At 39.0% G+C, this 251,889-nt stretch overlaps 13 protein-coding genes across 25 annotated transcripts in view; 2 read left to right on the top strand and 11 right to left on the bottom strand.

Annotated features, from left to right (window-relative positions):
• Positions 1-958: 958 nt before the first annotated feature.
• Positions 959-38,775, bottom strand: arid3b (AT-rich interactive domain 3B). Of its 2 annotated transcripts, none has more exons than XM_079808691.1 (9): positions 38,285-38,775; positions 36,426-37,100; positions 20,290-20,364; positions 18,378-18,450; positions 9,745-9,928; positions 8,753-9,003; positions 4,611-4,907; positions 4,437-4,526; positions 959-2,909 (listed from the first exon to the last, which is right to left on the bottom strand). In XM_079808691.1, exons 1-9 carry the CDS (start codon positions 38,318-38,320, stop codon positions 2,749-2,751), a joined length of 1,842 nt encoding a protein of 613 aa, XP_079664817.1. In that variant the 5' UTR covers positions 38,321-38,775; the 3' UTR covers positions 959-2,748. The 2 variants fall into 2 exon arrangements, with proteins under 2 accessions (XP_079664817.1, XP_079664816.1); XM_079808690.1 differs by having other exon boundaries at positions 4,611-4,913; positions 38,285-38,556.
• Positions 38,776-40,697: 1,922 nt separating this feature from the next.
• Positions 40,698-45,382, bottom strand: cox5aa (cytochrome c oxidase subunit 5Aa). Its single transcript, XM_079809232.1, has 5 exons — positions 45,208-45,382; positions 44,070-44,186; positions 41,844-41,965; positions 40,944-41,073; positions 40,698-40,855 (listed from the first exon to the last, which is right to left on the bottom strand). Exons 1-4 carry the CDS (start codon positions 45,278-45,280, stop codon positions 40,960-40,962), a joined length of 426 nt encoding a protein of 141 aa, XP_079665358.1. The 5' UTR covers positions 45,281-45,382; the 3' UTR covers positions 40,698-40,855; positions 40,944-40,959.
• A 2,531-nt stretch (positions 45,383-47,913) lies between these two features.
• Positions 47,914-54,965, bottom strand: rpp25a (ribonuclease P/MRP subunit p25, a; the record flags this gene model as incomplete). Its single annotated transcript, XM_079808779.1, has 4 exons — positions 47,914-48,119; positions 51,174-51,302; positions 51,407-51,464; positions 54,360-54,965. The coding sequence occupies 4 exons, from the start codon at positions 54,963-54,965 to the stop codon at positions 47,914-47,916; spliced, it is 999 nt and encodes a 332-aa protein (XP_079664905.1).
• Positions 54,966-70,326: 15,361 nt separating this feature from the next.
• On the bottom strand, positions 70,327-95,295 carry parp6b (poly (ADP-ribose) polymerase family, member 6b). Of its 4 annotated transcripts, none has more exons than XR_013816026.1 (23): positions 95,008-95,295; positions 94,439-94,615; positions 94,111-94,188; positions 92,416-92,510; positions 92,171-92,231; positions 91,687-91,777; positions 91,543-91,609; positions 91,300-91,449; positions 86,383-86,521; positions 85,681-85,812; positions 85,394-85,489; positions 85,208-85,300; positions 83,451-83,576; positions 83,283-83,348; positions 83,001-83,068; positions 82,879-82,927; positions 82,670-82,782; positions 82,520-82,592; positions 82,367-82,436; positions 80,041-80,186; positions 79,808-79,871; positions 79,618-79,702; positions 70,327-71,248 (listed from the first exon to the last, which is right to left on the bottom strand). XR_013816026.1 is itself a non-coding variant. In XM_079810389.1 (23 exons), the coding sequence occupies exons 2-23, from the start codon at positions 94,481-94,483 to the stop codon at positions 71,164-71,166; spliced, it is 1,926 nt and encodes a 641-aa protein (XP_079666515.1). In that variant the 5' UTR covers positions 94,484-94,615; positions 95,008-95,288; the 3' UTR covers positions 70,524-71,163. The 4 variants fall into 4 exon arrangements, 2 of the variants coding, with proteins under 2 accessions (XP_079666515.1, XP_079666516.1); XM_079810389.1 differs by having other exon boundaries at positions 70,524-71,248; positions 80,107-80,186; positions 95,008-95,288; XM_079810390.1 differs by having other exon boundaries at positions 70,525-71,248; positions 80,107-80,186; positions 94,137-94,188; positions 95,008-95,216.
• A 9,075-nt stretch (positions 95,296-104,370) lies between these two features.
• Positions 104,371-126,159, top strand: pkmb (pyruvate kinase M1/2b). Its single transcript, XM_079808953.1, has 11 exons — positions 104,371-104,442; positions 105,868-106,046; positions 106,135-106,226; positions 111,618-111,749; positions 111,848-112,034; positions 112,170-112,440; positions 116,220-116,370; positions 116,455-116,607; positions 118,251-118,417; positions 120,951-121,132; positions 124,267-126,159. The coding sequence occupies exons 2-11, from the start codon at positions 105,896-105,898 to the stop codon at positions 124,371-124,373; spliced, it is 1,593 nt and encodes a 530-aa protein (XP_079665079.1). The 5' UTR covers positions 104,371-104,442; positions 105,868-105,895; the 3' UTR covers positions 124,374-126,159.
• Positions 126,160-131,520: 5,361 nt separating this feature from the next.
• hcn4l (hyperpolarization activated cyclic nucleotide-gated potassium channel 4l) lies at positions 131,521-169,916 on the bottom strand (the record flags this gene model as incomplete). Its single annotated transcript, XM_079809242.1, has 8 exons — positions 169,056-169,916; positions 148,315-148,738; positions 145,761-145,922; positions 142,765-142,983; positions 138,180-138,326; positions 137,830-138,070; positions 134,049-134,213; positions 131,521-133,088 (listed from the first exon to the last, which is right to left on the bottom strand). Exons 1-8 carry the CDS (start codon positions 169,694-169,696, stop codon positions 131,521-131,523), a joined length of 3,567 nt encoding a protein of 1,188 aa, XP_079665368.1. The 5' UTR covers positions 169,697-169,916.
• Positions 169,917-176,550: 6,634 nt separating this feature from the next.
• Positions 176,551-205,226, bottom strand: nptna (neuroplastin a). Of its 4 annotated transcripts, XM_079810328.1 has the most exons (9): positions 204,836-205,220; positions 197,718-198,065; positions 194,371-194,545; positions 193,163-193,257; positions 183,693-183,826; positions 182,455-182,728; positions 178,515-178,536; positions 178,251-178,326; positions 176,551-177,499 (listed from the first exon to the last, which is right to left on the bottom strand). In XM_079810328.1, exons 1-8 carry the CDS (start codon positions 204,906-204,908, stop codon positions 178,266-178,268), a joined length of 1,182 nt encoding a protein of 393 aa, XP_079666454.1. In that variant the 5' UTR covers positions 204,909-205,220; the 3' UTR covers positions 176,551-177,499; positions 178,251-178,265. The 4 variants fall into 4 exon arrangements, 3 of the variants coding, with proteins under 3 accessions (XP_079666454.1, XP_079666456.1, XP_079666455.1); XR_013816025.1 differs by lacking the exon at positions 197,718-198,065 and having other exon boundaries at positions 182,441-182,728; XM_079810330.1 differs by lacking the exon at positions 197,718-198,065 and having other exon boundaries at positions 204,836-205,226.
• A 7,394-nt stretch (positions 205,227-212,620) lies between these two features.
• Positions 212,621-214,882, bottom strand: ugt5a5 (UDP glucuronosyltransferase 5 family, polypeptide A5). Its single transcript, XM_079810082.1, has 2 exons — positions 214,804-214,882; positions 212,621-214,706 (listed from the first exon to the last, which is right to left on the bottom strand). The coding sequence occupies exon 2, from the start codon at positions 214,691-214,693 to the stop codon at positions 213,116-213,118; it is 1,578 nt and encodes a 525-aa protein (XP_079666208.1). The 5' UTR covers positions 214,694-214,706; positions 214,804-214,882; the 3' UTR covers positions 212,621-213,115.
• A 4,860-nt stretch (positions 214,883-219,742) lies between these two features.
• Positions 219,743-221,329, bottom strand: LOC307121245 (UDP-glucuronosyltransferase 2C1-like; the record flags this gene model as incomplete). The annotated part of the gene is made up of 1 exon (XM_079808778.1): positions 219,743-221,329. The coding sequence occupies one exon, from the start codon at positions 221,327-221,329 to the stop codon at positions 219,743-219,745; it is 1,587 nt and encodes a 528-aa protein (XP_079664904.1).
• Positions 221,330-221,898: 569 nt separating this feature from the next.
• LOC307122167 (UDP-glucuronosyltransferase 2A3-like) lies at positions 221,899-230,876 on the bottom strand. Its single transcript, XM_079810083.1, has 2 exons — positions 230,826-230,876; positions 221,899-223,813 (listed from the first exon to the last, which is right to left on the bottom strand). Exon 2 carries the CDS (start codon positions 223,798-223,800, stop codon positions 222,226-222,228), a length of 1,575 nt encoding a protein of 524 aa, XP_079666209.1. The 5' UTR covers positions 223,801-223,813; positions 230,826-230,876; the 3' UTR covers positions 221,899-222,225.
• ugt5a1 (UDP glucuronosyltransferase 5 family, polypeptide A1) lies at positions 225,726-230,924 on the bottom strand. Of its 3 annotated transcripts, XM_079810088.1 has the most exons (3): positions 230,826-230,924; positions 230,351-230,430; positions 225,726-227,939 (listed from the first exon to the last, which is right to left on the bottom strand). In XM_079810088.1, exon 3 carries the CDS (start codon positions 227,924-227,926, stop codon positions 226,367-226,369), a length of 1,560 nt encoding a protein of 519 aa, XP_079666214.1. In that variant the 5' UTR covers positions 227,927-227,939; positions 230,351-230,430; positions 230,826-230,924; the 3' UTR covers positions 225,726-226,366. The 3 variants fall into 3 exon arrangements, with proteins under 3 accessions (XP_079666214.1, XP_079666213.1, XP_079666215.1); XM_079810087.1 differs by lacking the exon at positions 230,351-230,430; XM_079810089.1 differs by lacking the exon at positions 230,351-230,430 and having other exon boundaries at positions 225,732-227,868.
• Positions 230,925-237,110: 6,186 nt separating this feature from the next.
• On the bottom strand, positions 237,111-247,935 carry ube2q2 (ubiquitin-conjugating enzyme E2Q family member 2). Of its 4 annotated transcripts, none has more exons than XM_079810322.1 (13): positions 247,681-247,935; positions 246,189-246,293; positions 242,050-242,172; positions 241,880-241,936; positions 241,636-241,791; positions 240,188-240,272; positions 239,705-239,765; positions 239,338-239,428; positions 239,168-239,226; positions 238,760-238,808; positions 238,580-238,675; positions 238,430-238,496; positions 237,111-238,341 (listed from the first exon to the last, which is right to left on the bottom strand). In XM_079810322.1, exons 1-13 carry the CDS (start codon positions 247,837-247,839, stop codon positions 238,310-238,312), a joined length of 1,140 nt encoding a protein of 379 aa, XP_079666448.1. In that variant the 5' UTR covers positions 247,840-247,935; the 3' UTR covers positions 237,111-238,309. The 4 variants fall into 4 exon arrangements, with proteins under 4 accessions (XP_079666448.1, XP_079666450.1, XP_079666449.1 ...); XM_079810324.1 differs by having other exon boundaries at positions 241,651-241,791; XM_079810323.1 differs by having other exon boundaries at positions 241,636-241,788.
• Positions 247,936-250,393: 2,458 nt separating this feature from the next.
• il17rel (interleukin 17 receptor E-like) overlaps positions 250,394-251,889 on the top strand; it is a 17,325-nt gene continuing 15,829 nt past the window's right edge. Inside the window, exon 1 of the mRNA XM_079810321.1 lies at positions 250,394-250,556. Within this exon, the coding sequence (XP_079666447.1) occupies positions 250,449-250,556 (108 nt within the window). The 5' untranslated portion in view covers positions 250,394-250,448. The remainder of the gene's footprint in view (positions 250,557-251,889) is intronic.

The following is a 251,889-nucleotide window of genomic DNA, read 5'->3' as shown; positions in this document are numbered from 1 at the left end:
TTTACGCTTCTGACACTCACTTGTCACACAGAAGAAGAAGAGAGACAGTATTCACGTGCTTGCCAAAACCATAGATATATTATGTCTATGGCCAAAACCATTCACACACTTTTTGCTAACTGGCAAGCAGCATTAGCAGCTCATCTTCTTCTTTGTCTACTTACTACTTCTTCGTTGTATCAGTGTGTGCTCGGCAAGACCGTTTTGTTCTTGAGCGCCACCAAGTCGTGTTTTACTGTCACTTCAGCAACTCCAGGCACGTGAACAAAAGCGCCGATCTCATTGGTCGCGTCGGTGTGCACACTCACATTGGCGCCCTTTGTTTAGTCACGAGGCAAACGTCGGCGATAAACGCGCGCAAAAATCGTCCCGGTGTGAACAGGCCTTTAGAAACACTTTGAACCACTTAGAACGCCAAGACATATAGTTCATCATAACATTATAATATATATATATATATATACATTATACATAATACATAATTCACCCACTATATTGCTAAATGTACCCGTTTTTTCATATCAACAGAAAAATATACCGGGATAACCTGGCTTCTCTTGAGACTCCCCAGCTTCAGAGTGGCCGCAGTTAATGATATGCTAAAGCCCGCCCACACGTTGACGTGATTGGTTACAAAGTAGTCTGTCAGAAACACAGGCGAAACCGCGTTTTTGAGACAATCTTTTTTCACTGCAGTTTTAAGAGAAAATACTCAGCAACGGTGTTGTCTTAAAGCATATTAAAAACACCACAGACATAAAAATAACATTAAACATTGACATTTTAACAATTTGTTAGACTTTTTTTTTTTCAAAAATAAAGGGGTAAATGCAATGTTTACATTTAAACAAGCAAAAATAAACCAAAATGAAACCAATACGACCATGACGCATAATGCATTCAAAAATAGTAATATCCTACACACGAGTAAGAAAAAAACCCACCACAACACCACAAAAATCTTGCATCAGCTCAGACTTTAATTTCATTGTGTAAAGTTGCATGTGTCTATACAGTGAGGTCATCAAAGAGGATAACAAACACACGGTCTTTGGTTTTTAGCTATGCAATTATCTGAAGAATATAGATATTAAAACAGAAAGTGTCTGTATCCCAGCAGGTCCCAGGGTCAAGCAAATGCAGGATCATAAACAGTTAAGATGTAAAGCTAATTGTTGACGAGGCTAAATCCGCATGTGTACATGAACATGACAAGCCTCAATTCCTACTGGTATATTGGAAGTGCTGGAAGACAGTTTATGCAATAAAAATCAATACTTCATGGATGAGATTTAACTCTTCAAACAATAATCTCATCTCGCACTCCCGTATTGACGTTCTGCCTTTCACCATCTTTACATTTCCGAGGCATTTTTCTAATTCGTTACCTGAGAGATTTTTTGCATTAAAATCAGCGGTACTTCTGAGGTAATTCAGTGATGTACTGCAGGCAGTTGAACTACATCCGAGGTAAATCCTGACTGAGGTAGCTATTTCAGTCCCACACAGACCGAGATATATCTAGTGTCATTCGTTTCAGGAGTGAGACTGCGTCTAGGTTCTGAAGTTAAAATTTGTGAAGAAAAAAAAAAAAAAACTATTCCTGAGAGACTCGCTTTCCAATATGGAAAGATACGTGAGGTCTGAAGTTCAACAATTAAAAATACAAAAAAAAATTCAAAATAAAACATCCAATCTTCTTGAGATTTGAATGTTATCCTGCTTTTCTGTGACCTGGTTTGTTTTATAGAACTCGTATGCACACCAGAGCAGAAGAATAGTACATTAATCAGGGCTCTTATTTATGAGCCTGCACATGATCGTCCAACGCACAGAAATGATTGACATGCGCGACACTAATCGTGCGTGTCGACATAATTTCTTTTCAACCATACATTGTCTTGTGTCTGAGGTAGAGAAAAATCTTTCAACCAAACTGTTGCCTGTAAATATATCTAAATAATAACAACCAAAACCTGACAGCTGTGTAAAATGCAATCAAACTCAAAACTCTTTTTCAAATCATATTAATATTTCTGTATCTAGAAGCTAAAAAATAAAACAACGGAAATAGAAAACAATAAAATCAAGTAAATACATTTTTTTTAAAAGGAAAAAAATATGTGACCCCTTTTCTTACTGAAACAACTTTGCAACACTAGATGGGGATTGTAGCCTGTTTTAAAATCCATCAAATTAGACAATAAAAACAACAGCAGTATCATAATCGATCCTGAGTCTTTCAAATTCACTGCAGATGAGGTAAATTCAGCAAACTTTAAATAAGAGAATTAATAGACAGCAAAAAAAAGAAAGAAGAAAAAGTGTCAACCACAACCTCACAGATGTGACTTTGGCAGAAGTAGATTTGATCATGCCACGATTGCTCTGCAGATCTTTGTGAGTGAATGATTATGGGTGTGGAAAGGCATGATTACGCGATCACCGAAGTGTGTGCGCTGAGGTATTCTGTTGAATCTCTAAAAACCTTCTCAGTCCTGAGAAAACAGCTTGTAGAAAAGAGCAGGTGGGGTCCGTGATGAGCTTTAACAGCTGATGAGTTTGTAAAAGTGTATGTGTGTGGTCCTCCCTTCACTGGAGGGAAAACACAGCTGCCAGCTTGTGCAGGAGGCAGACTGGGATTCGCTAAACCGCCTCTAGAGGGCAGAACTGCTCATGCCACTCCAACGGAAAGATTGTAGTTTAGGGTGGACTGACGAGCTGTTTGGTACAGGGAGCTGGTGATGGTTAGGGTGACCCGCCTGTGGCCGGATCCACAGAGTCAGGACCCTTTGAGGAGGAAGAGGAGGAGGAAGAGGGGATGCCAGGACTGAGGGTGGAGGTGTGGCCTGGGAACATGGCTGTGACAGCGGTGGGAGCAGCTCCGGACTTTTGAGCATATAAGGATCCTGTACAGAGTATGAAAAAAAAAAAAAAACAGAATTTAGCAATTTACTTCATTATTTTACATTACTGTTCACAAGTTGGGGGTCAGCAAGATTTTTTTTTTGAAAGAAATTAATACTTTTAATGTTACAAAAGATTCAGATTTCAAATAAGATGCTGTTCTGGAAAAAAATGCAGGTTCCACAAAATCATGAATCAGCACATCTGTTTTCAACATTGATAATAAGAAATGTTTCTTGAGCATCAAATCAGCATATTAGAATGATTTCTGAAGGATCATGTGACACTGAAGACTGGAGTATTGATGCTGAAAATTCTCTAAATAAATAAATAAATAAATACAAATAAAATAATAATATGAATAATCACAGGAAAATTTCACAACATTACCGTTTTACTGTTTTTTTGAAAATGCGCACAAGAAAACTCTTTCAAAAACAAAAGTTTGGGCTGAGTGTGACTTACTTTAAACTATTCTATTAACTTTAAAAATGTAAAAGAATTCCCAGTGCTGGGCAAAGAAACGCGTTAACGTGGGCGATTAAGTTTTCAGTTTGACGCATACATTTTTTTTAACGCAGAGTCCCTTTTTATATCACGCTCTTATTCACGTAAATATTTTTAAACTATCCAAGCGCGACAAGACACAAGAGAACGCGCTGTATGTCAATGTCCTGTCTGTGTGGGTGCGTCTCATGTCAGCCAATCGAGGGACACCGAGACACACACACACTCGACGCACAGACAGACTCGCGTCAGTCTCGTGCACACATCGAGTTCTCTTTTGCTCTTGAACAAACAATAACACCACCACCGAGAATTTTGCCAAAATGGCAGTTTTGTCGCGTATTCTCATATTAGTGAGAATAATTAATTCAACAAATATTTAAAAAATGCCTTTATGTCTTTAAATTGTTTCTACAAACTTAAACTAAAACTGTAATTAATCGTGATTAATTACAGAAAAAATAAGATTAATTAGTTACTTTTTTTATATATATTTTTTATTTAAATTTAGCTGACTTAACATTTACCAGACACGTATTAATGCAAGTAATTTTAATTTCACTGAAATCCCAAGTTACAATTTTCAATTATTTTACTGGATTTTTTTTGCTATATTTTACTGGATTACTTTATTATATACATTTGTTTGAAGCAATATAGTACTTTTATGATCTAGAATACTTTTAGGCTTATTAGAACTTTGGAGATATTTCCATGAATATTCCATAAGGATCCACAAAGCAAAAAAATTATAGGAATATATTAAATTAAACAGTCAAGACTTACAAGCGTTTAAAATATTGCATTTGTAACCCGAGTATGCTAGTATACAATCAGATTTTTATTTATTTTCTTTTTTCAGAATTCTCTTAGGATTTTTTATAAACTGGACAGGTTTTATGAGCTGGTGCAGAGCCAATTTGTCTGGCCCAATCGGTGGAAAGGGGGTCTTGGAGTAACCCGAGGTTAAGTGCCTTAGACGATATTGGACAATCCCACACGTGCACAAATACAATACACACCTGAGTAAATAACACCGTTGACCTCCACAGACACAGTAATGCTAGCGGAGCCATTAGAAGAAATGCTGAGAGACAGGTCCTGTTTGTCCTCTGAAAACAAACGTAAAGTGTGTCATTGACGTTTGTATCTTAAGTAACTAAAGTATTTTGGATGAAAACGCTCATTGTACTCACCGCGGATGTTGGTGTTGTTCATTCGCATGTTGGCGGGGTTCACCTGTGACGCCATGGCCAGCAGGTTCTGTTGGAAAGCCTGCTGCAGTAGCCTCTGCTGTTCCTCCGCCAGACGTGCCATCTTCCTCTCGGGCCCCTCCACCGCGGCAGCCCCTGCGCTCACCACTCCGCCGCCCATGCCGGTCTCCAGCCTCTCCCTCAGCTGCTCCAGTGTGGCGGCACGTGCCAGCTGCTGCTGATGCCCGAGAGCCAGCGCCAGGGGCAGTCGACCTGGCAACATGGAGGCTGGACCGTCCTCTGGGACTGAAGAGAGGCGACAAACATATTGAACTCAATCGGTTACTATATCACATTCATAATGATAATCATGATGATGTAATCCCTTGCATGTTAACACCAACATGAAATGCATTGTAGTTCTATATTGAGATGCATTTTTTCATCAGGTTATTAAATGAGGTTACTTTATCAGTTCAATGATTTTAGCGCCAGTCAGTGATTGTCGTTTGCAATGCAATGCTTCATGGGATTGTAATTCTTTACCGCAAAAGGCATGTGAAGTAACCGGTCCTTGTACCTTTAGTCTTTTTGTCCAATTTTCAATCGATCGATAAAAGCATAAACCATTGATCAACAATATTTTAGAAGTTACTGTTAAAAATATATTGGAGAAAGTGAATTGGATTTGACTTCCGGAACATGATTGTAGCACTCTATTGAGCCACACCTGAATGCTAGCTTGCTAAAATGCCTAAATGGGTATTTTGCTATTGGCTAACAATATCCAATTCTGACCTCAGCAGAAAAACAGTCAACTCAAACATTAGATATTTGGCAAGTTTTGGGGAGCTGTTTGAGGATATTTTGACATGTACATAGCTCCCTATATTACACATCAAGGCAAGCGATTCATTTACTGCGGCCCCTGTGGTTTGTCTCCGTCAGTAGACCCTCACAGGAAAACAGCCCCTTAATGGCTGATCATTTCCCCAATCAGGCCAGGAAACTTGCTCCATTTCCTACATACACTTCCTGCTTGGTTTTGCTTCTATTACATATCGAGGTGGCATTATGTAAAGGTATGGAGTTTTTTTTTTCATGTGCTTTACATATTCTGAACAAAACTTCAGCGTATGCACAGTGCCCAGTCGCCGTGTTTAGAACCATCGTGATAGTGTCCTGGCACTTGATGACGCATCTAAAAAGAAAGCTGACATATGCCAAAAGATCTTTTTTAGCAAATCATTTGTAAATATTCAGATGTACATAAACATATGTACGATCATGACACAATGAAAACGTACATAACCATACACATCATGGCACTGCACATATGCACAACATTTTCGAATACAATTGATCTGCCAAATGAATGTAGTCAGATTTAAGCAGAAGTTGTCATATCTGGGTAAACTACCACATGTAGTTTTTTTGCTTTAGTATTCGGACCAATAACAAAAGAAAAAAGTTTCTATGACTTTACAAAAGAGGAAAAATAAACGAGAGACTGATTACATTGGTCAGATGACAGAAAGACGTAAAAATTGCAGTCACTCCCTTAGCCACTGTATTAGAAACACTCATGCCGTTTTCTGTCATTTAATGCCAAGGTAATACAATTTAAAAGTATAATGTTATAAAATGCACAAAAAAAAAAAAGTATAATACCTGGAAATGCCTCATCACAGTTTGTGATGGCATCTTTAAGGAAATCTGACATGTCAGAAGTGTTTTTTTGTGCAAATATTTAGTAAATATTCAGTTCATGAGATGTTATCGTTTGCTAGTACAGAGTTTCTGCAGGTTTCACAAAGTCAAATTTAAGACTTAAGACCTTTTTAAGACCATTATGAATAAAATTTAAGACCTATATCACGCAATTTAAAAAAACATTTAAAGATCACAAAATTACTTGCAAAGCAAATTAATTTATTCAAATTGAACAATGTATCAGTAAACTTGCACTTCGCCATGGCTCAATCCCACCAGGTTTTCGCCATATATTTATAATATGATATATTTATTACTGCATTTCCTCATTACAGCGTTTTGGTATTGGTGTGAGCGGTCTTAATTTTCGCGCAGGGTTGCACATAACGTTAATTCTACTAATTCCCGCAGATTTCGCACTCGCATCTGAAGCGCACACACACATACCGTAATAAAGTCACCTCTGACATACAAGAGCAAAAATTAGCTCCTTTTTCCATCTTATTAATGGTCAAATACACCCAAAAATGTCTCAATGCCCATCTTGGTGAGTTTTAACGTAAACATAGTCGTAACCAGCTCACAGGAACAGTGTTTCGGATCCATGCTTGAGTCAGGTCTTAAAGGGACAGAAGTTATTTATTATTCAAATTACAAAAAGACAAACGATCACTTACGAGCACACATATTCTGAATGCCTTCGGCAGAATTCAAATGAGCCATTTTAATCTAGATTAATTCCAAGATTACAGTGAGATTAATCCAGATTTAAAAAATGTATCTATGCCCACCACAAATTTGTATGCATTTAATCTACCTTTATAGACCAATGTCCTGCTGCTGACCTTTGATGATTCAGTTAAACCATGAGCAAAAATTACTAGATTTTTTGTTTTTATTGGTAACTTTTTTTCTTCTGCATCCTATTCTTCCATTATCCAGAATCGCCCTCTACTGTTCTACCTCAGCCTGAGGCTTATTATTTCAATTGTGATATGAAGAGGTCTTTACCTTTGCACAAAAATATAACTTTTTTGTTATAAAAAACAAAACCCCAGTCCAGGTGAGAAAAAGTAACGTAAAAGTACAAACCACAGCTTCATAATGAATAGAGACGGAATGAGTAATTCACACACAATCACTCTCTCATTAATGCATCCAAATAAATGTAATGTAGGTCTACTACTGTGTTAATGTATCTGAATCTGATGTACAACAAACATAAATCTGCCCCATAGACAATAACTGCTGAAAGTGAACCGTTTCCTTCAAGTATTTTAAAATCACAAAGAAATGCACTTTTTGCATTTGTTGGAAAAATTCCAACTTTATAGTAGAAAATCAGTAACACACACACGCATGCACCCTCCTCTCTCTCGTGCCAGTCAGACCAATCGTGGCAATGCATCACATATGCTTAAACTTTTATGTAGCCACACAACAATAATTTCAGCATTCACTGTATACACCAGGACGTGATGTGACGCGATTTTTCGAACGGATGCTTCACCTAAAATGCACCGCAATGCAAGTGATGCAAGCCGAAGGCAGCGTTCTATTGAAAATGTATGTATGTATTTCTGCCGTACCAAACTGCAATGAAGCCTCACGCACGCACACAGGTTGCTAGGTTACCATAGGCTCACCCCAGAAATTATATATTATTTGTTAGTAGCCTAATGGTAAATGCTGCAGGTGTAGAAATCTACATAAAAGATATTTACTTTGATGTCAGGGCTAGATTACAGCATGAAACCTGTTGTGCATATTAATAAATTAAATTGCTTTTCCTCTTCATTTTCGTTATGCATTATTTGTTTTGGTTGTTTAAAAACACAGAATTGTTTTATCCGATTAATCGATCGATTAAGTGCTAGATTAATCGATTACAAAAAGAATAGATAGCTGCAGCCCTAGCTATCAGGCATATCATACGTTTTTTTATCATTCATCCACCTTGTGTAACGGTCCTTGGCGCTTATGCGAGACGGCAGAGGAGAAAGATTTGTCTCTGCTTTCGCGATCGCGGAGCTGGAGAACTGTTGAACTATTAGCTGAAGAATAAAATCCATTTTATGTGCCTGTGGTACAATCCGAAAGAGACTCGCGCCAATAACACGAAAGCTGATTGGTTGCAATATAAGATGGGTGTGTCATTTGTAGTCATAATACAGTGAATTATATTTTGATTAGCAAAATGAACACCACCCCGGAATAAAAATAAATAAATAAAAAAGAACACACCCATGCACGCGCTGCAGGAGCATCTCAATGAGCATTAGCAATAGCGTTACACGAACGTAGGAACATTAAGACATGTTTATTTGCAACATTATGTTGATGTGTTTTACTTGGACTAAACTGATAATCCAAGTAAAATGTTTTTTTTTTAATTGGGCAGGAATGATCATCTCATTAAGAAGACTGCACACCTGTGGCTTTCTTCAGGGCGGAGCCGGGGGTGGCCTGCAGTCCGTTGTGTCCTGTGGCGGGCAGGTGCATTTTCGGAGGAGAGAGGAGGTGAGGGGCTGAGGCACTGGGAGAAGGGGAAAAGCGATACAGGCTGTTGCTGTATCCGGGGCGACGGCCCTCCCTGCGGTTGCTGTCGATGGCCGCCTGCAGCTCTCCTGGGGAACTCAGACCCTTCTTCTCACATTCATATGGATACAGGTACTTCATATACCTAGCACAGAAGATCAAAAACTGTCAGCATAATACATGACTTTAGAGATGTTTGAGACTTCTGTACTTCTGAGCTGCTTATATGTACAAAAATAACCATGAAGACTTAAATGTAAACACAGCTTGTGTGTCTTTATCAGCTTTTCCATATATATACTGGCCCTGATAACCATCACAAATACGTATCGCTTGCTCCATTTCTGTAAATCCATTTAACGAATGAATGACTCTCTCTACACATTGCTCTGGTCTTTGTCAACAGCCGCTTGCACCACCTGCTGGTGAGGTCGCATAAAAGCAGATGGAGATTATGCTTGGTAATCTACCGCTATTCCTGCAGTTCCCAGAACTGTCGAATTTGAACCACTGAATTTGTGGAAGCGAATTTGTAAAACGAAATAAAATTGCCTGTCGAATACTTAAGGTTGTATTTTTAAACAGAAGGAATATTTTGGAAGTGAAATCTGAGAGGTGAATGTGGATTACATTTTTAATAACGAAAATGTGTGTGAAACGTTTTGAATTGAAATATTCACATCTTAAATATACAACCATGTTTCATTTCAGCCCATAAAAATACAACCCCTAAAAATGCAAGCATGGTTAATGCAATTAATATTTTTTCAAGTAGTGCAATTCAACCAGCTTTTTTGTTTCAAAAACATTTGGCATTATTTTACTTTCATTTACTTCAGTGTTGGCCTACTTTTCAGCGATGTTCATAAAGGTGAGGAAATCTTACTGCGTGCGGAGGGTGAAGGCGGCGCTGGTGATAGAGGTGGGCAGGTTCAGGCCTTTGGTGATCTCCCTCCAGATCTTCTTGTTTATCACCTCCACCAGACCTCCCTTCTCAGTCACCAGCTTATACAGCATGTACAGATCCAACACCTGCTTGGCCATGATGGGGATTCGATTCACAGGCGTACCTGGAGGAGACACAACGGACAGGAGACTTTTTTTTAAATATTCTGCATGATGGATCACATCAAACCAGCTGAGAAAACAGAGTTGGTTGAGTGTTTTAAGGATTAGTTTGGTCTCATCTTGATTTCAACTTTAAAATCAATACACATTTTGTGTGTGCCCATCCCTGTTAGTCACTGTCTTGATGAGCACATCATTTTAGTGATTGTAAATGTTTGGTTGAACTTAAAGAAATTATGATTTTTTGCTATTGTATATTAGAATGTACTTCTCAAAGTAAACCGATATCAATAAAAAAAAAATAAAAAAGTACTAACTTTATATAGGAATAAAATCACAATTTGTCTTATGTTTTAATTTTAAAAGTAAACCTCTTTGTTTGCACAAAAAAAATAAAAGGAATTGCTAATTTTATCTGATTAATTTTTTTTTAAAAAAAGCTTAAATTGTTAATTTATGATTTCATTTGATTACCATTGTAATAAATTAGAGACAATTTCATACAAGATGTCATATGGCCATATTATTGTAACAATTTTAATAAATTGTTTAAGTTTTGTAAATTCATAAAATGAATGCATTTCATGATTTTGATTAACTAGACTTTTTTTATTATTAATAAAATGTAATTAAACAAAAAACCAAGTCCCGAGAAAGAATTTTTTTTGGGGTGAACCATCCCTTTAAGACCATAAGTGGAAGTGCAGGGTTGATTACAAAAGTACCTATGAGAAGTGATGGGCTGGTAGTAAGACAGTAACCGTGAAATGATGGAGTCATGAACAGTAATTATGGGAAGTAAGAGGCATTATTCAGACCATGATGGTTTGATAAAGCTACTGGCTGTGGAAAGGGATGGGTTAATCAACACAGTAACTATGTCAGATATAGGCTTATGATGGGCAGCTATGGGCCGATCAACAGTAACTGTGCTAAATGATAAGCTGATGATAGGAAGCGATGGACTCATAGGGCTGAAATATAGAGATGCAAGCAGAAGCCAATCTGTAGCATTAAAAGCTCATGAGTATCTGTGCTGCCCACCCCTTCCAGAAAAACAAGGATTGAAGTGATTGAGTTTTTAATCTGTAAGCAATGAGCCGGTGTGGGTAGGCCAGTGCAATGAAGCTCATTTGGAGGGATTGCGTCAACTAAAACCACACACACGCACGCGCACGCGCACGCGCACGCGCTCTGTTAGCGCAGTTACCAAAGTGTGTACAGAACGGGAGGGGAGGGGCTTTGAGCCCCCATAATGCCATGCCCAAATCCTCCCCCCACATACCACGCTGGGCCTATTCTGGAATAAAACCAATTAATGTATGTGTGTGTGCTTTGTGCGAAGTGGGGGGTTGAATAGTCCTGGTGACTTGAGGTCAGGATTAAGCCCTAATTTAGCCACTCCATTCTCATTAACATAGATTCACATGCACATAGATGTTGTACCTGTGCACAAAACAAATATCAACCAATAACACAAATTCTGTGGCTAACAAATGTGTAGTCATTCTGAAATGTGCCATGTCATTCTGTCTTTAAAGCCATGATTGCTGTCCCTATAAGAAAACAGCAGTCAAGGCCTGACGAGGGCTAGTATGTAATGTCATTTGTAAATGTAAAAATATACAAAAACCACAATAACAGTAATTGTAATATATTATATATATATATATATATATATATATATATATATATATATATATATATATATATATATATATATATATATATATTATATATATATATATATTATATATATATATATATATATAAATAAATATATGTATACACAGACTTTCCCAAACATGAAGTATAAATGCTAGTTCCAAACAAACAACTAGTTCTAATGGCTGTTTCTAATATGTGGTTCTTGAATTGTCGGGTTCAATGTTCCATCCTGAAACTCCTCACAGCAAACAGTCATAAAGCGTTCATTTACCCAGTGTAATTTAGAAGCCCAGGCCTCCAAGACAAGGCCCAGGACCCCCTGGAGAGTCCGGAGCAAGGGCTCCCTTTGAAAGGCAGTTATTTAATGCTGGGAATGACATTACTCATTCATCAAACAATCGCTGCTCAGATTCGAGCAAAAGGTTAGCGCTAGGTCACCGAGCTGGAGATGCAGGTACAGGTCCACAGGAAATCGCGTGGAGCAGCGGCGTCTAGAGAGCGACCTTGTGACACGCTCCATAACTGCAAAACCAATTTAGCTCAAACTCAAGAATGGAAAAGTCATTGGAAGGCTTTTCCTGCTAAAGAGGCTTCATTATTGATTGATGTAAGCTGTGCTAGGGCTTAATGCTGAAGCACTGCACTCCTAATTGCTATCATGTTGTCTCCCTTCATACGTCTCAAGAAATGGGCAATGAGACACGTCAAGACGGGGTTAATGAAATAAAAGCATTAGGTTGCAGGGTATGCAAATGGATGAACGCTCAACAAATCTACGAAGAGAGCAAATTCAACTTCACATCAACGGACATGTTCAGTGAGGACAAAAACATATGTAGACAAAAGCAGGACAGTTCCACACTCCATTCCAGAAAAGTACAGACACATTACTAGCATTGTTGCTTTAGTCGCTTTACTAGTTCTTTGGTGGATTATAAACGGATACAGGCTTTTTTGTTCAAACAATTCTCATTTTGGACAATTCTGTATGCAGAAAGGAAGTGGAACCAATTTCAAACTAATTTTTTCTTCATCTCGCATCTAATTCTGCCCCCTCCCCCATTTGTTTGCTAGAGAAGAAAAAAATAGGTCAGCAAATCTGGCCACTGCCCTAAATATAGGAGGAAACAGCTGCCCACATTAAGAAACCTCCGTTCTGTGATGAACCAATAAGACGCGCCGAGACGCCAGGCTGGTGAAGAAAATTCCACGCTCTGACCTAAACAATGATTGCCATTCTTACTGTAAGGCTACTGCAGAGAGGAAGTGAGGGGGCATACAGGAAGTGCATGGTCTCATTTCCGACGAAAGATCCTAGATGATGTTGTGTGGCTAGATCTTTTGTTTTGATAACCTAAAAAAATGTTTCAAGTCACGGCAGATCTCGTTTCACATCAGTCAAGTCAAAACATTTCAATAGAAAAAACAAGAAATATATATATTTTTTAAAGTACATTCAAGGGCCATTCAAGTCATTGCAACACAAGTACAAATCACCAAATAAATTAATATAAATGAATTAATTAAGAGGATTCTCTTTACACACATTTTTAATGTAACAATGCAAATATCTCAGAGCAGGGTGGCTGATGGCTGATATAATATTTATTTTACTTAATATTTAATAAATTAGAAATAATTTGAAAATTAATTAAAAAAGAAAAACGGTCAAATAAACTTCTACTTTGCTACTTAATTCTGTAATACTAGTGTACCATTTTGCACAAGCAAAAAAATGAAATAAATAAATAAAATAAAGTGAAGCTGGAATCTCCTGTCCTCATTCAATTCGCACGAACCCACTGTTGCGTAGAGTAACACACGGTCTACAAATAAACATTTCAAAAGATCTCACAGCTGGATTCTACCAAGTCTGCAAGGTTTGTGAAATTAAAAGTTTATTAGATATTCAAAGACTTGATCTAAAAGCTGATTCGCTGAATGTTGACGGTAAATGAGAATATAGTGTATAGTGTCTATATAAAAGCAAACACTATAATACTTTTTCGTATACAGCTTACTTTTTTGTTTAATGGTTTAATTAATAGCATCTTTAGACAGAACTGTTAAACAGAGACAAACTATTGAAGACTGAGAATGGAAGCGTAGTGTTCAGATGCTGACAAAATAAAAGTCCTACTTCTGACATCGGCTTTTTTATATATATATATTTATATATATAAAAATAATAATAATAATAAAAAAAAAAAAATATATATATATATATATATATATATGGCGATGTCAGAAGTAGGACTTTAATTTGGTCAGCACCTGAACACACTACGCTTCCATTCTTCAGTCTTCAATAGTTTATATATATATATTTATATATAATCCTGCAAAAATAAAATGCTACCAAATGCTAAATTACAATTTAAATTGATAAATTTGCTAATTACTGTAATGCAAAAAAATAGATACAGGAAATAAATAAAAAACTGTGCTTAATTGTATAGAAAAAAAACAGATTTTCTGATTCACCAAAACTTTTGTCCACAATATCCTTGAAAAATTGACAATCACAACAAACATGAGATTAGAGTCATTTTTCATTTTCTTTGGCAATAAGCACTTTCCATTCTTGTATAAAATATTCATGTTTCCTCCGACACCCATCTTCCACTCCACAACTCCAAAGACACTCACCTACAGCCAGGGTAGCTATATATGCAGAGAGCTAATTTCAGGTGGGTTAAGGCAGGATTACACAAATAAAGCTACTTGCCTTACTCTCAGAGAAAACTATTATTATCTGTATTAATTAGGATTGGTTTGAATTTTCTTATACATGAGCATGTCAAGGCATTACACACAGAAGACATATTGCTGATATAGATGCATATACAATTTTTTATTCTTAGTATTTTATCCTTTATCATATGATGCTTTTATAATATACCATATACACACATACACATATACACACAGGTCGTAATTCAGCTGGATTTGACTCTGCACAAGAAGGAATTTGCTGTCGTGTTTGATTTATCGCATTTGATTAAGACTTCAACATGTTTACTGGTTTAGGAGGGCCACATCCCTATACCACTGAGCCATAAAAACAAACGAATTGAGGGCTCAGTGCAAGGCTGAGTTTCCCTGGGGGACAGTGAACATTGACGCAAAGAGAAAGGGACAAGGAAAGAGTTTTTTGGGGATCTTCCTGACTTTACAAGATAAATCTGTAGTCGGTGGTCATAAAAGGACAGAGGCTCTCGGGTGGGAAAGAAGCAGCCCACTTCAAACCCAGGATGTCATAAACATGCTTGAGGAGAGTAACAAGCCTCAGGAGTGACAAGACAAACGCTCCAAACAGGACATGCCACACTTGTTATGAAGTCACACAATAGAGGCCATGCACACATATAACCTCCTCCCTGCTGACTATAGGAAACCGAGTAGCTCTTCTATTGCAGCTGTTCGGTATGTCAACGATAAATTAAAATGGGCGACACATGCTCTTAGTCATAATTCAGTCCAGCAACAAAATGAGCCAGTTAAATAATTCAGCAAAGGATACCGTGATGACTTTGGAAGCATGTTCTACATTAGATGCGTTTATGAGAACCTCCAAAATACTTGATTCTGATTGGTCAATTGCAACTAATATAATATTAGTTTTAATATAACATTTTGTATAAATACTGTATCATTTTTCAGTAAAAAGTTTTGCATTCGTAAATTTCATTGCAAAAACTAAAATAAAATAAATATTTAATTAAAAATATTAAGTAAAAAATTATAACTGATTAATGGCTGAACCTGACATTAAAAAACTAAAGTAAACTAATGCTAAATTACTATGTACAGTATGAAAAATAAATATTAATTTTGAGATTTGCTAAAGATTACATAAATCTTTGTTAAAGATTCGTTACGGTTTTATTATTTGCTGTGTGTTGATTACGTGTAATTTTTTTTTTTTTTTTTTCTCTCTAGCTTTTAGTTTGATTATTTTATGTACAGCACTTTGGTCAGCCTTGCTTGTTTTTTAAATGTGCTTTACAATTAAATATTGTATTGTATTACATTTAACAATGTCATTAAATTATTCATGCTTTTAAAATTGAACTTGAGGTAAGTGTTGGACGACCAAGAGTAATCTAAATGTAAAAATAAGGATGAGAATGTACTGTTAAATATTCAATACGATCCAATTTACATCTAATATGGACAAATACAGATCAATTAAAATAAATAAATAACACTGTCTGCATATAATTTGATATAGTACCAATATTTTGTGGATCCTTAAATGACATTCGTCTTTACTTGCAAATAGTTTTGGCTGTAAGATCTGATTGAATGAGTCACATTTGAAAACAGCAAATATACACATACACATTTTTGGTTAGGGTAATAAACAGGGTAGGGTAATACAAATAATTGTCTGATTATCATGATTATTAGCATATTTAACTATTTGTTGAATACTGGCATCTTTTATTTATTTTGCCGTTGCCTAAATAAGTCACAATAAGGTTGTTTTGTAATGATTTTTGTAATGACGTTTTATCAATTCCCTTAATGTTTTAATACGATTCAACAAATCAACTCTGGCTTATTTTCGCACACTAGTTGGTTTTCAGCATTCCTATAACTTATTGTGCCCTCTCTTTCTCTACTCATCTTGTCATCATTTCCTCTCATCCATGCAATCCCCTCCCCATCCCGCTGTTATTCAGCAGTCACAGCATTGTCTTTGCTTTTCTACTGTCTGTCATTCTTCTAATATCAAAGGTGGGGCCCTGAGTTTTAGGGTCTCATTAATCTTTAGGAGAGGGACAGGGGCCCCTTAATCCACCTCACCCACCCTCTATCTGATCCCCTCAGACCCCGAGCACTAGACGCCCCCCTCACAGCCCCCAATCAACACACACACACACACACACACACTGAACATCCCCTCACAAAACTCCCCTGCAGCCACTGCTCCTGTCCTCCTCCCATCTTATCAAGTTTCAAGGGCTCTGATGTGGACAATACACAGGCCAGAGGCCGACTTTTATAGGTGTGTGTGTAAAGTTAGAAAGATCAAAGCATAATTAATATATATATATGGGAATATTCCAGGTATAATGCAAGTAAAGCTCAGTTAGCAACAGTTGTGGATTGCCAATAAATTTAAAGTAACTTTGATTCATCCCTCATTTTCTAAAAAAAAAAAGGCACTTACAATGGAAGTGACTGTGGCCAATGTTTGGAGGATATAAAAGGAGAAATAAGGAGTTCATCATTTAAAAAAATATTTACATTAAAGGGATAAGTGTAAATCACAAGTGTAATTTACACGACGCTGCGTAATATAATTGCGCCTGCTGCACCCATGGTAAGGCAGCAAAGTTCCTTGATTATTACGCAGGAATGAGAGTAACTTTTCATTTTCCGTCGGTCTTAGTACATGATGTAACTACAGAAGAGTCAAGTTTTAAAATAGGAAAAATATAGAAACTCGTAGGTCATTTTTGAGCGAGATGCTAACGGGCTAATCAGATTCAATGATCTATGCTAAGCTATGTTAAAAGTGCTACCGCCAGACCCGGAGATCGGCTGAATGGATTTGAAAACGGTAAAACTCAACTGTTTAACTCTAGGGGAGTTGGAAAATAAGCCTATTTTCAAAAAATAGTGGCGTGTTCCTTTAGGCGTCTTATTTTGACAGCACTAAGAACTTTTATTTTGACACCGGTGCTGCCTTCCCCATCTTTCCAACCATTTAACATTGGTCTAATAATTTTTTACACCCAACTTTTAAAAAAGAAACAAAGATACGGTTTCTATCTAAAGTATAAATGTACGTTTAAGATTGATCAGTTTCAAAATGATTTTTTCCAAACCAATTAACTTACAAAAACGAATACAAAATGTATTGCAGCTTATTCAATTAAATGACATGGCATCATATATATCAGCTATATATCGGCCACCCGTTCTAAGATATCGACATTGGCATCACCCATCAACCTTATTGGTCGACCACTAGGATAAACTGAAGTAGAATGAGAGATGTTAGCTCGCTTGTCACTGATAACATGCCACCAGAGACACTCAAGAACACCACCAGACAAACGAATCAACAAAACCAGAAACGCCTCGCTTTTCAAAGCTGCTGAGTGAAAACCGGACACAATCGGTACAAAACCAGCTACTAGTCTTGGTCACTGATCTGAATGTCAAGGTTAAAATAAATATTTGCATTTTGAGATGCAAAACGATTGACAAGATAACTACCACAGGCACGCTGAAACGCTTTCAGGATGGAAACCTTGAATAACACACAATCGTCACCCTCAGAAGTCATTTTCACACACCCCATCAGTCAAAAAAACACCATTAATCATGGCTGCGAGGACCTCCATGACGGACATTTGGCAAGATCACACTTTTCCCATCCCCCGCCTATTATGAAGTCTCAGCTGACAAGCCCACTTACGCACACTAGTAGGTGGCACGGGGGGTTTGATGGTAGACCAACACAAACAGATCTCCATCTGGTTGAGTTTAAGCCTGTGGTATGGGGTTAATAGCCCCGTCAAGCTGTGTTGCTGAGAGCTTAGTCTTAGTCGGATGACGCCGTCAGGCCCATCTTTCTGTCACAGTATGCTAATCTGAGACCGGGGACATATGATTCCACTTAACTAAGGGGGCCGTCTCCATGCTAGGTGTAGGTGTCCGATGAAATCGCACATCACCAAAGAGTGAAGCGAAAGTGGATTGAAATTATTTGTATGGAGGTGTGAAGATGAAGAATTCTCTAAAATGTATGTTTGAAATACCTACCTCGTTTCTGCATGTACGCAAAGAGGTCGTCGAGGAACTCCTTCCGTTTTGGGTCGTTGTCCAGTTCATAAAGCTGAAACAAAAATTGTGAACAATTAGTTAGTTCATTATTGTAAAAATACTTTAATAGGTTTTGTTATTAGCGTTGGACAAGTCCTTTACTTGCTCAATAAAATAAAGCATTCATTTAAACAATATAAGGGGCTGTCAAATTTCGTTTAGTTTCGTTTCGTTTCGTTTCGAGAGAGAGAGAGAGAGAGAGAGAGACAGAGAGCACTACTAATCTTACCGCACTACTTTATCTCTGTGTCTGATTTAAAGCGGGCAGAATGCTAAATCTAACAAGTCATAACTGATGAAAATAACCATGGTCATAACATCAGTAAGAGCGTTAGAGGCCCTGATATACTTCAAGCCAAATTGAAGAACGAACTTTTGTGATGCAATTAGAACTAAATCAGGCCAAAACTAAGTTTGTTTTGAGTTCATTTCGGGAGTTCGAAATAGCTAGCCAAAGCTAACTTTCCGGAAAAGTTCACTCTGGCTGGGAAGCACTTTCGAACTACCACTGGTCTGTGGCAATTATGAAATAGGAAGGTGTGGCTCTGAGGCTCCGCCTTTGATGTGGAAATCTTCTCCAATTAATTTAATCTGTTAAGTCCCTCAAGGTCGTGCATCCACAAGAAAAAACATTGGAGAGCCACTTTATTGCAAAAAATGTAATTTCATGTTTAATACTGTAAAGCTGCTTACTTTATATAAATAAACGTGGTGTGACTTTACTGAAGTGCTGAATTGCAGAGCTTGTGCAAACATCCATATCGCAATCATCAGATGCTTTCTTGACTACGGTTCTCTCAACACTGTCATTTTTGTTGTGTTTATTTTGTTATTGAAAGGAAAGCACATAGCACATATTTACATATTAATCTAAATGTCGCTTTCAGCAGTTTGGACGGCGTCAAATGACCATTGTATAAGCAGGGTAATCCACGGCTAGGTGTGCATTAAACGATTTGAATTCACTCTGTGGAGGTAGCGCTTCGCATTGGGTGGTTCTTTTCCTCCACATTATGCATTAAAATAGTTTATTGCACAGCTAGCCGTGGATTATCCCGTACACAATGCTGTAAATTTGTTAACGCATCATTACATTTGACATTATAACCATTTCATTTTGTTCTGTGTGATTTTTACTGATCGGAAACTTCAGTGTGAAACTGACAAATACAAAAAAAAGGGGGGAAAAAAATGCAGAATATTTTTTAATGCACCTCTCTTTATTTAGATATACTTACACTATTGTTCAAAAGTTTGGGGTCAGAATGATTTAAAAAAAATAAATGAATACTCAAGCAATACAGTAAAGACATTTATAATGTTACAAAGGATTTATATTACAAATGAATGTTTTTATTTTAAACTTTCTATTAAATCAATGAATCACCGTTTCCACAAAAATATGAAGCAAGCACCACAACTTTTCAACATTGATAAGAAATGTTTCTTGAGCAGAAAATCATCATATTAGAATGATTTCTGAAGGATCATAGTAGTATGCAATGATACTGAAAATTCAGCTTTGTCATCACAAGAATAAATTACATTTAAATTTAAAATATATTTATTATTATAAAATATTACTATTTTCACTGTATTTTTGTCAAATAAATGCAGCCTAAATTATCATTAGAGACTTCTTTAAAACACATTTACCGTAGTGTATATATTTCAGTATGACTGTCAGACAAATCTCAGAACCTTAAAAATGAACTGATTAATTTGATTAATTAATTTTAAAAAAAGTAGTTCTTTCACGCTCTGCTGTAAGGTTTAACCCAGCAAAATTGTGTTAGTGTGTCACTGACATAATGTGTAATGACTAGCTGTGGCTAACAGAAGTAATGTTTACCTTGGCAAAGTCTCTGGAGGCCTCTCCTCGGCTTCTCCCACCATCGCCTTCCTCATTCCAACTTGAATTTCCATTCTATGAGAAAAGAGAGAGAAACAATTAGCACACAAAAAAAAAAACAGTGATGGGAGGGGATGACATTGGGGGCCACTGTTTGAAAGGACAAGCAAGAAAGTGAGTTATTAGGTGTCGGGAGTCAAGATGCACAAACATGCTCCGCTCTTCATGTCAGGAAGGCTTTCTTTAGTGCTAACCTTTGAACTCCAAAGGTTTTCAAAGCTAACATGAAGGGGTATGGAGCTGATGGACAGAAGCTACAGGGAAAGTAAAAATTCTGTCTGATAATAATTTCCCTTTTATGACCAGAAAACGATAAATGGCCAATATTAAAATTGTATACAATTTAGTCTAAAAAAAAATATATATATATAATATTTAAAAAAATGAAAATTCTGTCATAATTTACTCTCCCTCATGTCATGTCGTTCCAAACCCGTTAGACCTTCGTTCATCTTCGGAACACAAATGAAGATATTTTTGATGAAATCTGAGAGCTCTCTCCATAGCCCGCTAAGTAATTAACACTTTCAAGGTCCAGAAATGCAGTGAAAACTTTGCTAAAATAGTCCATGTGACTCCAGTGGTTCAACCTTAAATGTAATGTCATTATTTTTGTTTGTTTTTGCACACAAAAGGTATTCTCGTCGCTTCATAACAATAAGGTTGAACCACTGGAGTCATATTGACAATTTTAACAATGTTTTTACTACCTTTCTGGACCTTAAAAGTGTTAAATTAAATTGCTATGGAGGGGTCAGAGAACTCTCGGATTTCATCAAATATCTTAATTTGAAGATGAACGAAGGTCTTACGGGTTTGAAATGACATGCTGTTGAATAATTCATTACAGAATTTTCAATTTTGTGTGAACTATCCCTTTAAGATTACATGCTGGTCACATTGTTAAATTATAAAGGGTTTGTAAATTATTACCATGGCCATCATCTAAAGGCCGTTCCATTCACACCAAGAACGAGAACTATGTTAGCATCCACACCAGCGGACAATATCGTTTTGCTTATTCTAAGCGAGAGCTACAGTTGTCACCTTTCGCTTTAAAAGGTGCAGTGTGTAATATTTAGGAGGATCTATTGACAGAAATGGAATATAATATGCATAACTAGGTTTTCTGTGGTGTATAAAGACCTTACATAATGAACTGTTATGTTTTTATTGCCTTAGAATGAGCCATTTCTATGTACATACACCGCGGGTCCCCTTACAGTGAAGTCGCCATTTTGCACCGTCATGTTTCTACAATAGCCCTAAACGGACAAACAGAGCACTAGATAATCTCTGCTGTCTCAGACAACAACATCTTTGTCCTGTGTCGGCCCCTGTAGCTTCTCTATGTGCTCCGAAAGGGAGGGGTGAGTGGTGGGTGGTTGCAATTTGCAACCTCAATGCAAGATACCTCTAAAATGTACACAGTGCACCTTTAAATTAAATGATTACCTTGGCCATCATCTAAAGGCCCATTCCTTTCACATCAAGAACAATAAATATGTTAGTGTCCACACCAGCGGAAAATATCGTTTTGTTTATTCTAAGCGTGCGCTGCAGTTTTGTCACCTGCCACTTTAAATGCTTGAGCTCTTAAAAACATTGACAGCCAATCAGAATGAATCCTGCTTTAATCATTCATCAGCTGGAAAAAAAAAATTCTGAAAGTGATTCCAATGATAATGTTTCTCTGTGCCGTTATCATTTTAGTTGTGGTGTGGACTCCGCTATTCTTTAATATATAGAACTATTTTTAGAACTTTATTTCTATCGTCATCGGTGTTAAATGTCCTTAAAGGGATAGTTCACCCAAAAATTTTAATTCTGTCATCAGAATCAATTTACTCACCCTCAAGTCCAAATCTGTATGATTCAAACAGTTGACAGTAGCCAATATCGGAAAATATCGAAGATATTAGCCATAAAAAAAACAATAACGGTCGACCACTACTTCTCTCCTCTCTTTTAACATTTAGATTTTTGGGTGAACACCCTTTTAACTCTCACCTAAAGTAAATCTAAACGTTAAAAGAGAGGAGAGAAGTAGTGGTCGACCGTTATTGTTTTTTTTTTTGCTGATATCTTTGATAGAGAGAGCAGGGTGACAAACATCATTTATTTGAATTCATATTTAATAAATTAGAAATATTAATAAAAACTATTTAAATCTTTAAAATAATCATGCTTGTACTTTAGATGACAACTTCTTGATCCTGCAATCATATTAGATATTTTTAACCAATTACTTTATTTGTAAAAACATGATGAATAAAAAGGAAGTAAACACTGTAGGCTAAGAGGGCACTCAGTAATCTGGTAAAATTGTGCGCACTGGTAATCATATTCGTTTCAAATACAGACAAGGTAGCACTAATTTTACATACAGCACTGTGTAAATGACATAAATATGACAGTGATCAACTGAATATAGCGCAGCATATTTTAAAATCAAGGATTTAAAGTTTGTTGCGTCTCCAGTAGGGCTGCACGTTTTCAAGTTTTTCATTAACCGTTAACCGAGGCCCTTAGCGGTTAATACTCGGTTAACCCAGCCGGATCTCACGAAAAATGCGTATAAATAGTACGAGTGTGTAATGTCGTGGAATGTATATGATACGCACTTTATGGCGTATTATACATACGAACCCCCCACCCCACTACCCTAAACCTACCCAAGAGAGCGTGTCATACGCCATAAAGTGCGTATCATATGCACTCGAAAAACAGCGTATCATATGCACGCCAAAATGAGTTTTGGCGTATACATTCCACGACATTGTGTGATCGGGGGGTTATTATTTTTAGTTTATTAAGTTGACGACCGCCATCTCCGTAGTGAACGCGCCTATAGAGAGAAATGCACATCATCGATTACATAATCAGAGAGTAGCCTATTTCTTTTCGTTTTAAATTGTTAAAAGACATTTCAAGCTGAATTTTGCACACATAAGTTGAAAGGCATTTGTTTGTGCATGCATGTAAAACATCTGCAACATTTATAAAGTTCACTGATAATTATGCGTGCATTTATGAATTATTATCTAAATTAATAATGAAACAAGGACGAAGCATAAACTGCTTTGTTTGTTTAGAATGGAATGGATCGCATCGCAAATAGATCCGAATGAAGAAACGAACCATAGCCTAGTAGAAAATGTTTTTTCCGTCTATTTGAAAGTTAGGCTAATAAACATGTTGCATTCGGCGGCCTGATTATGTCATTTTTTAAGTTACATAGCCTGCCTCCAGTTTTCTTCAACTTTACTTATTAAGAGGCGATAGTTGACCGGCATATCATCAAAATGTCTGGAAAACGAAATCTCTGCCGGTCACTTTGACCGGCACCCTTTTTTTCTAACTGAAACTCTGCGCGCCGCAACCCCGAGATACAGACACACACAAAAAAAGGGTAGTTCGTTTTTAACACCTTTAATAACTGGTTGGACCACATTGGAAATGCATTTATAGAAATAAAACGCATGCAGTGGTAAGGACAGAGCAGTAAAAGTCGGTCACAGTGCGATCTGACAGCACCGCAGTAACTGCCCACCGCTGTTCTAATAGGCGCTCAAACATGTCACAGACGCTGTTCCACCTGGTTTTACAGGACTGTATTAGTTTGTGGTGTGGCAGTTTCATTTGTTGTTGTTTTCTTTCAAGCGCTTTCGTTGCCACTGAGCTGTGGTTGAAATGGCTCACAAGCTTTGCAGCAGCGGAGATGACGCGGTTCAAAAAAAGAGAAAATCCATCATTTATAGCTAGCTGAAGCGTATGCGCAAAGCATGACACAGAATGCCAATCAACGCCTCTATTAGCAGCCACAATGTTTTTTGCGTTGTCGTGCACACAGGCAGTTATAGATTCGGCTTTAGCACCACTGCACGTGTTTTGCGCTAGCATCGTGGGGATGGTATGCTGGGCGAAGGTACTCGCAGGCCCCGCGGCCGCCTCTCTAATGATCCCCGGGTGTTGGCTGTTGAGATGGTACAACAACGAGGTTGTACTTGAAGTATATCTAAGCACTGCATTGCAATACTTGCATTTTGCCCCGTCACTCTCAATTTTAAAGTGCTCCCACGCTGTACTTTTCTTTGCCCGCTTCATGTTAGAAAACTCATGACTTCTTCTTGTGGAGATTACAAATGTCTGGGAGCGTTCTGGCGGTCTCTAGTGGTGCAAAAATATATTACAACTAAATTCAAAGCACGCCATTGACGCCACTTAACCGAGCAAAATGTTTCACTCGGTTACGCAATTTTTAACGGTTAATCGGTTAATCGGTTAACCATGGACACCCCTAGTCTCCAGTGAAGCTCAGTGAACTCTTCTGTCCACATTCACTTCGCATGGAGCGACCGCCACTCACAGAAACACATTAACGTAGGCTACAAATGCTGTCCCTTTAAGACCTGACGCACACATGGATCCCAAACACTGTTCCTGTGAGCTGGTTACGACTATGTTTACGTTAAAACTCACCAAGATGGGCATTGAGACATTTGAGTGTATTTGACCATTAATAAGATGGAAAAAGGAGCTCATTTCTGCACTTGTATGTCAGAGGCGGCTTTATTACGGTATGTGTGTGCGCGCTTCAGATGCGAGCGCGAAATCTGCGATAATTAGTAGAATTGACGTTATGTGCAACCCCGCGCGAAATTCAGACCGGTCACACCAATACTAACACGCTGTCATGAGGAAAAATCCAGCAGAACACCCGTTCGCAATGTTCAGAGGATTAAATGACTGAATGAGAGGAGGCGGGTGCGTGTCAACTCTGTCGGTCGGAGCGGAGAGGAGAGCGCAGCTGATCTCGATACTGTAGAAAATGAGTATCGAATAGTTTCAGATATTTCAGTATCGATACATATCGAAATATCGATATTTTTGACAACACTAGTAGGCATACACACAGGTTCGAAGACTCGTTCTCTCGTCCCCTACAGTGCAATTCGGCTAGGTATACATCCGCGCTAAAATATCAAGGTGAAAGTCATCATAGCTTGCGTAGTATAGACCCAGCTCCCAACCCAACTTTGAGAATAGATTAACAGCGATATTTTTTTTAATCGCCCGATAAGAGTCTCACGTTAACGCAGCACGTTAACGCCGATAACGGCTCACCACTAATTTAATATCAACTAATACTACTAAAAAAGCTGCAATAATCTAAAACATCTAATATGGACTGAAAACAATAAGAAAACAAGTTTGTAAAATATCAAAAATCGATGATACAATCTGATATATATCTAATATGGACTCCTAAAGCTAAATTTAAAATCTGTAATATCGTCCATGAACCGATATGTTACCGATACATCTCTAGTGCTAACATTGATGCAATCTTTTTTGCTCATATGCTTGAAGGCAATTAGTTTTAGCGCCACGTCACTGTTGTTACCCAGGAGCCATGAGCACAAAACAGTTATAAAATCTAATAGTCCCTCTGTGCACATACCCTGTGCTTGATTACAAGTTATCCACTGTGGCTCCAGTATTCATTTACACAAAGTCTGAAAGGAAAAGGCAGAGTGGCAATAAAGCGGTTTACAGGACTCATCCACCACCCCACTCTTTAATATGCTAAGTGAATCACAGCTGGGGAAGAGAGCGGTCTACAGCCTGGCCCTCTTCACGTTTACAGCAAACACACACCAGCTGGGCCCAAGAGCGGGAACCCGGTAGGGAATCAACTGAGGTGGGCATCCATGCGGTGTGCTATTGTGATGTGTCAAGTGAATGAGCGTCTACTGTATAACCTTGAGGGAATCTGAAAACAACCACTTGTATCATGAATTACATTAGAAAAGGATTACGAAAAATCTCAAGCGTCACAGACCCCCATGCGTTGTATATATAAAAAAACTGGAGTAATGGACAATATTTACATTCTATACAATTCTGTCAAAAGAAATGAGTAGAGCAGCTACTGTATAACTTTGAGGGTGTCTGAAAACAAGCACTTTTTTGGTTTACGAGAAACCTTCAGACTTCCATGAATTTTGACCAGTGCACATACAAAGCCAAGCGGCGTCGACACGAGATCCGAATGCAAAACCTTATCCTACATCGAAGACATTTACGAACGGTGCAAGCTGTTATCAGCCTTACAGGTCAGGCTTTGGCCTTACTAATCATATTAAGGGAGAACTGATTGGCTAGCGTCCAAATTAGCTGAGAAGAGAGGAAGCAGATGACCATCTGGGTCACCCGAAGGAAATGACAGCCCCTTCCCCCATATTAATTCAGCAGAAACCACTACACTAGCTGACCATGGCAAATAATTACTTGGGTAGAAGGAACAAACACATGGTGTTGTCCAGTGTGTTTGCGGCATCTGAATGTGGCAAATAATTACTTGGGCTGAAGGGTCAAACACAAAATTCAACTGGCTCTAGCTCATGAGAAACATTTTATTTTATTTTTGTTAAAAAAACATTAATGTGGGTGGAAAACACAGCATGATCTTCTAGATAAGTGATATCCTAACAGAAGGGCTCAAACAAAGATCTTCTAATGTGAATACAGTCTACCATTGAGAAACCAGTGTGGTGAGAGACATTAAGTCAACAGGCAGTAATGCTATAGGAGAATGGGCTTCCCAAAGTGCTATCAACACCTAGATGGGATTGTTCAACTGAGATGAAACAGGAACCTCCCCTATCAAGCAGACCTCTCTGGTGTTAATGCAAATATACCAGTATGCTGATAGGAATGGGTGGTAATTGCATTTTGATAAGTTAGAGATCATGCTGTGAGGGACAGTTTTGTCTTCAGCATTCATCATGAGTCAACATTAAGCACTTTTCTTTCTTAAACCATTCTTTTACATTAGGGTTAGGCAGTATGACCGTGGAAGTTCAGATATATACAGTATAGTACAATCCCTACAGTGTAGACTAGGTTAGTTGATTATAATTTCCTTTCGATGACTAACATTTAAACTGGATGCACTTGATGTGTTTACAGTTGCTAAGTGAAGCCACTGCAACATGAAGCCATATACAACTGATCTGTGGTGTGGTTATGTTTCCAAAAAACAATAAAAAGATTAAATCAAGTTTAGAGTTTCCCCAAATAAAAAAAATAAAACTGAACCAAAACAAAACAAAAAACGAAAGAAAGAAAAAAGCTAAGAATAATTTCTCAAAACAACAAACAATTTATAAAAAAATAAATAAATATGAGAAGAGACAGATGCACTCAAGTACCTAAAAAAAAAAAAAAAAAAAATTTTTTTTATTGTCATCGCAAAATGTAACTATATAAAGAGCTGGGCAATAATATAAAATTAGATGTCCAAGTATGCACAACTTTATTTGCATACATACATAATACACTCTTAGGCGATATATACTACATAGCAAATATCAACTGCTTGATTGCTTGTGTCATTTACAAAATGTTAACTATATTATACCCCAGCTTCAATCTGCTAAATGTGACTATAAGGCATGAATATATTAAGATATTAAAAAATTTAACAACATTTTCTGTAAAGGTGCTTTGAAACAATGTGTATTGTAAAAAGCGCTATTTAAATAAGGTGACGACTTAACACAAAAAACTGGGAGAGAAAAAAAAATGAACCAAAGAAAGTTTCAAAAATAAAATAGACAGCCATTCAAGTATTCAAGTAAAAAAAAAAAAAAAAAAAAAAAAAAAAAGAGAAATAAACTTTACAATGTTCATTAAATAAAAGACAAAGACATAGATGAAGCAACTTTCTCTCACTGAACTTATGTCCTAGAGCCACACGGCCATATGATAATCAACGATGCTGCAGGGCGACAGCATAGAGCACCATGGGGGATGGCCTGGATCTTTAATCCAAATCAAATAATTGGTTCTCCACTGCCAAAAGTCACAGTATCACTTATTCGGCTCCTTGCTGTGCCAGGAGCAATAGAGGCGGGGGAGGAGGGAGTAGATTGGGCACTTCTATCCCTGGGAATTTGTAATGGATCCATTAAGAGCAATTCGTGGCTGTATGCCGCACTACGCTAAGTGATATTTTAAGGTGTGCGGCTGTCTATTATCCCATTCCCACAGTAAGATGACGTGGGAAAAATTATGGGAAAAAGTCTGTAAAATGTGCAGTCCGTACAAGCGTAAAGTACACAAGGGCATTGAAAGCCAAAATGTAAAGTTTACTACAAAAGGAGGCGGGGTATAAGTAGCTTTATTAGGCCATATTGCTGATATGGTCCTTTGAACAATACAAATGGCACATAGTTGACAAGAGCCCGAAAGAGAGACAAAAGGCCCAAAGCCAGGGCCTGTAACTGCTTGTCTAAATCCTTGAACATCCTGCAAAGGCCCGAGGCAGAGTTCACATCCATTATCTTTGTCCTGACTGGGTGCTACATGAGAAAAGAGATTGTCTTTCAAACAAATGGACACAGGTGTTAACATCTCAGTCCACCACCGTCCAATCCCAGTATTGGGCCCTTTGGAAATATTTTTTAAAGGAAGGAACTGAAGGAGGACGAATCCCAGAGGCTTACCTGTCCTCAACGGCTCTTCTACGAATTTTTTAAAATGTGAAAACACCAATAATCTCTCATGAATGAGATTTGGGGCTTTCCAGGATTCAGGAACATGATATTTGCATTTACGGTTTATAATACTTTGCAATTCTTGCATGATGTCAACTTCTACAAAACGCAGTCATTCATTTAGAGAAACGGGACTAACAACACGATCTCAAAACTATAGATGCAGCCCACTTTCTCCAAAGAATGTATTTGAAAAGAATTGTAGAGAAAAGGGGAGCTAAAAATTTAAACGAGAAAATAAATAAACTAAGAACTAAAACACAAAAAAGGTACCAAGGTCAATTGAGTAAGATTAGACCTATATGGACAATTTTTCTGTTCTTTTTATTTTCCCACCAAAAATAACTATCGTGACATACAGTAAAATGTACTTTTAACCCATATAAAAAAAAAAATTCACGATGACACAAAAACCTTACTTTTAAACCCGCTGGCTAACCATTTTAAACAAAAACATCTGTGCCAGCCCGACAAAACTTTTTAGGAAGGTAGGCGTTTCTTTAGCACTTCCTAGGTGCGCTTGAAATTCCACATTCTAGTGACACTGATAAATAGATACTGTGTGATGATAAAGCCCTAAGCTGCTTTTGGTAGAACGAAAGCGCCGAAAACCTCTGGCGAGTTGGGACACGTTTTGAAGGGGGGTTGGGGACAAACATTCTATACTTGTTAAGAGGGAAAGGAAATGGACGGACAAATAAGAAAACAGCCCCTCCCTTCACCATATACCTTTCTGGTTGATTACCATTCCCCCCTCCATTACTTGCTTCTGTTACATTTGGTGAAATGGACTAGAAACGGTCACAAATCATAGGACGCCTGTGACAAAGACACTCCCTCTATTCTCCCTTTATGCACAGGCCCCTAATGGGAACTCTCACCATTTGAAGAAAAGAAACTCTAATTCCACTTGGAATGTTTCCTCTGGGTGGGGCTGGACAAACTAGACGCAGACACCAGCCCCTCACTACACACATTCTTGCCTCTGGCCTTTAAAGATTTTTACTATCAAATGCCTCCTATTCAAGGGTTAAAGTTACCACCCTACCAGATAGTTCACACTGGAACGGGAAGGGTGAAATGGCACCAAAACACAGCTATAAAACATCCATTTGACAGCTTGCAACTCAAATAAACTGTTTTATCACGGAATCCGGCTGATATTCTTGAGGGCTAATTGAATCGCTCTGATCTATCGCACAGATGGGATGCACTTCGAGCTGACGGCAGCGATCACATCATCATAGGACCCAGGAGGGCCGTCCAACTGAAACTTCTCCATTGAGATGGACCACAGAGCGCCGTCAAAGCTACGAGAGAAAGATTGGCAGACCTCGCGAGCGCATTAACGCCCGTAACGCGCCAGAGAAATAAGCTACGCCGTGCTTATAATGTACACCAGATGTAGTGCTAACATTTGGAGGGAACGTACAAGTGTGAGGCCATCAGGTCATTGATAATTTATATGGAAAATCATTCCACTGCGACAGCAAACCCTGATATAATAAGAATTGATTGCAACCGGCTGGGTTGTATCGCTGGCATGGGGGTGAAATGTTGTCAAGGTGACGCTGACAGTTAAATAATGCAACGGAGTTCGACAAACAAGATTGTCCCCCGAACCCAAGGACAAATTTCCTGTTGTTCGTTCAGAAACACACTTTTGGGGGAAGGGAGAACGCCAAGAGTGTGCAATTGTCTTTTTGTTTATCCGTACACATCACTTTTACCATAGCAACTGCAAGGAAGACAATGCATCCCAGTCCTTGTTAGGTAGCGAAAATCAATTGGAAGCTTCAAAGTAAGACTTGGAGTGAATATTTCGGCCCCTAAAATAATAAACAGGTACTTGGTTAAAAGATTTTGCTAATTGCTGCCATATATTTCTCCTGACAAACGCAGAATCAAAGTAGCGGGGGTGTTTCTATTGACCCGATGCCTTTGATATGGTCATCATACTCACCAAATGGGAGGCCGTAACTCAAGGCACATGCGCGCTCCGACGTCAACTGAGCCTGATTAAAACTCCATTAATCACCCAAGATTACCACGCCGAGCTCCCTAAAAGGGGCATTGTGTCAGCTACCGCTAAAAACGCTAGGTTTAAAGGGCGCCAAGCTATCTGGACTAGCCTCAGCCATGTGTTCAATGAAGTTTAATGGCAGCCATTTGACCCCCTTCACTGACTTGGAGATGATTTATTGAATTAAACGCTAGTAAACCTGAAAAACAAATCAGCAACAACAAAGCACAGGAAGTAGAAATTACGATAGTAACATCCATGAGGCCAGTCCTTCCCCTTGGAGATATTAAACAAAGCTGGCGTGAACTTCCTTTATATACAAACTGCCAATTAATTCCACCGTTTGCTAAGAGGCTGAGTAAATGCTACCGCCAACTACTGCGCTTTTATTAAAGGTGTTTACTGATTGACTAAGGCTTATCCATTTAAGTGTGAAAAGCTTCAAAAAGACAACCCCCCACCCTCATTTAAAAATGCCATTTGTGGCATCTGTTCTCTTTTGTGTAGTCAGTGCCATCAAACCAGTCTCTTCACATCCCCCCCCCCCACCATGCAATCTGATACTGTTACCACAGAGAGCATCATTAAATACTAAAGGACAGAAATAAAGACGGGTGGGACCAAAAAAAAAAAAAAAAAAAGAGGGCGGGGGTGGGATATAACCCCTCAAGCTCTACAACAGTTCTTATTAAATAAATTAGCGTTTTGCTCTTTTGTTTGTGTGCATTAAAATTTGACCAAAAAAACTAATATCTGGGTCATCTAAAAAAAATGTATAGATAAAAAAAGAATTTATACTTAAAAGTACATTAAACTTAGAGAAAATGGACACAAGTAGGATCAATTCTTATTTTTTTGGGACAATTAAGCACATTTTACCCCCTAATTCTAATTACCGTAATGCATTTGACATTTTACTTTTTCCATAAATTTTTTTTGATGATTTTCATTACCACAATGCAGCATATTTTAAAACACTTAATTGGCATAAATTAAAGGCAATGTAGCAAATATTACCGTCATTTATACATATTTTAATTGAATGTATTTCCATTACCATAATGTAAACAAAATATAAAAACAAGATTTCTTTATGCATTACAGTAATGAGAATTTAGGGAGAACTGCTTGATTTTCATAGAAATAATGTAATAATGCAGAAAATGGCCGTTAACTATTTCCCTGTCAAACAGAATTTTCCGGTTTTCCACAGATAATGTAATAATGCAGAAAGTGGCTATTAACTATTTCCATGTCAAACACGGAATTTTCTGTTATTTGTGAGAAAACACTTCTATGTCAAACACAGATTTTTACGGGTTTTCACAAAAAATGTAATGCAGAAAATGACTATTAACTCTTTCCCTGTCAAACACAGAATTTCCATTATTTGTGAGAAAACACTTCTCCACCAAACAGAATTTTCCGGGTTTCCACAAATAATGTAATGCAGAAAATGGTTATTAACCCTTTTCCCCTCAAACACAGAATTTTCCCTTATTTGTGAGAAAACGCTTCCTCGCCAAACATGGAATTTTCCGGTTTTCCACAAATAATGTAATAATGCAGAAAATGGCTATTAACTCTTTCCCTGTCAAACACGGAATTTACGTTATTTGTGAGAAAACACTTCTCCGCTGATTTTATGTACAGAAGATTTATGCTTTTTTTAAAGCACAAAATGTTGCTTTTTGAAATGTTGAAAATGTTGATTTAAAAAAAAAAAATGCATGAAACTAGTATAAAGAGGTTCTTTTTGTTTAAAAGCAGAGGGTCTGTTCATATATATATATATATATATATATATATATATATATATATATATATATATATATATATATATATATATATATATATAAATAATGTGTGTGGTGGGCCGCTATCGGCGTTAACGTGAGACTCTTATCGGGCGATAAAAAAAAATATCGCCGTTAATCTATTCTCAAAGTTGAGTTGGGAGCTTGGTCTATCCTACGCAAGCTATGATAACTTTCACCTTGATATTTTAACGCGGATGTATACCTAGCCGAATTGCACTGTAGGGGGCGCGAAAACGAGTCTTCGAATCTGTATGTATGCCTACTAGTGTTGTCAAAAATATCGATATTTCGATATGTATCGATACTGAAATATCTGAAACGATTCGATACTCATTTTCTACAGTATCGAGATCAGCTGCGCTATGCCTCTGACATACAAGTGCAAAAACGAGCTCCTTTTTCCAGCTTATTAATGGTCAAATACACTCAAAAAATGTCTCAATGCCCATCTTGGTGAGTTTTAACGTAAACAGTCGTAACCAGCTCACATGAACAGTGTTTGGGATCCATGCGTGCGTCAGGTCTTAAAGGGACAGAAGTTATTTATTATTCAAACTACAAAAGGACAAACGATCACTTATGAGCACACATATTCTGAATGCCTTCGGCAGAATTCAAATGAGCCATTTTAATCTAGATTAATTCCAAGATTACAGTGAGATTAATTTAGATTAAAAAAATTAATCTATGCCCACCACACATATATATATATATATATATATATATATATATAGCATGTTCAGATATCCATACAACAACATATCCTGGGGGCCATGACATTTGTGTGAAAAAGACCAAAAACGCTAGCGCTGGCTCGCAACTAAAAAAAACACTGGAGGGGAAAGAGTTAAAAAAAGCTTGTTAAAGCAAAATACAATTTCATAGACGCTATCTTTTGATATAGGAGTGAGCTGGACTTTTTCTCGACCGATTTCTTTGTGAAAACCCCACCCTTGAAAATGCACTAAACATGAAGTGACTCTATAAAGCTCATTCACAAAACCCTTCCCTCTTTACTAATGAGGTATAAGTCCACCATCAGCCTTTTCAGAGCACTGAATCTCCTATTGTTTCCTATACACGTGGACAAGCCTATATTTGAAAAGCAGTATACAAGCCCTCAGACCACTACCCTCTATAAATACATATATAATGACATGGGTGTGATGAAAACATCACAGACCTGCCTGTCAACACACAACCTTCCCAACTATAGTTTTACCAACATGTGCTGTTGTTACTGATCTTCCGCAAATAAAACCGCTTTTGAACGCGTTTGATGTCTGTAACCGTCAATAAAACCATGTTGGAGGTTTTGTGTAAAAACACACGGTCGTAAGATTAAAGATAGCAACACTTACGGAATTAAAATAGATGGCACTTTGGGGGTTTCGAGATATATATATGCATATATGTTGTGTTATTCAACGCAGTATAATAAAGTAGGATTAATGGGCTTTGATTGAAAGCATACAAATATCAAGGGCTCAAGAAGCCATAAGAGTGAGCGTATGAAATTAGAGCAATCCATTTTTCCCTGATTGATCGATCACTCAAGCGCAGCTGAGCAAACAAAGAGCTCAGACCTGAGGCCACTAAAATGGATGACAGCACTACAGGGAAATGTCTCACTCCACATTAAACCCACCAAGACGGCTTCATCCTATCATGATTGACGCAAGTGCTTTAAAAGCACAAAATTACTTTACAAAAATTAACTCACACAAACATGAAAATTCCAACATAGTCTCATGTAGATCCAAACCTACATGACTTTCTTTCTTCAGTGGAACTCTAAAGATATTTTAAATAATGTCCAATGTCCAACTTTGGACCCCATTGATGGAAAAAAAGACATTTCTCAAATGTGTTCATAGGTTTGGAACAACATGGGGGTGAGTAAACGATGGTGGAATTTTTTTTATTTCGGATGAATAATCTCATTAAATGCACTTATTTAAGAGTCCCACGTGCAATTGTCCAGTTAAGAAGATTTAAATCGTGCAAAATCTACACGTGTAAAACTGTCAGGGCGGCGCTCCAGCAGCATGCGCCTGTAACATTCTCCCTCTTGTATTGCAACTTGACAGCGTGCCTCTCTGGTCACAGGCCAAGACAGCATTACTGCCAAGAGCTTGTTCTCAAGAATCACCCGCGTTAGGGGGAATGACAGAGGAAAGTGAGACGGCAAGAAGAGAGAGAGAATGAAAGCGCTCTCCTGTTGGGCCGCCTGCCAGAACGCCACACTTCAGGGATATCCAGGGACAAAAGCCTTATGTCAGGACAGAATTCCCTAAAGACTCGGGATGAACAAACGGAGAAATTAACTGACAGAGTCGAAGGGCCATGTCTGAGGGTACAGCTTGGCTCACAGCAGGACGCTATTGACGATAAGGGAAGAGGAAGACAATAGCTTCAGAAAGAAGTAGAACGCAACAAGAGGAGAGAAGAAAAAAAAAAGAGGCACAAATGCTTTTGAACACTTTTGGGAGAATGCGTGCTCCTTTTGCGTTTGACAAAACTGGAAGCGGAATTTGATCTCCCAATTCTCATTACCATAATGCATTTGACTTTTTACTTTGACCATTTCCATTATTTTCAATGATGATTCTCAATACCGCTACTTAGTAATTTATTTTTACTTAAATTTTATACGGTCAAAATAACAAATGCTACCAATTGTTTATAAATGATTTAACATATACATACATGCATGTTTTTATACATTATGTCATTAATTTATACTAGGGCTGTCAAAAGATTAATCGCGATTATCCGCATCCAAAATAAAAGTTTGTGTTTACATAATATATGTGTGTGTACTCTGTTAATTATTATTTATATATAAATACACACACATCCATGTATATATTTAAGAAATATTTGCATGTATTTACTGTATATACATTTATTATATATATATAAATATAAATGTTTTATATATAAAAATAATATATTTTTCTTAAATATATACATGCTTGTGTGTGTATTTATATATAAATAATAATTAACAGAGTGCACACACATATATTATGTAAACACAAACTTTTATTTTGGATGCGATTAATCGCGATTAATCTTTTGACAGCCCTAATTTATACTTTATCACCTTATTATTTTATACATATTTTTGCATTATGGTAATGAGAATTGTGCTTAATTTATACAGGAAATCTTAATGGTTGTAAAAATAAATTTTTCTTAAAACAAACAAACTAAAAAAAAAAAAACACATTTTTTGAAAGTCTCCCCCCTAAATTACACTCAACAGTGTTGTATGAATTTGTATGACGCTATAATCTTTCACTAAACCCTTCCCCCAAAATAATGAAATACAAGTCCAACCAAATTCTTTTGTACACTTTTAGGAGTACACGTATTGCTTTTGTGCTCAAGAAAACTTGATCAAATGTCCTATTCAGAGCCGAAAACATTTCATCGAGATGTGTGGATTTGAGTGGTTTCACAGTTTTTGAACATGTAAAGACTCTTTACAATTCATCTTATGATCTGACACTCCTCAAATCATGCAGTGGTGAATGAAAATATGCTGTATTGCTGCTTTTATAGGTCAATGGCGATGAAGTGAAAGAAAACACAATCACAAATGCCTAACATACAGAATAACCTCAGAGATTAATGTCAAGAGATAGAAATATAAATGCAAACCTGTTTGAATGAGTCATCGAGGCTCCAATCGCCCAGACCGTTTGGCGTGTTGAATGATTGTTGTTCGGTGAGGGAGTCTTCGGGTTCATCTTTCACCTTAGTGGTTGGGGACAGGGGACGTTTTTTAGCAGCGGAGGGTGAGGCGGCGTAGACGGGGTACGGATACGGAGGGACTCCGACAGCAGCTTGCTGAAGCGCAAGGCTTTGCTTCCTGAGGAACTCCAAGCCTTCGCTTTCCTCTTCTTCGCTGCCGTCTTCATCCATCATCTCGTCGTCGTCCTCTTCGTCCCCCTCGGACCCTCTTCCCCTGTCCAGCTCATCAGCGGCGTCCTCTTCGTGTACTAGGTCAGAGCTGGTTTTCATGGGCCCCCTGGCAGCTGGAGGCCCCTGACCGCCTTTCAGCGCTCTGTCTCTGGAGTTCTTGCTGTAAAAATCAGGGGTTAATGGGGCACCCTGGGCCCTAGCGGAGGCCATGATGGCTTGCTGTGCAGCCAGCTGCTGGGCGTACAGAATGTGGGCTTCCCTGAATTGTCTCTCCTTGCGCTCCATCTCCAGTTTAGCTTGTTGCTGTCTCTGGAGCTGCTCCATAACCGCCTCCAGTTTGACACCAGCCGAACTTCCGAAAGCCGCCTGGGAAAATGCACTAGCCAGGCTACTGTCCTGAGACAAGCTGGGCTGGATTGTGGACAGAAGAAAATAAGTAAACTCATTACTTCAGTCAATTTCTTGTCATTTTTTTTTTATATTTTTAGATTAAGAAAGAACAACATACTCTACTAAAACAGCAGCTCAATATCATTTATAATAAAAAATTTAACTGAATAACTTGAGCGTAAACGTTCCCTCACGAAACACAACAATTAATGTGTAAACACAATCTACGTTTTCCCCCTGAATTAACAGCATTTGCTTAATAGAAATACATTAAAGTTCGAATTAGGGGAAAATACATTCACATTAAGAACCGTAAACGAAGTGGCTATGCAATGAAGAGGTTAATTCGATTCGAATTCAATACAAATAGGACACGAAAACAAATAAAGCACTAAAGACAACACGAAGGAAATCAAATACATTGAATTTAAATAGTAAACAAATACGTGCAAGCAAATCTTGACAACGAACGTGGTGTTGTTTAAAAGAATGTTTAAAAGAATTTGAATTAGTGTTACCAGTATTTATATGTCACAAAAGGATTAAAGTCGCATTCCGCAGCTCGCTTATTGCCCAGTAGGCCAACCTACCTTTGACCCCCCCAATAGAGGCGACCAGTCTGGATTGTAGAACGACCGGATGTCCGGCCAAAACGGCGTCTCGCTTTACAGTTTGTTAAATAATTAATATTTAGCCAAATCCAGTCGAGATATGCTTTTACTTTATAACTAATTAAAGCATAGTTTGATAAATGCGCGGAGTCACAGAAGACATTCAGATCAGTGTCGAATCATGGCTGCCAAAAAGTATGGCGCTCTTCCAAAAACAATTAAGCTATTAAAAGAGAGAACGAGCACACGACGCAACAAAGTATCGCGTTCAGAAGGAAACAAACGGGAGGTTTTTGTCTTTTCCAATCCGGCAGCACGCGAACGACAACTTTGAAAACAAATAAACAGCACGAGTTGTATCATCAAAAAAATCGTAAAATCATGACGTGTACAATGTGGATTTTCGCTACATTTATTAGCTTGATCACTCACGCGGAGGTAAACAGAATAAATGTTGATTCATTGCGACTGTATTAGACAATCTTGAATGTAGACATGATGCAATATTTTATACGCTCGAGATCCGCTGATGAAATATTACAGTAGCTTATCAATACATTCAACAGGGCTCTGTGCCAACAGGACGGAACTCACCACTTGCGCTTTGCTGCTACTGGAATTGTCCACCATCACTCTTTTCCTAGATAAACCACCGTGCGTGTTTTGCTCAGCGCACCGAGTACTTGTGCATCCACCCGTACGTTTAATATCCCCTTTGATAAAACGGTAATAAACCTCTCGGTGTTTGCAGAGGGAGAGAAAAAAAACCACTCGACACTGGGGCCAGCCAAAGGGGAAACGCCTGACCTCACCTCCCGAACTGCGCGCTCAGGGACTCCCACAGTCCCCTCGACTTTTCCTCCTCCAGCCGGAGCCAATCCCCCCCGCACATCAACGCGCATTTAAATCCCGCCCCACTGGCTCGTGCAACAAGTTACTACGTTCTTACGTTTCCCCTTTGCAAGCAACTAAGTAAAATATTTATAGCACAAAAACCGATAGGACTTAACATACACTTACGTGGCTATTTCATGGATCTAATATTAGGCCGTCATTTTTTATTTTCGACTCGAAATGCTGACCCCAGCACGGCTACGTATGCGCATGATATTTATAGAAGACCACAAAATTAACAATTCTGCGATGGAAAAAGTACGTTTTTACCCAAATGCCCTTTAGGGTAGGCCTATAGGCTACAACACCGCAACTTTTGAGTGTAATTTTGACTTTGATAAATGATTTAAGTTGAAGGCATACCTGCTGCGCCCTCTACTGATTCAAAATGCTATAACGTTTACCTATGTTACTGTTGGTGTTGAGTAGAAAAACAAAAGCTGTTTACCTACTATCCACTATGGCAAGCCATTATGAATTATTGGTAACAACAATTAAATTTTCACTAGTTAAAATGCTAATTCTTGACATGAGGACATTCTTGATAGCCTATCAGGCATTATATTTCCACTAGTAAAAATGTAAATTCTTGATAACAATTACGTCATCACTCGCAGAAATACGAATTATTGATATCTGTAATTGTGTTTTTACTTGTTCAAATTCAATTATTGATACCAAGAATTGATTCCTACTGGTTGAAATCCAATTTCACATATCCAAAATACAATTGTTACCGGTAGAAATAATTTTTGATATCAATAATTACATGGTTACCGGTGTAAATGTCTGTTTTTGATCTCAACAACTGGATTGCTACTGTAAAAAAAAAAAAAATATATGATCAATAAGTTGACAACATATGTTTTTACATTGCTTTAACTCATCAAAATAAGTTAAGCAATTTTCAACTTTTTTTATAAGACAAGATACAACTCATTTAAGTGAGTTTAATGTAATTTAAGTTGAAATGACTTAAATATCCAAGTTGATTGTACTTAATTTAAGGCAGCAACTTTTCTGATTTTTGATATCAATAATTTGATTGTCACTAGTGACAATGTTAATTTCTGATGTGAATGTGATTGTTGCCAGTATGAAAGCCATTTTAAATATCTAAATTTACTCTCGGAATTGATGTCAGAAATACATTTTCATACATCAGAAACAACAAATGTAACATGTCGAAATACATTTACAGATATCAAGAGTTAACATTCCAACTCGTGACAATTGAGTTCTTGATATCAGGAATTTATATTTTTACTAGAAACCATGTAATTATTGATATCAAACATTGATTTTTACTAATAAGAATTACATTTCTGATTTGTGAAATCGGAGTTTCAACTAGTAAGAAATATATTTTTGATATCAACAACTGAATTTGAATGGCAGCCTATGGTGACATTTAACTAGTGAAAATACAATTACAGATATCAAGAATTATAGTTTTAACTAGTTGAAATTGAATTCTCGACATCAATAATTTGATATCTGCGAGTGATGACATCATTGTTGAAATCAAGAATTAACAGTTTTACTAGTGGAAATATAATTCCTGATATCAAAAAATGCATACTAGTAAAAATCCAATATCTGATATCAAGGATTAGCATTTTTACTAATGAAATGTTGATATTATATTCATAACATGGGAATGAATAAGTCAAAACGGCTTGCCATAATTCATTTTATTTTTACCTTCGATGTGCAAGGCTTCCCGTATCGGCCACTTCCAGTTATTTTAAGTATGAATTGTTCATTATGCTGGTACTTAAAAAAAAATATATATATATATGTATTTTTTTTTTTTTTTTGTAATCATCATATGCTATTCATAAACACACTGGTTTGTAGGACAAATTGTTTTACAGTTAACAGTGCTGTGTTATACTTCTAGTTATTTACCTATAGCAGCTAATGAATCTGAAGTCTTGCAAATTCTTGCTTTTTATTATATTCCAAAATTTACAAACAAAAGCCTTGTGGATAGTTTTTCACTTTTTTAATCGATTATAACTATTTTAAGAAACAAAGAGGGGGAAAAAACCCTACAGTTAACACTACAAGCAAAGTCTGAGGCATCAGATAAAAGCACAACAAGATTGAGTAAAGATATATCTCCCTTTATTAGGTCCATCAATATTTTACAAGCAAAAGAACATAATAAAGGTCAATTAAATATAACACAGACACCATGACACGAGGCAAAGACTTCAAGTTCAGTGGTCTACTCGGTCCAGACAAGAGCAGCAGTCCTCTGGAAGACTGTAGGGAAAGACACAATGTTCAATCAAATATAGAAACATGTAGCACTTTATTAGAGAAACAATACATCATGCACTCTAAAACTCACCACAAATCGCAGACATCTATACTTTGTCAATGCCAATTTCCTCAGGTGTAGGAATACCAAGCTCACTGAGGGTAGGCTGCAGCTCTTGGAGAAGGTAGGGGTAGATCGCTTTGTGTGGGCCAGCTTTGTCCTGTGTAAAACAACACGTAACGAGTAGAAGTCAAATAAAATGATTTTTCTGAAAATGAATAATACAAAAAACGTATGTTAAATGTGGCTTCAACGTTTTTTGGTTTTTTTTTGTGTGTAGAAGGGGGGTGGGTATTGGTCGTATTGGTCTATTTAAAAGAATTAAATGATTAAAAGGGATTTAAGGAAATAAAGAAAAAAAAAAGTTCCAGTTCTATTGTAGTTATGAAGTAAACTGTTATTAGAGTATGAAGTTATTTTTTAAATATGCACACGTTCACTCTTATTTACGTCTGCCTAATATGTAAAACTGCAAAGCGTTTCTTGTCAGTTATGATTTACATGAAAAGTTTCATATTTTCAAATCAAAACAGTGAAATTTCATTAAAAAATGTCAAGTGTGCATCACTCGATATTACGGTCGGTCGCTGAAAGTTTTTATCGTAAAACCGTCATCAAATATTATCTTTAGCGACTTACACCTTACGACGCACTCTTTCACTGCTATAACTAAAGTAAACAGTAAACTTTGATTCGATTGGCTATCGCGCTCATTCTGACAGTGACGAGCGCTGTTAGACCAACCTAAAAATTTAACATTTTACTTTTGCCATCCTAGCCACGAACAGAGCGGTGTGTAATGGAGTGCAGCAGAGCAGCATCAAGAATATCAAATATTGAGGGGGACAATTTTGCCAATACTAATGAGGGGGACTTGTCCCCCTGAATGTCCATGGTGGTTACGGCCCAGATTCAGAGAGATTTAATGACCTTGACTGCCTCGAGAATGCGGATGGCACTGGCTAAATCGTCTAGCCTCCGACAGGCTCTCAGGGCTGCATCCAGGATCTTTGGCTCAGGTACCAAGTCGTAACCAATCAAAGTGTTCATTCCTGAAGCAAAACAAAAAAAGAGGACACACATTTACTCCACAGACGGCAGATGGGCGTCATTCTGTTGACATTGTCTTCCTTGCAAACACATCCTTGTTCCAAAGATTTTACAGGTTAAAGATAAACAGACGGTTGTAAATGTTTGATACCAACGGATCAAACTAAACCAGATTTACAGGTTAGTAAACTTTAAAAAACAAACAGAACCTACAGCCTGTAACAATATAGATTCGTTTGTGATGTTTCCTTATGGAAACCTACTTGTATAATGGAGTATTATAATTACTAGGGCTGGGTATTGACACAAATTTCACAATTCGATTCACAAGCTTGCAATTCGATTACAGTCAATATAGATTATTTTGGATGCATTTCAGGTACAATACATGGCTAATTTTCTCAAGGAAAACAAATCTCTTAACTAATGCTGTAAACTATGGGAGTCAGTGGGCACTAGATTAGCCTACCATAACACTTAAATTACACTTTTATAATAATAATAATAATAATATTATAATGTTATTTTACAATTACAATTCATATTTTTACTCCAATTTGTTTTTTGAAATAAACATTTAAATGGTGGCTGCAGCTTTCATAAAAACTACATTTTATTTAGTCGAACATTAACAATTATAATGGATATGCAATATGGAGCATACATTTAGCAAAATGCTCCACTCTAGAGTTAATTTTTCTAATTGACTAACAATTTTATGGTCACTGGATATGTTTTTTCCTGAGGTAAATGTGACATTACGGTTTTACTGACGTCTTTCTGTGGTTGAAACACTGATTGAGCAATTCCATGTGACATAATACAGATTTGGTAAGTTGTACTCTATCTTTTAGCAAAATTTCAGATGCTCATTCATGTTTATTTCGCACTGTAACTGGTATTAAGGCAGAAGAGATGATCAGTTCATCTGCAGCTTCTCTTGAACTGAGGCGCTACAGTGATCAGTCACTCCAAAGCACCAAAACAGTATTTTTTTTAAACTTTGTGATAAAACAGACGTAATTTGAAATCTGAGACTGTTTCATATCAATGGCTCGCTACAATGTTCCGTCCATTCAACTGAAAACAGGATGACTATAGCCAAGAAATCTAGATGCACCCTAGCAGCTGCCAATGTTTAGTCGTCTAGCAACTCTCCGTTGGCTTGCGAGCATGAAAACCAAACTCTGGGTAGGCCAATCATATCGTGTATAGAGTCGGTGGGCGGGCTTAACATAATGACGGCAGAGTTGCGACGGTTCCGCGTGAATTCCCTGCTACTTGAAAAAGAGGATGGCTGCTGCTGGCGAACAGCGGTCTTTCGAATTGGCTTTGGCCGCGACTCTGGAAGACTTGGAGTAAAGCTTTTCTTTGAGAAAAGAACAGCACTGAAGTCACTGTTTCAGAGTTTTGCCGACCGGATGCAGCAAAAGTTTAATCTATCAACTAGCTTCATTGCTCTGGTTGGTTGTGGCGCTATCCTATTGAGTACAGAGGGAATTTGAAAGAAAACCTTTTATCCCGCCCCTCGGATTGATCCCAATCTCGGAGGTTTCCCAGACCCAACATCTTGATGTGGGTCTGGCTAGTCAGGCTAGGATGACTAATCAATTATTGGGCGTGATTCGACATTGGTTCATGAAAATCGAGAAATCGATATTTGTTTTACCCAGCCCTAATAATTACAGGTTGACATTTCAAAAAAAGCTAAAAGACACACATATACATACATACATATATATATATATATATATATATATATATATATATATATATATATATATATATATATATATATATATATATATATATATATACATATATATATATATATATATATATATATATATATATATACATATATATATATATATATATATATATATATATATATATATATATATATATATATATATATATATATATATATATATATATATATATATATGTCAATCTTAAAGAGCAGCATTCAAATCAAAGATGATTTTAAATATATGGTCATTAAAATGCATTTATGAGAGTAAATTCTCACATTAAAAACTCAGCAGTTGAATGCACAGCTGCCGAATCAATAACAAGGTCAAAACGCCTCCGTCCGTCACCCACCTTTCCTCAGCTCCCAAGCATCGATGTCTGGCTTGTTGAAGTAAGTGACCCAGCGGGCATCAAACTCTTCATCGGTCTCCTGTTTGCCATGGGAATAAGAACGGGCAGCTATCGAAGCTGTGGAAGTAAAAGACCAGAGACGATCAGAAGAGACTTGACTCAGCCTAAACAAGTCAGAGAATGACATCCAGACGATAAGAACATTGCCGTCATGGCCAAAGTACTTCCGGGAAGTATTGTAGGTGTAAAAGGGCCATAACTCTCATAATAAGCCTCTAATAATTTTGTCTATATATCAATGATTGCTCTTAATAGTGCTGTGAGATTTTGCATGCAGGCCTTGTTCCAGCTGGAACTGGTCCAGTTCAAATTTGACCTGTTACCTTGACTGGTGCGGAAGTATGATTCCTCCTATCTGTTTGCTAAAGAAGGTCAGACAATAAATCCAACTGACATCCTAAAAATTAAATGCAAACTAGATGTTGTATGATCAAGATGGGGTCTATATTTTGATTATACTATAGTCGCATCTATTATTATCTGAGGTGTGGGTTCGCATAGAGGTCAGTGCATTGTGGCTAATGGAAAATGCAGTTTGCACGGAGACAAGGTGAATTTATGCGAATTCTTCATTTTTGGATTAACCCCTGTCTCGCACGTAGTTATTAAATACATGATTAAACTGCTACAAAGCAAAACTATAAACCACACAGCCTGTTAGATAGGTTTAATATGCAGAGTCATCTTTCAAACACTAAGTATTTACCTATTAGACTTGCCGTTTCAAAGAAAGCTCAGAATAATGTGTCAATCTGGGATGCTTTCAGTTTGAGTGTCGCGTTTCATCCGCGCGCTGGGCCGAAGCCTCACTCTAGTGGGTCATTGCAAGGACATTGTGAGAAAAAAAACATCTACGACTTGAAAAATGACAGGGAAAACGCGATTATAAAATGGAAACGCTTTAATATAAGCGATACATGAGCGCGTGATAATAACCTCTAAAAGGTATAACCTTTCAAGCAAGCTTCGGTTAGCTTATGTGCTAAGCTACGTTCAAGGTGTTTCCGTTAACTCTGTCTCTTACTGTCGTTTTTTCTATTAACTATTTGCTAAATAATATGGCAAAATCTGCATTTACCTGTATATTGTGGCCGTGACCTTGTTAAACTCCGAGCACCGGAGACTGATAGTCGAAGGGCGGCTCTGAACATAGTGCGGCTCACCGGGCTCAAGCGCTGCTCAGACTTCAAGAACGACACGGGCTGAGGCTATTTCAGATAGCCGACCTGCTAACACGCGACTGTCTCGTGACTGCGCATGCGTACTTTTTTGGCAATAAAGCGCTGTATGGACTATGGCTGAATCCGAAATCGCCCACTATACCCTCAAATAGGGCATTATTTGAGGGGACAGCCCTTTGTAGTGGTGTCCGACACCATAGTGGACGTTATTGAGTGCACTCATTCAATCCTACATTGCACCTTGCTGTTTATGGTAATGTGAAGAGAGGGGGTTTTACTAAAGAAGATTATAAAAAAAAGCATGAAGGACAACAGATACATTTCTATGCTCTATACAAATCACTAACGTTACACCTCTCCATGAGATGCATCCAGTATGAGCACGTACACTTCTATACATTGTGAAAGCGATGTTTGATTCAATATATTTGTATTATTTTGCTATTTAATATGTTTACATTGATATTTAATAATGGATAACACACACACACACACACACACAAAAAACTATATAAACAACAAAAACCGCAGTACTCTGTATTCATTGCATTCATATAGTAGGCTACAAGCATAGTCATTATTTAAATGATATTATATGCCGTCATTAGCAAGCATTTTTGTGCAATATTATGGCATATGAAATAATTATTTTGGTCAAAACAGTTAAGATTCATTACATTTATGGATTTTACAATCGTAGTGTGGTTATAATGTTAGGTCTACTGAAAAGTTAGTTATGTGAAAATGGAAAAAGTATATTTTCTGGTAAAAAAAAAAAAAAAACATTTATATCCCTAAATGTGAATTTCATATAGCTACAGCAACGAGCATCTGTGTTTCCAAAAAAAAAGTTGTTCACAACAGCAGGGGGCAGTATTACATTTCATAATGTAAAACCCAGGGCTAGTTAACAAAACTAAAACCATTAAAACATTATTACTTTATATATACATTTGTTTATATATTAAGTATATAATTATATGGGTGTTTATAATTATAATTATGTTATACATATAAAATTGTACACAAAACTGAATGTAGTCATTAAGATAGTTTATTGTTTTGGGGTCATCTTCTTAAAAAGTGTCCTTTATTAATTTTCTTTATTAATTTCTATGAAAATGTAATATATTTAAATAGCTTTTTCAAATTTGATGCAGTTTTGTAAATACTGATATATAAAAATTATATACAAAATAGGGAATTTCAGGGTTTTTTTCTATAACATGTAAACATTTTACAGCAACCTTAGATGTCAATTGTTTCCATACACACAAAATATAACATATTGAACTTTTTTATGACAGATGTTGCAATTTCAATGTGTTAATCATCTCATCTTAAGTGTTAAAAAAAAAAAAATTTCAAATCAAAATGTGCAACAAAAAAAAAATGACATAATGACATATTGTGTCGTTAAGGACACAATGTTAAAGTGCCACACAATTAAAAACAGGCTACTGTAGAGAACAACAGTAAAAGTAAATAAAATACTTCAATGCTAATAATATACTGAATATTTGTCATTTAATATACAGTAAACCTTGAATTTGTCTTTACCGCAACCCCTAAATATGTTGCGGTAAAGACATGTTTCGGTAATTACATTTTTGCTAATATTTTAGCTAATTGGCAGCTAGCAAGGCCTACTATATTAGTTTTGACTCTTAGCATCTTAATATACATTAATTCAACAGTAATATACATTTATTTTTAAAATGTAGTTCAAAATACACAATTATTAAGCTGAATGGTAAGGACGCACAATAAATACTAGAGCAGAAAAGATGATGTTTACCTTATTTATTTGGTATCTTGTGAGTGAGGTAGTGTGGTGGCCCAGTCTGTCAGCAATGTGCTCAAGTGATAATATCTGTTTCCATAGAAACTAGACTTGTTTGTGTTTGATAAAATTTCATAATACAAGCTTCATTTTTTTTTTCATTGTTGTGGTAAGGACTCAAAAGTGTGGGACAGGCACATTTAGTAAAAAAACTAAATCATAAAAATGATCAGTAAATAATACAAAGAATTTTAAGATGCTGTAAATGAATCTGTATATTAAACAATTCCATTTGAAATAATGTCAAATTGTTTAAAAATGGCAAGTAATTACAAAATTAATTCTCATTTCTACATGTTGTTTGCTAAAATAAGTTCTGCAGCCACTCAATAAAATCACCTATATTAAACAATTCTTATTCATTTCTCAATGTATTTACAAACATAACAGGCCTAAAACTTTTAATTAAAAAATGAAAAAGGTAATAATAAATAAAACCATAGTTTTATTTGTTTACATTATTTGTGTTTATTTCAGCTACACATTATTTAACTACCTGCCATATATATATATATATATATATATATATATATATATATATATATATATATATATATATATATATATATATATATATATATATATATATATATATATATATATATATATATATATATATATATATATATATATATAAAACAAATTATGATTTATGATAAACTACAGTACAAGTTTGTCATTTAAAGCGCCATAATCAATGTGATGAAAGCAGATTCGCTCTGGATCAACCTTTCATCATAGAAACTAAAATACCATGACATCAATTCAGATCCTCGTTCCAGAACAGGCCACCCCAGCCTTCCTTGCAAGTGCATTGAAAGGGCTGGTTGCAAGTGCCATGCAGGCACCCCGGGTATCGCCTGCACTCGTCACAGAGGGGGCCTTTCCACCCGAGGCGCTGGCACTTGCACTCACCGGGGGCCTCACAGTAGCCGTGCTCCTTGCTACAGCCAGACGAGCAGATGGCTGTTTAAAAGGGATAGGAAGAAAAGAGGGGACATTAGAATGACTGGCATCACAAAACCACCCCCAGTTAGAGACTCTGGTCAAGCCAGCCGCCACCTTGAAATGCACGGTCAATCTAGCCGCCACATTATTTCACGGTTTGCGCATACACTGGCTATTACGGTAAGAACGGCAGGTCACATTCACATTCATTTATGCATGCAAGAAAGAAAGAAAGTCTATACATTTTGAACAGAAACCCGTAAAAAAATCCTAATTTTTACAGACCAATTACACCTCAGATTGAGAGTACACTTTCTCACAGTGTCAACTACACCGTTTCAGGACTGTCGAATGTTGTATTCCAAAATAAGAGCCCCCAAAATGTATATATAGGCTACGCTGTTTTGACTGCCTATTTAAGTGCTGAAAGCCATTTCGTAATATTTCTCCTTCAAGTGCGAAGGTCAGCCCCTCGCTGACCCCAAATAAGACAAGACAGTAGCCTCTCTACTCACTGTCAAAGCAAGCAACCTGCAGGGAATTAATGGCGCTTTGCAGCTCCATCTGATTCAGCAATGCTTTTCTGCCGAAAGCAAAAGGGCAAATTTCATTTCTAAAAAGAGCAGCGACATTTGATGCAAAATGTCGTGCCACGAATGTGATGCAGCCCATCTGCCGCCTAAAGAGATGGACTCAGCCGGCCTAGGCAGGACTCAGAGCTCATCCGTGTTCTTACCAAGGCCATGAACGAGTTGGGCTTGGGCCGCCCACAGCCACCTCGATGAGTGGTTCCTGCAGCCGGGGCACCGCCAGCAGGCCCCCCGCCAGCGACCAGCCCTGTTCTTCCTAGAAGTCTATGATCAACTGATCAAATGGATGGATGGATGGATGGCTTCGCTGAGCACTTTACAGCTGTGCAGAAAACATCACAAACGATACAGAACTTCCTGCCAGAGCGAGCAAGTTCCTCTGCCGCCTTGAGTCGCTCAGCAGCACACCAAGCTGACTCCTGCACCCACTCAGCCCCAGCAAAAGGCCGAACCCGAAGTGAAGCAGTGCTTTGGTCCAGCGACACGCTACCCGTTTCCCAAGTGCTGTCCTGAGCCGCCCATGTTTCAGGCACAAGGATGAGGAGGCTAAGTCCCACCGAGGCTGGACTGCCCCTAAACTGTCCATGTTCACCTCATAACCCTCTGTTCAGTTCCATGCGTTGGAGGCATTGTGTTTGCTGTCGGTACTGGGTCCACATCACCGATGGTATGTGTGCCCAGACCTATTTCCACTGTTATAGCAAGTCAAATAAAAGACCATTTCTCCACCACATTATTCTATCGTATGCGTCAGCCCCCTGCCACACACAGGCTGCCTTCTGCTCATCAAACCCTTGCCACCCAAAGCCAGGCTTGGGAAGCCATCCCCAGTCAAACTGTGTGTTAAAAATAATCAAACAGGGTTACTTGCTCCAATTTCCTAGCAGACCATCCCCACGTCAGGGGTGTGACTTACACTTTGGTCTCGGATGCCAACACTCATGTCCTCTGAGCCAGAGCACAAGCTCTGCTAGCAAAGGTTGCTGTGGAAGTTCCCACTGCCCACAGTGAGTCAGGCTTTTAAAGCCGCTACTTCCTCATCCCCAAGAGGGATGTCGGCCTTAGGCTCATCCTCGACTTGAGATGTCAGCCTTGACTTGAGAACCGTGCTCTAGTAAGGTGGCCGTTCAGAATATTCACTTTGAAACACATCCTCTCGCAGATCTGCCCAGGGAATTGTTTTTTAACACTGGTTCTTGTCCTACCTCGAGCGTAGCCTGAGGGCTGTCTCATTCTCAGATTGACCCACAGCTGTACAAAAGAGAAATTGACACATCTGTTATAGCTGTATCAGTTGGGGGTAGAACTGGGCTTGGTTTTCAGAAGGAAAATAGTCGTGACGGACACCTCCAACACGATGTGCAACCGCAGGCTGGGCACATCAAACTGCCTATTAATGATGATAGTACTTCTGGTCTTCAAAGAGTTCCAGACAGAACAATGTCCTGGTCCGATCGGACAGCATGACAGTGGTAGCCTATATAAATCACCAAGGGGGTCTCAGGTCACATCCAATAATCAAGCTGGCATACAATTTTCACTCAGTATGAATATGGGAGCTTCATGAATATGGGAGCAGATGTCTTGGAACGGACCGTCTACAGGGGAATGGAAACTCCAACCCTAGACGGTTTGCATGATCTGGTGGACCACTTTGCTTCGAAAGGGAACACCCACTGCTCAATATTCTCCTTGATAGAAAATTAGCCCACTGGTGGCCCTGACTTTTTTTCTGGATTTTCAGGAGGATATTAGAGCTTTTACTTTAATTTCTACATTTCCATAACTGTTTATTTCACAACGACATAGTGAGTTGTTCAGCAGTAAACTGATTCTGAGGGAGTGTGGGCGGGGCCTTGATACCGCGGCTCAACTTCACACCATAGACTGTAAAAAAATATGGACGTAGTGTCCGTGATGTCACCCATAGGTTTCTGAAAAGCGTTTTTCTGAAGCCTAAAGTGCAGCCGTTGCCATTTTGGCAGGCTGAAAATGGTCAAAGGCCCTGTCCCAAATGGCACACTTCATGTGCACTTTCGGTCTTGTGGACAATGGCTGTAAACATGTTTTTTTTTCTGCTGTAAAGTTGGGCATTTTAACATGGGGCTCAATGAGATTCTGCTCCCTTCTGGAGCATGTCCCTAGCGCCCAGTCGATGAATTGCAGTTTTTCACTACTGCGAAGACTTGGCCCCGAATCTGTGCAAGATGTCAGTGCCATATTGAAACACTGGCAGTTTCACTTTTCTACAATGGAAGAGATTGAAGTTGCGTCGTCCATCTTTACACTCTTAATGATCGTATCTTTATGGTGCACATAATAATGTACATTTAAAAACACACATTCTGTTTTTGAATACACTTACGCTCTGCGCAAAATTCGCCTTTCCATCCAGGCAGGCAAATTCTGTTTCCAGCGGCATCACAGTTGAAGTGGCCAAACATATCCTTCCGCGGGCGGCAGAAATTCGAGCATTCCTCACCATGGTAGAATTCATCACACAGGACGCGATAAGAAAAGCGCAGTTGGCTTTGCTCTCTGAGATGCATGTCCTGGGACCAATCCTCGCCGATAGCAAGTCTTAGGCTGGTGTTGTTGATCATGATATTCTCTGAAATTAATCAAATAAAATCTTTGTTAAATACAGAAGTAGGCGTAACAAATACAATTTTGTAAACGACCAAACAACAGGTGAGGCGAAAGTAGGGCGCATACCTGTTGACTGGACAGAGGACTCTGCGTTCCAGGCTTTGATTGTCAGCAAGACAATTCCCTGTAATGACAGAAAATTCTGTTAAATATTTATTATAGAAGCATACATACATAGGCCTACACAAGAAGTGATAATGAATTGAATAAGACACATTTTGAGCTACTCACCGGCGGCCACTTGAAATTAAAAGGCACGCGGATATGTGCACTACTGGAGATGGAGTCTGCGCTGAATATGTCTGTCATTTCGGTGCCGTAAGTGCATGGTGACGCAGGTAGAATGACACCTGTGGTGGGGCTTAAATAAGACTAAAATAACTCGCTTCCGGCGGTCAGCGGTAGGCAAGTTGACTTGCGCTAAAAGAGTAACTCCTGACGCAATGTACAGGAGCATTGCAAACTTTGACGCCTCTCGTGGATAGGGCTGGGCAACAAACTCAAGCCCCTCTTCTCTAATTATCGAAATCCTCCTTTTGTTTAGCTCTATCCTCTGCGATTCTGCGTTCGTCAAAACTAATGGGTTACCATGAATCCAAATAATTTGTGAAAATACTTTTTAAAATGAATGCGTTACACCCTAAAAAAAGTAAAGTGTATTTAGTTAGCTACTTTTTATGGAAAGTAATGTGTTAAGTTACTTTTGCTTGTTTGTTTATAACAAAAGTTCTGTTTTTAGCAAATGTAAATGCCCTTTCACACCAAAAGTGAAATGAATAAGCCTTAGGCTGAAGGAAATGCAAATTCATGTTTGTACAGTAGGCTATTCTACGCCCCATTATGCTTTCCGTGAATTATGGGTGTAATTTCCATTAAGCTGTAAACAATCAGTGAAAGACTCGCTTTATGAACGCAATAATACCTTTTTTTAATACTGAGTAGATGACATTATTTTACTCTCCCTTCAACCATCAAACATTAAAAGGACATTTAAAAGTGTAAAAGCATCAACAAGTTACTTCCAACAGACCTTGAATAACCCCAAAAGCGTGATTCTTTCCACGGCAATAATGGGGTCAAATCACTGTAGTAATATCTGTATTATGTAAAGTACGTTGCCTTAACATGTTTATTAACTTCAGCATTGCGTGATACTATATAAAAAAAAAAATGAAACACAAATGTGATGTTTATCTAAAGTAGCCTAATTTTTGCTTATTTGTATGGTTGAATTGGATCATTGAAGGTCAGCATCAAAGACTTTGGTTAATAAAGTGAGATTACATAAAGTGTTTGTGTTAACATTTGAAGGTTCAGTGTGTAGTAGCTATTTATGAGGATCTCTTGACAGAAATGCAATATAATAGATCTATGTTTTCAGTGGAGTATAAAGACCTTACATAATGTACCATTATGTTTTTATTACCTTAGAATGAACCATCCACATACACCACTGGTCCCCTTACAGTGAAGCCCTCTACAGTAGCCCTAAACGGACAAACTTTTCTACAGAGCGCTAGTCACTCTCTGCTGTCTCAGGCCCCGTCCACATGAAGCCAGAGCTTTCCCTATCCAATCTTTTTTTCCCCTCATTTCAATAAATATCTGCGTACACGAGAGCACTGACACCGACTCAAAACGATGTAGTATACAAGCCAGGCCAGTATGTGGCGCTGTAATTCTGCCACAGAAATACACTAAAAACGGAGAAGAAGAGTTGTGGCTAGAAGGGGTTCAGCAATGGTAGGAAGTTAGGCAAAATCTCACAATTAAATAACAATAAATAAATTTGCTACTTATCAGATTGTTTTATTAACGCATACACCTTCCCCAACCCTAAACCTACAATAATGCAAATACAGTAATATTGATGTGCTCATGCCCAGTGCCCATAGCTGTATCCCTTTCTAGTCTTTCCTGTGCGGGACGTGGTGTGATGACATCACCATTTCACAAAATATACGGATCGGCAGTACACACAAAAACGCAAGGCTGTCGTTTTCAGATTTGCTGGATCCGTATGGACGAAACGCTGATACGGTACAAAATTGTTACGCATACAGCTAAACTTGTCTCCGTGTGAACGGAGCCTCAGACGACGACATTTTTTTCTTGTGTCGGCCACCATAGCTTCTCTATGTGCTCCGAAAGGGAGGGATGAGCGTTGGGTGATGCAATTCACAACCTTATCGCTAGATGCCGGTAAAATTCACACACTGCACGTTTAATTATTGCAGGTTTGTGAAATATTCTGAGTTTGCTCACTGTTTTTATTCATTTTTAAGGGACTACTGAATGTGTTTTTGTGCAAGTGAGATGAGTAAATGCATGCTCACATTTAGTCTACTCTAGAACGACAATAACCATCATGTTTACACACAACGCCTCTGCACTTATACTCCCGATTTCTTTCAACATGGGTACAGGAGAGCTGTTAGTCAATAAATGGGAAAACAAAGTAACTTGCGTTACTAGGGAGTTATCATGCTTTTCGCTTTAGAATACTGATCCAAATAATTGAATAAGTTATTTGTTCTGAAGGATTAATACTTGAGTCATTATAGTGCGTTACCATGATCTTCACTTAAGAATGAATTATACTATTATGAACCTGTATGTAGAAGTTCTTAGTCCTCTGGGAGGTATGTAGTGATTAGCTAATAGTGCCATTCATTTGTAAATCATTTGTAAAAAAAAAAGAGTTTCTTGTTAGTATAGTAATTACTATGTAAATATTGAGTTACTCATTTGTTCCTAGTTGTTTATTAATAACATTGAGCAGACAAGATGAAAATGAATGAGTGAGAGCCGACAATAAATTATTTGATTTTATATTTTGGACGTACTTTAATTAAACAATACTAACAAAATTACTTCATGCATTTTATCACTCAAATTACACATTTATATTTATTGCATCCTGATCACAGACAGTTATAAGCATAGAGCAAGTTATCTAAGTAAATACACAAAATATACTTTCATATGAGTTCTTCCTTTTATATTAACATTTTTTCACTGGTTCCAAATCAGCAATTTTGTCCTGTCCCAGAGCAGCTCTTTTAAGACTGGGAAGATCATGAGAACAAGGACTCGGTGGTCTTTTTTCTGGCTTTCCATTCCCCTGCGGTCCATCTGCCCTTTTGCTTTCCTCCGAGAGAGTCTCGGCTGGAGGCTGATATCCCGGCTCCTGCGGGTCCAGCGGTTCTTTGGAGAGAAGAATACAAATGGAAGGAAGAGTTCTGTGTATGGTCATCTGAACCGGGCCACTCTCCTGGCTCTCCCACACCTCAGTCACTGTCCTGTACTGGAGCTTTGACACCTGGTGTAAGCCCCGCACTTTCCGTTTCATTATCTCCGCACAGGTGATGGTTTTGGTCACAGCTCGTCCCATCCCACTGAAAAGAACCTGCGACGTTGGAGCCGCGTGTCCGTCGCCTTGAAATCGAGACATGGCAAAACCCAAAAGATTCCTGATCTTGCTTCCTTCCTTCACACGCATTTCCAGCACCTCAGACGCCAATCCTGGGATTGGGCATGGGATTGGTTCTCCAGTGGAACATACCTTCCTGAAGCCACCTTGCTTTGGTTTGTTAGGAGATCCAGTAAAGTTTGTGGGATTCATTTTAGAGGGTTGGACGGATGTGGTACATATAGATTGTGTGTCATCATTAAGCTCTTTGCTCGGCATAAACATATTTATAGGTTATTTTCTATGTTCTTGAAGCTGCAAAATTTAGTACCACTTGATAATATTTCCTAGAACTGAGTGCTGGCACTATTCTATTCCAACATGAAAGAAATTGCACAGACGTAAGGGAAACCAAATGATCTTAACTGCTAATGTTCTGTTATTCCCAAAGCTCTGAAGTGAATGACAAGCCGTCATTATGCTCTCTGGCCGTTGACATGAAGAAAAGAAAAAAAATCTGTTCTGTAAATCGAGCAAATTCATCAAAGCTGAAAGTGCTGAGTATCAGCAATTTCTCAGTCACTACTTTTGAAGCATATTTCAGTCTTCGTGAGAGGGGAGCTGTAACCAAACAAGGGGAAAACATGATGAATTCAGAGGCAGAACCACATTTTAAATTTAACTAGCTCATTTTTGGCATAATGCAATATTTATCCAAACTGTAAAATATTGCATCAAAGTTTTCAACTTGCAGCAGGATAACCAAATGTATTCAAAATTACAAATAAAATAACATTTTAAATAATTCTAATATAAAAGAAAAATGGATTTAAATGTAAAATTACATACAAAAAATAAAAAATAAAATAAAACCTTATATGAATCAAAATCTGCTAAGGGGTAATAATGGAACAACAGTTATAAAAAGTGATTTTTCACAATTATTTATAACAGGATCTGCAGGATGTGGATTTAAAGCTGCTGTCCGTAACTTTTTGCGCTCTAGTGGTTAATAAACAGAACTGCATGCGTCTTGCGGAAGAACATTGCATTCGGAGCTACTTCTCCCTGTTTATGTCTATGGCGAGTCACGCAGGGACTGTGCTCCTCCGCAGCGGTTCCTACCCGACCGGCCTGAAATAGTCCCAATATAAACACTTATTATAAGTGTACCATAATGATTCAGGGGATTCAAGACAAAAAAAAAACGGTTTGGAAAATGGATTCATGTTGTACATTCTCATTATATAATTTCTGTAAATCTTGAACACAAAAAAAGTTACGAACAGCAGCTTTAAATAAAAGAGTTTGGTTATAAGAGACAATAAAAACAACTGGGGGCAAACCACTCCTTTCCTGGTAAAAAAAAATAAAGTCAACAATTTTGCAACAGCTGAATGTAACACTTTTGACAAGCCAAACAGGTCAGTCTCTGAGTAACGTAATTTAAGCCACAAAATAAGCATAATTCCGTAAAATAAGTATAATGAACTATGCAAATAGCACTTCAAATGTTGTTTTATCAAAACATAGTTCAACCCTTATGCAAGTTATCATGTCCGTCAAAAACTTGAATATTAGAACTAAAAACATCGACATAAACACACTCATGGGCATCAATCACTTCACTGAATGCTTGCTGACTAATACATAAATAATTATTATCTTAGGATCCATCTGTTTTTTAATCCACATAATTTGACTATCACGACGATGTCTGTCAAAAAATAACATGCACAATACACTGTAGTATTTATGAGAAGCAGAGGTCCAGCAAGTTCATGCATTTCCTGGGAAACCCACACTACCGGATGTTTCGATTGTGTCATCGCTTCCGAGAAGAGGATGAAAATGGCGGTCTGAGCGGCTTCAACATTCAGGCTGCATCCAAAAAAGCATACTTCCCTATATAGTAAGCGAAAAACAGTATGTGACAAAAGAAGTATGTCCGAATTCACAGTACTCATAAAGAGTAGGCAAAAGATACCCGGATGATCTATACTTCTGGCGAGATTCTAAAGTGTGCATATGATGGACACTTTACTATCCCATGAGGCCACGGGAGAGGATTTGGGAATGGCAGTGAAGCGATGCAACTGACGCTGGCAGGTCACATGATAATGACAACATGACGGCTGTAGTACATCCAGATTACATTCATACTACACACATTATTCATACTATATAGAACATACTTTTGTAGCGGTCGTGAAGTAATTACAGGTGCTGGTCATATAATTAGAATATCATCAAAAAGTTGATTTATTTCACTAATTCCTTTCAAAAAGTGAAACTTGTATATTGTATTCATTCATTACACACAGACTGATATATTTCAAATGTTTATTTCTTTTAATTTTGATGATTATAACTGACAACTAAGGAAAATCCCAAATTCAATATCTCAGAACATTTGAATACTGTGAAAATGTTCAATATTGAAGACACCTGGTGCCACAGTCTAATCAGCTAATTAACTCAAAACACCTGCAAAGGCCTTTAAATGGTCTCTCAGTCTAGTTATGTAGGCTGCACAATCATGGGGAAGACTGCTGACTTGAAAGTTGTCCAAAAGACGACCTTTGACACCTTGCACAAGGAGGGCAAGACACAAAAGGTCATTGTAAAAGAGGCTGGCTGTTCACAGAGCTCTGTGTCCAAGCACATATATAGAAGCGAAGGGAAGGAAAATATGTGGTAGAAAAAAAGTGTACAAGCAATAGGGATAACCACACCCTGGAGAGGATTGTGGAACAAAAGTGGACTGCAGCTGGAGTCAGTGCTTCAAGAACCACTAGGCACAGACGTATCCAAGACATGGGTTTCAGCTGTCGCATTCCTTGTGTCAAGCCACTCTTGAACAATAGACAGCGTCAGAAGCGCCTCGCCTGGGCTAAAGACAAAAAGGACTGGACTGCTGCTGAGTGGTCCAAAGTTATGTTCTCTGATGAAAGTAAATTTTGCATTTCCTATGGAAATCAGGGTCCCAGAGTCTGGAGGAAGAGAGGAGAGGCACACAATCCACGTTGCTTGAGGTCCAGTGTAAAGTTTCCACAGTCAGTGATGGTTTTGGGGTGCCATGTCATCTGCTGGTGTTGGTCCACTGTGTTTTCTGAGGTCCAAGGTCAACGCAGCCGTATACCAGGAAGTTTTAGAGCACTACATGCTTCCTGCTGCTGACCAACTTTATGGAGATGCAGATTTTATTTTCCAACAGGACTTGGCACCTGCACACAGTGCCAAAGCAACCAGTACCTGGTTTAAGGACCATGGCATCCCTGTTCTTAATTGGCCAGCAAACTTGCCTGACCTTAACCCCATAGAAAATCTATGGAATATTGTGAAGAGGAAGATGCGATATGCCAGACTCAACAATGCAGAAGAGCTGAAGGCCACTATCAAAGCAACCTGGGCTCTCATAACACCTGAGCAGTGCCACAGACTGATCGACTCCATGCCACGCCGCATTGCTGCAGTAATTCAGGCAAAAGGAGCCCCAACTAAGTATTGAGTGCTGTACATGCTCTTACTTTTCATGTTCATACTTTTCAGTTGGCCAAGATTTCTAAAAATCCTTTCTTTGTATTGGTCTTAAGTAATATTGTAATTTTCTGAGCTACTGAATTTGGGATTTTCCTTTGTTGTCAGTTATAATCATCAACATTAAAAGAAATAAACATTTAAAAATATATCAGTCTGTGTGTAATGGATGAATATAATATACAAGTTTCACTTTTTGAATGGAATTAGTGAAATAAATCAACTTTTTGATGATATTCTAATTATATGACCAGCACCTGTACATATTCAAAATAAGTACCTGTCTGTCAGAGATAACATATGTGATACATAACGCATGCGAGTATAAATTTGTTCTTCACTCGCTGAAATTTAATCGGAATGACCAAGGAAACTATTGAAATACTTCCCACTCATGCTAAAGAGAATAAATGCCAATCCAATTTAAAAACGTTGCCTGGTTTGTGAACATCAGACAACGTGTTGGTTTTGACGGACTTTTTTTATGCATGATCTATTTTACGCATTCTGATTCTGACATTCCTGATTTTAATATTTTCAATACATTTTTTTATTCTTTAGTCTGTAGTCATTTAATTTGACTCACATGCTGCGCAGTGGTTTAAAAGATTAAGGCAAATATCAAAGTTTGATCAAATGTTGTTTAATTTTCCAATAAAATATGACACATATTTAAACATGATTTGTTACATTTAATTACCCCCTATGATTTGGACTCATAGAAAAAACAAAAAAAACTATAAATAATAATAAAGTCAAATGTATTTATATATAGTTTCTCACAATTAAAATAACATGATAGTCCTATATAATACAAAATATAATTTAATAATAATATAAAAGTCAAGCGTATTTAATTATGCACTTACACGCAAATGTTAAGACAGCTTTATAGAACAAATTAACGTTGAACTAATTTCGAAGAAGCATCTAGTGATGCATTTACCTTTTTGCTCTTAGAATTCTCATAAACATCCACTGGATGGTGAAGTTCTGCATCTGTCACCGTGTTTCACCCTTGACGCCTGGTCATAATCTGAGACCTTTCACATATTCACTCTTAAGTGGTGACTGCCACACTCCAGAATGTACTGAAGACCCAATCTGAGTGGTTGTGAGGGAGGGTTGAGAGGGAGGAGGGCGGAGAGGCAAAAGATCTCTTAAAGGAACAGCAACTGTGTCTGGCAAGACCTCTGTACAGAATTGAACATTTCCTCCTGGCAAATGCTTTCCCTAGTTCCCCTTTTAAAATCCTCAGTGTTAATGAAGTCCTGTCATTCAGCGTGTGTCTGTGGCTGATTAACATGCGTGACTGATTAAGGCTGAGAGTTTAAAAACACATCCTCCCATGCATGACGGCGTAATCCAGCCAGTAAACAATTATCTCCATAAGCACAGTTTACTTATGCCAGGAATCTGCTTTTAAATGTGGCTTTGGGCCAACTAATTAAATGATGAAATTTTGTTTATAGCCTATATACATATAAAAAACTTGCATGCTAAATTGATACAGCAACAACAAACTGCCATTTACTGAGTGAGAATTCACGATGAATATTATTGTCCGATGGTGGCTGTTTTGTTAGTTCTATTTCTGCATCTATTCCCACTGTGGCTGCTGAACGCTCTCAAAGTGTTAGAGCCCCGAGGCTGTGATTTCAATCAGAGAAGAGGGCCACGCGGTTCTGCTTGACAAAATACTCAGTCTGTATCCTGGAGGGGAGCATCCAACATTCTAGAGACTGGGTTGACAGAAGGCAAGGCAAGCTTAAGAGTAAGAAGCACAATTATACACTGTGAAATGTACAGTAAAATATATTTTATATGCAATGGAGGGTCTTAAAGTTCATCATATGTTGATTATCGTTTAACCATATGGACAAAAGAGCAACACTAAAATAATGCAATAAACATCAACTAAATAATATAAAATGCCATATTAAACACTCCATTGTACAAACTGTAACTGATAACACAAATATTAAGAAATATAACTATAAAGAATTCGAATCAAATTTGATGGTTCATGCATGGGGGGCAGGGATGTTTCTCCAAAATTTTGATAGTATAAAAAAAATAGTAATAAAAATAGTAAAGTACTATAATAGTAAATATATTGTATTTTAAAATACAATACTGTATATATTTTCATATAAAAGAATATTTATTTTTTACTTGAAAGAAACTGTAACAATATTACATAGAGAAATTACTTGTCACAGACTTATTATTAATAATTATTGTAATTATTATAATAAAATATATGATTAATAATTTAATATTTATCCAATTATTAAAAACATTATGTTTATTAATATGCTACTTTAAAATACTATACAACATTAAATAATCCAATGTACAATAATAGCAACAACAATTATAATAATGATAATAACAAAAGCTTTACCTGTGATGGTTGATGCAGGGATGTTTTTCTCCATAATTATAAGGCGATTCATAATTTAAAAATATATTGTAAACAATTTTTTCACTTTAAATGTATATTGTATTTAATATTTTATTTATATTAAATATAACATAAAATGTAATATAAAATTTGGCTATTTATACTAATAAGAAACTGTTTTATCAATATTCTATAGCAAAATAAATAAAACAAATTATTCAATTATGTTTATTAATATACTACTTTAAACAAAAATTTCATTTCAAGTATATTAAATGTAAAAAGTATAAATTAGCTTATCATGTAGAGTTAAAAAAATTAAAGTAATAAAATGATACATTTTGTCTTTTACAAAGTACAAATTATGAATTGCTTACTATTATCTGCATTTTATTATTATTATGTATACTTTATTATACATAATGTTTATAATTGTATTTTATTTGACTGTATTTTTAAAAGTCATTTATGTTTATTTAACATATTTGGTTAGGTAAAGATTTTTACTGTAGGATTTTGACTTTGTTTTCTCTCATAATGAATGCTATTTTACAGTGTAAGCATCCTCTTAAGTGTATTTATCTGAAGAGTGGACACATTTCAGTGAGTGTCTTTAAAGATGCTATAGGACCGGTTACAGATATGCCGGTAAAACTGGGCCTTTCAAGTGCACTGCCAACCAGACGGTCTTATTTTAGTAAGCTCCCCGAACAGATAAAAGCGAACATGTTGACAATTACTGTTTCAATTACTTTATCAATCTCCATAGACGACACACACTCACAGCCGTTATCTGCCCGACAACAGAAACCCAGCCGCAGGGCCTCTCTGGCGGATTTCTTTGGAAGTCTTACTAATTTAATTAAAGGGAAATTAGGTCTCAAAGAGGAGCACTGCAGATTGCAACACCCACAGGGAAATGAAGTCAGAATGAAGTTTGTTTAATGGTGTGAGGCGACTGAGTGGGGCTTCAGTGAGAACTTTGGTTAAAGAGGCAATCTCTCTTACAAAGGGATGAGAGGAATTTTAAAGATTTGCTTTTTACTCCTTGTACGTATACGCTGGTGTGGAAGGATACATTGGACGGTAGTCAAGAACGTTTTAAAAACAAACTGTAACAGCAAGTTCCTCTGTAGCGAGAAATGTGCAAGCTTGAAAACTGCCCGGGTCATTTTCTCGCTGAGGAAAAATTGGAAAAGGGCTCCTTCATGCCTCACTTCCATTCTGGAACAGTTCTTCCTTACGGCTCGGTCCAAGTGGTCTTTGAACACGTTTTGCTGATGGTGTCAGAACTACTCGAGGTGTGTTCAGCCGTGATCTGCTCTTGTACAACATTTGTGAGGGTCAAAAAGCATTCAAATGTGTCCCCAGAAAGATAATAACCACACTCAGCGAAAGGTAGAGTGTAAAAGAAAGGGGAGTAGACGGACTAAAGAAAAAAAAGTGGATTATTTAAACAAACATCGTGGTGTCTCACAGTAGTGATGCTATACTTTAAAGAAAGATGTGCTAAGCATCAATCCATTTTGCACATGTCCTGTCAAATAAAAGAAAACTTTAGAGTAAATGATTAAGAAAAATATTGTGCACATTACCATTACAAAGCGTTTTTTGGAAGTCAAAACATAATTTAGCCTAAGCAAATTTAGTCAAAGTGGATAATTAGGGCAAATTAAAGCAGGTGACATAAAAATGCTCCACTGCCCTTTTCCAATCCTATTTTGTTATTCTAAAATTAGAACAGAGAACAAGTTCCCTTTCGAGGGAACTCCCACTGCATCGGTAACGACGAATTTGGGGACACTCCCTAAGCAACAGCGCGTCTGAAGTATGAATGAAATCAGGCCAATCCTGATTGGTGTTGCGTCATGACGTAACTATGACGGCATACCCGGAAGATACATAAGGGGAGCACAGGCATAGTAATGGCAGTTATCGCTCTTCAGCATAGCGCTCTTTGTGAAATCTGTCTGTCTATTTATTGTTGTTCGTTGTGAGAGTGAAAAAGTGTGTGAAATGGCGACTGAGAAAGCAAGAGACTTTAAGCAGTGTGTGCACCCGTGTCCCCGCTACATGTCGGGCTCGGACACACACTCGCTTTGTGTTCAGTGCCTGGGTGTTGAGCATGCTCAGGCGGCTCTCGAGGGAGCCGCCTGTGAACATTGTGAGCGGCTCACACTCAGGCTCTTGCGTTCTCGGCTGGCCGTGTTTGATGAGGCCGGCCAGCCTCGTGAGCCCGCTGGTTCTGGACCCGCTGTTATCCTGGGGCTCACAGCGGGATCTTTCAGACAGGTTTGGGACTGCTGAGGCACCTTCCCAAACTTCGTCTGACGATTCCGAGATTCTCCCTCCCCGTGTGGAAGCCCGCGCTGCGGCTTCTTCCCCCGGGGTGGAGAATCCGATGTTCATTCTCTCTGGTTCTGAGGAACCAGATGAGGTGGACATCGAAGCGGGTGGTGAAGCACCATATGAATCGCCACTTCACCCACCCGCTCAAGAGGAACTGGTCGAGGTTTTGACCCGTGCGGTGGCCAAGTTAAGAATAGATTGGCCACAGGAAGATGAGGAAATCCAGCCACCAAGCAGGCTGGATGACCGATTCCTTTCACGCCGGGCTCAAACACCTCGCCGGGGCTTGCCTTTTTTCCCGGACCTGCAAGTCCTGGAGAAAGCCGTATTCGGCACGCGTTTCCAATCCCCCTGTATTGGACTATTCTAATGTCCTGGGGGCCCGTGAAGCCGGATACGGGACGATGCCGCGGGTGGAAGATGCTCTCGCGGGCTATCTTTCTCCCGAATCGGCATCGTCGCTGAAAGCCCCGGTACTGCCCACCAAGCCCTGCAGGGACACCTCAGCCTTGGTGGGCAGAGCCTATATGGCGGCTGGGCGGGCTGGTAGTTCCTTGCATACTCTTTCCATCTTGCAAGCCTACCAGGCCGACCTCCTGAAGGAGTTGGACGAGGGTGAGGGTCCCTCTCCGGGGGACATATTGGAGCTCCGGAAAGCTGCGGATTTGTCTCTCCGCATCACCAAGGAGACGGCCCGCGCTGTGGGCCGCTCTATGGCATCCATGGTGACTGTGGAGAGACATTTATGGCTGAATTTATCGGGGATGAAGGAGAAGGATAAAACCTTCCTTCTGGATTCCCCGATCTCGCCTTCTGGACTGTTCGGTGACGCCGTTAATATCGTCGTCGACAGATTCCAGGAGGCGAGGAAGCAGTCAGCAGCTTTCCGCCAATACCTCCCTCGTCGCTCCAAAGGGAAGGCTGCCTCCAGCGGGCAGCCTCAGCCGTCCACCAGTTCCTCGCACCGGCAGGTGCAAAAGCAGAGCGTCGCCTCTCGAGCCCCTCCTCCTGGAGCTTGGCAACAGAGGCGGCGCTCGCACCAGCAGGCTTCCGCACCTATGGGCGATTTGAGAAACGTCCTTCAGGCTAGGAAGGCTGCTGGGAAGAAGTCCTAGCTTCGGCTGGACTTCAAAGAGCGGTCCCCCCCACGCAGGAACAACCGAGGTTGTCCCCGCCGCGGCGCTCTCGGGAAATCGATGTGGTAATCCCGCCGTCACAGACACTTCGGGCCACATCGGTTTCCCGCGGACGTTCACTGCTCCAGCCGCCTCCGGGAGGACTTGCGACTGGGCAGTTAGCGCGTCCGTACACCGAGAATTGTCCCCAACTGCTCCCTGCCGGTTCGCCGCTTCAGGGGGTTGGGGACAAGGCTCGGTTGATACCCGAGGCCAGCCTCGAGAGGCTGGTTCCCTTAGTAGATTATCTCGCCGCGTGGAAACGCCTTCCGAGTATTTCTACGTGGGTCCTGCAGACTGTAGAAAAAGGTTACAGACTGCAGTTCAGTCACCCTCCACCAAAATTCTGTGGAGTGACATGGACTGTAGTGGAACCAGAGCGGGTTCGGGTTATGGAACAGGAAGTAGAATCCTTGCTGGTAAAGGGGGCCATAGAGTATGTTCCCCCACCAGAGAGGGAGTCCGGGTTCTACAGCCGGTACTTCATAGTTCCAAAGAAGGATGGAGGGTTGCGTCCTATTCTGGATCTGAGGTATTTGAACCGATCTCTGATGAGGTTCAGGTTCAAAATGCTCACCATTCCTACCATCGTGAATCAGATCCAGTCCGAGGACTGGTTCGTCACGATAGATCTGAAGGACGCATACTTCCATATATCCATCCTTCCGTGTCACAGGAAGCTCTTGAGGTTCGCTTTCGGGGGCGAGGCGTACCAATATCGAGTGCTTCCCTTTGGTCTAGCTCTTTCCCCACGCACATTCACAAAGTGCATGGATGCAGCTCTGGCTCCAATGAGACTCCAGGGCATCCGTGTGCTGAATTATATCGACGATTGGCTCATTCTGGCCCAATCGTACGATATGGCGGTTCGGCATCGAGATGTTGTTCTGGCCCACATAAAGTGCTTGGGGCTGAGACTCAACACCAAGAAGAGTGTGTTGACGCCATCCCAGAGAACAACGTTCCTGGGAGTCGTGTGGGATTCGACTTCGATGCGGGCGCAACTAGCTCCCGCACGAGTCGAGACCACGCGGGCGATGGTCTCAGGATTAAGGCTAGGCCACAGCATCACTGTCAGGCACTTCCAGAGGGTGCTGGGTCACATGGCAGCAGCGTCCAACGTAATACCTTTTGGCCTGCTGCACATGAGACCTCTACAGTGGGGGCTGAAAACCAAGGGGTTTTCCCCCAGGGGGAACCCGTTCCGTATGATCAGGGTAACGCGCGTATGCCTTCGTTCCCTAGCCATATGGAAAGAACCTTGGTTTCTGTCCCAGGGGCCAGTGTTGGGAGCGTCCTGTTGCCGGAAATCCGTTTCAACAGACGCCTCCCTCACTGGTTGGGGCGCGGTCATGGACGGCCGCTTTGCGAGGGGCCCTTGGGAGGGCCGTCATTCCTCCTGGCACATAAATTGCCTGGAGATGATGGCGGTCTACAAAGCTCTCAGGAGCTTTCTCCCGGACCTCGGCGGTCACCATGTCCTGGTACGGACAGACAATACGTCTGTCGTAGCATACCTCAACCGGCAGGGGGGTCTCAGATCGCGCCCTCTATGCAGACTGGCGCATCAGATCCTCCTGTGGGCCCAAGGGAAACTGTTGTCCATCAGGGCAATGTATGTCCCGGGGGTCCAAAATCAGGGAGCAGACATCCTGTCGGGGCAGGGGCTGAGGCCCGGGGAATGGCGACTCCACCCGGAGGTGGTGGAGGCCATGTGCGAGAGGTTTGGCCCAGTGGAAGTGGATTTATTCGCGTCTCGAGAGACGACCCACTTTCCACTGTGGTTTTCTCTCACGCATCCGGCTCCTCTGGGGCTGGATGCCATGGTGCAGACGTGGCCGAGGCTGCGTCTGTATGCATTTCCCCCGATCGCTCTGCTCCCGGGAGTCCTGGAGTGGGTCCGTCGACAAGGCGCCAACCTGCTTCTGGTGGCGCCACGTTGGCCGACTCGGGTTTGGTTCTCGGACATCATAACTCTGCTGGCAGGTCAACCATGGGAGATTCCTCTGAGGAGGGATCTCCTGTCTCAGGCAGGGGGCACGATATTTCACCCCCGGCCCGAGTTATGGAACCTTTGGGTCTGGCCCCTGAGGGGGCCAGATACTTAGAGGCTGGCCTGCCGGCCGATGTGATCGAGACCTTACTCAGTTCCAGGGCTCCATCTACAAGGAGACTGTACAGCCTCAAGTGGAATGTGTTTTCCACTTGGTGTAGAGAGCGTGAGGTGGACCCAGTTAACTGCCCAGTGGCTTCAGTGCTGGAGTTCCTCCAAGATCGTTTCTCTGCAGGGCTTACCCCGTCCACACTCAAGGTGTACGTGGCTGCCATTGGGGCTTTCCACACACCGTTGGGTGATGGGCCTTTGGGTAGGCACCAGTTGGTTGTACGGGTCCTCCGTGGGGCTCGGAGGATGAGGCCTGCGGCTCGTTCCAGAGTCCCAACCTGGGACCTGGCAGTGGTTCTCGAGGGATTGGCTGAGGCCCCCTTCGAGCCACTAGAGTCAGCAGACCCAAAGAGCTTGACCCTTAAGATGGCCTTTCTCTTAGCCATCACTTCTCTGAGGAGGGTGGGGGACCTTCAGGCCTTGGCGCTTACGCCGACTTGCCTGGAGTTTGCCCCTGGCGAAGTGAAGGCCATCTTACACCCTAGGGCCGGTTATGTGCCCAAGGTGCCATCAAACGTGGTCAGGCCTTTGGTTCTTCAGGCATTTCATCCTCCGCCTCACGTGACGGCGGAAGAAGGGAGGCTTCACCTGCTCTGCCCGGTCAGAGCCCTTAAATTATATGTGGAGAAGTCTGCGCAGTGGAGGAAATCTGAGCAGCTATTAGTGTGTTTTGGTTCATCTAGGAAGGGGCTGCCTGCGTCAACCCAGACTATCAGTAACTGGATTGTCCAGGCAATAGCCACGGCCATTCAGGTGCGCAACCTGCCTTCACCTATGGCCGTGAGGGCACATTCCACCAGGGGCATGGCCTCTTCAGTGGCCCTCCTTTCTGGGGTCCCTTTGCAGGACATTTGCGAAGCGGCCGGATGGGCTACTCCACACACTTTTATTAGATTTTATAGTCTGCACCTCCCTGCGACGCCCGGTGCTAGGGTACTCCAGTCCTAGCTGTGCCCGGTCTCCGGCTTCACACTAGGACTGGTGCTACCGTCGGTGTGGCCTAGTGGGTACTCGCTCCCCAAATTCGTCGTTACCGATGCAGTGGGAGTTCCCTCGAAAGGGAACGGCTCGGGTTATGTATATAACCCTTGTTCCCTGAGAAAGGGAACGAGCACTGCATCTCGTCGCCACACCCCGGCAGGCCTGGAGTGCATGCTTCATCGCGATAACTGCCATTACTATGCCTGGGCTCCCCTTATGTATCTTCCGGGTATGCTGTCATAGTTACGTCATGACGCAACACCAATCAGGATTGGCCTGATTTCATTCATACTTCAGACGCGCTGTTGCTTAGGGAGTGTCCCCAAATTCGTCGTTACCGATGCAGTGCTCGTTCCCTTTCTCAGGGAACAAGGGTTATATACATAACCCGAGCCGTTTTATATGACAAAAGGACAGGCATCTTCAAAACTCCAGACATGTTATACACAGATCAGGCATAATATTATGACCTAATATTGTGTTGGTCCCCCTTTTGCTGCCAAAAGAGCCCTGACCTGGACTCCACTAGACCCCTGAAGGTGCGCTGTGGTATCTGGCACGAAGATGTTAGCAGCAGATCCTTTAAGTCCTGTAATTTGAGCTACAGTAGCTCGTCTGTTTGATCAGATCACGCGGGCCAGCCTTCGCTCCCCACGTGCATCAATGAGCCTTGGCCGCCCATGACCCTGTCGCTGGTTCACCACTGTTCCTTCCTTGGGCCACTTTTGATAGATACTGACCACTGCAGACCAGGAACACCCCACAAGAGCTGCAGCTTTGTATATGCTCTGACCCAGTCATCTAGCCATCACAATTTGGCCCTTGTCAAACTCGCTCAAATCCTTACGTTTGCCCATTTTTCCTGCTTCTAACACATCAACTTTGAGGACAAAATGTTCACTTGCTGCCTAATATATCCCACCCACTAACAGGTGCCGTGATGAAGAGATAATCAGTTTTATACACTTCATCTGTCATAATGTTATGCCTGATCAGTGTAAAATGAGCAGTGTTATGTCTTATGCAGAGCGAGTTATGTAATCAGATTACTTTTTCTAAGTAACGAGTAAAGTAACGCATTACTTTTAAATTTGCAACAAAATATGAGTTACTGCATGTTTCAAATAAGTAATGCAAGTTGCTTTGTTTTCTCATGTATTGACTGATGCCTCTCCTGTCCTCATGTTGAGAGAAATTGTGAGTATTGTGTGAACATGATGGTTATTGTCGTTCTAGACTAAATGTGAGCATGCATTTACTCATTTCACTTGCACAAAAACACATTCAGTATTTTTCAATTAAAGGGTTAGTTCACCCAAAAATGAAAATTCTGTCATTAATTACTTACCCTCATGTCGTTCGACACCCGTAAGACCTGATTTCAAAACACGGCATCATGAAGCTTTGAAGCGTTATGAATCATTGAGTCGATTCAGCGGTTTGAATCACCAAAGTCACGTGATTTCAGCAGTTTGGCGGTTTGACACGCGATCCAAATCATGATTCGACTCCATGATTCATAACGCTTCGAAGCTTCATGATGTCGTGTTTTCAAATCGTTATCACTATACAAGTTGTTATTTAGTTTTTTTTGTGCACAAAAACTATTCTCGTCGCTTCATAAAGTTATTGTAGAACCACTGTAGTGAGATGGACTTTGTAACAATGTCTTTAGTACCTTTTATGGGTCTTGAGAGTGTAAAGTACATTGTGCCAATGGAGGCCTTTCTGAGCCATCGGATTTCAACTAAAATATCTTAATTTGTGTTCCGAAGATGAACGGATGATTACGGGTGCTGAATGACATGAGGGTAAGTAATTAATGACAGAATTTTCATTTTTGGGTTAACTAACCCTTTAATAAGAACCATGAAATGCATGAAAAAATGAAACCATGAAATCAGAATATTACACAGACCTACAATAATTGAATATGTTAAATTCCACAAATATACTTTGTATTTAAATTCACTTTATTAACCAATGTCTTTGCTTTTGACCGTAAAGCATACTAATTAGCATTTTTTGTTTTTATTGCTAAAATAAGATTGTGGAACTTTCTTCTCATGCATCCTATTCCTCTGCAATCCAGCAGAAGGCTTATTAATATCAGGTGTGAAAGAGACTTTACATTTGCCAAAAATAGAACTTTTGTTTAATTGTTATTAAAATCAAACAAGCAAGCCAAACATGTTGTTCCAAACATGTATGAATTTCTTTTTTTCTGTCGAAAACACAAAAGAAGATATTTTGAAGAATGTCAGTAACCAAACAGTTTCTGGTCCCCATTGACCTCTATATTTTCATTTTTGGGTGAACTATCCTTTTAAGCCTGGCCTATAATCACTTTATTAATATATTTACAATGTAAAATACATACTTTGTATGATTCTCTCTCTCACACACACACACACACACAAACACACACACACACACACACACACACACACACACACACACACACACACACACACACACACACACACACACACACACACACACACACACACACACACACACACACACACACACACACACACACACACACACACACACACTATTATAATAAAATGTCATTTATGTAGTCTAGGCTAATTAAAAAATGTAATATGGTGTAAAAAGGGAGGGTATGGGGCCTCGGAGCAGATGCGGGGCTCATGTGGATGTAGCGCACTGTTATGAATTATTATGTGTTTCTGCTTCAGAGGAGAACAGACCCACTGGATAAACCGAGAAGTCAAAATGTCCTCTGGGACTTTGGCGCGATGCAACACACTATTAATTTTTTTAGGGGTCGTGACTCGTGACAGATAACAGCATGACAACAGAACCCATTTTTCTACCGTTATGGGGATTTTCCATTGGCATCTATTGTTTTTACAGAAACGTTTTGGCAGGTTTAGACACATTCAGTCCCCTTATAAACCGTTTTCATTGCCATTGAGGGGTCATCTTCATGCAGGACATATAAGATTTTACTGTCGTTGTGGGGCATTTGGTCACATTTCATCCATCTGATCAGTTGTCAGTCATCATTTAGAAAGTAACTCATTGATGAAAAATGCTGACATACAAATATGGGCCTTATGAAAACATGACGGTTGGATTAGTTTAGCGTCTTCTTCAGTTTGACATCGACAAAATCATACATTTTTCGTCTGTGATGTGTCAATACGTGTCGTTTATTGGCAGTCTTTTCCACTCTAAGCTCTCTGAAGAGTGAATGAGAACATGATGCTTTCTAGTGCACAGCACCAAACTTGTTAACATTTCATGTTAAGAGGTTCAGGATCCATAACAAGTATAGCGTCACAACATTCTCATGAAAATACACTCAATGAACTGACGGATAGGCTGCATTTCACTAGTAAACATAGGCCTACATTAAACAGGACTAACGATGAATAGATGTAGATGTAAACACTTATAAATGGCAGGTTTAAAGAATTATAAGCCTTTCCTATTTCATTCCCAAGTTATTTTTATGCTTCTCTTTAGGAAATAGAGACCCCCAGTGGGCAAAATAGCAATTACAGTTTTTGCTGTAAATTTAACAGCACTTCTCATGACTTTGTAGAAAAAATGTAAAGCGAACATGACATAAATAGAGACTATGAGAAACCGAGGAAATGTTTATCAAAAAAGTTACAAAATGGGTTTCCCTTCTATCCATGTAAAGAGAAACTTGACTCGAGGTTAGCGTCATCAAAACACCTAGTTTGAGGTAATTCTTTTCATGTTCAGTTCATATGATCCTTTGAAAAGTTTCTCAAAGAGTCACAGTGATGAAACAGGTCAGCCAATCACCCGCAATATCTCCTTCTGTATCCGGACGTCCTGTGTGTTTATGTTAGCATCTCCTACCTGACCGTCCTCGTACCTGAGGAATGAAAGACAAAGAACATGCTAAAGAAAATATTTTTTATGATTGTTAACGTTCACATATAAAAAGGTTATATCTGAATGTTCTCTGAACGTCAAAAATCCAGATATTTAATGTTTTAAGAACAATTTTCTTCGTCGTGAGAATGCTAAGGGAACATTCAATTTGATCATTTTACAATTACGGGATTGTTACTTTTGAATGTTCTCTGAATGTTCTGAAATAAGCAGTAACATTTTTTTTTTTTAAATGTCCAACTAAACGTTTCAGGTAAAAACGTGTCACATGCCTGTCCTGTCTTGTGGAGGACATGTGGTGTTTTGTTATTTTGGGCCATGTGCTCTTGTCTCGGTTCCCTTGTTATCTGATTAGTGTTTGATTTCTCCCTCCTGATTTCTTCCCCTTTAAATAGTTCTCTTGTGTTCACAGTCTTTGTCGGTACATTGTCTTGTCTACGTCTCCCCGTGATTCCTATTTGGTATGTTTGAGTTTCTATTTGTAATTTTGATTGTGTTTTGCCCCATCGTGGGTTTTGTTTTGTGTTATGTTTCTTTTTGTTAGAATAAACCCTTCTTCCCTGCATATGAGTCCTCACTCTAGTTTTTCCTGAGTTTTCGTGACATAACGTACCGACCATGTCTAGGACTCAGAAGAGGAAGGACTCAACTCAGGAACCTCTCAACACCTGTCCTCAGTTTGAGAGGATTTTACGGTTTAGAGTCCTGCAATTGCTCCGCCAAGAGGGGATGGAGATAAGGCTTGCCTTGAGATTTCACAGTACTGCTATGGGTCTAAAACTTAGTGACTTGGCTCTTAAGGACCTTTTTAACTATGCTCTGGACAAACAATTTGAGTGAGTGGTGATGAGAGCTCTGGATCGTGGCTCTTTTAAGGAGGCGGTGGATTATTTAGCTCGCCAGGCGGCTGGAGAGATTGCAGAGACCACCTCGAGTCTGGTGGTCCCTGCTCCGGTGGTCCCGAGACCGGGGGTCCCGAAACGGAGGAGGAGAAAGGCTCCCTCCGTGACTGTTCCGGTGGTCCCAGCCGTTCCAGACGCGCCGCCCAGGCGCCCCGAACTCTGCGGGCCGCCCTGGCCTTATGAATTTTCCGTCCCTCCCGTCCCTAGTGGAGCGTCTGGTAGCCGCTGCTTAAGGAGGGGGTAATGTCACATGCCTGTCCTGTCTTTTAGAGCACATGTGGTGTTTTGTTATTTTGGGCCACGTGCTCTTGTCTCTGTCTGATCCCTCCCCCTTGTTATATTATTAGTGTTTGACAGGAGACTTAGGCGACAAGAACAGCAAGAGGTTAAGGTGAAAAAATACTATTTTTTTTATTGCAATACTCTAAAATATACATTGATTCTTATTAAAGTTTTTCAGTCAAGAGCAGTGAGTGATTTTCTCTTTGTCTTTTGTTGTTGTATTAACATTAAAGGGATCATTCACTAAAAAATGAAAATTCTGTCATCGATTACTCACGCTCAAGTTGTTTTACACCTAAATAAAGGTCTTTCTTCTGTTGGACATAAAATATATTTTGAAGAATGTTGGAAACCAAACAGTTACTGGTCCCCTTTGTAGGAAATAATAATATGGAAGTCAATGCCTACCGTCTACTGTCTGGTATTCAACTGTCTGTGTTCAACAGGAGAAATGAACTCAGGTTTGAACAACATTAGAGTGAGTAAATAATGACATTATTTTAGAGGTGAACTGTTCCTTTAAGGACAGCGTGTTCACTACTGCGCTGCTGTCAATTTAAGACCTGCCCGCATCACAGAGACACATAGACACATGCCGATTTTACTTTCACTTTAGACATAACCGACTGTGTTTATGTTAACCTTGTGTGTGACAGTATTAGCGCAGTAAGACTACTTAGTCCAGTAATCACGTGTTTGACAGGCGTTTAGTGTGTGAGCTCGGAAAAGCGTATGTGCATAACCTCGTGAATTAAATGTTTAACCGGCAAGATTTTAAAACGCATGCAAATAATGAACTTTCGTGATTGTGAATAACTATAATGTTCCGTGAGTATAACTCTACCAATAACGTGTGATGTGAATGTATGTCGCGTTGTTCAGTATATTGGGATGGAGGCAAATGATAGTAGAAAAATAATTAATTAAATGCAAAACCGAAAAAAACGCAATTCACAAGCGCGTATTGAACCGTGTATGCCGTACCGAACGGAGAATAAACCCCTTTCCCTTTCGAAAGGGAACTCGCGCTGCGTCAGCTGACGCTACGGGGAACGCCTCCAGCGTGACAGGTGCCTGAAATCACAATTACAAAACATCAATCCTATTGACCGGCGACAGCCCATGACGTCATCAAGGTGCAACCAGGAAGTATAAAAGGGCGCCTTGCCAACATGACCGTATCTTTTCGTCTTCAGGGACTGTTTTGCCTATCTCACGTAAAGCGTCAAAGAAAGTTTTGCAAACGAGAGAATGAAGTGTGCTCAGAAGCAACGCCACTTCCGCAGATGTGTGGACCCGTGTACCAGGTATCTTACACCTGAGGATACACACACACTCTGTGTGTACTGTCTGGGTGAGGAGCATGCACGGGAAGTTCTCGAGGGAGCTTCCTGTGCAAACTGCGAGCGTTTTCCTCTGAAGACGCTCCGCTCTCGTCTGGCTCTCTTCTCGAGGGGAGAGAATTCAGCATCTGGGGACGGCCCCGCTCGAGCTGAGGCTGAGTGGCGTCTGAAGTCCTGGGGTTCCCAGATGGATCTGGCTCGTCGTCTGGAGACTGGTGTGGTGCTCGCAGATGACGATCCAGATCACGAGGGGCAGACATCGGAGGAGGAGCGGGATTTGAGCTCCTCCTCCTCGTCTGCGGCTCTTCCAACAGAGCAAAGGATGGATGAAGAGGTTGGTGAGTCAGCTGAGGCTGAAACCTCGCATCCATCCTGTCCCATGTACGGGGAGCTGGTGGAGGTCATGGAGCGAGGAGAGAGGAGAGAGGTCGTGCGTCCAAATCGTTTGGATGACCGGTTTCTCTCCGCTCATGACCGCCCAGCTCCCGGGAGTCTTCCATTTCTTCCGGATCTCCATCAACAGATCTCGAAGGGATGGAAGAAGCCGTATTCAGCCCGCATCCATCGGCATCAGCGAGCTAACTTCACTGATGTCGAGGGATTGGCTGAGGCTGGATATGTGTCGTTGCCCCCGTGGAAGAGACGTTTGCGAACTATCTCGCCTCTGGGCGGCCATCGACACTGAGGTCTCCCACCCTGCCGACCAAACCGCTTAGGACAACATCACGGTTGAACGGCAGGGCGTACATGTCAGCGGGTCACGCTGGGGCGGCTTTACACACCATGGCGGTGTTACAAGCCTACCAGGCGGACCTGCTGAGGGACCTCGATCAGGGGGAGGGACTAACCCCGGCTTTACACACCATGGCGGTGTTACAAGCCTACCAGGCGGACCTGCTGAGGGACCTCGATCAGGGGGAGGGACTAACCCCTGATGCGGTGACCGAGTTGCGCCGGACCACGGATCTCGCTCTCCGGGCTGCCAAACAAACTGCGTTTGCCATCGGTCGTTCGATGGCGGCGATGGTAGCCACGGAGGGACATCTGTGGTTGAACCTGGCGGACATCGGGGAGAAAGAGAAGTCCTTTCTCCTGGATGCCCAGGTTTCGCCCTCTGAACTTTTTGGCACCTCCGTGGAGGCGGTGGTCGGAAAGTTCAGGGAGGCGAAGGCGCGCTCGGCGGCATTTAGAACATGCATCCCGCTGAGGTCCGGGACCGCGCCCAGGCAGCCGGGTGTCCCTGGCCCGTCACGGTCTGAGGACTGGAGACGGGACCAGCGAACCAGCGTCGCCTCTCGAGCGCCCCCTCCGTGGAGGACTGGTGCGCAGAGAAGGCGGGACACCCGCAAGAGGAAGAAAGCCGGTGCTGGTAACCGGAACCAGCGTAGGCAGCGGACTCCGCCTCCCAGGGCGCGCAGATGAGCGCTGCCTTTTCCCTTCCTCCTGTGAAATTCCCCTGGGCGCTTTACATCAGGCCGGTGGGCCAATGATGAGCAGAAAATGTAAGATTCTGACGGCCCGCCTGGTTTGTTTGGTGAAAGCGCCCCCCTCAGGATGGTGGTCGTATACTAGCTTGATGGCTGGTTTGAAGCGCCGAGAAGAGCGAGTGGTGAGTCCCCCTCGAAAAGGGTGAAACATTTTCTACTAATGTTTTCAGGACTCCGTTTTTCGCTCTCCTGAGAGGGCTCGGGGGATTATGGAACATCGCTGGACATCGCAGGGCCTGCAGCTCCCCGTGAGTAAGCTAAGAACGATCTTCTTTGCAACATTATATGTTTGTGCATAATGCTATACTTAAACTAGTAGAGATCTACCGCCTCTCCGTGTTATCTCTATCACTTATGTGAGTGTTTGTATTGCCGCTCTTGCTCGCGGGCTTGTGGCGCGCGGGGGCGAGTTGTTTGTTTTCCTAGCTTTAAGTATAAAGTAGCATTACGACCGGGTTAAGCACTATGCGTGAGCTGTAGTGAGATCTGCGCCCAGCCCTGTTGGGCTTTTAAATGGGTTTCGGGGCCCCGTTGTTTATGTAAGGGGTGATAATATTTCTTTCCTGAGCCCTGGGTAGATCTAGTGCAGGTGTAGCACCGCACCACTTGGCCTAGGCTTTGCTAAGGATGGGGGGCGCTTCCTTTAAAAGCAGGTTTGTCGCCCTAGGCCTGTCTTTAAGTATAAGAACAGTGCATGTTTTTCTGCATCCTTGATTCAGCCTCCTCTTATTACAGAGTAGTCCGGCCAAGGCCCGCCCCCTTCTCTGCGTTCTGGGGTTATTTAGTAATGCAGTGTAGGTGTTGCAGCAGGGATAGCGACCTTGCCAGTGGTCGTGGGGCCGGGCTGAGCGTCTTTCGCTGTGTGCGTCCAAGACTTTAGTTTTGCTGTGCCCCGCCTTTCAGAGCTGATGTGGCCACCACCTTGTGGTGGCCCCCGGCCTCATCCTGGAGGATGGTACGGCCGGTGGGTTACATTTTTTGCATGATGTGTTTACCCTCTGCTCTATGTCCTCTGCTCCACCTTCTTTAGGGCTCGGGTCGAGCTGAACATCGCAACCTTCTGCAAAAAGTGTCGGTTTGATCGAATGCTCCCCTGAGGCCCGAGCATTACCAATGGCTGACGTCCTTGCACGAACGGCAGACCGCTGTATGAGAAAGTAAGGCGGCCGCCCTGAAGCAGGTGACGTAAGTTGTACTCCCCTCGCTTTAGAGGGTTCCTAAGCGTTTGTTTGCTGAGTACACTGCTGTTGGCAATGTGATTAGGTTCATGTCTGTAGGCACTGCCCTGTGAGACTGCGCTATCGCGGAGGCCCTTTAGCCTCTGGGATGGAGCCAGCCCCAGGTGCGGGCATATGAAGGCCAGCTGGTTGTGAGTAGCCAGCTTGGGCAGTCTGGGCAGCGGACTCCAGGACAAGGGAGTCTCGACGTCGTGGCCCATAGGTGGGCCCCCGAGGATTCTTTCCGTCGACGTCAACTTCAGCAGAAACCTCGTCAACCAGTAGGCCCTCTTTGGCCTCCTTGGGGATGAGTCCCCAGGTGATAACTGGATGTCCAGTTCTTCGTCAGCAGCAGACAGCTACCGTCAGCCCGGGTGCAGCAGCCAGCCTTCTTCTATCTGCGGCAGGGTTCATAGAACCTGCAGGCCTCCTATTTGGAGGTAGGCCCTGCCAGGCCTCCCTGAGGGGTAGGCTCCCGTTTTTGGGTTGCCTTGGCTCAGATGGTAGGCCCCATCAGGCCTCCCTGAGAGCCTGCTGTGAGTAGCAGGCCTTGCCCGGTCTCCCCCGAGGGGGTATTCCTGAGCATTAGTCCCTCGACGGCTGGCACGAGCTGCTAGTAGGTGGTAGGCGCTACCAAGCCTCCCTAAGGGCCTGCTGTGGGGTAAGCAGGCTCACTGGACCTCCTCTGAGGGGTTGGTCCCGGGCCTCAGTCACTGGATGGCTAGCACGAGCTGCTAGTAGGTAGTAGGCCTCACCCGGCCTCCCTGAGGGCGAGTTCCCGGTTCCCAGTCTCTGTGGCGGTCCCCAGTTTCGGTACCTCACGGTAGCACGGGTTGCTAACAGGTAGCAAGCTGCACGGGCTTCCCTGGGGGATTCGCTATTGGATTGTAGGCCTCACCTGGCCTCCTCTAAGGGCATGTTCCGGTTTCGCAGTTACTAGATGAGTCTAGTCACTGTGGAAAAGCTATCTAGCGCACCTATTGTCAGGTGGCAGGCCTAACTAAACCTCCCTGAAGGAACGCCCAACGACTAAACAGGTGGTAGGCCTCACTAGGCCTCCCTGATGGAGCGAGTCCCTGTTCTCCCAGCTACCTCGAGGGCTAGCTCGACTGCGGTCAGGTGGTAGGCCTGCTAGGCCTCCCTGAGGGCGAGCTCCGTGGTTTGGACACGCGAGCAGTCGGCACAGGTTACCAGGTGGAGGCCCCTTCTGGCCTCCCTGGGGGACGAGTTCCCTAGGAGGGAACACATAACTGGCTTTACGCTGACAGCTGGTGGTCACCTGCTATCAGGCGCCGGTTTCTAGCCGGTAACACCTGAAGGCGGTGTTCATACCCTAGCATGACGAGACGACGCTGCTACTATGCGGTCCCTACAGGAAGGGACTCTCATAGATCGCCTACAGCATGGTTACCTACCAGGCAGGCTTGGGAGCTCCTCTCAAGTGAGAGTCTTCTGTGAGCTGATAGCCGCTTGGCACTGATCCGTCGGTTGTAGGCCCATCGAGGCCTCCCAGCAAGGATCAGCCTGTAGGCCTGTTCGGCCTCCTGAGCACGTTGTAAAATAAGTGCTTGGTAGATCCTAGGATCGAGTGGCTAAACTCCCCTCGCTAGCAAGGGTTAGAAAGCACTTCGCTGAGCGCTGCTCTCCAGGATAACCCGTCTCTGAGGTCCGGCTGGTGGAGGACACTGCCTTTTTGCAGTACCCTAGCAGGATGTCTCTCCGGAGGCAAGTACCAGAGGCTCTGTACTTAAGCAGACAGGGGTTGGCCGAACTGACGTGTCCCACATAGAGGTCGCTAGGTCAGGCCTCCCTGGTGGCATTCGGTGAATTCTTCCCGAATAGTGACTGGCGCGGGTTCCCTCGGGTCTCCCTGCCACGTTCCCTTAAAGGAACCCCCTTCTGTCGAACGGGCTGGTTCCAGGCCTTCGAGCGGCCAGGGTAGGACTTCATGTAGTATGCGAAGTTTCCATCTCAGGTTTATAGCTTGGGCTTTGACCGTAGGGAGCGCTGTCGCTGACAGCCTAATGTGACCAGAAGGGGAGTGGTTCAGGCTTTTCAGTTGAATTTGCTTGTCCTGACAGTTGTCACTGCCATTGGGCATGCACTCCTTTCGGCATGGCGGCGTTGGTATATCGTTCCCCGTAGCGTCAGCTGACGCAGCGCGAGTTCCCTTTCGAAAGGGAACGTCTCTGGTTACGTATGTAACCTATGTTCCCTGAGAACAGGGAACGAGACGCTGCGTCGCTTTGCCATGCCGCAAGCCTTGCCTGCCAAACAGTCCCTTCAGACGTTTAGATACGGTCATGTTGGCAAGGCGCCCTTTTATACTTCCTGGTTGCACCTTGATGACGTCATGGGCTGTCGCCGGTCAATAGGATTGACGTTTTGTAATTGTGATTTCAGGCACCTGTCACGCTGGAGGCGTTCCCCGTAGCGTCAGCTGACGCAGCGTCTCGTTCCCTGTTCTCAGGGAACATAGGTTACATACGTAACCAGAGACGTTTTCCCTGCATAAGAGTCCTCACTCTAAATAATGTATTTAAAGGTGCCATGAAATCAAAACGTACAAATATTTTTTTTTTTGCTGTGTTTATTAAGTAATTTATCAGTGCACATTATTATTTTTGTTTAATCAAAAATGTTAACGAAACATCTGCTCTCTTCATGATGACTGCAAACTGACATTCAGATCTGCCTCCATTTTGGGCAAATTCCAATCGGAAGTGAGCATCCCTATGCCCTACAGTACACTCTGAAGGGCAGAGCCCTTGAAGTGGCGACTTTGGAGGGGGCAGGGCACTTGTGTGCAATAATGAAGCCACATGACCATAAACGATTACATTTCTTCCTTTAAGTGACCTTCGCATGTTCCCTTTCACTAACGGACTAGTGGACGGGGCTCTTCATGAAGGCATTCAGTTTTTCACTTTCATTTGGAACGCCTCAACAAATTGTGTCCCCTTCCCGAAGTGCCCTTCAAAGGTGCAAAAAGGCTGTTTGGAATTGTGAGACAACTTCCATTTCATGCCGACTTATATTACTGGAAGAACGTTTGTTCATAGCTTTGAAAGAACCACAACGTTAGCCAAAGTTTCCTGTTAGCTGGGAAGATACTCACACAAAAAAGAAGCGTGTGCAGACGTGATCAGAAATTGGGCAAACCCAAATATTTCCATGTTTCTGTAGATCTTTGGATGTTATTACTGTTGAAAAAAAAATGAATAAGGGTCTTAACTTCAGTCAAACAAAAATCTACACAATGATTTGACTGATATCATTTGTATTTCCAGGTATTATTAACGTCGTACCCTCACATAGAGCAACGCAGTTCAGATTCCGACTCTGAAGAAACCTTGACTGTATGGGTCGACACTGCGAAAGAAAAATGACACATTTAGCAGTGATGCATACTATACAACAAGGCAAGCATCTGTCTTGCTTGTAGCTGACAAACTAGCGATGTGAGTGCAATCCCAAAAAGTGAACAAATAACACTCTTAAATTACTCTGCTTATATTGTTTCCAATAATGTTTGACTCACCTAGTCCGATTAACTACAGATTGCATACATCCGTATCAGTCCAATCTCCACAGATAGAGTTAATACCTGTAAGACAGTGTTGACCCGGTTGTAGTGCTGTACTAATTCCTCTTTAGTAGGCATGTGGTGCTGTCCCTTTCCCATTCCTGCACACAAATACAGCACAATTAGCTAAAACTGCAGTAAAACATTACAAACTATTTAAAATACTCCCAGCTTCAGAAAAGTTTCCTTAAAAATGTAATCTGGCAGTGGTACCGATGGATATAAATCATGGTACAGAATGATTATTTTATTCAAATATCATTGTATTTATAAGGAGGTTTCAAAGTTTTTGATGCCGAAGACCCTCGAAAAAAGTATGATACCTTTGCGAGGGACCTCCTCCTTAAAATATAAAGGCAGCTGTATATTTGAATACATAATGGCCCGGTTTCACAGACAGGACTTAGATTAAACCAGGATTAGGCCTTAGTTCAGTTAGGAAATTTAAGCATCTGTTATAAACATGCCTTAAAAAAACATTGCTGGTGTGCATCTTGAGACAAAACAATGACACTGACATATTTTATGATTTGTCAGTTAAAACAGCTCAAACATGCATTTAATCTGGGACTAGATTTAAGCCTTGTCTGTGAAACCAGAGGAAAGATACATTTATAGTGTGTGAGAAAAACATGAATTATGATACTATAAAGACAACATGTTTGACAATTTTTGTAATTCTAAAAATATTATAAATAATTAATATTTATTGTGAGTAATCTCATAATGTCTTAGTTTTTAGAAAAAGAAATAAAAATAAAAAAAGATTTGTATATATATATATATTAGTGCTGTGAATCGATTAAATAAAGAATTTACTAATTAATCAAATTTTTTCTGTAATTAATCAATGCAATTAAAAGTTTTTTTAATATTTTGATATTGTAATAATTTCAGTTACTCTCCAAATTAATGTAGAAACAATTTAAAGACAGCATATTTTAAATATGTGTTGTAATGGCATCTTTTTATGAATGAAGGCCAGTATCACTGATACTAATGTCTCTATGAAACATTAATGACGTTACATTACAGTATAACTGAAAGCTGCCAATTTCAACATTTATTAGGCTTTAAAAAAACAACTTTTAATTTAATTGAACCTAAAACAATCTTTACATAAACCATTATAATAAATGTTATATTTACCCATGGCCTTCCGTGTTAGACATCATTAAATAATAAATGAAATATAGATTAATCATCATTAAAGCTACACTTTTTTTCTGTTCCTGTTGTTCTTTGATGAACATTAATGACAGACATCATCAGTGCTGCTGTCACTTTAAGATTGGCCGCTGCTGAACATGACGCGGATCTGACGCGCTGTCCCGCGCATCTCTTTGGCATTTTGGCAAAATTCTCTGTGTTGTTGTTATTTTTTGTTCAAGTGCGAAAGAGAACTCGATGTGTGCACAAGACTGGCGTGTGTGTGTGTGTGTGTGTGTGTGTGTCAGGGTGTCCCTCGATTAGCTCCCTAGCTTCCTAATCAGTATATCGTGTACATGAATGTGGACGACTCCCTGATCAGTGCCCTGGCTACTGAACTAGGGAGCTGTGGGGCGCAGCCACACAGACAGGACATTGACATACAGCGTGTTCTCTTGTGTCTTGTTGCGCTTAGATAGTTTAAAAGCAAACTGACTCTGCGTTAATTGAGTTAAATATTTTTAGTGCGTTAAACTGAAAAAAATAATCGCCTGCGTTAACGCGTTAATTTGCCCAGCACTAATATATATATATATATATATATATATATATATATATATATATATATATATATATATATATATGTATATATATATATATATATATATATATATATATATATATATATATATATATATATATATATATATATATATATATATATATATATATATATATACATACACATACATCTGAAAGAATTAAAACAAATTAAATAATTTATATTTATGGTAATTAGTCTGACCAATAATATCTGACCAGTTTTTAGAAAATGAAAAATCGAAAGTGTTAAATTATTGCATTCAACATTTAATTAATATCTTAGGTTAACACACTGACTTGACAACCCTAAAATACATTTCTCTCTCTCTTTTTTCTGTGGACCCCTTGCATCCCTGAGAAGTCCCTGGACCCTGGTTTGAAAACCTCTGAAGACCTAAATGGTATTACCATGGTCCATGTCCCAAATTGTCAAAATATTTCCACAATGTTTCTTTCTCTCAAAATGTCCAAAACAATTTACTTTTCAATGCACATTTAAAAAATAAAAAATTCCACCAAAGACTCCTACCTGAGTATCCAAATGAGATGCTGGAGATGGGGCTGAGGTAGATGCCCTTCCCATAGGCTGCCCCATGCAGCTTGTGTCAAAGAGAACAAGAAGAAATATTGGCCAAGTAGGAAATCTGTGGGTAATACACTACATTAGGAGTAACTGTGGTACCTGCAGTTTCGTGTAGGAGGCATTTACAAGTCCATTTCGTAGAATGGAGTGCCAGTTTTCAATATGAGAACCACTGAAGATAGAGAACCAGTGATTATGTTGGTTTATGTTAGTGATCATGATATGATCTCATGCTAAACTGAAGCTCACTGAAAAGCGAACGTGCTGCCGTGGAGTTTTCTGGCGGTGCGGAAGCGGGCCTCTTTGGCAGGAGGACTGCTGAGGAGCAGGAACTGATGGGAGGTGTGCATGAACTTCAGTTGCTGTGAGCACAAAAACGGAGGCGTGATAAATAGACAGAGCAAATTAAGGTTTAGTCACACCGTTTTTTGAGAGAAAATGAGATCAAACGCCCTTACCCTGCTGGAGGGGAGCTTGACAATGTGAGACCTGTTGCTGGATATAATCCTGAGAAGAAAAAGAAGATTAAGGGTCATTACGATGACAGGAAAATGTCTGAGAATTCCACAGCTTCACTCACCACTGCAGCAGAGGATGTGCAAGCGAGTCCATTTTGTCCATCTGTTTCTTTATTTCGACATAAGGGCCCTGTAAAATATGAGTTTAGGTGTCACTCATTCCCTTAACAAGTACTATGGACGGTCTATAACAGGCAGCTGGAAGTGTGTCATGATCAACAGGCTTTGAAATTATATTCTTATATTTACCAGACTCACTTCAAACTTGGTTTGAATAATGTCAAGACACAGATGATGTAAAATTGTGTATCTCAAATAGTGCTGCCATTTTAAAAATGACTCACTTGTGTTATTTCTCGGATTGACGTGATGCTGTCTAATGCTCTCTGCAGCCGCTCGTAACTTCTTTTCTATAAGCGGAAAATTAACGAAGGTCACACAGTCATTCTAAACATGAAAATCCAAAATTCTAAAACTGAAATTAGAAACATTTTATTTGGTAAAGAAGCTACCTTCGGATTGAAGGCCAAAGACTTGGGGTCATGAGGGTCAACGACAGAGGGGTAAGGGTCAAAGATAATGCTTTTACGGACAGATTCAAGTGCAGCACGACACATTGCCACCAGCAGGTCCACTACCTGTACAAAAACATTATCTATTATAACATTTTGAAGTAATTAAGATTTTTGGTGTTTTTTAAAAGTCTTTTATGCTCACTGAGGCTGTTTTTGATTTATTTGATCAAAAATACACTAAAATAGTTAATATTATATATATACACTTACCTAAAGGATTATTAGGAACACCATACTAATACTGTGTTTGACCCCCTTTCGCCTTCAGAACTGCCTTAATTCTACGTGGCATTGATTCAACAAGGTGCTGAAAGCATTCTTTAGAAATGTTGGCCCATCTTGATAAGATAGCATCTTGCAGTTGATGGAGATTTGTGGGATGCACATCCAGGGCACGAAGCTCCCGTTCCACCACATCCCAAAGATGCTCTATTGGGTTGAGATCTGGTGACTGTGGGGGCCATTTTAGTACAGTGAACTCATTGTCATGTTCAAGAAACCAATTTGAAATGATTCGAGCTTTGTGACATGGTGCATTATCCTGCTGGAAGTAGCCATCAGAGGATGGGTACATGGTGGTCATAAAGGGATGGACATGGTCAGAAACAATGCTCAGGTAGGCCGTGGCATTTAAATGATGCGCAATTGGAACTAAGGGGCCTAAAGTGTGCCAAAAAAACATCCCCCACACCATTACACCACCACCACCAGCCTGCACAGTGGTAACAAGGCATGATGGATCCATGTTCTCATTCTGTTTACGCCAAATTCTGACTCTACCATCTGAATGTCTCAACAGAAACCGAGACTCATCAGACCAGGCAACATTTTTCCAGTCTTCAACTGTCCAATTTTGGTGAGCTTGTGCAAATTGTAGCCTCTTTTTCCTGTAGCCTCTTTTTCCTATTTGTAGTGGAGATGTGGTACCCGGTGGGGTCTTCTGCTGTTGTAGCCCATCCGCCTCAAGGTTGTGCGTGTTGTGGCTTCACAAATGCTTTGCTGCATACCTCGGTTGTAACGAGTGGTTATTTCAGTCAAAGTTGCTCTTCTATCAGCTTGAATCAGTCGGCCCATTCTCCTCTGACCTCTAGCATCAACAAGGCATTTTCGCCCACAGGACTGCCGCATACTGGATGTTTTTCCCTTTTCACACCATTCTTTGTAAACCCTAGAAATGGTTGTGCATGAAAATCCCAGTAACTGAGCAGATTGTGAAATACTCAGACCGGCCCGTCTGGCACCAACAACCATGCCATGCTCAAAATTGCTTAAATCACCTTTCTTTCCCATTCTGACATTCAGTTTGGAGATCAGGAGATTGTCTTGACCAGGACCACACCCCTAAATGCATTGAAGCAACTGCCATGTAATTGGTTGATTAGATAATTGCATTAATGAGAAATTGAACAGGTGTTCCTAATAATCCCTTAGGTGAGTATATATATATATATATATATTTGTTATCACAGGAATAATACAATTTAAAATATATTCAAATAGAATTTGTACAAATATTTCCTTCAATATTCCCTCTGACTTCTTTCAACAACATTAAAAAAAACTTAATTACACCAAACTTTGAACTGGCATTGTATATTAATATTACATTATATTATATTATATAACATTTTATGTAACAACAATAGAAGTCTATGGTATATTCTTGATTTAGCTAAGTTATGTGTGTGTGATACCTCAGCTCCAGTGGCTACATCTTCTGCAGCTCCTGACATGACGCCCAGAGTGTTGAAGGAGAACACGCACAGTTCTCTCGTACAAACAGCAGGCTGAACGACACAAAGACAAAATAGACTGTGATGATGATAGTGGTATAGATGTACCGGTGTATTTTAATGGAGATGTCCAAGTATTTCCTGTACTTTGAGCATGGAGCCGTTCTGAAAGACATGCTGTTCATCACAGACCACACAATAATCGTTCAGAGTTGGGATCCTCTGCTCTGAGTACTTCATAACCTAGAGGACAAAAAAGGATAATTAGGTAAGTTGGATAATCAGGATAGTTATGGAATTTGCAAGTTAAATGGATGTAAGAATAAAACAACAAGAAATCATGCAAGAAAGAAGACCAACTGCAATTCATTATGCAAATACTAGAAGTGTTTTACATTTAAGCGTAGAATAGATTTAATTATGTTGAGGTTTACCTGCACGAGGAAGCCGTACTCCAGGGTCGGGATGCTCTTGCAGTGGATGAGCGCTTGTGAGGAGAAGAAGAGCTGAATGAGCTGCCTGGTGGTGATGTGCACTGTGGATCTTGAGCCTGGGACGGCCACAGTCTGTTAAAAAAGCACTGCGTCAATCATTTGACAATAAATGGTTTTATAGATTAACATATACAAAGAGAGAGAGTGTGTGTGTACCGTTTGGGGTCTATTTGGTGATACTTTTATTCAGCAAGGATGCATTAAATTGGTCAAAAGTGACAGTAATGACATTTATAATAGATGTCTAGTTCAAATGAATGCTGTTTCTATAAATCAAAGAATCCTGAAATAAATGCATCACAGTTTCCACAAAAATATTAAGCAGCACATCGGTTTTCAACATTGATAATATTAAGAAATGTTACTTGAGCAGCAGATCAGCATATCAGAATGATTTCTGAAATATCATGTGACACTGAAGACTGGAGTAATGATGCTGAAAATTCAGCTTTGTATAACAGGAATAAATGACATTTTAAAATGAATTCAAATAGAAAACAGTTATTTTTAATTGATAATGTTATATTAATATATAATAATATAATATTTCATAATATTACTGTTTTTACTGTGCCTTTTTTTCATAAACTCCGAAAACCCTGGAGCAGGGTTTTACATTATTATATGAATGTTTAAACGTACTTGTCCAATTGGACTGGAGGTGTGCAGTTCTCCTTTGGTGCAGGACATGGAGCGGCTCATCAAGTGGGTCACTCTCAACTCTTGTCCTGCTGGCCTTGCCTTCACCCCAGGGCCCTGAATAAGAGGAACACTGGAGCACCTGGTGGAAAAATAGCCGTTTTCACGTTACCACTGCTTTCTTTAAATTCCACCAAATGTTGTCAATGAGATTTAAATCTGAAGTACAGGCCACTCAAGAAAATTCTACGACTGATCCCCGAACCAAGCTTAAGTACATTGGGATGGCTGTCCTTCAGGAAAGTCCATTGATCATCAAGCTTCAGTCTCTGCACTGAAGGCATCACCATCTCTGCCAAAATGGCTTGATACTTCAAAGAATTCATGATGTCCTTCATACAGTCAAGATTTTCACTTCCTGCAACAGCAAAGCACCCCCTTAACAAGACCGGACCGCTTTCGTGTTTGACCATGGAGATGGTGTTCTTCTGCTCATAAGCTTTGCCTTTTTTGCAACAGACATACCACTGACCCATGGGTCCAAAAAGTTCCAGTGTGGTCAAATCACTCCATGAAACATTCTTCCAGAGCCCCACAGGTCTATCCAGATGAATTTTAGCATATTCGAGTCTGCCTTTTATGTTCTTCTTGGTCAAGAGTGGCATTCGGCAAGATGTCCCAAAATGAAGGCCATGCTTTTCTAGTGTTCTTCTTATACTCTGTATTGAAATGTTTTTTCCTCCTTTCATCAGGTCATCTTGCAAGTATTTGACAGTAAATTGAGGGTTTTTCTCAGTTGCTCTGATCAAACATTTTATTCCCCTTAAAGATATTGTGCTTTTTTGTCAAAACCATCAATGGTTTTCTGGTACAACACATTTTAAACTTATGAATAGGGCTGCCAGCAGTCTCTAGGAATTTAGAATGTTTAGGAAATCTTCTTGTAGCCATAGACTTTCTAATGTAAATATAGCTTTTGTGAGAACTCTTTTGATTTGGCCGTATTTGCTACTCAACTTTAGCACATGCATGAGCTAAATGTATGTATGTGTAACAGCACAAAGCTAATTCAGTTTTGTTATAGAGTTTCCAAAGGCTTAATTATGTGTTACGGCAATTTTGTACCATACCATACAAATGAGATTACATTTTCATGTTTGACATTTTTAAAACCAAGTTTTCGTGAGAATCACCCAGTTAGTAGGCTGGAGTGTTGTTGCCGCAATGCCCGATGAAACGCTGTTATTTTCATCCGGATTGCAGGTCCACTTTGTTCACCCCTCCTAGGGACGGGGGTGTGTTGCAGTGCGTTTAACATACAAAATATTATATGCATGTGTGTATGAGACAGAGGGGAACATGGTCGCATTTGCAGCAGATATATGCTGCCCATCATAAATCAAAGCACGAGACAGACAGGGGTCGGAGGAGAAGACCGGAAAATGTGACATAATGGACAATATTCGTCTGTATTTGCAATACACGAGCCGCGGTTCAGCTGCACATTTCACAGAGGAAAGCTTCCACAATCTTCGCGAGTTCAATGCAGGATTCGCACAACGGCTTGTCCTGAAAGATGGATTTAAAAACTGAAGCAGTTTACGGGCCACAACCTGTAAGTATGATTTATTTTTCGTCGATGTGTTTTCCTGTAATAATTCGTATTGTTAATTGTACGTTGTAGCAAGGAAGTAAACAAATGACAACGCTGTTTGGCTCTGCAAACCAGTCTGTTAAATGCTCATTCATAATTAACGTTATCTGACAAACACCTAACGCAGTGGTCCCCAAACTTTTTTCTGTAAGGGCCACATCATTTTTCCTTTCTTTAATGGGGGGCCGGGTCGGTCAAATTACATGGGCCGGAGTGACTACCAGTATTATTGTGGAGATTTTATTATGATTTTAAATCTATTCATCAAACTAAAAATCTAATGTTTAGCATAACATTATAGACACACTTTCAAAAATGTTTATTGCCAGCATACAGAAGTTAGGGGCGTAAATCACGGGGGGGACGGGGGGGGACAGGACCCCCCCAATCTGAGGGCTGCCCCCCCCCCTCCCCTAAAAACCATGCTGAGTATTGCAAATAATATAATGATATATACTTAAAATAAATGTGTAAGTAGTAAAACAATACAAAAGCAAACGGGACCAAAAATGCGTTTAAGTTTAGAAACATTTTGAGTCCCCCCTCCCCCTTGCCCCACAGTGGTTTGATCCACCGCGATCCTCTAACGTTACCCATAGAACGTAAAAAAAACTACCACCACAAGTTTGGGGAGAGAACAAAGCTCTTCAGACAGCAGTTGTGAAACTCCAGTAAGCTGTCAATACTATTTTATTCACTTTAAACATCAGATGAAGTGACTCTTTTCTCTTTAATACAGATTAGGCAAAACACTGTTGGCATCACTTGCCCACCGCCGCACCGCCCCGGGCCACCGTCGTTTTCATTTTTATAGTAATAAAATAATTTTGTTTAGTTAGAGAACAGACACAACAATTAAAAACTGAACGTGTCTGCTCAATACAGCACGAGTCGAACGAGAGTCAGATTTCATTCATCACTAGAGCAAACAGCTGACAGATGATCGCGGAAGATTTGGTTTCAAAGCGAAATGTAAAACTGCCTATTTAAGGGAGTGTGTCATTGTACTGTTTTCTTGCTGTGTTTTTCATTAAGAATAATAGGCTAATGAACCCATAATTCAAGCAACCCACCCTCGAATTGGCGCTAATTCTAAATCTAAAGTATATGCGCACGGCGCTCTGTCAGATCTGTGTTGGGTTTTGCTCAATATGATAATAAGTGGCAGATCAGAGGGCTTGCTGCAGTTGAATATCTAAAGATCTGAATATCATAGTATAAAATACTATGTGGAGGATGCAAGATAATTTTAAATAATATGACTGTGTGGTGAACCTACTCATATTTAAACAACTATTGCTTTGTGTTGTTGGTCAGATAAAATGACAGAGAAAAGAAAAACGTTTTTTTTTTGTGGTACACATATCCTTACAAGTACGATTTTGGCTATATTATTTGTGTCCCCTTTAAAAATTGCTCTTGAGAATTTTCATGTTTATAGTCCCCCCCTACTGTTAGATAAAATTTACGCCCCTGTACACGACCATTAACACAAGGACAACTTCAGAGCTGTCAAACATGGGTATGTGTCCTTATCATCTCTACGAGGCACCTTCAGTTCTGTCCCCTTTTGAAAAATACTGTTCGCTAGAACTGCGTGTGCGTGGTTTGTTACCACAGTTATCTGCGTGCTTCCTCAGCGATGAAGTTCCACATTTGCGGCTATCTTTTCTTCAACTCCTCAGTATCCATCTCAACGACTGCAGTGCAGGCAGATCACGCGCGGTTGTGAATCTCCTAGGAGGGCACGCGCGCGCGCCGCACGGCCACAAATAAACTAATATGGATTTGAAATTATTTTATCAACTTGAAATACAGGCAAGGCATATTTTTGTAGATGTGTTCCTAAAAATATGCATACTTTTTATAGGAACACATCTACAATATACATGCATATGTTTTTATATATAGGCTATTCGTTTGCACGAGACTGTTTAAAACCCGTGTTTAGACCCGTGTTTGTCCCTTGTCCGACCCCCACTCGTATCCGACACAGTTAGGATGTTTTTTTCACCCGTTTCAGCAATATTCGCGGATCATCCGTCGGGTACCCGCCCGTGCAGGACTCTGGTTCAGAGGGCCGGTCCAAATGTGGGGGCGGGCCGTATTCGGCCCGCGGGCCGTAGTTTGGGGACCCCTGACCTAACGTTACAAACTTTTTTTTAAATCTTAACAGCGAACTTCGCATTAGTGTAAATTATTCTTTGATTAGAGCTTTTATGTATTGTTTATCTACATGCATGCTAAACATGGTTATGTGTTTGATTTGGCTACTATAGTAAAGCCAATGTTTAGTGTTCATTTTGGGTTAATTGTTCTTGCGACAGATATTTGGCTATAATTGTTCTAAAAATACAAAAGTAAAGGTGCCATTCAGATCACTATAGATCCGCAGTCTTTCTTTCTTTCTTTCTTTCTTTCTTTTCTTTCTTTTTCTTTTTATTTCGAACAACAACAAAATATATATATATAATAAAAACATAGTAAAACATACAACATTTGTGTTACCAAATAGACGCAATATCAAAATAAAATTTCATGTGTTCGAAAAGGAGCGGGATGAAGCAAAAGCTTATTATTTTCCCACCCCTTATATAACCATACAAAATTTCATCAAAATTGTATTCTCACCACATACATCATATACTTATTGCACAACAACCATTGCACCAATACATTAAATAAAAAAAAAACTCTTGAGGACTGAACAGGTTGAACAGGTTCTGCTCGATCATCTTCAATAAAATTGTCTGGGTCTGAGTCGGGCTCAAATTGGTATGGTTTTATTGACGCCATTGTTTCTAATACTACCCAAAGCACAGTCTACCGGTAAAGGTAAGGGGCGTGGCGTTTCCGACAAATGTGTACTAGGCGGTTAGCGAATCACAACACACTGGGCCAGCTAACCAATCTGAGCCCATTGCGTATTTTTGAGGGACTGGCTTCATACAACCCGGAAACCATCAGACCGTTTTTACAAGGAGGGACAGAGCAGTGTAGAATAAAGGTAAAATATTTGAAAAATAATGCAATTTAAAAAAAATGAAGCATGAACACATGTTACAGTGCACCCCACAAACACAATCAACCCTTCGAAAGATTGTGTTTTACCACCCCTTTAATAATAAAATTAATGAATTATAGGAATATATTAAAATTAATTTTGTGTTATCTCACGGCCCCCTTTGAGGATCACTGAGGCCCCTCTAATGGGCCGCGGCCCCCCCCCCTTGAGAAGCACTGCTATAGATTGTGTTGGATCTTACTTGGCTATTGGTGAGAAGATGCTGAGTCCAGCTCTGAACTTCTTGATGGTTCCTCCAGCCTTAAACCAGCTGTGTCTCTTCCTCTGTTGTGCGTTCAGGAACTCGTTGCTGAGATGTTTCCATTGATTAGATACAAACGTGCTGAGAATTCTGGGAGAAGACATCAATATTTGTTGGAGTAATCATTACCGAGGCATATGCAGTATGTCAGTTTGGACAAAATAGAATAGAAACACAGCTGACCTTTTAAGCTGCACCCCAAGGCAGAAACCATCTTTACAAGTTGGCTGGAACACATCCACAGTGGGTTCTTAAAGAGGTGGAAATGCTGTCAGCGGATTTAAGTGGAATCACTTCCTGTATTTCGTAACTAAAATTGTTACTCACCTGGTCCATCCAGATACTGGGAGAGGGAGAAACGAAGGCGTAAAATGATTGGCTCTGTTCTACTGACCTTCCATGCTGACGCCACTTCCTCCTGCAAAATGCGAACATGACTATTATTTGTTTTTGTTAGATATACATATTTTTTTGTATTTTCCATTTTTATTTTGAGTTAAAATTTGAGTAGATTTACTTTCTTGTGTTTTTGATACTTTATAAGTTTTATTTGTCTATTAATTTTTATTTCAATGTGAATTTTTTTTAGTACATCAAGCTAAACCCTGCTTTGGGAATTAGCTGAAATGAAATATGTTTTTGGTATTTTTATTTTATTTGAGTTAATGATTATTTTATTTCAAGTAACAAAAGTATTTTTTATGGTTTTAGTTTAAGTTAACTATAATAGCTCTGTGAACTTTTTCCTTGTGGCTCATCTGGAATTTGTTAAATATGGAAATGATTTAAATTAAGTCCCAAAAGCTCTTACATCCAGGAAGCTGACATTAATGTGCAGGTCAATGTCCACATCGTCAATGGTTTCATACTCCCTGAAATATAGAGAGCGGGTAAAAACTCCACAGTTACATTATAACAAAATAATCATTAAATGATCAATGACCTCAAAAGCAGTAAAAATGACATGATCCTCATATACAAGCTTAATTGATTTCCTTTCAATTCCCATGATAGCATTTCATGGGACTTGTAGAAGCTTTGTGGGTCAAAATGTACCTGACAGAAACGGCACTTTCAGAATAGATGTCCTTCACTGCACCAACATCGATGTCCAGCTGCGGGTGTCGACTCAGGTCAGTGGCATAATGACACTGCAAAGAAAATTGCGTTAGCATAGGAGTCATCATTTCATGTCCATTGATGACAGGCCTAATGATGAAACAAATTTCTTCAGAAATAGCAGGGAAAGCATGTTATAATCTCACACAACAGGCAGGGAAAGCATATTATAATATTTTGTGCATGCTATCTTTCAGCTTGCTAGAAATTGCCCTAGTTTCTGCAGTATCCTTCTGTGGTGGACATTTTAAACACATTATTGTAAGTGCCCTTTCATTTTTTTCCCAATAATGTAAAATAACAAGGAGTATATTAATTAACTATCAACTATGTTGGGTACATTGTTATGATTTGCAATATTTTTATGATTCCAGTTCAAATATATGTTCAAATGAGGTTAACCTGAATAAGAAAATAGCATTTGGTTAGCCAGTGAAATTGTCAACTATGCGAACTATCCACTTGTAGAGACAATTCTTGGATGACATATTTTATACTGGCTCTATGTGATTATGATTGTTCACTGATGACAATTAATCATTTGCCATAAATTCTTATCATAATTTAACCTTCTATGTGTCAGAGGAGACGGTGTGTGTGAACCCCGCTAGAAATTTTACGTTCCCAGAACGTTCTCACAACGTCCCCGCTGGTGTCAAGGATGTCGCCTAGTAACGTTCCCTGAACATTTCAAGACGGTCATGATGTGGAGTTCTGTAAAAGGTTGGGGGGCATTATTTGGTGGACCATCATGCAACATTCAGGACTCTGTGAATGTTTACGGGCCCATTACCATAGGACATTCCTCTAGGTCTCTACACTACATTCCCATAACGTTTGCAGGACCTTAAGGGGACTTTAGGTTGTTTTTTGGTCCTATTTAGTTAGTTTTTTGGCCCAACTTTTGTACAAATCCTGTGTTTTCCTCATTTGCAAAGCAGCCGCGTGTACATTGATTCACTCAAACATATTCTGAAAGCATGGGAATGTAGTGTAGAGATCACTGCACTAAACAAGATATGCAACGCGCAGTCCCGAATGAAACATCCTCATCTGACTACAGGGAACCGTATGGGAACTTTCTGTTAATATCCCAAATGTCCTCTTTGTAACATTGCCATGTGACCATAGAATAGCCAAAATGGAACGTCCCACTAAAGTCATATAAGGAACATTGAACTGCAGCACATTCAGAATCAAAAGAGGATGTTTTAGGAACGTCCCTAATGTTCTATAAAGGTTCAACCAAGTGAAAATAATGTCCCGAATGATTTGTTCATTTGTTATTCATTAAGAGCGGACATACACTCTTTGGTTTTGGCAAGAAATCTGAAGCAAGTTCAGGGAATCTGAAAAACTGGAGCCATCTGCTGCTCCTCATACTAGGGAGCCGCCTTTAAACCTACACTAATCCCCTGAAAACCCCACAATGCACTTTGGTAACCCCAACCTACTTTACATTCAGCCACTGGGGTATGTAGATTAACAAAATGAGCATATTATTAGTATGTAATGTAGATAGATCAATAAAATACATGAATAAATGAACAAAATTAGCTTTGTTTGCTAATTGAGCAAATTAGCTTCAGGTTTAGCATGTGTTACTAGTAGATTGTTTGGTAATATGCAAACCTGGGCACCGTAGGAGAAATCCTCACCATCGCTCTCACCATCCGAGTCCTCGTCACTCCAGAATTGCTCACCGATGCTCTGAAAAAAGTTATCACGGGTCAATCACAGGCTAATTTCCCCTGTGGTGAACTAATTCATTACCCTCCCCCCATTCATTAGACACTGAATAGCCCTTATCAGTCTGTCTGTAATCTACTCAACAAGGTGAGTGTGTCAGTAGGGCAGCCTACATCTTAGATCATCAGCTTGGTCTGGTTATACTGTCCGTCAAGGCATGTTATTTATGTACAGTGCATTAGATAATGGTTAGCATGTGTGATTTCCCTACCATTCTGTTCATAGATGCTGCTCTAGTGAGTTTCCTCTGCCACATTCATCCATTCCAGCTAAGTGTGGTTTGGATAGGCTGGGATTTGTTTGGGAAGTCAGCGCAGGTTGAACAAAGCCGGCTGAAGGGCTGTGCTCATTTATTGGGGTCCATTATCAAAGTCATCTCCATGGCAATCTGTGACAACACAATTCAAGAGTGGCAATTCATTAAACATCCATTTAGAGTTCATTTGTGTCACCACATATTGACTCTGCATGTGGCACACGTTACAAAATACTTGAAATGTGATCGCATGTTTGTATTTTTTAAATACAATAATTATAAAAATTAATAATGTGGACACTGTATGAGTCCATTGTTTCAGTTGTTTACGTACATAATTTTTCTCTGTTAATTATCCTGTAGTAGCCTACCCCTGTTGGATGTTCTGATGTTTTCAATAAATGAACAAAATTAATACAAACAATGAATAAAACATAATATGAGCACAAGAATCCCTAAAATATTAAACTAGCTATATTATATTTGCAGTAATTCTGCACTGTAAAAGAAAATTCCAGTCTTACCTTTTTAAGACGAGACGCTTTATGCGAGGTCTGTATGGCACAACCTTAACAAAACATCCCAAAATGCTCTACACCAAGAAGCTTGTATATATATTTATATAAAGTGAGTCAGCTGACAAGGTATAGAGTATATGAGAAATGTGATCCCCTATTGTCTAGCGTCACTGTCTCTCAGCTGGCTCCTCTCATGGTTTGCTTTCCTCGCTGTCTCCGCTGTCTGCTTTCTCCCTGACAACACACAACAGCTCGGGCATGCTCAGTGTGTGCCGTCCGGGTCATGGGACCGGCAGCTGACAGTAGTGTGCTAGTAGTAGCAGGAGGGGAGGGGAGGGGGGTGAACAGAAAAGACTTACCTGGTAGATCATGGAACAGAAGATCAAATGCAACCCCTGCGTGTACATGACCTGATATTTTCATCTCTTAATGCATGCTGTGTTACACACACGTGTGTGTGTGTGTGTGTGTGTGTGTGTGTGTGTGTGTGTGTGTGTGTGTGTGTGTGTGTGTGTGTGTGTGTGTGTGTGTGTGTGTGTGTGTGTATGAGAGAGAGAGAGAGAGAGAGAGAGAGTGTGTGTGTGTGTGTGTGTGTGTGTGTGTCATTCATTTAACAAAGGGTGGATCTGTTGCTGTATTCTGTTCTATTCTATTGTGTTGAGTTATTTTCTATTCTGTATTCTATTCTATTTTGTTATATTCTATTGTGTTGAGTTATTTTCTATTCTGTATTCTATTCTATTTTGTTCTATTCAGTTTTTTATGGCATGTTTTGTGGCATTTATGGCGTGTTGAATTCCATTTTGTGCTGTGACATATTTTGTTATTTCCTGGTGTGTTGAGTTCTATTCTATTGTGTTCTATTCTAGTGTGTTGTATTTTATTTTATTTTATTCCTTTCCTTTGTGGTGAGGTCAATTCTATTCCCTGCTCTTATCTGTTATTCTGTGGTGTGTTGAGTTCTATTTTGTTGACTTGTGTTCTATTCTATGTGCTGATCTATTCTGTTTTTGTGGTATGTCGAGATCTGTTCAATTCTATTCTGTTCTGTTCTTCTGTGACGAGTTGAGTTCTATTTGATTCTGTGCTCTTCTTAAATTCTTTTCTTTTATTATATTCCGTTCCATTTATGATGTGTTAAGTTGTAGGCTATTGTGTGCTATTCTATTGTGTTATGTTTTATTTTATTCTATTCTTTTGTAGTTAAATTCAATTGTGTGTTCTGCTCTTTTTATGGTATGTTGGGTTCTATTCTATTGTTTTATTATATTCTGTTCTTTTATTGTGTGATACGTTATATTCTGTTGTGTTCTAATCTATTATGTTGAGTTGTGTTTTATTCTGCTCTGTTATATTTAGGTCTTTTCTTGTGTGTTGAGTTCTATTGTATTGTCATAAGTTGAACTATATCTTGTCCTATTCAATTGAGTTGTGTTCTTATCTGTTATTATGTGGTGTATTGATTTCTATTGTGTTCTATTGTGCTGTTCCTTTCTGCTTTTTTGTGGTATGTTGAGATCTGTGCTATTCTATTTTTCTGTTTTGTTCTTCTGTGATGAGTTGAGTTGAGATCTTTTTGATTCTGCTCTTTTCTAGTCTGTTATTTTATGGTGTGGTAAATTTTGTTCTATTGTGTTTTATTACATTGTTGAATTCTATTATATTTTCTGTTTTGGTCTAGTGTGGTGTGTTGAGTTATATTCTATTTTATTTAGTTGTGTTCTCTTCTATTTTGCTGAGTTGTGTTTTATTCTTTTGTGGCAAGTAGAATTTTATTCTATGTTCTGTCCTATTCTGTTCTTTTGTGGTGTGTTGGGTTCTATTCTACAAAGTTCTTGTAATGCTGTGGTAAGCACACACAAAGAATAAGATTCAAGTATACTTGAATAGTTTAGACAGTTTTTATTATATTCCAAAATATTGAGAAACACAGGAACTGACGCAGAGATAAACGCTAACCACATAAATCATAAATGAGAACCGACAATGGACTAAAATGAATATGGAGTATAAGGCGAACATAATGAGAGACAGGTGCAAATCATAAGTAACCACAGGAACAAATCCGAAACTATTCAAAGCAGAAAAACTGAAATATCAGAGAAAGGGCAGATAACGTAACAGTTCTATTTTATTCTATTCTGTTGTTTTATGTTCTATTCTATTGTTGTGTTATGAGGTATTTGGATCTGTTGAGTTGAGTTGTGTTCTATTGTAATTGTTTAATTATGTTGTGCTTTGTTTATCGTTCATTTGTATACAAATCATATCTTCCTGTTCCTGGTACGTTAAGCTGCTCAACAAAGTAATTTTCATAATTTATCATTTTAACAAGAACTTGGCATGGATAAAAATAGGCAACTTTGTGACAGTACCTCATCATTTAGTCATTCCAGCAGGTGCGGAACAACACAAGAGATGAGAAAGAGATGGATGGCGATGGAGAATGTGTGAGAGATTGAGGCCCATAACTGTCAGAAAGATTCAGAACAAAAGAGATCATGAAACACAAACACTTAGCCTGTCAACAGCCCGACCCGTCCCATTTGTATCATGTTCATGTTATACTAGGGGTGTTTTTTCTGTTGACACATGTGTACAGATGGTACCAGAATCAAATTTTTTTTTTTTTTTACAGTTTATGTTAAAGGCTTGAATCTCGTAACTATTGTACATGCAAGTAAAGTGGTTTGTGTGTTTTTCCTAAGATCTCAGACAGCATCCTGGCCTTAATCTGTAATTATCCAGATATAGCATTAGCAACTGTTAGTCGCTGTGTACACTACAGACGCACAAAAAGTATTTACTTTGACGTCACAATTAAAATGTTAAAGGGTTCTCAACTGAAATATATTGCAGAGTGGGTTAGTAATGATTCTTCCTCTACTTGGTTAGAAATTGAATTTTCCTTTTCGCAATTTCCTTTAAGAGCTCTTCTTTTTGTTAAAAGTTTTCAAAAAGTAAAATGGATATATTATATTTGCAACCCAGTTGGGTTGTATATTTAACACCCTGAAAGCATGGAAATAAATCTGTAGGCTTGAAGGTAGATCTAAATTGACTTTTTCCAATTTCTTTACCCCAATATTAAAAAATCCTGATTTCACCCCATTTTTCTTTTCTTTTTTTGGATGATGGTTTCAAACGTTGGTGTAACTTGGGACTTAGGCTTGGGGACATGTTATCAGACAATAAATGAATGTCATTTATGGAGTTAACTCAGAAGTATCAGTTGTTAAAACAAGATTTTTTTTCTTTTCCTCCAATTAAGACATTACATTACTAATAGCACAACACTTGTTAGGAATTGTAAAATATGTTCTATTGAGAAGTTATTATATTTATCATCGGACAAAATGTCTCTGGGTAGGTTTTATGGTTCTTTGTGTTCAATTTCTTCTGCTAATACACAGAGTATTAAAAATAAATGGGAAGAGGAGTTAGATACAGACATTGATGATAAAACATGGAATGACATTTGGTCTTATGCTTAGAAAATATCTGTTTGTACACGTACAAAAGAAATACAATTTAAAATCATACAGAGACTCCATATTTCCCCTAAACGCAGGCATTTTTTTTAACCCCTCTCTATCGCCTTTGTGTTGAAAATGTAATAGGTACTTTAACACATTGTCTGTAGTCATGTAACAGACTGCAAAGGTATTGGTTTTTGGTGCTAGGGGAAATGGAAAAGATCTTTAATATTCAGTTGGATTTTGACTCAGTCTCACTGGTGTTGGGTATCCCTAATGGACGCATTGCTTCATCTGCTAATAAGAAATTGTATAATATTCTATCCCTGCCAGAAAAAAATATTTTACTTAATTATATCAGTGATGAATCTCCATCTCTTAACGGTTGGCATAAGATTATTTTTGAGTTGATTCCCCTTGGAGCGTCATACCTGTGTATTGCAGGCCAGTTTTATAAGTCTGGACCCCATGGACTATTTGGAAACTCCTCTTCGCCCTATTATTTTACAAGGAATATTGTAATTGTATAACTTTCTGGACATTGAACCTTTATTTTTTGGTCCTCTTCATCTTTTTGAAATATGTTTTTGTCTTTTTTCCAAATCTGTTTTATTATGCTGTAGTAGTCCTGTTTATATATAAATCTGATCTATTTGTGTTCCTTTTTTATGTCTTGTCGTATTTGTATTATAATGGGAAAAAAAATGTTAAAGGGGTTATATGTAAGAATTTTCAAGTATTATTATAATTTTTTTAATTATTAAACTTGAAATACGAGACCTTCCCCGACTTCCTAGGTTGTCTATGAAAGCCTGTAGATTGATTTTTGTGTGAACGACTTGGGACGTTTTTGCCAGGAAAATCAAAAGGATGTGATGTTTTCTCACGCTCCGGAGAGCTTCTCTTACTTGAAATGAATGCTTATACAAAGTTCAGGGTAGTGCCAAATTAATCATTCTGCACTGTAATTTCAATGTGACCTATACACTGAACAAAATTATAAAATTATTTTTGCCCCCATTTTTCATGAGCTGAACTCAAAGATCAGCATCTTGATATGCCACACCTGTGAGGTGGATGGATTATCTCGGCAAAGGAGAAGTGCTCACTAACACAGATTTAGACAGATTTGTGAACAATATTTGAGAGAAATAGGCCTTTTGTGTACATAGAAAAAGTCAGTTCAGCTCATGAAAAATGGGGGCAAAAACAAAAGTGTTGTGTTTATAATTTTGTTCAGTGTATATATATATATATATACTGTATATATATATATATATATATATATATATATATATATATATATATATATATATATATATATATATATATATATATATATATATATATATATACTGTATATGTATATATATATATATATATATATATATATATATATATATATACTGTATATGTATATATATATATATATATATATATATATATATATATATATATATATATATATATATATATATATATATATATATATATATATATATATATATATATATATATATATATATATATATATATATATATATATATATATATATATATATATATATATATATATATACAAGATCTATATAATCTATAGCCTCAAACATACTTTATATTCAAATTATTATAAGAGTGTAGGCTATTTAATAACCTCATCTGTTGACATGATGCGGGTGAACTGCAGAGCTGGTGCAAATATCTACGTCACTATGAACAGATTCTTTCTTAACTGCTGTTTTCTCACCTCTGTCATTTTTGTTGTGTGTGCAGTTTTTTATTAAGAGAAAATTGCGAAGCACATATTTACACATCCATCTAAAAACGTAACTCTCAGCAGGGCGGACGGCATCTGGACATTCGCTAACAGTGTCGCTGCAAAGGAATTTCCAGTATCTTTTACTTCTAATGAAAGAATGAAAAAGAACTTTGCTGTGAGTATATTGGGGCCTTGAATCAAGTTCAGTCTCTTGTACGTTACGTGTGCATGAGCGCGCTAATAACACTAATACAATTTTTTTTCTGAATTCTACATGTAGCCCTTTTAAATGTTTAATTTAGATTCTTTTTTGTTGGAAAATGTGCTATCTGTTTTTAAAATAAATGCCACAAGGTTTTGTATTTTATCGCCTTGTTTCACACACAAGGCTTAAGCCTATAGTCCTAGACTATAATGCATGTTTGATTTGTTTTAACTGAAATTAACTTGGACTGACATTTCTTAAAGGGGTCATGAACTGAGAAATCTAATTTTCCTTGAGCTTTTGACATATAAGAGGTCATCTTACTATAAAAATATCCTGCAAGTTTCAGAGCTGAAAATGTTCTTGTTAGTACAAAAACAGCTTTTATTGTAACCAAGCCCAGCATGTAGTGGCGTAATCTGAAGAAGAAAATCAACGCCTACTTCAGCATTGCACTAACATTGCGTGTTAGTGAGATGACGAGGAGAGAAGAGTTATACAGGATCACTGGACTATAACCTTCCAAAGGATCCTAATGCTAGGAATTGCTAGGTTATTTATTTTCAACAATGTGAATATTTTAGTTGAGCATTATGTATTTGTATTCTGTACACTTCACTGTGGATTCTTTGGTAAATCAGTTGCAATTTTGGAGCAGGCTTTGAAAACAGACTTTTACAATATGGACTCGACATTAATGCCACAACATTTAATTAACTGTGTTATTTCTAATGCCTGATCTGTGACCAGTGATTTCTAATATGTAATGATTCATGTACGGTCAGATGTTCTTTGTCTATGTGTCAGTAAATCAAACAAACTAAGTAGACTAAACGGCCAACTTCACATTGTTTCTCTTAGTAGTATGAAAATAATGTTATGTAACACTGTGTTTAAATGATAGAGAGTGACAGCTGTAATAGTAAAAACGTGCTAAAACTTTTCCAGAGTGTTACACATGTAATACTTGCTATTTCATATGCAAAGATGTCAGCCAATCACAGCAGTGGGTGTTTACACTGAAGTCTCACAGCAGACACGCCCCTTGAAACAGAGCGTTCAAATCAGAGGTTAAAACCAGGATAGGAAAAATGCCTTTTATTTCTAAATTATGACATGTAAAAATTATACTAATGTTATAAGCGCACCCCAGGAAACATTATAAAACACTACATATTTTAAATATGTCAGTGCCATTTTTTTCTAAGGCATGTTTATAAAAGTTACTAAAATATCCCAATTGAACTAAGGTCTAATCCTGGCTTAATCTAAGCCCTGTTTGTGAAACCAGGCCAAAATATATAATGCAATGAAGAGAGAGAGAGAGAGAGAGAGAGAGAGAGAGAGAGAGAGAGAGAGAGAGAGAGAGAGAGAGAGAGAGAGAGAGAGAGAGAGAGAGAGAGAGAGAGAGAGAGAGAGAGAGAGAGAGAGAGAGAGAGAGAGAGAGAGAGCTGAACCCGTCCCTGAACCCCAATTAAAAGCGATCTAAAATTAGCACAAATCTTATCTCCCAACGTCTGGAGATACAAAATAATAAAGATGTGTAGAAACAGAGTATAGAGAAAATAACTACAGGACAAACTGTTCCACAAGAGCAGTGCTGACTACTGCAGATGTAGACTGTAAGTATGGTGTGCCTTGAGTCCATGTTTAAATATAACCTCTGCATACTGTATAGAGACAGGATACACTTTCAAGTTGTCCATGGAGTTAGCCTGATTATTTTTTTATTGTCCACTAGAGGGACTCATTTTGTCTCTCTGATAAAAAAGGCTAAAATAAAATAAAAAATCAAATTCTACCACAGTATGTTCTCAAAGAAAGCAAATGTTTCTGACAATTAATAGTTATTAATATTTTTAGAAAATAAAATGTATTTTGTGTATTGGGACATTAATATTCCTCACTTTCCAATTAATTTAACACAGGATTTTTTTATAATTAATTTTGAGTTTTTTCATATTAATTGACCACTCTATATATTTTTCAGATCAAACCTTGGCTGACATTTAATATTATTTTAAATTATTATAAAATAGTAGTTATTGCAGTAATAATATATAATAATAATATATAATAATTTTATAATTAATGAATCCTGTGTGGAGTAAAAAGCTCACCTTGCCACCTCATACTTTTATAAGATTTTTAAACAAACAAATAAACCACTTTTATGATACATTTTCACACAATATCTGGTGCTCCATCAATGTTCAGTAAAAACAAATATTTTTTTTCTGCAATCATACACTAATGTGAGTAGGGAAAATATCTTGGTTACGTATGTAACCTCCCTGAAGGAGGGAACGGAGATGTTACGTCTCCATAACGTTGGTAACCGAAAGGGAAGCACATTTTTCTTAAGGTGTGCCTTTAGCCCAATTGTACCTTAATATTTTTACGTTTTTGACTGTACTAAAGCATAAAAATACTATAATATGTTTGCAGATAAATATTATTATTATTATACTTTGAAATGTGCGTTCTGTGTCGGAATGTCTGTTTTTGCTTTGGTCTGTGCGATACTGCACGTTGCCAATTTTCCCAATAGTGTCTTGCCACCTGTTGATTTCTTGTATTCCAGTTGTCTGGTGTTAGTTTATGACATGCAAACATATAAGCATATAAATAATTATTTTACTGTAAGTATTCACATTTAGAATGTAGTTTTACAATCTCTCTCATGTATCCTTCTGTTCTTGCAGTTACAACCTTTTTTTAAGAGTGAATAAAAAATAGACAATGAAGAAACATCATGATTATACATAACAACATGAATTTGCGATAGTCTTTTCCTCCCAATTGTGATGTAGGCCCATATCTAAGTGAAATGAATTTTCGAACAAGAAAGAAATGTAGGGCAGGACTTTATTTAGTCCACAGGGAATTGATTGGATGATGATGGTTTGCTATTGGTCAATCTCATGTGAGTGACAGTTTTCCCCACCCTCAGGCCAGTAAACACATCATCAGAGAAGAGATGATGCTGAAAGAGGTAGGGGAAGTGGTTTTGATTAAAGATTATGAGGGCACATGAATAAATACTGATTTGCATGGGTAAATCATTTATAATAAAATCATACAAAATAAGAATTGTCCATTTTGATTTCAGGTGGCTTTAAAGCAGGCATATTAGTTACACCTATAACTACCTAATGTTAGACTGAAGCTATGGATTTTTAAAGGTCACACATACTGTTCCCATCCATCAACCTGAAGGGTAAGTATGTGTAGTGAATTTTATGACAGAGTAGTTATGACAATACAGACACTATTTGGAAATAATATATGCAAAACTTCAGATGATCTGACCTTTCCTGATCTGTGGAAATGGCATACGGAGTGGGCAACGAATCAAACGAGCAAGCCTTTCTATCATGGGCATCAACGTTTCAGCTGTAGGCCTTGAGCTATTATTAGTACTCCAGATGCCAGTAATAGCTGGTATTTATGAAATGACATGAAGGAGTGGTGAGGGTATTGGGGGACAGTCCTTTCTACTGTTCTCTTTTCATTTAAACAAACAGTGCAGAATAAAACAGGATCATACCATACTTTAAACAGTAACAAAATCAAAATGGCATGCGAAATTAAAATCTTTCAAGATGGGATTTTAAATGAATGCTATAATGTGCTTTTTGTTCATTAAATCCCAAAATGAAAACATCACACTTACTATAGTATTGGCCTACTCCTTCAGATGACGGTATCAAGTTCTTTCCTATTAAACTACAGGTTAGTGATTAGCTACATTGTCTCAAGAAGAAATAGCACCTACTATATAACATAAATATGATCAATATATCGTATTATTAATATTTTTAATGTAATCATATGCACTACTTACGACGACATTGAAAATACCGAACTATAATATCCATCCGATCCTGTCGGAAGAACACGCAGAGCTGTGGGAAGTAGTTCCGGTCAGTTCAGACAGGATAAGTTCAGACAGTGGCGGTGAAAGAAATCAGAAGTTCTGCAAGCGTTCATCTTCTGAGGTAGGAGGCGAAACTCGACAGAGGATTTAAACAGGGCATATACAACTTACTAAATGCTTATTACGACCCGAAAGCACGCTTTAGACGTTTTTACATCTAAAATAAACGTTTATTTTAACCATTCCTTAAATATAATTACAAATAAATCATTGTTTCGCGTAATTAACAGTCGCATATTGGAGATAAAGGTCATGGTTATTTATTAACAAATGATGCACTTAGTTCATTGATTTATAAAATATGTTTAGTCAAAACTATTTTGTGTGTTTATTCAATATTTAACAACAAAAATAACGATGATGATGTTGATTATTATTTATTACTTTAACAAGTTGCCTTTTTTTAACATGAGTTCACTGTTTGCTGGAATGTGTGTGATGTGTGTAAGAGTGTGTGCAGTCATGCATCTAAACCCACTCTTCCTTTCTGGCTCAGGCAGAGCTGCCAGTGGCTCTCATTTACTCTTCATGTAACTAGTGGGTTAAACGAGAAATACATAAAACCAAATCAAGTAAAGTTGATTAGTGTTATTTTATTAGCATCTAACATCTTACATTAGCAGTTAAACTGGGTTTGTGTTCTCCTGTAAACTGGTTGACTGATCTTTTCTACATCTAACCTGCTACTGAAGTTATAAAACTAAATGTGAACATCGTATGAAATTATCCTCTGAAAATCTTCATAATTCATAACCCTTGTGAGAAAGAAGTGCCCCTAATTGTATTGGTTGTGCACTTCAAATCTTAAAAGTATATTTAAAAAACTATACTTGCATATAATACAGATGAAATACCATTTTGATGTTGACTAACATACTTAAACGTGTAAAGCACTTGAATATAAATGTAACTGTGTGTTATTTGATATTACAGTAACAAGCTAACATATTTCAAATATACATTTATTTCAATTTCTAAATTGCAACTTCATTACAGATGTGTAATAACAACATATGACATACAAGTTTAAATAGAAATTACAGTAAGTATATTTTGTTTGATCATAAATGCTTGTCAGTACATTCAACAGTACAGTTAGATTTAAACAATTCCATATAAAGATGTATTAAAGTCCTACTTAAGTAGGTTTAAAAAACACTCTTAAGTTCAACTAATTGCATTTAATATAATGTAAAGTTTAATACATGTTCATATAATTGCAATTAACGTGCAATTAAGTGTGAAAAAACAAACAGTATATTATTTTAATGTATATTAAGTGCTTAAAAGTATGCTAAAGTGTACTTCTTTTTCACAAGGGCAGTCTTGTTTGAAATTGTGGTGGGAAATTGTTGCAGCTTGGACATCTTGTCCATTTGTGTTCCACAGAAAATAAATAGTCAAAGGGGTTTTGAGGATAATAAAAAGCTCAAAATAATCTGTGTCCTTAAACCACCTAAACTTGCTTTGTCTATGTTTCTTCCAGGACTTTTCTAGCAGTCGCATCTCCAGCCATGTCTCATACGAAGACTACGGGCTCTGCCTTCATTCAGCAGCAGCAGATGCATGCAGCTATGGCAGAAACCTTCCTGGAGCACCTGTGCCTGCTGGACATCGACTCTGAACCTACAGTGTCTCGCAACACAGGCATCGTCTGCACCATCGGTTAGTGCGCCACCTTAGGAGGTTTTATTGCAAATTGTCCCTCAACACGTTGAGGAAGTCTCCAATGTTTCGTTTTATTTTAATTCAGGGCCTGCCTCGCGATCGGTGGAGACACTGAGGGAGATGATCAAGACCGGAATGAACATTACACGGATGAACTTCTCCCACGGAACTCATGAGGTACGTGATCTCATCCGTTCCGGACCTTACTTCCATATACTCACGGCAAAGATCTTTTTCATTCTTCGCTTTTGTAAGTTTGTAATACCTTAGCAGCGGCAATTTGCTAAAGGGGTCCTGTTATGCTTTTTCGCCTTTTCAACTTTAGTTAGTGTGTAATGTTGCTGTTTGAGCATTAAAGCTACACTGTGTGATATTTTCCCCCATCTAGTGGTGAAAAGGTATATGACCATCCAGTGAATATTAGTTTTTGTTCCTCTCAATTACGAATTCGTTTTAACTCCTACGGTGGCCGATTTAGTCCAAGATTAACATGGCTTCCAGTTCGACCTCGTCCACATTCTACACGGTGCCATCGAGTGTTAAAACGCGAAAGACGAAGCTTGAATTTACGGGTATGTCCCTCTTTGGCTAATGTACTTTCAAGATGGAGGGGCAACATGGCGACCGGCATTCAAACCCCTCACCCGTATGTATTTTCAATGGCATATTATAAACTTACGAGAATACTTTATTACTTGAAAGAAGTAAATATACATTAATGAGCACATATATTTTTGAAAGAACTAAGTGTTTTTAGCTAAGAATAAACTAAAAAAGTTACAGTGTAGCTGTGTCTGTCGTCGCCTGTCGGTACAATGTGAATTGGCCTTTATAGCAGCCGTGCTGAAGGGATCAGCATTTTGATGCATATGTAAATATATCCTCTCAATAACAAACTAAAAATGATTGTTAGAAAACAACAGTTAAGAAAGCATCTGATCATAGCGATTTGCAAATGTTTGCACCAGCACTGCATTTCTACACTTCAGTCAATTCACATCACATTTATTTATATAGCACTTCATACAGTAGATTTCTTTAAAGCAAGCAGCTTGAAAAAAGTGTCAGTGTCACTTTCAAATAAAATTACAACTTAAGTTTCTTCTTTACGTCACACTAGATCATGTATATCGCGCCTCCTTTAGCATGTTCATTTCTGCTGGAATGATCCACAAATGTGTTGTTATATCATCAAGCAGTCTATTCATCTTGTAATAAGATATCTTCAAAAGTCTCATCCCCTTAGCTAGAGTTTACATTCGTACCGCCCGTAGATCATCCATCATTGTGCCGTTTCCCTTGTGCCTCTTCAAATGTCAAAAGTTGTAAGCTGATCTTGTTAGCCACTCTGATCTGTCTGGTCGATACATTGAGTAAAGTTATCTTGGGCTCAAGCCAGAGCGCGAGTTTAGACTGCTCTGACCTCTCCCTTTTAAAAGTCATGGCTTTTTACCTTTTTCTGCATGGCACCTTTACTACAGATTACTACATCAGGCATGATATCATCAAGCGATGCATGATATTTCCAGCTCAGGGCATCAGAAGGTCAAAAGCTCATGTTCCTTTTTATAATGTTGCTTCTAGGGTATGACAGGTAAGTATGAGCACACAGTTCATTGAGAGGTCCAGTGCAGACTGATCTCATGAAATGGCGTATGTATGACACACCAATTCGTATGCCATTTTGGCGTGCTATCAAGACGCATAATCGCTTTTTAGCGTGTTTATCAACGCCGTTTCATTCCATCCCCCTACACTGCCCCTAACCCTAAACCTACCCATCACACACACACACACACCGCCCCTGCCCCTAAACCTACCCATCACAAGAAACATTCTGCATTTTTACATTTAAAAAAAAACATCATTTAGTATGTTTATAAATCCATTTACATTCACGCGGAATCACACGGCGTAGACATACATGCGGAATCACACAGCGTAGACATACACGTGGAATCATAAGGCGTAGACATACACGTGGAATCACACAGCGTAGACATACACGCGGAATCACACAGCGTAGACATACACGCGGAATCACACGGCGTAGACATACACGTGGAATCACACGGCGTAGACATACACGCGGAATCACACGGCGTAGACATACACGCGGAATCACACGGCGTAGACATACACGTGGAATCACACGGCGTAGACATACACGCGGAATCACACAGCGTAGACATACACGCGGAATCACACAGCGTAGACATACACGCGGAATCACACGGCGTAGACATACACGCGGAATCACACAGCGTAGACATACACGCGGAATCACACGGCGTAGACATACACGTGGAATCACACGGCGTAGACATACACGCGGAATCACACGGCGTAGACATACACGCGGAATCACACGGTGTAAGCATACACGTGGAATCACACGGCATAGACATACACGTGGAATCACACGGCGTAGACATACACGCGGAATCACACTGCGTAGACATACACGCGGAATCACACGGTGTAAGCATACACGCGGAATCACACGGCGTAGACATACACGCCGAATCACATGGCGTAGACATACACGCGGAATCACGCGGCGTAAGCATACACGCGGAATCACACGGCGTAGACATACACGCGGAATCACGCGGCGTAAGCATACACGTGGAATCACACGGCGTAGACATACACACGGAATCACACGGCATAGACATACACGCGGAATCACACGGCGTAAGCATACACGCGGAATCACACGGCGTAGACATACACGTGGAATCACACGGCGTAGACATACACATGGAATCACACGGCGTAGACATACATGCGGAATCACACGGCGTAGACATACACATGGAATCACACGGCGTAGACATACGCGAGGAATCACACGGCGTAGACATACACGCGGAATCACACGCCGTAAGCATACACACGGAATCACACGGCGTAGACATACACACGGAATCACATGGCGTAGACATACACGCGGAATCACACGGCGTAAGCATACACGTGGAATCACACGGCGTAGACATACACGCGGAATCACATGGCATGGACATACACGCGGAATCACACGGCGTAAGCATACACGCGGAATCACACGCCGTAGACATACACACGGAATCACACGGCGTAGACATACACACGGAATCACACGGCGTAGACATACACGCGGAATCACACGTGGAATCACACGCCGTAGACATACACATGGAATCACACGGCGTAGACATACACACGGAATCACACGGCGTAGACATACACGCGGAATCACACAGCGTAGACATACACGCGGAATCACACGGCATAGACATAACACGCCATTTGGCTTTAGAAAGTGGCATGTATGTTTACGCAAAGTCATGATGTCATGTTGTCCAGTGAATGGTCCAATGTATTCAATTATTTTGATCTTTTATCAAACAAAATTCACAAAAATCTAAAAGTAAAACAATTGGAAATAGGGGGAAAATCTAATTATGAAATAAATATTTTTCTCTATTACACACTGGCCACAATTAATGGCACCCTTTTATTCAATACTTTTTGCAACCCAAGTCCATGTTGATACACTCTCCTCTTCAGTTTTCTATAGGGTTCAGGTCGGGACTGGGACAGCCATGGCAGAACCTTGATTTTGTGCTCAGTGACCCATTTTTGTGTTGATGTTTGTATTGGATCATTGTCCTTATGGAAGATCCAACCACGGCCCATTGTAGGATTTCTATCAGAGGCTGTCAGGTTGATTTTTTATCTGCTGATATTTGATAAAATCCATGATGCCATGTATCTGAACAAGATGTCCAGAACCTCCAGCAGAAAAAATAGGCCCACAATATTAAAGATCCAGCAGTATATTTAACCGTGGGCATGTGGTACTTTTTATCCCTGTGTGCACCAAACACATCTTGTGGGTTTGCTGCCCAAAAAGCTTTTTTCTTCGTTTCTTCGTGACCATAGAAGCTGGTACCATTTGAAGTTCCTGACAACTAAATATGCTGGAGTTTGTTTTTGGATGAGCGAGGAGGATTTTTCTCGAAACCCTCCCAAACAATTTGTGGTAATAGAGGTGCTGTTTGATATATTAGTTTGCGGCTTTCTTTTTTCTGCAATTCTCCAGCTGTGATCCTTAGAGAGTCTCTGGCCACTCAAACTATCCTCTTCGCCACACATAAAGACAATATAGACACGTGCTCTTCCACGCAGATCCGAATATCGGCGCACCACTGGCCTTGCTCCGTTTCCACGGCTCTGCCACAAAGCAAAATGGTTCAGGAATGGTTTGAGGAGCCCAACAAGTTTGAGGTGTTGATTTTCCCTCCAAATTCCCCGGATCTCAATCCAAACGCGCATCTGTGGGATGTGCTGAACAAACAAGTACGATCCATGGAGGCCCCATCTCGCAACTCACAGGACTTAATGGTTAACATCATGGTGCCAGATACCACAGCACACCTTCGACGGGTCAAGGCTGTTTTGGCAGCAAAAGGGGGACCTACACAATATTAGGAAGGAGGTCATAAAGTTATGCCTGATTGGTGTTGTTACAATCCACGCCTGTCACGGACTCCATTTCCCAAGATCCTCCCTGTCTCACACCTGAACTCACTTCCTCATTGTCTCTCCCGCTCTCCCTGGATACCCTGCACCTGGTCTTGTCTTTAGCACTCCTTTATATTGATCTCACTTCCCAGCACTCCTTGTCCGTTCTTGATTATGTTACTTTGTTGTTTGGTTGTGTCCCGTTTTCTACTATTGGTTGAATTAAACCCATCTATTATTTGAAGTCTGCATCCTGTTTTCCTCGCTGCATGACCAGAGTGTAACAGGTGTATAATATCATATATATCCAGAGTGTAACAGGTGTATAATATCATATATATATATGTATATGTGTGTATATATATATATATATATATATATATATATATATATATATATATATATATATATATAAAATGTGTATATGTAATAATCTGTATTGTATTTGTTACTCTTTGAAATAACTTCTTATAGCATCTTTGCAGTTAGCCATTTTTTACATGTTTACATTTACACGTTCTGTATTGAGAGGGATGACAACCAAAATATTGACTGAACTATCAGTAAATCTGTCAGGCCAGTCATAAACTGAGTTCAGAAGCAGTCAAATGTTTCTGTGGGTCACTGGAAACATAACCTGTCTCTCCCTGATTCTATATATACCTCTCTATCTCTGCTTCAAGCCTGCGATTGGACAGACCGGACAGAGACTATCATGGCGATTGAGCTGTAGACTTTACTGCAAAGACATGTTCACTTTGTTCTTTTTATTTTGCAACAGTCAGTAGAGTTTTATAAAACTTTATCTTCCATTTGAGAGCAAGAAAAAAAATACACTACAGTTTATATATATATATGTCCACCTGGATGGCATTATGAAGTTGTGTTGGCTTGAGAATATAGATATACCTTTTTTCAACTTACTAGTATTGGCCACTATTGTGTTCTTATTCATACTTAATATTACATTTAAATTACCTTTCTTATGCTCACTTAAAGTTATTATTTAAAACCATTGACGCTTCATTTTACAGTACATAACCTTTTTTCGTGCAGTACCATGCTGAAACCATCAAGAATGCCCGTGAAGCCATTGAGAGTTTTGGAGCTGGTAGCATTGAGTACAGACCTGTGGCCATTGCCCTGGATACCAAAGGCCCTGAGATCAGGACTGGACTTATTAAGGGTGTAAGTATAGTGACTCATTTTCTGATGTCCTTTTCAATAATAGAAACTCTGTTATAGATCTATAGGTCTAAATTCTCATGTTTGTGTTTTTTTTTCAGAGTGGCACTGAGGAGGTCACGCTTGTCAAAGGTAACATTATCAAGCTCACTATAGATGATAAGTTAATGGACAACTGCGACGAGAAAACCCTGTGGTTGGACTACAAAAACATCACAAAGGTGGTGCAGCAGGACAGCCATATTTTCATAGATGATGGTCTTATTTCACTCAAGGTTAAGGAAATTGGTGAGTTCCAAGTCAAAGTTGCTTTCAAGTTCAATTAATCTCTCCTCTCGTAACCACTTAAAATGTTCAACCATTTAACATATAATAAAAGTGATACATCATGGCAGGATGTGTTAACATTGTTGAATGTTCCAGGTTCTGATTTTCTGAACTGCGAGATTGAGAACGGAGGCATTTTGGGCAGCAAGAAAGGCGTGAACCTGCCAGGGGCGAATGTTGACCTGCCCGCAGTGTCTGAGAAGGACATTCAGGACCTTCAGTTTGGTGTGGAGCAGGGCGTCGACATGGTTTTTGCCTCCTTCATCCGCAAGGCTGCTGACGTTCATGCTGTCAGGAAAGTGCTCGGAGAGAAAGGCAAGGACATCAAGATCATCAGCAAGCTGGAGAACCATGAGGGTGTACGCAAGTGAGTGAGAATATATATAAAAAATAAATAAAAAAATAAAATATATATATATATATATGTGTACAGTTTAAAAGGAAAAATATATAACATTTTATTATATATATAGTATATATAATGAACATAAGTTCTGTAATACAATTTATCTACTGTACCTGTGAAAAGTTTGGAAACATTACATATTTTTACTGTTTTTGAAAGATGTCTCTTATGCTCAACAATGCTGCATTTATTTAATAAAAAATACAGTAAAAATAGAAATATTATTACAATTTAAAATAATTGTTTTCTATTTGTGTAAATTTAAAGGGGTCACGAACTGGCTTTTAAAAAAAATTATACTGTTGTCTGAGGTTAACTTATGATGTTCGGGTTGTTTTTACATTCAAAAACATCATAATGAATAAGTAATAGGATATTTTGTACCCTGGTTTTGAGTCTAGCTCCTGGAACTCTCGTTTTTATGGGCGCACCGCATTGAAGACTTGGAAGTAATCGCTCACTGCTATTTTTGGATAACAGTTTTGGATATTATAATGAGTTTCGACTACCCCGTCAGTACACATGGGGAATTGTTTAAAAAACTGAAAAACTGCAACCAGGATGATTCGCCCATAGGGCTCGCGAAATGTCTTTATCAAACAAACACAACGATTTCAGGGCTCGATAATTAACGCTTATCTGCTTGTCCGCTTGTCCGGGACAAGTGGATTTTTTTAAGGGGCAAGTGAAAGATAATTTTACTTGCCTGACCGGACAAGTAGACTGATTAAAATGTCAAAAACATAAAAAATATCTAGGGAATCACCAAAATGCAAGAATGATTCTGCATTCATTTAGTGTAAGTGGCGATCAATAGTGGATAATAGTATAATGTACTGACGTTAACAATGTTGCGCTGTTGAGGCTCACGCAGCCTCACGAGGAGAAATCACAACAAATCAAAATGTGGAGTTTTTATATTTTCTAACATATGATACAGTTAAGCAACATCACACAAGCAAGAGTGCTGTTGTTCAGAATACCATCACGTCTGAAAATGTGACACTGATTTCATATGACAGTTCCATAAACAATTAATTAACATTAAGTCACTTACATTTTAGATGCAATATTGACTGTTTTTGTTCTATTTCAGCAGCAAAAATATTCCCAAACAAAGATCACAGCAGAACCATAACGCATCTCACAGCAATAGTGTTACTGAATGATTCAGAATTTTGAATGAATCAGTTGAATCAAAGATTCAATGACCTATTCATTAACAACTGCCTCATTCTTGAATGAATCAGCCATTTGAGCGAATTGACTCAATGACTCGCTCATTAAGACTGTCTCCTGCCGCCACCTACTGGCAGTTTAGTTTCATGTTTAAACATTCTTTTAAACTTTTCTTATTTGTATATTCAAAAAATATTTACACCAATGTCATAACATTATTTAATACAGTTGTAATTTTTCAGTATAAATTATTTAATTTGATTGGAAACAGCCCTATAGTGTCTTAATCTAGTTTAATTTATTGATCAAATTTAAGAATATAAAATTAAAGCTGAAGCATAGCCTATATTGAATAACACAAATCCCTTTATAAAAGGTAAAAATATCACAAATATGCAGATTTAAAATATTTCAAAGCTGATTGAACACTGGTGAGAATATTGCTTCTGAATAAATTACACACACAAAAAAGTAATAAAATAAAAATTTATGGACAAGCTAATTTTTTACTCGGACAAGTGAATGACAAGCACGTTAACAGGCTTAATGTCGAGCCCTGGATTTATCTCTCATCCACCTGCAATTAATTGGAATTAATTTATTTTTTATAACTTGGCCCGCCCGATCGGTGGATATAACCGCGCATCACTAACACACACACACACACACACACACACACACACACACACACACACACACACACACACACACACACACACACACACACACACACACACACACACACACACACACACACACACACACACACACACACACACACACACACACACACACACACACTCCTATACAAGCCAAGTACGTGCATCAGCAAAACTTCACTGCAGACAAATCAGCATGTTCAAAACTTTCACGATTGTATTTTTACTTCAAATATCAAGTCAAGAGAGTCAACAACGCACATCAAGATAGGAATTGTATTTCACTATTTAAGATAGCCCGACTGGAAAACACATTAGCCCGGGATGTCGGGCTAGCGATTTTGCGAGCACTGGCCCATACATGTTTGAGTCTGATCACCAATCGCAGGACAATGAACCAACAACACGTCAAATACAAAGGATACCCCAGCCTGTCACAGCGTGGTTAGTTATCGTTAATTATGTTTAGTTAGACACATGGATATCAAACGATCTGTAACAATACAATACTATCACATAGAAAAAAAATGTTGCACCATTCTGTCAGATACAATAAAGAAGGCACAGCATAGTTTTTGTCTGCAAATCCAGATTTTCTTTACAAACGAACCGGCGGTGAAATGAAGCGAACAAACGTCTTACCCACGCGAGCTGAAACTTCATTAAAAATAAAGTTCAACCGCATTCCTAATATTGGACTCTGCAGGAAGCTTATGGAGCGACTGTGTCCTTCCACAACTAGGCACTGCACAATATTTTGTAATCTTCAACAGAATGTTTATTGCTCGGAAGTTCGATCCGGTTTAGCGCCACTAGGTCTATGTTATTTGTGTTTCATGTCATGCACGAATCGGTGGGCGGGGCTACAGAATTAGGGGTTCTCCTGTTGAGGTGGCATTTCGCTGCTCTCTGACGTCACTGGGAAGCCAATTCACAGATCTCTTGTTTGATAAGCCAGCTGTCGATAAAATTATTTTTCTCCATTAGGTCACCTGATGGGGTTTTGGTTTCCTTGCCACTGTCGCCTCTGGCTTGGCTTGCTCAGTTGGGGACACTAAATTTTTCAACTAAATATCCAAATAAATCTAACTATTAAACTAAATGAACCATATAAACTAAATTACTGATCTAAAGCCCACACTGTCACTGTATGATAATTGAAATGAACTGATGACATCACCGTTTTCTCCAGAACGGCTATACGGCTGAATAAAATTCTGTTGCATTATTTTCCTGTTTAACACTGTGAAGCTGCTTTGAAACAATCTGCATTGTTAAAAGCTCTATATAAATAAAGTTGACTTGACTTGACTAACAAGGAAGTTTTCAGCTCTGAAACTTACAGGATATTCTCGATGATCTTTTATATATCAAAAGCTCAAGGAAAAGTTGATTTCTCAATTCATGACCCCTTTAAAAATGTAACTTATTCCTTTGATGACTAAGCTGAATTTTCTGCATTATTACTCCAGTCTTCAGTGTCACATGATCCTTCATAAATCATTCTAATAGTAATATGATGATTTGCTGCTCAAGAAACATTTCTTATTACAGTGAAGACATTATAATTTTACAGAAGATTTCTATTTAATAAATGCTTTAATAAATGCTGTTCATTTAACTTTCTATTCATCAAATAATCCATTAGTTAATTATCCCACACCTGTTCCTGTTCCAGTTAGCTTCCTGTTATTTGAACCCTGAGTTTTCCTTAGTGCTTTGTCCTGTATTGTTTGTGTTATGTGGATATGCTACCTGTTTCCTAAGTTTGATTTATTTACTAAAGAAGACTGTTTGCTCTTTGAATCCTGATCTTTGTGTGTTTCGCTACAACCACCCACACAACGTTACAGTGAGTTTGTTGCTCTGATTGTCTTTATTTATATTTCTTTATTTGTGTAGGTTTGATGAGATCCTGGAGGCTAGCGATGGTATCATGGTCGCCCGTGGAGATCTGGGTATTGAGATCCCTACTGAGAAGGTGTTCCTGGCTCAGAAGATGATGATTGGTCGTTGCAACAGAATTGGCAAACCAATCATCTGCGCCACACAGGTTAGAACTGAAACAAGTGAGCCGGAATCAGTTCCTCTAGCACAAATTGATTGTTCATCCACCAATTGTCTCTTTGACTGACAGATGCTGGAGAGCATGATAAAGAAGCCCCGCCCCACCCGTGCCGAGAGCAACGACGTGGCCAATGCCGTGCTTGACGGTGCCGACTGTATCATGCTGAGTGGAGAGACTGCAAAGGGAGACTACCCAATAGAGTCTGTGCGCACACAGCACCAGGTACGGAGAGCGCCCCCCCCTTCTGGCTGTGCCCTGATTGGTGCCTGATAGGTGTAGCAATGCTAATATTTTAATAATATACTGCAAGTTTAGCATGCAAACCAGAAATCTCTTAGCTCTAGGAGCACAGCTAGCAAAACTAAACAGTAGCTAAATGCTATTGCTGTAACTGCACTTACTACATGTGCAATTAACAGTTACCCTTGAGAAAATAAATACAGTTTAGCATACTTTTTAAGTACTTATTACAGAAATAATATACTTTAAAAGAATATACTTGTGTTATTTGAACTTAAGAGTGCTTTTATTCAACCCATTTAAGTAAATCTTAAAGGGACAGTTCACCCAAAAATGAAAATTGTCATCATTTAATCACCCATATGTTGTTCCAAGTTTATAAAATAACTTTCATAATTACTTCTATAGTCTTTGAAATATGGTTAAAGTGTACTGCCATAAACTAAATTTATGTCATTTCTATTGAAACTTCTGTCACATTTAAATATTTTTGAAATTACACATTTGTAAGGATGCAGTTGCAATTTAGTACATTTTAAAATAAAAACTTTAAATGTAATATCAAATAAAACTACATTTAAAATTATAATCAAGTACTTTATATGTGCTTTATTATGTTATTCAACACATCAAAATAAGTGTACTTCTTTAAAGCATGACAAAATAATAAAACACAATGATTTAATAATGATTTTATTATTATTTAAAATGCACTTTAAAGTAAAACATTTTATTTGACCTCATCACAAATAGTTAAGAAACATAGTCATTCTCTTTAACACACTTAAGTGACCTTTTATTTCATTAATACTATATTTTCTGCTAGTATTGTTTAAAAATATATATACTTTTAAGATTTGTACACTACAAGTGCACAATTAAGGGCACTTCTTTTTCTCAAGGGTATGTTATCCTAGCTAGATTTGTGCTTGGATATGCTTTTTTCTGTGCCATTTGTAATTAAGATGGCCTTTTGGGACACTAGCTTCCAGCCTCTTCATTCACTATCAAGGTTTTTCCATCAATAAAAGTATGGTATCATGACACCAATGAAGGAACAGATGCTAATACTGTGATGTATACTTTGACAGAACACTAAAGGTGCAGTCACACTTGTGAAACAATAAGATCCATTGTCTGTTATTGTAGTGATGCACGAAGCACCACTCGCATGGAAGTCACTTTAAAAACCAACCAGCTTTTTGTTGGTCAACGCTGTTGGTCAGGCATTAGAATTATCACGGTTACTTGCGTGTTGTCGCATTACTGACGAGTCCAAATCGTAAAAGTCTGTTTGCAAAGCCTGCGCTGAAATTGAAACCAAAGAATCCATAGTGTAATGTACTGAATACAAATAAAAAATGCTCAACTGAGACATTCACATTGTTGAAAATAAATAACCACATTCCTTGCGTTAGGATCCTTTGTTCCTTTGATCCTTTGCTCTTCTCTCCTCGTCATCTCACTAACACGCCAGTGGGCAGGGCCAAAGTTGCAATTATGAAGTAGGCGTTGATTAATTTTCATCTGCAGAGGCGGTCTATTGCCCTCACTCGATATTCCTGATCGAGTGGATTCCAGTTAAAATGACTATTAAAATGTGTCCATTTTTTGTGTTGCATCAGATTGCCCGTGAAGCAGAGGCCGCTGTGTTCCACAGGCAGTTGTTTGAAGAGCTTCGCCGTACATCACATCTGACCCGTGACCCCACTGAGTCTGTGGCTATTGGTGCGGTGGAAGCCTCCTTCAAGTGCTGTGCCAGCGCCATCATCGTCCTCACCAAGACTGGCAGGTCAGAGACACCATTCATAACCCTAAAGTCTTACAGTGGCATTTACACAAACACTTGTTTCTAATTTTAGGTACAGTGACCTCAACTCAGTGTTGTGCACATGAACTAAAGAATGAAAGAATGTAAACTTATGAATGCACATGCTTTGTAGGATGCATCTCATCTTATGCCATTTTAAAAGAGATATTGCTTCCTCTAAACATGCATAACTTAATTTTATCAGTTGTGTAGAGTTAGTTAGCCACATTAAAGAGTCTCTATCTCTTTGTCATTCTCATACATTATCCGATTTGCCTTGTGGCTGATCGAAATGCATCTCATTGCGAGACAGTCTGACCTTTGCAGGCCTGAACCTTGACATTTCATAGGCTAATTTAAACTCCTTATTCACTTGTCCCGCAGTAGGTTGCAGAGAGGCAAAAGTGCACACTCACTGGGGCTTTTACACAGGAGTACGTGTTTCCAACCAGAGGAGATATAATTTCAAACAAGCATGTCTATTTATTGCTCGGCTATCTGGAATACTTAATTCTGATTGGTCAGTTGCATCATTCTTTTGTCAAGTATTTCATGTAATAGTTGCTAAACTGTATAATTTACAGTTTTGCTACTTAGCTGTGTACATAGTTTTATGTTTCTTACAAACCTCAGTTACTTACTAAAGAAATTTCAATTTAAAGTAAATTATTTGATAGAAAACCAATTAAGTGGACTAATGCACAGCCAATCATTAGCGCAAAATAAAACCTTTTATGATGATAGAATAGCTTTGTGTTGAAGTCCTGACCATGCTTGTAAAAGGTTTTGATCTCTTGTGCATTTATACATTAATTTAACACAATTTGAAAAGTCAAAGTCAAACTTATGTTTCTTTTTTAATTATTTTTTTTGTTCATTTTTATATAATAACAAATTAATTAATATAATAAATTCATTTATAAAATATATAATCAAGCACTGCAGCTGAATACTGAGGGCATAACCCGGGCCCCACAAAGAGTCTGACCAGTTGGTTGAGCTGGCAAACCCATCTGCTCCAGTGGGTATCCTCGTGGAGTACGAGGGCATGGATGAGAGCCCCGACTATACATACACCCCTTGGGGGGGGGAGCTGTGCCGGGTCTACATATAATGTTTTGAGGAATTGGAGGAGGTTATTCCCCTAAGTCTCCTGTCGCTGCTGGTTCCGCCCAACTCCAAGTCTCCTGCTTGGTTCCCTTCAGTTCTTTGGCTCTTCTTCTGAATCCACTCTGCTGCGCGGATCCAGTTTGGGTCGTCTGGTCTCTAGCTCCACCTTGGCAAATGGATCCCCTGGCTCTACTTCGGGCCGTCAAGCCCGTTGCTCCACCTCGGCCTCGGCTCCACCTTGGATCCTCCTTTATCCGTCCAGCTCCACATTGGTCATTCGTCACTCTATCTACGCCACAGACCTCCACTCCTTCAGCTCTGTTGGGCTCCACCTTGGTCCTCAGTCCCACTGGCTCCATCTCAGCCCTCCGACACCTTGGCTCCACCTTGGCAGCTCGTCACTGTGGCTCGGCCTTGGCCTCAAAGACCTACAGTGTCGCCCGATCTTTTTCGTCTCCTTGGCTCTGCCTGGGTCTCCAACTCTTCTGGCTCCACTGCTGTCGGTTGGTTTCTTGACTCCACCATGGCTCCTTCCTCCCATCTGTGCCGCCTTGGGCCTTTGCACTGGCTGTGCTCTGGGTCCTCACCTGGACCATCCCTCCATCATCTCCTCCCTGGCACCCCCCTCCCTCCACTCCCCCATGGACTGTCTCTCTCCAGCTCCATGCCCTCCACCTGAACCCCCTCGCTCCTCTTTTGAACTATTTTCTATGGTGCTTTCTGGGAGGGGGCACTAATGTCACACATATATTCTGTTTTGGTGTAGGTAGTTCCTGTACCTGTTTCCTTTGTTCCCATTTTCCCGCGACTAGTCTGTTTCTATGGTTGCTGATTTGAGTTACTCACCTGTTCACTGTTACGTTGATTAGTCTCCCTTTATTTAAGCCCTGTGTTCTCTCAGCTTTGTTCAGTGTTGTACATGTTGTTTACGTTAATGTGGTTGTGTATTGTTTCCTGTTTCACCCGTTGCTGACATGTACAGTATGTTTTACATTTTAAACTATTAAAATACATACATCTAATGTCCTCATCTTATGACCTAATAAGAACAATAAAACAGTTCTGTTCCATTAGCAAATTAAAATCTCATGTAATACGAGCTCATTTTAAAAGGATTAATATTATAATAAAATCATAATATATTAGTTAGTCAAAATATGAATAATTATAACCTTATTAATAATATTATTAATTATATTTATTATTAGTTGTAATATTTAATAATAATAAGAAAAATCATTATCATTGTGGTTGAATCTTAAAAGGAGGGTCCATGACTAATTATAACATAATATTACTTAGCATTATTATTATTATTATTATTGAGAATACATTTTTTATTATTTCTTTAATAATCCTGTCTTAATATTTTGTTTTAAACGTCGACCCGTCTATGTCTCCTCAGGTCTGCCCAGCTGCTTTCCAGATACAGGCCACGTGCTCCTATCATGGCTGTGACCCGTAACGGCCAGACATCTCGGCAGCTGCACCTGTATCGCAGCGTCATCCCAATCCTCTACACCAAGCCTGCTAATGATGTATGGGCTGAGGATGTAGATCTACGTGTCAGCTTCGCCCTGGAGATCGGTAATGAGACGGCTAGAGAAATCTAGTACTTCATCTAGTGTGACACTAACAGATGCACATTGATTTAGTCTTCACTCACTTACAGAGCAGGTTACCTTTTACAGGGATGCTGGTGGCTGGAAAGGAAGGAAATATCAGTTTACATTTCCAAACATTCATTTGCCATTAATTGTAATAATCCAGTGAGATTTTGGTATGTGCAAGTTAATTGATAAATATGACATTATTTTTGAAAGCATCCTCACTTTACAGCATTTTACACAAGTGCCTAAAACTTTTCACAGCTTTGTAGGTCTGTTTCTTCAAGCATCTTGGAGATGTTGTCGCGGTTCTTCTGGATTTGGTCTGTCTCAGTTTTTTCTGTTTCTTCATGTAATAACTGACAGACTCGATGATGGTGAGATCAGATCTCCGTGTGGAGCGTATCGGCTGCTGTCAGACTCCTTGTGCATACAAAAACTTACTGGATTCTTACAATGAATGGCTAAATTAATGTTTGGAAATGTAAACTAATATTTCCTACTGATTAAATTTAGTTAGCTTTTAGTACAACACTAGCATAAAGGCCCATTCACACCAAGGATGATAACTATCAGTGTTGGGTAAGGTACTCTAAAAAGGTAATTAATTACTAGCTACTAATTACATTGTGGTAGGGATACACACAAAGATGAAGGTTTAGTGTTCAAACAGTCTAATAAACTCCAACAGAAGGCAGGCAGGTAGGCAAACGAACACCACGTTACATTTACAAGATTGGACAATGACCATAGAAAACACAGGAACTTATATACAGATGACAAATGCCCGAAATCATAGGCAAATCGGTGCTCGTGCACGTGAGTGACAATCACGCAGTGTGAATTTACAAAGACGCGATCTGAGAGAATAGTAGACGAGTTGCCGACATCCGTGAGATATTTGGCATGCTAAATATCTGGACCTGTCTGCAATTTAAAATCCTGCTGTGTTCTGACTGAAAAATACATTGGTGACGACCGACAGCCAATGAGAGAGCAAGATACAGGGCAGCGGGAGGTTCGCGGAGGAGTTATGGACCAGAATATCAGTATTTTAATAGATATATTTACAAATCTATCAAACAGAAACAAAGCACAAACATTTGCTTGACCAGCCGCAACAGTAACTTATTTATTTACCTTGCTCCCTGTGTCTCCCCAAGCATTTCCTCGGCCATAATCTTTTTTCTTTTTCGACAATTCCAGTCTCGCGCGAGAACTCCAGTCTGACCCGTGTGTAATCTTGCGTTGTTTACTTGTCACATCTCACGTGTGTTTGGTTGTGAAACGTAGTTTGCGCACCGGAGAGAGTTGTCTGTGATTCTTCCTACTGTTAAGTCATGCAGTGTGAAACCTCCTGTCGCCGATCCATCGGTCAGTGTGAACACAGCAATGACCGAATGCTACCCCAGATAGTCATGCAGTGTGAAAAGAGCAGCCGACATTAGATGACATATATACAGACTAAGTGTGACATACATCTTTAACAGTGTAATTTAGATTACTGGACTAATTACTCTCTCTAAAAAGTATTGTATTACTTAAGCGTTTTATACTAATTATCTAAATCCCATATTATCTCGACCAGCTGAAAAATACAAGGAAAGACATGAAACTGCTCTTTTAATTCTTTCAAATAAATAATATAAAATTGCATAAATTATTCTTGAACTGACCAAAGTATTTAAAGGGAGAAGGTTACATTAAAAACATTCATGTTGTTAAATTTAATGTTAAATCCATATTGTTTTATATAGAATTGTTCTATAGTCTATGCAGTTTTTAATGTAGTTACATCAGAAGAAAAATTAAGAGTAATCCCTTACTTTACCTTTTCAATGAAAAAGTAATTAAATTACAGTAATGAATAACTTGGATTATTCTATGATCTTTTGTAGTATAAATAATGTGAGTAGTGTGTTCAAACTGAAAATTTCAAAAAGATAGTGCTCTTTACCCGGATGATGCACTTAATTAGCCATTGAATGACAAAATAACCGTATATAAGATTCAAACAATACACTAGTACTATGCACGTATACACATGCTCAACTGTGTAGCGGGTGTTATTTGGTATACAACTTATAACTATAACAACACAGAGCAATAGCGTAGCCATAAAAGAGACTGTGGGTGTGCATCAGAAAGACTGGGTGTGCCACATTTATTATCAGATTAATGTGCAAAAACCCCGACTCTGCTTATCACTAATGTTACAGAATAGACTGGGCTAATGTGTAAAACTATACTGAGGCTCGCCGTGTGTGTGTGTGTGTGTGTGTGACCCGTGCTGGCAAAATGAGTAGGATTGCGCACGGGCTAATTTGAAGCTACAGGCTAAACAAGTGAAAATGTCAATTTTGGTCGAATTTTAGGTTTTCACACAAATTAGTTAATTAATCCCTCGTTTAGAGATCCCAATGCCCCAAATAGCAATTAAACATCTAAAAGTATCTTTATTTGTACGTTTTCTGAGAGGAGTGCTGTTTTCCTCTGCTCACATCTCAACGACTGAGACTTCCCCTCAGCACAAGTTTGGCATTGTTTTAAAGCGCATCATTCCAACTTTATAAATATTCATAGCAAATTCTCAACAAAAGCTACGCTATTGACACAGAGGAACAATATACTTGGAATTACTTTCAGAATGTTTTTTCTTTCAGCTGATGAAGAATAAAAACATTTACAACCAATCAGAATCAACCGACTTTAAACAGCTTCGGCTGTGCTTGGTGTGAATGGGCCTTAGCTAAAGCTAAAAGCTAGCATGTAGCCGATGTGGCACAGAGGAACAATATACTTGGGATTACTTTCAGAATGTTTTTTTTTTTCAGCTGATGAAGAATAAAAACAGTTACAACTAATCAGAATCAACCGACTTTAAACAGCTTGAGTTGTGCTTGGTGTGAATGGGCCTTAGCTAAAGCTAAAAGCTAGCATGTAGCCGATGTAGTAAAAGTCACAAACTGCAATTGAACATCCAGTTAGTAAAGCATGTATTATATGCGATTTAGATGTGGTCAAGAGTGTTTGATATTCATATATCAGACACTAAAACCATTTACCTTTGTACTTGTAGGCCTACTTGTTTACACCCTCCATTTTGATTTTCAGGCAAGACCCGGAAGTACTTCAAGTCTGGCGACATTATCATCGTTGTCACAGGCTGGCGCCCAGGATCTGGCTACACCAACACCATGCGCATTGTTGTGGTGCCTTGAGCGCAAACTTGTGAACTGTAAACCCTATATATTTTCACATGCAAGCAGCTGTTCATCCTCCAAACAAGATATTCAAGTCCCAAAAATAGACTGTTCACATGTTTTAAATTCCCATCAAACTCGAGGAGATCCTTTTAATCCTTTTTCATCCCACTGCAAAATTATTTTCACCAGTACTGTACTGTGTGTATTTACAGTGACCATTTCAAGTATCCCGAGTGTATTAATATATTGTGGAATTCCATTATTTTTCCCAGTATGTTTTATGTTTTTTAAACATCATACATTTTTGGAATATGTTGTGCTTTCACATATTGTCAAAAGCAAATATCCCAATACCACCACCCCGTGGACGAAATTGAAAATACAGAATCTAGACAATTAGGTCAGTCCAATGTCATTTCTCTGTGTTAATGTGTTCATACTTTTAAATAGCACCTGATGCCAAGGAATAATTTCAGATAAATGATATTGAATTATATGCATGGTTATATGCTTGGATAAGAAAGGTCTGGATTTGTTTGGCTATCTGTACTCAATTAGCTGTGATATTAGATAAATGACCCCCTGAGAGCAAAAGAAAGGTAATTTAATCATTTGATGGCTTTAGACAGTGACCACTAGGGGTCACTGTGTAATTGGACACCCAAGGCACATTGCACATTATTACACAAAACAAATTGCACAATGAAAACGTAAACGTTCATAATTTATTCATTTGATTTATTTGGATAGTGCCAAAATACGAAAACAAATACCCCAAATGTTCCACTGGGAGGAGGGATCCAAATACAAACTTGTCTTCTGTGCAGGAGCCATTCTGTTGCAGAGTGAGTCAGCAGTCCTGATGCGCAATTAAAATTTATAACGCAACTTTTCAAACTTTAACAAGGGCCGACAATAAGGGGAAACTTCAGAGCATCAGGTTTCATTGCAGACTAGGGAGCCATTTTGGCATTAATATAACGGGATCACGCTGTAATTAGCATGGCTTGCAGTCTGGGTGTACCTTGGCTGCATTGTCAGAGTGACAGGGATCAGCTGGTCAATTTGTATGCAAATAGGGTGAGGCTTAGCCAGGCTTTGATTCGCCAGCAGGGCTCGCTGACATCAAGCCGCTATGAGTGGAATTCTTACGCAGCAGCATCAGTGCCGGAGCGGGACAAAGTATAATAGCTGTCTGCCATTAACACCATTTCAGCATTTGGTTTGTTCTTTACAAGCCATCCCTGCTTGATTCCACCCTAGGAAGGATAACCCTTCTCTGGCGAGCACTCGATCTGAGCAAAACATGCAGATTAGATGCTGTTCCACCGTGATACTGATAGGGGTTAAACAGTCCAGTTCAGTGGGGGATGGAGAGCAAGACAGTGGGAGATTGATCCACTACTGTCTCGGGGAAGTGGAAGATGCTATCTCAGTTCCCCACTGGAGCTACATCAAGTGTCAGGAGCGCTGGAATCTAAGGCTCAATAAGTGGGAGAAACAGCACTGTGGATGTTCAAGGACACGACCTTGGGATTCTCTCGTTCTGTGGCACTGTTACAGAAGCCATATGCTCGAGAGAAATGCAAATTAGGGCCGTCGATTAAACGCTTTGAGTCAAAATAATTACATTGAATTTAATTATAATTATGATATATCAATATTCACCTTATTTTTCAACAGGAATGTAAGCTTTTGAATGTGCAAGACCGATTCTAATGCTTGTTAAAGTCACCATGTCAATTCTTACTTTTTATGGAATATTGCAGCATTTACACAATTTAAAAAAAACTTTCCCTCCCTCGTGCAGCATCTTGTCTTCTTTGATGAGGTGTTTACTTGCGTGAGGGCGGGACAACCTGTCACTCACATGAGATCGACCAATAGCAAACCACAGACATCCACCCATCCAATCAATACCGATGGACAAAATCAAGTCCTGTCTTTTTTTTCTTTTTCGAGCAGTTTCAGTCATATATACGTCATAATAGAGTGGTGCAGGTAGGGCCTATGACATCACTTTGTAGGACAAAACGTGGAAGAAAGTTAGCATTTTAGCACCTCCGGTTCCATCGTCCCAAAGTCAATGGGTTTTTTGAATGTGATTTTGGTTAAATGGCTGTAATAAGAGCAAGCTCAAGACACTTTCACGTTTTCGCGTCATAAAATATATCAGTATCACCCCACTCGTGATTTTTTTTAAAGCTGTAACGTGTCTTGAAAAAGGCGGTTGCTAACAAGTGGCTAAATGGGACTACAGAGGCTGTCGGGGACATTAAAAGTCATCACGCCGAAAAGGTAAACTTTTACAGATACAGTAATGCTCATAATTGTGGTCTTATAAACTATAGTCTAACTTTAACATTCTGGGAAAATGTTTTTAAATAAAAACTGAAAGAGATGTCAGAAGCTTAGTGATGGTGACGCTAACTTCTGGCGACTGCATTTAGACTTCAAAATTCATAAAAGTTGTATTCATCTGTGAAAATTATCTTGATGGACAAAAAGTATCATAAATGTTTTTTGCGATAATCCAAAAGCCTATGAGAAAATCCTATTGGGTTTTTTGTTAAGGGAACCAGTGTGATGCTAACTGCCGATTGGCCTACAAAGTGACGTCATACCTGCAGCAGTCTATAGACAAGAAAAGACTATCGCAACTTCTATTTCATCCCAACATGTCACAGTTTCTGGGTCCAAATGGAACAAGGGGTGCTAATATGAGGTGCGGCCCAATTCACATTCTTATAGTGGATAAGTACATATGTAATTTGTCGGCGCAAATACACACTCGCAGTGTGCTGTAATACTGAAAAATCATTATCCTAACCTTTATCTCCATACTGACATCTCAGATGGGCAGACATTCATTCATCTTTTATGAATCCTTAAAAGACATATTATGCCCCTTTTCATAAGATGTAATATAAATCTCTGGTGTCCCCAGAATGTGTCTGGGAAGTTTCAGTGCAAAATACCCCTAGATCGTTTATTATAGCTTGTCAAATTTGCCCCTATTTGGGTGTGCGCAAAAAACGTGCCGTTTTTGTGCGTGTCCCTTTAAATGCAAATGAGCTGCTGCTCCCCATCCCCCTTCCAGAAGTTTGTGGATCCTTTACGCGAGCCTCAGATACTCCGTAAAAAAAACAAACAGACAAATCTGTCAGGAAATAACCAGTTGTGGAGTGCAGCCTTACATGTTTGAACCCGGAGTCGGACACTGATGGAGATCTCAGGAAGAGGTTGCAACTTTTAGACTGCACCTGGACGTTTCTGAATGGTTAGTGGATACATGTTGTTGTGGAGTTGTATAGGTGGGAACGTAAAAAAGACCGTCACAAAGCATAATAAATGTGTGTTTATGAATTACACAGACATGAGCATTCTCGGGAAACTACAGATCTAGACTCTGTGAATAGCTTCCATTCAGAGACAGACAATGGTAACTTTAGCCATATTAGCCGTAGAGCATTCTAGCTAGAAAGCTCATTCAGAAAGGAAATTTGCAAACATTCACAAAATATAAAGTGCCAGCTAGCTGATACAGCGAGTGAACAGAAATGGCGGTCTCCTGTGCTTCTCATCATGCTAAAAGGGCAGATAATCAACAGTCATGGGCGGGGTTTCCCTACTCCATTATGAGAGATTAGTAATGATTGGGGATTATAAAAAAGTATGGGTGGATTTTTACCATTATAGGCTGGTTGCTTACACACACTGTGGACACACATCTGTGTTCAAACCCTTTATAAAAGTGAATTTTGCATAGGTCCCCTTTTAAAGCCCCCCTGTAGTTGGTAATTTTACCCCTTAAAACTCATCTTTGATCACCAAAATGACATATTTAAATGTTTTTTTTTCCTGTGAAAAAAAATCTTTATGCCTTAAAATAGCTTGAATGTAAACTCTACACCCCTGCTTCATTTAGTATACAAGGAGTCATGAATATGCAAATTATCCTCGGCTCTACTCACACCAGGTCAGAATCCACTCTGTCAACTTTTACTCAAGTTACTGAAGTAAACTCTGCGCAAAGGTATCGCTCTTTACAATTAATATCATTAGCCTTTTGCTTGACGTTATCAAATGTGAACGTCACACTTTACAAGTGAATCTGTAAATAACTCAAAGAATAGCAGTAAATAGCAATACCGGTTCTTCACCGGCTCTTTGACTAAGGTGCTATATAGCACCGCTACCATATACAGAACATGTTAAGATATGGTGCTATATAGCACCAAAAGTGGTTCCTCTATGATTACGACGAAGAACCATTTTTGGTGCCATATAGAATCTTTTTTTTTTAGAGTGTATAGTAAATTCAAATAATATAACAAATACTAGTTTGCAACATCAAGCAGCATGACTGACTGTTTTTGTATAGCTAAAATAACTGGAAGCCACTCTTACCAAAAAATAAAAAAAGTATTGTTTGTAGTATTTAATATAATTGAAAATGAAATTAACGTGGTATCATTAACAGCCCTAATACACATGATAAACATATGGGGAGGAATTTTACTCAAGATGCTACATGGTCAGGAAGAAAGAAAGATAAACAAAGGACAGAATAACACAGAATTAACAAAGAAAAACAATAAAATTTAATTATTTTTTTTTACAATTATTTATCAATTAACAGTTCAAATGAAATATCATATAGCTATACTCATGAATATTCGTACATACATGATTATTCAGTATTCATGATGAACATTATATTCTGTAATATTTTGATTCTGAAGCATATTAGTCATATTACATATCGTTACCATAATTATAATCATTATAATCAAGATAAAGTGAAACACTGACCAAATATGGCAAGTTGGCCATCTTCCAACTCCAACTGTTTCCAACTGTTTAAATTCCATGTGAAAATATTGCACTAATATGTTTGTGAACTCCGAAGGGGACATATTCCAGGAGGAAGCTGTTTAAGATGGAAGAACAATTCGTTTTTTGATTAATTGAAAGTGCACTGTAGACTGATGCATAATGACACAACTTGTCCATCGTGGATATGCCATATGGCTTAACCATTTTGCCATACAGTGACTGTTTTGAGCTATTGCAATTTTTAACCCAAAATGACTGAGCATCCTCTATGAACTCAATACGTGACCACCTCTTAATAAAGTCAGGCTGTCTGTAATGACGTTGGTGGGGTTAAAAATGCTACTGTATAACAATCAGTAATGATACCTCACTTTGGTTATGATAAACAATAAATGCACAGGATATTGTAAAATGCTACAACATAAATGCACAATAAAACACGCATACACTCAAACTCAGACCTGAAAAAGAGAAATATTACAGTGTAATGCATTGTGTGCTCTGTAATACTAACAAAAAGCTCTTTGATGCTTTGATATTTAACTCATTAATATTCAACATCACATATACCACTCTCATTTGCATTTTATCCGACTTCAATGCAGGGAACAATGTTAACTTGGAAAAACCCGGCTCTGAAAATTTAAATAATGATATGATAATCAAATGCATATTGCAAGAATGGAACAGAATTGAGTGGAAGGACAGAGTGTTGCATAATGACAGTATCCATAGACTGATGGCGAGAGTATATAGATTATGAATATATAGACTAACAAAACAAACACATACACAATAAATAGATATATACATAGACATGTATTATAAAATCATATAAATTATACAATATAGAATAACCTGGGACAAAGCTGGGAATTTTCATGATCAACCTGTGTAAGCTTTGCTCAAAAGGAAGGACACTTAGAAAAATACTATTCCTCCTTTTACCACCAGCCACATATGGCATGTCATAGCAGGCGCTAAGCTAACTGTTGTTAGCAGAGTTGTTTTATGTTAGTCTGCTGCAATACATCTCAAATGGTCAAAAATGTTTCATTTCACGGATATGAAATATAATACATACTAACCAAAACGTGTATTGCACAACCAGAAAGCACAACCTCATGCAAATTGTGGACCCAGACAGCAACATAGTGTCGGCCCAGATCCGGCCCACATCTGGTACACGTTAAATCCACATCTGGGCCGACACTATGTTGCTGTCTGCATTTTACAAAATGTGCATTTGAACAGATGCCAAATGGAACTTAAAACATACAAACCAAATTCTAACATGATTTATGTAATTACTAGTCTTAACTTAAAAGCTTTGGTAACTGCAGTGGGCTCTTTTTTTATAACTGTCATATTGGTTGTGTCACTGCCATTGACAATCATCCAGTATGTTTTGTTTGACAGGAAGAAACCTGCAATTTACAGTTCAACCTCTGTGCGCGTACAAAAACCAAGCATACAGTTTTATTGCTTAAGTACTGCACAAATTCACATACAAAGCACATACAAAATGATTGCAAAACATTCTTAATGTTCTCGGTTCTGTTGTGGAAGTGAGGGTGTCATTCCCTGGTGTCCAGACACTAAGGCAGTATTGTTACAAAAAGGAAAGGCCATAGATACTGAGCAGTACCTCTTCGTCTGCATGGAGGTTCGGGGTCAAGGTCAAGCGGATAGATCATACTAGGTCTAGATAATTGGGATGTCGAGGGCTAGGTTTATTTGTGCATGTGTGAATGTTTGTGTGCACCTCTGTTCGTGTGTGTGTGTATATCTGTGCAAGTGCCACCTGCCCGGAGAGACCTGTGCGGCGTGTTCTTTCACAGTGACAGATGATGCCCGACTGATGAAGTAGTGTATGCTTGTATGTAGCTTTGCTTCCCTGACCCATTATAATTCCCTTCTTTAAAAAGAGCACACTATTATAACATTACAATAGCAATCGCTCGCTCACACGTACACACAATCACAAACATACATCCATCCTTTAGAATTATTACTTTTGAAGTAACTTTTTTTTCTTTTCTTTTTTTTTTTGGAAGTCATAATTTGCATATCCCTATACAGTCTTATCATCAGACAATAATATTGCAAAAATTACTGACAAAACATGGAAGACAAATTTAAGTCCCGCCGTCATTCTTCTGCCAGTTTTTAGTCCATTCCTTCTTTTGGCATAACAAATAGGGAAGTCATTGGAAAATCCAAGTAGATGAACATACACCCTCCTTCTCTGGTGAGAAATGTCAGTGTCTTTGACATATTAAAAAAATGTTGCTCACTCATTGCAGGAGGGTGCAGACCATTCTCACAAGTTCGAAGGGAGTTTTGGGTGCAAGCTTGGCGTCCCAGGGGTGGACCTGTCACTAGACCCATGGGCTGGTGACCCACCTGAGGACCCAGTCTGAGTTATGGACAACTTGGAAGTTTGTCTCGATAGGACAACGTGACCAGGTATTGAGCTAAATGGTTTCATAATTGGAGGGGGCGATGGGAGCGGTGAGTAACCTGAAGCCGATCCTCTGTGATGGGATAAGTCTGGCGGTTGTGGTCCTCTTGCAACTAACTTGGACTTTTCAGGTAGTCCTGGGGTGGGGAGGGACATGGAAATGGTGGTTAAGTCTTGTGAAGGTAGGTCAATTAGAGATCCACCTCTTTGTCTTGGTTGAGGTGGTGGTGGGAAGAGTGTCTGAGGGGTTAGGAGTGAGCTTTGTGATCCTGAGATGCTAGGAGGGTGGCTGTGAATGGAAATCCTCATCTTCTCCACTGTAGGACTCTGGCACGTGGGACTCCAAGCTGAAGGTGTGCTACATGGGGACACATTTCCGGACCCATATTGTGCAAGGGAAGCAAGAGCAGATGGTTCTTGGGAAATCTGCGAAAGAACGTCTGGCTGTAGACCAATCTGAGGACTTGAGGATGGGACTTGTTGGGATGGGATGGGATTTGTTGGACTCGGGGCTTGTTCAAGAACGCTCCTGGAGCGGATAGGGGACTCTGTTACAGGAGACTGGGAGGTTGTCCTTGCAACTTTAATCAAGTCTTGACTTGGTTTTGTTGGTTGAGGATGTGGCTGAGCTGAATGCAGTTGGGTCAGGATGGGACTTACCGAGTGCGCTATCAAAGGAGTAAGGGTGGATGTAGGGGGAACTGAAAGCTGGACAGCCTCTCCTCCAGCTGCGCTGTGTTGGAAGAAACCACGAAGTGATGACGCAAAGCTGGGGAAAGAGGCCTGAGGAAGTTGTGGTTGAGAATGAAGCTGGGCAACACTGAAGTCTTTGGACCCGTGGGAGACAAGGGGTCTATGGGGGTAGAAGGAAGACTCTGTGATGCTGGAGGTGGTGGTGGTGACAGTTGTTGTGATGGTGGATGGAAGAGAGCTGGAGGATGGTGGCGGAGGTGTGGAGGTAGATGATCTCTCGGCCCTGAGTGTGTCCAGAATTGGGGTCTCTATACAAGAGCTGAACTGTGAGCTGGTTGATGGAGAGCCACCAAATGCAGCAGTGCCCGAAAGTGCAGTTGTGAACCTTTTTACATATCCTGGCTGGTCTTTCAGCGAGCCAAGCAGCGGGACAGGGGGTCGGAAAAGGGCATGAGGCAAATGGGGGTGGCGAGTCAGGGCAATGGCCACTGAAGAGGTGGCTGCGGCAGCTTGTAGAGGAGCCTGAATAAGAGGTGCCCAGATGACGGGGGTGTGGGAAGATGGAGTCGGTGCTGGGTGAGGAGCTGGGGAAGGTGTCTGCATGAGGTGGGCACAATGGGCCATATCCCTGTCGTGCTGCACGATCTGCTGGATGATCTCGTTTTCTTGGTAGTTCAGAACTCCGGAATTAAGATCCCGTTGAACCTTGTGCTGGAGTACAGAGTTTCTCTTTCCTGTGAGGTCAAAAAGGAATACAGAAAAGCATGGATAAACTCAATAATGCAGTTTGACAATAATTGCATGTATAGTTCACGCCTTCAGAATCATTAGAAACTTCTAAGCAGGTGTATTGGAGCTAAACTCTGCAGGACAGTGGTCCTACAGGAGCAGTTTTGGACACCCCTGACTTAAGCCATATTGGTTGTTCAATACATGTTAACCAATAGCCAAACAGCTATTTAAAGGGGTCATGAACTGAGAAATCAAATTTTACTTGAGCCTTTAACATATAAGAGGTCATCATACTATAAGAATAACCTGTAAGTTTCAGAACTGAAAATGTCCTTGTTATGCCAAAAACAGCTTTTATTGTAACCACGCCTAGAGAACAACTCGTTGTGTAATGTGTCTACCTATGATGTAATAGTGCAAGTAAAGACCGCCTCTGCAGAAGAAGATCAACCCCTACTTCATCATCACAAATTTGGCCCTGCCCACTGGCATGTTAGTGAGATGACGAGTAGAGAAGAGTTATACAGGATCACTGGACTAAAAATAACATAACCTTCCAAAGGATCCTAATGCTAAGAATGTGGTAATTTGTTTCAACAATTTGAATTTCTTAGTTGAGCATTATTTATTTGTATTCGGTACATTTCAATGTGGATTTTTTGGTAAATACGTCGCACAGGCTTTGCAAACAGACTTTTACAATATGGACTCGACAGTATTGCCACAACAACATGTAAGTAAAACAATGCAGGTCATGACACCTTTAAACATTGGTTTAGCAAAAAAACCCTTCCTGTTTCAGATTATAATATAGCACATTGTGCAAGTAAAAAGGGTTGCGAGCTGCAAAAATTACAATAAAAGCAAGGGACAAGATGTGACCGCTTATAAACTCTCCACTCTTCAAGGACATCTCAGAACAGCTGTGAGAAACATAGACCTGTTGAACTGACAGCTCTCACCTATGCGGTCAAGGCGATCGAGGGCTACGGTCTCAAAGGCGCGTCGCATCATAGGGTACTCCTCCAACACCTCGTTGAAATGGTCCACAGAGAGCGAGTACAGGCGACAGTATGTGTCCGCTCTGACGCTGGCTGTTCTTCTGCCTCGAGTCAGCAAACAGATCTCTGTGGACATTTTGAGACATGAAGCAAATGAAAACCACACAGGAAGAACATGTATCCTTAGAGCAACCATGTGGAAAGAACATGCACGATTTTACAAGTATATACGTTTATGTATATAAATAATAGAATGAAAGAAGAGTAAATAAATGAATGCATGATTGGTTATACCCTAGTATCCAGCCCCTAACTGATCATTAAACATAAATGTTTCTTCAGCCTATGTTTAGAGCACTCCAGAACTATTAATATGTGCATAAATTCATAATAGCAGGAACCATGAATTAAATATACTTGCTATAAATGCAGTGACTCAGAGTTTATATACTTTGAGTCGGCTTTTTTGAATGGTCTTTTTTAATCTGCACCCACCCAGAGCATTCAAATACAATTTTGACAGCTTAAAGTTGTACTCAGCCATCATCTGTCCAGTCAGATCACAGAGTAAAAGTTGTACTTGAAATGCGGAGGAAATTTCTAAGCGACAGACAAGCAGGAGTTTAAGGAGACGACACAGGGGACAGTCAAAATTAACGTGGTGTTCCCGGTATCTCACCTTCAAACCCAAGTGACTAGTTCATAGCATTTTTAAAACCTGAAAAAGTGAACGTGCATGGTTTTCTGTACACTTTCATGTACAGTTAAAACCACTAAGCACTGTTAGCCGTTTTGCTAACGTCCACAAGACGTAGCAACTAAATTGCATGAATTAGATTGCAGTTATTTCTTGTTTTAAGCTTAAATCTAACTGTTAATGCTTAAAACAAGCAATGACAATTTTCCAGTGGGGTAACAAAATAAACCCAATTCAAAATATATTCTCTGAAAACAGGTTTCTGAATGGCTGACACATGTAGCATGTGCTCAGGTTCATTTTGGCTGTAAGTCTGTCACAGAAACAAAGTTTTATTGCTCAAGACACCCATTTCATTGATCTGTTAGTAGTGGGAACATTTTTATGTGTGATATTCCAAATATAACGGCACCACAAGATTATTAAGAAGGTATTTTCGAATGCTTGCATTTGTGCAGCTGATATTTAGATCCGTATTCAACTTACGAAAAAAGTGTAACGCCTCTCGCAGTTCAAAATGCTTATGCTACGTCTGACGTCATGTTGCGCCAGTTACGCTTGTTGAATATGGAAGGCAGATATGGACATTTTTCTTACAAAAAAACCCATTGAGTCACTTCAGAAGGCCTTTATTAACCCCCCAGAGCCGTGTGGAGTATGTTTATAATGGATTGATGCATTTTTTTGAGCTTCAAACTCGCGGGCCCTGTTCATTGCCATTATAAAGCTTGGAAGCATCAGGATATTTATTAATATAACTCAGATTGTGTTCATCAGAAAGAAGAAAGTCCTATATACCTAGGATGGCTTGTGTGTGAGTAAATAATGGGATCATTTTCATTTTAAAGGGAACTAATCCTTTAAGAATAAGAATACTATGGTGATAAATGAAGTGCTGACATTCAAGAACATGAAAGATGAGGCCTTGTTGTTTTGGTAAAATAGAGGGGTAGAACAGGCTGGAGAGATTAATTTTTACTCTTTTTTTCACTCCTTTTCTCTCTGTCTAGTCATCATGGCCAGAGTCATAAAGAACATGCTGCCGAGAGCCACTCCATCAGAACACACACACACACACACACACACACACACACACACACACACACACACACACACACACACACACACACACACACACACACACACACACAAGAACACATCCTGAGAGGGGTAGGGGAGTAAAGCGGAATGAGGGTCGGGAAAGATGGAGAAACAGAAATAAAGAATGAATGACATGGTGCATAAAAATACAAAGACAACGTGTTACCATGATAAGGGTTCCAAAGTTTCCAGAAACTTACCGGAAATGTTCAGCCCCTTTGCAACACTAACCATGATAATACCATGGTTTTTTTACTCTATTATGAGGCGTTGCCATTGCTTTTCTTTTATTGTATATACTATGACATTTGAATTTGGGAATCATATAGTACCATGAGATATTTGCTGTGATTTCCTTCTCGATGTGCATTTTTACTTTACTTCTTAAGATACTTATACACAAAAGTGGAAAAATTTGTTTAAAAATGTAAAAATATAGTAAATAAATCAATTATATAGACTAATACTGTTAAAAAGTTTGAGGTCAGTAATATTTTTTAATGCTTTTTACTTATGCTCACCAATCTTTTTTTCCAAAATCTTTTCACCAATCACAAATATTTTTAAACATATTTTAAAATGTAATTTATTCCTGTGATGCAAAGCTGAATTTTCAGCATCATTACTCCAGTTTTTTATGATGAATAGAAAGTTGAAAAGAACAGTATTTTAAATACTTATGTAACATTATAAATGTCTTTACTGTAACTTATAATCAATTTTATGTATTAATTTCATAAATCATTTAAATCATACTAACCTCAAACTTTTGAATGGTACTGTATATATTTATAGTATAGTGCATGCTATTTTACATTCTATTTTTCTTAAATAATAAAACAGTAGATAGTATACATAGTATATATACACTTTGCAGTGTCCAGTATTGCATTCTAAACTAAACCAGATAGACAAGAGAAAGAACAGATGACATGTGGGGACTGGGTGAGCTCGGTATACTAGGCCACAATCCAGACTCCTCTTCCTTTTTTGCACTTTCACACAGGGTTTATGGGAAAAGAGATTATCAGCGGCTTGTTGAACATGTAATGACCTCAAACGAGCCCAGGCAGAAGGGAAGGGTTTTTTTGGGAAAATATGATGACATTTTTTTTTCTTGACTAAATCTGCAGCTCACTGATAGCACAAACTACTTAGTTGTGATCCCAGAATCACACAGGAGACAGTAATAGAGTTTATAATGGCACAGAATGCCAGAAATGAGGCTAGCTTGCATTCGGAGAGCAGGTGGCGTATAATTTATTTCAAAATATTTGCATCAACTTCATTTTCCTCAGAAAATAGAGAATGTTGATTTGTTTGTTAGACTCACCATTTGCATAGGTAAATTTTAATGTGAATAAATAGTTTTTTGTAAGTTTTGCCATTTCGAAAGGCTTTTAATAATGGACATTGGACAACATATAAAATGATACCTTCAAAAAACCCAAGATTAAAAACATAAAATGTACAATGTACTTTTAAATCTATGTGGATTCATACAATGGTAATTGTAATGAGAAAAAAAATGCCTGTCTCTGTCTATGATGACAAAGCTCAACTCAAACGGTTATCTTCCCCGCCTTCCTCAATCTTGTGAGGGAAATTAATTTCATGAATGGTTAACTTATGCTGGGTGAGGAATTTCCCCAGGCTCCAAAAGCGTGGCCATTCAATGAGTTGGTTCCCTTGGAGAACCAGCCGATAACACTGAAGTACACAGTGGTACCAGCCTGAACATTAAGCACATAAAGCCTCTCTAATAAAAACACAAACTTATTTGCTGCAACTTAAATGCCAATCCATCAACATTAGTTTCTAAGAAAATCCATACCAAGTGATATTTCAAAACTATTATCATATAAATAGTAAGAAACATGTAAAGGTTGCATCAAACCATCCAATCAGGTCACAAACATCTCGCCGATATCAGTGTTCTCTTACCTCCAAAATAAGACCCGTCCGAGATCTTTGTCTCTTTGCTGCCCTTCGTCAGGACAGTTAGTACACCGTGTTGGATGAAATACATCTTCTTCCCGATGGTCCCCTCTCTGATAATGTAATCTCCTGGCTGGAACACCTCGAAACGTAACTTTGTTAGCATGGAGGTCACAAAGTTGGGATCTGCGTTGGCAAACAACGGCATGGTGGCCACAAGCTTTCGACAGTTAAAACTGATGATTTCCTGTAAACAAAAAATGATTGATAACAAAATAAGTGGATATACTGTTCAATACTGGAATACAAGCTATGCAATGAAAGTATACGCTAAGTGTCTTGTATTTACTACTAACCTCTCTGAGCGGCTCGTTTAGTTCTCCCAGAATGCTCTCCTCGTCAAACATCTTGCCCTGATAGCGATGCTCATAGTAATCGTGGATCCTCTGCCGCATGTCTGCAGGAAGTTTGTGGAAGGACATGTATTGCTCCACCTGTTTGTACTGCACAAATGACACACATTATATTTATCAACCTGAATATTACATAATTATTTACATGTTTAGCAAACAAAAGTCAAAAATCTTAAAGAAATGTAGATGCGATATGAGATAATTTGAAACCATTCTTTAAGGGCAAAAGTGGGATCAAATATGAAACCAAATAACATCAACAAGGCAAGACAAGAGAAAAAAAATACATTTAAAAAAGGATCTTATTTCAATCTTAGGATTGTTTCCGAATCAAAGAAATTCTATTAGCATTCCTTTACCATGTAGTTTCTAGCGATTGATATGGGAACATTGTTTGGCATAAAAAACAAAACACACAGCAAAGCAAAACAGAACACAACGCAGCAAAGCAAAAAACACAAAGCAAAACAAAAAAACACAAAGCAACATAAAAGCAAAACAAAAATACACAAAGCAAAACTAAACAAAAAGCAATGTAAAACAAAACAAAACAAAACAAAACAAAACAGAGTAAAACGAAAACACAAAGCAAAACAAAAAAGCAAAACAGAACAAAACATACAGCAAAGCCAAGCAAAAAACACAAAGCAAAACAAAAAATGCACAAAGCAAAACAAAAAGCAATGTAAAACAAAACAAAAACACAAAGCAAAAGGAAAACAAAACAAAACAAAAAGCAATGTAAAACAAAACAAAAACGCAAAACAAAAAAAGCTAAACAGAAAACATACAGCAAAGCCAAACAAAGCAAAGCAAAAACCACAAAGCAAAACAAAACAAAAAATACACAAATCAAAGCAAAATAAAGCAAAACAAAACAGAGTAAAACAAAACAAAAAACACAGAGCAAAATAAAAGCACAACAAAATACACAAAGCAAAACAAAAACAATAAACACAAAGAAAAACAAAAAGCAATGAAAAAACACAAAGCAAAACAAAAACAATAAACACAAAGGAAAACCAAAACAATAAACACAAAGGAAAACCAAAACATCGTTATCACTTACAAAAATTATGGCACTTTTTTATGGCACCATTGTAAAATCATAATTCTTTGCATATGAACTATAGTAGTATGCATATGGTAATGTCAAGGTACTATTATATTACCATCTGACACCATCACTTTACTATGATACTGCCATTTCTTTTTTTTAAAGATCACATTCCAATATTTTGTACTTCTTTTGTAGCTCATATTGATCAATCTAAGTCTCGTCATGTATGATTTTATGATTTGGTGTAAAGAGACTTTAAACACTCTTTAGACCCTAAGGTGTTGTCCCTAACTACACTGTTACTGATAAATAAATATTGACTAAATGTCTTGCGAAACAATAGCTTGGTCAGTGTAACTGTCCGGCTCCATATTTACGGCAGTCGCCCCAGGCTTCATTTGCAAAGCTAGGCAGTATTTTCACATCAGCGGCCATCTCCTCATTTATCATTGTCTTTCTGTTTGTCTCTCTCTCTCTCTCTCTCTCTCTCCATGCCTGTCTCTTTGACTTCAAGGAAAGGACGTACAGTATTGATAGGGTTTATTTTACCCACGATCCCCTTGTACTGTCTCTTTGTTATTTCATTGGTGTCTCCGAAACCGGCAGAGAGCGTCTGCAGCACTGCGGCTCGCCGGCGTTACGCCGCACGACTCTGCCTCTGCTGTCCTTTCTAATAAACTTTGTTCTGTCACTAGCCATTTTGCTTTCTTTCTCCCGCTTACATGAACTCCTGTCTCGGCTGTCGACGGTAGCCGGTTCCAATGTGCCCTTCACCACATGCTAATGTTCCTGCCATGTCAGCTGTGAACATCTCACCAGCGCAGACACACTTGGTCTCTCCGAGTGGCTCTTCTATTATCATATTCAAGGGCAGGGGACAAAGCCAGCAGGATAAGTTCAAACAACAGGAAATAATGTCACGAAATACAGTTAGGTTCCAACTGCGGAGACCGGCGAGGGTGTGAAGTCTCTCGCCGAAATGCCAGCGTAAGGCAAGCATGACTCATGGTGTCGGGGAAAAAAAAGTGTGTCATTGGAATTTGTCCTTTTTCTGGAAACGGATGCTGGTAATCGCATCGACACCGAGGAGAGATATCCAGTCGGAGTGTGGAAGCCCAAATACAGCAGGTAATGAAATCGGCAGCTAAGTTAACAGGACAAATTGACAACTTCAGACATTTTTATCCCCGTTGAACTCTCCCTAACCTAATCTTCCTCTCTCTCCCGGTCTCTCACTTCTGGTTGTGTTTATGCAGAGCTTCAAAACCCTTTCAAACAGATGTGGAGAGGAACTCTAAATTATGTACTGTGAAACCATAATCAAAACCGTTGGCCTTCATGCGTTGGGCTTTCGAGAAAACAAAACAAAAGAGCGAACCGCATCCTTTCCAGAAGGAAACTGCACATCAATACAGGCTCCTGTATCAACAATGCAAGTTGCCACGACAACTGCAGTCGGGCTGAATTGACTTGAATCTTTTAACACAGCAGAGGTCAAAGCACTTGTATTTTCTTCTCATAGAAAATGACAACTGTTCAATTACCACTCCAGCACACTTACAGACACGATAAAACTGTGTATTGATCACCGCAGAGGTCAGAAACCTCCACGACTCGCGAACCCCATTTCGAGTGCCGCTCAAAACTCACGAACCCTCGTCGTTTTCCATTTTTCTCTCCAGTCATTTTCAACCCTGGTTTTTCTATTTTTAAACAGGACTTCAAAGGCATTCTCAGAGTGAGGAAATTTTGTCTGCTGGGAAACCTTTACAATCCTCAAAAAAGTGGGAAATGGCAGCTGCCTACCCTCATTAAAAGGATCTTTGCCTTAATTGCTGGCTTTCCAATGAATATTATATTTGTGGAGGTTTTCCATCAGTATATATTATCCACAACTATAAAACGAATACAAGAGACAGTTGTAACGTTCCTTCATAACTCATGAAATGCTAACCCCCATCATTTGGTATAAGAAATAGTTGTTTATGCCAAAAATAAATGCTCCATCCACAGTGTTAGTAGTTTTTCAAGTAACTAGTAAAGTAGCTTATTACTTTTAAAATGACAACAAAATATCTGAGTTACTTTTTCAAATAAGTAACGTGTCATGTAATCTGATTACTTTTTTCAAGTAACTAGTAAAATAGCTCATTACTTTTAAAATGACAACAAAATATCTGAGTTACTTTTTCAAATAAGTAACGTGTTATGTAATCTGATTACTTTTTTCAAGTAACTAGTAAAATAGCTCATTACTTTTAAAATGACAACAAAATATCGGAGTTACTTTTTCAAATAAGTAACGTGTTATGTAATCTGATTACTTTTTTCAAGTAACTAGTAAAGTAACGCATTACTTTTAAAATGAAAACAACATATCTGAGTTACTTTATCTAATAAGTAACGTGAGTTATGTAATCTGATTACTTTTTTAAAGTAACTCGTAAAGTAACGCATTACTTTTAAAATGACAACAACATATCTGAGTTACTTTATCTAATAAGTAACCTGAGTTATGTAATCTGATTACTTTTTTAAAGTAACTTGTAAAGTAACGCATCACTTTTAAATGACAGCAAAATATCTGAGTTACTTTTTCAAATAAGTAACGTGAGTTATGTAATCTGATTACTTTTTTAAAGTAACTCGTAAAGTAACGCATTACTTTTAAAATGACAACAACATATCTGAGTTACTTTATCTAATAAGTAACCTGAGTTATGTAATCTGATTACTTTTTTAAAGTAACTTGTAAAGTAACGCATCACTTTTAAATGACAGCAAAATATCTGAGTTACTTTTTCAAATAAGTAACGTGAGTTATGTAATCTGATTACTTTTTTAAAGTAACTCGTAAAGTAACGCATTACTTTTAAAATGACAGCAAAGGTCCTTCCGGAAAGGTCCATGAGTCCGGACTAACTCCGGTCGCCCGAAGGGCACAGCATTATATGTCCGCGTTCTGCCAACGAGGCTATCTTCACCAACACATTTTATTATATTTTTAAGCAAAGATTCCAGATATATTCATAAATTAAATTGTTTTAATTCAGTCGTACAATTTTTATTTCATAACTAAGAAACTAGTAATTGTAAATACTGTTACAATGGTCCTCAACTTGATAAAATGCTAATGCAGCAAATAAAACGATTTTATTAACAAACAAATAAAAATCTATATGAACTGGGTTCCAAGGGCATTCAAATTTCAGACATCCAAACTAGACATCCACATTTTTTTTACAAAGTGAAAACAGACTTTACTGAGAATATGCGGAGTGTGTCATCATTAGCTTATTTATGAGCAAGTAAATGTAGTGTTACAGTTGCCCCAAGCTCCCCTACATTAAATTATTCTGTAACAAATAAAGGAAAATTTTAAATAATTTTACATCACAATTCATCATAATATTCACACTTTAGCATCTCGGGGCAACTGATTTCACCACCTCCTTTTTTTCTACTAACCTTCTCCTGGTACTGCCTGCGTGAGGAGTCCAGTGATTGAATGAGGGCGGTGGCGTGGCCCACAAACATGGCATAGCAGGTTGCGCCCACGATCATGCTGAGGATGGTCAGCCACACATCCGTCATGCCCACAGGAGGGTACATGCCATACCCGATACACAGCATGTGGCTCATGGCCTTAAACAAGGCATAAGAGTACTGCTGACCCCATGTGTCATTCTGTGAGGAAAGAGAGAGCGGGAAAGATGGACAGAGACAGAGAGCGGGAAAGAGATAAAGAGAAAAAAGAACCCAAATTAAAGCATGAATATAATTATAAGCTTGAAAGACATCAATTGTAATAGAGAGCAAAAGAAATATAGGAGACGGTGAAAGAGGGACAAAACGTGTCGTGAAGGGACAAAGGTAGGAACCAATGAGAGGGAGAGGACAGAAAATAGCATTGAGAATGACAGAATGTGAGAGAAAAAGCGTGAGAGAGTGTTAGACTGGAAAAAAAGTGACAGTGTTTCTATATATTTCTGACAGGACTCAAAAGGAGCCGGAGTAAAGGCCAGAGAGAGGGAGTGAGAGAAATATCACGTCCTTTAGCAGAAGGGTCATTGCAAACGCTGCACGCACTTTCTTGATATCAGAAGATGGAGGAAAGCAGAAGGTACTGTTTTGCAAATGAAGCATAGTCACAGACAGTATTCGTCTTTTCAGGTCTGGCACTTTTGGGCCAAATACTTATCATGCAGGTCCAGGAAATGATGCAGCTGGCCTAATTTCAGTCAAAAACATTACTTTTATAAATATTATTATTATTCAATATGCAAGCCGGTTCCAGCCTGCCTCAGAGTAAAAAATGAAAAAGTAATTACGACTTGATACACTGTTTGTCATAATTGCGACTTTATTTCTTGTAATTTTGACCTGGTTTGTCATAATAGTTACGTTATATCTTACAATGTGCACTGTAAAAAAAAAAAAAATACTTAAAAAAGTGTGCTACCTTAACAATTTTTATTTAGTTAACTCAAATATCTAACTTTTAACTTAGTACAACTTCACATTTCAAGTTGACTAAACTTAAAATTAAGGCAGCACAAACACTTTAAGTTGAAACAATTATTTATTTTACAGTGTTGCTTTATATCTCACAATTTGACTTTTTTCGTAATTGCAATTTTTATTTCTCATACTTATGACTATTTCTTATAATTGCAACATCATTTCCCATAATCGCAGCATTTCTTATAATTGTGACTATTGCTTCTCGCAATTTCACCTTCATATTTCACAATGTGGCTATATATCATGAAAAATTGCTACAATTTATTTAAATGTATGACTCCATTTAATACAATTCCAACTTTGTTTCTTGTAATTGCGACTTCATATTCACAATGCGGCTTTATATTGTCAAATCTGACTTTTTATCTCATAAATGCCACTTTATTTCACATAATGTGGCATTTTATCTCCCAATTGTGCCTCTGCACATAGCAATTGCAACTTTGTTTTGCAATAATGTGACACAAATTTCACAATCTTTATATCTCAAAATATTACCTTTTCTTTTAAATGTGACTTTATATACCCATTGTGACTCTATTTCTCAATGTGACTACTTATCTTGCAATTTACTTTTTTCTCATAATTGCAACTTTGTTTCCCATATAGTGGCTTTACATTGTAAAATCTGTCTTTTCGTCTCATAATTGCCACTTAATATCTCATAATGTGTCTTTTATCTTGCAAATTTATATCTCCCAATTGTGACATTGCATTTAGCAATTGCAACTAGTTTTTGTTTATAATTGTAACTATATCTCTTTCACAATATTACTTTATATCTCTGAATTGCCATTTTTTTTTTTTTTAAATTGTGACTTTATATCACCCAATTCACCCTTCACCGTGAGTTTGGTTGACAGGCGATCTGACCAATCATATCGCCGAATCTGCCGGTTTGTCTGACAAAGCAGTCAGGAGAGTTAGTAGATTAACAACGGTAGACTTGAACTTGAAAAACGCTGTTTACTGACGTCTTTCCGCGATTGAAACAACATTTCTTTTAGTGTTCATTCATGTTAATTTGATGCTTATCAATTAACTAGAAGGAAGAGATGATCAGTTCACAAGCAGCCTTAACTGAGGCGCTACAGCGATCACGACACATTAAAGAGACACAAAACCCCATTTGTGGTTTATATTTCTTAAAAAAAGACAACATTTTAAAGTTGAGACTTTGTTTCATATCAAAATAACTTGCTCTCTCCTGTCTGTCGGCGTGTTGTTAGTATCCTCTTTGCTCCGCAATGTATTTTCTCTACGTGAGAACATGTGTATGTGATGTGAGAGGCCCATGGCTCGTCGGACATAGCAACAGTAACTAAAGGGGACGGGTCTTTGCGAACAGTCAATTGTGACTCTATATTTCACAATGTGACTTCTTATCCTGTAATTTTGACTTTTGTTTCTCGTAATTGCAAATTTCACAATGTGGCTGTACACAGAGAAATCTGACTTTTCATCTCATAATTACCACTTTATTTCAATAGCATACACAAATTAGCCGTAGCAAATCTATACAGGTGGAGCTGGGGAAGTGGAGGGTTTCTGAAAGCGCAATGCAAACTGCTACAGCAAACGCTGACCAAGTTAAAAGTTGAGCGGCGAGCTCATTGGCTACTGATATAGCAGTCAATCAGCTGTACCCTATAGAGTATGATGTGATTGTAAGCAGATTGAGTTAAGGACCTATCAGCTAGTGCCATCTAGAGTTTCATTACATTGTATTTCTCAGTGTAAACTTACAATTACCCTTTTATTTGAGGCAGAAACAGCCAAAATGTAACATCCAGGTCATTTGTTCTGTTTTCCAGCAGTTATTTAAATAGAGGTGTTCTATTCTGCTGCATTTATTTTGTCAGTTTTTATTCAGAATGTGGATATTGAAATGAATAAACTTATGCCCACGGAGAAACAAACAATCAACCCTTCGCACTTACCACCATTTTGTTTTTGGCCACCCAGCAGTCCGAAGGGAAATCCTGCAGCATGGGCACCAAGAACTGCAAGCATCCGTCCCAGTGGCACAGCAACAACATCATTCCAATGAGATTCACAATGCGCACCATGGCACTAGCCAGGTCATAGGTCATGTGAAAAATCTAAAGGAAAAAGAGGTCAGAGATGTGCGACCATGATGGCAGAACTAGAATATGCCGCATTGGGTCACAATTAAGATTTAATCCTCACTCAGTTCTAGGCCACATTGTCCTTAAGCTGGTTTTTAGTAGCAAAACGCTTGGCTTGTGGAGTATTACATAAGGTACTGTGTCTCTTCTGCTAATGTCACTAATAGTTCCTAGGAGATCAGTGGGAGGCCAAATGAGAGGCTGATGTTACCCACAATCCATAACGGCACCGATGCACCACCCCCCAGTGGACAAAAAGGCGGCGTTCCCAAATAGAAGTAATTAAAGTACAAAATCAAATAGATTTCCTTTAACTCGCAAGGTTGAGGGCCGATAGGGTTGTGCGATCGAAGCAATTAAAGGGTCATGGTGCACGCTTTTAACTTTGCCATGGACAAACAATGGTTAGGTTGAGTGACACATTGCTGCCTGCAATTGTGGCTAATTGCAGCTTGATTTAGAAGCAGCTATTCTTTGGCAGAGCTAAAATTAAATCCACGTGATGGCAAAACAACCCCTGAGTTTCAGATACGAGAGTGAAGTTAATGTGACTTTCTGTCCATTATTAGTGTTCCTGGATCAACACTTGTTGGTCCTAGAACAACATTTCCATTAGCCATTGTATTAGGTCACTATTAAGGCCAATTCACACCATACAAACAGACGGCAACCAACAGCAACAGATACTTCATTGGGTTTCGTTGGATCAGGGTGTCTGTCAGTGATTCTTTTCGCCAATTGAACATTCTCGGGTCGTGGAATGTCTGAGAAGTGACTGTAATCTGGTGATTGTTCTTGTTGGTCGACATCTGTTGGTGCAGTGTGACATGGCCTTTAGAGGCTTGAACAACACTGTTACCAATCATTTCCCCGTGATTTTAGGGGTAACTTGAAGAATCCATCCAAAACTACATTTCTGCCATAATTTACATGTTGTTCCAAACCTAAAAGTGTCGAAGAGTCTTCCATCCTCACCAAGGCTGTATGTATTTGACCAAAAGACAGTAAAAACAGTAATATTATTAAGATTTAAAATAACGTTTTTCTATTTGAATCTATTGTGAAATGTAATTTATTCCTGTGATGGCAAAACTGATTTTTCAGCAGCCATTACTCCAGTCTTCAGTGTCACATGATCCTTCAGAAATCATTCTAATATATTATCAATGTTATTATCAATATTTTTGTGGAAACCATGATACTGAATTATTTGAAGAATAGAAAGTTCAAAAGAACAGAATTTCTTTGAAATAGAAATCTTTTATACACTGTAAACTCTAACGCTCAAAATAATTAATTGGTTTGAGTAGAGCCAACTCAAATTAAACAAATTAGTTCAAACTAATTAACTTTCATAAGTAGTTAGAACTTCCTTTTCCTTTTGAGCTCTCAAAACTGACACATTTTAAGTAATCTGAATTGTTTCATTGTTTATGAACAAGATTAACGTTAAGTGGGATATTTAGTAGTGTTTAATGTTTTGTTATGCTAGTTTAGAAGAGGTTCTGTTATGTTGTTGTTTTTGTAGGGTTACGAGTGGAGCATGCATGAGCTTAGCTTGAGAACAGATATATGCTAAATGTTTTCTATTGCTGTCCTCATTCAGCAAGTGCTATGCTATGCTAATGCTACAAAAGCATTGTATAAAGGTAGCATTTATTGAATTAGCTAGTTAAAGCTAGTCAAGTTTCCACTACTACAAATGTGAGATTACATGATATTTTTAACTTAAATGTATGAATTAGCTCACTCAAATATTTCAAGTTCAGAGCAATTAAAATGTATGGTTAAAATAAAAATCTACAATTCTGCTTACTTAAACTTTACATTTCTTACCTAATAAAATTTGAGGCAATTCAGATTGCCTCAATTTTTTTGAGTTTTGCCAACTTATTTTGGGTTTACAGTGTAACATTAAAAATGTTTTTACTGTTACTTGATCAATTTAATGAGTTTATGCTGAAGTGTTAATTTCTTGCAAGGAAAAAATCCTACTGACCCTAAACTTTGGAACAGTGGTGTATAAAGCAGTATTTTTGGTACGTCTATGATACTTTTATATTTGTTTGTAATTTATGACTTTAGAACAACATGACGGTGAGTAAATGATGGCAGAATTTTAATTTCAAGTCAACACATTTCTTTAATGGTATGCATTATGGTTACAGTTGTGTTTAGGGTATGAGTATATTCATATGACAGAAATATTGCTTTAGGACCACCAAAAGAAACCACAGCCAGCACCATTATTAGTACGGGAATATCAAATAAGCTTCATATCACATTTCATTTACAAGCCACAAGAAAAGGTGTTTATTCGCGATAGACATGTTACAATCGAACCGTCTACACTGGTGCGTCTTACCTCCTCCCATTGGTGGATGTATCTAATGAGTCTGGACAATCTCAGTAGCCGAAGCAGGCTGAGAATTTTAGTGAAACGCACAATCCTCAACGCTCGTGCCGTCTTGTAGAAGTCTGAGTCGATTCGTGTCTCCACAATGAGGAAGATGTAATCCACAGGGATGGAAGAGATGAAATCCACAGCGAACCAGCTCCGAAGGTACTTCACCTTGATCTGCTGAGGGTCCAGGATGATTTCCGTGCTGTCTTCCTTTACGATCCCGGTGCGGAAGTTCAGCACCAGGTCAACCAGGAAGAATGTGTCAGAGACCACGTTAAAGACTATCCAGGCGGGGGTGTGTTCATCTTTAAAGAAGGTGATGCCTACGGGGATGATGATCAAGTTGCCCACCATCAAGAGGAGCATGATCAGGTCCCAGTAGAACCTGGAGGACATGAAATAGACAAAAAAGTTTTGTTTATTTAATGCCTTAATAACAGAAGAGTCTAAAATTACCATTGGAGCCAATTAAAGATTATATATTATGATTAAGTGCTTATTTTATAACAGTTGTTGAATTCACTTTTACATACAGACCAACATACACAGAAACATTTAAAGGGGACCTATTATGTTCCTTTTTACAAGACGTAAAAGAAGTCTCTGACGTCCCCAGAGTGTGTATGTGAAGTTTCACCTCAAAAACTCCACAGATAATTGTTTTTATAGCATGTTAAAATTCCCACTTTTTGGGGGTGAGCAAGCATTTTTGTGTGTGTCCCTTTAAATGAGGGCTGAACGATTAAAACGTGATTTTTTAACCGCAAAGGCTGCGATTACACTCTGGTCACGTGACACGCGAGAGTAAAGCAGTAAGCTCAGAGGAAGCATCAACTTGGCACGTTACGCCTAAAGGCCTGGCCTAAAGGAAAGAACAGTATGTGTTTAATGGATCTAATATTGTGTTGCTCATACTATTCAAAAGGGGTGAGAGAAAAGATTATCTCTCCAATGATTCTGGATCAATTCTGAGCTTAGATTTTAACTTCATGTGCGCAATGGCACTGCGTGTGTTTTAGAAACACCTGTATTCTGCTTGCTTCCATTTGCTCTCTCACACACGCACCACTCGAACCATAAAATAATATTTCATAACGTTCGGAAAGGTTGAAAATGAATTACAATGACATTCGCAGGCTTCATTGCACAGGATATGCGCTGTGAGAAACGTGCACTTTGCTTGATGTTACGCTTACAGTGTGTGTTCTCGACTGTATTTTCCTTACAAATGCCCTATGAAGGTTGTCTGGCTATCACCAGACCCAGCTCAATCTTTTAAGATTGAACATTGGTCTGGGGAGTCTGCTCTGTATTATCTACTGCACAAGAGGCGTGATCAACAGGCATAGTTCAAATGACTCTGTACGCAATTGGATAGTCCTTCAACCAATCAGACCAATGATCCATCACTTCTCTATCCGTCATCGTGTTAAACCCGCCAATAGCACGCCAGGTGAATAAGCCAGTTTGTGATTGGTCCCCGCAAATTTGTAACGGAAGCAGGATAGAGAAATGTACCGGTTTCCAGCCTGAGCTGCAGGGTGAAATCAAATCACCGGCAGATCGGGCTGGGTTTACCCAATCTACTACGAAGGGCTTAATTTGTCGTTTCGAATGCAGTGTGCTTACTTATATATTAAAAATAGGAAACTCTATTTTTTTTAAGGCTTTGTGAAGATTGCTCACGCATGCGGCTGTGCGTGTCTCAAAATGCTTTTATGTCGAAAATGTTATGTAAACAGGGTCAGTAAAGTCTTATGGAATTAAACAGACCGGACAAACCACATCTTATATTTCAAAAGAGATCTGTGTGTTAGTGTGAATGCAGATCTATAATGTCATCATTAATAATCAAGCAACAGTAAAGCTGAGAAAGAAAAAAAATCACTCACAGCTCTTGAATGGAAAACTTTCAGATACTCTTAAATACTGAAAGCACTTTTTGTTCATTGCTTGTAATATTTATTTATTACTTGTAATAGTCTTTTGTTTCTCTTTATTATTTACTAGCTTTTATGTTTTGAAACTATATTAGTTTATTTAAAATTCTTAACATGCAATTGTTTTAATAAAATGTTTTAATGTGTAATTATTTAAAACAATATGTATAATTACAAACACACACACACACATGCATATATATATATATATAAAAGAAGATTTTTAAGTTATATTAATAAGATTAATTAATAAGAAAAAAGTTAAAGAATTGTTTTGGAATCTGGCGTAGTTTACGCAAACGCCAGAAGTGCTCTCGTGCTCGTATACGTCACTCATTGTTTACTGTATATGAGCGCGAGAGCACTTCTGGCGTTTGCGTAAACTACGCCAGATCGTGTAGAGACCTCACACACAGGAAGTGATGTCTCTACACTAGATCGTGTACATTGACCTTCCTTTCCGGAAGTGCTGCGCTTTCAGGGCTGTTGGACATGGTGTTGTATTTGAGGTAAAAAATGATATAAATACTGTTCGGTTTATCGCACAAACCGATCGTTTTGTGTCTTAAGACATTAATGTGTCGTCACGAGCCGCATGGATTAATTTGAAGTCTGTGCATGTTTTTTTTACCCTAATAGATTTAGACACCATTGACATCCATTATATGACTGACACACAGCAACGGTTGAAGTTAAAAATCTCCATTTGGGTTCTACTGAAGAAACAAAGACACCTACACCTTGGATGGCCTGGGGGTAAGCAGATAAATGTCAAATTTTAATTTTTGGGTGAACTATCCCTTTAACATGAAAATCACTCGCTCCTGACGCTCTATTCGCGTTTTGTGTGAACCAAGCGGCAACCTCCCGCAGTTCCCTTTCGTTCAGTCACTACGACGTACGTTAGTGACTAACGAATGGGGGTTTCGCTTAGAAGCCAATCATCTTCATCGTATTCAACAGCGCCCAATGGCAGTGCCAATGCCATGGGCATGCGGAATTTGCATGCGTAACTCCGCCCCACCTCGTGGGTATATAAGGAAGTACGCTGCGAACATCGCATTATGTTTCTGCTTTGGAGCCAAGAGGATCTCTTCACTCCTACAAGCCTGATCTGAGTCATCGACAGCTTTCGAGACGAGCAGCTTTCCAGAGGCGTTGGTGTTACGGCGCGTTCCAGTGATCATCATACTGCCTGCCTGCTGATCTGCGCAGTGGTCCGCTAGACAGCTGGTGTGTGGTCCCTGGGCGCTTCGGCGTTCTCTGCGAGGCTTCCTCTCATAAAAGAGCTTACACGTGACGCGTCCTTTTCAGGATGTCTCGTCCGTGTACTTCTGGGTGTGGTCGGTTGCTTTCCTCTTCTGATGGGCACGAACACTGTCTGATATGTTTGGGCTTTCAGCATGCTCAGACAGCGTTCGCGGATGAGTCATGTTCTCACTGCGGGAACATGACCATCGCAATGTTGCGGTCAAGACTCCATGACCTTCGTACTGAAGTGAGAGTCCCCTCTACCACACCCCGATCTACTGAGTCCCAGAGGCCCAGTACTTCGGCTGGTGGTCAGGGTGACTTGACGGTTACGGTGTGGAACAAAGCCCCGACGCTCATGCCTCGGGCCACACCCCCGTCTTGCACATTGCAACCCGCGAGTGTTCAGATGCAGATCGCGGGGCCGGCTCCGGCCCCCCCGCGCATCTCATTTGGCGCTCCAGAGGAGGATGCGATGTCGATCACCGCATCACAAGGTGGGCTCGAGTCCTCTGGAGATGATGACTCGGCTGTGCTGCCGCCCTCGGGCGTGCCAGCATTGCCCGAGTCAGATCCAGAGCTGACAGCCATGTTGTCTCGGGCAGCCGCGAGTTTAGGGATCGAGTGGAACCCTCCACCCTGTCCCGAACGCTCAAGGCTCGACGATTGGTTTTTGGGGGCTCGCGCTGACACCCGTCAGTCCTTGCCCTCAATACCTTTCTTTCCCGAGCTGCATGAGGAACTCACGCGGTCCTGGAAGTCCCCGTTGTCTTCCCGTGACCGTTCGGTGACTTCCTCCGCCTTCTCCGTCCTCGATGGGGCGGCAGCTAAAGGGTACACTGGGGTCCCTCCAGTTGAACGTTCTGTTGCGATGCAACTGTGTCCTCAGAGCGCTTCAACCTGGCGTGGTGATCCTAAGCACCCCTCCAAAGCCTGTCGATTCACATCAACCTTGGTGTCGAAATCGCACAGAGCCGCGGGGCAGGCTGCCGCTTCGCTGCATGCCATGGCGATCCTCCAGGTCTACCAGGCCAGGATCCTCAAGGACATGCACGAGGGTGGAGTTGATCCGGGGCTCTTAAATGAGCTGCGTGCCGCCACCGACCTCGCTCTCCGGGCGACGAAGGTGACCGCACGCTCCCTGGGTCAAGTGATGTCCACAAATGTGGTCCAGGAGCGTCACCTGTGGCTGAACCTGGCCGATATGCGGGACACCGAGCGAACCCGGTTCCTCGATGCCCCCATATCCCAGGCCGGCCTCTTCGGCGGGGCGGTTGAGGACTTCGCCCAACAGTTCTCAATCGCCCAGAAGCAGACTGAGGCTATTAAGCACGTACTGCCCCGGCGGCCAGCTGCTGCCTCCACCCCGCCGCCGGCGCAGTCAACTCAGTCTGCTCCACGCCGAGGACGCCCTCCTAAGGCTCCCGCCCCTCCCACCCGGTCCAAGCAGCAGCCTTCACCCGGGCCGGGTCGCGGAGGAAGCCGTAGGAAGGCGTCCAAGTCCCCTCAGGCCGCCCCGCGCCCCGCTAAACGCCAGGCCAAGCGGCGCTCCTGAGACGGACGGCTCAGGGATGGGAAATTCTTTCGAGGAGATGGTAGCAGGACCACTCCTTCCCCCGGTGGAGGGCCGGGGGAGAATCCTTTGTTCAGCTGCTGGCCCCCGGGTCAGCAGCACCCTATGTTGGTCAAAGAAAGAATTAACACTCCCATCCCTGAGCCCACAGAGTCCGGTGATGACGGTGCGCGCCACCCACGGGTCCCGCCACTCGCATCCCACTCTGTCGCCAGCCTCCTGGCAGAGCAGACCCCAGTGGAACGCTGGTCCTTCCCTGGTCTCCTCTGTCAGGACGCAGCTGTCAACCGTGCCCCCGCACCGGGACGCCCCACAGCCTCCCATGTCCGGGCCGGTGACGCTGCATCGCTGCAAGCCCACACCGGGTACGTCTGTACACCGTATGACCCCGCTGGTGCAGTTTCTGGATGTCTGGCTTCAGCTTCCAGGGCTGTCCCGCTGGGTCGAGCGGACCGTCAGGCGCGGCTATGCGATTCAGTTCGCACGGGTTCCTCCCTGCTTCCAGGGAGTCCGTTCCACCATGATCGGGGCCAACGCCCCCGTCATGCGAGCGGAGATTGCCACCCTACTGGCGAAGGGTGCGATCGAACCTGTCCCTCCAGCCGAGATGAATTGCGGGTTTTACAGCCCGTACTTCATTGTACCCAAAAAGACCGGTGGGCTACGGCCAATCCTGGACCTGCGCATCCTGAACCGTTACCTTCACCGGTTTCCGTTCAAGATGTTGACAGCGAAACGCCTTTTCGAATGCGTTCGTCCACACGATTGGTTTGCAGCGATCGACCTGAAGGACGCCTACTTCCATGTCTCCATTTTGCCTCGACACAGACCGTTCCTACGGTTTGCTTTCGAGGGGCGGGCATATCAGTACGCAGTTCTACCATTCGGGCTATCTCTGTCCCCTCGCGTCTTTACGAAGATTGCCGAGGCAGCCCTTGCGCCCCTTCGGCAGCACGGGGTCCGCATCCTGAACTACCTCGACGACTGGCTCATACTGGGTCCCTCTCGAGAGCAGGTTTGCGGACACAGAGATCTGGTGCTCCATCACCTAGCCCGTCTGGGCCTTCGGGTCAACTGGGAGAAGAGCAAACTTTGCCCCGCGCAGAGGATCTCTTTTCTCGGTATGGATATCGACTCGGTCGCCATGTGCGCGCAGCTTTCGAGCGAGCGCGCGCAGTCTCTGCTGACTGCCCTTCGACAAGTCGAGGGCCAGAGTGCGGTTCCACTGAAACATTTTCAGAGGCTCCTGGGGCATATGGCATCTGCAGCCGCGGTAACGCCGCTCGGATTGCTTCATATGAGACCGCTTCAGCACTGGCTACGCGATCGAGTCCCGAGATGGGCATGGCGGTCTGGCACGCTCCGGGTACTAGTGACTCGGGCCTGCTTACAGACACTCACCCCGTGGTCGAACCTCAAGTTTCTACGGACCGGAGTGTCCTTAGAACGAGCTTCCAGGCATGTTGTTGTGACAACAGATGCATCATCCACGGGCTGGGGTGCCATGTGCAATGGACAAGCAGCCGCGGGCTCCTGGACAGGACCCCAGCGCCTTCTGCATGTCAATTGCCTCGAGTTACTGGCTGTACGGTTCGCCCTGCACCGCTTCCGAGCGTTGCTGAAGGGTCAACATGTGCTAGTCAGGACAGACAACACGGCCGTAGTAGCGTACATCAACCACCAGGGCGGTCTACGCTCCCACCGTATGTCTCAACTCGCCCGCCATCTCGTTTTGTGGAGTCAGAAGCGCCTGAGGTCCCTTCGTGCTGTCCACATCCCTGGAGACCTGAACTGTGCAGCCGACGAGCTGTCACGGTTTCAGCCTCTCCCCGGAGAGTGGAGACTCCACCCCCAGACGATCCAGCTGATATGGGAACGGTTCGGCGACGCACAGGTAGATCTGTTTGCCTCCCAGGACTCTTCCCATTGCTCCCTGTATTATTCCCTGACCGAGGGCACCCTCGGCACGGATGCACTGGCGCACAGCTGGCCGTCCGGGCTACGCAAGTATGCGTTTCCCCCAGTGAGCCTTCTTGCACGGGTACTGTGCAAGATCAGGGAGGACAAGGAGCAGGTCGTCTTGGTCGCCCCGCTTTGGCACGGCCAGACCTGGTTCCCAGAACTCTTACTCCTTGCGACAGCCCCTCCCTGGCCTATCCCTCTGAGACCAGACCTTCTGACTCAGAGACGGGGCACCTTTTGGCACCCGCGTCCGGCGTTCTGGAAGCTCCACGTGTGGCTTCTGGACGGGACACGGCAGGTTTGAGTAGCCTTCCACCTGCGGTGGTCGCTACCATCACTTCCGCTAGAGCTGAGTCTACACGACGTCTCTACGCGTTGAAGTGGAACCTCTTCGTCACATGGTGCTCTTCCCGCCAAGAAGACCCCTGGAAATGCCCGATCGGGTCCGTGCTATCGTTTCTCCAGGAGGGGGTGGAGCGAAGGCTGTCTCCCTCCACCCTGAAAGTGTACGTGGCCGCAATATCTGCCTACCACGATCTCCTGGGAGACAAAAAGGTAAGTCAGCACGACCTGGTCATCAGGTTCCTGAGGGGAGCGAGGAGACTGAATCCTCCTCGCTCTCCTCTCGTTCCCTCTTGGGACCTCTCAGTAGTCTTAAGTGCTCTGCAGAGGCCTCCCTTTGAGCCTTTGCGGTCGGCCGAGATTAAGTTCTTGTCTATGAAGACGGCTCTGCTGACCGCATTGGCCTCGCTTAAGAGGGTCGGGGACCTGCAAGCATTTTCGGTTGACGAAGCGTGCCTTGAGTTCGGGCCGGCTAACTCTCACGTGATCCTGAGACCCCGGCCCGGATATGTGCCCAAGGTTCCTACCACTCCGTTCCGAGATCAGGTGGTGAACCTGCAAGCGCTGCCTTTGGAGGAGGCAGACCCAGCCTTGGCATTGCTCTGTCCAGTACGCGCTCTCCGCGCCTACGTAGACATGACGCAGTGTTTCAGGACCTCAGACCAGCTCTTTGTCTGTTATGGTGGAGAGCGGAAGGGAAGTGCTCTCTCAAAGCAGAGGTTGTCTCACTGGGTGGTGGACACCATTGTTTTGGCTTACCAGCAGCAAGGTCGACCATGTCCCCTTGGTGTGAGGGCACACTCCACCCGGAGTGTGGCCTCCTCTTGGGCTCTAGCGCATGGCGCCTCGCTAACAGACATCTGCAGAGCTGCAGGCTGGGCGACACCCAACACATTCGCCAGATTCTACAATCTCCGAGTGGAGCCAGTGTCCGACTTTGTACTCGCCCCCCCGAGGGGCCGGTAATGGACCACGCTCAGGTGTCTTCGCTTGCTCGCCATTCCACTCCCATGACTGGATACGTGCAATATTTTCCTCAGGTGAGCTCCCCGAGAGCCCTGAGCTCCTCCAGCACTGTCGACGCCGACATCAGTTCAGTCTGCCCTTTCGAGCCCAGACCCTCATGTCCGGCCAGGTGCTCCGTGTGCATGGTTCCCCTCTGGCGACCCCCACACGAGTATTCCCACCGTAAGCCTCCTCAGTGAGCAGGTGTCTTTCCCTTGGCAAGTCCCTGCCACCCCTAGGGTTAAAAATCCACCTTCGGCTGGTACCCTAGAGATCTTCCATATGCAACCCTCAGCGGGTCATATGTGTATTCTCTAAGTCCTCCCTACGGTAGGCACCTTGGCATTCCCTCACTGGGATATGCTTCCCAGTGTACCTTGGTAATCCTGTGATAAGTGGGAGTCCTAGGGCCTTAAGTGGCGGGATCTCACACTTACGCAGGGCACTGGATGACAGCTGAGTGGCGCTGTTTTACAGGTTCCCCCATTCGTTAGTCACTAACGTACGTCGTAGTGACTGAACGAAAGGGAACGTCCGGTTACGTATGTAACCCTCGTTCCCTGAGGAGGGAACGGAGACGTACGTTTCCTTAGCCACGTCAGCTGTGCTGCCTGGAACGCGAGGAGTTCAGTCTTGGCTCCTGCAGCAGTAACATAATGCGATGTTCGCAGCGTACTTCCTTATATACCCACGAGGTGGGGCGGAGTTACGCATGCAAATTCCGCATGCCCATGGCATTGGCACTGCCATTGGGCGCTGTTGAATACGATGAAGATGATTGGCTTCTAAGCGAAACCCCCATTCGTTAGTCACTAACGTACGTCTCCGTTCCCTCCTCAGGGAACGAGGGTTACATACGTAACCGGACGTTTCTCTTGAAGCCAATACGGAAGTGCCATTTACTGCAATTCATCGACTGGCCGCTAGGGACAGGCTCCAGAAGGGGGCAGAATCTCATTGAGCCCCATGTTAAAATGGCCAACTTTATAGCAGAATAAAGCATGTTTACAGGCTGGTACAAAGGGCGTGGCCACTTCGAGTGACAGGTGGATAGCCATTTATCTGCCGTCTGTTAGTCATCGCGTCACTTAAGCTCCGCCCACGTCCCGCCCATTTTCTGTTATCCCGGAGTGACGCACTGCCAAGATGGCAACGGCCAGCTCGTCGATACTTTGCGCTTCAGAGCGGCTCATCAGAATCCTATGGGTGACGTCACGGACACTACGTCCATATTTTTTTACAGTCTATGGTGTGAACGCAGCATTATGTTCATTGGTACATTCAACAACGGAACATTTGTAATGTTTTTTTGGTATCTCTAGCTGATACAGCATGTAAAACGAAATGGCAGACTCTGTCTATGCTAATTGGGCAGATCGTCACCAGTCGTGGGCGGGGCTTCCCTACTCTTACTTAAGAGTAGGGGAAAATCTGAATCCGCACGTTTGGAGAGATTGTTAATGATTTATGGGGATTATAAAAAAAAAGTATTGGATGGATTTTTACCATTATAGGCTGCCTGTTTACACACACTGTGGACACACATCTGTGTTCAAACTCCTTATAAAAGTGAATTTTGCATAATATGCCCCATTTAAGACCAACTAACAAGCTCACACAGAACTGGGAAGCGTGTAGTTCTGTAGTAGAGATGCACAGATTGACCGGCCAGGGGCCAGAATCAGCCGATTTCCCGCATGATTGGCCCAGACCAGACCAGTGACCAACCGGTCACTCTCACATCTTTCAGATTCTGAACCGGTAACATCAGTGAAGCAATACACACCCGCCTCCTCTCACTCACTCGTCTCATTTTCTCCAGTTAAATAGTGCTTGTATTGTGCATAATTTTAGTCATTCCCACATGTTTCGCGCCAAAAGTGCACACAGCACTGATCTATATAAGTGACGCACACATAAAGCAACCTCTCAAATAACTTCGGGAGTCGCGCAAGTACCAAAATGGCTTACTGCAGTCAAATACATATAAAATTATGTATAACAATATATTGGATCCGTGCAAAAACTCTTAAAGTGACAGCAGCTTAATATTCCTTCTGCTGTCTGTCATGTTAATCAAAGAATAAAAGACAAAGAGAATCATACTTTTTGCATTTGATGGAATAACTTTTTTTTAACTAAATTTGTAAGCATTAATCTTTATTTAATTTTTAAAATGAAGACTATCCAGTGTTATTTTACATTTGATTACTTTAATTTCTGTAGTATTTCTCTTTTTTCTATTGCATTTACTTGTGCTGTTGTTTGCAATTTGTTTATTTGTTCTTATTTTATTACAGACATTTGACTTTTTTATTAAAATAAAACTTTGCATTGAAGAAAAGTTTTTTTTCTTCTTTTTTTGTCAATTATAGTCCTTAGAAAGAAAATCAGAATCTGCAAAAATCTGTACCTGCAGGTCACACTTTGGAAATCGGAATCGGCCAAGAAAATTGCAATAGGTGCATCTCTATTCTGTAGCTAAACTGATGTGTCAGGGAATAATTGATGAGATGCATGCCTTGAAAGCACTGTTAGTGGCTTTGGGTAAATGCATCTGCCAAATGCATAAATGTAATTGTCTACCATCATTTCCTCAAAATAAGTATTATGATGTTAGTAATCACAAACACTAATCTAAAAACCGTACTCATGGATTCCTTGAGAACGCTTCGTGAGCTCAGACCCTGACTGATGCTGGAAATGGCTGGCTGTCTGGTTGGGCTATTACTTCTCGTTTATGGATGAGTTCCCTGTTTGGTAATTGGATGTGTCGTACGTATGTAAATGAAAGGGGCTGGAAGACATCCAGGAGACCTCCTCTGGCAAGACCGCCATTTCATCAATAAAAGATCTGCTGGGTGAAACGTTTACACAAAAACACGCAGCCATAATTGCTGAACGCAGCATTAATTACCCCATTGGCCCTTCCATGCCAAAATTAGCCTTTTTTGGTAGCACAATAATGCTTCTAATATTTCATGCTATTTTACAGTATTTGCCTGGCTCTTTTCCCCCTGTGAACATAATTTGATATACACCACAAACTGAAGTCGTTGATTAGCCTTCTTCATTTATAGCGTGGTAGAGAGCTAGTTGGTAAATAAATTCCAGTCCTTTGCTGCCGAATTGTAATTAAGCAGAAATCGATCACATAGAGGGTTGATAAACCGCCCAGCTCGGTATAGATTGCAATGAGAGACTGAGGCTCGCAGCATTTCAGAGTTTTCCAGTGGGAATAGGTGTTGTTTGACACCACGGACAAGAAAAAAAAAAACATTGTGTTCGATTTTAGACTTGGCCCTTATATTTGTGTGTAAATAGGTCACAATGTTTTCTTCAGTGACAAATTGCTTGCGAAATGATCACAGAAACAATCAAAAGCAGATTAAACATGAGCTCACAAAGTATCAGATCATGACTGAAGGTTACACTTATCAGCAATCATATGAGCGTAAACAATCATAAACATAAAAAAAGCTATGTATTGTTTCACGAACAGCTATGTGTCTATTAAAACTAAAAATTGGGGTTTTGATGTTTTTTTGTCCAGTAACCTATATGGTAAATGTATATAAAATCTCCCATCTAACAGGGAACATTCTCAGAACATTATGTCAAGGTTCTGTCAAATTTATGAAAAAATGTTCATCCAGAGTAATGTTAATGAAATGTTTGTTCAATGTTATGGTTTCTCTAATTATGTTCTTAAAACGTTAGCACGTTTTAAAGTGTTTTTCTGAAACATTTAGTTTGTCTAACATTTTTAACATGTTACTACTTGTTTCAGAACGTTCAGAGAACATTCAAAAGAAATGTTCCCATCATTTTTGCAAAATTATAAAATGGAACGTTTTGAACATTCAGGCAACATTCAGAAATAACGTTTTCATTACTTAATGGGAACATTAGCAAAACGTTCTTAGAAAATACTTTTGTTTGCTGGGTTCTTGTCTGGGAAAACAGTACAACATATATTAATAACTCATCCTGCACTTCACAGATTTGTCCAATTAAAGCATCTAGCATCTTGCATAACCTACAAAAAGATGAGCCTTATGATACAGTATATACCACTCAAACTTACTGTTTTAATAGGAAGTACTCTACATCCTCACAGCAAGACAAACTGTGCTTTGCTTGAAAATCTATTTCATAGAGTTTTTAAATACATCAACCAGCACTTAGAATAGAAACAAATGAAGGATCTGGAGAGAGAGAAAAAAATCAAGCTAATATTATATGCTGCTTCTGTGGCAAGATAATACTATAATCACATGTATGTTAAATACCTACTTTTAAGTGTAATATAAAATCTGGGTTTAATCAAATGGAAAAATACTACTTCCACACTTTCGCATTGCATGGCTCTATTTTACATAGCTTGAAATGAGCTTTGGGGGAGATTAAACAAGAACAAACCATCTATAGGAAGTGTCACTAAATCTGCCAGATTATTCTCAGACAGTTTTCAGATTATAAAGGATTTGCCATTGACATTTAGCCTTGGACAGATGCTCCAGTGGTCAAAGCAGTCAGCAGGCAAAAAGAATAAGTAATACAGTAACATGTGCTGAACTGTTTGTACCATACACTTATGCAAGAACTAAATGACATGTACCAATACTGAAACAAGTTTTAAAACTACATAAATGCAGTGATTATTAAATGATTTGAATAGGATGAAGTTATTTATATAAATGTACGGATGCGCAAGGAAGAGGTGAGGCGGTTTATTAAACAAACACAACAAAGATCATTCAAACCAGGCAAAAATCCAAACAAGAAACACAAATTCAGACGGTAGAAGAAAAACGCAACAGCTTTACAACAGGGGGGTAAAGACTACGGCTGCGTCCGAAATCGCATACTCTCTTAAGTACTTATTTTGAATTACTCCACGACTGCTAAAAAAGTATGTTTTATATAGTATGAGTGTGTGTAGTATGAATGTAATCTGGACGTACTACCGTCGCCATGCCGTCGTTATCATGTGACCTACCAGTGTCAGTTACGTTGCTTCGCTGTCATTCACAAATCCTCTCCAGTGGCATCATGGGATACTAAAGTGTCCATCGTATGCACACTTCTGAATCTCGCTGGAGGTAGGTCATCCGGGTACTTTTTGCCTACTCTTTTATGAGTACTGCGAATTATGACATGCTTCTTTTATAACACTGTTTAGTAGGGAAGTATGTGATTTCTCAGTCTTCTGAAACACAGGGGTATATACACGGGGCTAATGTGGAACAGGCGAAAGTAATCAATCGCTATGAAAAACAAACGAGTAACCATGGAGGCAAAAGCAAACAGGAAGTAAACACATGAAGTGAAAAAGCAAAACAACAGGAACAGAGAATACACTTCAACATACGAGTCCTTGAACACAAAACAAAGGAGGATGAGATAGGAATTGTAAAAAAATGTATTTAGAACAAAACATAATCCCTGTAAAATGTTACATTTATAGTTTTTTAAAATTAGAAACCCATATTTAAAGCTGCAGTCCGTAAGTTTTGCGCCTCTATCGCCATCTCTGTTTGAAACCTGCAATTGCTTTTAGTTGCGGAATTATCATTTTCAGTGGATTGTGCATCGGCACGGCTCCTCAGCGCGGATGAATCTAATGTTTCGAGGAGTTTGTGTGGCTGTCATTCATTTACCGCACCGGTGTGGATACTGTACGTGATTAAATCTAACGATCGCTTAGCTCATATCACATCAAACCGTGCAAATTATTATTATTGTTATACTTTGTTCTCAAATTTTTATGTTAACAATATCAGCATTGCGTGACTACATGTATTTAGTGTGTATTAGCGTTACTTGTAGATTTCAATTTCTGAACAGTCTAGAGATTCACCGAATCCAGGATTTGGTTTCGGATTTGGCAGAATATTGGGCTTTTTGACGGGGTTCGGTTTCTGCCGAACCTTAAAAATGTTTTCCACCGAACCGAACCCTAGGCTTGACGTAATGACGCTGGCGTAGATTACGGGAAGGTGTTTACCTAGCGAGCAGGGACTGTCGGAGGAGGAAATATTGACCTGAAACTTAATTTAGACCCTGGTTCCTGCGGTCGAAACACACCAAGTACCAGCCCAAAGTCCCTAGTTCCTGGGGATAGTTTCTGCGGTGGAAGCGCGGCTTAAGTGGTCCGTTCGAATGCAAGCTGTGAGAAAGTGGAACTTGTGAACAGAAAACGTGTTGTTTGGCAGTATTTTCAGTCAAAAGAAGACGATTCAAGTTGAGCTACATGTTAAATTTGCAATGCCGATTTATCTCGTGGTGGCAAGGACCCTAAACAATAGCCGCTGTTAAAACATTTGCGTATGAAACATCCGAAAGAATACGAGTTGCGCATGAGGGAATCTACAGACAGCAGCCAAAATGCAGCAACTTCAGGTAAAATTAAAAATACACTGTTGTGGACGTTGTTTACTTCATTAATGTGTTTACTGGTGATAATGGACTGAGGATGGGAGTAGGATTCGGTATGATTCGGCAGAATCTTAACCAGTGGATTCGGTATTCGGCCGAACCCCAAAATTTTGGATTCGGTGCATCCCTAGTACAGTCTTATCTTTTGCTTTTGAATACGGGTGAATCTCCAGTTGTCACAGAGGAATGACGTTGGGATCTTTCTGGATTACAATCCGCCATCAAAATGATCAATTTAATTATTCCTGTGAGAAAAGGCTATAAATGATCCGCCACCTGCAGCATCCTCACATCCGATATAGCCTAGTACCCGGGACTCCTTCTTTATGTATACAGACGTGATGTAACTACCAGTACCACTCAAATTATAACACATTATTACAAGCTTACTGTTGGGAATCGGGCTAAGGTAATGAAATTGAACACTGGCTGGTTATGTACTTGCTCAAAAATTGATTTTGGATCATTTTTTACCAAAAAAGTGACAGAACGGACTGCAGCTTTAAGACCACTTCACATAATTGTATACAATCCCTAGACCGTGTTTAATTAAATATTTGAATAAATCATATATTTCTCCACATTTAAACCAGATTTCCCCCCCCCTTAGAATAAGCACGGAAATTGGAAGGAAAAACAACAACAACAAACAGATTCTGTATGGGCCTACCAATTAGTTGGTAATCTCTTCATATCACATCACAGTATTTTCTTGGTCCACTTAATCTCAGGATTATATTATAGCCTGTAAGCTTCCATCATGTGTATATTAGCCTTTACACTGTCTATATGCAACAAGCAGCCGTCAACCCCCACTGTTACTAGACTAGAGCACTAATTGTATTGGGAATATCCAACTTCAGTATCGCTGTAACTACATTGTAAACATTATTCTCTTCTCAATTCTCATGTGTAAACATGCAATATATCATAAGAACATACACTATAAACAACCAGAAACCACAAGAGGCAGTCTTCAATGTCATTTGCAAGCAATATGATTCTCGGATTGTCACAATATACTGTAAAATGGACACCCGCCGTGGATATGAACTTGAGAAATACTAGCTTGGAAAAGTGGAGATAGTTCTGTGAAAAGGTCTAGCATTGTTTCATAGTTTGTGTGGCCTTCTAAAGTTTCGATTCCCCTTCATTTTGAAGTTGTGTGGCTCTTTAACAACCCTATTTAGGCTAAAAATCAACTAACAGATGAGAGCCACTGTTAAATGACAGCAGAGGGAACACATTTCATCCAAACAAAAGCCTTTGCAATAATCAGCTTTCTGTTACAATCTGCCAAAAATACACTCTCCATTCTCCTTCTCTATCTGTTGCTGCTTAGCATATTATGAGTCCTAATTGTCTTTCCCAATCCCCATCCCTCCAATTGTGATGATCTCTCTGTGGAATCTGTGTCAACTCTACTCACCAGATCTAGCCATCATCCCGAACACTCTGCACCAGAGCTCAACCAGTCGCTCTGGCCGCCGGAGTTCCCTGCAGAAAGCTAATGTGTTGGGTACATAATAATAGGTTTATGCAAGCCATGATTCACTTGGGTGGCTGTCATGCTGCCGTCATGCAAAATAATTAAATGAATACAGATAGCCTAAAGGGTGTTTCTTCAACTATGGGCACGTTTGGCCTTGTGGACCTTTAGAAAGTGAACTCAGCCCAGACCTACAAAACACTCACTAGTGTCCGGCATAGTAATGGATATGACAATGTTGATATGTTTGGTCTTGGCGGAATAGATCTGCTACGCTGCTGCTGCTTTTACAGAGCAAGTATAGGCTTGCTAATGCCAATACATACACGACACGCTGCTGTGAGCCAGTAAGACATGCTGCTGCTGTACAATATAGCGTACATGAATTACCCGTGGCAAAATATATACAAGTGGAGCTGGGGAAGGTGGAGGGTTTCTGAAAGCGTGCTGCAAACTGACCAAGTAATTAAAAGTTGAGCAGCGAGCTCATTGGCCACTGATACAGCAGGAACCAATCAGCTGTGCCCTATAGAGAACGCTTGCGCCATCTAGAGTTTCATAACAGAATTTTGCTGTATTTTAAAATGATCATACCTATAGTCCACAAACCTAAACTCCCAAACGTCTTTATCATAGAGACACAATGCTATCATGATCAAATGAAATAAGTTTTTGTGTGTACCACACAATACAAATATTAAAGCCAAACTATATGTATCAATGCAACTTTCATGAAGTAAAATCACTAAAGGCCGTCCTTCTACCAGAAAAAAATGTCCCTGACCGTGAACAGCAACACTGATCTATATAAATGTTCTCTATACAGATCAGTGACAGCAACAGAAGTTACATTATTACGCCGTTAGATGGCGGCAAAGGCTGACTTTATGAGTGAGTCACTCAAAAGCAAAGACTTTTATATTGAAAGGACTAAAATTTGTTGTGTGAACATGGGAACAAGACGCAACTGACAAATGCTTTGACTAGCGCTGTCAGGATGGAAACCCTTTTTAACTGTTAAAAGGACAATATATCAAGGACAAGACATTCAAATGGATTTTTTATTATGAACATAGGACTGACTTGAAGCCTGTATTATCGTGAAAAAACACAACTATTGACCAATCAGAATCAAGGACTGGAACTAACAGTTTTGTTAAAAGTATATGGCCAATGGTTTTTGATGTAAAAAATGAGGAATATATTTTGAAGAATGTCTGTAACCAAACAGTTGACTTCCATAGTTTTTTTTTTTTTTTACTTTTTCATACTATGGAAGTCAATGGGGCCCATTAACTGTTTGATTACGCATATTCTTCAAAATAATAAAAATAATAATTTGTTACATTTATGTAGCGCTTTTCTAGGCACTCAAAGCGCTTTACAAATAGAAGGGGGAATCTCCTCAATCACCACCAATGTGCAGGATCCGCCTGGATGATGCGACGGCAGCCATATTGCGGCAGAACGCTCACCAAACACCAGCTTATGGTGGAGAGGAGACAGTGATGAAGCCAATCAGTATATATATATGGGGATGACTAGGAGACCATGATGGACAGGGGCCAATGGGCAAATTTGGCCAGGATGCCGGGGTTACACCCCTACTCTTTATCGAAGGACATCCTGGGATTTTTAATGACCATAGAGAGTCAGGACCTCGGTTTAACGTCTCATTCAAAGGACGGTGCTTGTTACAGTATAGTGTCCCCATCACTATACTGGGGTGTTAGGACCCACACAGACCACAGGGTGAGCACCCCCTGCTGGCCTCACTAACACCTCTACCAGCAGCAACCTAGTTTTCCCAGTTGGTCTCCCATCCAGGTACTAACCAGGCGCAGCCCTGCTTAAAAATCATAAAATCAGGAAAATATAGGAAAAAAATATTATAGAATACAAATGATTGGTTATTGTTTAGCAGTGTATTTAATTTCTTAGCCAATTAAACCCAAGAGAACATTTTTTAATAAAATCTGACAATTAGAGAAAGGTCAGAAAACACTGGACATTTCTGTCCCCCTCACTGTTTTTTTGTAACTGTTCTTGATATACTTGTAAGATACGATATGTTGTTTATTATTATACTTTTTTTTTTTATGTATGATTTTACTAGACTAGAAATCTAGACGCACCCTAGCGGCAGCAAATGTAATTTGCAGCCAGGGTCGTCTAGCAACTCTACGTTGGCGTGCGAGCTGGAAAAAACCAAACTCTGGTCAGGCCAATCATATGTATAGAGTCGGTGAGCTATCAACTAGCTCCGCTTCACTTTCTTGGTTGCTCTGGTTGGTTGTAGCGCTATCCTATTGCGTGCAGAGGGAATTTGAAAGACAACCGTTTATCCCGCCCCTCGGATTGATGCCTGCCAATGGTGTGTTCCCAGACCCAACATCTTGATGTGGGTCTGGCTTGTCAGGCTATGATTTTACACTGATACTTTAAGTTTTATACCGGAACAATTAAATGGCTCAAAAAATGTAAACCATAACAACTTTCCTCTTAATATTTAAAATAGTGTGTTAACATTAACATCTCTTCTCAAAAGGGTCATGATCCTTTAAACGTTATGAAATGGCTAGACAAAAAATAAAATAAACATAACTAAAAAGTTTCCAAGAACACAAAAGTGCACAATATTGAAGAAACACCTATGAATTGTTTGGGCAAAGATATCCACATCCATTGCAGTAATATGTTTAGTGCATAATTAAATAAAAAGGGCTAAAATGTTTGTGATGGAGGATTTTTGTTTTTTTTTTATCTCTGTGAGAGAGCATTGCTTTCATTCTCCACTGAAGCTAATGGAGAAATGATGTGATGCACCATATTGTTTAGCAGAAAATTATATTTCCTACGCTTTCCAAATGCACTGCAGAACAGAGCTGCTCTGTGGTGATTCATTAAAAAGCACGTCTCTTTGCTTCCCCTTATTCCCGAACCCCTTGAACACTGACGCTAACCTTCCACCCCCTCTCAACAGCCTCCCCCTACATTCTGACACTCTCTTCTCATTTTCTGCATCAACCAGGTGATGCAATCAGCAAATGGAACTCCATGCATCGCCCATCCCTTTCCCTAACAGTGCTGAGGGAGGAAGGTCAGAGAGCACGAGGAGAGAGGGAAGTAGCAAGTGCAAGAGGAAGGAGACAAGGGCAAATGTGAAAATGACACCTGAAAATGCCAGACGACTAAGGACGTTACCTCTTGTGACAGGTGAATCTTTACAAATCACCTAGTGCTGTTTTTTTTGTTACACAGCAGGTCTCGCTGAAATAACATTTCTCTTTAAAAAAAAAACTTTATTTTTAAGAGTTTTCAGTCAGATGACAAGCATTTTGGATGGTTTCGCCAGTACAAATGCTACTGAAGTTAAAGGGAAACACTCTAAAAAAATCCATAAAAATAGGGTCCAATGAACTGTCCTAATACGGAATTTTCGTTTTTTGTCCATGCAAAGTGAAAAAAAAATGAGTTTGGACCCCATTGACTTTCATTGAATGGACAAAAAAAGTCTAAATATCTCCTCAATAACAGAATTTTCCTTTCTGTATGACTTTATATAAATGTATGGCTTATGTGGAACAGAAAAGAAGATTGTTTTTTTTGTCCATACAATGAAAGTCACTGGGGTCAAAGTTGTTCAAAATATCTTCTTCTGTGAAGATAAAGTCATACAGGTTTGGAACGACATGAGGGTGATTCAAATTTGACAGAATTTTCATTTCTGTATGACTTCATATAAATGTATGACTGGTGTTGGACAGAAAAGAAGATTGTTTTTTGTCCATACAATGAAAGTCAAAGGAAAAAAGCAGTTTTTCAAAATATCTTCTCCTGTGAAGATAAAGCCATACAGGTTTAAAACGACACGAGGGTGATTCAAATTCTTTTGACCTTTGCAACACTACTGTAGTTTACATCTTTCATTTCGACTGATATCCAAAACAACGTGGCAATAGCTCATTAGAAGCACACAACTGCTCAGTTTACACGCCGTCCTGACTGTGCGAAGGCCATGTGGTCCATGTCAGCTACCTGAATGTTAGTATACTGCCCCCTCCAACACAGACCGTTCAGCCACACCGACCAGAGTGCCATTAAATAAATTGTGTTGTCATAATCCTCTCTGATGTTTGCTCCCAATAATGCCTGTCGTCATGTTAACCCATTTAGATCACCCTATTTCTCTGGCCTGTGCAGAACGGACAACTCGGTTTGAGTGAAAAACAGCAGCGTTGCGTGAGAACGACACAAATCCAAATACGATTGTGTGACTTATTTCTCTGCCGTAAAGTGAGAGATTAGGGACAGCACACTCGTGTGACTGGTGCAGTGAAAGTTTTACACATTGAGCGCCAAAACAATCACAGAAACTCAAAGGCACGGCGTTGGTGGCACCGTTTGCCCTTGCATTATGTGTTCTGGCAATGTGGATGGTATCAATGTCATTCAAACAGGAAAGAGGTGAATATGACCAGGTGATGTTAGTGAAGGCAGCAGCACGGGCCTGGTTTGAATATCCTCTGCAAGCTCAAGGACACAGAAAACAAAACTATTGTGGTATACATGAAAATGGGCTGTATTTAATCTGCTCAGACATGTGAGCAAAGGACAAAATCACTTGAATTTTGGAGAGCCCCTTGCTGGAGGCCTAATGGTGGTGGAAACATTTGCATAAATAATTTGACTGGATTACCTGAAGTCACTGTATGGGTGAATGATCCAAAAGCCTGCAGATTTGACCCGTTCTTGCTCGCGCTCCACTGCCTTCTCGCTCCCGAACATTCGAAGCGAGAACTTGTTGACTCCCGGTTGAAGCATCGCTCCAAACTGCCTGTGCATGAAGCCCGCCGGGTACAACCTCTCGTCGTCCGGCAGGATCTGATCGATACCCTCCAACTTTACGAAAGTCGACTGTTCTTCAGAGGGCGCCTGCTGTGCCCCGTCGCCGCGGCCGCCCTGCGCGCCCTGGCTCTCTCCAGGTCCGGTGTGCTCCAAGGGACCTTCGTCCTCGGGGCTCGCATCCCCGATGAGGCACCTCTGCTCCGCCAGATCCGCGTCTGGAGCATGTCGACTGGTGATGGAAGAGAGGCTGCCCCTGAACCTCCGGCAGTCGCCGTTCACGTTGGTTCTGAAGGGTTTCCCCACATCGGTCTCCGCGTCTCCGCTCTTGGCCTCGCTGACACCTTTAGAGCTCCCCGTGGAGGGAAGATGCTTCATCTTGACACTTTTCCTCCGAGTGTCCTTGTCGCTGTCTTCGCCGTCTCGAGTCATAGCACCCTTGTGTCCAAACTGATGTGGCAAGCTATAGAGCCGTTTGCGCATGGAAGAATGCATTGTGATCGACCACCTTAACAGAACAAACGACAGTCGGTATCATCTGAGAAGAGACGGCGGCAGGAAAATAGGTCGTTAAAAATATGAATGCACAAATATGCATCCCGCTGCATCTGTAATACTAGACGCCGATTCCGAGAGCGCAGAATCAAAGCGCGCACACTGGATGCGGGAAGACGGACGGACGTGTCTGAACGGGAAACAATTTGACGCGCGTCTCAATGATAAATCATTGCACCCTCCTTTTCAAACTACTCTTGAAACAACACTTACGAAGCCCCCGGCCATACACGTAATCCAATGTGCAAAAGATGTCCAATTCAGTTGTGGTAACATGGGGATGGATAATCTATTACGTTGCCATAGAAGCGCAGACAGCAAGCAAATAAGCACGCACCACCTAACCCGACTGTTAGGGGTGTAGGGGAGAAAAAAAAGAAAAAGATATGGCATGACATTGCCTATCTTCAGCAAACGATTTGCTGATGTGTATTTTCGCCAAACAATAACATCAAAAATCTGAATGGCAAAAGTAACGTTTTTACGTCATTCGGTGTATTACGTCATGAAAGCCTTATGGAAAAGATTGTTCCATGCAAACAGCTGGGTATTGTTTATCAGTTGTCTTAACAGGATAGGGCTATAGGGCGAGAAGTATTCACAACAAAAAGTATGTATTCGTTTTTACAGTAGGATTCACGCAATTCAACAGCGTTTTTTTTAAACGTTTCAGTAACTATAAAAGTTGAAATCGCGTTGACTGGAGAAGGTAACCATAGCAATGGTTAGCAACGCTGTTTAGAATCAGTATCGGAGACAAAACACATCACTTTATTGCAGATTATTCACACAACATCATAAAATAAACTTTAGTGTTCATTAAAATGTCTTTAAATCACCACAAGATTAAAATTGACGATTCTTTTTTAATTGGAATATCGCAGTTATATAAATATAAATTTTTCTAATTCACATGCCCTTGTTATCATTAATCAAAAGAACTTCCTCTCACTCTTGCAGCATCATCTCTTCTCTTTGATGACGTGTTTAGTGGTGCGAGGGCGGGATCAACCTGTCACTCACATCAGATCGACCAATAGCAAGCCACAACAATCCAAGTAAGGTCCGATGGACAAAATCAAGTCCTGCCCTACATATTGCTTCTCGCGCGAGAAGCCGTTCACTCAGATATTCATCACAATAGGGGAGAAAAGTCTATCCCAACTTCCGTTTCATGCCGACTTTAAGGTAGTTGATGGTTATTTGGGATGCCGGAATACAATTTGGGCTGCATGACAAACCTAAAATGATTGCGCCCTGAAAATTACTAACAGGGATTCCCATGAAGGTCACTGAATAATTTGCACACCGCTTCAGAGTAGACTAATTTATTATTCATATTCAGGTACTTAGTTTGGTAGAGTTTTATGAAGATGATGCGATGAGATGAGACAGTATTGCACATAGCAGGTTAGGCCATATATAGTATGTATACTGTATATATATATACACATACTGTATATACACTGATCAGGCATAATATTATATCACCACCTTCCTAATGTTGTGTTGCTGCCAAAACAGCCCTGACCCGTCGAGGCATGGACTCCACTAGACCCCTGAAGGTGATCTGTGGTTACTGGCACCATGATGTTAGCAGCAGATCTTTTAAGTCCTGTAAGTTGCGAGTTGGTGCACATTGTTTTGCTCTGTGGCACGGCGCTTTATCCTGCTGAAAGAGGACACAGCCACCAGGGAATACCGTTTCCATGAAAGGGTGTACATGGTCTGCAACAATGCTTAGGTAGGTGGTACATGGATGGCAGGACCCAAAGTTTCCCATTGCCCAAAGCATCACACTGCCTCCGCCGGCTTGCCTTCTTCCCATAGTGCATCATGGCTATTACCTGGGGAACACATGGCACCATGTGTTCCCCAGGTAAGTGATGCACACACACCCGGCCATCCACGTGATGTAAAAGAAAACGTGATTCATCAGACCAGGCCACCTTCTTCCATTGCTCCGTGGTCCAGTCCTGATGCTCACGTGCCCACTGTAGGTGTGCATCAATGAGCCTTGGCTGCCCATGACCCTGTCGCCGGTTCACCACGGTTCCTTCCTTGAAGCACTTTTGATAGATACTGACTCAGTCGTCTAGCCATCACAATTTGGCCCTTGTCAAACATTTTTCCTGCTTCTAACACGTCAACTTTGAGGGCAAAATGTTCACTTGCTGCCTAGTATATCCCACTCAGTAACAGGTGCCGTGATGAAGAGATTCAGTGTTATTCACTTCACCTCATAATGTTATGCCTGATCGGTGTATATGGCCTATTGTTATCAGACAACAATGCCATTATTTCTAAAAAAAATAAAATGGTGTGGGGGATGGGCAGCTTTCAGGTTTGGTTTATTCAGGTGTAGCTGGTGGACAAGTATGCTAAAGTGAAGCTGGTTGAACAAGATAGTGTTGCTGGTTATACTAATAAGTGAGGACAACAGCTATGCTATTCTTTATAGAGATGGGTCTTGTTTAGATGTTTATGGCACATCAGTGTGATTAATAAAAAAAGAGCATAATAAGAGCATCACAACTACGTAAGTCAATACATATAATTATTCTTATGAGTAATAAAATGATCTGACATATTCAAGCCATTCATTTTTAATATATCCATGTTATGGCACGTTTTAATGTTCAAAAACGACAGCAGAAAACCCTTGTTTTAAAACAACTGTGCTTCAACTAATGTCCCTGTTTTTACTGTGTGGTCCAGATACAACACAACATGTCAGATGGTGAAGCCAGGGCACCAAGTGATCTGATGAAACTAGATACTGAGAGAATAATGGCACTATAATCTGTAAGCGCCGGGGCAAAGACAGCTTTCTGCCTTTTGAGCAGAAAATGCATTGTGACAATCACTGCCTTTCCAGGAATCATCCATCCCTATGGCTATGGTGGAGAAACGATGTGGGATTATTCTGTTTGGATGGGATTTGTGTGTGTGTGTGTATATGAAAATATCATCTTTCATTCTGCCGTACGGTAACCTGCTGTCTGCGAATACAACTCAGTCAGCTAATATCACCTTGTAATATTGGTATGGATTTATAGCGTACAGGTCACAATTATGAGCTATTATGAGATTAAAAAAAAAATGCCTCTCACATTTCAATGTTCTATTTTATAGTAATTTGCTATATAAAACATATGCATAAAATGCATATTTACACCACAGACATGGTTTAAATTGAATAGCTAATAATGAGAGTAGATGATAAATGGTATCTCCAATACCGTTGCACAGCTAATTTTTGTTGCAATGTCTATAACTAGGAATGGAAAAAAACATCCAGGCACATTAAGCGTTTGGAGGGTCTGAAGTTTCAGCCTTGGTCAGCAATGCCCCCCTCTGGTGTACAGACATATTTGTTTTAGGACTGCAGGCTAGGATGATTATTTATTAAGAAAATAAAATAAAATACATAAACACCCCCACAAAATATGTTAATACTGAAGCAGATGGTATCTACTTCGGAAACAATATTGTGCACTTGAATATTTTTTGCTTGCATTCTAATATACACTGATCAAATCTGGTGTAGAAACAATTTTCACTCAGATATTTGTAGTAAATTTCACAAAAAAGGGGGGAAGCTACACATTGAATTAAACTTGAAATTTTGAAGTATTTTTTTCTAGTAAATCTTTTATTAACAACCTTTAGTGTAGAACCCTAGGCTTTTAAATAAACATTTATTCCAAAACGTTCTATATACGGAAAAATCATATTATTACATAATGTATAACCCTTATATGCATGAATGTTTCGCCAATCATCATTATATATTCGGGTCTTTAGCGACCCGGATCTATATCTAACATGGATGTATCTCTAACTGCTGCAGCAGTATAAAATCATCCTAATATTTTAATAACAATTATAAAAGAATAAAAATAAAGAATATTTCGTTACCTTTTGGAACTTTAAGGATTCACTTTGTAGCAAATCGCTGAGCCATTTCAAGTTTTGCTGATGATACTTCCTATTCCTTTGTTTTATGCCTGTGGTAATTATGAGTGAAAAATCACGTCATCATTGTGTATCAGACATTGCCACCTTGAGGAATAAAGGTCAATTGAACTTATTGAGTCATTAAAGGGTAACTAAACCCTAAACCAACTTTTTTAGTTAATGATCTGCAAGGCTGGGGCTTTATTAGAGCTGTGCATTGATTCGAGTAAATGTTTTGACATTTGGGTACACACTCAAAAAAAAAACAAAAGGTGCTATATGGCACTAAAAGTGGTTATTTGCCGTAATCTTAGGGGACCACTTTTGGTGCTATATAGCACCATATCTTAACATGTTCTGTATATGGTTGCAGTGCTAAATAGCATCTTAGTCAGCGGTGCTATATAGCACCTCAGCCAAAGAACCGATGAAGAACCACTGAAGAACCACTGAAGAACCACTGAAGAACCACTGAAGAACCACTGAAGCACCAAGATTGGTGCTATACAGCACTTAACCCTCTGGGGTTCTTCGGATCAAAAATGACCCGAAGTGTTTTATAAAAAAAATGTAAAAAATCGTAGCTTCATCGGAATGGTCCGAAACTTGGTGACTTTATTGGTACTTGGTATATGAACACCCAAAAAAATTGGGGACAGGATTTGAAAAATAGTCACACTCAGGACCTTCGGGTCAAAAATGACCCCCATAGGAAATGAATGGGAAATTGGCAAAAATATGAAAATACAGTTTTTTTGTTCATACAATCTACAAATCAGCCAGGATGCAGAAAAAAAGGACTCAACAGTGAAGGGGTGAATCTCTAAAACATGCAAAACAGACAACAAAAACTTCCACATACACACACACACACACACACACACACACACACACACACACACACACACACACACACACACACACACACACACACACACACACACACACACACACACACACACACACACACACACACACACACACACACACACACACACACACACACACACACACACACACACAATTAGCTTTTGGAATGGCATGTGTTAATTTGTGTGTGCGTGTGTTTTTGTGTGTATAAGTGTGTGTGTGTGTGTGTGTGTGTGTGAGTTTTTTTGTCTGTTTTGCACTCTTGATGTTTTAGAGATTAGGACCACCCGAAGGTCCTGAGTGTGACCCATAAATGAAGTACCCCAGAGGGTTAAAAAGGTTCCCCTATGATTATGAGCCAAGAACCACTTTTAGTGCCATATAGCACCTTTTTTTAGAGTGTATAAAGTGTTTTAATTCTACAATATATGGTGTAAAAACGTCTGAGTTCTGCCCTCTTAAGGTTGAAAGGTGGAGAAAAATCCTCTACTTCAAAAGACCGCTCTGTTGCAAAGCTACTGGTGTCACTCCAGTCTCTCCATCTTTGCGAGTCTGACAGCTGTCAATCAATCTGTCACTGCGGGTCTCAGGTGCACGCCCTCGGTTCGTCCCCTCTGTCTCCGCTGGGCTCTGCCCACTTTTCCAGCATTTTTCAAATATTGCCAGTGGGTGGAGTTAGGCTGCGATAAGGGGTTTAGTTACCCTTTAACTTATTGAGATTAAATAATTGGGTAACACTTTATTTTGATAGTCCACTTTAGACATTCTACTAACTATAAGTAACTTTGCAACTACATGTCAACTAACTGTCATTAGAGTATTTGTAGACTGTCTGATTAATATTTACTAAAACTTTATTTTGTTGGTCCCCCAACAGACATTCTACTGACTATAAGTAACTTGGCAACTACAATTCAACTTATTCTACTAACCCGAACCCTAACACCTAACCATAACCTACCAGTCTACTGACAGTCAACTAATACTCTAATGACAGTTAGTTGTGACAAACTAATGACAAAGTTACTTATAGTTAGTAGAATGTTTAAAGTGGACTATCAAAATAAAGTGTAACCAATAATTGTTGTGCAGAAAAAAATATATACTTACACTATTGCATACCTCGGGTCACCTATACACTTGTTACTAAACATTAATTTGAAAACAGAAATTCTTTTATAATTGTGTTTATTTATTCTTGTTATATTGTTTATAATGAATAGATTGAGGAATACAAAGAAGGTTGATGTCTAACAAAAAAAAAAAAAAAAAAAGTGAGCTCAGATCCGGGCCACATCTGATACATGTGGATTCAACGCGTTCCAGATGTGGGCTGGATCTGGGCCGACACTAGTCTGGGTAAAGACTCGAGGTATGCGTTTAAGGGTTAACAGGTTATTTCAAATGTTCGATGTTTACGAGCTGCTTAGTTCATTAAATTGAATGAAAATGAAAAGTGAAATAAAGCAAAATTAATCAATTAATTAAAACAGCATCCATAAAATGATCCCATGATGGGAACAATTCTATATATGAAAAGCCTGACAGAACCCTTTTAGATTCTATATTGAACTTTTTCTTCAAATGAAGACTTCCCATGCAAAAGCCTCTAAAAGCCACTTGGGTCAAAAATGAGATAATACTGAGAAAATGCTCCCTGCACATAGTATACGTTCATCAAATACTTTCACTTCAAACCTGCTAAATCCCAGCCTCAGCCCATTCAGAAGTACCGGTACTTAGGTAGAAATCTATACATAGAAGCCTGACAAAAATGCTAATTTTAAAGAAAAACGTCAGACAGACTTAGAGGCTTTTGCATCTGAAGTCTTCAAATGTCCTTGTTTGCTAGCTTATCGTATAGGATTTTGCATGTGCACAATGATTAATTACAAGAATCAAATTTACATAAACCTGTGTTAAAATAAACAAGGCATCATGTTATAAAAGAGGACAACACATTTGACTTTGGATATTTTAATTGTTAAAAATGAGATGTATTTGCCTTAGTCAATTGAGATAATATTAATTTCTCTTCACATTCTGATTTAGTAGGCCTTTTATATGCGTGGAGCTCATGCAGTGACGTATTAAATAATGCGGATTGTTTTTCATGGTCTGAACAGTGCACTCTGCTAACATATAATATTAAAGCTTAATTATACACAACCAAAAGCTAAAAAGTTCTACTGTATGTATAGATATTGCATAGAATAAAAGCCATGCTGTATACTATGCATACATAAAAAAAGCAATCAGCCATGTAGACTTAAAGAAGATAAGGTACATAAGTATAAAATGAAGTCACTGGTTTGCGAGAATAGTATTTGAAGAGATAAGTGCATCAGTATGAAGAACATTCAGATATCTATAGATATTTCAAGTGATTTCATACATCAATGTACAATACATGTACAAATTAAACATGGCAGGACACATTGCAAAGCCCTTAATTGATTGATAGAATGGTATGCCACCATACCAAATGGTATACAGTAACATGATAATCTGTACAAAACCTGTCATACCAGAATCATGGTGGCATATTTGCGATAAGGTAAAGGCTTGCTTGAACAGAAGTCGTTCATAAATACACAAACAAAAAAAGCCTGTATCAAACGGTAGAATATCTTGCATGCAATTATTATTTTTTTGTACTTTTGCCTGACATGGAAAAAAGTTGACTTGAATAAAAGAGATTCTAAAGAAAACGCAACACAATCATGCAGGAAAATGTTCAGAATCAGGTTCCGTTCTGTTCACACGTCCTCCTCACACCAGATTTATAAGGCATGCCCCGGGTGCTCATTCTCATTCCCGTCTTCCTTTAACTCCTCCACCTTTGATTTGTTTACCAATGCGCTGAACCATTCATGAGTAACGTTCATATGGTCGTGATGTTAATGTCTTTATCTGTAAACGAGAAACAGCAGTGACAAAAGCTGGTTAATAATGCGGGGTTTTCAGAAGAGTTACTGATTGAGAAACGCTTATACAAATTAGCATCGCTTCGTCTGTCTGGGTCCTTGACATTCATTACATGGCTCTCTGGAATACTTGATTCTGATTGGTCAGTCGTGGCATTCGGCGTACAGATTTCTCCAAATATCTGTCATCGTTTATCAGTTGATATCATAATCTCAGATATCTCAAAATTTTTTGTCTTTATTTAGTAATTTTGTAGCCGTGTATGTATATATATATATATATATATATATATATATATATATATATATATATATATATATATATATATATATATATATATATATATATATATATATAAAACGACACAGTATTAAGAATCAAAGGTTCATAAACTTTTGAACGGGGTCATTTTGATAAATTAAGCTATTTTTTTTGTCTTGTGGACTATATTTAAACATCTTTTATGTAAAATATCTTATTCAGGACAATACTTAATAAAAAATAACTTGCATTTTGTATGATCCCTCTTATTTAGTTAGAATTATTCACATTTTCACTGATTCTGCAAGGGGTGTGTAGATGAAATGGAAGACATTTACACATTTTCTGGTAATTTATACATTTTTAAGTGTGGCTTAGTGTCCAAAAAGTTTTTTTTTGCTACTATAACCACAGTTATATAACATTGTTTAGAGTTCAACTGATATAAATATGCTCAGTGTAACTGAATACTCACCTTGTAATGATCTAATCAATTTGTATTTCTCTGACGTAGGTTCTTATCTTTGTGGTTGTTGGTGGAATTAGTTTTCCTTGAAGGTGAGATCATAAAAACGTGTCAGTGTGACTGCCATATGACAATCCAAAATACAATATATACCCGTATAATATGTTTCTTTATACTCTTTACACTCCGTATAAATTACACATCTGCTGACATCACTTATCTAGGACAGTTGCATCATACCAATTCTTATTTAAATGTAAATCTGATACTCACATTGGCCCAGCTGGTTCGTCATCTGAATGGGAAGCAAAACAAGGACAGTTTTAGTTTGAGGCAGCAATGCTTCCAGCTGGCACAATATTCACATTATTGAATGAATGCCGTAGCTAAGTAGCTATAAACAACTCAAGGCCATATTGTCTTTCGATATTTAAGTTATTGTTGCGCAGTAGAATAACACACAACAAAGCTTCGCTCCTTCAGCATTGGTGTGAGTAATTAAATGGCTTTCAGTACAAAAACAGAGAATACAACCATGCAACCGAACCTATATCCCACGACTTCTATATCACTTAAATAGCTCTAAAAGGAATAAAACTTGATGTTACATTCATGCATCATATTTCATGTAATGTATTATGTTAAATATATATATATATATATATATATATATATATATATATATATATATATATATATATATATATATATATATATATATATATATATATATATATATATATATATATATATATATATATAATCTCAATTGCCATTTTTTTAGGAAAGACAATTGAAACGTGAAAATAAAGAAAAGGTAACATCTCATGCTCATGCCAACATGAATATATTTGAAGAGACTCCAGTGAAGAGGGTGTACAGATAAATGAAGGTCATTTGAAGGTTAAACAGCAACAGACAGCATTCTAATAATGTAGGCAAAATAAAAACCCTTTTCATCCTAATTCAAACAAGACATATGCACAAACTAAAGTAAGCCTAAAGGGCGACAGTGAATATGTGCAATGCTGGTAGAGGTTCAATCAAGCTGCATGCAGGTCTTTCACTTACCAGTGTTTAAGGTTGTGCCATTCAGAGAGAAAGAAATGTGTTAACGTTGTTAATTCTTAATGACAGGTACGTCCTCTTACATTAAACTCTAAAAGTGTGATTTAATGGGTAAAATAATATTGCAATGATTCACAAATGACTAGAATGTGCAGTGCAAATAAACAAAATAAAAGCTAAAACTCAATTCATACACCTTATATTGTATTTTTACATTTATATCGGCCCCGTGCACCATAGATTTACAATAAAAACACATTTTTATCAAACAAGACGCATAAATAGGTTGTTTCTGGGTTATTTGAATGGTTATTTGTCGATGGCGATGAAACCAATACCGAGGTAAACCACTAGGTGGCGATGCTGGACAGGACAGGCAACATCCCACTCAACATCACTCACTATATCTGACATAAACTGGCCAGTTCGTTTGGAAAAATCGACTGATACTAATTAAATGTACGAATAATTTCGTCCGAAAGCTACATTATTTGCTTTAAGCGGGCTTTAAACTTAAAAACTGGTCGTTTAGCCTATATAAAGTCACGTCAACAGTGAATTTACTGGCTTGCAACAACACATTCTGTTGGATTGACACGGTCTCGTTTTCCATTGTAGGTGAGCACTAAAGTGGCGTGGGACTACACCTCCACGCGCATCAATAATTCACTGCCCACTACCTACCCATACACCGCAGAGTCATATTTCTCTTGAATATCAGATTAGTGTCCAGATGACCTAACACAGGTGCCCTACAGGAAAAAGAATGATGAGCAGGCCTATGTATGTGTGTGTGTGTTTGGTCTGGATGGCCTCAGACTGAATTATTGAGCAAGGGTCCAGCTTAGGATCAGATAACAAAGTGTTCACGTAAACTTGAGTTAAAGGTCTTGTGACGCAGTGAGAGAAAACTAGGTAAGAACTGTATATGATGTAATCTTACTTTAAATACATATAGCTAGTTTGTAAATAAATATTATAGGCCTACCTACTGTTCAGTAGTTTGGGGTTGGTAAAAGATGTCTCAATGTTTTTGAAACAAGTATCTTATACTCACCAAGGCAGCATTTATTTGATCTAAAATACAGAAAACAGTAATATTGTGAAATAATGTTAAATAATATAGTTTGTATTTATTTTAAAATGTCTTCAGTGTCACATGATCCTTCAGAAATCATTTTAATGTGATGACTTGCTGCTCAAGAAACATTTTTTTATTATTATCAATGTTGAAAACAGTTGTGCTGCATCGGTTTACACTTTTTTTTTTTTGATGAATATTAAGTTCAAGAGAACAGAATTTATTTAAAACAGAAATCTTTTGTAACAGTATAAATGTATTATTTACTGAAACTTGATCTTTTCAATGCCTCTTTGCTGTATTCAGTATTCATTTCTTTCAATAAAAAAAACAAACACTTACTGACCCAAAACTTTTGAACAGTAGTGTAAGTTTATCTTCAGTGGCATCTTTTTTTCTTTTCTTTTTTACTTTATATAATACAGAAATGTGACAATATTTCTTAGTCAATATCTACAGTGTTTACAGTGTAATTCCTAGTAAGAAATTGTTTCCTATATTCCTATATCCTATATTGTAACAATCCAAAAGTATATATCAGTAGTCTAGGTAATATTTATTCACAAATTATATTTATTTACAACACATCCCATACAGTTCTTTCCTAGTTTTCTCTCACTGCGTCACAAGACCTTTAACTCAAGTTTATGGCACAATTTGTTATCTGATCCTGACTTGGGCCCTTAATAATTCAGTCTGAGGCCATCCAGACCAAACACACACATACACTATATTGCCAAAAGGTTTGGGACGCCTAATTCATCCCAAAGGTGTTCTATCGGTTTGAGGTCAGAAATCTGTACAGGCAAGTCAAGTTCCTCCTCACCAAACTCGCTCATCCATGTCTTTATGGACCTTGCTTTGTGTCATGTTGGAACAGGAAGGGGCCATCCCCGAACTGTTCCCACAACGTTGGGAGCATGAAATTATCCAAAATGTCTTGGTATGCTGAAGCATTAAGAGTGCCTTTCACTGGAACTAAGGGGCCAAGCCCAGCCCCTGAAAAACAACCCCACACCATAACCCCCCCTCCACCAAACTTTACACTTGGCACAATGCAGTCAGGCAGGTACCGTTCTCCTGGTAACCACCAAACCCAGACTCAACTGCATCCAATGCTTTGCATTGCACTTGGTGATGTAAGGCTTGGACGCAGCTGCTCGGCCATGGAAACCCATTCCATGAAGCTCTCTACGCACTTTTCTTGAGCTAATCTGAAGGCCACACAAAGTTTGGAGGTCTGTAGCTATTGACTCTGCAGAAAGTTGGCGACTTCTGCGCACTGCGCACCTCAGCATGCACTGACCCCGCTCTGTGATTTTACGTGGCTGAGTTGCTGTTGTTCCCAATTGCGTCCACTTTGTTATAATACCACTAACAGTTGACCGTGGAATATTTAGTAGTGAGGAAATTACATGAATGGACTTATTGCACAGGTGGCAGTAACTTGAATTCACTGAGCTCCTGAGAGCGACCCATTCTTTCACAAATGTTTGTAGAAGCGTCTGCATGCCTAGGTACTTTATTTTATACACCTGTGGCCATGGAAGTGATCGGAACACCTGAATTCAATTATTTGAAGGCGTGTCCCAATACTTTTGGCCATATAGTGTACATACTCTTCTTTCTTTTTCTGTTTGTATTGTATATAGTGGCTTCAAACGTTATTTAAACACTTAAATTACACTTAAAAATGGTGAAATGTCACTGGATTAGATATAAAATACCAAACCAGATGGCATCTGCAAACAAATTCTACTCTATAAGCCATTTTGAACAACATATTTTGAGTTGACATTTTGTTCATTTGTCATTTATACATTTCTTAATATCTTTAGTGTGCAAATGATTATTGGGCACACTGTAGGTATTGGCACTATATTAGGCAAACTGTGGTTGGGACAGTCATGTTTCCGGGACTGGCAAGGAGTCTCAGTAATGCTTTTTTAAATAAAAACATCTTAAATCTCTTCTAATTCAATCTCTTATCAGCTTTTGTAAAATAAATATCAGCCTAACATCGGTAGTTCATATTGAGACAGTAACCCACCCTTTTGAACTCACCATCAGACAAATCATCAGGCTTCTTGCGCTTCTCATAGATGACGATGATCAGCACCAGGATGATGATCTCGGCGAGGACGCCCAGGAGGGGCCACAGGGGGGCCAGGTAGCTCCTGACCCGCAGGACTGATGTCATGGAGGTGGTGCCAATGGTGTTGGTGGCGTTGCACTCGTACTCTCCGGGGTCGGTCGTGAGGTCTAGGTTGATGATGGACAGCTGGGTGTAGCTATCGTTGCTGCTGATGAAGAAGCGGCGAGAGGAGTTGTCGATTTCCTGAGTGATTGATGGAGTGGGAGGAAGAACAGTGACAGATGAGGAGAGGTGAAAGACGGGGGAAGGAAAGCCAGTGATTATATGCTCAAATAGTATTTCTGATTTAAAAAATAATTTTTAATTTAATGATAAATGTTTAAAGATAGCTAAAGTAACAGAAACTACATTTAAAACGATAGTTCAACTTCAAAATGCATCTAAATTATCAACATGATCAAAACTTTGCTGAAAAGTGTTGTGTCTTTTTGCTGTGAAATCTTTACTGATTTTTATAAACGGAATAACTTTTATATTGTTAGTTATATTTCAAGATAAACACTCACTGGAATGAAGCAACTTATGTTTACTTAATATATGTTTTGTATTTAATTTTTTATTAGAAAAATATTTCATATATTTACTCACATATTTAAATGTGATTAATCAAATATGTTACATCAGGCTTGATTTATTTGTACAAAATGTCTCCATCATTATATTGAGCTTTGATCATAAAACTAAGCAATTAAATATCTTACCAAGGCATATTATTGGGAGATATAGTGAAATATGATATTTATAAGCAAGTATTCCTTTATTCTGCTATACTGTTATAAAGACCTCATTGATTTAGATTACATCACAATTTCATCTTACTTATAGGCCATAAAAATATCAGCATCTGCACCAAATTGCTTATTTTGGGCATCTGCATAAAATTGATGTTTGTTCCTCTTCAAGTATGAGCTCCATGTTCTCACTATATCATCCTATATGAGCCGTAAACGCCTGATGCATCAAATATTATTCTCAACAAAAATTACATGCATTAGAACATTAGATTTTCTCCCAAGAATCCATATTCCATATTATACTATTTTATGTCAGGCTTTGCAGAGTTAAAATGACATGAGGGTAAATGAATTTTTTTAATCTACCAAACAGCTTAGATCTTAGATTCACTTCTATGTCAAAATGACCATACCATATTGGCGCCGTTATCAAGTTTACGCCAGGTCCACAGGGGATAAGGATAACCCACGGATTTGCAGTAGAGGACGGCTGTCTCACCCTCATTCTTATTCTCACTGCGCTTGTGTCCCGTGATGTCTGGTGCAGCTATGAGAGGAGAGCAGAAGGACAGTGAGTCCTTCAGTATCAGAACAGATTTCATTGCAGAAACCTTACTAAGCATCTTCAATCACTGTTAGATGTTTTTTCTTATGCCATTTGCAATGTCATTTTGTGTGACGGGGTGTCCAATCCTCCTGCTGGATAGCCACTGTCCTGCTGAGTTCAGCTCCAACCCCAGTTAAAGAGCCCTTATTATGGATTTTTGAAAACTACCTTTCATGTAGTGTGTAACATAGTTCTAAGTGAATGAAAACATCCTGCAAAGTTTTAAATCTGAAAGTGCACCATAAAGTTATTGCCTCTCAAAAGTAAGAGTCGACTCTGAGTCAATTAAACGAATCGAACCCGAGGCGGTTTTTTTAAAATTACACTTTTACACCTGCCGTTTTGCGCATCGGTGTGCACACTCACATTGGCGCCCTTTGTTTAGTCACGAGGCGTTAAACGTCGGCGTTGACCGCGCGCGAAAATCGTCCCGGTGTGAACAGGCCTTAACGTTATTACTTTCTTACTGAAATACTACTGTAAAGCAGCTGTGGGCTGCAGTATTACCTAAAACTGTCTATTAATGCAGATTGTCATTCTTACTACTTTGAGTAAAGATAAAGGATGGAGCAAGATTTGTTTTGCAAACGTTGATGGTTATATCAGCTGGGCTAACGTATGCACTGTTATTTATTCAGTTCTCACATGTGCACCGCTATACATAAGAGTCACACACTTGTTAATGCTGATGGTGAGGAATAACAGTTGGAACATCTCATAATGTACCTCAAACTGAGTAGCATCACTAAGAAATGTCCTGCTCAAGGTTAGGTTGAATAACTAGTTCTTCCGATGTTTCATCATCGATTCAGACTCGTGCTGGGATTGGTGTAAAATCTACGTCATCATTACTGTCTTCACAGTGTGTACTATTGCTGAGCTTTAGGAACAGGAAGCCTCCTGAACGGAGCTGGAGTTCGGTAATGGTAATGGCCGTTTGTTTTCCGAAATATGCGCTATAAGCGGTAGACAAATCACAACAGACTGGTCCATCTGACCAATCAGAGCAGAGTAGCTCACGGAAAGGAGGGATTTAGAGACTGATTAATCCTTCAAGTCGTTTGAGAATCGTTGAACATTGTGGTGATGTGCAATGTACAGGTGATGGTCATATAATTAGAATATCATCAAAAAGTTGATTTATTTTACTAATTCCTTTCAAAAAGTGAAACTTGTATATTGTATTCATTCATTACACACAGACTGATATATTTCAAATGCTTATTTTGTTTAATTTTGATGATTATAACTGACAACTAAGGAAAATCCCAAATTCAGTATCTCAGAAAATTTGAATATTGTGAAATGGTTCAATATTGAAGACACCTGGTGCCACACTCTAATCAGCTAATTAAATCAAAACACCTGCAAAGGCCTTTAAATGGTCTCTCAGTCTAGTTATGTAGGCTACACAATCATGGGGAAGACTGCTGACTTGACAGTTGTCCAAAAGACGACCATTGACATCTTGCACAAGGAGGGCAAGACACAAAAGGTCACTGCAAAAGAGGGTGGCTGTTTACAGAGCTCTGTGTCCAAGCAAATTAATAGAGAGGCGAAGGGAAGGAAAAGATGTGGTAGAAAAAAGTGTACAAGCAATAGGGATAACCTCACCCTGGAGAGGATTGTGGAACAAAAGTGGACTGCAGCTGGAGTCAGTGCTTCAAGAACCACTACGCACAGACATATGCAAGACATGGGTTTCAGCTGTTGCATTCCTTGTGTCAAGCCACTCTTGAACAACAGACAGCGTCAGAAGCGTCTCGCCTGGGCTAAAGACAAAAAGGACTGGTCTGCTGCTGAGCGGTCCAAAGTTATGTTCTCTGATGAAAGTAAATTTTGCATTTCCTTTGGAAATCAGGGTCCCAGAGTCTGGAGGAAGAGAGGAGAGGCACACAATCCACAAGTCCAAAAAGTTTCTTGAGGTCCAGTGTAAAGTTTCCACAGTCAGTGATGGTTTTGGGTGCCATGTCATCTGCTGGTGTTGGTCCACTGTTTTCTGAGGTCCAAGGTCAACGCAGCCGTATACCAGGAAGTTTTAGAGAACTTCATGCTTCCTGCTGCTGACCAACTTTATGGAGATGCAGATTTCATTTTCCAACAGGACTTGCCACCTGCACACAGTGCCAAAGCAACCAGTACCTGGTTTAAGGACCATGGTATCCCTGTTCTTAATTGGCCAGCAAACTTGCCTGACCTTAACCCCATAGAAAATCTATGCAATATTGTGAAGAGGAAGATGCGATATGCCAGACCCAACAATGCAGAAGAGCTGAAGGCCACTATCAGAGCAACCTGGGCTCTCATAACACCTGAGCAGTGCCACAGACTGATCGACTCCATGCCACGCCGCATTGCTGCAGTAATTCAGGCAAAAGGAGCCCCAACTAAGTATTGAGTGTTGCACATGCTCATACTTTTCATGTTCATACTTTTCAGTTGGCCAAGATTTCTAAAAATCCTTTCTTTGTATTGGTCTTAAGAAATATTCTAATTTTCTGAAATACTGAATTTGGGATTTTCCTTAGTTGTCAGTTATAATCATCAAAATTAAAAGAAATAAACATTTGAAATATATCAGTCTGTGTGTAATGAATGAATATAATATACAAGTTTCACTTTTTGAATGGAATTAGTGAAATAAATCAACTTTTTGATGATATTCTAATTATATGACCAGCACCTGTATATTATGAGAAAATTAAAAGTTTTTTTTTCACCTTTGCTGAATGTAAACCTGTTGTTAGAGACCTCCAAAACAAAATTAGGACATTGTAAAATAGTATAATTGGGGCACTTTAAACACACCAGCTAATCAATGTCTTACTAGGCATAGTGTTGAGGCAAGTTGGAGCTAAACTCTACAGGACAGTTGCCCTCCAGGAACATGATTGGAAACCCCTGGCTTAAAGGTAGTGGTGGATCAGGAAATATTAAGAAAATACACCCTGATTTCCCTGACAAATGTGAATCAATCAAGAATTCTCCACAGCAATTTGATGTGCTGCCACACAAGCCGATTTGGATCAAATTCACAAATGGTCTTCTCATTTACATTTATTTATTTGATTACACTTTATTTCGGAGGTCCATTTTTAAACATTCTACTAACGATAAGTAAGTTTGCAACTACATGTCAACTAACTCTCATTAGAGTATTAGTAGACTGTAGAAGACTGTTAGGTTATGCGTTAGGGTTTGGGTTAGTAGGATAAGTTGACATGAGGTTGTTAGCAGATATTAAGCAGACAGTCTACAAATACTCTAATGAGAGTGAAATGTACAGTAGTTGCAAAGTGACTGATAGTTTGTAGGATGTCTAAGCTGGACCATCGAAATAAAGTGTTACCATTTATTTTGCTGACAGTTTTTCCCCCAAAGAGATTTACAATGCATTCAAGCTGATTCAATTCCTCAGGATTCACGCATGTGACTTTGGTGTTGCAAGCACCACGCTTTACCAGGCGAGCTACAGTGAACTTATCGACACATACATTCCCAATTTCAATTCTGAACTTGGTTAGATAAACGTGAAGTGCTGGATTTATTTAAGCGGCACAAAAGACAAATGAATAAGCCTATAGGCCGATATTATTCCAACAAACTATTATGTTGTGGCCAAAAATAAATAACTGTCACACAAAAATTCTATACTATATTGTTTAAATAAATTAAAAATAATATGCTAAAAATCATTAAATGTTACAAATAAGTGTAAGCTTCATATTATAATGTACAGTATGAAAAATTTATGTTAATTTCAATTATTAGTGTTTTCAATGATTAACTTTAATTGAGTGTTAAATGATGAGAAAGGTATTCTAAATACAAATGAGCATGAACAATTAAAATTGACCAATATCTATTCAATATCATAAAATAAATAATGTTTGGGACGCCTGCCTTTGCATGCACATGAACTTTAATTCCATCCCATTCTTAATCCGTAGGGTTTAATATGGAGTTGGCCCACCCTTTGCAGCTATAACAGCTTCAACTCTTCTGAGAAGGCTTTCCACAAGGTTTAGGGGTGTGTTTATAGGAAGTATGAGGTTATGTGGACAGTGTGTTTGTTATTATCTGCTCACCTGTACCTCTGCCTTGTCAGTATAGAAAACTGAAGTAAATATAATTTAACATCCGCTTTTAGCATCGACACCATACACTTCTCAAAACACTTCATCACCACTGACGTGAGAGCGCTTTGTCTAAAACCATTACTTTGAGAGGCGTGAGCTTTTTTTGGCACAGGAATTATAAGAGAAAAGGGCTGGGACTGTTTTAGAGTCAATGGACTATTGAAATATAGCGCACAAAACAGGGGGCAGTTCCTCGCCATAGACCATTAAAAGAAAGGCTGATATACCATCAGGGCCAGAAGACTTCTTTGGGCACATATGTTTGAACAATGAGAGTTCCGTATGAGAAACTGAGTTCTGGATGACCGCCAGAGGCAGTGCTTCACACTGGATATTATCTCTCGTAGCAAATGCACAGATAGAGTCTAATACAAACATGCGCTGACCCTGCTCTGTGATTTTACGTGGCCTACCACTTCGTGGCTGAGTTGCTGTTGTTCCCAACTGCTTCCCAATTGCTGAATTCAATGATTTGGAGGGGTGTCCCAATACTTTTGGCAATATAGTGTGTGTGTGTGTGTGTGTGTGTGTGTGTGTGTGTATATATATATGTATAGAATATTGAGATGTTTAAAATTAAGATAATATATACTACCATTTAAAAGTTTGCTTGGGGTCATTAAGACTTTTGAAAGCAATGAATGATTTCATTAATCAAGGATGGACTAAATGATCATAAGTGACAGTAAAACATTTATAATGTTACACTTTTTTTTTAAATAAATGCAGTTCTTCTGAACTTAATTTTCATCAAAGAATCCTGAAAAACCACAGTTTTCACAAAAATATTAAGCAGCTAAACTGTTTTCAACATTGATAACAATAATAAATGTTTCTTGAGCATCAAATCATCATATTAGAATGATTTCTGAAGGATCATGTGACAATGAAGACTGGAGTAATGATGCTGAAAATTCAGCTTTGCATCACAAGAATATTAATTTTAAAATATATTCAAATAGAAAACCATTATTTTAAATTGTAATATATTTCACAGTATGACTGTTTTACTGTATTTTGATCAAATAAATACAGTGAGCAGAAGAGAATGTCAAAAACATTTAGAAATCTCACTGAGTGCACACTTTAGAACGATATTTGCTTGTCACTGACATATTAAATTGAATTATGTAATATCTCAAAGGACACTTGTATGCACTATGTAAAAATATATACACTGAATATATGAGGCCATAATGAGATGATTCACAATCTCAAAGGTTTAATCACTGAAACCAACAGAGTATTGAAGCATTAGCATCAAAAGAAGGCTATATCATTCATGATATGCCAAGTATTCCCACAAATACGTAAAACATCAACATGTAAATTATTTCCACATTTTGTGATTCAAAAGTCAAATGATGAATCATGACAGGAGCGTTTTTAAAGGTTAATTCAGTCTAAATGACACCAAATACCTCAGTTAAGAGATACAGAGAAAGAGAGACAGATTTACATCCCCACCCCCTCAGACATGCAGGCCACCATCTGGTGCCTGTGAGCTGACCACAGGATAACCAGAAAGAGGTGACCAGAACACGCTTAAACCGCATGGCACTTTACCAGCTGGTGATCTCTAACACACAAACCAAACAGCCTGCTAGCTTTAAAGGCCATTATTAGACACATGATCACAAGGAGAACTGGGCTGGCTGACATTTCGTTTTACACCCATTGCTGACTCGAGGCCTTCGAAATTTCCCAGTAAAAACAAAGCAAAAATGCTATACAGTATTATGATGGAGCCAAACATGAAATAACTATAAAATCTGAATATAAATTTGGAATTCAGGATTTTCATTTATATATTCAGATTTGTATCTACACGCAACACTTTTGTTTTTGCCCCCATTTTTCATGAGCTGAACTCAAAGATCTAAGACTTTTTCTATGTACACAAAAGGCCTATTTCTCTCAAATATTGTTCACAAATATCTAAATCTGTGTTAGTGAGCACTTCTCCTTTGCCGAGGTAATCCGTCCACCTCACAGGTGTGGCATATCAAGATGCTGATTAGACAGCATGATTATTGCACAGGTGTGCCTCAGGCTGGCCACAATAAAAGGCCACTCTAAAATGTGCAGTTTTATCACACAGCACAATGCCACAGATGTCACTAGTTTTGAGGGAGCGTGCAATTGGCTCATTGGCAAATGTTCATTTCTCTACCATAAGCCGTCTCCAAAGGCGTTTCAGAGAATTTGGCAGTACATCCAACCGGCCTCACAACCGCAGACCACGTGTGACCACACCAGCCCAGGACCTCCATATCCAGCATCTCCAACTCCATACTCACCGGACATGTCACCCATTGAGCATGTTTGGGATGCTCTGGACCGGCGTATACGACAATATCCAGCAAATTCGGACAGTCATTGAAGAGGAGTGGATCAACATTCCACAGGCACAATCAACAACCTGATCAACTCTATGCGAAGGAGATGCACTGCACTGCGTGAGGCAAATGGTGGCCACACCAGATACTGACTGGTTTTTGGAACCCCCCGGACCCCCCTAATACAGTAAAACTGCGCATTTTAGAGTGGCCTTTTATTGTGGCCAGCCTAATGCTGCCTTCACGTGCTATTGGAATTATCGTAAATACAAGTTTCCTAGTTAACAATTGGATCATGAACGCCCTCTCAAAGCAAAATTTGAATGCGATGAGCTCGTAATAACGACTTCAAAAGTAGGACATTTCGGATAGCACGTGCAGGCACACCTGTGCAATAATCATGCTGTCTAATCAGCATCTAGATATGCCCGACCTGTAAAGTGGATGGATTATCTCAGCAAAGGAGAAGTGCTCACTAACACAGATTTAGACAGACTTAGATCTTTGAGTTCAGCTCATGAAAAATGGGGGCAAAAACAAAAGTGTTGCGTTTTACCACCTGTCTAATATGCCTGCGTGCTGCCAAAAAAGTCCTGACCCATCGAGGCATGGACTCCACTAGACCCTTGAAGGTGTGCTGTGGTATCTGGCACCAAGATGTTAGCAGCAGATCCTTAAAGTCCAGTAGGTTGCAAGGTGGAGCCGGCGTGGATCAAACTTGGTGGTTCAGCACATCCCACAGAAGCTCGATTGGATTGAGATCTGGGGAATTTGGAAGGCCAGGGCAACACCTTGAACTCTTCATCATGTTCCTCAAACCATTCCTGAACAATGTGTGAAGTGTGGCATAGTGGATTATCTTGATGAAAGAGGCCAATTCCACTAGGGAACACCATTGTCGTGAAGGGGTGTGTCCGGTGCTAATCACTTCTCCAGGTAAACAGTGCACACATACATGGCTGTCCACATCAGACCAGACAACCTTCTTCCACTGCTCCAAGGTCCAGTTCTGACTATTATGTGCCCATTGTAGCCATTGTCGCTGGTGGACAGAAGTGAGCATAGCAACTCTGATTGGTCTCCGGCTACGCAGCCCCATACGCTGCAGAGTGCGATGCACTGTTTTGTGACACATTCCTCCTTTCATTAAAAGTTTATGTAACTTTTTGCTCGGACCAGACGGGAAAGCCTCCGTTACCCTCATGCATTGATGTGCCTTGGTCAACCACTCCTGGTTTGTGGTTTGTCCCTCCACAGACCACTGTTGGTAAATGCTAACCGGACGGAACCCACAAGCCATGCTGTTTCAGAGATACTCAGATCAGACCCAGTCGACTTTCCAATTGGCAAACAATTTGGCCCTTGTCAAAGTCGCTCAGATCTTTATTCCTGCCCATTTCTCCTGCATCCAACATGTTGATTATGAGAACAGATTGTTTACGATTTAATCTAGCTAGACCTTATGTGGCCTTGTTAGGAGATGATCCACAATATTCACTTCATCTTACTGCTCATAATAATAACACTGAAACTAAAACCATGAAACAAAAACAAAATCTCATTTCAATTGAGTACTAAAATAACTAAAACTAAATAAAAAAAAACTATGAAGACATTTGAAAAAAAAAAAAGATTAAAATGTAGCCTAGAAATCTAGACGCACCCTAGCGACAGAAAATGTATTTTGCCGCGAGTGTAGTCTAGCAACTCTCGGTAGACCAGAGAGCTGGGAAAAACAAACTCTGGTCAGGCCAATCACAGCGTGTGTAGAGTCGGTGGGCGGGCTTAACATAATGACGGCACGTCACGACAGAGTTGCGGAGGTTCTGCGTGCTACTCGTAAACAAAGAAACTGACGAACAGCGGTGTTTTGAATCGGCTTTGGCCGCGACTCTGGAAGACTTGGAGTTAAGCCCGGATACGGCGAAAGTCTATCAACTAACATTAGCTCGGCTTCACCTTCTTCTTTGCTCTGGTTGGTTGGTTGGCGCTATCCAATTGCATGCAGAGGGAATTTGAAAGACAGCCGCTTATCCCGCCCCTCGGATTGAGCCCTGTCAATGGTGAGTTTCCAGACCCAACAGCTTGATGTGGGTCTGGCTTGTCAGGCTAATTAAAATGCACAACAAAATTAATAATAATTTAACTCAAAATATTAATAAAAAAACTGCTGTATACTACTGAAATGCTTTTATTTGGTATTTTTCTTTAAAAAAATATATCAGCATAACATTTTAAGTCAGAAGTTTGACATTATAATATTAATATTATAAAAAATACTACTTCTAAATATGCAGTATATACCGAATATTGCAAATTAATGACTAATTAATTGTGCAACTTTTATTTTTATTATTATAATTTAGTTGGCTTGAAAAAGCCAATATTATTATTATTATTATTATTATATAATTAGCAATACCTGAATAGTAATAATAGCAATTGCTATAATTACTATTCAGATATTGCTAATTATATAATCAAATAATACTAATTATTAAGACTGCAAAAAATGTATTCACATTCACCCGCGTAGTGAACAAACCCTGGATGTTTTTCCCACTCAACAAACTAACCAAGCTCACAATCATGCTGCCATGGCCTTTGTTAGTGTCCAAGCTCCGCTCTGACTCAGCATGTGCATTGTGGAGGAGATGGAAAGACACACTGACCTCACAGACAGCTTCAAAATGTTGACAAACCATCTGAAAATCAGTCTTGCTGTGAAGAACCCACTGAGCTGACCATTCAATTTCTATATGATTTAGACATTTTGAGAAATTTGAAGGGCATCTTACCTTTTACCTCAACGGTGGCATTAGCTGGGGGGGCCGAATCAAATGTGTACACACACATATACTCGCCCGCGTCATCTGGCCTTGGTCTATTAATTCTGTGTAAAAGATAAAACATGTTTCGCTACTATTTTAGTACCATGCAAATATAAAGGTATTCAGTAACTTGGAGTAATATATAATCAATCAAAAATAAAAAGCACACCCATATGTGGAGAAAAAACTAATGCAGGTTAACTGTCAGCAGTACTAGTGTTCCTATATGGTTAGTCTGATTAGATTAGGAGTCAGGCAGAGAGATTAGCAACACGTGTTGGTAGAGACAGAGGCCTTGCTCAGGATTTAGACCAATGCAGAGCAGTGCGGCATCAACAGACAGTGAGCCAAGGCTTGAGAGTCACTGAGATAATGCGTTTACAAAACAAAAGCCAACTCGGGTAATGCAAATGACTACATTATGACATACCTAGAAGCCTGTATTGCTATATTTTGATCTGATAGTGGCATAGAATGATATTAATTTCAATGTAAATAAATGTACTGCATTGATTAAATAATGTATTATTATATATTTTCCTAATAAATAATTTTTTTGATAAAAAAGAAGGCTTCAAAATCACTAGTTTTCAAAACACCACCTCTACTTTTAAATTCAGAAATCTTCAGAGGCACATATAAATATATTGTTATTTATAAGTATATTTAGTAGGTGTTCAACTAACACATTTTGCTAATCAATTAATCTGTTAATTAATATGTATGCTTTATTGTGAAAAAATATCAAGTGGCAAACTGGTCACATGAAAAAAAGTTTACAATATAAAATAAAATTGCATTATTATAAAAGTACAGTTGAAATATGTTTACAATATACAATGATATTTCATTATTAAAAAAGTATGATTAAAATGTTATATTTATTATTATTATTATTTTATATACATAATTAAAACCATTTAATTTAACTTGCATCCATAAACTACCATAAAACTACTTGGTAAAAATTATAAACCCACACTTTTGATAAAAACAATAACAGTATATTAATGACATAAAAAGATAAAAATAACACTGAACTGAACGTACTGTATATTTCATTTAGTATTTGGTTTGTGTGCCAAACCTTCTCATTTATTTTACATCATAATGTTTCTAATGTTTCAGACTCGATGCTCAAAACAGCTCACAAAATGTTCAATAACAGCACCTACTTGTACTCTGTGTTCCTTAATTTGTCCTTTGTGTCAGAGATCTCCACACCGTTTTTCATCCAGAAGCTCTCCTCGAAGGTGTTTTGGGAAGATGTAAGGTTGCACTGAAGCGTGATTGGTGGGATGTGGTAACTCACGGGTAGAATCATGTGATCTGAGGAATCGATTGATGGTTCTGAAAATACAGATGCGTCGGTCAAGGCCAGAGAAATACTACATCACATTGATTGAAGGCGACGGGGATCTATATGTGTGTGTGTGTGGGTGTGGAAGAGTGTGGACGAGTGGGAGAGGAAAATAAATATGGGGGATGAAGCTGGATATACTGTATAGCAACCAGAGGTGGACAGTAACTAAGTACATTTACTTGAGTACTGTACTTAAGTACACTTTTTGAGTATCTGTACTTTACTGGAGTATTATTTTTTAGGGATACTTTTACTTTTACTTCACTACATTTGAAAGACAAATATCGTACTTTTTACTCCACTACACTTATATCAAGGTCCTGAAAGACGAAAGTCGTTTCTGTAGCAGCTTTGAAAGTCAGTGGATGATTTTCTTCTTTAAAATGTTTTTATTTATTTTTTTGCAGACAGCCTATCAGTAATCACTCATGTAGGGTCATGTGAAGTTTCCTAACTATTTTTTGAACACTGATCAGTTTATAGCAAAATGGAAGAAGACGGTTCCTTGTGTTTCAGTTTTCTCAAAAGATTAAAGATTAGTTTAGTTGGCATATACTTGACGCATGTCTCATAAAATGTAAAAAAATGTAAATGTCTGGGAGAAAGAGAAGCGTAAACAGTTGGGAGAATATCGGATGCGTATCAGATTATAGGATCCATGCATTCAGCCTTAAAGTGACAGCAGCTTTATAAAGAGAGTTGTAACTTTTACACAAGTATTGAAATCAGACATCCCAAGTCTCCCGGAAGTTCTGGGACTCTCCCACAAATTGATAGCGGCTCCCTGATGCCCGCAAATTAGTTAAAATCTCCCAGAATCTAGAGCGGGCGCATGCGCACGTTAGAGAGGGAGGGGGAGCGAGAGACCTTGCGTGTGTGCCTCGAGAAGCGCATGTAAGACAGAGAGCATCCTGATTTTGGCAAATTACATTTCGCAGGTTGGGATGTCTGTTAAATGAGTTTAAGGTAGTCGTATGCTAGCATGTCGGATGGAGCATCACTGGCTTAAACCACCATGATGACATAGCGTGCATTTATACAACAATGCAACAATAATAAAATAATGCATTGACATACAAAAGAAAATGTACTTTTGATACTTAAGTACTTTTAAAAACAAATACTTCTGTACTTTTACTTAAGTAAAAATCTGTTTTTAGAACTTTCACTTGTAACGGAGTAATATTTGACCAGTAGTACTTTTACTTTTACTCAAGTAATAGAGTTGTGTACTTTGTCCACCTCTGATAGCAACAAGCAGAAGAAACACTGAGCTTTTCCAAGCAGCTTTTTTATGCTGCTTTGTGTAAACGGATTAATACAGTCTCGCATGTCAATCTGACTCCATATAGAATATCATGTGATATTCAAAGCTCACTATTAAACTTATGAATCTCATCCAATAAAAAATACATTATAATAAAAAATCTGTTATATAATAAGCGGTTATGGCCACTATGATCTTATTTTTAATCATACAAAATCAGTTTTCTTTATTTCATACATATATCCAGAGTGGTACAAAAGTCTGAGACGTCAAGAAGTTACGTTTTAGGATTTAACACATACATTTTAAGATTTTGAAATTCAAATCAAAGAAATATTATGATATAAAATACATTTCTTAATCTTGAAACATACAGTGCAGTTCAGTACAGTGATATTTATTTTAATGTCATTGATATAGTATTATAGGTTTAGTTAATAATTTGAATGAGATTAAATAAGATTAAATCACTTTAAAAAAAAATTGGTTTCAGTTTTTGGGTACGTTTACTCGACAGCGATGAAATAAAAACAGAACGTTTTTTGCATTGCGTTATTCGCATACGGACAACATTGTAAAACGGTCCCTGTTCACACGGATCTATGATAACGACTAAACACGCTGTATTATTCATGCCAGGCCAGTAGGTGGCAAAGTCACTTTTTAACGAAAAACTATTCGCCTATAGACTGAACATGTAATACACTCATGCATGATGTTTTCACAAAATGGAGTTTTTGTAGTTTACACGGAGAGGTCCCAAAAATGCGGTTGTCGTATAAATTAACGGCCAAACACGTAAAAAGTTTTCAGTTTTTTAGTTGGAAACAGTGTCAGGTAAAAGGCCCCTTAGTTAACAATAATAACCATGGTTAAGTACAGCTTTTCACATTAAATTAAATATTATATGTTATATTACGATAATATAATTTGTACTGAATTCTATCCAGCTTATTTTGCAATGTGGAAGTAAGCTATTTTACAGTGAATGTGCGAGACTTCAGATTCATTAACAACACAGTAAAACTGTTTGTGCTACAAACCAGTGAGTTTATTATGGAAACTTGTTTCCGTCACTGAATATAAAATAGAAAAGGTAATTGCGACTTTTTATCTCACAATTCTGACTTTTTTCTCAGAATTGCGTGATATAAACTCGCAATTGTGAGAATTTTTTTTTTCAATTATCTTTTTTTTTTTTTTTTCCTGGCAGAAACAATCTTCCATAGTTTATCATTAAGACAATACAATCAAATAATATGGTAAGAAATACTTGTTTGCAATATCAAGCAGCATAGCGAGCTGTTTTGTACAGCTAAAAATAACTGGAAGTGAATGAACCTGGAAGCCAGACACATTCAATATGCAAATAGCCATGCTCGCTCTTACATTCAAAATAAGGTGGATAAAGACGTATAGTGGTCTCAGACTTTTGGACTCCATTGTATATCATATATGACCCAGGCCTATAGTAGAGGAAGTATTGCCACTATATCATTGAAAATAACCCATATCGGTTGAATACTAACTACTGTACCTTACCAGATTCCATGGATTCCTTGGAACAGAAACTGTATATTGTCATAATCAACATGAAGAAAGCAACCTTGAAATATCCCAGTAATGAGGACAAGGACATTTTACACTCAATAAGGGCATTTGATGGCAAAAATAGGTCACTGCCTGTATGTAGCAGCTACAAGCAACTAGTGATCTAATAGGAGGGTGCTCTGACGGTTTTGTAGTCCGGCTATAGACTACAACAAAAGGAAGAGGAAAAGGGAAGATCCACTACAGCAAATAATGACCATGGCACTACACTAAATGTAGGTAAAATCAAGGGGGCGGATGGTTCATTTTGGCCACACCACTAGCAGGGACTGTTAACTCACTCTGCAACACCGTAACTGTTGCCTGGGCTCGAATCCAGGTAGTGGACGGATTCTGGCGCAAATCGTTACGCCGCGGGTCGTTACTGGCTCTGCACTCATAAATCCCAGAATCCTCGATGGTGACGCGAGTGACGGCTAACACGCTTACACCATTGACGCCGTACGCGGTGTTGATGGACACGCGTTGTCTGCGCGCGCCATCCCACAATTGGAAGAAGTTGTCGGCCCTGTTCACCTCGGCGTACCACCACTGGATCTCAGGTGTGGGCTTCCCCACAACATCACAGTACAGCTCAAAGGTGTCGCCCGTCAGCTTAGTCTCAGAGAGGGGGGACTTTACAAACCCCGCTGAGGGGCGGCACAGAGACGGGAACACAGGAAAAACGTGAATAAAGAGATGGGAGAGAAAAAAAAGGATAGTGAAAGGGCAGTGGGTGGAAAAAAGAAAACATAAAGGATTAAACTCAAATTACAAACCGAAAGTGCAATAAGAAATAAAGAATTTAACAATTGATCAAAGAGAAAACATAGAGTAATATTTACTCTCTCGCGTATCTTTAGAGAAAATTAAACTGGGTCAGGGGCCTCATGCAAACTGCAATAACATAAAATCTCTGATCTGACCTATATTTTATCTTTTTTCCACCTCGAAGCGCTAATTTTAAAGGGATAATTCACTCAAAAATGAAAATTACCTCATGATTTACTCACCCTCAAGACATCTTAGGTGTATATGACTTTCTTCTTTCAGCCAAACACAATCAGAGTTATATTAAATTATATCTTGCCCAGCTTTGTAATGCCATTGAATAGAGTTTTTGAAGCTCCAAAAAGCATGAAAACCACATAACTTGTGAACACGCGTACGACTGTTGCCGGAAGCCAATGATTATTGTTTATAAAGTTTTAAACATGGACATTTTTCTTACAAAAACCCATTGCTTTGCTTCAGAAGGCATTTATTAACCCACTGAAGTCATATGCACTTTTTTGGAGCTTCAAAAACTTGGCCACTATTCAATTGCATTACAAAGCTTGAAAGAGCCAGGATATTTTTTTAATATAACTAAATTATGGGATCATTTACATTTTTGTGTGAAGTACTCCTTTAATTTCTGGTCGATGCTGAAAAGCCAATAAGTAATTTTCATTGAATGGCTGACAACTAAATAAATGGCATAAAAATATGAATATTAAAAATATATATACACACAAAATAGCGTACAAAAGTTGGGGGTTGGTAAGACTTTTAAACTTTTTGAAAAGTTCTGCTCACCAAGGCTGTATTTATTTGATCAAAAATCCTGTAAAATCACTAATATTGTGAAATATTATTACAATTTAAAATATCTGTGTTCTATTTTATTATATTTTCAAATGTTTCAAAGCCGTATTTTTAGCATTACTCCAGTTTTCAGTGTCACATGATCCTGCAGAAATCATTTTAATGTGATGATCTGTTGCTCAATAAACATGTCTTATTATTATCAATATTGAAAACAGTTGTGCTGATTCATATTTTGTGGAAATCATGATACATTATTTTCAGGATTCTTTGATGTATAGAATTTATTTATTGCCGATAAATCAGCGTTTCTTCTATAGAAAGACGTAGCAGTCTGAATCCGAGCACCTCAGTGCAATCTCATTATTCATGTGTGGGTGTGCTGATGGACAGGCGGTTTCCATAGAAGCCTACAGTAGATGAGCAGGTAGGCCTTTTAGAGAGGGAGGGCTGCCCACCACCCCCTCATTAACTGCTGTCTAAACTGATTACATTCAGAGATATGAAGCCTTGCAAAGAGTCAACAGTCATATAACTAGTGTAGTAAGCATTTGCTGTGATGTGCATTCAACAATATAACAACTTAGCAACAAAACTGACAGTGTTTAATCATAAGTGCTTTCTGCTTTTTAAAAACTTGTTTTGAAATTAAAAAGGGGGGGGGGGGGTCTAATGCTATTTTAAGCATTCTGACATATCTACACGTTTAAAGAGTTGGATTCTCATGCTAAACATGGCCAAAATGTTGAATTGTTCGAGGTTACGTGAGCTGTCGGCGCTGTCATTTTGTTTTCAGACCAAATCAACAATGAAAAGATAACCTTGTTCAGATTCCCAAGTAGCCCAGCGTTAAACAGTGGATGCGGTTTGTTTTTCCGGAGCAGCAACGGAGTTCTGCAAGTGTGTTTGTTTGTTCCCATGAGTCGAAACCACAGGCAGTGAGTGAAACTGCATCAAATGTCTGTTTTGTTTGCAATCTGCGCTTAAAGGGATAGTTCACCCAAAAACTAAATGTTTATGTTTATCTGCTTACCCCCAGGGCATCCAAGATGTAGGTGTCTTTGTTTCTTCAGTAGAACACAAATGAAGATTTTTAACTCCAACCGTTGCAGTGTGATAGTCGTATAATGCATGTCAATGGGGATATTATAGAGTATGAGAGCAATGAGAGTAAAAACACATAGATATACAAATCCATATTAAACCATGCGGCTCGTGGTGACACATTGATGTCTTAAGGCACGAAACGATCGGTTTCTGCGAGAAACCCAACAGTATTTATGTTTTTTTTTTACCTCTTATCAGACAAATGTCATCTAGTATTCCCAGCGCCATAACTTCCGGTGAATAAGGTCAAAATACTGCCGTGATCAAAGATATATATACATAGATCCCTCATTCGACCGATCCGTGCCGATCCATGCCATTCCGCGCCGGCACTAATGAGGAATCTATGTATATATCTATGATCGCGCCGGTATTTTGCATGTATTTTGACCTTATTCGCCGGAAATGATAGCGCGGGGACGGCTGATGCAGAGCCATAGAAAAAAATGAAATAAATGTTTAAATATGGATATTTTTCTTACACAAACGCATCGATTCACTTCAGAAGGCCTTTATTAACACCCCGGAGCCGCGTGGACAGATGCATTTTTTATGGACTTCAAAAACTGCAACTATTACTGCTATTATAATGCTTGGATTAGCCAAAACCTTTTTAATATAACTCAGATTTTATTCGTCTGAAAGAAGAATGTCATATACACCTCGGATGACTTGAGGGTGAGTAAATCATGGGCTAATTTTAATTTTTGGGTGAACTATCCCTTTAAGTGCATATAATGTCAAGAACACGAATTTATAGTGAATAGAATGTTATTCAGGGAGGGATAATGCCATGATGTATTGTGTATGTGTGTGTGTGTGTGTGTGTGTGTGTGTGTGCCCCCTTTTTAAAAACAAAAGGGACACAATGCGTGGACACATTAATTAGATTTCAAAAGCAAAACTATAAAATGTATAGGCCTATGCATAAATAAATGAAGAAAGACATGATATTTGAACAACATCCACTGACAGGTGTTTTGTGAAACTTAATAAATTATTTACTGTCATTTATGTGTCATCTATGTTTTGTCATTATGAAAACAAAGCATATGACATTGTGTTATGAGCTTTTACTTAAAATAAAATTAATAATAATAATGTGCATACATATAAAATATAGCTATATTGGGATTTACTGGCGTGTGACTTCAGTGTATGAATACATTAATAATACTGTAATAACAAAAATGTGTATACAAATACAATTATATATTTGAGTTACTACTGTATGAATAATTATATAATTTAATTTATTGGAGTGTAACTTTACTATAATAATAATAATAAATATGCATATATGTATAACTAAATTATGATATTTGTATCTTTTGTTTGCATTTCTATTTTTATCTACCCTTGTTTTAACGTTGCACCATATATACTGTTTTACTTTACACATAAAGCTTCAAATGTCTAATGCTATGCTACATATTTATTTGGTATTAAAGGATGTTTTGTGGGATCAGTCCGTTTGTGCTAGGAAGAACAGATCAATAGCACAAATTTGAAAAAAAACGTTGTAAAAAAAGTTTCCTTTGAGGTTGTTATATAATTGTGCACAGAGGATTTGTACTGTATTATCATGTTAATCAGAACATTAATTTTACAGACACAGCAGTTTACTGCTGGTTCTATTGATAATGATTGTGATATAAAGCAATCCTTTAAAGCCATAATTAGAAATAAAGCAGGACCAGATATGATTTTTACATTTAAACCACGTCATTTAAAGGTATGAAAACTATGTGACATTCTTTTTTCGATGTAAGTGCATCTAAGCTTGAGGAGCTAATGGACTTGTAGTTACCGTATATGTGGACAGGGCTTGTATGCTTGCTTGAATTGCATACAAATAACTAGTAGCTCGCTAAAGATAGAAGCAAAAGCCTTGTTAGCCTGAAGGCAGCAAGCGCTTTTGTGCTTTTATGCCTGTAACCATGCAAAAACATCTAGGCCAAAATGATCCATTTGATCAAATGCAGGTGTGCTCAGACATTTGTACCAAGAGATAAAAAGCGTGTGCGTGAGATGAAAGGAAAAGTGTCAGGTTTGATCTTCATATGAGCTTATGGCTACTCACAAACAGGAAATGGGCTACAACAGTGGGTTCTGGGTGACAAAAATGGGCCCCAGATCTGTTCCGAGAGGCCTGCCAACAGCAACAATGCTAAATGCAAATTCTAAATGTGCATAGGATAGTCAAATACCCATAGTAAAAAATAAATATACTAAAATGTATTTGATATACATTTATTTTATGCTAAATATACTACAAATAGTATATTTGATTGTGCTAAAGTGGAATTATCGCAAATATACTTTAGGTACACTTTAAATATCTTGCATTTAAAGATTGATATTATACAGTGATCATATATCCGTAATAATAGTGGTATTAAAACACATTTTACGCTTAATATTAATAAATGTGCATTGTGCAATAAAGAAGTACTCCATCTGTAAGTCTTGAGCGATATGTCAGTAAATACACTATATTGCCAAAAGTTTTGGGCTCTATTTAATGACATCCCATTCTTAATCCGTAGGGTTTAATATGGAGTTAGTCCACACTTTGCAGCTATAACCACTTCAATTCTCCTGGAAAGGCTTTCCACAAGGTTTATGAGTGTGTTTATGGGAATTTTTGACCATTCTTCTAGAAGCGCATTTTGTGAGATCAGGCACTGATGTTGGACGAGAAGGCCTGGCTTGCAGTCTCCGCTCTAATTCATCCCAAAGGTGTTCTATCAGGTTGAGGTTAGGACTCTGTGCAGGCCAGTCAAGTTCCTCCACACCAAACTCGCTCATCCATGTCTTTATGGACCTTGCTCTGTGCACTGGTGTGCAGTCATGTTGGAACAGGAAGGGGCCATTCCCAAACTGTTCCCAGAAAGTTGGGAGCTTGAAATTATCCAAAATGTCTTGGTATGCTGAAGCATTAAGAGTTCCTTTCACTGGAACTAAGCCCAACCCCTGAAAAACAGCCCCCACACCATAACCCCCCCTCCACCAAACTTTACACTTGGCACAATGCAGTCAGGCAAGTACCGTTCTCCTGACAACCGCCAAACCCAGACTCGTCCATCAGATTTCCAGACAGAGAAGCGTGACTCTAGAGTCCAGGTGCATTGCACTTGGTGATGTAAGGCTTTGACGCAGCTGCTCAGCCATGGAAACCCATCCCATGAAGCTCTCTACGCACTGTTCTTGAGCTAATCTGCAGGCCACACGAAGTTTGGAGGGCTGTAGCTATTGACTCTGCAGAAAGTTGGCGACTTCTGCGCACTGCGCACCTCAGCATGCACTGACCCCGCTCTGTGATTTTACGTGGCTGAGTTGCTGTTGTTCCCAATTGCTTTCACTTTGTTATAATACCACTAACAGTTGACAGTGGAATATTTAGTAGTGAGGAATTTTCATGAATGGACTTACTGCACAGGTGGAAACCTATCACGGTACCACGCTTGAATTCCCTGAGCTCCTGAGAGCGACCCATTCTTTCACAAATGTTTGTAGAAGCGTCTGCATGCCTAGTGCTTGATTTTACACACCTGTGGCCATGGAAGGGATCGGAACACCTGAATTCAATGATTTGGAGGGGTGTCCCAATACTTTTGGCAATATAGTGTATGTTAATGCGTTTGTAGAATCTTGATTCTGGTGTGTAACAAAGTAGAATCAACTAAGCTTAATGAATGCATTTTTTCCTACATGATGTCTGTTATGTATTAATGCATAACATTAGGCTATGTTAAATGTGATAATAAAGATACGCATTACATTAGTTAAACGGCAGTAATGCATAGCCAGGAGATGAAGATGAAGTCGGGCAGGCTCATGTGTTACTTACCGCTCATTAACTGAGCGCGTCCATGACGTCATAATGCACCCCGGCGCTCCTCCGTTAAGACTTTTAACGGGTCCGCGCGCACGGGGAGGACATTAACGCCATGCATACCGCTGCTGCATCGGCTCTATAAATAGAAACATGCAGCAGAATGGACTGCTGCTATTTACGGCGCTGCAGAGGACCGGTGCTCAAATCGAGTACCTGCCTCTACCATTATCTCCTATTTGACGAGCGAGTTAGAGCGAAGATGTACGCAAAAGGATCGGTTTGCGTCGGAAGGACAAACGGGAACATGAGAAGAATCCCTGAGTCATTAGATTGGCTGTATGCAAATCAAGCACAAGTGCGAAACACAGTTCTGCATTCTGATCGGTCCGCGGTGTATCAAGCAGGGTTTGGGTTTGTGACAAGCAGCCGGTGACCCATCTTAGCGCATCCCAATGATTCTCTGGAAAGGGAATGTTCTCTAAACCATAATCACGGTCACAAATAGACGCTCCCTGTGGGACAAGGCACTATATTAAAATGTAACCTATTTGTGAGCATAGGCTACTGAAGCAGATTGGCGAGCCGCTTTTAAGTAGCCTATGGGACATACATTGGTCTTTTAATGCGGAGCGCAGTGCGCTTTGCCATTTAAACCCACAAGGACGCATTTTCTTAAATATTCAATACACATAAATGTCACCTTTCTCAAGCTGAGCGGCTATTTAGTTGAGTATTTCCAAAAGCAATGCTGAGGATTGGTGAGAGTTTATCCCGTGCGGTCGAGGCAAATTGCACCTGCACGTGCCGCAACCGTTTCCTTATCAAGAAAACCTCCAAAATCTCAGGTGAAACGGTTCTTTAAGCACAACACATGAAAGTCCTTACCGTTGTCAGCGGAGCCCGAATGCAGCATCAACACCCCGAATAATATCACCAACGGATTCCCCGCGTAAGACATTTTCTAGGTCGTCTGGCTACCTGGGATATGTGGAGGGATGCAGAGGAGAGAGGGAGAAGAGGGCTATCGAGGAGGATGTGAGTGGAGAGGGAGCTGCCTGCTACAATGACGACGCGACCCTGGATGGAGCTCGAATCGGGTCAAGCAAGAAGCCCGTCGCCTAGCAATAGCGAGCGCGGTAAGTAGATGCCGCCGCTACACTTACATCCGGTTTTAAACAAGGCTCGTGAAGACGATGGCGCTGTCCTCTTAAATTCCCGCGATAGCAGACCTGTCCTGCCTACATACGTCCCAGATAGATGGACACAATCCTCAGGTGATCAAATTCGCATACTCTTATAAATATAATCAAGAAAAATGGATCTTGTAATGAGCGGTTAAGTGAAAGATTATTTGGGGAACCCAAAATGGTTCAATGGCATCAATGCAAACCCAAAATTTAAGGTAACAACTGGCAACTGTTGTTGCGCTTTACTGTAAAAATAGTGTGCTGGCAACGCAAGCATTTTGGTGACTGAAGGCCTATTAAATTACACAAACTGTAAAAAATGTACAGGATTAAAGAGTATTATTTTAAAATAGATTACTGTAGTCAGAAATTTACTGTGGAATCAATGCATGTTGGGTCATTTTCTGACAAATTACTGTGAATCGACAGCGGAATGATGCTGATGCTTTTTTACTGTGATTGCACATGATAAAGTTGTCTTTAATCATGCCACTGTAATAAATTTAATTGTTTACCGCTTGTAATTGTTTTGAAGTCATCATTATGGCGATCAGTGTTATGTTACCTTGTGATCTTGGACCCTCTGTATTCATATCTTTCCCGGTTCTACGGGGGTCCTGAGCATAATAATTAGTAGTAGTAATATAATAGTAATAATATTGGCGAAACAGATTTGCAAATTAGTGTCCGAGCTCTGGAGAGCATCAAATGCATCTATTTACAGCGTGTTTTTGCAGCGGTGAGTAATGTAGCCAATCACAGATATAGTCGTTGATCTCTCGAACGCGATCAGAATCTCACCGCTCAAAATGCCAGTTTTTATTCAGTGCTCGCGAAACCTCTCATTAACAAAGTCAAGACACAATGTAAGTAAGAAATTTCTTGATTGGCCAGCAGCACCTGACCAAGCAAGAATAGCACTTATCTCTCTATTCTTTTTCTGTTTGTCTATGTCTATCTGTCCTATGTGTTCTGTGCTATTAACTGAGACTTGTTACAGCACTTTCATATTGTTGCCCTTGACTGTTCTAGTTGCTTCTATTGCACTCATTTGTAAGTTGCTGTGGATAAAAGCGTCTGCTAAATGACTAAATGTAAATGTATTGTTGACAACTTCATTTTTATAACGGAACTTTGTGAGATCTTGACGAACTGACAAAGCAACAGCATTTTAGTGATCGTAGTGATCTTGGCTCGCTTTCAAGGCTAACAGTCATTCATTGAATAAAACTATTGTTGCTAAGAGGACCGACAGCCAATTGCATGCAGCAAAGTTTCGGAAGTGACATCTAAATATAAATGCCACGAGACAGAAATATCCTCCTGTGACCAGAATAGAGGTTTTGCCTCTGTTGAGGACATTATTTAGCGAATTTCTCTGACAACATACACAGTTTTAAGTCTGGATATTCTTATGAAATATAAGACATTCTTATGAAAATATTATTACACATCTTTTTACATGACATATTGTCCCAAAACACATTAAAATGCAAATTAGATACAGTGTATACACTCAAAAAAAAATAACTTTTACTGTTGTTAGTTGCACTCAAATCATCCTTGTTCACATTACTTAAAAAACTCATGTAACTACATGAACTTCAACTTACGGAGTTGTTTCTACTAAAAATGAGTATTGTCAGCTTTACTTCATAAGTTTTTGTTCGGTCAACTTAACATTCTTGAGTGAAACGAACAAACTGGGCAGTGGATCTGTAGTTCCCAGCATGCTTTGCAAGGGACTGCATTAGGAGAGTAAATTTAGGGATTAAAGTGTTATTGTGTGTGCTTTTCAGTAAAGGGAAAGATGTTGTTAGTTTATGTTAGTGTTTAATGTTCAGTTATGTTGGACATTTAGAGTTTCTGTAATTTTGTGGTTACCATTATGTAGAAGAGTGGTGCCTGTGTTTAGGCTGTGGGCACTAATACACTCATTTATTGGATGGAATTCCGTCCCTCAATTAAATGAAGTTTGTCCAATGAGTAATTTTTGCATTATGTTTTTAACAATATGCTTGTTAATTAATAGTTTTCCATTTACACTTGTAGAGAAAACCATTAACTTAATAAGGTAAATTAAATCAATAAAAGTGTTTACCTAACATTAAATAAACTGCACATGTAAATATTATGTAACAGTGACAAATTCAAATGGTTTGTATTTACTCAAAGAAATTTTGTCAGCTTTACTTGAATTTCTTTTGTTCATATAACTAAATTGTTATTTGTAAAAATGACTCAATAGTTGCGTGGAACCACTTGACGCTGCTTTTTTGAGTAAATTCAAAAAAAAATTTGAGTGTAGATGCATTGCCTAGAATAGGAATGGCATTTATGGACATGTTTACACACATATTGCATAAAGTAAAATGTTTTATTATTCTGTATCTTTCATAACATTGAGAATCATCTTTATACAAAGTTTGGATTAAAAAAAAACTTGAAAATGATTGGTGAATGAAAAAAAAAAATCCCATTGTTTGTCTTATTCATGTCTTTTTCACTTTCTCAATAAAGGGGTTTTCTGGTGTCCTCTCCAGAGCAGAGGATATAGCAAAATTCAATAAAGCATAATATATATGTATATATATATATATATGTATATATGTATGTATATATATATATATATATATATATATATATATATATATATATATATGTATGTATATATATATATATGTGTGTGTGTGTGTGTATACATATAATTTAGTTTTTTATGCTCCAAACAATAATAAAAAAAAAAATTCTGGTTCTCAGGAAGATGACATGTTAAAATACTAGTAATGAATTAAAGCAATGTAAAGGCAGACTAATAGATTAATAGACAATTTGTAGCAAAATATTTTTGAAATTCCAATTATTGGTAAATTACTTGTAAATAAATAATCATACATTTCTCACTGTACACTGCTATGGTGGAGCTGTTGCTTAGCCTGTCTGCACCCTCAGTGATTTCAGAAGCAACCTCAGTGATTTGATTCTGGAACCGGGCCTAATTCATATTCAAATTTCTGTTCAAACCAAGTGATTTAAAAAAAAAAATAATGATGAAAAGCTAGAATATGAAATAGTTAGTCAAATAGTCTTAGCATGAATATGAAGATTTTGCTTTAGTATTATTTAGGCATGCAGATCTACCAACAACTTATTTCAAATTCATACCGGTTTGTAGACGGATCTTTCACAATAGTGGCGCAAGTGCTGCGCTTCATCTTTGAAAGATGTGACATCATCTTGTAAACATCACCTAATGATGCACAGCAGACATCAATACTTGATATATAAAACCAACAATGGTGACACTCGACAAATAATAAAAACACTTATACAACATAAACCAACATTACAAAAAGCAACAACACAAACTGTTAAAAGTGATGCAATAAGTTCAGCAGCACAGAGAAAATTAAGTCAAGAAACTCCACTGCATAATCTATTCATGGCGCACTGCATGCTGGGTACCTTCATTTACTGTAGAACTACAGTATGACGTTGTTTGTTTTTAGTAAATTGTGTTTTCCAATACTGTAAACTCACTTTTTTAGTGCAGTTAGATACAAGTAAAGTCCTACTGTGAAATTACTGTGAAAGTAATGCAATTATTAACCCGGAATATCACACTAAAATGTTTAACAGTGTAATGTAATTATACCAACGAGTTTTAATCTTGAGTTAATCTGTCTGGCACTGTAAAATGTATTGAGAATAACACAAGTGTGTAAGGCCACAAGAGGAATCAAAGTTTAAAATATGCCTCCATTAAACGCAACATAAAACACACATATAAAAGACAGCAAGAATAAAAAGTAAATAAATGTGATGGTTCGTGGAGGGAAATAAATAATATAGCTTTTCATCCATTTTACTTTTGTAAAAAACAATTTCAACAGTATTTTACAGTAAAGGTGTTTGCTTTGTTAAATATAATATAAATGTTCTGTCTTTAAAGTAATACTTTCTACTTAAAACATCTTTTTTTCATCTCTATACAGGAAAATGACATGTAGGCTATTTTAAAATATTATATATTTTTAATCAATATTAGGTAACTTACAGTTAACCAGTTAACATCTTTTATGCATGTATTTTTATTTTACAATGAATATTGAATAGTTCACTTTGACTGTTAACCAATCCATCTTTTCGGAAAACATGAATTTAATTATTTCTATATACTTGTTCTGAAAAGTAAACCTTTCTTATAACAGTAAAAGTGTATTATTCTTTTTAATTAAACAGATTAAACACAAGTCTATCACTGCCCCACCATGTGCCAACATTGTATTGATATTCCCTGCCAAAACAAACAGTTCTCATGTTGACAGTCTCCTGCCATCTACTGGACAATTCACGTATATCACACCAATAGACAGCACATTCCGTCCATTCCCTGGGGATTAATGTTAATGTAATTAACAGAATATGAATGTAGAAATGCTATAGTAAAAACATGTGTAATGGTTAACTGTAAGCTATAACTGGCAAAGGTGAAAAATTATGTTTAATAATGTGATTTTAATGTTAATAACGTGTTTTTGGAGCAAAAATATTCGCTACATTACACTGTAAAAAATATATGATATATGAAGTTATGGCATTTGTTTTTTACATTGATTTAACTAATCAAAATAAGTTAAGCAATTTAAAAAAAATTATAAGTTATACAAGATTCAACTAGTTTTAAAGTCAGTTTAATGTAATTTAAGTTTAAATTACTTAAACATCCAAGTTGATTGTACTTAAATATTTTTTACAGTGTATAATTCATTTTATTTATATTAACCAATATTGAATTTTCAGAAAGCATTTTGTAAACTATGGCATAGCAAAAATAGACAATTGTTATGCTCTTTGAACCAAGCTACATTATAAACCAAAGAAACAACTATCTATCAGTTGTTTTTGTTCAGCATTATCATTCACCTGTGTCTCTCACATTGCACTCTAGTTTGTGATTGTTTGCACTTGTGCCCTACTGAGTGGGCAAACATGGCACTTCATGTCATGCACAAGCTGTTCACACTGGCTCTGATCAGAATAGATGCTAAAACTGTGATATCTCTGTATACATAAACATCAAGTTCTCACCAGTTTATATATGGATGCATGAAAATTGTGTCCTAAATCTGACACATCCCAAGCAGGCGATGGTAAACAAGTGTTGGAAACATCTCCCATTAGAAATGGCAACACGTTAGCAGGGGCGCCGCTAGCAATTTTGGGCCCTATGAAAGAATATTATGTTGAGCCCCATACCGCACCAACCCAGTGATCCAAAATCTTTGTCTGCAATTTAATAATACTGACCAATTAAGCTCTGCTCGCTCAACCCAGAATGCCCCAATTGGCTGAAGAAACATTGATTAAAATTAAGATACAATTTATACAAAACGAAATGTACTTTAAAGAAAGGCTTTCTACAAAACAAAACTTAATGAAGTGGTCAAAAGTGGTCTAACCCACTCCTTGTCTCCTGGCATTGCACATCATATGATGTGTCCTTTCTCACTCATGCTGTTCACTTTCATAATCAACATAGATTGACAGACTGACAACATAGATAGACATAAAAAAAATAACATTATAATATTTAAACATAAATATAGAACGAAATACCATTTCTTAATGTCTATAAGAAGTATAGCAGCCTACAATACAGAGAAATGTCATGTCGGAGTGGGATTTGAGCAAATGTCGTTTTACCCGTGAGCGGTTCATGAGTGGAGCGTTTTGCTGGATTTTGCCGGAAATAAGCCATCATTTTGTTATATTTGTAACTCTTTGGTAGATTATACATTTATAATTTCTATTAGGGGAGAGCGGGGCACAACCTAACGGTTTTTGACTTTCTCAGTTTGTGTAAATTCACTTGGGGTTCAGAGTATTTTTTTTCCCCACATTAATTGCACACATATTTAATACAATTATGTGGTTTTGTTTCATTAATACAGTGTTTACTTTTCTCTTGATTTACCCCGAAAGAATGTGAAATGTGACAAAATGCCCCGCCGGTGGGGTAACATGACCAAATGACAGCTTATAATGTTTCCTGATATAATCAAAAAAATATACAAGACAAACTAAAGTATTTTGTCAACAAAATATAATTATTAACTTTTTTAAATAAAATAATTGCATTTTTTAATCATTAAAAATATAAGCATTTTTGAGTTTGACTACAAACATCGCTAAATACAGCTATACAGCACAGCTAAAAACATAATGATAATTCATAATTTCTGAACATTAACTCTCAGACATTATTCACCCTTTTCTCATGGTTTCTCAAAAGAATTCATAAAAGTATAGAATATAATGGCATATTTCTAATAGGGGCTCATTGTAGTGTGACAACACACCCCACCTGCGCAACTGGGATTTAAATCATGGCTCGTGTCTTCTGCTGTTAGATCAGCATTAAAGAACATCTCAACAGATATAAGATTACAATAATATCAGATTTGTCTTATTTTAAATAAACACAAAAAACAGAGATGAAAACTAAACTTAAGAAATTTACTTTTGCTATGGTTAAAAACATGTTCAGTAATATCTTCCAGAGATTTTTTAATTTTGGCGCAATTTTTCCTCTAAATAATGTTGATAATACTAGTAAATACACTGAGTTTCGTCATTCTGGCATGTGTGGAAAGGGTTAAAACATGCTTGTTACAACTAACCCTGCGTTAGGTTTTGCCCCGCGCTCCCCTACATTACTACTAGTACTGTTACTACTAATAAAGCCAATCTCTGGGGGCCCCAAAAGTGCGTGGGCCCTTAGAATCGTCCTAACTCCCCCCCCCCCCCCTTAGCAGCGCCCCTGCACGTTATTTTCAATTCACTTTGCCAAGGAGGTTTCAACATCTGCATAGCCTGTCTCAGCCTGTCTGGTACATTCTTCTGTTTTCCTTTTTGCAGTCTATAGCATTTTAAGAATTAGGCTATTCATTCATTTGTTATATTTTTATGGGCATTTTGGGGCTTGATTTCATTTAAACCGATCAACTTAATGTCTGTTTTCAGCAATACTGCATGAATGTATGTGATAAAAATATCTAGAGCATATTGATCAATGAACAATTAAAAGAACAAAGTATCAGTTCAGTGATGCTGATGGAGCCTATGATGTCTGATGATGCCTCTGGTGTTCTTCCAGCATATTATTCCTTTTGCTAATTAAAACAGCAATGTGTCATTTGCATATAATTTGCACTCTCAGAATATGAGCCTATGTCCTCCAGACAAGGTTGAGCACCAGGAAGCATGTGCGCTATACTTTTTAAACGACTCACAACCACCCGAAACATAGTTTGACAAAATAATAATAATACTTATTTATGAAATGAATAAATTAATGAAAATAATAGTGATGTTTCCCTCCTAAATTCTTTTCACAAATTTCTGTATGTGTAATGTACAGGCCATATGTACAGATTTAGATTTGAATGGAAATAAAGTACAACAACTCAAAAAAGTAAACCACGAAGAAAAGTTTATTTCATACCACATATTGTTGCATCATTCAAGTTACTTTTTATAGAAGATTGACTCATTTTTCATAGTGATGAATTATATGGTAAGTTTCCCCCCATTTTTAGTCAGAATAGTTATTGACTATTAGGATTTGTGGCAGCTTTGTGATTTTAATTTCTCAATGAAAACTAGAAGAAATGAGCACAGGTAAAAAGATGAATTTTATAATGATTTAACAGAAAAAAAAGAGAAATATCGGTAATGGAATTGAAGGGATAGGTCATAATTTACTCACTCTCAATGTGTTATTAACCTGTATGAATTTATTTCTTCTACTGAAGACAAAAGAAGATATTTTTTTAAAATTTCGGTAACCAAATGGTTGATGGAACCCATTGACTTCCACAGTATTTTACACCTTGCGAGTAAGTAAATGATGACAAAATGTTCATTTTTGGGAGAACTATCCCTTTAAGTCTTGAGATTTGAGCCAAATATCCAATCACTCAGGTTTAATTTTCTTTTTAAATACTACTTTAAAACAAAGATAATTTATGATAGAGAAAATCACAAAACTAGACAACACAAATATCATCAAAAGAGTCAAAATAACATCTATAGAGTGGTACTCGATCCAGGACATTCTGAAAGACTGTGTTCGTAAATGAGGAGCTCCTCTATTCCTCATGACAAACTCAATCCAGAAGACGGCACGATCAAGAGGTTTCATTGGCTGGTCGTGGTGAAGTCTGGACAGTCTCTGCATGTTCTCCCTGTAAAATGGGTTATGCAAAACTTCCTGCAGCGCCTGTAGAAACATCACCCTGTCCAACTCCGCAATATCCACAAGTTTAGCTGTGCCTCTTACTTTCATTCTTGAAAGATTGTCAGCTTGATCAAATACGATAGGTAGACCCAAAATGGGAACCCCATGATAGATGGCCTCTTGGATGCCATTGGTGCCACCGTGGGTTATAAACACTTTAGTTTGAGGATGTCCAAGCAGGTCATTCTGGGGTAACCAGTCAATTAGTAACGTATTATCACCAATGTTGACAGGTCGAGGTCCAGTGTGTCTCCAAATTATTTTTTGAGGCAGTCTGGCGAAAGCGGCAGCAATTTCCTCCGTGATGTCTTGTGGTAGATGACTAAAAAGAGTTCCTAAGGACATGACAATGACCCCATGCTCTCCTGAGCTCTGCACAAACTCCTCAAGGTCATCTGGAAGCGGCTTAGCTGGTTTGCACTGGAAGCCGCCCATGTAGACTATATTGGGCATCGTGGGTCGTGGAAACTCAAACGTGAAATCGTTCCTCATGAGCCAGATGTCGGCATCCCGAAGAAGGTGTTTGTAGTTGATTTCTGATCCAAAGTATTTGTTGCAGAAGGACTGGTAGTGTGAGGTGATAAACCTGGTTTTGTGATAAAGCGAAAACATGTATCCCATTAGGTTCTGCACACGTTGACCGAACGTCATCTTATCAGTCAGCTCTACTCCTGGTACAGGAACATACGACAGAGGTGAAGGAGCTATCTCGTAATGTGCCTCTCCATGCATCGTCCAGCGCACATTTAGCACAAGAGGGAGGAGAAGACGATGGGCTAGGAAAAGTCCTCCTCCAAAAGCCGGATCTGTCAAAACCAGGTCATACTTTGCAGTATGAAGTGAATCCATTAAGTCTTTATTTTCAAATATTTTCCCCATTAAAGCAAGCTGATTGCTATGCATCTCTTCAAATACTGTTCCAACCTCTGAAGCCAGTGTGAGATGAGTCCAGATGGACAATTTTTCTCTTCTGATGACCAGAATATGTCTTGTAAATGCATCGAGCAGCTCCTTTTCAATGCCACCCCTGTTAAAAACAGTGATGGAGGTGTAGAAAGGAGACTCCTCCTTGATATACCAGCTGTTGGAGGGTCGAAGCACCGTCACGTTGTGACCTCGTGAATGTAGTTCCTCAATCAGGACCTTCATGTTCACCCAGTGACTTCCATCCAGTGGAAATACCAGCACTTTACCTCCTAACGCTTGAGAAAATATGCTCAAGAATGCTAACAAAGTGACAGGGAGGTAATTCATCTTCGTTTGTAACCTTTGAGGAAAGAAAGTTGATGCATTTCAGTTACACACAATATGCCAACACTTATTAAAATTGTTTAGGTAAAATAAAGGTAATTTTCTTTACTTACCATGTGAAAATCCAAGTAGGTCTGTATTTCTGGCTGCATTCCTCTACGAAAAGGAAGTGAAACAAGAACTGCCCGGCTAATATGCAACGCATGAGAGTGCACACAGGGAATTTAACAAACCACACTTCCTTTTACGCACACAAAACATGTCTAAGCTTGTACTTGATATTATTCTGAGAAGTGCATAGATTTAGTAGTTTCTAAGTCCTCTACCAACCAAATAAAATAGCTTATTAATTCACTACAACAACAAAAAATTACCCCCAAATACACTTTTTCCAAATCTTAGTTTACTTGTTTACCAAGGAGGCAACAGTGTCAGTGAAAAGCTTGAGATGAAATAAATATGCGTCATGTGAAAACACAAAACATATTTGAGATGTGATGACACTGAACTTTCAAGAAAAAGAATGACTGAAAAATGAATTTATTGTAGGCTAATGCATAGTCCACATAGTACACTGTTGGACATTAGTACACAAAGTAGACTAGTGAGATAATGAAAAGTGTGCTTTAAACATCTTGTTAGAGCCATCTTAATGTTCTTTGAATTGGCTATTTGAATTACAGAAGAATATTTGTCTGGTTATTGAGATTTCCATGTACTTTAGTGTCATTTCTTTGAGCCGAATACCTACCCCTAGTGTCGCATACCGGTCACTGCACCTACATAACACCTGTAAGGTCCCGCATAAAGAGATTTAGTAGTCAGCCTAGGGTGCCTGTCAGTAAAAACACAGTTTTTTTTATCCGCTTGGTTGTAGGTTGCCTTGCCAATTTTATTATTTTTATTTTTTCCTTTTTTGTTAAACTCTTGGATGGAAATGAATGGAGCAAACTTATCTAAAGTCGTGTTGACTGGATATAGGCTAATATAGGCTATAAGATGTTAAAAAATGTGTCCATATTTGTGAAACATTCTTATATTTAATCTATTTATCTCACGAATCACAATATGTATAAGAAACTCGCTTAACGTCATTGAAATGTACTTGTATTCCTCATTTACTTGCTGTTGTCTTTCCAACACTAGATGGCGGTTAGGAGTAGCATAGGCCTACTTAATTTGGTAGTCAATCATTTCAACTTTTTTTAAACTTTTCCCGGAAAGAAATTATGTAAAAATGTAAAAAAAACAAAAAAAAACACTTGTATCACAATAAGTGTATACTTGACAAAACATTGGTAACAATTTCATTAAGTTTTGTGACACGTTACAATGTTTACATGGGCTACTGTTTTTATTAGCCTAGTGTTTAATACAGATTTCACGATATCAGTTCATAAGCTTACGATTTGATTCCGATCTTAATTCAATAGCGATTAATTTGGACAAATATAAGGAACAGTAGCTACATTTAAAAAAAATCTCAACTATGCTGTAAACATACAGGGAGCCCTGCCAGCTGACAGTATTAGGCCTTATTAAAGGTTAAAATTAACAACTCAAATTGACACGGTTTTTATAATAACGTTAGTATTTTAATGATATGAGTAAACATATAATAAATATGTAGCCTATTATAGTGCATATATTTAGCAAAATACTCTCTATAGTTACATTGTCTAGCAATGCTAACATGTAATGGTCATTAAATGGCTTTTCTGAGGTAAATGTAACGTTACGTGACATTGTTTACAAGCTGTATTATGATCTTTTCCGCGGTTGAAACAGAAAAATTGACCGAATTTTACAGCTGAAACTTTGTTTCATATCAAAGTAACCTTCTCTGTCTTGTCTGTCGGTGTCAGTGTCCTCCCTTTGCTCCGCGAAGTTTTTTTCACTGCGTGAGAAATTTGATGTGTGGCGTGAGAAAGGCGTCAGTTGCGTGCGGTTGCGTAGTCTCGTGCTGAATGCGTGAGAGGGGCAGCCCTGGTGTGGGGTGGGGGTGTTGGATGACTAGGATCCTCAGATGAGTAGGCTAACGTAAGTGATACATTTGTTTAGATAATTTTCTTAATTGTTTTTTATTTTATTTTTAAACTTGAATATTTTTGTGTTGTTAGTTCAATACATTTAATAGTGCATTAGTAGCTTATCCCATAGGCACAGTAGTTTGCTTCTTTAGTTTTCCTTCACATGCCACACACTCTAAAAAAATGCTGGGTTGTTTCATTGGGTTTAATATATAAACGTAAAAATGTAAACCAACGGTTGGGTTTGTCCATATTTAACCCAGACCTGGTTGAAACAACCCAGCCTTTTTATTGAGATCTCTGATGAAATCATGTCCTCATGTTCTGATATCAAAGAGACGCAAAATTCAGCTTTTATGAAGTTCAATTGCTTTTGCAATATCTATATTTTTTGTTAATATTTTATAGTTTTCACATGATTTTATAAAATTGTATTCATTGGTTTGTTAAATACACACAATATTGCTGTTATTATTGTATTATGTTTAATACAGTATATCTTCAGTTTAATCATAAATGCATTCTGAAAATCTGTAAAAAAAAAAAAAGTCTCTTATAATTATTGTGCCAAAAAAAGCTCACGCCTCTGAAAGTAATGATTTTAGACAAAGCGCTCTCACGTCAGTGGTGATGAAGCGTTTTGAGAAGTGTATGGTGTCGATGCTAAAAGCGGATGTTACAAGTAAATTATATATACTTCAGTTAAATAACCAAGAAGGCAGAGTGACAGGTGAGCAGATAATAGAACAAACACACTGAGGAGGGTGGAGTGATGCATCTTTATTGATTACCTTCAATGAAAAAGAATCAAATCAGAATTAATTTGCTATGGATATTTCACAAATCACAATGATCAAGAGAATCTACACTCACCTAAAGGATTATTAGGAACACCTGTTCAATTTCTCATTAATGCAATTGTCTAATCAACCAATCACATGGTAGTTGCTTCAATGCATTTAGAGGTGTGGTCCTGGTCAAGACAATCTCCTGATCTCCAAACTGAATGTCAGAATGGGAAAGAAAGGTGATTTAAGTAAATTTGAGCGTGGCATGGTTGTTTGTGCCAGATGGGCCGGTCTGAGTATTTCACAATATGCTCAGTTACTGGGATTTTCATGCCTTGTTGATGCTAGAGGTCAGAGGAGAATGGGCCGACTGTTTCAAGCTGATAGAAGAGCAACTTTGACTGAAACAACCACTCGTTACAACCGAGGTATGCAGCAAAGCATTTGTGAAGCCACAACACGCACAACCTTGAGGCGGATGGGCTACAACAGCAGAAGACCCCACCAGGTACCACTCATCTCCACTACAAATAGGAAAAAGAGGCTACAATTTGCACAAGCTCACCAAAATTGGACAGTTGAAGACTGAAAAATGTTGCCTGGTCTGATGAGTCTCTTTTTGAGATTTCTTTTGAGACATTCAGATGGTAGAGTCAGAATTTGGCATAAACAGAATGAGAACATGGATCCATCATGCCTTGTTACCACTGTGTAGGCTGGTGGTGGTGGTGTAATGGTGTGGGGGATGTTTTCTTGGCACACTTTAGGCCCCTTAGTGCCAATTGGGCATCGTTTATATGCCACTGCCTACCTGAGCATTGTTTCTGATCATGTCCATCCCTTTATGATCACCATGTACCCATCCTCTGATGGCTACTTCCAGCAGGATAATGCACCATGTCACAAAGCTCGAATCATTTCAAATTGGTTTCTTGAACATGACAATGAGTTCACTGTACTAAAATGGCCCCCACAGTCACCAGATCTCAACCCAATAGAGCATCTTTGGGATGTGGTGGAACAGGAGCTTCGTGCCCTGGATGTGCATCCCACAAATCTCCATCAACTGCAAGATGCTATCCTATCAATATGGGGCAACATTTCTAAAGAATGCTTTCAGCACCTTGTTGAATCAATGCCACGTAGAATTAAGGCAGTTCTGAAGGCGAAAGGGGGTCAAACACAGTATTAGTATGGTGTTCCTAATAATCCTTTAGGTGAGTGTATATACTGTCCAGAAATATTTAATTGAGTGATAAATCTATAATTTTTAAGTTGAGTCTGTACTAATTCATGGTTAAAATCTGTACAATTGGACAGTTATTCTGGTATTTTAAATTTCAACTTATTTCTAACCATCAAGTAATACCGCTTCAGTAGTAAGTTGAGATGTTACATCTGTAAGCCACCGTTGGGCCAAAACGTTCTCTTTGCTTAACCATTCCGTGCCAATCAGGCCCAGTCGGTACGGATGTGGTTTCATTTCTCACTGTGGGGCTGATAACGGCAGCTCTTTGAAATGTAATACAAATGTGTCTGTCCTTGTCTTGGTAACACAAGAGTTTACAGATGATATGAGATGTAAATAGTGACCTCATTATGGAGGATGATTCGATTTTTTTTAATTATTGTTATTGTTAATTTGTGTTTACGTACCTCAAACAGCACACTTAGCCAGAGAAATGTGTTAACCAGGCAACAGACCAGTGACCAAATCTGATTTTCAACGTCACTACATGCACTTTACCACCACGGTTCAGCACGGTTAGCCAACTGTGCTAAGTATTCTGGGCCAATAATCGTTTGTAGTACCAGGCTCAAGTGGAAATATAATTGGAACCACTCCTTAACGTTCTTAGAAACATTCAGCACTAAAAGCAGCTAATGATCGATTCAGGTCAGGGAGGGATAACACATCATATACACATGATCAGATGCCTCTTTATTGCAGGGTGTTCATAAAATTAGATAAGAGTTCAGCAAAAGCTAGTAGAGAGAAGTCATTCACAATTCTGTTGACTCAATCATAAACACAAATACAAAACTAATTATATTGTATGGGATTCATTTGAGCCCTTTCACTGATAGATGTGAAGGATATTTGTCTCATGTATTGGCCTAAAACATTGTTTCTTAAAACCAATGAAATGTTTAAAATCATTTACAAACGCACTTGCTGTCAGGAAACAATCTGGACACATGTAAAATGAACTGATATTTCCAGCCTCTACTATTCACGTTTGAATACTGAATAAAACTAGTTTTTGTCTAGTTTCACTGAATAAAACTAGACAAAAATATCTGATTGTATAAACAGTCACAAATGCGAATATGAAAACTGTTGCCGTTAGAGTCAAAATAACATCTATAGAGTGGTACTCGATCCAGGACATTCTGAAAGACTGTGTTCGTAAATGAGGGGCTCCTCTATTCCTCATGACAAACTCAATCCAGAAGACGGCACGATCAAGAGGTTTCATTGGCTGGTCGTGGTGCAGTTTGGACAGTCTCTGCATGTTCTCCCTGTAAGATGGGTTATGCAAAACCTCCTTTAATGCCTCTAGAAACACATTCCTGTCCAGAGTTGCAATATCTACAATTTTTGCTGTTCCCTTTGCTTGCATCCTGGAGAGATTGTCAGGTTGGTCAAAAGATAAAGGAAGGCCCACAATAGGCACGCCATGGTAGATGGCTTCCTGAACTCCGTTGGTGCCTCCATGTGCAACAAACACTTCAGTTTGAGGATGTCCAAGCAGGTCATTCTGAGGGAGCCAGTCCACAATCAAAGTATTATTACCAAGGTTGGCAGGCCGTGGTCCTGTGTGTCTCCAAATAACCTTTTGAGGCAGTTGGGCAAAAGCTGCAGCAATCTCATCGTTGATTTCACTCAGAAGCTGACCGAAAACAGTTCCTAAAGTCATGATGATGACCCCATGCTCTCCTGAGCTCTGTACAAAATTCTCAAGGTCATCTGGAAGTGGCTTAGCTGGTTTGCACTGGAAGCCGCCCATGTAGACAAAATTTGGCATTGTGGGTCGTGGAAACTCAAACGTGAAGTCGTTTCTCATGAGCCAGATGTCGGCGTCTTGGAGGAGGGAGTAGAAATCAACATCAGGGCCAAAATATTTCTGGGTGAACTCTTGGTAATGATAACCAAAGAATTTTGGATTTTGATAAATAACAATCATATAAACCATCACATTCATGACTCTTTGACTGAATGTCATCTTGTCGGTTAGTTGTAATGCTGGTATAGGGATATATGAGAGAGGAGATGGAGCTACAACAAAGTGACCTTCTCCATACATGGTCCAACGGACATTTAGTACAAGAGGGAGGCCAAGACGGTGTGCTAGTAACACTCCACCTCCAAAAGCAGGATCCGCCAAAACAACATTATATTTACCATCCTCCAGTGATTTCATCAAGATCTCATTTTCGAATATCATGGCTGTCATATTGCACACTTGCTGATGAACTTCTGAGAACTTGCTGTAAATCTCCTGAGCAATTTCCATTTCGAACCAAAATGATCTTCCATGTCTCTTGATCTGCAGTAACCGGGAAAGCAACATTACCCAAAAGTCAGTGTCAAATTCACCAATGTCTACAGTAATGGAAGTGTAGAGAGGAGACTCCTCTTCAATATACCAGCTATTTGAACCTCGGACCACGGTGATATTGTGACCTTTTGAATGTAACTCCACAATAAGGACCTTCATATTGATCCAGTGGCTTCCATCCACAGGGACGACCAGAACTTTACCAGCATAACATCCTGATAGAGCAGATAACAAACCGAGAAGGGTGGAGTTATGCATCTTCATTGATTACCTTCAAAGAAAAAAAAAATCTGAATTTATTTATTGAATAAATGATACTTCACAAATTACAACGACCAAGAGAATCTGCATGACTGTCCAGGAATATAATGGAATTGAGTGTGAAATCTGTAATGTTTCAGCTTGATCTGTACTACTTTATGGCTAAAATCTGTACAATTGGACAGTTATTCGGGTATATAATATTAAATTATATTAACTTATTCCTTGCCATCAAGTAATGCCGCTTCAGTAATAAGGATACACTGTAAAAAAAATTGTTGGTTTAACTTAAAAAAAGTAAGTAACCTGTTGCCTTAAAATTTTGAGTTCATTGAAATTAAAAATTTTAGTTAATACAAAGGAGATTGGTTTAATCAACAGAAACTCAAAATATTATGTTATCTGAACCACATTGATTATCTAAGTTGATTTGACAAAAGAAAAAAGTGATAAATCATGACATTTTATGTTACATCTGTAAGTCACTGTAGTTTGCATCAATGACCGATTTTACACAGTCTCAATATGTATAAGAGTCAGGGAGTGATAACACATCATGTACACATGATCAGATGCCTCTTTATTGCAGGGTGTTCATAAAACTTTGTCAGATAAGAGTTGAGCAAAAGCTTATAAATCATTCACAATTCTATTGAATCAATCATAAACACAGAAACAAAATTAATTAAAAGTCCTAATAAGATTGTTTTACACTATCAGCAAAAAATGCAGCTTAAAACTAACAATATAGAGAATATTTAATTAGTTCTAAATTATTATTTCCATCATGCATTGACTAAAACATTGTTTCTTAAATCCATTTAAATGTTTTAAATAATTTAAGATTCACAAAAGCACACTCAGTGTTGTAGGGAAACAATTTCCAGCCACTACTATTCACGTTTGAACTTCTTTCTGAATAAAACTAGACAAAAATATCTGATTGTATAAACAGTCACAAATGCGAATATGAAAACTGTTGCCGTTAGAGTCAAAATAACATCTATAGAGTGGTACTCAATCCAGGACATTCTGAAAGACTGTGTTCGTAAATGAGGGGCTCCTCTATTCCTCATGACAAACTCAATCCAGAAGACGGCACGATCAAGAGGTTTCATTGGCTGGTCGTGGTGCAGTTTGGACAGTCTCTGCATGTTCTCCCTGTAAGATGGGTTATGCAAAACCTCCTTTAATGCCTCTAGAAACTCATTCCTGTCCAGAGTTGCAATATCTACAATTTTTGCTGTTCTCTTTGCTTGCATCCTGGAGAGATTGTCAGGTTGGTCAAAAGCTAAAGGAAGGCCCACAATAGGCACGCCATGGTAGATGGCTTCCTGAACTCCGTTGGTGCCTCCATGTGCAACAAACACTTTAGTTTGAGGATGTCCAAGCAGGTCATTCTGAGGGAGCCAGTCCACAATCAAAGTATTATTACCAAGGTTGGCAGGCCGTGGTCCTGTGTGTCTCCAAATAACCTTTTGAGGCAGTTGGGCAAAAGCTGCAGCAATCTCATCGTTGATTTCACTCAGAAGCTGACCGAAAATAGTTCCCAAAGTCATGATGATGACCCCATGCTCTCCTGAGCTCTGTACAAAATTCTCAAGGTCATCTGGAAGTGGCTTGGCAGGTTTGCACTGGAAGCCGCCCATGTAGACAACATTTGGCATTGTGGGTCGTGGAAACTCAAACGTGAAGTCGTTTCTCATGAGCCAGATGTCGGCATTTTGGAGGAGGGAGAAGAAATCAACATTGGGGCCAAAATATTTCTGGGTGAACTCTTGGTAATGATAACCAAAGTATTTGGAATTTTTATAAAGAATCATTACATATGTCATCACGTTTTTTACTCTCTGACTGAAAGTCATCTTGTCGGTTAGCTGTAACCCTGTAACAGGGATATATGAGAGAGGAGATGGAGCTATATCAAAATGGGCTTCTCCGTATATGGTCCAGCGGACATTAAACACAAGAGGGAGGTCAAGACGGTGTGCCAGTAACACTCCACCTCCAAAAGCAGGATCCGCCAGAACAATGTCGTAAGCAGCATCTTTCAGTGAATTCATCAAGGTCTCGTTTTCAAACATCATAGCTGTCATATTGCATATTTTCTGATGAATTTCTGTAAACCTCCTATAAAATTCATCAGCAAGTGCCATTTCATTCCAAAATGATCTTCCTTGTCTCTGCATTTTCAGTAAATTCGGGAGAAACTTCTCCATGAAGTCATCGTCGAATTCTCCAGTATCCACAGTAATGGAAGTGTAGAGAGGAGACTTTTCCTTAATGTACCAGCTGCTAGAACCTCGGACCACGGTGATATTGTGACCTTTTGAATGTAACTCCACAATAAGGACCTTCATATTGATCCAATGACTTCCATCCACAGGGACGACCAGAACTTTACCAGCATAAGATCTTGACAGAGCAGATAACAGGATGAACAAACCAAGAATGGTGGAGTGATGCATCTTAACTGACCACCTTTGATAAGAAGGAATATAACAGAATTAAAAAAGTATACAAATACAATGAGAAATACAATACCTAATATTGCTCTGAAATAATCTGTAAAACTGCAAGGTAATAGGGTGGAAGATATAAAGTCATACAGATTTGGAATGGGTTAGTATATGATTAAACAAATTACATTTTTGGGTGAACTAATCCTTTAAAACAATCAAAAAAGTCTCATACTGCTTCAACAATAAGGCTATACTACATCTGTAAGTTTACGGAATACAGTTGCCACCAATGACAGATTTGTTGGCATCATGGAAGAGGGTGAAAAAATCATGAAATCATGTCTGCATTCTGGAAGAGGGAGAAGAAATCAACATCGGATGGAATTGCACGTTCAGTCTGTAATATTTAATTTAGATCAAGTATTCAGTTATACACTCACCTAAAGGATTATTAGGAACACCTGTTCAATTTCTCATTAATGCAATTATCTAATCAACCAATCACAAGGCAGTTGCTTCAATGCATTTAGGGGTGTGGTCCTGGTCAAGACAATCTCCTGAACTCCAAATTGAATGTCAGAATGGGAAAGAAAGGTGATTTAAGCAATTTTGAGCGTGGCATGGTTGTTGGTGCCAGATGGGCCGGTCTGAGTATTTCACAATCTGCTCAGTTACTGGGATTTTCACACACAACCATTTCTAGGGTTTACAAAGAATGGTGTGAAAAGGGAAAAACATCCAGTATGCGGCAGTCCTGTGGGCGAAAATGCCTTGTTGATGCTAGAGGTCAGAGGAGAATGGGCCGACTGATTCAAGCTGATAGAAGAGCAACTATGACTGAAATAACCACTCGTTACAACCGAGGTATGCAGCAAAGCATTTGTGAAGCCACAACACGCACAACCTTCAGGCGGATGGGCTACAACAGCAGAAGACCCCACCGGGTACCACTCATCTCCACTACAAATAGGAAAAAGAGGCTACAATTTGCACGAGCTCACCAAAATTGGACAGTTGAAGACTGGAAAAATGTTGCCTGGTCTGATGAGTCTCGATTTCTGTTGAGACATTCAGATGGTAGAGTCAGAATTTGGCGTAAACAGAATGAGAACATGGATCCTTCATGCCTTGTTACCACTGTGCAGGCTGGTGGTGGTGGTGTAATGGTGTGGGGGATGTTTTCTTGGCACACTTTAGGCCCCTTAATTGGGCATCATTTAAATGCCACGGCCTACCTGAGCATTGTTTCTGACCATGTCCATCCCTTTATGGCCACCATGTACCCATCCTCTGATGGCTACTTCCAACAGGATAATGCACCATGTCACAAAGCTCGAATCATTTCAAATTGGTTTCTTGAACATGACAATGAGTTCACTGTACTAAAATGGCCCCCACAGTCACCAGATCTCAACCCAATAGAGCATCTTTGGGATGTGGTGGAACGGGAGCTTCGTGCCCTGGATGTGCATCCCACAAATCTCCATCAACTGCAAGATGCTATCCTATCAATATGGGCCAACATTTCTAAAGAATGCTTTCAGCACCTTGTTGAATCAATGCCACGAATTAAGGCAGTTCTGAAGGCGAAAGGGGGTCAAACACAGTATTAGTATGGTGTTCTTAATAATCCTTTAGGTGAGTGTATGTTGCTTCATAAATTGATGCACATTTTCAATGCACAGTTATAATTGATTTACAGTGGGTCTTCATCTGTCTGTCCAAGTATGCATGATCTATCGTGCAATCGATCTGAATGATTATTAAATACACATTGTAAGTCACCTCTTTCTTTCAGAGCATTATTGTTATTGCAACTTTGCAAAAAATTGGACTGGTATCATTTCTGTTCAAAGCCTTTACATGACATTTTAAATAGACAAACTAGTCTTACTGAACACACACTCACACACAAAAGAAACCATCATAATGCCCGGGAAAACTTTTTTATTGTCCTTGCATTGATCCCAGTTATGAAATTTACATATGTTAAGGCTCAAGATTCTACCGACCATAAATACAGCTCTAAATAGTCGTTAGAACATTGTCACTGCAAATGCCTGAATTTTTTCCACAATAAACTCATACAGTGGTTATATCAAGCAGATTTTACTTTCTTTTTCACGAGTTCACACGTACATCAAAGTAAATGGAGTAAAGATTATGCGTATTTGGCGTGCTGTCCGGGGGAGGGCTCCGGGCTCGGAATTTGGCCCGAACCCAGAGTATCCCCCCCATGATGAAGATAGTCTAGAACTAGACTGTATTTTATTATGGATTGTGTTGACGTCTAATGAGTTTAATAAATCAAAGTGAGGAGATGGGGTGGTGGAGGGATGCTAAAAATAAAAACGGTCAACGAAAGAAGGTAAATATGCTGTATATATATACACACACCTCTTATCGTTGATTAAATCGATTGGCTTGATGTGCTCCACCTGTGTTTAATTAGGTTTAATTATCTGAGGGTGCTCCACTTGGGTTTGATTAGGTTACATTATCTGGCGTGCTCCATTGTTTAGATAGGTTTAATTATCTTGACGTGCTCCTCCCGAAATTAGTTACTAAAACTTCACTTGAACAAAACTCTAAAAAGATATCGAATCACAAATATAATCAAAAATGCAAATATGAAAAGAGTCGCCATTAGAGTCAAAATAACATCTATAGAGTGGTACTCGATCCAGGACATTCTGAAAGACTGTGTTCGTAAATGAGGGGCTCCTTTATTCCTCATGACAAACTCAATCCAGAAGACGGCACGATCAAGAGGTTTCATTGGCTGGTCGTGGTGCAGTTTGGACAGTCTCTGCATGTTCTCCCTGTAAGATGGGTTATGCAAAACCTCCTTTAATGCCTCTAGAAACACATTCCTGTCCAGAGTTGCAATATCTACAATCTTTGCTGTTCCCTTCGATTCCATCCTGAAGAGATTGTCTGGCTGATCGAACACTAATGGTATACCCAAAATGGGTACCCCATGGTAGATGGCTTCCTGAACTCCATTGGTGCCTCCATGTGCCACAAATACTTTAATCTGAGGATGTCCAAGCAGGTCATTCTGAGGGAGCCAGTCCACAATCAAAGTATTATTACCAAGGGTCTCAGGTCGAGGACCTGTATATTTCCAAATCACTTTTTGAGGAAGCTGAGCAAAAGCCGCTGCAATGTCATTGGTGACATCTTGTGGAAGCTGAGCAATAAGGGTGCCTAGAGACATGACAATGACCCCATGCTCTCCTGAGCTCTGCACAAAGTCCTCAAGATCATCTGGAAGCGGCTTGGCAGGTTTACACTGGAAGCCGCCCATATAGACGATATTGGGCATTGTGGGTCGTGGAAACTCAAAGGTAAAGTCATTTCTCATGAGCCAGATATCTGCATCCTGGAAAAGGGAGAAATAATTAACATTGGGGCCAAAATGTTTGTGAAAAAAAGAAGTATAGATCGGTTCAGCGATGATTGCAATCTGGAAACGGGTGAAAAAGTAAGTCAAAACATTCTTGACACGTTGAAGGAATGACATCTTGTCCGTTAGCTCTACTCCTGGGACAGGGACATAAGACAGGGGGGAAGGAGCAATGGCAAAATGTCCCTCTCCATGAATAGTCCATCGGACATTGAAAACCAAAGGAATATTAAACTTGTAAGCTAGGATTGTACCACCTCCAGCAGCTGGGTCTGCTAGCACCACGTCGTATTTAGCATCTTGGATTGAGTTTATAATTTGTTCATCTTCTAGTACTCTCTCCATCATCTGCAACATATCTTCATGCATGCTTTTAAACTTCATGATGATTTCATACTCCAGCTGAATGCGGTTCCAAATGGAATACCCTTCTCTTTTAATCTTCAAGAGTTGGCCGATCATTAAACCAAAAAAGTCCTCATCAAATCCTCCTGTGTTTGGAATGGTGATGGAGGTGTAGAAAGGAGACTCCTCCTTGATATACCAGCTGTTGGAGGCTCTGAGCACCGTCACGTTGTGACCTCGTGAATGTAGTTCCTCAATCAGGACCTTCATGTTCACCCAGTGACTTCCATCCAGTGGAAACACCAGCACTTTACCGCCATCTATTCCAAATAATACGCATAAGAAGGACAACAAAACGAGAGGTGCTGAATGATGCATCTTCTTACACTACCTTTAAAAACAAAAGAGAACAAATCAATGACGGATAACAAAGAATTTAGGGATATTTATTAATTTATTGATGAAAAATAAATTCCCAGAACAACCTGTACATTTTACAATTTAAAACTGTAATTTACAACAAAAAAAATTTATAAATCAGCCCTTTTCTGCTGGTTTAGCAAGGCCACCCTAGTGGAAAAAAACCTGTACCAAAATGTAGTTAAAATAAAAAAAATGTCATACTAAGTATACAAAAACTATTTACATATTTACTGTCATATTACTAGAGGCATACTGATATAAATATTATAATTAAGTTTATAATTTTTTTGTACATTTTATTAAAGCCTAAAATATGCTTAATATCATAGTATAATCACTGTATAATCAGTTTTTAATTCATATTGTTAATAATATTTGTTTTGTACTTTTTACGTAAAAAGAAAACCCAACCCGTTCTCACTCCCAAGGCGTCAAAATCTGAAGCATGGTCAAGTGCCTTCCGCGTCACAATAAAGACACTAAAGGCACCCCTAAGCGCCATTTTTCGACACGCAGGGTGTTTTATTGATTTAAATGAGAAACCTTTGGGGTCTAAATACAGACACGTTGGGCATGGGAACGTTATCGTCACGATTAAATTATATATTGGGTTATGATTTTGCCATTATGACATGTTGGAGTGTGATTCTCAATTTAATCAGCCAGCATAATCTTATTGTATCTCATTTTAGACACGTTTGAACATGTAACCCAACCTCATCCCATCCCTCATCCTACCCATTTGTGCATTATATGATATAAAACACAGGATATAACAGGCAGATACGACTGCATGCACAATTTATTCAAAAAGTACAAATATTCCAAGTGTTCCGAGGCCAAACGATTGATTTGTGTGACGAAACTCCCTAAAGCAACCAGCGTCTCCATCCACCGAAGATCATGCACACATTCAAATTTCAAAAATTGCCATCAGAAGAAACGTTACGTCAGATTTCATAGTGAAATTGCATTGGCTCGTGACTAATTGCGTCATTACATCAGCTTTGATTGTAAAATGTAGTTGGCTCTCGTGTGTCTTGTGACCGATTGTGTCATGCTAAAGAGTCGTGTGTATCATTTGAATGAGATATGACTGACTGAGTGCGTGCGTGCGTGCTTTCACGGAGCGGCGTGATCATCATTTCAGAGATTAAAACATTAAGATCAACTGTGTTCTTTACATGAAGATATCGTATGACTTCAGAAGACTTGGAATGCAACATGAGTTAATACTTTTACACTGTTTTGGTCAGTTTTTGCAATAAATACCTGTGTCTGTACTTTTATTTACCTGCTATGTGTTTTATATTGTTTAGAAGTGGGTAGGTTAAGGGCTGGAGTGGGGTTAGTAGCTCCAAAATATAAAAGTAGCCTATAAATATTCATAAAATCATGTCTGCTTTTATAAGTGCAAAGAATTAAACACGTCTTGATCTGACGCATTGGGCAAACAACTGAAATCTGAAATCTCATTGTGACGCGAAAGGCACTTGACCATGCTTCAGATTTTGACGCCTTGGGAGTGAGAATGGGCACGTGATGAATCAATGATCATCACAAGTAGTTTTTCCACAAGCCGATGTACATCTACAAATTCAAAACACCATCATGGTAACACACATGACACTCAAACAATTCAATAAACATTCATTTAACAACATAATATGTAACAAAAAAGCCTAATGAACAAAACTGATTACAAAACTAAAAAGAGACTTATATAGTAGTCTGTATATAATTATTAAAATAAAACCCCATCAAATGTGAATGGTCACACATACAGGGAATTGTGGGAATTGATTTTTACTTTTTACTTCATAAAATGGTTCAGTATATTAAAAATGTCCTCAGTATATAGTAACCAATACAAATTCATTCTGATCTACAAGTCTAATATTTTATGTTATGGATCTGGTCTTGTAAAGCTAGACTTTTGACAGAATAACATCTGGGCCATATTGCAAAAGAATTTATATTTGTCCAATAAAAACCACATGAATTTCCCATTTCCCCCCCCAGATTTCATATGGGAACTGTTCCAAAACCAAGTTTCCCAATGCATGTGCAAAGTGTGTTTCACATGTGTTTGGCACATGCAAAATTCATGTGGTTTTTCTGAATATTTCACTTTGAAAACAAAATGGAATATACAGTTCTGCTTGTGGATGTTTATTTTATTTTCCACTAAATGCCACTAAATTTAAATTTTTTCAAAGACTTGATGCCACCAAGCGAACAAGTGATTCCAATGATTTAGTTCTCAAAATCGCTTATTGCATCAACCTTGTACCCTGTAAAACCAGGTCTACTGAAGTACAATTGTGGCATGGGCATTTTTCCACCAGTGGTTGCAGGATAAAAGTAAGAGGGTCTCACCTTGCGTATGAGTGGTATTAGAATCGGCTATTTGTTTATGTGCAAAGTTATGCAATTCCTCACTACACATGCTGCAACATCTGGAAAAAAAGCTTCATCGTCACGTGCACATCAACAGAGTACATGCTAAAACTTGCAATGTGTGCATTCACCTTTCATAGTAAAAACAGCATATTCGTTTGACATTTTCTGAAACCAACAACATATCTAATTTGGGTTTAAACAATATTTTCATGAGTAAAAAAAAAAAATTCACAAAACTGCTCACAAATTTCACTTATGATGGAAAGCTGGAAAAGTTCTGTGAAGTTGAATTTGGTTTAACAAAGTCAAAAAGAAGTAGCCTACTATACAAGCAATAAAAGACCACAATATTAAATACTGAACTAAGAGTAAAACAAACAAAGAACTTCTACTTTGCCAGAGCAAATCCTATTTTGATTGCATTATATTTTGGGAATATTTCAATCCTCACCTGACAACCTGCAACTACTCCTTGAAGTTCACCTTGGCACAGTGTAGCGTCCAAAACCGTAAACACATTTATCCTGCAGCGCTTGAGCTTATCAAGTGCATTTAGGTGAAGGGTTCCTTTGTATGAGTGAGCACAGCAAAAGCCTATCAGGTGCCTTGAGGCGGGGTCAGTTAAATAATACCACGATAATAAGGGTCAAAAATCTCTGGACCCTGTTTTTAAACCATGATTTGCTACAACCAGCCAAACATCATGAGGGTATTAAATGTTATATGTTACTTTCAATGAAATGCTAAAAAAGAAGATTCTTTGATTTTGCACTTCACTAGAAGTGCACATGATACCTCAGATTAAATATCTGGCTCTGTAAAGACTGAAGATCATGCTACACTCCCACAATTAAGAACATTCCAGAGGAGAACTGACCTAAACGGGTGATATTGTTCTCGTCAGTCGTGTAAAAGGCGGAAATAATAAAAGGAAATCTGAGATTGCTTAGTCTAATTCTTGATGTTTAAAACAACCTGAAAAGTAATATTTTTTTGGAGACTTCAGCAGATCACCAAGTGGGAAAAACTGACACTTTACTAAACAGTTACTAAAAGCATGTCCAAACGTTCCTTTATAAAACACTGAATTTCACAAGACTTGTGGCATACACTATATTGCAAAACGTTTTGGGACACCTTGAGAATGGAATGTCATTAAAGTTCATGTGCATGTAAAGGCTTACATCTTATGCTGCCTTCACATGCTATCGGAAATTTCATAATTCCCAACTTTAGAAGACGTGATGACGAGCTTGTTGCATTCAAGTGCTTTGTTGTCGGAATGAACAGGAATCATGGTGGACACCAGGTTTATTCTTGCCTATTTATTAGGAAAATCTTATTAAAACTAACATCATATGTAGTGTTCCATCATGCACTGACAACCATATAAACATTCCTGCCGATTCTGTAATTTCTGTCAAATGCTGGCTATTTTCGCTGTGTATCAAGCATACAACACGTTTCAAATGATTTTGATTTTACTCGTAAATATGCACTGCATTAATGTCAAGACAAGACGACCTAATGTTAGCTGTTTTGGGGGGGCATATATGTGTATAATAAAACCACACCTGCCACAGCAGTAGTTCTCCCCGCCGCCATGTTTAAAGTTTAAGACATGCCCATCTCAGGAATTCGACATCACACATCACAGGGCGTTCATGTGCATTTTTTACCTAGGAAACTCGTAATTCCGATAGCATGAAGGCAGCATTAATACGTATGGAGTTAATATGGAGTTGGCCCATCCTTTGCAGTTATAACAGCTTCAACTTCCACAAGGTTTAGGAGTGTGTTTATGGGAATTTTTGAGGCACTGATGTTGGACAAGAATACCTGGTTCGCCGTCTCCGCTCTAATTCATCCACAAGGTGTTCTATCGGGTTGAGGTTAGGACTCTGTGCAGGCCAGTCAAGTTCCTCCACACCAAACTCGCTCATCCATGTCTTTATGGACCTTGCTTTGTGCACTGGTGCTCAGTCATGTTGGAACAGGAAGAGGCCATCCTCAAACTGTCCCCACAAAGTTGGGAGCATGAAATTATCCAAAATGTCTTGGTATGCTGAAGCATTAAGAGTTCCTTTCACTGGAACTAAGGGGCCAAGCCCAACCCCTGAAAAACAACCCCACACCATAACCCCCCACCCACCAAACTTTACACTTGGAACAATGCAGTCAGGCAAGTACAGTTCTCCTGGCAACTGGCAGGAGACTTGGTGATGTAAGGCTTTGACGCAGCTGCTCGGCCATGGAAACCCATTCCATGAAGCTCTCTATACACTGTTCTTGAGCTAATCTGCAGGCCACACAAAGTTTTGAGGTCTGTAGCTATTGACTCTGCAGAAAGTTGGTGACTTCTGCGCACTGTGCGCCTCCGCATGCGCTGACCCCACTCTGTGATTTTACGTGGCTGAGTTGCTGTTGTTCCCAATTGCTTCCACTTTGTTATAATACCACTAACAGTGATCTGCTTAGTAGTGAGGAAATTTCACAAATGGAAGTACTGCACAGGTGGGAACCTATCACAGTACCACGCTTTAATTTTATAAATTAAATATATTTTGAAGAATGTTGGTCATCAATGAAATGAATGAAACTTATACAGGTTCAGAACGACATGAGGTGAGTAAATCAAAGTCCCTTTAAAGGAAAGTCTGTTCACTTGGCAGCCATATTTGCAGCTATTTCGGGGATCCAAGACCAAGTCCTATCTATTTGAATGGAGGAATCATGAAATCTCAAAAACTGCTTGCCGAACTCACAATTAAATAACATATTTCAAGTCAGCAACAAAATCTGACATCAACTGTCCCATAATGTTGTTTCTTATGCTCAAATAGCGTTAAAAAAAGCGTATTTTTCAGGCCAGACCAGCCAATGCGCATGTGCAGTCTCAATGGTTTCTGCAATGATTTTACCAATCAGCGATTGGCTCTTTAACTTTAGAAGGCGGTACTATTCCGCCATATTGTGCATTGCAGTGAAGTAAGGAGTTAATTTATTGTCTTTGGTAAATGACAGAATTTTCATTTTTGGGCGACCTAACCCTTTATAACTCTCATTCTTACTCCAATTAAAATCAGACCCAAGCTCAAGGCGTTTAATTTTGAGAAGATTTCCATTATATTTTGTCAATCAAAGTTTTGAACAAAAAACTTTGTTTTGTGGATCAAAGTAAACTTAACAATTTTTAAACCCTTCTAACTTCAACCAAACCCAACCTGTATACGCAACATTACAACATTATTGATATATTCATTGACTTTTTTATTGATGTATGGAGTACCAGTGTTCTAAAGTTCATTGCCAATGACTTTGTTTAAACATTTCAGTTTAAACATTAGTTACAACTCCAGTAACCTCACCCAAGCAAACATAGTGAATTGCAATACAAATACAATACAAACCTCACTATCAATTCATCTTATACTAGGCCTAAAGAAAGCAAACGTTTTGGTCTTCTTGTTATTTGTAGAGGAGAAACCACAAGAGTACAAAAAGAGAAACAGCTACCCCATGTGGCAAGGAAGATTTGTGATTCAATTCATATAATCTTCCATTTTGACAAGGCGCTTACTACTTCCCTAGTTTTTAGTCACAGTTTAAACTTGTAACGTCTCACATTTTCTTTCATAGCTCACAGATTACTACAAATATAACTGGCATCTTGTGATTTAAAAAAACATGCCAACATTAATAGTACAGTTAATATATTTAAAGTCATCAAGAGTGTTAAAAGTCTCAGTGATCGCAGGCAATTCTCAAATATGTGCTTGCATCAAAAATCACAGCTGTATAAATTGGAGTATCACTGAATTCTCATTAATATTGTATTAATTTGAGTAGCTGATAATGTGTTTAAAGCAAACATATGACTTGCAGTAACTGAATTTGATTAAATTTTTAAGTCAGTCACTGTTGAAAGTGTTCATTAAATATTTTAAAAGGCCGATCATTTCATAACATGTTGCAACAGCCCCCGACCCACAGCTATGATGAAATCTGGTGTGGTAAACTATCAGTGAAAGTCATTCATGTTAACGTTTAACCAGCAATCTAGGAGGTAAAATAGTTAAGTGTACATTCAACAGCATCATAACTTTAGACAACAGAAAATAAGTCAGTTTTACACTTCAAAATTAAAACCATCACACTTTTAAATCAGGCAGAGAGAGTTAGTATTTATATTCTGGCGTCCCTGATGTTCTCTTAAAGGCACAGTATGTAAGTTTCTCCACTAGAGGTCGCTTATTCGCTAATTCACACCATGTTCACCGAGTTCTTTGATGTCATACACGGATCGATCCGCACAGCACCGCTTCAAGTCGAACACAACTTAAATATGCAGTGGTCAGGTGGTACAAGTCGTAGCTCTCAGAAAATTACGAGTTTACACGTTGTAAATACAAGTTCGACAAGCACGTGAAGGCATTTTACTAGTGCTGTCAAATCGATTAATCTTGATTAATCATACAAAATAAAAGTTTGTTTGCATAATGTGTTTATAAAATATATGTGTATATAAACACACATACAGTATATACATGCAAATATTTCTTAAATATATACATGAATGTGTATTTATATATACATAATTATACACAGTACACACATTTTGGACGTGATTAATCGCGATTAATCGATATGACAGCACTACTTTTTACAGTTCAGAATTGTAATGGTAATTACGGCATGGCAAGAACAGACCTAAAACAATAAAGGCGTAGATTGACGACGCCGTGAATGAGTGTGGAATCATGGGAATTATCGACTTGGAACGCAATCTGACGGGACTCAGGCAGAAATCGTGTTCATGGAGATTGATATTAGAGTATCATATTAATAAAAGCTTGATGACTGGTGTTGCTAAATGGCATGCAATTAATTTTTAATTTGTACGGTGCAGAAAATACGGTATTACTGTTCCTACAAATAAAGCTATTTCTGATTATGCTATGTTAGCCACTTAAAATAGTGTTGTCTGATCTACTTTTTGAGTGCAAACATGTTACTCGCGGCAAATCAAGAAAACAAGCAATTCAAACAATAAGAACCATGTAGAGCTATATAACAATGATAAATGTATCCAAGCAGTTGCTCTCCTGTCTAATAAAAAAAACAAAATATTAAATCAAGGGTAACGCGGATATGACATCATCAACAGGTGACGCAATGATACATGGGCCATTGCGCTGGTTAAAATGGCTAATTTCTCAGGATTTGTTGGAAATATTTGGGATAATGTACACAAGTCAACACAATATATAACTATGTTCTAATGGTTTTTGAATATTTCAAATCCAAGAATCTTACATATTGTGCCTTTAATGAAAATGTTTAAGTTCTCGAACGCATCAACCAGATCACTCACAGATACCCCAACAAGGCTCCTCGTAAAATTCTTTATTCATAAACTTGATGCAAGTTTACAAATATACTGTACATGGTCAAAATTCTCTTGTAATGGAAAAAAACCCTAACAAAAAAAAACAAAAAGCATGCCAACAGTGCGAGCTTCAAGAACCATTCCATGAAATGGCACCAGAGACGAGTTTTGTTATTAGTTACTGTGAGGTTCACGTTCGGTGAGAAAACAAAAACAAACAAGTCATTACTGTTCGGACAAGGAAACAAGAAAGACTAATCAGTCACAGAAATCTTGGTCAACGCGGCCAAGCCCAGGTCAATGCAGATGTACTTCTGAGATGAATAACCCCCTAAAAGGAACATCAGTCGGAAAGGTCTGCCTTTTCAAATCTCGCCGATGACAACCCCCTAAGACCGAGCTCATCTCTGAAAACAAGACAGCAGCAATTACTCGCAAAGCAGACACTTGAGTTGCTCAAGGCATTCCTGCTGCAATGGCTCTCTTGAATTACATTTACATGAGATTGGAGTAAAAGATTACATTTGCATCCATGTTAAAGATAATACGCATCCAAGAGCTTGCCTGTTATGGAAGTTCAAACTCAGGACTGATCCAAGAGGCACAATCACAACATTCTGTGCAAATACTAAACCCAAATGTCCCAAAATATTTACAACTGGGAAAGTTGAAGTCAGAGGGGAGAGAAACAACAAAAACATAAGTTACATTTGACTGAGCACTCAAATTCAGTAAACAATGGAAATCTGATGCATTTTTATGGCCAGTCGTCGTCTAATCACAACTGGCCTTTAACACTTCTTGCGGTGGAACCAAGCCCCATCGTAAAATACTTAATCGAGGCCACAGGAAGCGGTTTAAATAATCCTTCGCTTTCGGGAACTAAAGTGGATAGGTAGAGCAAACGGACCGAAAAAGCGTTTTCTAACAGAATGGATTTTCCTGAGTTTTAAATGGAAACCGCGAGACGCCTGCACATACGCGAGCCAGTTTTATAACACTCCAAAACAAAAGACAAAAAAATAAAACATAGGGAGGTATGGTGCAATTTGAAAAGTCCTCTTTCGCCGTTGATGTTGAAACATTGACCTTTCTTAAGACTTTATACTGGATGTTCAAATCCAAAAAGGTAAAAAAAACAACAACAATGCTTGAGTTTTGTATGAATCGTCCATGGGGCATGGGAAGAAACAGTGCTCTTGTAGTGTTGTGCTATGAGAAAAGTATTATTTGCCCTCTTGAAGATTTGAATCCATCAAATGCTCACAAAATAAAACTGACAGTATCGACAAACTTTAAGTACTGCTAATCATGAGAGGTCCATTAGTAATGTAAACCTCAAATGTCTCAATCTGTAACAGCTGTTTTTAATGGAGCAGAAATTATGAACATCTTTCAAAACAGTAGATAACAATTAAGGGTGGGAACAGAAAACGGGGAGGAAAAAAAAAAAAAGTTATGTTCATATCACTTATATAAATACAATTTAAGATATTACCCCCGTTATTTTGAGAAACATCAACCTTTTCCCCCCATTTTCGAGTCCAAAAGTCCTCATGTGAAAACAACTCTGATAATTCCCCCACTTCACATAAACACCACATTTAAGACGCCTCAAATCCATTTACAAGTATACAAGTGGAGCTCTGTTCAACTATGGAGCGACGGCAAGTTCCGCTTCGCCTTTTCAAAGCCAAAGCTCGCATTTGTCCATTATTGGTCAGATCAGCCACATGCTAAAAGCAAGCGCAAGGAAACCGAGTGGAACTCATCCTTAGTGGAAAAACGAGATCTGGAGCTAGAGTCGTATAAACGCCCCTTCTTCTCGTCCTCATCAGTAATATTAGGGATGCTTAAGAAGCTTGCGCATATAATTGTGGCAAATAATGATTCTTCGACAACATCAGCATTAAATGTACCAGTACATGTTAACTCAGAATGCACGAGGGGTGGGGGGGAAAGTCTCTATAGATACAAGAGCAGTGGCACATTGTCTTCACATTGTCTCTAGTTGCATCCATTTCCTGTTTTAAGTTCAGTAAACCATCATTTAAAGTCCATGGCCATAAGAACGTCCTTTAAAAGCAGATAGAGAGGATCAGATCCAGCATCTTCATTGAGCATCTCCATCTATGTAATAATCCTGAACAGAGCCATGCTCCAGTAAAAGTGAGGAGGAAGCAACAAAAAGAAGAGAAAGAAAAGAAAAAACACATCTTTCTCTGATCAGAAACGCCATGTTAGATGCCTTATTAGTACCAAGGCTCTTAAAGTCCCGTCAGTATAGAAAGAATAAATGAGAGAGAGAAAGAAAGAGCATGAGAAACAGAGACAGCACGGGATATGGTCAAAGAGTCCAGCCTTGCAGGAGATAAAGGACGATGCAAATTTCCGAGCATTCCAGACAGTGAGAGGGTGAACGTTTCCCCTGATGGTTTCCACTTACACGAGGTCTCAAGCTGAAGAGGTGAAAACATTAGTAAAATAAAGCAAAGGTTTGACCAGATATCCCATGTTTGCAGTATGTACGCGGATCGATGCTTCTACTAGCCATCTTCTTTAGGAGGTGTGTACCAGCCTGGAGGAAAAAAAACAGAAAGAAAACATCTGAGAACAGTTCAAAGCGCATCAATTCTGTACCTCATTTTCGGAGTTTCTCCACCTACCATTCTTTTCATGAATCTGAACCAATGATTTGTATGACTGTTGTGCTCTGGCAAGATTGTATTGATTCTGCACAGAACAAAAGGGGAAAAGGGTCAACATTTCGGAAAGCAGATATTTTTCGTCTCCGATCATGAGGAGGCCAGACGAACCTTATTTGCTCCAAACTGCACTCTGGCTTTCCCTTTGACTAAGGTGGCATTGATTTGCATGATGACTGACTCTATTGAGTAGGCACTGCTCCAGCCCTGTGATCAACAGCACAGATTAGATTGATTTGATTTCAGATTTATGTCATCATTTCAATGTGCAAACCTAAAGGGAATTCAAACCTGTTTTGTAAGTAGCTCCATACACAAGGCTCCTCCTCCAAGAACATAGCTAGATGAGAAAAAAAACACTTTTTTAGCAGGGGAAAGCAAATTACCAATTATTTCTAGTCAAATCGTGATTCTGAAAATTAATATTATTTGTGTGTATATATATATATATATATATATATATATATATATATTTTTTTTTTTTTTTTTTTTTTTTAAATAAATTAAATATTTAATAATAATAATAAAACAGGCTATTTAAATTAGCAGTAGTCAGTCTTCATGAAAGACGACATTAATTTATAATTAAAAACCTTTATGACTGTGCCTCACGTGTTCTCTATTTAAATCTATACAAACATAAGTGCAAATCTTTAAATGTAAATATTAATACTAGCATAGACAGGTTCTCCTGCTCACCCTCCAGACAGGACAGGAGACACAACCCGTACAAAGGGAGGATCAAAAGGAAAGTTATCCTACCATCAGAAAGAAAGAAAACCAAACTTCAGTTGCATAATCATGCCTTTCAATCAAATTATCTTCGATCTCCATTTTATTGTACAACAAAGAAACAAAACAGCACTTACTTTATAAGAGAAATTGAGCAGAATGTAGTCCATGCCTTCTTTTTCCTTCAAAACCTGCAAGTCGCTGTGTAACGGACTGTCTGGGTCAACCCTTAAAACACAGGCGAATGATTTTTAAAGATCTGAACACTTAAACCCATCATCAGCCTACATGTCATTGCATATATTGTGCAACCATATCATCAGCTTACATGGTTATTCCATATGTTGTGCAACAATATTTTATATGTTGTGCAACCATATCATCAGCCTACATGTTATTTCATATGTTGTGCAACCATATCATCAGCTTACATGTTATTTCATATGTTGTGCAATCATATCATCAGCCTGCATGTTATTTCATGTGTTGTACAAACATACTTACGTCCTTAACTTGACATGCCACTCATACAGGCTATCATTGACTAACTCCACTGAATAGATACCTGGAACATACAGAATGGAAGAGTAAACAAAAAGATCTGTAACAGTTCTTTCACTAGAACAAGATAAAACCAATTTTCCAAAATCATTTGCAAAACCATTTTACGGAATCACAGCTGCACACCTGAGTGGCAGTACCGAAAGTGAAGCTACTTAAAATGTGGCTAAATTCCAAGATAAGATCACATATTTTGTGGAGAAGGCAATCGCAGGAATGCGTTGTGATGGCGGCCAAGGCAACAACAACAACAACAACAACAACAAAACTGGGCAAGGGCACCACTCCAAATGAGCCATTTATGAGCTTCCATTACAGGTGAGATGTTCCCTTTAGAAGGCAACAGCCCATGTAGGCTGTATGCAGGTTTAGAACAGGCAAGAGGAAATGTCATATGTCATTAATGTAATGCAAAACCAAAATTACCTGTCTTATAACTCTGTGATCTATAGATCTCCCTGAGTTCCTTCATGAGGCGGTCAGAGGCCTGAACTGAACCGGACACCGCACCCTAAGAGACCAACAAAGTAGCATTTAGGGAACATACACAAGGCGCAAACTTTAAAATTATTCTTTAGTGGATATGAGAATTTGCAAATGGAAAAAAATGATTACTTGTAAATAGGGATGCACTGATGTATCGGCCGATTTTTTTAATCAATTTACAACCACAGGCATATCGGCTATAGCATGAAAAAGGCCGATATAACAAACCGATGGTTTATTAATGAACTGCGTGAAGGCACTGAGCTGTATGTCTGCTGCATTATTATATGTAATATTCCTGCTGCGCTGCTGTCTGTGTTTTAATGTTTATCAAACAACAAATGACCAACAAACAAAAAAATAAATCGCTCACTACTCTTGACTAAACTTTCATAAGGATTCATTTCTGCGATGCGGACAACGCAGACAGAATCCAGTCATAAAAACAGAATTTACTGCATAGTGCGGAATTGCACGGAATTGGTTTTGATGAATAAATAAAACGTTGGTCAGTCACTTAAATCAAATCGCGATATATACTAGTGTCTGTGAATATTAAGCCACAAAAAGACTGTTTAAATATGAATCCTGCACGTTTCTCTGTCTCTGAGAATGAATGGAGATGCGCGGTTTCATTTAGCCTAAAGTTACCTCTTTCTCTCTCTCACACACACACACACACACACACACTGAAACTCACTGTGTTTTTCAGCCTCTGCCACCTCAATATGAGAACATGAATGCATCTCCAGTCACTTCAGGAGCATTTTACCGTTTCATTCGACAAAATCTATCATCATCTCATTAACACACACACACACACAGGAACTCGAAGCACACAGCAACCCGTCAAAATAAAAGTTCAGTTTAACAAAGTAATTGTGACAGGATTAATGTTGTACAGAAGAGCTACGTCTCAATGTAATAATAATATATGCAATTAATTTATACAGTGAAGAATATGCAGTGTTATTTAACATTAAACCTACTTAAAAAGCACTCATATTTTCTGTTGAATATATGTTGGCCTGCTGAATGTTAAAAGGATCCAGTCTATGTTCATTAGAAATGATTTGATAATGCAGCAATAAACTAGCTAGTACAAGTTAATGTAATGTTTTTTTTTTTTTTACTTTAAAAACACTATTTTAAATGACAAAATTTCAAATAAGAGGGCAAGTGACAAATATCGGTATCGGCCCCAAAAAATAATATTGGTGCATCCCTACTTGTAAATAAACCAATCATGTGGTTTATAGCTTTATATTACAGATCATAAGAAAAGGATAGAGTAGTCAGTGCTATTCTGCAATCAATCAAAAAAGTTTTTTTTTTTTTTTTTTTAAGTGCTCCACCCAACCCCAAAGTAAAATAAAAAGGTACCTTACCGAATGGACACTTACGTTCAAGTGGTCCTGCCTCTGGTTCTTGCGGATTTTCTCCAGAATGGCCAGATTCTCCTTCTCGATGCCATCGTCCTCCGACTTTTTGCCATCGACCGGTTCCTCTTTCATGTCATAGTGGTCTAGATCTTCAATATCCTGCTGCCACAGCAACAAACAAAAGAACAAGTTAGTTATAAACTAGTCTCATAATCATGAAGAAGCCATCGCATCCCCCAAAGCTTAATACCTCTGCCATTTCCTCTTCCTCCTCTTCTTCTGATGTCACTTCATCTGTTGTTCCATGCTGGGAAAAACAAGAAACAAAGTTTGCATCATCTAACACACACACCTTACAAAGAGGGGAAAAGAAAGGAGTGTAAAAAGAAAAGGCTTTATAGGTCTGTATATTTGGGCTACCTTCTTGTCCTGACTGATGGGTCCAGCAGGAAGAGGCTGATCCAGCATCTCCACATCAGGATGCTGGGGCAGGTTATAGAGTCGGCATAAATCACAGATCAGCCTTTTCAGCTGCTGTAGGAGCTGCATAAGAAGAAAAAGTGGTACCAAATGGTGAGCAACTTTATTAGAGAAAAACTTTTTTACCTACTAACTAATATACAACAGCTAATCTACTATCAAGCATTGGGTCACATAGAAAAGAATGCAAGTGTGTTCAGATAAAAAATCTTATCCTGACCAATACGTGAATTTATGTTCCTTATGGATTAGGGCTGCACGATTATAGCACAATCATATTTGAGTAAATGTAAAATAAAAAAGCAGGACTCGACAATAAGGACAGCCTGATGGCCCGGCGCCAGCGTGAACAACGCTTGGGAGAGTTAATGGAACTGCATTGCTACAAAAGTTTATCATTTAATCATTTGCACGTGTTTTTAAGGCCCAATACCATTTCTACCTCTTAGCCCTTCCCATTCCCCTACCCCTTCGTTTTGCGCGTTCACGTGAAGGGGTGTCTCGATTCTCTTTTGGCTGGAGTTTTAGGGGTAAGGGGAAGGGCCAGATAGCCCTTCAAATGTAGATTTTTCAGGACCACACTTCGAACGAAGGGGTATGATGAGTTTCAATCCACCGACTACCGGGATCCACTCGGGTTTACAATCAATGGAGTCTAATTCTATTAGAGTAAAAAAAACATGGACAGACAGACAACTTCAAATTAAACCCCGCGGCTCGTGACGACACATTGATGTCTTAAGACACGAAACGATCGGTTTCTGAGAGAAACCAAACGGTGTTTATGCAATTATTTCACCTCATGTCAGACGAATGTCTTCAGCTCTCCAGACTGCCATCACTTCCTGTGAGTGAGGTCAAAATTCCGGCCGGGTCATAGATATGTGTACGTAGATTCCTAATTCGAGCAATCCACGCAGGCACTAATGAGGAATCTAAGTATATAACTATGACCCGGCTGCTATTTGACCTCACTCACAGGAAGTGATGGCAGTCTGGAGAGCTTAAGACATTCGTCTGACATGAGGTGAAATAATTGCATAAACACCGTTTGGTTTCTCTCAGAAACTGATCGTTTCGTGTCTTAAGACATCAATGTGTCGTCACAAGCCGCGGGGTTTAATTTGAAGTTGTCTGTCCATGTTTTTTTTACTCTAATAGAATTAGCCCCATTGACAAGCATCATATGAGTGACACACAGCAACGGTTGGAGTTAAAAATCTTAATTTGTGTTCTACTGAAGAAACGAAGACACCTACATCTTGGATGCCTTAGGAGTAAGCAGAAAAACATAACATTTTCGTTTTTGGGTGAACTATCCCTTTAAATTAATTTAATTTTACCCTGCAGTACATGAACAGTGTTGATCCTGGATGTTGTCATCTGTGATCGTGACAACCGTAATGAGGCTTCTCTCGTTTGCATTCTAATCTGTAAACCCTCGCTTCCAAATTAATCTCCCACCATATTTGTTTTAAAATCTTTTATATATTTAAGTCCCACTTGAATGTTCCTCGACGAGAGGTGGTCCTTGTGTGTCACAGACTTTGTGATTTATGATTTTAACGATGTGTTTAAGGTCTGCATTATCTGTCTTACTAAGGAGGACTCTTATTTTGATGGGTATTATAGTCTATGGAGCGATATGGGTAGTGAAAGGGAGAGCTCGCACTCGCAGTTTATTGGAGTTGTTTTCAGATATAAAGTTTACAGTTTATTAGCAACCCACGAAAAGGCATACGGTCTGTATATGTTTGTTTACTGTTAGTTTTATGTGTTTTTGTGTAATTTGCCGTGTATGTTAATGATAATGCAACGCAAGAGAGAGAGTTTGGATATGAGACGTTAATGTTTTTAACCTCATAAGGTTTTTGAGTAAGTTCCTGATAAGGTTTGTACAGTAAATATTTTCTACTATTAAAGGTGGAATTTTTTTTCTAATGAAAAAGTGTATTTCTTTGTGATTTTAAAATACTTGAAGGAAACGGTTCACTTTCAGCAGTTATTGTCTATGGGGCAGATTTCTGCTTGTTGTACATCATATACAGATAAATTAGCACTATAGGCCTACATTACATTTATTTGAATGCATTAATGAGAGAGTGATTGTGTGTGTGAATTACTCATACCGTCTCTATTCATTATGAAGCTGTGGTTTGTAGTTACTTCAAAGGTATTAAAATCTATGCCTATAACGGTTGAGTTTCTAAGCTACTTTAGTGACTTTACTTCAGTCACAGGACAGCGTTGACACTGCGCATCTGCGCAGCTCTTTGCGCGCGATCTTCACGTGATGTGCGAGCTTCTGTCTGAGTGCTCGTTTGTCCCAATATATCAGGCATTAGTTCAACATAATACACATCTGATGGTCGAAACCTGGCAGGGCTTAAACCACATACAAATGACAAGCTTTGTGAGGACGCAGGTGAGAGGTCTGCCGTCAGGGCGCGCACGTTGTCAGAGACACGACACAGCTCGGCTCTCTGTGTCACAGAAAAAAGCTGAGCCCTGAACGGATACATTGTCCGTATTGTTGTTTTTTAATAGTGCACAATCGCTTTAAATGTTGAAACTGGCAAGCCTTTAAACGCATGAACTTGACTAACTTTATGAGCACGAAAGTGAAAGCGATCTGGATTCGCGGCTTGCGCGCGCCGTCTGTGTGTGTGTGTCAGCGCGTAGGCTATAAGAATAGCAATTAACTGACCTGTATATAAACTGTGTAAAACATCCAGTTACTATAGTGATTCTGAGCATCTATAAACACAGATAACCGCTCCTGCATCTCTCTGTGTGCCTGAAAACTGCACTTGATGTGACTGACGGGGCAGAGTCACGTGAAAACCGGAATAACCGACATGGGAAAAATATGTCGGTTAGAGGTTCTGAACGTCGGTTTCGGTTATTTTTGGATTAATCGTACAGCCCTATGTTTGCTCGATTATATTTATTTGTTCAATTAATCATTATTTGATTTTTTTTGTTGTTTTTAATTTTATTACTGACAGTTTACTTGTCTATAACAATATTTAAAATGTATATTAGTTAGGCTAATAGTTTTTGGTGTCATTTATTAAGATTCCATGGGTCAAAAACAAATTTAATTTGTAATAAATTACTTTGTGGAGGGGCCAATGAATATTTTGACAGTGCAAGTATAAATTTTAACCACTGGCCCAAGCGATGAGCTCTGCTAAAAAATATATCTTAAAGATACTGTGCAAAGTTCTTAGAAATGTACTCTATTCTTGTTGGTTTCATTTGAATGACAAACTTCTATATTATCTAAATATATAAAAATATAATTTCCCTTACACCCGTTTACACATTTTAATTAGTAATATTTTCAAAAATGTTTTTAAATACCCATGTTTTATATTTCTATGATATCAATTGCATTACCTTATTAAAAAATGTTCATCACAGAGAGGTGTCACTGTGTGTTTGAATTGCATGTTTAATGCATTTTTGGAATAAATTATTAGATCTGGACAAAGATGTGAAAAGAATAGTTAATTATTTCCCATGCAATCACAATTATCAATTTTGACTTATTTTTTATGTTTTTTTTAAAGAAGTCCCATATGCTCACCAAGGCTGTATTCATTTGATTAACAGTAACAATGTGAAATATTAAATATTTAAAATAACCGTTCTCGATTTAAAGATAGAAAATGTTTATTCCAGTGATAAAAGCTGAATTTTCAGCAACATAACTCCAGTCTTCAGTGTCACACGGTCCTTCAGAATGCATTCTAATATGCTGATTTGATGCTCAAAAAATATTTATTACCATCAATGTTAAAACTAATATATTTTTGTGGAAACGTGATACATTTGTCTTTCAGGATTCAGATGAATAGAACTGAATTTGAAATAGAAATTTTGCAACAATGTTTAAGTCTTTACTAATCAATTTAAATGCATTTTTGCTAAATAAAAGTTTTTGTTTTTGTTTTTTTAAACCTACAGACCCCAAACTTTTGAACAGTAATGTACATTAAAACAATTATTTTCCTTTGTTGCATTTTGATGATCCCATCGCATTGAAATCTCAGATAATGGAAACACCTCCTTACCAAAGTATTGCCTCTTCTGACATCCTCTAGCCGTTCAAGGACTTCGGTCAGACTTGGGTCATCTGAATCAACGAACCATATTGGTGGCGTTGAAGGGTAAGACTCCTACAAAAATATCAAGAGTTACAACATCAGCATCTTCCTAATTCCATCAAAACCCTTTGTCCTTTCACAAGGTTACTGAAGTCGGATCCATTCAGCCACTTGCATGACAAGCAGCCACATCAACAGCTGCCAAACCAATGAATCAAACTCTGCAGGTTCTCTCTCTTAATGAGCAACCAAAAGGGACCACAGCAGATCTGTGCATTGACGGGTGAGTCAGAGCTGATGTTGAAGTTCCTGTGGTCCATGTAAAATCATGTGAACATTATGTTCCCAACCACTACTTAGAAATCTCCTCCCATCATTAGAGGGCCAAAATGATGGCGGCGTGATTTGCTTCTGCTCGTCAAGACCACACACTGACCTTACAGCACCTCTCACATCAAAATATAAACTCAGCAAACTAACTGAACTCAATAACACCAAAACGGCAGACAGTTGGCACTGCAGTGCCGTCGCTTTGCAGCGCGTTTTCACAGAGAGTGTACGTTATGACAACACCTCTTGAAAATCTCGTAGACTTAATATAGACTCAAAATACATGCAGATCGTTTCCTCTATAAAGCTGTGAAAATGGCAGGAATCGCTCAAATGATTAAGTTTGGAAATGCGCTAATATTGCTAGCACACGACGGTAGCAATCATGATAGCAACGAGAAATTACCATACATATTACATTACAACACATTACGATAGATTTAATTGGATATAGAGTTGGGTCATTTTAAATCTACGCATTTATTAACAGGCCTCGTTAAACGAAGAACTTCGACAAACCAGTTAATTACTGCTGAATTAGATACCCAACATTATAACTAGCTGTTTATACAAATAAAGTGGTTTCATTACGCCATATACATTACAAAATAGCACCTCAAAGTCGACCTAGAAAGACAACAACAACAAAACAAAAAAAAACATTTTGTCCGAAACATCGTTTAGCTAGCTAATGTATCATTTTTTGCTAAATTAGCACACAAGCTAATTACCTGGCAACTAACTTAACTGTTAAATCCCCACCGACGCTGAATAAAACTACTATACGTACTATACTAAACTATTATATATCCAGTATTTGATATAATCAAACAAGTCTGACTATTAGCTGGCGTGTTTGTTTAGCTAGCACAGTTAAAGCGAGAGCCAACGCAGTTAACTTTGTTAGCTAATCAACTAGCAGGCTAAATGTAGCTCGTGCTAGGAGTGTGTACTTGTTTATCTGTTATTTTGACATCCGTTTGAGGATATAGAATTGATTCTGATCGGTCTACGTGATTTTATTCGCGTTATGGTGGCTTTAATCGAGTCAAAAGGGGGTTGTGGTGGTGTTATTTCACTCGGCCTTGTCTTGTTCGCATGTAAGCTACACAAGGCTGATGAATCTTACCGTGATGTTGCAGTGAATAATCAGCAGCTTTTCTCCTGTCACATTAAACTGGCAGCTCAGTTCATCAGGCTTCCAGTCGATTATTCTGAATCGCTCATGGTTTGGGTCAAAGATTGACTCCAGGAACTTTAATTCGGCCTTCAGCCCCGACACCGACATCTTCCACTCATCTCATCAGCAGCCAGGCCGCGGGGGGAAGGGACGTACGGATACTGCGAGCGCGCAGCTGATCCTAGGGAGCGAGAGTGTGTGTGCGCGCAGCGGAGGCTGGAGGAGAGAAACAACAAAGAGGGGGTGGGGAGAGGAGAGGCGCACTGAAGGCAGGGGGGAGACCAGCAAACAACGCCCGCCAAGAAATAATGTGAGAGGGGCCAAGCAGAGATTAAGGGGGTGAGCAGTATGTACATGGGGAGGCTGTTGGTTTTATTTCATACTCACATGAATGTCATTTTGTTCTGGTCGACCATCCTAAATGAATAATAATAACAATAATAATCTACTATACTTATCATTATTATTATTTATTATTATTTTTCGCGATGTTCGACCAGAAATAGTTTGACCAACAGTACCCATTTGATAATATAAAATAATTTAATACATATATAAATTAATAATACGTTAAACATATAATATTTTAGTAAGTGTCATAATAATACTCCATTAACATACAATAATGATCATAATAATCTATATTATAATGATCATTATTATTATTATTATTATTATTTATTTTTCAGGATGGTCGACCAGAGATAGTTGGAGTAGGAACCAACAGTAACCCATTTGATCATCCCCTTGCTCTATGTAACATATAATAACAGGCTGTTGGTTTTATTTCATACTCACATGAATGTCTTTTTTTTCTGGTTGACCATCCTAAATGAATAATAAGGATAATCATCATCTGTATTATACTTATTATTATTATTATTATTATTATTATTTATTTATTTATTTTTTCCCCGGGATGTTCTACCAGAAATAGTTTGATCAACAGTAACCCATTTGATCTTCTATCATATAAAATAATTTAATAAATAATAATAATAATACTAATTTGTATTATATTTATCATTTTTATTTTTATTTTTATTTTTATTATTATTATCATTATTATTATTATTTTTGTTCAATGTTTGACCAGAAATATTTTGACCAACAGTAACCCATTTGATCATATAAAATAATTAATTAAATAAATAAATAATACATTAAACATATATTATATCTTAGTAAGTTTTAATAATAATAATAATAATAATAATAATAATAATAATAATAATCTATATTATTATTATTATTATTATTATTATTATTATTATTATTATTATTATTATTATTATTATTATTATTATTATTTTTCAGGATGTTCGACCAGAAATAGTTTGACCAACATTAACCCTTTTGATCATATATAAAAAAAATAATAATAATATGTTAAACATATATTATAATATCTTATTAAGTTTAAATAATAATCTTTATTATAATTATCATTATTATTATCATTTATTATTTTTCAGGATGGTCAACCAGAAATAGTTTCAGTAGAAACATTTTTACCACAAGGTGGCGTTTGTATATTATACAAACTATATTACAATATCTTAGTATTTGTATGAATATTGTTTTTGTGGTTATCTTTGTGTGAAACTCTGTGTGCTGCCTATTGATCAGGTCACCCTGCAGAAGAGATTGTGACATCTCAATGGGATATCCTGATTAAATAAATAAATATATATCTTAGTGTTGATAATAATAATACATCTATATCATTATTATTTTTCAGGATGGTTGACCAGAAATTGTTTGAGTAGGAACCCATTTATCCCCTTGCACTATCTATCATATAAAATAAGTAATACATAATAATAATAATAATAATAATCCATTAAACATATATTATAATATCTTAGTGTTTATAATAATAATATTTATAATAATAATAATACACATATATAATAAGATCTAAGTAAGTGTCAATAATAATAATAATAATAGTAAAAAATTGAATTTATTATATTTTAGGATGGTCGACTGGAAATCATTTGATTAGAAACCAACAGTATACAATATGTTCATCACCTCGCACTAGCACATATCATATAAAATAATTGAATTAAAATTACATATTTAAAAATGTATTAATATTAGTAATAATGATGATGAGGACGATAATAATTTTTCATCATCATCATTACTATTATTATTCAAATGTTTCACTGTAGTTAGTAACTGTAGTCATAATTGGTATTTTTGTGGGAAATAGCGAAATATTTGTCTCCATCTAGTGGCGCATATAGTTTCTACAGAACTGTACAGTTTCAACATAACGTTACTTTTTTCAGACACATAGGTCCATATTAGTAAAAAAAAAAAATAATAATAATACAAACGCCTGTCTAAAATTGCCACTGGACGTTATGAACTAGTAAATGCCAAAGAGAGGGCTGCTATCATTGCTTTTATAGATATTTTTCCTAATTTGGTATTATGATCAAATATAGAGAGAGAGAGAGAGAGAGAGAGAGAGAGAGAGAGAGAGAGAGAGAGAGAGAGAGAGAGAGATGTCACAGTGGTATATGGATGAGCAACCTTTGAAGCTGCACTACTTTTTTTTCTTAGTTATTTGGTTTTTAGTGGGCGGGAGCAATTTCCCTCTATATGTCAATGCCCGTTTTATATTCAAAGCATACTGTTACTACAAGTCATTCACAGCGACAAAGCACGTTACAGGAGCGTCTGCGCCACAACACTGACCAAACATGAAATATCTTCAGCTTCTTCCTCTTCTGCTCCTCATCCTCCAGAGCAACAAGGTCCATATGAACACAATTGAGAGGAACCAGGACTGTGATTGGAGTTGTTCTGAGGTTTGTCAGTTATATTTGTGTACATGTGTGTGTGTGTGTGTGCGCGCGCTATATATATATATATATATATATAGCTATATATATATGGAATAACGTAGCTAATTTAGAATGTTTTGTTTTGTATGAGATCATTTTAGTAATTTTGTTTCACTTAACATTACCTTGAGAGTACTTGAGTAGAGCATATAGCTGCAGTATAATTTGATTATTAAAATGGAATTATGTTTAGGTTTAAACATGTAACTAAGACAGAGAGTGCTATTTCAGGATCAATTGAATATATTAATATTTAACTTAATTATGCCAGTGCTTTTTTTATATGAGCTATTGCTGTGTTGTGTCAGAAAAGATTACACAATTAAAAAATGCTGGGTTAAAAATAACCCAAGTTGGGTTGAAAATGGACTAACCCAGCGATTGGGTTGTTATAAGCAAACATTTAACCCAACCGCTGGGTTAAAACAACCCAATTGCTAGGTTAGTCCATTTTCAACCCAACTTGGGTTATTTTTAACCCAGCATTTTTTAGAGTGTAGTGGCAGGTTGAGTGACGTCTATTTATGAGTCATAAAAATATGATCTTGTTTATAACAATGAAGCCTTGCGCGTTATGCAATACATTTGTAGTCACAGTCTTCCAGAAGCAGGCATATGCAAAGTCTCAGCCCAAAACAACCCACCCTCTCTGATCCAGGTCATTGGACTGGCAAAGTTAATCTTTTCGTATTCTTTTGATTACTGTAACTGGATACGAGGATAAACTAGACTATTCATTTGCCTGATGGCCATGATATATTTGCTCGTCTAACCAGGAACTTCCTAAGGTGTTAGTGAGTGGGAAACCCCTTGTTTTACTATCCTTACAGTATTTTCACATTTCCTGTTAAAGCATTTTTGAACCCATGAATGGGAAAGTAGTTTACACTACTATCACTCAGCATAGTACACTATATATATATATATATATATATATATATATATATATATATATATATATATATATATATATATATATATATATATATATATATATATATATATATATATATAAAAGGTTCTATATGGCACTAAAAGTGGTTCTTGGCTCGTAATCATAGGGGAACATTTTTAAGCGCTGTATAGCACCAATTTTAGTGCTTCAGTGGTTCTTCACTGGTTCTTCAGCGGTTCTTTTGCTAAGGTGCTATATAGCACCGCCACCATATACAGAACATGTTAAGATATGGTGCTATACAGCACCAAAAGTGGTTCGTCTATGATTACGACGAAGAACCACTTTTAGTGCCATATAGAACCTTTTTTTAGAGCGTATTTTAAATAGCGTCAAATAATT

The sequence above is a fragment of the Gobio gobio genome, assembly GCF_949357685.1.
Source record: "Gobio gobio genome assembly, chromosome: 25".
Classification (NCBI taxonomy): Eukaryota; Metazoa; Chordata; class Actinopteri; order Cypriniformes; family Gobionidae; genus Gobio; species Gobio gobio.
The sequence above is the reverse complement of the archived record's forward strand: the minus strand, read 5'-3'. Positions and strand labels throughout refer to the sequence as shown.

Excerpts from the sequence above, each read along its gene's own strand:
- ugt5a5 (XM_079810082.1), bottom strand. The coding sequence starts at position 214,693 with ATGAATTACCTCCCTGTCACTTTGTTAGCATTCTTGAGCATATTTTCT.
- parp6b (XM_079810389.1), bottom strand. The coding sequence starts at position 94,483 with ATGTGGCAGAGGAAACTCACTAGAGCAGCATCTATGAACAGAATG. Across the intron at positions 80,187-82,366 it reads CATCTCATTTGGATACTCAG|GAATGGGAAAGGGACAGCAC; the intron begins GTAGGAGTCTTT and ends ATTTGTGTGCAG. Across the intron at positions 79,703-79,807 it reads CTGCGTTGCTCTATGTGAGG|TAATAACATCCAAAGATCTA; the intron begins GTACGACGTTAA and ends TTTTTTCAACAG.
- LOC307122167 (XM_079810083.1), bottom strand. The coding sequence starts at position 223,800 with ATGCATCACTCCACCATTCTTGGTTTGTTCATCCTGTTATCTGCTCTG.
- arid3b (XM_079808690.1), bottom strand. The coding sequence starts at position 38,320 with ATGGTGGACAATTCCAGTAGCAGCAAAGCGCAAGTG. Across the intron at positions 9,004-9,744 it reads GCCTTCACCCTCCGCACGCA|GTATATGAAGTACCTGTATC; the intron begins GTAAGATTTCCT and ends CTTCTGTGCTAG. Across the intron at positions 4,914-8,752 it reads CGCCCTGAAGAAAGCCACAG|TCCCAGAGGACGGTCCAGCC; the intron begins GTGTGCAGTCTT and ends GCCTCTCTTCAG.
- ube2q2 (XM_079810322.1), bottom strand. The coding sequence starts at position 247,839 with ATGTCGGTGTCGGGGCTGAAGGCCGAATTAAAGTTCCTGGAGTCAATC. Across the intron at positions 241,792-241,879 it reads AGGAAGAGGAAATGGCAGAG|CAGGATATTGAAGATCTAGA; the intron begins GTATTAAGCTTT and ends TTGCTGTGGCAG. Across the intron at positions 238,809-239,167 it reads TCTCCTGTCCTGTCTGGAGG|CTATGTTCTTGGAGGAGGAG; the intron begins GTGAGCAGGAGA and ends TTTCTCATCTAG.
- ugt5a1 (XM_079810088.1), bottom strand. The coding sequence starts at position 227,926 with ATGCATCATTCAGCACCTCTCGTTTTGTTGTCCTTCTTATGCGTATTA.
- nptna (XM_079810328.1), bottom strand. The coding sequence starts at position 204,908 with ATGTCTTACGCGGGGAATCCGTTGGTGATATTATTCGGGGTGTTGATG. Across the intron at positions 198,066-204,835 it reads TTCGGGCTCCGCTGACAACG|CGGGGTTTGTAAAGTCCCCC; the intron begins GTAAGGACTTTC and ends GCCGCCCCTCAG. Across the intron at positions 182,729-183,692 it reads TTGATAACGGCGCCAATATG|GAAATCGACAACTCCTCTCG; the intron begins GTATGGTCATTT and ends TCAATCACTCAG.
- pkmb (XM_079808953.1), top strand. The coding sequence starts at position 105,896 with ATGTCTCATACGAAGACTACGGGCTCTGCCTTCATTCAGCAGCAGCAG. Across the intron at positions 111,750-111,847 it reads GGACTGGACTTATTAAGGGT|AGTGGCACTGAGGAGGTCAC; the intron begins GTAAGTATAGTG and ends TTTTTTTTTCAG. Across the intron at positions 112,441-116,219 it reads AACCATGAGGGTGTACGCAA|GTTTGATGAGATCCTGGAGG; the intron begins GTGAGTGAGAAT and ends TTATTTGTGTAG.
- cox5aa (XM_079809232.1), bottom strand. The coding sequence starts at position 45,280 with ATGTTCAGAGCCGCCCTTCGACTATCAGTCTCCGGTGCTCGGAGTTTA. Across the intron at positions 44,187-45,207 it reads GTCACGGCCACAATATACAG|CTTCGATAGCTGCCCGTTCT; the intron begins GTAAATGCAGAT and ends TTACTTCCACAG. Across the intron at positions 41,074-41,843 it reads GCATTCTCGAGGCAGTCAAG|GACAAAGCTGGCCCACACAA; the intron begins GTCATTAAATCT and ends TGTTTTACACAG.